The sequence below is a fragment of the Mesocricetus auratus genome, unplaced genomic scaffold (assembly GCF_017639785.1).
Source record: "Mesocricetus auratus isolate SY011 unplaced genomic scaffold, BCM_Maur_2.0 Super-Scaffold_100015, whole genome shotgun sequence".
Classification (NCBI taxonomy): Eukaryota; Metazoa; Chordata; class Mammalia; order Rodentia; family Cricetidae; genus Mesocricetus; species Mesocricetus auratus.
In genome coordinates, this window is record NW_024429198.1 from 53,700,410 (window position 1) to 53,986,704 (window position 286,295).

General features: G+C 46.4%; 6 protein-coding genes, 2 long non-coding RNA genes and 1 other non-coding gene across 24 annotated transcripts; 3 read left to right on the forward strand and 6 right to left on the reverse strand.

The window, feature by feature from the left end:
• The first annotated feature begins 4,250 nt into the window (after positions 1–4,250).
• Positions 4,251–143,546, forward strand: Mapre2 (microtubule associated protein RP/EB family member 2). Of its 3 annotated transcripts, none has more exons than XM_040757938.1 (8): positions 4,251–4,336; positions 25,303–25,364; positions 84,854–84,981; positions 105,306–105,451; positions 108,781–108,994; positions 127,283–127,422; positions 133,085–133,243; positions 140,545–143,546. In XM_040757938.1, the coding sequence occupies exons 3-8, from the start codon at positions 84,861–84,863 to the stop codon at positions 140,617–140,619; spliced, it is 855 nt and encodes a 284-aa protein (XP_040613872.1). In that variant the 5' UTR covers positions 4,251–4,336; positions 25,303–25,364; positions 84,854–84,860; the 3' UTR covers positions 140,620–143,546. The 3 variants fall into 3 exon arrangements, with proteins under 3 accessions (XP_040613872.1, XP_040613871.1, XP_005065392.1); XM_040757937.1 differs by lacking the exon at positions 4,251–4,336 and adding an exon at positions 5,677–5,762; XM_005065335.4 differs by lacking the exons at positions 4,251–4,336; positions 25,303–25,364 and adding an exon at positions 55,538–55,777.
• LOC106022354 lies at positions 136,461–165,117 on the reverse strand. 2 transcript variants are annotated; one of them, XR_005881710.1, is made up of 10 exons: positions 164,657–165,117; positions 155,247–155,406; positions 154,098–154,230; positions 151,499–151,785; positions 150,303–150,554; positions 149,459–149,584; positions 148,978–149,203; positions 148,462–148,659; positions 145,792–145,924; positions 136,461–138,839 (listed from the first exon to the last, which is right to left on the reverse strand). It is a non-coding gene; the product is annotated as an uncharacterized LOC106022354 (long non-coding RNA). The 2 variants fall into 2 exon arrangements; XR_005881709.1 differs by having other exon boundaries at positions 148,978–149,207.
• On the reverse strand, positions 160,389–160,494 carry LOC121144428. Its single transcript, XR_005881781.1, has one exon. It is a non-coding gene; the product is annotated as a U6 spliceosomal RNA (small nuclear RNA).
• A 2,608-nt stretch (positions 165,118–167,725) lies between the features above and the next one.
• On the reverse strand, positions 167,726–179,974 carry LOC110343730. 2 transcript variants are annotated; one of them, XR_005881599.1, is made up of 4 exons: positions 179,777–179,974; positions 177,671–177,749; positions 170,179–170,289; positions 167,726–167,994 (listed from the first exon to the last, which is right to left on the reverse strand). It is a non-coding gene; the product is annotated as an uncharacterized LOC110343730 (long non-coding RNA). The 2 variants fall into 2 exon arrangements; XR_002386043.2 differs by lacking the exon at positions 167,726–167,994 and adding an exon at positions 168,020–169,058.
• A 4,518-nt stretch (positions 179,975–184,492) lies between these two features.
• Positions 184,493–195,133, reverse strand: LOC121144367 (translation initiation factor IF-2-like). Its single transcript, XM_040757993.1, has 3 exons — positions 194,627–195,133; positions 194,398–194,519; positions 184,493–184,643 (listed from the first exon to the last, which is right to left on the reverse strand). Exons 1-3 carry the CDS (start codon positions 195,131–195,133, stop codon positions 184,493–184,495), a joined length of 780 nt encoding a protein of 259 aa, XP_040613927.1.
• Positions 194,700–207,400, forward strand: Znf397 (zinc finger protein 397). 5 transcript variants are annotated; one of them, XM_040757943.1, is made up of 6 exons: positions 194,700–194,907; positions 196,219–196,690; positions 197,076–197,247; positions 199,802–200,786; positions 206,888–206,938; positions 207,071–207,400. In XM_040757943.1, exons 2-5 carry the CDS (start codon positions 196,280–196,282, stop codon positions 206,916–206,918), a joined length of 1,599 nt encoding a protein of 532 aa, XP_040613877.1. In that variant the 5' UTR covers positions 194,700–194,907; positions 196,219–196,279; the 3' UTR covers positions 206,919–206,938; positions 207,071–207,400. The 5 variants fall into 5 exon arrangements, with proteins under 5 accessions (XP_040613877.1, XP_040613875.1, XP_040613876.1 ...); XM_040757941.1 differs by having other exon boundaries at positions 206,888–207,400; XM_040757942.1 differs by lacking the exon at positions 206,888–206,938 and having other exon boundaries at positions 206,987–207,400.
• On the reverse strand, positions 203,342–217,884 carry Zscan30 (zinc finger and SCAN domain containing 30). 2 transcript variants are annotated; one of them, XM_013123885.3, is made up of 4 exons: positions 217,793–217,884; positions 212,795–213,264; positions 212,348–212,522; positions 203,342–207,317 (listed from the first exon to the last, which is right to left on the reverse strand). In XM_013123885.3, exons 2-4 carry the CDS (start codon positions 213,197–213,199, stop codon positions 206,191–206,193), a joined length of 1,707 nt encoding a protein of 568 aa, XP_012979339.1. In that variant the 5' UTR covers positions 213,200–213,264; positions 217,793–217,884; the 3' UTR covers positions 203,342–206,190. The 2 variants fall into 2 exon arrangements, with proteins under 2 accessions (XP_012979339.1, XP_040613873.1); XM_040757939.1 differs by lacking the exon at positions 217,793–217,884 and having other exon boundaries at positions 212,348–212,573; positions 212,795–212,890.
• Positions 217,885–220,769: 2,885 nt separating this feature from the next.
• LOC101827009 (zinc finger protein 271) lies at positions 220,770–234,672 on the forward strand. Of its 2 annotated transcripts, XM_013123881.3 has the most exons (3): positions 220,770–220,976; positions 221,219–221,423; positions 230,852–234,672. In XM_013123881.3, exons 2-3 carry the CDS (start codon positions 221,375–221,377, stop codon positions 232,552–232,554), a joined length of 1,752 nt encoding a protein of 583 aa, XP_012979335.1. In that variant the 5' UTR covers positions 220,770–220,976; positions 221,219–221,374; the 3' UTR covers positions 232,555–234,672. The 2 variants fall into 2 exon arrangements, with proteins under 2 accessions (XP_012979335.1, XP_005065390.1); XM_005065333.4 differs by having other exon boundaries at positions 220,770–221,423.
• A 16,796-nt stretch (positions 234,673–251,468) lies between these two features.
• Znf24 (zinc finger protein 24) lies at positions 251,469–261,420 on the reverse strand. Of its 6 annotated transcripts, none has more exons than XM_013123912.3 (4): positions 261,314–261,420; positions 257,914–258,415; positions 256,945–257,089; positions 251,469–254,001 (listed from the first exon to the last, which is right to left on the reverse strand). In XM_013123912.3, the coding sequence occupies exons 2-4, from the start codon at positions 258,331–258,333 to the stop codon at positions 253,463–253,465; spliced, it is 1,104 nt and encodes a 367-aa protein (XP_012979366.1). In that variant the 5' UTR covers positions 258,334–258,415; positions 261,314–261,420; the 3' UTR covers positions 251,469–253,462. The 6 variants fall into 6 exon arrangements, with proteins under 6 accessions (XP_012979366.1, XP_012979377.1, XP_040613878.1 ...); XM_013123923.3 differs by lacking the exon at positions 261,314–261,420 and adding an exon at positions 260,837–260,956; XM_040757944.1 differs by lacking the exon at positions 261,314–261,420 and adding an exon at positions 260,692–260,918.
• Between the last annotated feature and the right edge of the window lie 24,875 nt (positions 261,421–286,295).

The following is a 286,295-nucleotide window of genomic DNA, read 5'->3' on the forward strand; positions in this document are numbered from 1 at the left end:
ACAATCATCTGACGGCACTTTTACTCTCCATCTTAATAAAAACCGTCAAGCCTTGGTGATGAGGACTTTCATCTCTGTCTTATGTGCTATTAGCCATATATTTATAGTTGTCCTCTGCAGCATATCTCCTGAGGTTACAAATAGTATCCAAGGCAATATTATAATTTAGCAAAGACTCGGGGAGTAGGGAATCAATCAGACAGAGATGGAACTGAGCAAAAAATTCACAACGTAATAAACTCTGTGTCTCCCTTAAAGTCCTGTGTGTTGGATATTTGTAGAAATGTAGTAGAAGATGTCGTACTAGGGAATGATCATGCTTTACAAAAGCATTTACTGGGGAATAATTTTATAAAGTGTAGTCACTGACAAATATGTTCAGAGACAACGCAAGTTTGAGATCAAAGCCATGTCTCAGTACTCTGCAGTACATACCATCTTAAATAGGAATTGCATTCTAGATTTTACAGCAGGCATTAGTGTTTATATAAGTAAATATGAAATATGGGAAGATACATGTGGCAGATTTACCTGATATAATCTTAGCCCTTTAGAAGAACCCCAAAGTTTTCTGAAAATCATTTTATTTTTCTCACATTATCAGCAAATGTTCCTCATTTGTGAGCTTCTTTTTCTACTTGAAAAACTATAGTGCAGTGCTCCCATGAACATGACCAGAAAATCCGTGGTCAAAGGCATCTTCAGATGATCACGTGGATGACCTGGGATACTTCTCTCCTAATGACTTCCCCCATTTTTTTTTTGTTTTAAGACTTCAGTCTTTACATACATACATTCATCCAGGTTATTAAAAAAATCACAATTGTCATCAAAATTAGGAAGTTGTCTTGTGTTGTTGTAGTTTTACACATTTAAGGTAGATATGATACCTGGGAAACAACCAAGACACTATATCACAGATGAGTCTAGACCAGTGCCTGGAGTAGACTGACAAGTGTTTTTCTTGCTAATATTATAACAGCACAACATTAATGCACCCCCCAAATGCCAAACAGTACTTCAATCACCAAACTGGTAAATTTTTTTTTTGCTAGCCTCCCACTATAACTCAACGGTTTTCAGTTTAATTTTGTCCCTAACTTCCTCTAACTGGATGCTGTGAGTGATGTTATCCATAGTCACAAACTTTCTACTTTCCCATTCCCTTCAAGGGCATAGTTCCTTAAAGTTTGAACTTAACGTAACTTCCTTTAAGCAATGAAATTGAGAAAAGCGTTGGGTCATTTGTGAGGGCAAGCACTCGGGTTTGGTGTGCAGTCTCTCCTGCTCCCTTTCCTGCTACACTGTGCTCAGGGAGATGCCAAAGGAATGAAGCAGGCCAGAAAGACAATCACCAAGGACAGCTTTCCTGGACCTACCTGTGTATTCACCACGGAGATTTTGGTAGCTTTTTTTACAGCAGCATAGTCTGCCCTATCCTGCAGGACACAGTCCCTCCCTGGTTCTATTCACACGGATCATCCTCTTGGCAACAGCTCAGGGCTTCTCACATGGCTCTTACACCAGCAAGTCTCATTCACATATGAGTTGATGACACTCATCGTTAAAGGCGAGGTCTAGAGTAAAAACCAAGGAACAGCAAGAAGGCCGCTGACAGAAGTCACACTGTGTTCCACACCCTCACGGGACCCCTAGATCACCAGTGGAGGGTTGCCCAGTGCAGGCAGCCAATCTTGATTTAAGACAGAGACGGTGTCAGTTTTATGAGAGGAAGGAGTTTAATTTAGAGCACACCAAAGGCTGCTGGGAAATACAATGGAAATACCTAGTGTGTATTTGTGATCTGTGAATTTGAGTCCAGCCTGGTCTACGTAGTGAGTTCTGGGACAGTTAGGGCTATGCAGAGAGATCCTGTCTCAAAAATACCACCCCACCCCTACCCTCAGCAAACAACACAGTAATATCAGCATAGTTTTAAATCAAAGTTAGAGGCATGGTCTGAGAGGTAGTACAGAAGCAGAGTTCTTGTCTAACACCTAGGAAGCCCCGGGTTGAAGCCTTAGGACCACCCCCAAAGCTTATTTTACAGTCACAGAATAACAGAACTTAAAGACTTGCATGTTAAAGCCACCACTATCCTCCACCACACACACACACACACACACACACACACACACACACCTTGGGGTTTTTTTCCCCCCTGAGACAGGATTTCTCTGTGTATTCCTGGCTGTCCTGGAACTCACTCTGTAGACAGAAATTTGGGAAGAAGTTAAGGATGTAGGCGTGGATTCAGACGTAATCTCCACACACTTGAAAACTGAACTAAAACATGAATTTGTGAGACAAACTGTAGAGAGGGAAGAATTAATCTTAGAGACCTATATTTGGGGCACAGAGGGGAGGACAAGCAAGGAATGGGGAGCATGGCATTCCCATTTATCCTGACAGCTAAGAATATCAGAGCTTCATTAATAAAGCCATTTACACTTAGATGTCAAGGCTTGTAATGAGGAGGGGAAAATGTACAGCTCCTTAACAACCCATTTACTTGCTCCGATATTAAAATAGATTACCCATCCAACAGGCAGCGGGGCATTATCTGTAATAAAAAGCAAAATGATTTTTAATTCGTGTCCGAGAACTAATTCATCACGATGTAAAGGAGAAAACGAACTTTTTGAACAAGTATGACTTGCTCTACGCTGTGGCCAATCTTCACTCATAACACAAACGTCTGCACATCTGGTGGACTGTGGGAATCGCCATTGTTCGTGTGATGACTACCTGCATCCTACACCGTTTACACCAGACTCCCTTGGCAACCATGCCAAGCTGCACATCTGCTTTGACTACCCCAACAGTTAGGAAACCCACACTTCCTAAACGCTGCTGTGCCAATACTATACGGGTCCTCGTTTGTTCTCTCTGGATCTACAATTCTACAATGAGCCGAGTGGTGGTTATTATCATCAAGTTGATGGGATCTAGAGTCACCTACGGGACAAATCTTTTAGCAGGTTTGTGAGGCTGGATTAACCCGGGTAGGAAGACCCACCCTGAACGTGGGTAGCCCCATCCCCTAGCTGTGGTTTCAGAATGAATTAAAAGTAAGCAGGGCAGTATTCCTTGCTCTCCCGTCCTCACCAGTCAGCGGCCTCACACGCCCGCAGCCATCCCTTCCCTGCTGGGATGGGAAATAGACCCCCTCCTCCCTCGAGTTATATTTGCTGGCCTTTTTCTCATAGCAACATGGAGAATAAAAAATGCCAGCCCCATCTTACAGCCTGAGACTCGGGCACCCAAAAGGCAACAAGGGTTCGCCAGTGTCAAAGAGTGTGCTCCGAGCCTTGACCTTAAAGTGTGATCCTCAAACTGACATCACTCAGGAGTTCACTAGACTCACGGAATCTCAGCTCAAGGCTGGATCACTCACATCCGAACTGGTTCTAACAAGGTCCCCAGCAGATCCTTCTCCATGAGAAACTGGGTGCTGCTAAGTCAACCCCTACAAGGGTTCCATTTAATGAACACTGGGGGAGATGAATTCTTCCCCTTAGCAGGGAAGGAAGGGGGGGGGGGTCAGGATGAGGCTGACCCTGCTCTCTGGGGACTAAAGGAAGGAGTCCCACAACAATTTGTTTCCGATTCAGACACTGGAGAGTAATGGGAATAGCAGGGGTCGGGACTACTTCCAAGAGCAGCAGCTGCTGTTCCAGATGGACAAGTGCCCACACCAATCATCTTCCAGAGTGAGCTTTCCCAGTCCGGAACCTATTTTCCAGCTTGAGCCCGAACATCAACAGAATCGAAGGGTAGCTCTTGAACCTCAATGCAGAGCAGTCACTAAATCATTAATCGCGCCATCCGGCTAAGTGGTGCTTCTTTTAATTAATATTCATGAAAAAACTAGTTTGCCCCTCATTATCCAGCAGGCCCTAGGAGTGAGTGCAAATAGTTTAGGGGTGCCGGGCAGACCCCAGGTGCAGGTGCTTCCTTCAGGGTGGGACATCGCCCTTGGATCCTTTCCGCTAGCTTCGCCCCCCTGCTCCCGGCTGCAGCCATCGCCTCTCTCCGTTTCTCCCCCAGCCCCCCCACTTTTCCCTCCGTCTCCAGTTCAGTGGATCTGACCCAGAGTTCCTCAGCGAATCACCTCGAGCCTGCGGGTCCCCTCCACAGCAGGGGTCTCCACCCGCACCCTGCACGGGGAGAAGAGGCGGCGCCCCGGGGGGGGGGGCTCTCCCAAGTGGACTCTGACGGTGGCAGACGGCGAGTCACGTGAGCCTGTGGAGGCGGAGCGTGGCGGGCTGAGGGGGTGGAGAAAACAAAGCCCCCAGCTGTCAACGGAGGAAGGAGGCGGACGACGCAGGAGCAGGTGAGTCAAGTACATTCAAAAGCCCGGGCGCACCCCAACACCCTTTGCCCTGGGTCGGTCCCTCCCAGGCAGGCGTTGGCCGCGCCTCCCCCACCCCCGCCCGGGTCTGCTGTCTGCAGATCGCGGAGCCCGCGGAGCCCGGGGTCTCCGAGCCCATCAAGAAGTTACCCAGCGAGGGGTGCGCACGCAGTGGCGTTCTTACGGGTCGCCCCTCTCTTGGGGGCTGGGGGGCTAGAGCGGTTTACCCCGAGAAGAGGAAGGGAGTCAGAGCTGCCACGCTGGCAGACACAAAGTGAAGAGTGAAGGCTGGGGCCACTTAGGAGAGGGGGGCTTGTAGGTGCGCGCCCTCGGAGCTCGACCCCTCCTGCTGGAGGGCTGGGAGGCAGGGGCTGAGAGCCCCCGGAGCTCCTAGAAGCTGCGCACTTTGGGGCAGACCAGTAAGTGTGAGGCGCGCGCCCACAGTCTGGAGCGTATCCCGGATCCCCAAGCTCTGCTGCCGTCCCTGGTGCGTCCTGTCCGGGGACACGGGTCTCACGGCTGGGACCGATCACTGCTAGATCTCGGACTCCAAGAGCCGGTGTGTGGCCAGGAAAATGGGTTGCTAGTCTGCGCCAGAGAGGTTCGGCAGGGCAGGGAGCTCCCGCAGAGAGAGAGGGCTACACGGAGACCACCACTCTGGTTTGGAGGGGCATTATTCAGTCCACCTTCCAAGTGCTGCGCCGAAGCCAAAAGTGATGCCACAAAGACCCAGAAAGCGGAGTGGGTTCAGAAAGACCCTCCTCTCTGAACCTGAGCCTTAGGCAACGAGGACTTCCAACCAGACAGAGCAAGAGGGTCTGGTCACCCTTTGAATCACTTTGCCAAGCCAGTGTCAAAGGCGGAGCTGCGGCCTCGGAGGACTGGAGCTGCGGCCATTGGGCCTTTGTCTTAACCTCCAGTCCCCTTCTAGTCCTCGTTGGGCCAGTGGCGCGCTGAGTAATTAATATTCCTACCATTTATTGTCCCTTCACCTCAGCACCAGACGACCCTGCTGTCCCTCCTTCCACCCCCTACCCGCAGCGGGAATATTCTACTTCCTCATGCCCAGTCCTTTCCTGGAAAAGAAAAATAAAGTGATCCCGACCCACTAGGCAATAAGACGACTGCCAAAAGCACTACAGAGGGGTCAATGCAAAAATCAAGGGTTAAGCAAATGCCTACACCTGCGCGTGCCTGCGCGCAGGGAGTGAAGGAGACGCAAGAACTTTCCTGATTAGCATAAGTATCTGCCCCGCGGCCGCGGTGCACGGCGGAGGCACTGCCCTGGCTTAGGTACAAGAGAAGTCCAGTCTTGAGTGAGGTCTCAGCGGGACCGGCTTCTAATCTGAGAGGACCGCGGGGGCGCCACTTGGTGGAACAGGACGCTAGGATGAAACAGATCAGAAAGGTAAGGCAGAGTGGTGGCGGTGGCGGTGGCAGGGAAGTGCTCGCCCAGGCAGCATCCCTCTCGGTAACACCTCGTTTTGCTGTCACTTTTGTTTACCAAGCTAACACATCAGTTGGGAAAGTGTCGTGTGCCGCTGATCTCTGAAACAGGGTAGGTTTTAGGGTAAGCTTCCTTTGAGTCCAAACTTGGCTTAGTCATGGAATCACCTGTGGAGATCTGGGGATTTCTGGTAATTACATCCTATCCTAAACCGTTTAAGTCAGATTGTTAGTGGGGAGCAGCGAGCACTCAGCATTATTGGTATTGAACAAAACTCCCAGGTGATTCCACTGCATAGCAGGTCGAGAACCACTTTGGTAACACAACATGGTTGTGTCACAAGATGCCACTTCAACCGCTTGAGTGGGTGAGAGGACATTGAAACTGGGGTGCCAGTGACTCATATGGCAGGGCAGGTTGGAGACCTGGCAGGTTGTGACATCTCCCAACAACAGTATCTCCCCCTTCCCTGTCTGGGATCTGCTTATTGCTGGATATTTGAAAATTCGCTGTTCATGCCTAGTGTGTGCACTGTTGTTAGAGGAGACAGAGAGAAATTGTCATTCTGGCCATGATGCAGGTGGAGCAGGGAAACCCAGCAAAAATAAACTTTGAGCAGTCGGGTGAGTCAGCAGGCGGCACTCCAATGCCCGCCCTGTGAATAGGAAGTAATTATGGCTTCTCGTTATTGGCACACACACACACACACACGCGCGCGCGCGCACACACACACACCACACACACACACCACACACACACACACACACACACACCACTCCTTTGAAAGCACATCTTAATATCTGATCAGGATGTTTGCCTGCCAGAGCCTCTCTCTCTCCCTCTTCTGTTCTCCATTCTACCTGCTTTGAATAACACTAGCTGCTGTCTGCAGGGAAACCGGGGCCAACTAGACAGCCAGTCCTTTTCTTTGTGAATGGCATATCTCAAAGGGATCCTGGGAAAGTGTGAAGCAGTTTGGGTTATCTCAGTTATGAGAATTAGTGAGGAGGAGTACCGGGCGGTTGTGGTGCAGGCCTTTAATCCCCAAACTCTGTGAGTTTGAGGCCAGCCAGGTCTATACAGAGGAAACCCTGTCTCAAAAAACAAACAATAGAGAGAGAGAGGAGAAAGTTGCAGTATGTACATTTTTAATTTTTTTCTTAAAAAGCCACACACTATTTGATGAATTGAGGGCTGAATTCAAGGAGCTGTTTAAAAAGGAATAGCTGTACCTGACATTTCATATGAAATTCTGTTCTCTATTAATCAAACCTTTGACTGCATGTGTGTGTGTGTGTGTGTGTGTGTACATACATGCATGTGTGTACTGCTTTTGAGCACCTGTGCTCACTGAGGATTGAACCTAGAGTCTCTAGGCAAGTGTTCCTCTGCCAGGCTGCATGCATCCCAAGCTCATAGGTGTTTAACTTAAAGAGATCAGACTCAGAAAGTCAAAACAGACAAGTCCACGTTTTCCTCTCACACACAAACGCTAGGCTTTAATTTTTATATGCATTTACATCTGGGGGTCGTGAAACTAGGCCGTGGGAGAGAAAGGGAGTATCTTAAGAGGGGAAGGGAAAGTGTGAAGGGATGCATGGGGCAGGAAGACAAGAGGGCTTTCTGGGGGTGTAGAGGGCACCACCGGAGGGCAGAAGGGGGGTGGGATAGGAGGACCAAAAAAATATATAGTCTTGTGAAAATGCCGTCCTGAAACCCACTGTTTTTACACTAACTTTAATAAAATCTATGTGCTATTTTTTTAAAAGATGGCAAAAAAATAATCATAAGGCAGGCTCACATCTGTAATCCCAGCACTCCAGAGGCTGAGACAGGAGGATTGCCATGGAGTTTGGGACAAGCCTAGTCTTTAGAGTCAGGGCCTGCCTGTAAATAAATTAAGAACTTGTACCCAAAGGACAACTCTCAGATGTTTTATTAAGATATACTTATTTCCCCTCTCTTTCGCTGCTGCTACTTTCATTTCCTTACTGTCCTCAGGCCCCTTATGTCACTGTCACTCGCTATGCCATTGGCCAAATGCTCTCTTTGCCCATTCCCAGTCTCTTCCAGGGGACCAGCATTGCCTGGCACGTGGCAGGCACTGGGTACTGTCAGACAGTGCACTTCTCTTGAACCCGCGTTACAGTACCTGTGTACACGCTGCTTGGGTTGTGTTTTCCCTTGCAGACCTTTATGATGCAGACCCTATGGTGCAGTCACTGGGCTCTTTGTCTTAGAAATGCTGCTCACTTGTTCTCAAGACTATCAGAAGGTGAGAGGTCACTGGGAAACAACGCCTCCTAAGTACATTCAGCTTCATAGTTCCCAGGATATATAATGCAAATATATAGGAGTCAACATTCTCCTGTAGCTCCGAAATGCTGTAAAATGATGGCTAATGTGTCCTGTACACTTCTTTAACAATGCGCTTTAACATAACTAATAATCGTTATAACATTGGTATCACACACATTTCACAGAATCGTTTCACAGAAGTTCACCCTCATAGCAAAAAAAAAGCATGCCCAACTGTCAGTGCCCTAAGGAATTCATTAATCAAGGAGTCAGTTCAGAATTGGTTAATAGTTAACCTGCTTGTATTCTCCTCTGCCTACTGATCTTCTTAAAATAGAGCATGAATGTAACTTAGTTGTAAAACACTGCAAATTCAAGGATCTGGGTTCATATCGAGTATATACACACAAGAACAAGTGTATCTCTATATATTTAAAAGTAGGGATTTCGTGGGCCGGGCGGTGGTGGCACACGCCTTTAATCCCAGCACTCGGGAGGCAGAGGCAGGTGGATCTCTGTGAGTTTGAGGCCGGGCTGGACCGACAGCCTCCAAAACAATACAGAGAAACCCTGTCTCGTAAAAACCCAAAAAAAAAGTAGGGGTTTCGTTTTATCGTATTGCCCCAAGTAAATAAAGGCTTATAGGGTTTTTCCAAAGGCTGATATGATGTGAATAGACCCATTCTTACTTTCTGAAATTTGGACCATCTTTTGGGGAGCTGTAAGACATTGCAGGGCTGCAATGCTTAGGGATCTATGCAGAAGATGGGGTGGAAAGACCGTAAGAGCCAGAGGTGCTGGATGCTAAAGGAAACCGCATTTTCCAGACACAACGGGGCAGACACACACATGAACTCAGAGGCTGACAGCACACACAAGACCTGAACGAGCTGAAGCTGACAAAATCCCAGCACAGAGTCCAAGCCCGAGCAAAAAGGCTATTTGCAAATGATAGCTTCGGGGTGAGGAATAAATCAGTGTTCTCCAAGTGACACTGGTTATATCACCCATATTCCAGGGAAGTCTTCTTGCTCAGGAGTAGTTGGCCAACACAAAAGGGGTATTGTGCTTTTAGTCTTTTCTCCTTTGCTAGTTTTTCTCTTTTGGGTTGTTTGTTTGTTTGTTTTAGACAAGGTTTCTCTGTGTTGTCCTGGGACTCACTCTCTAGATCAGGCTGGTCTCAAATTCGTAGAGATCCACCTTTGTCTGGCCCCTGAGTGCTAGGATTAAAGGCTTCTACTACCATCACCCTCCTGGTTTTTGTATGTTGTTTGTTTTGTTTTATCTTGTTTTGTTTTAAAAGAGAGAGATAGCAAGAAGTTGGATGGGTAAGGAATAGGGGACTCTAGGAAGAGATGGGAATGAATGATAAAAATATACTGTGTGAAATCCTCAAAGCATAAATTCACTTTTCTAAAAAGAAAAAAAATCACATAGTTACTGCTGGACAACTCTATGCCCTGGCCTAGAGACTGAAGTGAACTTAAATTCACATAATTCAGGGATCCACAGACTATGGCCCACCAACTGTTTTTATAAGATTAGTCTTTATAGCTTCTCATAGTTGAAAGGCATCTAAAGAAAAGTATTTAGAAACCTTTGAAAATACAGTAAAACTCAAAATTTGGGGTCCAAAATCAAGTTTCGTTGGACTGTCTCATACCTGTTTGTTACACGTTCCTAGGGACTTTTACACAGCCCTGCCACAGTGGGAGGATTGTATGAAGGCTGTGTCCTCCATAAAGCCTAGAACATTTGCTGAATGCTAATGGAAAAACATTCTCAGACGGACAACCAGTTTACTCCAATCTAAATGAGCACTTGTCCGCTTAAATCATTGCGGTTTAGTTTTTTCCTTCTGATCAAACAAAACCCACTAAACCTAGGTCAGATAATCACTAAAGATAGAAGAAGATAGTTTGTTTTTATGTTTTCTTGTGTGTATATTTACTTTGTAAGAATGACACATTCCTGAACAGTGTAGACTCTATTAGTACAGTTAGCCACAGAAGTTCTAGCCCTAAATAAGCCCTAAGATAAAATATCAACCTGCCATTGTTTCTAGAGTTCTAGAAAAATATAAAAACATGTCCCCTAGTGATCTCATACTTTAGCCCTTTAGTGCTGGGGCTACCCTTTCTCACTGTGTAGTCCTGGCCAACCTAGAACTTTCTCTACAGACAAAGCTACCTGCAAATTTGCAGCAAGCTTCTGGTCTCTGCCTCCCAGTGTTGAGATTCTAGGCATGCACCATACCTTGTCTTCTGTGCCATACGTGTACTTATTGTTTCAGCATGTTAAAGGCATGGTTTTGAGGTTTATTCAGCCATGAACAATTTTCATCATTGCTTTATACACTTAATGTGTCCGGAAGCCTGGGGAAACAATACTACTTCTCTAAAATCAACAATAAACATAGAAAACAGTATCTATGTAATGTTCCTAACTCTGCTGAGACTGACAATACGTTACATCCCGCCAGGTACAATTGCTTTAGACTTTTCAAATTCTAAACTAGGTAAGATAATGATCCAGGAATTCATATGAGTCCCTCTAATAGGGCTGGACCAATTACTGTTGATTAGGCTTCTAGAAGGCATATTCAAAAGAGTAACTGCATTGATAGGAACTTGTCTCGGTATCTTACTGTGCTTCCTGACATAAGACTTCCTTCGGTTAGGAGGCTTCCTCCTTTGGATGACTTGTCACAGCCACAGATGAAGAATTTGCAAATGAGTTTCACTTCAAATAGAGCCACCATATGGATGGCTGGAGTCCTCTTCACTCCCTCCAGATCTGTCCACCTGCAACTTAGGAAACAGAGTCCCTTTCTTCGCTAAATTCAACCAAGTGTTATTGTGAAGTTTGGGGTAACTGACATGAACCAAGTCTGAGTCTGAAAACAAAACTCAGAGCCATAAATTCATTTACCCCATCTAGGATGACTGGCAGCAGCTGTGCAGGTCACTGGCTTCAGAACAGCCTCCCCACTGACCCTCCTACAGCAACTGAGAGCCTCCTTTCAGTAAGAGCCCCAGGGATCCATTAGAGATGCCAGCTTTGTGGGACTGGGCTCTGAGAAGCTCTTCCCAGCCCCCTAACCTTTGCCTCCCACACTGATCCAGACCTGCCCATCCCAGCAGTGAGAGCCTGTTTGGGAACACCTTCCATGGCTGCTTTGGAGGTTGTGATAGCAGCCTCTACTGCACCACCACTCTGGCAATCCGCGGGGGTTGGCAGGCAACAGTTTGAAGTCTAAGAGGTAGAAGAACAATATAATATCAAGGCCTGTTGAATCACAGTACTTCCGAGGAATCAGACTTCAGGCTGATGTGACTGTTATCAGCTGACAGATTAGGGTGGGTGCTAGGGGACAGATGTCCACATAAAGATGGTAAAGAACATTTTCTAGACTCTAGCATCTAGAGGCTGGAAAAGGTACATAGCTAATAACTGAGAGGTACAAGATTCTTCTTGAATCATAATGTACATCTTTCCCCCTATTTAAAAACCCTACACACCCAGGTGGTGGTGGCACACGCCTTTAATCCCAGCACTCGGGAGGCAGAGGCAGGCAGATCTCTGAGTTCAAGACCAGTCTGGTCTACAAGAGCTAGTTCCAGGACAGCCTCCAAAGCCACAGAGAAACCATGTCTCGAAACCACCCCCCCCAAAAAAACTACACATAAACCAGGTAGTGGTGGTCCACATCTTTAATCCCAGCACTCAGGAGGCAGAGGCAAGTGGTTCTCTGAGTTCAAGGCCAGCCTGGTCTAAAACAGCAGGTCCCAGGACAGCCAGGGATACACAGAGAAACGCTGTCTTGAAAACGCACAAACACAGAAATCTACACATTTCATATCTTTAAAATCTCAGGCTGTGACTTTCTCCCCATATTCTGCCTCTTTTTTTTTTTTTTTTACGAGACAGGGTTTCTCTGTGTTGTTTTAGAGGCTATCAGTCCAGCCCAGCCTCGAACTCACAGAGATCCGCCTGACTCTGCCTCCCGAGTGCTGGGATTAAAGGCGTGCGCCACCACCGCCCGGCCATATTCTGCCTCTTACCTGTGACAAAAGCCATTCATCCCTGTATTCAAAGAGCCTATCCCTGGGGGTTCCTCTCCTTCATCCTAAACTGTCAAAAGTACTTTTACACGATGCTTCTAAATAAACATTAGACATTCTAACCAGCGGGGCTGGAGAAATGGCCCAGCAGTTGAGAGCACTTGCTGCTCTTACCGAGAACCCATGATTGATTTCCAGGCTCACAACCACCTGTGACTCCAGCTCCAGTAGATCCAACGCTTTATTCTGGCCTCTGCAGACACTTATACGCATGTGGTACATAAACTCACACAGGCACCCATGCACACTTGCATAAAGTTTATAAAAACACTAAGCAACATAAGATCACTACATAACTTGGATTTTCGATATAGAATGAGCATTCTGTGGACTCTGGATAAACAATTGGAAAGAACCAGGGGGAACCAGCCCTTAGCCCCGTTTTGAATAGTGAAGGGCCAGTTAGGGCTTTGGAATCAAGTTGTGGCCCAAACAAGAACCGTCTGTTGGATAGAGCTATTGTCCATCTTATTTGAAAGGAACCGGGGCCTCCTGGTACTACTTAGCAACTTTACTCACAATCAACTGCACTGTAATCATATTCGAGGACCTGTGGCCATTTTTTTTCTTCTCAGAGTCTATGTGTGTCTGTGTCTATCACCATGGACATCAGCTGTTCCCCACTTGTACATCTGAGTTGGGCTTCACCACCTTCAGGAGAGAGTGCATTAGGTTGTCTTTGTGTCCCCAGCTTTGTCTTCTCCGTGTGTGTGGTGACACTCTTCAGGGTAATTGGCTCAGGCCTAGGACCTTGGGTGGAGTTGGGAAGAGTCATCTTGACACCTTTCGAGGATGCCACATTGGGCAATCAGAGGCAGGTGAGCCAGCAGCTTGGGTAGAACAATGGTTGTGTTCTCTGCCCAGAAATGTCAAGCTGAGCTCACCTGAGTCATATTTTCCCGTGGGGTTAAGCGCCCATCCCAAGGGAAAGTAATTCTTAACTGACCACTTTGTGGGGGGACTGGTGTTATTTTGGAGTTTGCTGTTGGAATCTGAAAGCTTTGTGGGTGTTTCTAATATATATATATATATATATATATACGTGTATATATATATATATATATATTAGCGTTGGGTTTTGTCTCTAAGCTGTTATTACCTTGATAGTAATCTTCCTGCCTTTACTTGAGAAACTTTGTACCTTTATTTCTCTAAAAATTATGTTTGTTGATCATAACTAGAGGCATTAGAGAGTTTTTAAAAATTAAAGCAGCAAATACTGAAGACAAGGAAAATTAGAGAAATGATTACCAAAGGAGCAAAAGGAACATCTACTAAAATGTCCTAAAGGTAGCATGTATCAGGATCAAAAAATGATCACTCCTAACTTGCCCTCTTCACTCAAAACTTAACTCTAAACAAGACCTGGGTTAAAAACTTAAGTTCTGGCTTTCTTAGTCAGTGTATGGCAGTTTGTGTGTATGGTCGGGAGAGCTGGTCCTTTTTCTCCTGTGCACAAAGTGCAGCTCCAGACAGCTTAGTGCAGCTTTGTGGGCTCCGATCTCATCAGGAAATGGGAGCATCAAGCCTTTGCCTGGCCTCTGTTCACAAAACATATCTGTGCTCTACAGGGTGGTTAGTAATTCATTTTTATGATAAAATATAATGATAATGTCTTCTTTCCTTTGAAGAATCCATAATTTATTTTCTAAGCATAGGAAAACATGTAGCGTTAATAGTCTGCTGGTGCATTGAATTATCTAGTCATATTGGAATAGGTAGCAGTAGCAGTAAATTCAACTATCCAATAATGTAATGTATATAGGCTGCCGTGCCAGCTCCTCAAAACCCTAAAGTAGTGTGATTTCTGGCAGAACATACACACAGATATTAAAATCATCCACTCATAGCCAGATGTAGAAGCACAGACCTGTAACCCCTGCTATTTGGGAGGGTGAAGGAATATTGTGGGTTTCAAGCCAGTCTGGGCTATATAATACATTCCAGACCAGCATGATTTACACAGTGGATTCTGTCTTTAAAAAAAAAAGTCAACAATAAAACAAAAATATCTTCTTAAAAACCTCCTAGCTCATCACACATTCCTGCCCATGCACTGCTTTCCCATGAATGGTTACCATTGGGTCCTCCTTCATCAGTCAACTGTTGTCTTGCTGAAGATGAGGGAAGATAGGGAAAATCAGAACTAGTGAGCGGGTCTAGCACTATGCTGAGTTCTCTTCATCCCTCAAGATACAGAGAAGTTGTATCTCATGGTCCCCTGTTACTTCTCAGTCCCCAGACCCTGACCTGTCACTTGCCTAAGGAGCCTAAGGAGCCAGAGCATGCAAGGACAAGAAGAAAGTTTAAACAGGTGTAAACCAACCTTGAAGAAGCATTTCCTTAGCCTAACAAAAAGAAAGTTTCCCCATTAGCTGGCATTGAGTTGCCCTGGGTGTATGGAAGTCCCACATCAGTCATTGTGACTAGCGGGATAAATGATTCTCTTCTGTGGTCCAGAGACCTGAAGTTAATGTCTGTGGAGCTCAGCAGGGGACATACGCCAAGCCATCCTTCCCCTCCCAGAGCCATAGAGTCGCTGCCCTCTGATGACCGCCCAGGACATGTTTCTGCTTCTGCTGGGCACAATCAGAGCTGGTTGTGTTGCACCTGTCTTGGATGACAGCATAACCAGTGTTCAACAGGGGATCTCAGGGTCAGTGCACAACTCTCTGAATCATTCTCTGCCTTGCTTTGTTCAAGCTAAGTAGACTGGAAGTGTTGGAGAGCTGAGGACAATTTAGGAGATCATCCCGTGTCCTCCTTCCTTCTATAGAAAACAGCCGCCACTTAGAAGTCACCATACTTTTCCATTTTTAGCTCATATCTTGCTTTTGTGGGCATTTGGTAAACCATCTTAGGTACTCCCTAGCTCCCATGCACCTTGAGAAGAGCCAGTAAGGGTCCTTCCTGCTCCAGGGATTTAATAGGGTCCCTTCTGTCAAACTATGTCTTAAGATCTCTTAAGACAAGATATTTGGGGATCAGAAATAGAGCTCAGGTCCCTTAGCATGCAGAAAATTCTGGGTTCAATGCCCCCTAAAGGAAACAGTTTTAGAGGGATTCTCTTGATTTACTCTAATTACTGGGATTTCCTAGAGTTGATTCTATTTATTACTTCTTACTCTGTAACACTCTTATCCAGTACTCAGAGAGAGAGAGAGACAGAGAGAGAGAGAGAGAGGGCACAGGTATTTAGGTGCATTTATAATGTGAGTTTATATGGAAGCCAGAAGACAACCTCAGCTGGCCTTCCTCTGGAGACACCCACCATGTTTATTGTTATTGATTTGGGGCTTGTTTGTTTGTTTGTCTGTCTGTTTGAAACAAGGTCTCTCTTGGTGGCCTAGAGGCTGGCCAGCAGCAAGCCTCGGGGACATGGCTGTCTCTATTCAGCATTGGGATTGACAGCGTGCCGCAGCTTTTTGTGGGGGTCCTGCAGATGGACCTCAGGTCTTTGAGTTTGTGTAGCAAGTACTGTACCAACTGGGTTACCACCCCAGCATGTCAATTGTTTAATAGTGGTCACAGAGTTGTCTTTGCCACTTCTGTAGCCATTATGGTTGCCAAGGAATTTTTATATACAGCAGCGCAATGATTCTTTATGTAGACATACTTTACAGAAAACTATAAACACAAGAGCCTGGAGTTTAAATGGCATGCCCAAAGTCACATAATTGGGGAATCTTTAGTTCAGTTCCAGTGTTTCTGCCAGACAGGTTTACAAATCTCAAGGTGTTTCCTCGGAAGCTCTGTTAACCCATGAAGACACTGAACTACAGCAGTGGCCCAATCTCCAAAGACCTCATTTTTTCTCTCGGGAAGATGCTTAACTTTGTAAAGCTAGAGAGAGGAGTACAGTGTGAGGTCGCATTCCACCATAGACAGGGGCCCCTTGACACTCTGGAATTCATAGACACTTCCCATTTGAAATTCCCAGGGCATCAAGAGGGGCATGATCGGCTGTTCAGGAAAGCCGCTGCAAGCACAGCCATCTCAGAGGCATTTGGAATCGCAGGCTCTGGGGAAGAGTGAGGGCACAGTGTATCACCTCAGCGTAGCTCTGGATAACCTTGGCACAGCTGGTTTGGAAACAGCGTGAAGGTTCTAAGGTTTTAGTTCATTGTTTGCTTCTGACAGATCAGCAAGTCACCTAGCCATGCTCCCTCCCATCTCTCAAACACACTGGATATCTGTGTGGTGGTTTGGAGACGCCATTGTCCACGTAAATAAAAACAAAAGAATGACTCAGCTTCAAGTGCTTGCCTCATAAGCGTTAGGACCAGAGTTTGGATCCTCTGCACCCTCATAAAAAACAAAAATACAAACAAATAAACAACAAAAAAAACAGGGCCAGGTGGTGGTGGTGGTGGTGGCGGCGGTGCACGCCTTTAATCCCAGCGCTCAGGAGGCAGAAGCAGGTAGATCTCTGTGAGTTTGAGGCCTGCCTGGTCTATAGAGGGAGTTCCAGGACAGCCAGAGCTACACAGTAAAACCTTGTCTCAAAAACCAGACAAGCAAAAACAAAAAGCCTAGCACTGGGAAGCCAGGGATGGGGGTAGGGTGCTTTTTGACTAGCCAGGGTAGGTAAATGAGCTCAGTAATAAACCTTGTCTTAAGAATAAATCAATAAAGTGAAACACTGAAGACGACACCCATGTCAGCCTCTGGCCTCCAGGAAAAGTTGTTTCATTGCAGGTACTCATATGAGATCCAGAGCTGTCTATTCTGGTCAGTGGAGGGGAAATCCTAAAAGTATATTATAATCAATCTTGGTGTGTTTGCAGAGTAATTGAGTAACTGAGTCCATATCACTTGAGACAGAAGAGGGGTTCCCCGAGGATCTGAGACGCTGAACAGATCCATGATCCTGAAGGATTACAGGTGTGAAAGGAAAGTGACCAGAAAGTAGATGATGCCCCAAGGATGGGCTTCCATCTTTTTTATTTTATTTTATTGTTCATTGCAAGGTCTCAGCTGTGAATGAATGCATTTGAATCAGGATCAGCTGAGTGAATGGGCCATCTGGCTGAGTGGGTTAGGTTGCCATAGTAGCAGGGTTTGGAAAGAGTCTTGGGGAAGGTCATATGCCTTGCAGTTCAAGGGGGGATCCTCAGACCAGCAGCATCAGAGTCACCTGGAAGCATTTAGAAGTGGGGAGGGAATACTAGCCTCCCACGCCTACCCATTCCTACCGAGTCACAATCTGCGTCTTTTCAGAAATATGTCCTTCAGCAAGATTGCCAAGTGAATCATAAAGCCTGAAAAACCCTGCCTTAGCCGAGACTGAAAGGCAAGGTGCTCACTTTCAGAGTGAAAAGCACAAATGGCTCACTCTCTGCACACAGGTCCAGACAATAGCAGTGATAAATCGCTCCCTGTGGTGTGTCGTACTCCTGTCCTTAGCAGTGTATTCATGGCCCTGGAGTACGACAACGGATTTATGTCTTTGTCACCTAAATAGTCCTTAAGTCTGCGGACACTGTGTGGCTCTCCTTCGTCTAGCACGGTGCCTGGTGTGTGACAGGTGGGCATAGCAGCAGCAAAACCTCCATTGGTCCAGGCTGACAAACGTGGGCTTGGGTCCCGGCCCTGCCACAGCCTCAGTTCATGCATCCAAAAGACATAGGGAAGCAAACCCCTCCCAGGCTTTGGAGTTTGGAAAAGAGAGCAGCTCAGTGCACACTAGCTGTCTGTAAGCGGTGTTGGTTCATATGTGCTCAGTGACTGCTGAACAAATATTCTTGTTTTTTAGAAAAGGGAACCTCGTATAAAAACCCTACGGCTGAGAAGTTTGTCTTGTTACTGCTATCGTATGTAAGCCTGAGTTTTAAATTATGACCTACAGAGGAAACATAAGAAAAGGAAAAGCCAAGCAGGGTCAGAATGAATCTGCAGGAAACTCTGTGGTTAGGGATCTGAAAGCCAGCATTTGCCCAGTTGCATCCGTGGCAGCTGCTACCACTCTGGGCCGCCTTGATTTCTCCACCCGAAGAGTAAAAGCCACCAAATAGTCTTTATTTCATACAGTTCTGATGGAAGCACCCCGCAGATCACAGTGTAGGAAGTCACACCTTATTCATACTTATAAACCCTCCCTACTTCTTAGCACAGTGCTCGGAAGAGACGGCCACAATGCAGGGGTGTCCTGTGGGGTGTGAACATGTGCTCTCTGTGGGGATAAAAACTTCACCCCTAACAGACAAACTCGTGTCCCTTAGCGTAAAGTCCTGGGAGTGTGGAGGAAATGGCTAGAGTGTACGTGTCTGAAAGAGAGAAAACGATGGGGAAATGTAAGGGGACACTGAGGCAGAAGCGTGTATCTGTGAGTCAGAGCCCAGGCGTGCTCCCACAGGAACACCATAAAGGAGAGAAAAACCCTGACCAGAAAGTGGCTGGTGGCAGGGAGGCAGGGGGTGGGGGCCTCCACTGGAAGGGGGAGATGAGTTATGCATTGGGAACTCATTGCTTTATATGGAAAAGCTTGCAAATTTTGGAAGTAGCCAGATGTGGTAGTACTTGCCAGTAATCCCAGCATTCGGGAGACAGAGGCAGGAGGATCACAAGCTTGGTGGCAACCTGACAGTCTGCTGACTTCCAGGGTGACAAAAGAAAAAAAAACTGTGGGGCTAGGGTGGTGGCTCAGGGGTTACTCGCTGTCCTTGCAGAGGACCCGTGTTCAGTTCCTGGCACCCACAGGGTGGTTCACAACACCCCTAATTCCAGATGATCCAATGCTTGCCTCTAACCTCGGCAGGCACAGACGTGCACGTGACATGTATATATATACACACTCAGACAAAGCACTCATACACATAAAAATATGGAAGAAACATTGTAAAAAAAGAAAACAGCAAGAGATATAGTGGAAGGAAGTTCCTTAAAAGCTTCAAGGAGGCTGGTAAGATGTTCAGTCACTGAAGTGCTGCTAGGCAAACATGAGGGCTTGAGTTCAATCTACACTAGAAATCCACCAAGAATGGTAGTGTTCAGGCTTTTATTTTTCCTTTGGTTGCTGTGTGGAGCCCTGGCTGTCCTGGAGCTTGCTCTGTAGACCAGGCTGGCCTCAAACTCCTACCTCTGCCTTCCAAGTGCTGGGATTAAAGGTGTGTACCACCATCATTCAGGCTTTTAATCCCAGTATTGGGAAGCAGAGTCAGGAGAATTTCTGGGGCTCATTGGTAGGCTGACAGCCTACTCAGGGGAATCCAGGCTAAATATTGACTGACAATATTTCAAGTTGACATTTCTAGGTTCCACATACATATGAACACACACACAAATATTTTCACACAGGACACTTTGATTGGACTTCCTTTAAACCCCTTCTCCCTCAGGTGTGACTAGAGCTTCATTCTGGCATATCCTAGACTATTTCCTAGTCAGATGGTGTTCAGAGTGCACCTTCCACTCAAGGAACTGCATTACTGATGTAACTCACCAACATTTGGGAGTAGGTTCCTCTACAAGGAAAGCCCACGGCAGAGGTACCAAGAATAGTCCTGGGCTCTTCACGTAGGCTTAAATAGGAAACCTGTGTCCAGAGACTATGCCAACATTTCCACAGTTCATTTCATTTACTGACGCATTTCACACAGTTTGTTGAAAATAGTGAGAAGGAAAAAAACGAGAGATTTAAAAGATGTTCCCAAAGCGCAATTCAAAAGGTGAAGCTCGTCCGTGTTTTAAGGGAGACCTTGGCAGCAGCCCTCAACACCGACATCCTGACAACTGTCACCCCGATGTAGCCCATGGAGTGGTACCCTTGTAACACCTTTAATATGCTGGCTCCTCTGTGTGCCAGGAGAATAGCAGACTACAAAGATAGGGCACATGGAAAACATGCCTTCAGTTCCCATCACATCCCAAACACTGTATTCTAAGCTCTGGCATCAAACATGAAACGGAAGCTCTCGGGGAGGCTTTCCATGCCGGCATCAATCACACACAGAACAAAGGCCTATTCTATACCTACTATGTTTCCAATGACAGATGATTAAAATAGTCAAAGGCTTGGTTTCAACGGTGCAATTATAGAAAGCATTCTGCAGGGTTGCAGTCACGCAGCATGTCTTTTTTTTTTTTTTTTTTTTTTTTTTTTTTGGTTTTTCGACACAGGGTTTCTCTGTGGCTTTGGAGGCTGTCCTGGAACTAGCTCTTATAGACCAGGCTGGTCTCGAACTCACAAAGTTCCGCCTGTCTCTGCCTCCTGAGTGCTGGGATTAAAGGCGTGCGCCACCACCGCCCAGCCACGCAGCATGTCTTAGAGATGCAGCTTGCCTTGTCTTTTTTACAGAAGTCTGCTTTTCACAGCATCACTCCTTCAAAAGGGTTCTGAAATAGAAAGGGCAATCTTGAAAATTATTTTTGTCCTGGTTCACATGGGAAGCAACAGATGGATCAGTGAGGACTCTGAGAAGACTACAGTTACGCTGTGCTTGGAGGAAAAGACAGCAAATTTATAGCGGTCATTTGGGATTGTCCTCAGTGTGTGGAAACCAAATCATGTAGCCCTGAGAAGTTAATACCACCATTACCACCCTCGGTATATACAGCCCAAATCCCTTTATCATAGAGCAATTTTTTAAAGTCCTTAAATACATAGCATGGATCATTTGGTAATTTGTCTTTCTTAAGGAGAATGAGTCATACCAGACTGAATATCCAAGATCCCGTGGAACCTGACCTCCATTGCCAGCACAAACCCTCCCCCACTGGTTTTTGGTTTCTCTGGGGCATGCTGAGCCCTGTGATTCCCGGCAGTGAGCCCCTGGCGGGCCTAGGCTGCCCCTGGAGAGGCCACAATCCCAGCCCATGACCACTAATCGATGTGGTGCTGGCTGGAAGCTAGTATCAAGAAAGATCAGTCTGGGATTAATAGCATGTGCCTTTCTGCTTGTGTTTATAGGATGCGCTGTTCCTAGAAAGCTGTGGACCTCCCGCAGGGGAGTATACGCTCTACAGCTGGGGCCATCCGGTATCACAGAGTGCAGTAGTAGGGAGCTTGGAATTCAGGATGCAACTCATTCTGAAGACCTGGGACCGCCAAGTCAAACTCTGAGCGGAAACCTAGACTCAGGCCCAGCCCTGTCACTTTCTTGAAAAAACCTGGGGAGGCGGGATGCCAAGATGGGAGTGATTTGACCTGGAAGCTACATTGCCCAGCCACAAAGTGATGAAAGAGTAATAAATTACCCAATGGCTTGCGTGATTGGAAATACTTTTCCATCCATGTTTCTGTCTTGATATAGCTCTTATGTTCCTGAGGTTTTATGGCCAGGCATAAAGACAGCAGTCACTTGGGCTCAGGGGAGGGAGAAATCTCCCTAAGTAAAACACGTACGTATTCTGCCGGCATACCTTGGGTGTTAGATGTTAGAATTCTGAGTTTGTTGAAAGAAGGAGGGTTAGAAACCTCTAGAGGGTATTCTTCCGTGAAAGGAGAAAATGTGCTTTGTTCAAGTCTGTCACAATACGTAGCCTAACAAATGTGCTTGGGTTTCTTTGTTTTGTTTTGTTTTTGTTTTTCAATTAAAAAACAAGAGCCCTAGAGAGTGGAACTGGCTAATCCCTGCTGGTTTCTGAAGACTTGCCGGGTGCACAGTATGACGGAAGACCGGAAGTCTGGGTGATAGGATAAAATGAGAGTTGTGTTGTAGTCCGGTTTAGAAATAGACCGCCTGCCTCATCCACAAAATGCCACAAAGAATAAAGTTCTATTCCTGTGCAGCTGGATGTGGGACTCAGAGGACTTGAACGTGTCTGCTTAGTGTGAACTTGAGAAAATGTAGACCCGCTGAAATGCAGGGAGTACCACACTGGGGTTTAGAGCTCAGAAAATGTAGACCCACTGAAATGCAGGGAGTACCACACTGGGGTTTAGAGCTCACGGTTCAGCTTTCCGTGACAAACCGGACAGGTGCGAAGCTGGAGAGGGGACTCAGGTTAAGAGCCCTGGTTGCTCTTGCAGAGGACCTGAGCCCGGTTCCCGGTACCCTCATAACGGCCCACTGCTCTCCATAACTCCAGTTCTAGGAAATCTAACACCTTTTTCTGACCTTCCTGGGGTCCAGATACTCATGTGCTGCACAGACACACACACAGGCAAGACACTCACATGAAATAAAATAAAAATTTGGGCATGTAAATATTAGAGGAAAGTGGGATTGTACCAGAGAAAACTTGAAATTATTCCACCAGGGAAATGCGTGGAAGGGTCATCCAGTTGCCCTTATCAAAGATGGTCCTTTCTTTTCATGTGGCATTTCCCAAACGTCATGCAAACAATCCAGTTTGACCCCTTGCCCTCACGTCGGATCCTTGCTGGCTTTCATTTCAGCTAGCCTGTTATTCCCATACTTCCCACTTAGTCCTCAGCCCCCTGCTGCCCGGGGGCCCGGTCGTTTCTTGTGCTTCCTTTGCTCTCTGTCCTCTGTCAGTTAAGCATTTGTCCTTAGTTTTTGCCCATTTCCAATGGTTTCTCTCTGGCTGTTGAGTTTTGATGCCCCAGATGTTATTTCTTCCTCAGATATAGACAAATGTCTCTCTTAGTTCATAATTTGCATTTATATCTACTTCACATGGGCAAAGGTTTTTATTCTTATTAAAAACCAATTTATCCATTTTCTTTTAACACGCTGTAATTTCGATGTCAAGACTAAGAACCTTGGCTAGGCCCTGGAGCCCAAAGCTTTCCTCGTTCTTCACTTATATTTTTTCCAGCTGTTTCTAAGATGTATCAAAGGACTGCCTTTTTAAAAAAAGATGTATTTGTATTGTATGTGTGTTTTGCCTGCTTGTATGTATGTGCCCTGTGGCTGCAGAGACCACAAGAGGGCACTGGATCATAACTCCTAGAGTTCCGGTCAGTTGGAAACGTCCTTGTGAGTGCTTGGAACTGAATGTGCGTCCTCTGCAAAAGCAGCCGGTGCTCTTTGCTGTGGAGTCCTTTCTCCAGCCCCAAAGGACTGGAGAGAGCAGACGGTGAGGTCTGTGAAGGTACAATCCCCGGCCAGCTCCATAGCTGACTGCTCACCCCATTACTCTGAGCCTCCGTTTTGTTTATAATAAGATGGTTTTACCTAATAAAATTAAAGTAGATAAAAATCTGTGTACTGTCCAGTACATACTGGGCTCCGTAGATGATCTCACTATCCTCCAAGCGGATCTGTCACAGCGGCTGAGTAATTAGCAACTGGCTGTTTTGAATAAACAGAGAAAGGTCACTTGTGTATAGATGAGACAGAATCTTCTAAGGGATAATTGTCTGGTTTGTAGATACACTTGTGCTCCTGTCTCCGAGCTTGGTAGCCAGCCTCTTGTTTGGTAACTTAGCTACTGGGGACTAGTTAAATAAAGAAGACGAATGAAAATTTTATTCTGATACAGTTAAGATTTCTAAAAAATTGGAAGTCTTTAGAATGGGAAGCAATATTGATGAGAGGTGGGTTTTTAATTTGAATTTCAGTTTATTAAACTAGTGCTAAATTAGAGAAGCATAATGAAATGCCCCCACAGAAGTAAATTCTGTTATAAAACAAATAATGACATTCATTTTACCTGTTCGATATAAAATATACATATGTATATATATGTATATATATATATGTATATATATATATATATATATATAGTACCTGAATTCGGTTCTTGAATTATATATAGTTTACCTGAATTCAGTTCTTGAAATCATTAATGTGAAACCCTCTGAATTTTAAATAAGCCAGAAAACTTTCATCTGAACTTTGAACACCATAGGTGAATTTCTCTTAACTGAAATGCTTGGCACCAGATGTGAAACTTCAACTGTTTTGATATGTTTGAATGTTTACATATACATAATGTTGTCTTATGGATGGGACCCAAGTCTACCTCAAAATTCATTGTGCTTCATATAACCTTGGGCTTGTATGCCCCAAGGTTATTTTATACAATATTTTAAATGGCTGCCCACATGAAACCATTCTGGAGTGGCAGCCTCCACTGTGGCCTCACCTTGCCATTCAAGAGTGTTCAGATTTTGGAGACCCCTCGGCTGGCGGGTGTGCCCGTGGGTGACGTCAATAATCCAGCTGTCACTGGGCTTTTGTTCACTCAGCATTTACCATTTTATTCTTTTCTTTTTCACTACCCTTACATAAAAACTGTACTATTTCCCCCATTACCCCCTTTAAAATCTGCAGTAGCACCTCAAGAGACTTGCCCCCGGATGAAGCTCATTTGTGTTAGACTTCCTGCAGATGTGTTACTTTTTCGTGTGGTTGGTTCTAGATAAGGACCAAAAACAGAGTGTGTGCCTTTAATCCCAGCACTCTGGTAGCAGAGGCAGACGGTTCTCTGTAAGTGTGAGGTCGGCCTGGTCTACAGAGCGAGTTCCAGGACAGTCAGGGCTACACAGAGAAACCCTGTCTCGGGGGAGAAAAGGAGAAAAGTAAAAAAAAGGACCAAAAGCATGTCTGAGTTGGTTACAGACAGAAAACACAGCAGATGAATGTTCAGGGAGAGAATCCAGGCAGGAGGTGGGAGGGGTCATCTCTCCCTTGTTGCAGGGGATGATGGCAAAGACAGGTAAACTATGCACACATGCAAGGCAGGTCACTTTTAGCAGTATCTGGTGGGACCACCAGCAGTCTCCCCAATAGCCCTGTGGTGGGCCTCAAAGCCAGGACCTACCACATCTTGGGGACTCCAGAATTGGGTCTGTCACTTATCAATTGTATGGTTTAGCCAGATAGTATTTTGGAGGAAATAATGAAAGCAAATAAATTTCTGTTTGTTGTATATATCTTTTCAAATCTGCCTTGGCATTGTTTATAATGCTTATGTTGTCCAAATTAGCCAGAAATGGTTTTAGCTAAGCCTATAGTGATACTAGATTTAAAAAAAAAAAAACTATAAATTAGCCCAAGTTTGAGCAAGTCCGAACTCTAACTGATGTTGACACATGACACCCCAGAAAAAGTCCCTGCTTCAAGTTTTCAAAGCAAAATCAGTTGATTCTAAACATTGGAGAGATGTTTTCTCTGTAAATTCTTTTTTCATGATACTACTTTATCTCTTTTTTTTTCCCCCTCTTCCAGGGTCCCGTTTCCCAGAAGAGCAGTTCATTTCAACAGCCAGGGAGAGCGCCTGGATGTTCAAAGTAAGGCTTCGAGATGATCTCTATTGTAGATGGCGTGTTTGTGAATTAAACTGAAGTGAGTGGTACTACTGCCCGAGTGATCAACTGGTTTTGAAAATTCCACTGCATGGTTAAAGACAGTGTTTGAATAAACGTACTCCACAAAGGTGTTACTCTTCAAATGACAGTCTCCTTCCCAAGTGTACTAAGAGCTAGCGACGGCTAACAGAAAGTCCTCTGAAGCATGGTCAAGACAATTAAAGTTTAATTTGGGAGACCTCACTAGTGGCCATTGGAAGGAAACACATACGGTCAAAATAATCCTGTGACATTTCTAGTTATTTTTAATAGAGGAAAGTGATAGGTGTGTGTGTGTGTGTGTGTGTGTGTGTGTGTGTGTGTGTGTTTTGATGTATTGCCTGGATGTATGTCTGCATGAGACTGTCAGGTACCCTGGAACTGGAGTTGCAGACAATAGTCTTGGGCTGCCATGTGGTTGCTGAGATTGAACCCAGATCCTCTGGAAGAGCATCCAGTGCTCATAACCACTGAGCCACCTCCCCAACCCCCTCCGGTTATTTCTAAATACATGTAGTTGTATTTGTTATTGTTTTAAGACTATAAGGTGACCCTCTGTGAGAGGGAGGGCGGCGTGAAGACAGGAGGCAGAGATGGGAAGAGGGAAGGAAGGAGAGGAAGAGGAAGAAAGGAAAAGGGAGGGGGAGGAGAGGGCCCGGAGAGGATCGTGGGATAAATGCACATGACAAAACCCCAGAGACCCCTTTTTGTTTTCAGTGTCTGGTTTGTTTGAGGCAGGGTCATTCTGATCTTCAGCTGTTTCCCACTGGTCCCTACACCTCTGCCTGACAGTTCCTTCGAAGTTCATCTCCAGGGGCTCCCTAGAACAAAGGAACAATTAACCAAAAAATCCACCAGATGGCAATATTTGGAAAGCCATTCAGGGAGATTTCAAAGCTATGTGCTGTAATTGTTCACTTGGAGACTGGTCTCAGGAAGCATCAGGCTCTGCCTAGGTTTCTTCAAAAATGTTTTCTTTTCCTCCATAATATATATTTTAAAAATGCGTAGAAATGTAGAAGGATGTGCGTGTGGTTGTATGTGTTGCTTTAACTTCTGGAATGCTAAAATTAGGAACTTCATCTTCAAATAGTTCTCTAGAAGGTACTGGTATGTGTTACAGGCTCTAGTCTGTGAATTACTCTCCAACAGGCACTGGTGCATTTTCAAATCTGTGGGATGCGTTTGCTTGCATCCCCTCTGTGAGAAATACTATAGGGGTGATGGACATGGTTAAGAGGTTCATTTAAGAAAAGAAACCCAAAGCCTCCCCTCCCCCAGGTTACTTATTAGGAAATCCCCTTGCTATTACAGCAGAAGTGTGTGCGTGTATAGAATTGCCATTTGTGTTGGTTTGGGATGGTTAAGGGTCATCACAGGGGATGAGCAAGCCTTTTCCTTTCACCCCAGTCTAGTAATAAGAAAAATCTCGTCATGGAAACTGTAGTGTCACCCAACTTCGTCTTATCTTTATGGCTAAAAGAATTCCACTGTGCATAAAAACCACACCTTGGCTATCAGTCTCTCTGTTAGTAAACAGCTGGTTTGGTTCCATGGCTTAGCTGCTGTGGATACTGCACCCCACACTCTTGAATCCTTCGGGCAATGCCCAGCAGTAAGAACAGCTCCGTCAAAGGGCAGATCTAAGTTTTGAGAAGCATCCCTCTGGCTTCTACAGTAGCTGCACTAGTTTACAACCCAACCAGCACTGCACTAAGGGTTCACTACTGTCTACCTCACACCAGCATTATCTGTTATCCGTGCTATTAGTGACCGTTCTGACGGGGCTGAGATGGACTCTGGATGTCCTTTGCATTTCTCTGATGGCTAGTAAGCTGAAGATGTTTTTCACATTTATTGGCTATTTGTATTTTATCTTTTAGCAACTGTCTGCTTATTTTGTTAGTTCATTGTTGGTCGTGATATTTGCTTTCCTGTCCTTTAGGTTTTTGGTTCTTCGTGTGTTCTAACAGCTGATGGGCTGGGAAGATGGCTCGGTGGGCCAAGTGCTTGCTCACACTATGAGTACCAGGGTTCAGATCTCCAGTATCCACATAGAAAAGCTGCCATGATGGTAGACAGCTGTCATCCTGGGGCTAGTCGACAGAGACAGGAGCATGCCAGGGTTCAATGGCAACCAGCCTAGGCAATCAGTGAGGAGCTCAGGTCATTGACAGACTGTCTCAAAAATTAGGTGGAGAGGAATAGAGGAAGATCCTTGATGTTGACCTGTGACCTCAGTCTCATACAGGCACATGTATTAACATATACACACATAAATACACACACACACACACACACACACACACACACACACACACACGAAAATGAAAAGTCTGTATAGCTGGTGAAGATTTTCTCCTACTCTGTAAACTGTCTACACTCCATTAAGGGTATTTCTGTGGCGAAGAAGCTTTCTAATTTCAAAACATCCCATTTGTCCGTTTTCAATCTTGTTTCCTGAGCAACCATAATCCCTATCAGAAAGTCCTTGACTACATCTTAAGCTCCTTAGTTGAGTGTTGTCTGTCAGCCTGATCTATTTCCGGAAGGACAGAATTCTAGCATTGGGATTCCCAAGTCTCTGACCATTTCTGCAATTTTGAATCTAGTTTACCACAGTTTTACCATAAGGAATAGTTTTCAAACATACACAGTGGGAGGTTATTATTTTCAAATTTTTAAAATGTGAAATCAAAAAGGCAATTTTATCAGGAAGAGTAAATAATGTATTAGTAATGCTATTTTGACATATTTAAAACTTATGAGTAAGCAGTGTCTTTATTGCACATTTATCATACACATAATATGAATGACATATTATGAAGTTTCAATCATTAGCAAAAACAAGGGCTTCTGTCTTTGGGGGTGGGGGTTCAAGATAGGGTTTCCTTGTGGCTTTGGAGGCTGTCCTGGAACTCACTCTGTAGACCAGGCTGGTCTCGAACTCACAGAGATCCACCTGCCTCTGCCTCCCGAGTGCTGGGATTAAAGGCATGCGCCACCATTGCCCGTCTAGGGCTTTTGTCTTAGGGTTTGACTTTACAAGAGCTAAAAAATACACATAAATGACTATAATAAAATGTGGAAAGTAAGACTCACCATAGAAGAAACCCAGTCTAAGTATTATGGATGTTTGAGGGGAGCATGAGGGTGAAATGAACTGAACCATGAAAATTAGTTAGTTTTGGATACACAGAGTGATGATGCTTGTTCCCATTCCTTCCGTAAACCTCTACTGATGCCAGCTGTTTTCCAGGTTCTAAGGGAACAGCTGGGGATTGAAGGTAAACAACGGAGCTTCAGCCCATGCTATTTAGTGGGGCAGAGAGTCTTAACAAACAAAGCCCTGGGACTGGGGTGATAGCTCAGTTGGTAAAATACTTGCCTTGCAGGCAGGAGGGCATGAGCTTGATCCCCAGCACCCACATTAAAAGGTGGGCACAGAAGTGCACTCTTGAAATCACTGCTAGAGAGGTGAAGGCAGATGGATCCTTAGGGCTTTCTTGCCAGTCAACCCACCCCCTGGTGAGTTGCTTCAGCTCAGTGAGACGCCTTATTTCCAAGCAGAGTAAAACGGTGGACAACATCCAAGGCTGTCCTCTAGCCTAAACACACACACACACACACACACACACACACACACACACACAGAGAGAGAGAGAGAGAGAGAGAGAGAGAGAGAGAGAGAGAGAGAGAGCCTATAAGCATATGAAGCAGGCTAGTTTCTATTGTACAAGGTGGGTGGGATTGGGTAAGGGAGAGCTCTTTAGAAGAAGGATGTTCCAAGACTCTTCTGGAGTCCGCTGACATGGTGAGGTCCATTCTAAGTGCACAGGTAAACACAGAGTCAGCAATACGTATGATCACGGCCATCATCAACTGATAACTGCCTAAGAATTGCAGTGCTTCTTCTGTTTTGTGTTTTATACAGCAGAAGAAAAAAATCTCAGTGGCAATCCAACTTGCTCATTTTTGAGACCAGCATTCTTGGCTGAGGAGAGCTGAGAGACTTGCATAGCATCTGAGAACCGGCACCTGCTGATTTGTACCATTAGTTAATACTAACTATAAGGAGAATAAGCCTATGGAACCAATACATGCTTCACCCATTTTATACAATAGCAAAGTATCTTATTGAATTTTTTGTTTTTGTTTGAAAGTTTTTTGTTTATTTTTTTATGTTTGTTTTGGTTTTTCAGGACAGGGTTTCTTCTGTGTAGCCCTGGCTGTCCTGGAACTATCTCTGTAGACCAGGCTAGCCTCAAACTCAGAGACATCTATCTGCCTCTGCCTCTTTAGTGCTGGGAATAAAGTCATGTGTCACCACCACCCTGCTTTTATTTAAACGTTTGAAGAGTAATAAGCAGATGAGTTTTGGGAAACAAGGGAAAGTTGGGACACATTCTTACATTTGCTACTTAAGCCTAGGCCTGTGGAAAATAGTTTCCCTTAACCAAGCCCCACACTCTCTGCCTTCAACACAGAGGCAACACCATGACCTTGTTGACAGGATAGCTAGAAGTAACTCTTGTCCTGCATGTGTTCTGAATGCCCTGAAATATTTTCTCTCCTGGTCCCTCTACATCTACCACATCCTCAGAGGGTCCCTTTTGTTGGATCGTGAGTTTGCCTTTCGAGTCTCACAGGAAATAAATGGTGGGCTGAGAGGACAGGCATAGAACTCTCTGGAACTCAGAGTGGAGCTTTATGTTCTTGTTTATGGGTTGGTTAATATTGCTTAAGTCGCGGAAAGTTTCTGTCCACAATTCCTTGCTCTCCTTTTCTTCAGTAGTTTAGATTGCGTGTTTTGTGAGCCCTTTGGCAGGACTGAAGACTTCATTCACCCTCTCTATGGTTTACTTTGAAATGATTTGTCCAATAACTTTGGAAGGATGGATGACTAAATAAAAACAATGTGGTTAAATGGTGACAATTTCTTGATCCAGCTGGCGAGTATGAATATACTTTGTATTCTTGTGTAGTGTCCCCTTTATGTCAAGATATTTAAAATCTTCCAGACCAATCTTTGAAGAAATATATATTAAGTGTTAGTAGTTGTTTTACTATTATTCAGTCACTGTGCAGGGACTGAAGGGTCTCAGACCTCATGGAGCCTTGGAGGAGATGATTATGAAACATGTGGTCCCGTCAACAGCTGCTGAGTGTGACAGTTCAAGTGTAGAGCAATATGGGTAACCCTGACAGAGGCAACTAAGCCCCAGCCTGTATGGGAAGGTCAGACAAGGCTTCCAAACTCAGTGACATACAACCTCAATCCAAAAAGAAAAGAGGGGTATCCAGGTGCGGGGAGGGCATTTGGAGAAAGGGAACATGGATGGATAAAGCAGCAGCTTCAGAGGGTCTGGGAAGAAAATAATAGAATCATGAAGCATGGCTATGGTGGGAAGAAGTGACTAGGGACAGAGCTGAGAAGACAGCAGGGACAGAAAGTTAAGAAGCCCGATTTCTATCTCAGAGCTGGCCCTCTGGCAGCTGTTGTAGCAAACTGGATCATGGAGCAACACAAGAATAGACCCGGAAATCCAGGTGAAAGTTAATGAGCCTCTGGCTATGGTGCCTGCCTGGGGCAAAGGAAATGGGTGTGAAATAGGATTATGCAAGGAAGAAGTCAAGGATTCATTTGCATGGTCAACAGATGAATATTCTTTCATTTAGAAAGGATTTGCATTTACATAGTTTAGTGGTGTCGGCCATGCCATGGCACCCACATGGAAATCAGAGTGTAAGTATTATATCTCTTCTACCACCTGGGTTCCAAGGATCAATCAAACTCAGAGCATGTCTTGGTTGCAAGTGTGTTTACCTGCTGAGTTATCTCACTGGCCCAGCAAGGGAAAAAGTTCAGATAGTGCCTGGTCACCATGATTGGACAATGTGAGTGTATTTAACATTATGAAACTGCTTATATAATACATGGTTAACAGGGCAAACATTTATGATATAATATGTATGTAAAATTGTATGCACACATATAATTTTAGAGAAAGACAGACTAAGACAAGAAGAAAGACTGATTGGTGAAGATTAGCTGAAAAAAAAAAAAAAACAGAGAAAGACCAGAGGCAAATTTGGATCGTGAAAGCCAAGGAGAAATGACTTTGCAATAATGAGCAAATGGTGGGTGAGGCCACAAGGTGCTCCCAGGCTAAGTAAGATGACGCTCAAAGTGCTTGTGGGTTTAGCAACGGGGAGATTTTAAGTGCGATTTCAGTCCCATGATCAGAGTGAAGCCCAGATGCAAGAAGGTGAGGAGGGGGTAAGAAAGCAAAATGCAGAGGGCACCGCATTTGAAGGATTATGCAAAAGAAGGGGCGGAGAGCTCGTGAGAGCCAGAGGGCGTGATGGCACCAAGGAAAGTGTCCTCCAGACACAACAGGACTGATGCACGTATGAACCCACAAGCTGACCACAGGACCTGAGCAAGCTCAAGCCACATGGGCCTCCAGCACTGAGACAGAGAAGTAGGCACAGGCTCCCACCCCTAACCAGGAAGCTGTCTCCAATGGAGGTCCACTTGCAAAGGAAAAACAAATAGTTTCTCCAATCGAATCTCACTGAGTGATCAACCACACTTAAGGGTAGGCAATATGCCCAGCAGTGGATGACCAATGCAAAATGAACTCAATGACATTTGTGTAGACTATCTGTTGCATATTTCTTTGTTTGGGCATATGTTGTCTTACTGGCCTTTTGCCTGTATATCATAGTTTCAGATCTTGTGTTTTTATGGGGTACGTATGGGTTTCTTGAGTTGTTTTTTTTTTTTCTTTCTTTTTAAATCCTGGCTTGTTTGGTTTTTGTTTGCCTATTTGCTTTCTGAAGAGAGGAAGGGGGAGAGAGAGAGAGAGAGAGAGAGAGAGAGAGAGAGAGAGAGAGAGAGAGAGAGAGAGAGAGAGAGGTTCTCAACCTTCTTCCTGCTGCAACCCTTTAATACAGTTCCTCATGTTGTGCTGACCCCCAACCATAAAATCATTTTTGTTGCTACTTCATAACTGTAATTTTGCTACTGTTATGAATCGTAACAAAAATATTTGTGTTTTCCAATGGTCTTAGGAAACCCCCAGGGTCATTCAACCCCCAGGCTGAGAACCTCTGAGGGTAGGTAAAGATTGTAAATCAGTCTTTCTTATTGGGACTGTCAACTCCCAAACAATGACATGGAGACTTATTATCACTTATGGAAGCTTGGTCTTAGCTTGGAATTGTCCTCCACCAGCTCTTATAACTTAAATTAACCCATTTATATTAATCTACATTTTGCCATGTGGACTATCACTTATCCTTCATAATGTATGTCTGACTTCTTCAGTGTCTTTATGGCATATCCCACATACCTAGATTCATCCCGAGTTCCTCTGTCTCCCCGGAAGTCCCTCCTCTTCTCTCCTGCCTAGATATTGGTCATTCAGTTTTTTATTAAACCAATCAGGTGTATTAGGCAGGCAAGGTAAAACAGCAACACATCTCACAATGTAAGATGCCTCTTACGATATCTGGTTATAAAGACGAGGAAGGTGAGGGCCTCTTAGAGAGGAGCCCGTTTAAGGTGGAAGACATTTGGGCCAGTCAAGCGCAACGGAAAGTCAGCAGAAGTGCTTAAAAAGTTACAGGCCAGGTCTCCAGGAGTGGGGGGTAATGAATGAGGGAATAATGAATGAGGGGGTCATGAATGAGAGCACGTGTGGCGCTGCTTCAAAGACCCAGAAACCGTGAGATGGCTGCCCTTCCGACGTTACAGTTGTTCACTGGGGCGGCTGGAAACTTCCGGCTTGTCTAACGCCTTGAGTAACTTCTGTGAAGTCTGAGGAAGTCCACATGCTGAGGAGGAGAGGAGAGTGCATATGGGGAGAAGGAAGGGCAATTCAAACGCACTGAAATGTCTGCTTGGTGAGCCGCAGGACACTGTCTAGAGATACGGCGCACCACCGAGGCACTAGTGTGGGAGCTGTTCTTCTGAACGGGTGCTGCCCCAGCCAGGCTCAACAGCCCCATGAGATAAGCGCACCTAGCAGATGCAAACTTTATAAATTAAATGCCCTTCTTGAAGCGATGTGGATTCTGATCATACGTGTAGTTTAAAGCAGCCTCATACTTTATTGTTTAATATTTAAAGCTTTGTAAGCTCAAACTGTTTATAGAGTTGCTAATTATTTGGACTATATTGAGATTAATAATGGGAATTGGAACCAATTTACCTGGTCCTGTGTTGACTACAGAGGTTGTTGAAAAATACCCTCACATGTCTTTGAAGCCAGGCATGCTAATGGGTGTTTGTAACCCCAGCCCTCAAAGCCAAGGCAAGAAGATTAGGGCTTGAAGCCAGCCTTAGCTACATAGGACCCCATCTCATCATATCCAAGGGCTGGGGCTTGAGAAGTGGCTCAGAGTTTAAGAGCACTTGATGCTCTGGCCAAGGACCCAAGTTTGATCCCCAGAACCCACATGCAGTAGTTCACAACTGCCTGTAATTCCAGCTCAGGGCATTCGATGGCCTTTACTGCCTCTCTCAGGTCTCCACACACACATGCAATGTGCATACACAGTGACACACAAAAACAAGGGCTGGCGATGTAGCTCAGCAGTAGAGTACTCCCCCAGAGTGAACAAGGCCCCGAGTTTAGCTCTTAGCACTGCAAAACAAAACAGCAACAGATTCTTTTTCCTTTCTTTCTTTCTTTTTTTCTTTTTCTTTTTGGTTTTGTTGTTGTTCTTCTTCTTCTTCTTCTTCTTGTTCTTTTTGTTTGTTTGTTTGTTTGTTTGTTTGTCCTGGAACCCTCTTTATGTAGACAGGCTGGTCTCAAATTCACAGAGATCTGCCTGCCTCTACTTGTTGAGTGTTGGGATTAAAGGCATAAGACATCACTGCCCAGCTTGCAACACATTTCTTAGTAGTTTCCTAGGTGGTTTAGTGCTATGCCTTCCATTCACAAGTCTGTTTGTGCTGCAAACACAAAGATTTACAGCCCCAAAGGTATGTTGCACATAGAATAAACGTGTCAGCAGCTCAGCAAACTGCCAGTGTCACATGTGCCTCTGTAGACTTCCTTTTGCAGACAGAACCAGGGTCCAGGTAAGCAGCAGTCTAAAATCATATCCATTGGTGTCTCACGTCTAGGTTGTCCTCCCAAGTGAGCTGCAGTAGCAGAAAGAGCGCCACTGATTCTCACCAGCTGGGGCCTGGGTGGCTACGTCTGTCTCCTTTTATCTGGCCTCACTTTCTGATTTGACTGTCCTGGTTTGAGAGTTGCTAAAACCAAACGAAGCAAGGAACAAACATGAAAACACTAACTGGATGACATTTGTTTTCCCTGCTGATACCCCTAGAAATTCAAAGTAGGGCAGCTAGGCTGGCCTGCCATGGTAGTGAATGTCTAAGTCTGTGTTATGTCATTTGATAGCCACTAGCCATGCGTGGCCACTGAGGATGCCAAATGCAACTGTGAAATCCAGGAACCGCATTTTAGGCTTTATTCTATGATGATTAATTCAGTGTGATCCACATGTGACCAGTGGCTCCCATTTTAGACACAAGCTATAGAAGTGTGTGTGTGTGTGTGTGTGTGTGTGTGTGTGTGTGTGTGTGTGTGTGTGTGTGGAAAGAGAGAGAGAAAGAGAGAGAAAGAGAGAGAATGTGTGTGTAAAAGAATGTATGGGTGCCGGGCGTTGGTGGCGCACGCCTTTAATCCCAGCACTCGGGAGGCAGAGGCAGGCGGATCTCTGTGAGTTCGAGGCCAGCCTGGTCTACAAAGTGAGTTCCAGGACAGCCTCCAAAGCTACAGAGAAACCCTGTCTCGAAAAACCAAAAAAAAAAAAAAAAAAATGTATGGGTAAGAGAAAGACAATGTGTGTGTGTGAGAGAGAGAGAGAGAGAGAGAGAGAGAGAGAGAGAGAGAGAGAGAGAGAGAGAGAGAGAGAGAGAGAGAAAGAGAGAGAGAGAGAGATTTCTCCTTGTTTTTGAGATACTATCTCAGCCTGTCTGAATAGGCTAAGCTGGCTGGTCAGTGCCCAGGGATCCGCCTGTCTCCAAGAACTGAAATCCTAAGCGTACACTACCACACTAGATTTACAGAAGTTCTTGCAATCCAACACAGGTCCTTGCACATGTGTACTAAGAAACTTGCTGACCAAGCTCCCTCCCCAGCCACAGAAACAAGCTTAAATAGAGCTGGAATTTTAAATGTGGATATTGAGTAGTGACACCCCAGGCCGATGGCCACACAAGTCTGGCCTGGTCCTGTCATCAGTAAAGAGAGTAGTAACAAAGGAATTCCCTCAGTCTAGAAGTGTGTGTCAGGGCGAGAGACAGGAGCCGCAGCGGGCTCTTTCCTTTCTGCCTGAAGGCCAGAGCAAAGTGTGGGAGAGCAGATTTTAGTTGGTGCCTACTGTGTACTAGAGAAGAAATTTTAGTTGGTGCCTACTGTGTACTAGAGAAGAAATTTTAGTTGGTGCCTACTGTGTACTAGCATTGGTCAGCAGCTGGACATGTGCTGCCCCATTGTCTCATTAACCCTATGTATCTTATGGAAAATCTTCAATGCCTTTTAACTATGCAGATAGGGTTTCGAATGGGTGAGTGACTTTGCCATTCAAGACTGGTCATTTAAATGGTTAAGTCCTATTCAGAACCAAGATTAGAACCCAAGCAGAGACAAACCCACACCTCGTTATCTCCAACAGGAACAGGCAGGCAGTGTCCTCAGGTAGATAGAGGCAGGACCTCTAGTCTGGGACTAGAGTAGAGAAAATGCGGTGCGGGTAATCTTACTGTCCTCTAATCCTCTCCCTCCATCTCCTGTCTGTCTCCTCTGCTCCCTCCTCTCTACACTTCAGTCGTCCTATGTCAGCTCTTCTGTCAGCTGCAATAGAAGATGCACAATTGATTACTAAGACTACTCAAGAAATTAAGTCACATTGCATCACCTTAGTTTATATCTAGGTGCTTACATGTGCTTACATATTACAATAAATATATAGTATCATCTGTAACCATTTAATTAAGTGTCACAAAAAATTCTACTGGCTCCTGCATGCCTTCTCAGTGCCTCTTACATATAGGATTTTTCCCCTTCTGCTTTAATAGCGTTTTTTCACATTTTTCACTGGTAAAAATAATATAAAAGGGTTAGAGAGATGGCTCAGTGGTTAAAAGCCCTGGCTGCTTTTCCAAAGGACTCAGGCTCAGTTCCCAACACCCACGTGACAGCTCGGAACTGTCTGTAATTCCAGTTCCAGGGGATCTGACACCCTCACCCAGAAATACATGCAAACAGAACACCAGTGTACATGAAATAAACAAACCATTAGAAACTAGTAATGTATAAAGGGAGGGCTGAAGAGATGGCTCAGAGGCCGAAAGCTGGGCTCTGCTCCCAGCACCCGCATGGCAGCTTATACCTGCCTGCAACTCCAGTCCCAGAGGCTCTGACACCCTCTTCTTGCTTCCAGGGACACTAGGCATAACTGTGATGCATAACCACATATACAAGGAAAACACTGACTCATGCATGATGGCAGCAATAGTTTTGTATTTTTTTTAAAGAACACATCCATCATTTTAGAATTGATCATTTGTCATTCTTTTGTCAAAATAGCCGTGAGCGGCTACTCAGCTAGCACGACCTCCTATGCCTGCTGCACATCGCTTCTCTACAGCCCTCTGTCCTGCATCTCTAGAGCCCTCATCCCTGCGTCTGCCCGCACCTGCTGCTCTACGGCCTCCAAGTCTTTCATGCGTCCCTTTTCACTGCATCCCTCACTCACATTCCATTCGGCCGCTGTCGGGCCTTGTGCGCACTCAAGCACGTCGCTTCTGTTTCCTGTTGTGCCACGAGTGATTTTTGTGTGCTGCGGTTTTAGTGTCTGAGACACAGTTCACAGCGTCACAAACCATCATTGCCCAGCCTAGCACTGTTTGCCGTATGGAGTCCATTTCAAAGTTAACGTCTATGTATTACAAACATAGGTTGTAGCTAGGGACGTAATACCCCCAAGTAGGTTCAGACCGGTTCATGCCCACATCCCCTGTAAATTCAGTTTTTATTATACTGTGTCCTTCCTGATTCAATATGATCTCTGATTTAAAAAAAAAAAAAAAAACAACAACTCTTTCCAAGCCTTATTTTTACTTTGCAAATATAATATTCTCCATAGCAATAAATGAGGCATCCTAATTACTCTGCAGGCACTGGGCACTTGGTATGTGCTCCCTGAATTATGCAGTGTCTGTCTGGGCTCAGCATCAGGTTGCCTGCTGCTCGTCCTGTAGCTGGCACAGGCTGTCAGCATCCCTAACCTCAGATATCACTCAGCTTCAAGTGAGCACACCCACACGTTGGTCAGCGTCCTGACGTTAGCTGTGGCTCGGTGTTAAGATGGTGCTTCACATCACAGACCACCAGGTTAAGAGCCAGCTGCCCTAGAGGGGACTTCAACAGTAAAGGTTAAAAGGATCCTATGAGTGCCTCCCGGAAAGACTTGAGCCTAGGTTGTCAGGACTTCCTATCTGCCAACTGGATTCTAAACCCCTACTTGGAGTGCTGACTTATTGTTCTGTTATGACTCTGATTGTGCTTGCTGGCACTGCTCTCATGGAATTCTCATGTCTTTGTTGTTAGTTTTGCTCCTGGAGAGTGATGTCTCAGGCCCATGTTGCATCCATTACGTTGGGTTATAAACTAGACTGGGCTGTTAACATCCTTTTCCACACTTGGTCTTAGAAAAAGGCTTCCCTTGGTTTCCATAAACTACAAACTGAGTGTTTACAACACTGTGTAATGATATTACTTCCATCAAGGAGCCACAGACATTACTAATGGTGTCTTGAAAAGAACCTATCCAATCACTTTGGGTTCCTGCTTAGGGCAACATGGTTCCCACATTATAAAATAGAACTTGCTAGATTTAGTGACAGTGATTTATTTAAAAGAATGACCTCACAAGTTGATATTTTCATTATGTATAAGATATGAAAAGTTAAAGCATTTTTAAAAATTTTAAACCAATTTAAGAGAATTTACTTTGGATTACACTGTCATAAAGGGAAAGAATAGAGTTGCGGTCAGGGTAACTGGCCTTGCTAGCACGAAGAATGGCATCATTTGCCTCACTGATGTTTCACCGTGCTTTTAACTGCTAGGGAGCTGGGGCTATTCTATTATGGTCTTTGAGAATAGAATTGGAGCCCTGGCTGCCTTTGTAAAGTAGCAGGTAATGAGGAGAAATAGTCTAGGCATAAGTCATCCAAAGGAGTTGGGAAAGTCTGGAACGCAGGATTGAAAGAGGAGGAGACGCTAGGGTGAGGTCTAATTGTGTAGAGGCCCAAACACCAGACTGTTTTAAAGTCTGTATTTTAGGGCATGGGGAAAATATCAAACAAAATGCAAGAACCCTATTGTGGAAGTTGGAATGTAATTGGCTCCCACAATATCATAGGGAGTGACACTGTTTGGAGGTGTGGCGTTGTTGGAGTGGGTATAGCTTGTTGGAGGAAGTGTGTCACTTTGGGAATGGGCTTTAAGGTTTGCTATCCTCAGGACACTGCCCAGTGTCTCAGTTGACTTCCTGTTGCCTGCAAGATGCAGGACTCTCAGCTACGTCTCCAGCACCACATCTGCCTCATAATGCATGCTCCCCACCATGCTGATGATGAACTGAACCTCTGAAAGTAAGTGAGCCCCCTCAATTAAATGTTTTCTTTATAAGTGTTGCCATAGCCATGGTATCTCTTCACAGCAACAGAAACCCTAACTCAGACACCTAGTCCAAACCGGCTTCAACCTAGCCAGGTGTGGTGACTCAGGATACAGCAATAGGCCCAGCCCTTTGATTCTGAAACTGGCTTGATCTACAGCAAGATCCTGTCTCAGGCCAAAGTAAAGACAAAACCGCAGAAGTTCCATTTAAATATGGTTTTACTTCCTTCTATAGCTCTCTTATTGGGTTTGATTCTGTCATACTACCATGCACATGTGTGAAAATGCCACGCTGAACCACATTAGTAGTTATAGCTAGTACATGATAATAAAATTAAGGCACTTACTGAGAAAACAATCCAGGTATCATGGTGTACACCACTTACAAGGACGCAGATACAAGGATTGTGAGTTCAAGACCACCTACATAGCAAAATCCTGTCTCAAAAAAGCATCAACAAGGAAACAGGAGCAAATCCAGCAGTTTTGGAAACATGAATGGGAACCAGAAGACAAAGTTCTAGAAGATAGGAAGGCTGTTGGGTTATATGTATAGGCAAATGAAAAGAGCAGAGGCCTGGGGAGAAGCCTCAAGGATTAAGAACACTTGGCTACTCTGGCAGAGGGCTGGAATTCAGTTCTTACAACCCACATCTGGAATTCAGTTCCTACAGCCCATATCAGGTCGCTGACAACTGCCTATAATTTCGGTTCCGTGAAATCTGATGCCCTCTCTAACCTTCATGGGTGCTGCACTCACATAGTGCACATACAATAAAGCAGACACACAATTTACAACAAATACAGTGAGCACCTGCACATGCACCCACGCACGCACGCACGCACGCACACATGCACAATAAAAATACAAAAGACAGACAGTGATTTTGTTAGGCAATACTTGTTACAGGATATGTCTTACTTGGTACAATTAATCATCTTGTTACTATGCCTTTCTTGTTAATTGCTACAAATAAGTCTTGCTTGTGTTACATATCATGCTGCTACATGTCATGCTATTCACATCATACCAAAGATCCACTGTAGGCCATAGGAAAGATTATGTTAAATAATCTACTCTTGTTTTGGAGACAGAGTCTCATTACGTAGCCCAGGCTGGCCTTGAATTCACATCTCCACTGCCTCACTCTTTGGAAAGCCAGGGTTACAGCAGAGTACTTCCGGGCCCAGATAAAGTGTCACGTTTGATCAAAAATCTTCAAAATAACAAAGTTCCGGTGCTTCAGGCTGGTGGTGGCAGTGTCTAGCACTCAGTCACATAGCTCTCATTGATTTGACTTGTGATTTGGGACGGTAGCCCGGCTCCCTGCAACCCTGGCTGGCAGGGAACTCAATGGCACCGCCCTCTTCCCCGGCTTCCCTGAGACTGCGGAGGTGTGCCTCCACCCTCGGCTGGGACTGCTTCCTGGGCCTGCTTCATTGATAGGTCCTTTTTTTCCCCCGTGCTGTAAATGACCATGGGATAAAAGCAAAGGATGGAAACAAATGGTTCCTTTGCTTGTAGAAGGAAAGCGGTCAGCCTTAGGGGACACTAGGAGATTGCTTTTGTATCTTTTTAGACGCGCTCAGCTTCTCACCTTGGTATTGTTAGCAAAGCTGTGTTTCGTCTCTTAACTGGAATGTGTCCTTTGCAGAGTATTTGCACAGGGCATGACATAAGCTCGGGGCCGCAGCTGTTTCATAACCGCTGTGAAGTCAGTTGGCTGCCCTCCACAGCACCATGTCCAAACGGCAGGCACGGTTTTCAAGTGATGTGTGTGGGAGGGGTCTGCTTTGCTGCGGCCTGCTTAGCCAGAGTGGAGCGAGAGCTTTGCCTGTGGAATGTGAGACTGCTCGATTCTGCTGGTTCTGTCCAAAGCCATCAGCCGAAGAAATTGGTTGTTTGGTTTGGTTTGGTCGGGTTTGACTTGTCATGTAGCCTGAGCGTTGACTCTCAGCGGAACTTTAAGTGGTCTGGCCATCAGCAGGAAATAGCAATGTTTTGAGTCCTTATTTCTCCCAGCCAATAGTTCCCCATGGATTTTAAAGCTGTTTTAGACTGCTAAAAGCATGGTAAGCTGGCCTTTAATGATGCAATTTGGTTACAGAGTAGTTGTAAAGGTGAGGCTGCCATGGCGACTGGTCCAGGCTCTCTCTTCCTCTCTCAGGAGGAAAAGCCGCTGTACAGTCAGCAGTGTACATCATTGCTTTGTTTTGTGTTTTGAGACAGGATTTCTCTGTGGAACAGCGCTGGCTGTCCTGGAACTTGCTCTGTAGATCAGACTGGCCTCCAACTCACATCCGCCTGTCTCTGCCTCTGCCTCTGCCTTAATGACATGTGCCACCATAAGCAGACATTATTGTAATTCATTCGACTAATTTGATATCTTCTCCCTTGCTTTTTTTAATATTTTATTTATTTATTATATATACAATCTTCTGCCTGCATGCCAGCAGAGGACACCAGATCTCATTCAAGGTGGTTGTGAGCCACCATGTGGTTGCTGGGAATTGAACTCAGGACCTCTAGAAGAGCAGTCAGTGCTCTTAACAGCTGAGCCTTCTCTCCAGCCCCTTCTCCCTTGCTTCTTCTTTTTTCGAGACAGGGTTTCTCTGTATTGTTTTGGAGGCTGTCCTGGAACTCACTCCATAGACCAGACTGACCTCGAACTCACAGAGATCCACCTGCCTCTGCCTCCCGAGTGCTGGGATTAAAGGCGTGCGCCACCAACGCCCGGCTCTCCCTTGCTTCTTAATGAGGCAACTAAAGTTCTTTCCTGTGGGAACACCAGACCTTGAGCAGAGACCCACTTCCCCATGGCCTGGGAGTAGGCAGCTGTAAGACAATGTTTACTAAAAACATGTTTACTAAAAACAATACAATGCCCAGGGCAATAAGTTCCTGAAAAGGGCTTGCCCCCAGGAACCGCCCTGTCCTCGACCTTTTCCAAAGACTAACCGCACCTTCAGACCCACCCACATCCACCTCTGGTGTCAGGGTATATAATAACCAGCCAGAGTAGGAATAAAAGAGAGCCTTCTTGAGGAGCCTTCGGATCTATGTGTTGTCAATCCCCGACATCCTCCGCACGTTCTCGGACACAGGCTGCGCAGCAGGCGTGGCAATTGGTGTTCCCACACTTTCCAAATGATACTCGGCAGACAAGGCCCCATAGAGAAATAAAGAACAATTTCTACCTAAACACTCATGAAAGATTCAAATAGAGGAGGCTTTGCCAGTGCTGATACCCAGAAATACAGGGTCACCAAATGTAATGTCACTCTTACCCTACGTGGCGGGACGGGTAGGTTGCTTAGGGCCAAAAGCACTAAGGCAAGACTCGGAAAGTGTATCTTGAAGTGACGGGAGGTCGACAACTGAAGATTTCTTAAACAGGAGGGAAGGGACGTAGAGGTGTAGTTTCATCATGAAGAAAGGAAGAAACGCCCCAGAAGGACTCACTAGCTGCCGGAGGAGGGGATGCGGGGTAGCCTCTGAGAAAGTGATGCCCGAGGTCAGATGCAGGCAGAGCTACAGTGATCAAATCAGAGAGACTGGGGTGGAGGCAGGGGCATGGGGGATGGCAGGGGGGATGGAGAGGAGGCCCGAAGGACCAAAACTGTGCACTGATTATGGGTCCAGCTCCGAAGGTCTGGAAATGGCCAAGGAGAGAAGCAGCCTTGTTAAGTGCTGTGTTTCCGGGCTAGCTCTTGCTTTTCCTCTGCCTTAGGAAGCAGGAGGCAGTGGTTGGGAATGAAGATGCTGTAGCATGAGCCCATGCTTTTTACATGGTGCCTCTGGAAAGCCACATGGAGCCTTGATTTCCCCCCTTGCTGCTGTGCCGGCAGGGTCCTCCTTTGGGTAATGCGTACAACCCCGAGAGGCCTGTTTCTGCTGACTTGTCTGTCCCTGCCACCGGAGTATTTGGCAGTACTGCAGAAACCTTGGTGTTGCCCTCAGCACTTCACCTAAACCTGGGCCCTCTTGGACCCATGCTGAGGTGACTCAGCAACCTCCCGGGGCTTTGGCATTCAGATGTAAGCAGAAAAGTCTCTCTCTAATCTGAGATTCCAAAGCTGTGAGGTGTGGCTGGAGAGGAGGAGAGACAACTCAGGGTTCTTCCTGGGTGACAGACAGGCTCAGCAGTCTCCAGCCAGCCACAGGGTCCTGTGGCTCATGCTGGGAACTTTCAGATCTAAGTATCTCAGTGATTTCAAGCCTTGGAAACTTGCAAGTTAGACTGTTGAGGCCAACAAGGTTTTCTTCCGAGGGCTATTCTGTCTGGTTTGAGCTTATACATCAGACTCAGAACTCAGTCCTCCAGTGCTGATTTCTTTTCTTCTTTCATTGTATTTCTGCTCTAACAGGCTATGCCGCAGACATAGGAAGTGTCAGGGTGTATGCGGTACAGCAGAATGCTCTTCCCAAAGATGGCCACGGGGGTCTCCTTCAACCCCTGCGTTTCCTACCGTGTGAGGATGCCTTGCTCCTGCTGAGGGTATCCGGCACCTTCCTCTTAGATCCAAGTGGACCTTACTGGCTGCCTGGATCAGCTATTGTGGAAACGGTGCACTGTGATATCTGGAATGTTCCTCTGCCTGTTCTTCATCACTTGGACCTCAGCTGCAGTGCTGTGAGGGAGTCCAGGCATTGTGGAGGGGCCTTGCCTACGTGTTCTAGTCATAGCTGCAGCTAAATGCCTAGCAGAAAGACATCACTCACTCGTCACAAGACTGAGGAAACCTTAGCTGACTTCAGAAGTCAGCTATCCTCTGACTACAGCTCTGTGAGGAACCATGACTACCTCTCAGAAGCCCAGTCAGCATCAAGGTTTAGGGCAACAACAAAATGCTGGTTCTCTCTTAATCCAGAAGATGTGTGGCTGATCAGTTAGTCATACTGCAGTCGGGAACCAACGGGGCAGTGCATCATAAGAGAGAACACCTCAAAACTTGCTAACTTGAAATAGCTGCTTTGTTTTTCTCGTGGATCTTAAATCAGGGAGTAAGGAAGGTCGCAGCTAGGCAGGTGTCTCTGACCCACGTGTCCCTATAGGTTAGCCTTGGTGACAGGCTCTTCCTCAGTCACCTCTCTGGATGTCTGGTACTCTGTGCCGTCTCTTCCCCTTCTCCCCTCCGTTTCTTCATGTAACCTCATCTTCAGGGGCTTTGCACATAGCACGGTGGTCCCCGGCGAATCTGGCTGCTTGTGGAGCAAGTGACTGATAAAACACTGATCAAAAGCTGCCAACGGGTCTTGGTCTAAGCCACCTATGGGCTGGAATTGTATCTACAAAGCTCTATTGATCAGAACCGTGCAAGGTCCCTCCAGATTCAAGAAGATGGCAAATAAACCAAATCTCTTAAGGGGTTGAATGGCAAAATAATAATAATAATAATTATTATTGTCACAGAGGACAAAGTAGAACTTAAGCTTACATGTCAATATGTTGCCCCATTAGAAATCTTATTAAGCTAAGAGAAGTTAAATAGTTTGGCCAGGGTTCTGTAACTTACAAGAACCAGCATGCTAGATTCAAATGCAAATCTGGACTCCAACCATGAATTTTCTCTACTTTGCTATTGTTTCTATCAGAAATATGAGAGATATATCATTTACACTGTTTCCTTAATTCTACAGTGCTCTCCTTAATAAGAAATAACACACACACACACACACACTGCAACTCTGTACATCTTGGGCCATAGGTCTGTCACTGAACCAGCCCTCAATAGCCAAGTTCTGCTAAACCACCAGATGTTGTGGAATATTACTTTAACTAGGCAAAGACTCGTTACATTTGTTCATGCTGCATTTGTTTAATGATGTAATGATGTGTTGCTTTGCCTGCCTAAGGCACTTGATTGATCTACTAAAAAGCTGAACCGCCAATAGCTAGGCAGTAGAGGGATAGGCGGGGCTAGTGGGCAGAGAGACTAGCAGGAGGGGGAATCTAGGCTTGGAAGAGAGTGAGAGAGAGAAAAGAAGGGGAGGGGAAGGGAGAGGAGGAGAGGAGAGGAGAGGAGAGGAGAGGAGGAGGGAGAAAGAAAGGGAGACACCTGGGCCTGCCAGCCAGGCAGCCGCCAGCCAGACACAGAAGTAACAGGAAAGAAAGATATACAGAAAGAAAGGTAAAAAGCCCTGAGGTAAAATGTACATGAAAAGAAACAAGTTTAAAAACCAGTCGGAAACAAGTTTAAACTAAGGCCAAGCATTCAGATCTAATGATGAGTCTCCATGTCATGATTTGGGGACTGGCAGCTCGAACAGAAAGCCTGCTACGTGCAGATTTGACGAACTATTGATCCCACAGAAGGGCAGAACGGCAGTATCTGGTGCCCGTGTCTCTGCACACAGGCACATCTATCCTTGGTGATGATTCTGAGATGTTCTTGAACGCTGATGGGAGGACTCAGAACAGGTTACAATAAGACCTGGAGGGCACTGACAAGATGTCTGAGTAACAGTTAATCCCAAGAACTGATCCTGGATCTGTTGGCTAACTGATGAGTCATTGTGTCTCCCTATAAGTGGTTAAGACTGAGTAAGACTGAGATTCGGGGTTGGCGAGATGGCTCGGTGTTTAAGAGCCCTGGCTGCTCGTGCAAAAAGAGTTCTGTTCCCAGCACCCACACGTTAGCTCACAACCGTCTGTAAACTCCTGTTCCAGGGACCTGGCATCCTCCTTGATCTCAGGCAGATGATACACAGACACAACATAGAGACCAAACACTTGTGTACACAGAATAAACAATTCTTTTCTAGTTAAAGGACTGAGACACCTTCAGATTGCTGGGTCTGATTCCTTTAGATGGAAACTACACGGAAGCTTCCTGAAGGTGGCACACTGTTTTCGTGTGCTGCCCTCTGTGGGTAGACCCTCCCTGCACCCATGCTTACAGTTCATGATCATGTTCTGTAGCTGCTGAGTCAATACAGACGAGAAACACGAAGACCCTGAGTACTCTAGGATCTAATTAATGCCATTTCAATTGAAACAAGCCATGAACACTAATTAAAGCATTTCTGGTAGAAATTTAGTCTTACTTCATAATTTCCAGTGGCAATCCTTTTTTTTTTCCATAATGAAGTAAGCTGCTTTAATTTTCTTTTTTACAGATTTTATTTGGATGAGGTCAGGAGTTGGGGGATTCCTCTCCCATTACTTGTCCTTCCAGCTGCTGGCTTCTTGTTCCCTTGACACACGCTGTAGGGGAGAAATCCCAGCCAGCATCACTGCTCTGCTGTGGTGCCCAGCAGGCTTGACACAGGAGCCCCAGGCTCATGGCGCTCTTCTCCCCTAGCATCTCTGGTCTCAAGCCGTGGGCCCTGAGTCACTCTCAAAGTCTGGAGACTGGTACCTGGCAGGGCAGCTGTTTCCCGACTTCTCCTGGCTTTGTGATTGTATTAAGGAGTCTCTTTGCTGGGTTTCATCTTTGCAGTATCAGATTGAGCGAATGAAGCTCAATAGGTTGGCTGACATTTGAGAGCCCCTGAGGAAATCGTCTCCTGAAAGCCTTGGAATCTTCTGGAAGGTTATTGATTTGTTAGTGGCACTTAGAACCTCTTCATCTCTCTTCCTATTGGAGTGAGCCCTCCTACCACTGCTAAGATGTCCTACCCAGCCACTTCATGAAGATAATGTTCTGATTGGGCCATGGGAATAAGGCAAGAGGATGAAATAAAGGAATTTCATAAATCCAGACACATGCACATTTTAGTGAAGGCATTCAAATAGCCATGTCTAGAGCTGGGTGGGTGAATTACAACATCTCGGCATAGTAAAAATGAAAACAGATTTTAGCTTTGAATATAAATGCCAAAAAGTGCCTGTGCTCTCCTCTTCTTCCAGAAGGCATCCAAGAAATGGACACTGTTAGTTGAGGCTTACACAGAAATAAAATCCTTAATCACAATAAATCAGGGTAGAAGATTCTGTCTCTCTCTCTCTCAATCATAGATACAGGTTACCGAAAATCCTAGTATTTCCTCCCCCACATACACTAGCTCTTTCTCTCTCAGCCATAACTTATTTCTGTCCTCATTTCTTCCAATCCCTCATTCCTACGAACCCTGGCCTCCTGCTTAGCCTCTGACATCAGGTCTCTGTCTCTACCTCTCAGCCTGGGCCTCACTTGACATTCCCTGTTCCAACATTCCTTTGACACAGAACTCTCTCCTCCTACCTCCTGCAGTCTCTCCCTCCTCCCCTTCACTGACCTGGATCCCCCATTCCTCTTCTCAGGTGAGCTGAGCAAGCCAGAGACCACTGTTTGACATACGACAGGCGCGCTCATGCCCAGCTCTGCCGCATCCTGACAAATGGGACTTACAACAGCCCCTTCCTCTGGCATTTCTTTGAGGATGAAAATACTGGCACCTTGTAAAGCATGACAACTGGCCCTTAAAGAGCACTGAAATTTTAGGTGCCGTTCTTACTGTAACCAGGGGGCATTCCACGTGTGTGCCCACACTGCTAACACTACTACATGTGAATGGTGCCCACACCGCTAACACTAACACTACTACATGTGAATATCTCTGACGCTGACTTTAGGAGAAAGACTTCTACGGTGAGTTTTCAAAGCCCTGAGGATGGATTCAGACCTCTGGGATCTTTGTGTCCTCATTTCCTCATTTCCAACAGTTGTCTCCCTGCTGTCCACAACAACACACACACACACACACACACACACACACACACACACACACACACGCACGCACGCACGCACGGGCACACTCCCTCTGCTGCAGACACACCTGAGTCTCCTTTTGCTCCTTATGTCACTCTCCCTGCTCAGGGCCTTTGCTCTGGCTGTGCTCTCCACCCATCTCCCTCACTCCTAAGTCCCAGGATAAATACCATCACTGCAGCAATGCCCGCACTGGCCAGCCCATTGAAAACTATACCATCCTTTTTCTGTACCCCTTCTCTCAGATACATTTTTCCTGTAGCATTTACCACCATCTGACACACTGTTTATTATCTCTATTTACCTCACATTCTTATATATAGGTGTAGGTTCGTAAGGGCAAGGGATTTTGTCTGTATATTTGTTTCTCCAATGCCTAAGTTAGCCTTGCACACAGTGAGTGCTCAGTAAATACTCACTAAAGAAAGGTTATACCCTGAGACAAACACTGCCATCACCATGGGCCTTCCTTGGTTTTTGCAAACACAGGGCTGCTTAGTTCTCAGGATTCATATGATAATAAATTTTTCACTATGTTTATTACTCTGTATTTCTCTGGAAAATGTGTTTAACACTCTGAGATTTAACCAGATGCTGTAGTTCAAAAACACATTTTATTTAATGGACTGGAACCTGACATTGCAGATTTGATTGAATGACTGCAAAAATCGTAATGTTCTACAAGTGTTTTAAAATTGTATCCATGTCATGTTCTGTAAGTTAGTCCAAGAAAACCATACCTAAGCTTTTAAAACATTAAGAAAAAGTAAATTAGATAAGGCTCAACACAGAACTCTTACACATATGATGGAATAATCTATATTTTAATATCATGCAAATCTTTCTGTTTTGCTGGCAAATTGGAAGGAGACCTACAAACCCCTGCCTTCTATATAAATCAGCCAAGCTATCAGCTTGCTCATAAACTACATGCAGACACAAGTGATCACAAAAGTCAGTACTAGAGCCTGGAGAGATTATCCTGCAGTTAAGAGTGCTTGCTGCCCTTCCCGAGGACACGAGTTTGCTCTGAGAAAGAGGTCAGTAATTTGTTTAGGTCTTTTAAAAGAGCCAGTACTCCAGCACTTGTGAGGCAGAGGCAAGCAGATCTCTGTGAGTTCAAGGCCAGCCTAATCTACATAGCTATTTAGTGAGAATCTGTCTCAAAACAAAAGAAAATGCCAGTTCTGGAGGAACAAACTCATGTAAGTTGGTGCTGGAGTTCTTTCTAAATGTGAGAGAGAACACTTATCAACTTTTTTTTTTTTTTTTTTTTTTTTTTTGGTTTTACGAGACAGGGTTTCTCTGTATTGTTTCGGAGGCTGTCGGTCCAGCCCGGCCTCGAACTCACAGAGATCCGCCTGCCTCTGCCTCCCGAGTGCTGGGAACACTTATCAACTTTGATTAAATAAATTGTTTTATCTAAAGTCAGAGGCCATGCATGTATCACAAAATTCTTATCAGGCCCAGAGGAAGCACTAATCAAATCCAAATTCACTTCTATATCACTGATGTGATTTTAGGGACAGGGCCGCTAGCCAGCAGACCATACAGTTACTCACTGATATAATGTGGGGTGTGTAGCATATTTTAAAACATTGGAAAACATAACCTCCCATTTCCCATTTGAGAATATAATGGAGCACATGCATGTGGGAAATGACCCTAGGGTAGCAGAGGTGACTGCCAAGTATTTGGAGGTGATAATATGCCAAGAAGTCCCCCTCAGATGTGGTGCCACAGCTGTCAATGCCTTTGGCGGTGATGGAAGTCAACATCATAAACACAGAAAGCCCAGAAAACTCGATGATGAGAAGGTGCTTCCGGGATGGAATCAGGTTCATATCCGGTCCTTGTTCATCCATCGGATTATGTTATATTTTGGAATTTTTTGTTGTAATTGCTCAAACCTAGGGCAATGCAGAGAGAGGGCAAAAGACGAGAGAGAGAACAGTTTCTGCCAACATACAGTTTTTGGTGTTCATGTCCTAAGAGAACTCCTACTTTGGTGTCCTATCCAGTCATCTTTGGGTGGGTCCAGTTGTTGAAACCTGAGGATCACACACACACACACACACACACACACACACACACACACACACACACACACACAATTGTTATCCTGCTTCTGACTCCCTAGCCCCTGGGTCTGCCTGAGAAACCCTGCTTGCTGAACACAGACTTTGAATACCTCAATTTTTATTTGTTGCTTTTGCTTTTTTGCGTGTGGACACTGACTCCATTAGAGTTTGGGAGGAGTATCAGTCCAGCTCTATGTGGCATATAAGGCATACTCATTAATTGCTACATTATTCCCCTCCAAGATTGCTGGGAACATTTTAAGGCAAGAGCTTACCAAGCCCCTCTAGCTACTTAGTCTAGGTACATAATCTGTTTTCCTTTCTTTTAGTATCTTGGTTTCATCAGAAAACTCATGTTTTCAGCAAGAATTGCAGCTTCTCCTCCTTCTTGAAAGATGCCTTTCTTTTCTTTAGCAACTATTGATGGTTCTGGTGTGGAATTCTACCCTTTAAAAACATCTTGAGAACAATTACGGAATGGAGTAAATACTTCTCTTCCGGTTCTTATCTGATGCAAACTTACTGTGACACTTGGCCCTAGAGACCTCTCCCTCCCTGTGAAGTCTACAAGGCACTTTCCTAGGATGTGCAGCCCTAGGCAAACTCCTTCCTTTTGCACCCGCCTGTTTTTATCACTCACTTTTAAAGAATTCCAAAGAGTCTTATCTTGCTGTGAGAGTGACTGCAGCTTCTGCAATCACCTTGGAGACAATTATCCAAAAATTAGTGTGTCCACATCAAACACAGCTGATGAGACCAAGACCCACACACATTCAACAAATATGGAAGGACTAACACACAGACTGACTGCTAATAGCATGTCCTGTAGGGGTTTCCAAAAGAACAATTTAATCTGCATTCCTAAGCTTGCTAAATGATATTATTATCTACTTGGTCACCAAGCCATAAGCTTGGGACCTATCTGAGATGTTTCCGCTTCCCTCACTACCTCCTACCCTCAACTCCCTCCCATCACCTGGCCCATTTCCAGTTATCTACCAAGTCCTAGCATTTAGATTCTTTGAATTTGCAAATGTGTGCTTGCTTCTATAGTCCTTTGATCTGTTGGTTTAAATCTTCATTGTTTTGGTTTTGTCTGCTTTAGGTTTGGGGACTGCTTTCAGTCTTCAATATAGCATCATACCGCTGTCATCACCACAGGCTGATATGCACATCTCCTCATTAGTTGCCCTTTCTGTACTTCCTGCTTGCAGATCAGCCCAGACTGAAGCCAAGCTCTTCAGCATGGCCATACAACCCTTTCCTGTTGGCCTCTGCCTCTCTGCACTCCACCTTCTCTCCACACAGAGCAGTCTGCAGTGTCCTGCCGGGAACACACCCCTTCCTGCCTCTGCCAAAGCCTTTCCACCCCATCCTCCCTCCCCACTCCGTCCCCTCTCTAATGACAACACTGCCTCCAGGATAAGCATCTCAGCTGATGGGCAAGAAACTGATATCCAGTCACTAACAAATTATTCCTCCCCTAAAACATCCATCAAACAAATGAACGATTACGTTCATTTAGTGCCTACCCCTGCCAGGCTCTGCCGGAGGAGCACAGTAACCCAGGCAGTGGAGGGACCTTCCCTAAGGGAAGTGTTGCTTGGTAAGTGATCAAAACAGGTTACTGCCTGGCGGTGGTGGCGCACGCCTTTAACCCCAGCGCTATGGAGGCAGAGGCAGGCAGATCTCTGTGAGTTTGAGGCCAGCCCGGTCTAAAGAGTGTGTTCCAGGACAGACTCCAAATCTACACAGAGAAACCCTGTCTTGAAAAACAAAACAAAAACCAAAACAAACAAAAAATGCAAAGAACAAAAAGACAAGTTACTATCATCGCTCATGGTATCATGGTAGACAGATGCCCAGAGGACTCAGACCCCTCCTTCCCAGTCCCACTGTGAATTCGGTGCTGATTTTAGAGTCCTTGTACTGTAACTGTGTTGTACCTGCTCATCACCCTCAGCCCTGGAAGTGTCTGGAGGTCAGAGCCTGAGTTTTTTACCTGTCTCAACGTCAGGCGCTTTCTGTGTGTTATGCAATTTAACCCCACAGCAACACTGTGAAACCAGTATAATTGCAGCCGCTTTATAGATCGGGGAGCAAGATCTTAAAGATATGAAACAAGTTGCCAAAATTACATACCACTGAGTGGTCAAACCAAGCCCAGCCCCCACGGCTGCCTGAGTCCAGAGCCCCAACTTTAATACACCACTTGGTGAAAGGAGTGTAATCCCCATGGGCACTTAGAACCACACAATTTTAGGTAGCTCTCTGGGTATAAAAAAAATGTAATTGCAGTCAGGTATACACGGACACTTTGTTCCTTCCTTTCATCTGTATGACTTCCCTTAGCCTGCTGGGAACTAGGGAACCAGAAAGTTTTAAGCTCACCACCATATTACAGCATCTTCCAGTTTAGGTGCCTTTGAGCTTCATGTCGTGGATAGAATTTCTAAGAGCCTCTACCCTTTGCTGCTGTCCGAGGACTGGATGGATGTGGAGAAAGCCAGAAGGGGGGTGGGGTGGGGCTCCTGGACACATGCGGTCCTGCCGAGGCATCCTAGTCCGGCGCCATCCACGGGCGTTCTGTTGGTGTTCTGTGCTGAACTCTTGGGCAGCACCTACAGACCTGGCTCTGACAATGTGTCTCCTTTCTCACAGCTGTCTGTCTCTCTGGTTTGAGTTCCTGTGAACTGTTACTGTCCCTCTGCATCTGTGGTGATAAGGTGATAACACCCTTGCCATCACCACTACCATAATCTCAGTTCCCTGAGGCGTCAACCGCTCCTCAGCCTCCTGCTTGTTTTCTCCTCAGCTTCCCTTCTCCTCAAGTAACTGATCACACTGCGTGGTGGTGGAGCTGTGACGGGTCAGGCCTTGTTAGGAAAGGGGTCCTCGAGGTCATGGGGCTACAGCTTGTTAAAGAAAGTTCTTCACTCTGGTGCGGGGCTGCACCTTGCCAAGCAAGGAGACCTTCACCCGGTAGGCTGCACCTCCCTTGGGAATGGCAAGAGTTAGTGAGACGTTCTTGCAAGGATAGCCATTTCCTAGATTTTTCAACGTGAAATGAGACAAAAGGCTGTCTCTTCTAGGAGAGAGCCTGGGATACCTCCTGTTGCCTTGTGTTTTGTTTGTTTGTTTTAACTTCACTCCTACATTCCGCTGGGCCTGGAAAACATGGGCTCCTGGGCCTCTTTCCACCTTTTCTGCTTTTCCAATATTGTATCATCCTCTCCCCAAAGTGGAATTCGCCTTCCTCTTTCCCCCAGGGCTACACTGGAGAATAGCTGCCAGGTAACCTGATTTATGCGAGAGGAATGAATCGGCATCTGTTTAATGTTTCCAAATTATTACCTCTGTTGCCCCTGCATCCTAGAGGGTAATGGCCTCTCTCAGGGGCTCTCTGGGTCCCGAGCAGGGCTCAGAGCGGTCATACAGGAAGATTTACAGGCGCTTGAGAGTCCCTCTCCTGCTTGACTCACTGTTCCTCCCTTTTCAGCCTACCAACTAAATTGTTGGCCTTTGTCCCCTCCTCCTTGAGCAACTGGACAAGGGTGGGTGGGTAGGAGTGTTTACTCTGCAAACTGTTGCTAGAAAGGAATTTAAAGTCGTCAACCGTACCTTCAAATTTCGACCAAATTAATCCTCACCATAGTACCAATGATGTCTAACACATTAAAATATGAGATCATGCCAAAGTGAGCTCCATGAAAGACACCCTCCCATTCCTCCCTCTTATCCCCCCCCTGCCCGTTAAGAGAGGGCATAGTATTTGATTTGCGGACAATAACTTTACAGTTGGGACTGACTACAGGAAAGGGAGAGCTTCTGTGAAGGGAAGAGAGACGTTAACAAGTGGATCAAGTAACAGAAACAGTAAGAGGAAGTGTGAATCGAGTTGTCTTATAACGGTCACAGACCCAGGTCCCTTTAGCTAGTTACTAGAAGTGAATGAAACCTCTTGTACTTAAACATCTCTTGGTGTTCCCTAGTAAGTACTGTGTCGGAATTGGATCCTGTCTGTATGAGAAAAATAACTATCATTCGGTGGATTCAGATGAAGGGACCGGTTTTGGTCCTGTGGAACTAACTGAATAAGCAGAAAAATAAAATTATTAAAATAACTGGCCAAAAGTAGAATATAAAATAGAAAGGAAATGGGGAGGGGCTTGCTTGAGATTATCATTACCATCTGTGCTGTGGAACATTTGATTCCAATCCCAGAAGCTTGACACAGAAATAACTTATAACTGGGGACACATGCTGTTGAATTTTCAGGAATGACAGAATTTTTGTTATTAATATCTGTATCACAAAATGGGGAAGATGATAGGCCATGTAGCTGTAACTGAGAACTTTGTCTTTTATCCTCATTCATGTGGTGCCTTTTACACCCCCAAATTTTCTTCTTCTTCCAGAGACCTTCTAATGGGTAGAGAATCCAGACCCTCTTCTCGCTGGAAGAGACAACACGGGTCCCATGTGGGGCTGTTATGGCATTCTTAGACTTTGCGTGGTACTTGCAATTCTGTACCAAGCCATCTTTTCATAGTATTTTGGTAATGTACCTGAAACACTCACTTCTTATGTAGGTTTGTAAAATCACAGATCACTAGTGGGTAGTCACACTGGTAAAGATGTGCCATTTGCAAGCCCGGCTTCACGGCTTCCAGTGTGATGTTTTTCTAGCTTACTCATTTTTAAACTGGAGATAATGGCTCCTGATTTACAGGCAAATTATTTGCAAACAACCTTTGCACTGCTGAAGCAGCCTGAGCGTTGAGCTTCTAAACGTTAAATGAGGTGGCCACTTGTTTAATCCACACATTAGTAAAAGAATCAGTGATATGAATCAGAGGGCAGGGTAAGGAATTAGAACACAGCTGAGCATTGTGGTATATATAACCCTAAAACTTGGGAATTTGAACAAGGTGATCATAAGTTCAAGACCAGCCTCGACCTAACACAGGAGCCTGCTTTTATAAACAAACAAAAAAAAGGCTTCTCTAATGGTGATACTGTAAACTGGTGGTTACATAAATAATTTTTCTAAAAATCCCTCTTGGGGAATTGTTTTGCACGGTCATTTAATTTGCAACGGTCGTCCTCACCGTATGGTCTAAGAAAATGTAGCTTCCTCACGGGTTTTATTTTTCTGCTTCTTTTAAGCACGGGGAGGCTGCTTTGGGAGAATAGGGGACGTGGGGAAAGCTTAACCCTTTCAGTCCCGCACCTTTTCTAGAAGCTAGCCTCCAGGTCTTTGTGGGTTTGTCCTGCAACCTGACCACGTTTCCTGTCCTGGGCCTTGGAGCCTCCCCAGGCCTGGGCATGAATCCTTTTGTGTGCACAGCTGCAAGGGCAGCTTGGTCCGAGAGGAAGCTCCTAGAGGAAGAGCCTGTTCTCGGTCGGGCTCGGGGCGGGTCCATGCCAGATGCTGGCCAGCCCCTGGCTCTGCAGCCTGCAGCCCGGGGCGCTCACGCTGCGCCGCTCAGCGTGAACCTAGGCAAGACGACAAGTTAGCGGGTTGCTATGGCGACAGTGGGCACGTGACCAGCCAGCCGCTGCCGCTGCTGCAGGCGCCCTGACGTGGGAGGGCGTGGCCTTTGAGGGCGTGGCTTTGGGAAGGCGGGACCGGGCTCGGGAACAGAGGCAGAGCGCGGCTGCAGAGTGAGCAGCGAGCAGCGGGGAGACACAGCCCTCCGCCCCAGCCAGCCTCCGCGTGTGTTCCCTCTGTCGGGAGAGCGCCAATGCCCGGGCCGACCCAAACCTTGTCCCCAAATGGCGAGAACAACAACGACATCATCCAGGATAACGGGACCATCATTCCTTTCCGGAAGCACACAGTGCGCGGGGAGCGGTCCTACAGGTACTGGCGCGGGTGGCTGCAGACGGTCCGACCCGTTACGTAACGCGGAGGCCAGGATTTGCTTGGTTACAGGGTCCTGTGTCGGTGGGGTGAGCATAGAGGCTTCCGCGGGTGAATAGATTTGTTGCCTGCAAGAGGTTTCTCTCCATCTCTTCCCTGCGTGCCATCTTTCCGCATCCCCGAAGGGACATGAGCCCTGCACTTCCTCTCCTCCTTCCCTTTCAGCATTTAAAGGAACCATTAGGTGGCGGGCACTAAAGGAGCAAACAAACGGGAGAATGGCAAGAAAGGGAGGATGGTGAGGAGCGCGCTTGCGCTTAACCTGGAGAGCATGCAGGAAAAGATGGAATCCTCTAGATGAAGCTGCAGTGTGTGATGCTAAACCGCCAGATTGATGGAGCTTTGTAAGAATTCTGCACGCTGATTGGTGCAAGGATTGACAGCAGAGGTCACAGTGTCAGACATTCACCAAAATCTCTCCATGAAAGCCTAGGCTCATTAGAAAGAGGCTAGACTGTTTCAGACCTAGGGGTTAAAAACAAAAAACAAAAACCAACAACAACAACAACAAAAAAACCCACCAAAACCCGGCGCCGCTAAGCGTTTTCTGAAGAGTTTTATGACCTCTGCATGGGTGGAGGAGCCCTTCTTCTTATTTATAATAGAAAGGTTATTCCTTGTATTTTGCCGAGGTCTAGTTTGAGGATGGGAATGCTATTGGTCATTGTATTGTGAGCCTTTTGATTAATGGGTTGCCTGTGTTGTTGGCATCATTTTTGCATTAACATATCTGGCAATATGGTCTCATAGATAAGCTCATTAAAATTGTTTGCATTGTTTGATAAGGATAACAGTGTGATGCAGAATGTAGCTTGGATCTTAGGCAGCTCATGGCCAGACTTACAGGGAGATGGGTAGCTTAGGCTGAATTTCCTCCGAAGTCCTTTTGTACTGAGGTGGTTATTTTTAAACATAACCTTCATAGCCACCAACGATGCTTTTGCTTTAAAGTAGAGCACGCATACCTGTAACAGGCACCCTCCCAGACACTGAGCAACAGGAAATAACTCTTTTTTGAAATAAGCTGTCCTCTGAATCTCAAATGGTATTGTGGGTAGAATATTCTGTATTCAGATTCTATGTGCACAGGGTAGACTCCAAAGCACCCCACTTCCTTCCTTTCTGAGCCGAGACACCATTTGTTGACTCAAAAGCAAGGGAACTTGAAAGCAACCCTTTGCCCTGCTACATCTCTGGCAGTTACATAAATACTTGAAGTTAATTTTGGTCGTACCCATGAGGTCACCAAGTCTTGCTTCTTATGGTTCCAATGAATAGAATTGGCACAGCATCCTTATGGATTTCAAGCGATTATGACTCTCCTAATGCAAGCCACAGTTGATTCACCAACTCCTCTGACACTTGCCTTTTGGAGATCTGCTGTTTGAAAGTCCATCTCTTTTTCAGCTTTCTCCTCTAGGTGAGGCTAAAATGAGAATTTAAAAATGAACAAAATCAAGTCGCTTTGAAAGCTCGCTGATTTGAACTGTTCTTGTAGGCAGTAAATTTGAAGCCCTGATTTCCTAAGTGATTTAATCCCTGCTATGTCAATAGCTGCTGCTCCTAGGATGGAGTACACATTTTACCACGTGGGCCAGAGGAAGTTGCCTGGTTGGGTTTTATTACTCATGTGAACCAACTCAAAGTGGTAATGAAAAACCGTTTGACAGAAAGGTCAAATGGGCCCCTTTTGTGCATGGGGAAGTACTGCTTTAAAATGAAATTGTATTTATGTTTTTCACTCAAGTTTTCCTTCTAGTTATTAAATGATTTCTGCTTTGCTTTTTTTGATGTCTTCTGGTGGAGCCTTAAATGATATGAAATTAAAAAAAAAAGAAAAACCTGAATTTGGGTAGAGATTTGACTAAACAAGTGACTTTACTGGAAGTATCATTGTGTTTGCATTTTATAGAATAGGATTGCCGGGTGCTGTAGCGAGAGAGGCCATTGGTTCAGTGAAGAAAGCTGCCTTCATGGTTCCATTTATGCTGTCTGGTGTGTAAGACACACTTGAAAACAGACAGACTGGATGGTCCCCTTGGTCAGCTTTCTTTCAAAGTGATTGAGCAATACAGTATAACTACTGCATATTTTTTTTTTTTTTTTGGAGAGAGCTAAGAGACGGGAAGAAATGTGACACATTTTTTCTGTCCAGGAAGCATTCCATCCTTATTTTTGGCATCCTAAGACTGGAATAATGTAGCCATCTGATTTCTGAGGAAACTTGGAAAGCAATTTGAAAGCCACAATAGAGATTTAACCAGGTGGAAGTTTGACCTTGGCTGTAGGCTAGAGGTAGCTTTCAACTGTGAGATATGCCTTGAAGTTTTCTGTGCAGTCCCTGGGGGAGCTGGAAGGTGCTAAGGGCCTCAGCAACACCAGAAACGGTTCTGTTCCTGACTGTTTCACTGATTCCTAGGTAGACTCCAACAGCCTTTATCTCAGGCTCTATTTCCCAACAGTGCTTCTTACAGTGAAGAATATATAGTTCTAGTCTTTTTGTCTTTTCATTTTATGTCTATTTTGCCTGCATATCTCTCTGTGTACCTATAGTATCCTCCAAGGGTAGATGAAGGTGTCATATTCCTTGGAAATGGTGTTATAAACAGTTATGAGCTGCCATGTAGGTTTGGGGAAATGAACCCAGGTCCTCTGTGAGAGCAGCCAGCACTCTTCTGAGCTATCTCCTTAGTCCTTGTAATTCTACTCTTAAGAAGATATGGGGTTAACACCTAAGGCACTGGGTTCCATCCCCAGCAGAAACATACATGCAGGCACGCAGGCATGTGAACAGGAAGAATGCTTTGTAACCTAGGAGGGACACTTTCAGGAGCTAAGACTGGAGTATTCCTTACCTTGCTGGCATTGCAGGCAAGAGAAGGCAGGTATAAGAAAGGACCACTAATGTGCAAGCTGTCACTCTGTTTCCTTTTAGTTAAAGCTAGTATTTATTTAGGGTGGGTAGGGTGCACATGCCACAGGCGGAACTTGCTTGGATGTGTTCTCTCCTTCCACCATGTGGCTTCTGGGAATCAAACCCAGGTCACTGGGCTTGGAGGCTAGCACCTTCTCCTGCTGAGCCATTCCCTGGGCTGTTCACACTAAAATTGAGATGCGGTCCTGGCCTAGACATCCTAAGCCAGACATCAGTGCATATTAACACGGCCCACTTTTACAGCAGGGTTCACTTTTACTGAAGTCAAATGGGTAACAAATCATTATCGAAAGCCCCGTGCACTTTAATTAGAACAGCAAGCTTCTCTTAAAACAAAAAATCACCTCTGTGTTGGAAATTGCACTTGAAGCAATCAAGTATCAAAATGGCCCAGGGAAAGCGCTTGCACACGTTTCCACACCCATTGTGAGAGAGAGAGAGAGAGAGAGAGAGAGAGAGAGAGAGAGAGAGAGAGAGAGAGAGAGAGAGAGAGAGAGCCTCAGCCCTGCTTCCCCACTGCAGTTAGGAATCCATATATTTTAAGAGCTGCTTAAAAAATAAATGTGGTGAGGGCCATCTGAGGTGACACTCTTTAATTCAAAGAGCGAATGAGTCGTGGCCTGGACCTCCCTGGAGAGGCTACTCCCTACAGCTCTGTTCTGCGCAGATGCCGGTCGGAAATGAGATTTATTAACTGGCCTTCTGCCCATCGCATCTTTGTTTGCATGTTCTGGGCTCTGAGAATGAGCATGCAGAGAGGACTTTCTCAGAATGGGTATTCCAGAACACAGCCAGGAGCTCGTGTGTCTGAATATTTTAAGAAAAAATTACTTGGCCCCAGGAAATGAACTGTAAAGAAAAGGAAAGTAATAAGCCCCAAATACTCTCCTAGAGCATCCAGCTTTTGCTGGTTTTGTTTGTTTTCTTTTTAGGTGAACTGTTGGTTAGGAGCATAGAAAAATATCCTGTGTGTAGATCTAGAAAATACAGGATTGTTAAGTGTGTTGCAATCAGTAGAAGCTATTACCAGAGTGTGGATTGCGGATGATACCTCCCTAGAACAGCAGTTACACACTCCGAAGGTCTAGCCTTGCCCGTCTCCGTTATCTGTCGATTAATGTCAAAGGAGAGTTTTGCGAATACAGGTTTTGTCTTTAGTATTTGACTTAGGGCCAATAAAACCCAGGAGGTTATGCTGTGCTAGGTACTCAACTTTGAGGCTTCTTTTGGGGGCCTTCCTCAGAGCCTCTATGAAAGGAATGTGGATGCTTGTGACTTCAGGGAGAGGTCAGCCCGCTCTGTGGTGTCCATTTGTGGTACAGGATGGAAGCAGTGTGAGCCCACCCTCTAGATTCAGGTTCACTTTCCGGATGCAGCATCTGCTGTTCTTAGGGACCATGTGTAGTGAAACGAATAATCTCTCAGATTCAAGGAGAGGCAACTGCTGGGAGGGATATAAATATCCCATTTGGATGGGGAAAATCCATAAATATTTGATTGTCTTCTCTGGCCAGCGTTTGTGCTAGATGCCTCTTTAAGATCTGGAGTGCTAACAAAGTCAAGATTAGGAACAGCATATCCTGTAACAGATTTTCATTGCTGTCAATATCTTGCCTAGTCGGCCAGTAGTCATGGTTTGTTTCCTGAGCCTATAGTCACTCAAAGTAAGAAAAGATAGTCTCAATTTAGCATGAGAAAACTCAAGACTCATAATCAGCAGAGATTGGGACAATGGAGATGGCCATTTCCTGGCTCAGGGCATCTCTCCTGGTGGAGGAGCAATGGACACAGCTTACTTTATAAAGGGACAGGCACTGGGGTCACCTTCCTAGCTAGCAGTCTGATTCAGAGGCCTTGTCCTGTCTCCATCCTCAAAAGCTCAGAGCAGAGTACCTGGCCCATCAGTGTGTGAGGGATGCAGTAGAATGGGTGTGGCCCAGGAAGGTACCGAAAATAACCCCGGAGACATCATCTTGACGGAGGTTCCACAGTGACCTGAAAGTTTACCATGACTCATCCGATCATGTATTAAGTCCTGTTGATCTCACTTCCAGGGACAGATAGATTTGCAACCCTTTTATTTTTGAAGAGCAACATCTTCCGTGATGGATTATGTTAGAATACTTTCAAAAATTAGATGTGGTAGCACATGCATGTAATCCCAGCACTGGAACCAGGGGGATCGGGAGCTAAAGGCCGGCCTACTCTCTGTGAGCCATAGAAAAAGAAGACTGTGTTTTCAGACTCTCTTAGCTGTGTGATTATGTAATACTGATTCTGACCTGGCTATATTATGTTCAGATAGCATCATATTCACTGTTCAGATCCCTGTCTCACACAACATTTCAGGCATATCCCACTGTTGCACTCTGAGCTACTTCCCAGCTCATCTTAAAAGTCTGGCTGTTTATCTTAGTGTCTTTGGCCCTTGGTATTTATTACTATGTTGAGAGAATTCTTCCCAAGTGGAAACTCCCAATTCATACATACAATGAGTAAATAAATGTTATGCAACTTTTGCTTAATGAATCAAAATTTTTGTTAATTGCATCTCCAAAGATTGGATTCTTTATTTTAATGAAAGCAATCAGTAAAGTAAGGCTGAGCAGACTAATTTCTTAATAAACTAGCAAAAAGATACAGTATTTGTTTTCCATATCAAATCTCTGCATATTAATTGGGATTTTACTCACTTGAACCAGGACAGATGTCCTTAAATAGTCTCTCCTTCCTTCTGAAGGAGGAGGGGTTGGTGGCAGCTTTTAGTGGTAGTGTCTGTCTCTCAGTGCTTTGCTAGTTAAGAAAATAGGGTTCAAATTCGATCTTCGTGGTGTGTCTGAATCTAGCTTGGTTCCACCAGGTCAAATGACTACGCCACAAAAATCTGACTTGGGTCACGACTTTGGAATAGAAAAGGATACAAGCAAGGGATTTAAGGAGGAAGATAATTTGTATGCGTGTGTGCACACGCATATGGACACGGAGCTGCACATATGTGCACATACACATTGGCAAAAGTCTGCATTTTCAGTACCAACACTATTGTTTCTTAGTCATTTTGGCATCTATAACATTCTGTGGGCTAGAACTTGTGGGAATAAATCTAAATTGTGCACAGGTGGCTTGTGTGGAAGTGTTCCCTATAATCTTGGCAGTAAGGATGTTGAGAAAGGCCAGCCTGGGCAACATAGCAAGAATTTAACTTTAAACAAAAGATTATGCACAGAATTGACCTTGAGGATTGCAGGTGATGCTTCCTGTTACGTGAGCCCAGGTGACAGTGCCTCTCACGAGAGGCGCCTTGAAAGGCTCTAACACCTCTTATTTTGCTTTGCTTGACTTTAAAGACGTTAATTTAGTGCCAGCCTGCACTAAATTTGTCAGACATGGCAGAGGCGTTGACATCTCTGGAAGACTGTCGTATGTCCACTGTTCACTCTGAATATGAACAGTGGTGCCTGTTACTTATGACCCCGCCATGATGACTACAAAGTTTTCACTTGGTGCCACACATCACAATAAAATGGCACTGCTGACGTGGGCTCCTCCACCGCTGTGTTCCTTGTCACTCTCGTCTCGTCATGCTAGAGACATGTTTTCAGCCCGGGAATAGTGAAATATTTTAAGTTGCCATCATCAAGTTTTACACGGTTGCCATTATGTTAATATTTAAACCCCAAATTTTCCCTTAGCAAACAAACTTCCTTGTGTTGCCAATCTGCTCATGGGGCCCTTAGAATTCAAGGACAAATAGTGCCAGCACCTCACTAGGACAGAGGCCTAGGCAGCAGCAAGGGGAGAGTCCTGGTGGAGTGACCCAAGTGGAGAGATCCCCACGGGGCCCGAGAGGACCTCTGTGCCTCTTTTATTCGGGGTGTGGCTGGCATTGGCTCACTAGATTCAACCAGACCTGGCCAGCAAGCCCCAGGGGTCTTCCTGTCTCCATGAGTCCTCAGCACTGAAAGTGTAGGCACACATGGCCACACCCTACTTTTGTGGGTGCTGGGGATCAAATTCGGAATTTCATGCTTATGTGACAATCACTTTACCTACTGAGCTGTCTTTTTGAAGCAGACTCTTATGTAGCCCAGGTTGGCCTGAAATTCACTACGTATCCAAGGCTGGTCTTGCATTCCTTGTCCTGTTTCCTCAGTACTTGTTTATTTGTTTGTTTGGTTTGATTTGGGTTTTTTGAGACAGGGTTTCTCTGTGAAGCCTTGGCTGTCCTAGAACTCTCTATGTAGACCAGGCTGGCCTCGAACCCAGAGATCTCCCTACCTCTGCCTCCCAAAGGCATGCACCATCACTGCGCAGCTAAAATTTTATTTGTAATTGTGTGTTCTGTGTGTGTGTGTGTGTGCATGCACACTTGTGGAAGGCAGAGGACAATTTTACACAGTCTATTCTCAAGACTTCCACTTTTACACAGATTCCAGGGATTGAACTTAGATTGCCAGGTTTGCACAGCAAGTGCTTCCCCAACTGGGCCACCGCAGCAGCTGTGTAAGACTGCTCTTCCATTAGAGCACCCCGAGTCACAGAGGAACAGCACTCAGGAGGCCACCCATCATCCTCACTTCATCCTCACTTTGTTTGGCTCTCTCTGGGTCTGGTGGCGTCCAGCCTGCTTAGTATGCTCAGTGAATCTTAGCCTAACTGCACAGTAATCCTCGGTGAGGATCCTCTCTGCAGATTCGTTTTCTTCCTGTTTATTGAGCACCTGCTGTTTGTCAGACGCTGTGAGGGGTTCTAACATTGTACAGAGACAAGGAACTGCCGCTTTTCAGTCACTCTGACCACCATCTTCTGACCTCTGACCTAGACACACACACACACACACACACACACACACACACACACACACACACACACACAGAGACTGAGAATATCAGTATCTGCCCTTAAAGTAACCCCTACATCCCGTGATGCTGGCCAGGCAGCCAGCCATCCACACTGAGCACGCCTTCCTGCACAGGCAGCCTCCTCACCCAGCAGGCTGGATGAAGTCTGAGAGCACCCGAGGGACACTGCCAGTTAAGAAACAAAGGGCAGTTTTGCATGCAATAACTTCACTGTCTGTAGCCTTGAAATAAGCAGACCTTGGGGCGTGTAGCAAGAAGGACTCTGCTAGAAAAGGAGGAAGCAGAAGCAGGGGTCCCAGGAGGGCGGGGTTCTCGGCGGCGTGCCTATGTGCGTGCGTGCGTGCGTGTGTGTGTGTGTGTGTGTGTGTGTGTGTGTGCGCGCGCGCGCACGTGTGTGTGTGTGTGCACACGCGCGCGCAGAGAAGGATGAGCGTTTCCGGGGTGACTGTGTCAGGCTTCCCCCGCCTCTGTCTGTCTTCCTTTCACTTTGGGCAGGGTACCTCTGCTCCTCCAGCAAGTCTACAGCAGCAAATGATGAGTGAACCTAGGCTGGCTGTGGCCCCAGGCAGTGGGGACCACGTGGGCCTCCTCCAGATCCCTTACTGGGGCCTGGAACTCAAGGTAAATCTGCAAGTCCTTGGGGGATTGATTCCCTCTCCCTGGGATTTCCCAAAGCCACACGGCATTGTCACAGCAATGACTTCAAGCTGTCCCCACGAGCAGCACCACCTGCTTCTACTTCCTCAGTTCCTATGAATTTTCTGTCCAGCTCTGGCACCTCCTCCTGACACATATTTGGGGTCCTCTGGGATGTTCCAAGTGCCCAGCCAGAGAGCTACATGGACTGCCGTGGGCAAAGCTGGCCTCTGGGACACGACGCATTCTCTGCCCCAGCCTCACCCCAAACTTTTTGACAGGGCAGATTCTTTCTGCCCCTTGATTGAACATCATTTTCCTACTGTCTTTGGAGAGACAGCAGCACCAACCCCACAGGGTTGCTATGTGGACTCGGTGATCCTGGAGTACCAAGGACACATACTGTTGCCTGGGGCAAAGTCAGTCTGGTACAGGATGCTAGCGCCTAGCTCGTGCCTGTGACTTTTTCCTTGCCTTTATCATCTGTGATCTTCGTGTATCCTGAATACCTGGTACAGTACATGACTCATAGCAGATGTTCTTTAAGAACCCCTCCATCGACTGGAGAAACAGTAAGCTGAATCTGTTTGGAGTGTACAGTTCAGTGGATTTGGGTGGGGTCGGCCCCGAATACTTCCATCACTGACCCCAAATTTCTCGCGCCCTCTACAGCACACATTTCCTGTACCCACAGCCCCAGGAACCACCGAGTCACTTTCTGTCCCAACAATTGGTATGAAATGGCATCAGATGGCTGTTTTGACTCAACGTCATGAGTTTGAGATCAGTCCATATTGGCCGTTTGTCCACAATGGCGCAGTTCTCTACCTTACTCTTTACCGCTGAGTAGTATTCCATCATATGGCATACCATATTTTGTTTACCCACTCACCAGTTGCTAAGCATTAGCATTTTCAGTCTGGGGTGGTTAGATAGAGCATCTGTGAATATTCATGTGCAAATCTTGATGGGGACATGTTAGCATTTCTCTGGGGTAAATGCCTAGGAGTGAAATGGTTGTGTTTGACTGTGTGTGTGTGTGTGTGTGTGTGTGTGTGTGTGTGTGTGTGTGTATGTGAGAGAGAGCAGGGGGCGGGTGAAGGAGAGGGAGTGTGTGTTCCTGGGGTACTTTCCAAACCTTGTTTTCTAAGACAGAGTCACTATCCTGAAATTCACCCAGTAGGCTGCTCTGGCTGACCAGTAGGCTGCTCTGGCTGACCAGTGAGCCCCAGGGATCCACCTGTCTCCACTTTTCGATGCCACACCACCATGCCTGACCCTCCATGTGGGTGTTGTGAACACTGGTGCTCATTCTTGTACAGCAAGCTGTCTTTACCAACTGAGCCCCCCCAGCCTCCAGTGTTTAACTTGGGAGAACCTGAAAGAGTCCCTCGGAGTGGCTGTACCATCCCCTGCTCTCATTAGAGTCCTTGCAAATGTGTACTGTCGCTCTCAGATTTTGGACATCCTTTATGGGCATACAGCAGTGTCGTCTTAATATTGCAAATTGCAGTTGAGAATCTTTCCATGTGCATATTGACTGAATACATTCTTCAATGACATGTCCAACTCTTTAACCCTTTATTAAAAATTATTACTACAAGAGAGATCGAATCAAGGTTGCCAGGTTTGCACAGCAAGTGCTTCCCCAACTGGGCCATCACACCAGCTGTGTAAGCACTGTTCTTATGTTAGAGCACCCTGAGTCACAGAGGAGCAGCTCTCAGGAGGCAGAGGCAGTTGGGTCTCTGAGTTCAAGGCCAGCCTGGTCTACAAAGAGAGTTCCAAGACAGCCAAGGCTACACAGAGAAACCCTGTCTTGAAAATAAAACAAAATAAAAAAGTATATTTTCCAGTTCTCAAAATCTTTTCCTGGAGAACAGTGGACACCCCCTCATTTAAACTTCGGTGGCAGACACCCCCCCCTTTTCTCCGGTTCCATTCTCTCTAATCTGACAGGGATTGCTGTTTTGCAGTGCTCAGGTTTGAGCCGTTTCCAGGCACATTTACAGTGTTCTAGAAACATAGCCCCTCCGTATACTGCTGCCCTTCCCTTCCTACCCTCCCCCTCCCCAGTAGAGTCTTCCTTTACCCCAGACGGTTTGACTTTTATTTTCATGTCATCTGCACTCGGGATTTTTGTCTAAGACTGATTTAATTCACCTAATATGAATATCTGTAGTTACATCCATTTTCTTGCAAACAATGTAACTTCATTCTTCTTTATGGCTGGAGATGATTCCATTGTGCGTATAGACCTTTTCTGTACCCGCTCTTTTGCTGCCTAGGTTGGGTCCATCATTTAGCCACTGTGAATCGTGCCGCTGACTCACTGATGTGTGCAGCTGTCTCTGCGATGTTGCTGCCTTAGAGTCTTTAGGGTAAATACTCAGGCTCGGTATTTTTAGTTTTTGAGACAAGAGCTCAGTAAGTTGCCAGGGCTGGCCTTGAACTTGGGACTCTCCCGCATCAGGCTCTTGAGAAGTTCAAACTATAGGCCTATGCTATGAGGTCTGGCTTGATCCACAGCTTTGCTGTTGCCTGTTTGGCTTTCCGCTTAGCTCTAAGCCCCTGGGGAAATCTTCTTTAGTTGACCCTGGAGACAAAGCAGAGAGGAGCTGGAGGTGCTGCCTTGAGAGGGCGAGCATGCCTCCCCCTAGGATCTATCTGCTCACACCCAGTTCCCATACCCACATCTGTCCCCAAGTCCAAAGCTACTGTACTACCGAAGTTCACCATGACTCCACAGATTAAGTCAACTTTGTGATTGTAGCTTATTAGTCATTTTTCATTTTGCTTCCAAACCCTTAAGGCTAATTTTCAGCAGTCTTCCTTGAGGACAGCAGTCTCACTCCCCAGCGTGCAGAAGGTCTTTCTCTTTGTTCTAGTTTGGGCTGAGCTGGCCACAGCCACTGAACAGTGAGTGCAGAGTTGAGCCCTCTGTTTGCTTTAATTGGGGCTATTCTATGAGAGGAAGCTGCGTGCTATCAGACAGGACATCCTGTGATCCCCTGGTTTACTATGGTGCGGAGAGGCTTTTATTGAAATACTAGGATGGCCTCCGGCTTCCTTCCTTTCTGTTAAGTAGCCTGGTGTGATGATTTCTCTTTCACTTTGAGTCTCCAACAAACAGCACACTCCCAGAAACTCACCGCCAGACTTGCAGATGATAGAAAACACTATGTACCATTTCTGTTGCCTTGAAATGATTAACAACATGGGAAACGAACGGAGAAGTTCTTTAGATATGTTGATGTGCAGTTCCAGAATCGAGTCTATTGACTACATAGTGTAGGTCTGTATACCTACACACTTGAGTACAATATAAACGCGACCCATGAAGATCCAAAACGCATTCACGAGGGGCAGCAGGGACGGGCTGGGTGTCACGTGTCTTCTCGGGCTCTGACGGCTTCCACAACAGGCTGCTCTAGGCTGGGTGCTTTAATCTTTATTTTCTCCCACTGGTAGGTAGAGCACACCCCCTCCTGAGGCTCCAGGTTTGTCTTTCCTGTCCCTTCCCATTCTGGTGGCCCCATGTGTTCTGTGGTGAATAGTTTCCAGTCTCAGTCTCTGCCTCTAGTCATCCAGACTCCCTCCTCATCTGTGTCTTTTTCTTGGCCTCTTCGTAAAAGTGCCAGTCAGTAGGCCCACCCTAACCCAGTATCTTCATCTTAACTGGCTCATCGGTAGAGATCCTGCTTGCAAATAAGGTCACGCTTTGAGGGTCCGGGTACATGGGAGATTAGAAGAAGGGACATTCTTTAACTCTGGTGAGCAGAAGACTACATGTATGCACTGATTAGTTATGTGTAGAAGACTAATATGTATGCATTGATTAAGTAGTTATGTATAGAGGATTCTATGTATGCATTGATTATATGTGTGAACCCTTTTTAAAGTGTTGTATATGTGAAAATGGATACATATGTTCTACTATACATACAAAAATTGTTTTTTGTTATTTGAGACAAGGTCTCCTGTTGCCCAGGGTCACTGTGAGCTGACAGTGTGGTGGAGATGGCCTTGAACTCCTGACTCTGCCTCCCAAGTACTAGGATTACAGGCTCGCATCACCCTGCCTAGCTGCTGAAGGGAAACTTAGACAGATAAACTTAGACTGAGTGAGAAAACAATGGCTCTTGTTTTCATATTAGAAATTAAACTTTCAGCCTTGTATGTGGTAGGTGCCAAACTAATCCCAAGCCAGAATAATAGACACATAAAACTTTTAAATCTTACCTTTCCTGTATTTTCTGCTTTTTCTACAGTGCAATAATATACAAGATTTTTAACACTAAAGTCTTTTTTAAAAGCATTTTGACTTTTAAAAAGTCATTTTCCTTGCTTTATTTAATGACTATTTGAACCTATTTAATAACTTAATCTTCTTAGTGAACATGTGTACACATAAATACACGAATAAATATATTGATGTTTTAATGAATTGGGTACTTTTTATACTTAATATTATATTAACTGTAACAGTAGCTAAGGCTGAAATGATGTAAAATCATATAGTCATTGAGACCTTGCAGCAACCTCTGTGACGTCAGGTCTTTGGCTCAAATTTGGAAGTCAAAATAGCTATGTTTATTAGTTAATGGTTGAATTCAAAGCTAATTTCAAAAACATGTTTTAAGATTTATAAGCCAAATGAATCCTGGGAATCTAGAAATTAGCCATGGGAACAGTATGTGAATGCCTCCAGACTGATGTGTTTCATCAGTTCATGTTGGCTCCAAAGCTGAGCAACAGTTAGCACGTGTAGCCTCGCTCTAGACCTGAGGTCGTCCTCACTGCTGTCTTTAGACAGGCCAGCCAGTAGTTAGTCAGCTGTTAGTCTGTCTTCAAGGATCCTAGGTCTTGGCTGTAGAGATGGTGTAGTGGGTAAGAGCACTTGTATAAGGCCCCATGTCAGAAGCCCCTGGCCCCTGTGAAGACGCCGGGCGTGGCTCTGCATGTAAGACCCTCTGAAGTTCAGTAGAGACCATGAATCATCCACATTAAACTACGCCTCTGTTAGATTTTGTTTTTGTTACTGTTGTTCAAGCCACTCTGCTTCTGCTCTTGCCCAAGCCAAGGGTCTTACCATGTGTCTGTTGTTTGTGTATTGGACCCAGTCTGAACGTGCCTCGCTCCTACCCACCCAAGTGCTCGGTTTCAGCTCCCCCTTTAAAAATGTTAGTGCTAGTACACCCTTTCGGGGAATTCTGGGAATGTTGTAATTCTGACCTGTAACTAAAACAAGAGAGGCGAGCAAAGAAATACTGCAAGGTGTGTGTGTGTGTGTGTGTGTGTGTGTGTTACTTGTGCAAGAGCGTGTAAAGTTTGGCCTATAACAAGTCTGAAGAGAGGAGAGCAAAGAAATATGTCAATCTCTCCCTCTCTTCCTTCCACCCTCTCCCCGCCTCTGGTGTGGATGAATTGGTGTTCATAGATAATTCTGGTATAGAAAGAGTATTAGTCTCTTCGTTCTAGTAATGGTAAATGCATTCGTCTTAAAAGAAACAACTTTTCTGAAATACGGAACGGTATTTGATGTCCTAAAGAAGAATACTAAGAAGCTGGGCTGAGATGTAGCCCAGTAGAAGAGCCCTTGTCTGGCATGGTCAAGGCCTTTGGTTCGATTCCCAGAACTGCAGAAGGAACAGGAAAATACTCTGTTGGTTTCTCTTTGTTGTCAACTTAGCTAGAGTTAGAATTACCAAGGAGCCACACCTCTGGGTAAGTCAGTGGGGTGCTTCCAGAGCAGTTTATCTGAAGAGGGAAGACCTACCCACCCTGACTATGGACGGATCCATCCCCAGGGGCTGGAGTCGCAGACTGAATGCAAAGGCAGCAGGGAGGCTGCAGCTGAGCACCAGCATGCCTGCTTGTCTGCTTCTTGACCGCTGTGTCTTCACAGCTAGCCTCTGTGTTTGGGGAAGGAGGCTGTGGTGAGCGGGCCGGGCACTGGCACCCCTGGCGTGGGTGCTCACCCGCACAGCTGCAGCAGTTTACTGAGATCACTTCCGTTAGCTCATCCACCCCACTGACTACAGTGTCCGTTTGTCGGCATGTTCGGGAGAGAGCTCTTGGTTCATGTATGTAATGGAGACTGTGGTCTCTGGGGTTGTGGAGTGGGTTTGATAGAGATGACCATGCAAGGGTGTTCAGCCTGCTGCCTGCTGGGGACATGCACCTCAGGACAGCTAGAATGTAGCCTAGTGAAAAACTGCAACCCTACTTAAAACATTATGGGATTTTCTTTTGGTGGGGGTGTGTAACTCAATTGCACAGTTGTCGATCCTAAACTTCGTACATGACAGGGTGACTCGGGGAAGCCCAGGGGATGCGCTCTCACTCCAGGGTGGAGTTAAGAAGTTAATAGCATTCTGTTCCCGGGTTTGAGGTTTTCCCTTTTGATTCAGCCTACTTTGGGAACGATTAAGACAGGATGGACCCAGGAAGGACTCGGGGATGAGAGTCTGTTACTCAATTTGGACTTAAATTTGCCAGAATTTCTTTAAATGTTAGCCTGCACTTTACCATCTCATTAATAGTCTCAGTTTCATTGGTACTTCATTTTCATTTCCATTTCAAAATGTTCTCATGTGTTTAAAAGTCATTTTACCACAGTGAGAGTGAAGCCATTTGGATAGGCACCAGTCTTTGGGCTGAGATACCAAAGCTAGAATTCTTTTTAAAGGATATGCTATTGTAAACACATACCGATTTTAAGTATTTTATTCACTTTGAAAAAAAATTATAAGCAGTAATGTCCATTTTTACTAATCTACCACAAAGAGTAAATTGAGAGCCTTGGCTCCAGAAAGACTAGAAATGTAAAATGTGGCAGTTCCTAAAATACTAGCGTGGCTTATGTGTCCCAGCTGCCAGGTGCTCTCGCCAGAGAGCGCTCCCAGCAATAAACTGAGGAGATCTCACCCACGGCTCTGCTGCTCAGGCCTTTCATGGAAACATATGTTCAAAAATCACTGGGGTTTTAGTCCAGAATGAGAAACTTTTAGTGCCTGCCTGGGCTACAGAAGGAGTTCAGGGCTGTCCTGAGGAATGTCGCCGAGCTCCAAACCCAACATAAAAGTAGAAGGCTAGGGACACAGCTCAGTGGCGTAGAACCCTTGCCTGACATAGTCCAGGCCCTGGCTCTGATCCCCTGGGCAAGTGGAAGATTTGATAGTTACACTGCAGCTTCTCTACAGGCCAGACTGTCTCCCCTCACTCTCCTGGACTCTAAGGTGGGGAGGGGCGGGGCGCTGGCTTGTATTGAGAGCGGCCGTCACCTGCCCCCCCCCCCCCCCACATCCCAGCTCTGGTAGTCAGGAGGGCAAAAATCCGTGTTGATGATTTACTCTTACAGCAGACGTGGGTGATTCGTTGCTAAGTACTGTTGTATAGTATCTCATGCAGTTCCGCAGGCTTCTACGTGGAATAAAAGGAAGTCTCTTGTGGAGGCAGGAGGGTGGCAAGGTTAGCCAGCCAGTTGGTGGCGGCTCTGGGTCTTGGAGCTGGTGCCTTTGGCTCCTAGGCCAGAGCCCTTCTGGGTGTGCAGATCAGCTAGTGAACATTTCATAGCTGGCATGAAGAATGCACTTTACCCACATTTTTATTTTCTATTCTTTTTTTCCGAAAGACCAAATCCTGTAGTCCACTCAACCCTAATTGGTTCCCTGCAAGCTGCCTCATGACACGGGTATGTCAGAGCAGCTGCCCGGCATGGAATGATTTCGAGCATCCTGTGGCTTTCCCTTCCCCACGAGGCTCTCTCAGACACTCACTCATTCAGTATGGACTTAAAGTTTTGTGCGCACCCTGGAGATACGGCAGTACTTAAGACATACTGCGAAGTTCCTGCCATCATAGAGCTTGTATGCAGAGGCAGGAGGTGGTGAGAAGGCAGTAGACACGCGAGCTAATCACAGATTGGGTAATGTCCAAGAACAGGACAGGGCGGCGGGCGGCAGGGGAACTGGAGAGGCCGCTTCAGCGGGTGGGCCACGAGGAAGAGTTGGCGCTGAACCTGGAGCCGAAGCGTGCGGGGCAGGTGACGGTGCCAGGCTCTGGAAAGAGCTTCCCTGCTTTTGCCCAAGCCTGTGCCCCAGTCGTCCCTTAAGGAGCAGCTGGGGGCTGCCGTCCATCCTCCGCTTGTTTCTCATTAGGAGGAGGGTTAGGGAAGACGGGCGCAGGAGGAGCTGCAGCACCTGAGCCCCGCTGGCTCGCCCTTCCCTCCTCCGCTTTACTGAACGTCCGGGCGTGGCTACCCAGTGGTACCCAGTGTGCCCGTGTATCCTGAAAGGTTAACCAGGGGCCATGCTGGGCGGGGGCAGCTTGGGCCCTGACTTAAAATTACTTGGGATCCTGGGAGAGAGCAGAGGTCAGAGCCCCGGGGAACAAGGCCAAGCCGAGCTGGGAAAGTAAACAGAAGGCTTATGGAGGAGGAGAAGTGCATGTAGGGGGAGCCAAGAGGGGTAGGCGGGGCTGCTGGGCAAAAGTTGGTGCCCTGAGGAGACCAGCCAAGTCCTGTGGCATGGGAACAAGCCCTGGGTTATTGGAATTATTTTCGGAACATGGACAAAGCCACCCGCTGCTTGGAGCAGATGGATATTTAGGCAAATGTAATCTGACCATATGAAGGGACATGTGTCCGTTGCGTGTGCATGAATGTGTGCGCAGTGTATGCGTGTGAGCTAAGGAGCTACTTTCTCACGATGTGCAGTCTGCCTCCATTCATATCCCTGGACCAAAAGCGTTTTTAGAATTCTAAAATGTTCTTATTTCTTGGATAAGAGTCAAGTTTCTGATTCATTCCAGGGTCGTAGGTATCAGCTTAATTCAAGAGTTTAAAATCCAAACAAGAAAAATGTCTTACCAGTGTGTGGCATCCGAAGGTTTCATTCTTCTTGGTCAGTGACCAGACAGGGGACATGTACAGGTGACACCCAATAAAGCTTCAGATAGCAGCAAGCTCCTAACGGTAGAGAGTGTGCGTATTCAAGGCAAGTTAGGGGCCACATTTTCCCACAGTTGCGGAAATCTATGCATTTTAGTCACACTCTGTCTTAAAGGGGGCGGGGCTGGAGAGATGTCTCAGTGGGTAAAAGTGCTTGCTACACAAGCACAAAGACCTAAGTTCAAATCCCAAGCACCTATGTAAAAGCCAGACTTTGTAGGGGATGGAGTCAGGGCTTGCTGACTGCCAGCTGACCCATGTCCAATAAGAGACCTGTGTCAAGGGAATAACGTGTAGAGCAGGGTGCCTGATGTCCTCTGGCTTTCATGTGCTTGTGGGTACATACACATGTTCATACAGTGTACACACACACACACACACACACACACACACACACACGGTCATACAGTGTATACACACACATGTTCATACAGTGTATACACACACACACACACACACACACGGTCATACAGTGTATACACACACACACATGTTCATACAGTGTATACACACACACACACACAGAATAAGAAGTTAAAAGTAATGACTAATTATTAAAGGGGCAGACACCCTTAAGTTATCTTTCCATCCGCTCTCTCCAGGGAGTGACACCTATTAGCAGGAGTTGCAAGTTACGATGGCCAAGCTGAACAGAACTTTGTGCTCACTGAAACTCAGTTTCCTCCCAACGTTTGTCCTCAGTGCTCCTTCATGCGGAAGTCGTCTCACTGACTTTCTTGCTAGTTTTGAACCACGGTTGCCTGGTTTGAGAGGGGAATGCTGTGTTCCAGCGTCTGTGGTCTAGAACTGTGCGTCGTGCCTGACACTTCATCCTTGTGTGGACTCAGCCCTGGGCTCAGACCTCTGCCACCTCGGAGGCCTCCCCTTCTTCCTGAGGAGGCTGACTCACCTCATCTATTCCATCCCATCACAGGACCACAAAACCCAGGAAAATACATGAATCTGCCTAAAGCTGTGCAATTGCTACGTGGAGACGTGTCTTTAATTTCCTCCCTCATCATCCATCAGAAGGCACGCAGAAACGTTAACACACCATCTTCAATGAAACTTCCCAGTTTTTAGAACCCTCTTGGGAATGACTATGTCTTGTCAAGGGTTTTTTTTTTAATGACCACCCTCTGAGCACCCCCCCGTTAGTCCTGATCTCTGCCTTGGACAAATCCTTCTTCCCTTGGCGTGTAGGTCATGAATGAAGAGAAAGTAATGAATAAATGAATGAATGAATGAATGAATGAATGATGAATGGGGCATGGTCTAGAGATATTCATTCCTTGGTGAAGTGCCTCAGTCCTGCCTCTCACGGCTGCTCATTTGGGGAATGCATGATCCACAGATGAAAAGCAGGGAATTTCTGGTTCAAGGCGCACGTATTGCTCCCTATGGAAACTCCAGTTCGTCATGAGGGATGTGGAGGGGGTTGTTTTGGGGGGCTGGACCTGTGTGCGCTGTCACAGGACTTCCCACCACCTTCAGATAACAGACCATAGGGTGGAGTCATCTTTGGGAGCAGGGCGGGGTTTCTTCCCTTGCCTCATTCTCGGTTTTTCTTCTTGCTATTGTTTTTGAGACAGGCCTTACTGTGTAGCCCTGGTTGATGCTATGTAGACCAGGCTTCCCTAGAACTCAGTAGATCCACTACCTCTGCTTCCAAGTGCTGAGCACAATGGCATGTACCACCACACCCAGGTGACTAAGTATCTTCATCTGTGGGCACAGGTGTACATTTTCTTCCATTTAAAATATGTGTGTGTAGCGTTATTCTAGAAACCATAACTGGTAAGCATTGAGTCATTACTGTACCGTCAACTTGATAAATCTCTTTTAAATGTATTTATGGGTGCCAAAAGTGTTCGTAAAAGAGCTACTTTTATCAGAATAATCCTAAAAAGATCTTTCTGAAGAAAGAGTTCTGTTGCAAATTTGAAACACAGCCCCTCCTCCTCACCTCTTCTGTGGAGTGCTCTAGCTTTGGCAGTCCTAAAAGCGATAGCCAAAGAGTAGCCTATGATGTGGGATCTGACAGTGTTACCGACTGTGAGTCCAGTGGCTGAGAGAGAAAAGGTATGCTTAGGGACCATAGGTGCTTCTCTCCCCGTCATGTATGGGACTCTTCAAATGGGCTCTACTGCCTGGTCTCCCTAATTAGCTTTCAGTGAAGCGCTGCCATTTTTAAGCTGTAGTGAGTTATCCTGGTTACACACCTTTGTAAGACCCTTGCAAATCGTTCAATACATAAACTCAAATATATATGTTGCTCACATGAAGGAAAAATAGCATTCCCTTATATGTCTTTCCCAATCTGTTCTTTGTTTCATTTATGTAAAATGGAGAGAAATGCAGTTTTTCTTAGACTCTTGGTGGCAGGTTACGTCTCCTGGTGATGAGAGAGAAAACTGCTGAAAATGGAGATTGTTTCAGGAGAAGAAAAGCAGTCACAGGTACAGACACTGTCAGCACACGATATGGGAATGAAATACAATGGCGTGGCTGGCTAAAATTTCTGAACATTTTTATGGCAGACACAGAGATTCCAATTGAGTGTAGATCCCTTAAGGAAATGACCTGAGAAGGTAACTGAAGCCCTTGGTGCCTTTAAAAAGGATTTGTTTGTCTCTGAGTGTTTGTATGTGCCTGTGTGAGTTTATGTGCACCATGTGCATGCAGGTGCCTTTGGAATCCAGAAGAGCATCAGATCCCTGGAACTGGAGTTAGAGGGGGTTGTGAATCCGCTACAATAGTGGTCAGCACTCTTAACCAATGAACCATCTTTCCAACCCCCATAATGACTTTTAAAGATTTATCTTTAACATGGACTTGGGGCGAATGTAAGCCAAACAGGGCCTCCTCACAGAGCGGCAGATCAGAGTCCATTGCATACCGAGGGCTCTTCTTCTGCAGATGACCTTGTCTAAATGTGGGAAGACTGTGAACCCAGACATTAGTTGTTAAAAGAGAATCAAAGTAGATGCCACGTGCCTCCGGCCTCATATTAATTTCTTAAATCATTCTTATGTGGACAACCCCAAAGCAAGACCAGAGAGCTAGGATCCTGGAACACCTGATCTATCATGAAGCCCGCTTTGTGGGAGCTGTGAAACAATGGGGCGTCCCTACAAGGTTGACTGAAGTGTGAAGGAGAAAATGGGGCAGTGTGACTGCTGTAGTCCATGTGGTGGGCGTAAATGGAGGTTTCTCTCTCACCTGCCAATTCCCGAATAAACGCTCAGAGGCTTAATATGAATTATAATTGTTTGACCAATGGCTCAGGCATATTACTGACTTGCTCTCGCAATTAAGTTAATTCATTTTTACTAATCTGTGCATCACCAGGTGGCCCTGGCTTAGCAATGATGTTTGGGCATCTTACTCCTTCTACAGACACATGGCATCTCCCTGACTCTGCCTTCTTTCTCTCCAGATCTCTGTTTGAATTTCCCAACGAGCTATATTCTACTCTGCCACAGGCCAAAACAGCTGTATTCATCAACCGATAAAAGCAACACAGATTCACAGCATTCAGAAGGACATCCCCATCAGATGGGGTAGGGTAGGGCAGAGAGACAGAATGAAAGACCTAAGAAACCATTTCAGTTAGCACACAATGCTGACACGGATCTTTATATATTTGTCTAATTTTAAAGAATGCCCCGAAATAATTCATGAACCTTGCAAAATTGATTCGTGGACAAAGCTACATATGATTTTGTAATTGGGTTTGGGGGTCCATGACTAGTAAAATGGTAGAATTCATATTTTGATTTTTTTCCACGTTTGGGACTCGCCAAGTCTTATTCAAGCTAGTTTGTCTCATCGACTCACAGAAAATTCCATTTGTTTTAGTAGGCAGAAGTGCAGTGGCTAATTTTACATGGTTCGATAACTGCTGCAAAGCATAAGCTTGCTGTGCCTCCCAACCCAGCCCCACCAGCAGATGTCAAACGCAGGGGAAGCTAAGTGGATTGGGCCTCGGGCCGGGACCGTCCTTTCTCTGAAGCCCCTGTTCATAGAGAGGCCAGAATTGACACTCTGCTTTCTGGGAATAGGAAGTGATTCCTGGTTTTTTTTTTTTTTGTCGGTTTTTCTTTCCTGTTTTTAAAGGAGGAAATTCTCATCTTCCTAGAAGAACATTCATAAAGGCAACATACAAATCCCTGGTTAGTAGCCGAGGGATCTCCCTGTCCCTACCTTCTTGGGGCTGCTGGGATTAGAAGGTGTGCCACCACAGTACCTGGTTTTTTATGTGGGTTTTGGGATCTAATTCAGGACCTCATGTTTGCACAGCAAGCACTGTAGTAACCAAGCCATCTCCCCGGGCTTCCTTATCTGCTTTCTATACTATTGAGTTTAACCAGGTCTGAAGTCACAGTGTGGGCACAGTGCTTTGGCCCTTTGTTTGTAAGGTTGGCAAAGAGAGCTAATTCTGTCCCAGGGGCCACTTGTTAGGTTGTCTGATAATGGACTGACATTCCCATCTAAAAGACCCATGAAGATCCATACCCAAGCACCCACCCTGTGGTGCCATTGGTTCTTTGCTCTGTGGAATTCAGTAAGACCTTGCTTCTCATAGTTTCACTTTTATCTTGATAACAATCTAAGCAATTAGTTTAAAAGTGGCATCTTGGGCCTGCAGAGATGGCTGGGCACTTAAGAGCATCTGTAGCTACTGCAGTTCAGGTTTGGTTCTCAGTATCCACAAGTTACCTTACATCGTTCCCAACTCCAGTTCCAGGGGCTCCAGTGTTCTCTCCCAAACCTGTGAGGGTATCGAGCATGCACCTGGTTCACATACATCCCTGCAGGCACGCGCGCGCACGCACACACACACACACACACACACACACACACACACACACACACACACACGCATTTTGAATTCTTACTATGTCTGACTTTGTTGGAATGTTCACATGTCTCATAAAGCCAGGCACACTGGGCCGAAATTTGTGTCTCCTGGTGATCTGGTCCAGTGACACTTCAGGTGGCATGTAGCATTCTCATTTGTGAGGGAGGACGAATCCTGCCCTGCTTTCCTCCCAGGAGCAGCACGGAACAGCTTCATCTCTAAGATGATGTCAAACCACACAACATTCCTGCTGGGCAGGGACAAGTGCTTTCACCTTTAAATTGTCATGTAGGTTAAGAAGCAAGAAATTATAACGAAACCTTAGAATTTCAGAATGTATCTGCGCAGAGTATAGATTGTTTCATTCTTATCTGAGGCTAGCGTTTGGAAAAGTCTGAGAATTTTTTTTTATTTAGTCACCCAGATAGTTTCAGATTGAATATATTAAAATTGTGTCTGTAGAAAAAGGTGGGACCAGGGAGAGAAAAGATGACATCAGCATGGGAGTAGACTCACACACGCTCAGGAGATACACACGGACACGAAATGAGAGGCACGCACACACGTCACACGTGTGGGGAAGGGCACAGACACTGTGACTCGCTCAAGTCCACAAGGGCACGTCCCCCTTGGCAGAGGGCATGCCAAGCCAAGGCTGTCAGGCCTAAAATCAGGAAGCTGGCGCCTATGACTGGGCAGCTATCAAAAGGCACCACAAAGCCAAGTGAACATAGAGGTGTCTTGTTGCAAGAGAGACTCAGAGAGCCCATGTCACCCTCGTCAGAGTGCCTGCATCAAGAAGAGGAAGGGCAGGGGACATTAGCAAGGATTAGGAAGCAGTGTTCGCTAGTGGTCGGAGTGCAAACTAGTGTGAGCATGGAGATTAGTGTGGAGGCTTCTCAAAGAATTAAAATCGAAAAGGACTCTGCATCCTACCACAGAGACACATGTTCATCCATTTTTACTGCTGCTCTACTCATAGAAGCAAGATAATGGAACCAACCTAGATGTCCTTCATCCTATGACGGGATAGCGAAAATGTGATATAATACACACATACACACACACACACACACACACACACACGCACACATGCTCACGCGCGCGCACACACTCACATGCACGCACACACGAGGGAAATGGATACATCTGGAATACATTCTGTTAAGAAGGTTGGAACAGACTAGCACAGACAAATGCTCTCCCTTATACCCTACTTTTCAGTGTTTGTATGCACATGCATATATGAGGGTGTGAGCGTAGGCCATGAAACCAGACAGAGGACCACCAGGAGGGCCAACAGAAGTTCTGAAGAAAGCAACCGAACACGTGACATGAAAATAGAAAGGAGGCCACCGTGTGAAAGGGCGCAGGGAGGGAGGGAGGGAGTTGGGGAGAAGAGGTGGTCGGAGAAGCAACAAAAACAAATTTGCTTGAAAATGCTATAGTGAAAACTAATACTTTATATGGTAGTTAAAAAATAGTGTCTTTCTGAAGTTTGGAAGAACATAGATTATAAGAATGTCCCAGTCAGCATAGATAATGCATAGACACCTATATTGATCCCATTGCTGTTAATTCAAATATCTGTTGACATGTATTAAGTGTGTCAGCCATGTTTTCTTTCAGTAAATGCTAGAGCGCCCCTCCCTTTCGCTGGGTTATCCTTCCCCTTTCTCTTGTCCCTTACCTGGGTTTTCCATGAGGGCCTACCACTGCAGCGTTTCCAGACGTGCTGATGGGAAGTGCTTCATGGCTGGGCTACAGCAGCCCACCCTGTTGCTCTCACATATATATTTTTAAATCTCAGCTACCCATTGTGTTTGGTATTCTTCACTCTGTGTAACTACAAACAATTTTTACTCAGTGGGATAGGCTTGTCAAACACAGATCTGTTTGTTCCTTTCCCTGTGTTGTGTTTTTTTGTTTTTGTTTTTATTTATTTTTTTGTTTTGTTTTTTTTACGAGACAGGGTTTCTCTGTTTTGGAGGCTGTCTGTCCAGCCTGGCCTCGAACTCACAGAGATCCGCCTGCGTCTGCCTCCCGAGTGCTGGGATTAAAGGCGTGCGCCACCACCACCTGGCCCTGCGTTGTGTTTTTAAGTCACTTTTCATCTCCCTTGGGTTGGATGCCACCTAGTTCTGAGCCTTGACACCACCTTGCCTCTGTCCATTGCTCGGAAATGTGAAGGCTTTTTATTACCACGTGAAAAAAATCATTAGGAAACTATATCGACTGCCAAAAGTTATGTCAGTATATAAAAATCACATCAAACAGTCCAAAATACTTTAAATTTTGAATTATTTATCCTTACTAAAGTTTTATATAATTTATTAAAGGTGGTGAAAAGTGCTTGCATTATAAAAGTAAATGCTTTCAAGTGGTCATTATAGAAAATAAAGCTATTGACTGAAAACCAAAAGAACTTTTAATAGAAGTGTAGAAAAGTCATATTCACAGTCACATTATCTGGATTCAATGCTGCCAGATTGTTCTCAGTCTTCAGGGAGAGGGAATCTAAAAGATTCGTGGATGCTGTTTTCATGTCTATAGACTCCATTTAATACCTTGAAGCAGGAAGCAGGTTGGCATCATTTAATGAAAGTAAACGATTCCAAGCACAATTGCTTAATAAACATATACAACATTTGTATAGAGCCTCTATGTAAACTTTAAATGTTAGTGTTTTATCTAGTCATGTTTAAAACATTTACTGTCAGTTATAGAAAGGGGCCAGGGGCCCTGGGAGAAAGGACTCGTTTTAGGTCAGAGGTGGCAAAGTTACCAGGTCAGCCTGGAAATTTTTGTCACAACAGAAAATAAGGAAGGACTTTATCAAAAGAACTGAAAAGCCAGCCCAAATAAGCACAGGCACTTGCATACTTGTCTTTTTTGTTTTGTTTTGTTTTTTGTTTTTTGTTTTTTGTTTTTTTGGTTTTTACGAGACAGGGTTTCTCTGTATTGTTTCAGAGGCTATCGGTCCAGCCCAGCCTCGAACTCACAGAGATCCGCCTGCCTCTGCTTCCCGAGTGCTGGGATTAAAGGCGTGCGCCACCACCGCCCAGCGCATACTTGTCTTTTATAAGTCAAGTTATAAGCTGCAATGGACTAAAGCATATCAAGTTTGCTAAAACTCTGTGACTTCATGGCTATACTTCCTAAATAAAAATAAAAATCATGTTGGCCAGAGAATATTCAGGACACCCAATTACAGAGTACAGAAGCAATCAGGACGTGCTCCGTATTGTGTCCATGATCTAACCTCAGGCTCTCTCTTTGTGGGGTCATTGCACGTGATAAGTTAAGAATGACCATCAGACAATAACTTAGGAGTCACTAATGAACTATTGGGTCTAGGCAACTATCGCAATGTCAACAGCATGACAGAAGGAGTCAGACAGTCTCTGATTTCTAGGGAAATTTCAGGCACTACAGGATGGAATCTTTCACCTGACTCCCCAGATTAGGGCCTGAACCAGACACAGCCTGTAGATCAAATCATACAAAGGGTACAGGAAAGCCAAGACCAGAGCAGCATCAAACCACACCATTGTGATGGAGTGGACACATCCAGATTTGGAAATTCTTCCAAAGAGCATATTTCTTTTGATAACAATTACAAGTCTACATGAAAGACTAGGAATGAAGTGAAGACAAACCTGCAGTTAATGGGGAAGGAATAAGCCCACAAGGAAGTACAGTGTCTACTAAGACAAAATGACCAGCCATCAAAACACTTCCATATTAAAAACAATGGCCATTTCAGTGTGTAATACTGCTGCATTTGTTACTTAGTGTTTTTGTTGTCTCTAGCTTTCCAAAAACACACTGAAATATCTTTAACTGACATGACTCAATGCTTGGCATTTCCTGAAAAATAATATGGTCTGTGGAGTCAGAAATGGGATGGGCCAAGGGCAGTTGATGGGACTATATATAAAGCAAACTTGGTGGAGAATTGACTGTCACTGAATCCAGGATGTAGACTGTCTTAGTTGGGTTTCCGTTGCTGTGAAGAGACCCGATGATTACGGTAAATCTTATAAGGCAAACATTTAACTGGGGCTGGCTTTCAGTTTCAGAGGCTTAGTCCATTGTCATCATGGCAGGACCACGGTGGTTGTGAGCAGGGTGGGCGCAGATGACCGTGGTGCTGGAAAACTCTACATCTTGATCCAAAGGCAGCAGGAAGTGCACTTTCTCATGGGTGTGGCTTGGGCATATACCAGGCCTCAGAGTCCGCCTCCGCAGTGACCCACTTTCCCCAACCAGGTCTCACGTCCTCCAGCAAGGCCACGCTTCCCATTAGAGCCACGCCCTTTGGGGTCATTTTCTTTCAAACCACCACATAGACACAGCTGGTTTGCTATTCTGCTTTATTTCTTTTTTGCGTGTATTTGATTGTTGCTGGAATAAAATTTCGTATGTGCCTATCGTGTATGCACTGCAAAGTTAGAATTGCAAAGTTTTTACCTGTGTTTAAAGGTTACAAAGAGTCCTTTACTAGCACACAGCTGATAGAAGGGGCAGCCCCTGAGACACTGGCACCTTGAGTTCTTGTGGTGACAGTTCTGAGATAATGTGCAAAACCACGAGGTTGCCGGCTGGAGGGTACCCAGTGGTCAGGGGCACTGACTGCTCTTGCATGGGACCCAGTTTGATTCCCAGCACCCACACTGAGCCACTCACAACTACCTGTAACTCCTGCTCCGGGGGATCCAGCAGCCTTTTCTGCCCTCAGTGAACACTACACTTACGTGTGTGCATGTGTGTAAACACACAACATACACACAGTAAAAAATAAAATAAATCCTTTTTTGTTGTTGTTTTTTTTTTTTTTCAAGACAAAGTTTCTCTGTGTAGTCTTTGATGTCCTTGAACTCACTCTGTGGACCAGGCTGGCCTTGAACTCACAGAGACCCACCTGCCTCTGCGTCCCGAGTGCTGGGATTAAAGGCACATGCCACCCCCACCCTCCTACCTGCAGAATAAATCTTTTTGAAAACGAAACAAGATTGCAGTGGTGCTACACAGTGTTGTAACCCTGATAACTTAAGGTCCCACATAGACCCAAGGCCAAAAGTTAAGACGCTAAATTCTGCTATAAATTAAGAGTCTCAGAGCCTGAAGAACATTAGTCTAGATGGGAGAAATGTGAAATGGTACCACAGGAAAAATCACATGAAATGTGGTCCAGATACTTTTCCAAGGAACTGAGGGGGAAAGGCTGCAAATGGGTTTGGCCCGCTGCTCCCTCTAGAGCATGGCTGTTGAAACTTCCCACTCCAAACCCCTTTTCACCTAAGGAATTTTTACCTAAGCTCAGCTAGGTAGGAAGTAAAATGGGTACAGGAATCAGACATTTATGACAGTAAGTCATAAAGAACTTTAAGACAGTCCTTTGGTGTGAGTGTGATTTTACCACGAAGCTGGGCACAATGACTCACACCTCTGATGTTAGCAATGGCAAGCAGAGGCTGCAGTTCACTGAAGGCTCAAGGCCAGCCTGCTCTACATAGGAAGTTCCAGGCCAGCCAGAGACAGCTAGTGAGATCCTGTCTCAAAAAAGAAAGGAAAAAAAAAAAGATGAAAGCAAATTTGCATACTAGAGATGAATGTGTTTGTTGGTCTTAGCACAGTACGATCCAGAAATGCATTGTTTTGATCCTCACGAGCAGGAGACTACTAAAAGCCTTGCTTTCTATAATTAAGCCGGCATGTTTCTGTAAGAGTAGAAAGTTTTGTATGTATATTAAAAATAACTGCACTTAGCAAAACACAAAATCCAAGCCAGGGGATTTTAGGCACTGCTCGTTGCCATTTCAAGGTGTGATGGCATGCAGTGGGACATACATGTGGGGCATGTGCATACATGTGTTCAGAGTGAAGGCTGCAGTGACGGCTACTTATACAGCATGGTCAAGCGCTGCCAGGAGCGCTGTGGATCCAGGACACACTGATGGTGAACTAACTGTCGGCTGCTGCACACACACTGCAGACCTGTTTCTATTACACATCTGATGGTGAACTAACTGTCGGCTGCTGCACACACACTGCAGACCTGTTTCTATTGCACGCTCACTGAAGACCTGTTTCTATTGCACCTCTAATGGTGAACTAATTGTCGGCTTCTGCACACGCACTGCAGACCTGTTTCTATTGCATGCACACTGCAGACCTGTTCTATTGCACATCTGATGGTGAACTAATTGTCGGCTGCTGCACACGCACTGCAGACCTGTTCTATTGCACACGCACTGCAGACCTGTTTCTATTGCACGCACACTGCGGACCTGTTTCTATTACACATCTGATGGTGAACTAATTGTTGGCTGCTGCACACACTGCAGACCTGTTTCTATTGCACGCGCACTGCAGACCTGTTTCTATTGCACACACACTGCAGACCTGTTTCTATTGCACGCGCACTGCAGACCTGTTCTATTGCACATCTGATGGTGAACTAATTGCTGGCTGCTGTACGCTCACTGCAGACCTGTTTCTATTGTTACACATCTGATGGTGAACTAATTGTTGGCTGCTGCATATTCAGAAACCGTTTACGGTTGGCCAGATTTCTCACCACTGCCCATGGCACTGTACCTCCTGTGTGGGGTCAGGACCACATGAAGGAACTTTGTGGCAAGGCTCCGCCACTCATGCCCTCCTTGATTACCTGTCTTTTCTTTCTAAGGTAATTTTTTTCTTGTGAGTAAATAAACTTACTTTGTCTTATAAATAAAGTTATTCGTTTGTTTTATCCTAGTTGGGGAATGGCGGTCAATGTGTATTCTACCTCGATAACCCAGGAGACTATGAGCAGGCATGACATCATTGCATGGGTTAATGACATCGTGTCTCTAAACTACACAAAAGTGGAACAGCTCTGTTCAGGTAAGAGATTGTCTTTTTAGTATTTACCCGATGTGTTTATTGGCAATTGAATGTGATTTTTATAAACCACACATGACATATTTGGGGTAAGACAAAAACATATGTATGTGTGTGTTTGTGTGTATGTATGTATGTATGTATGTATGGCTACACAATCAAAAGGGGAAACTTGGCTGTAACTGAAAAACCTATGGGGGTGTGTTTGGGAACATCTAAGAGCACACAGCCATCCAGATGGGCGTGTGAGCGGCTTCTGGCAGGCTGTCGGCCACACCTCTCTGTAAAGCTGGCTCCTAGCCTCCGTTCCTTCATCCTGTTGTCACCGTGACTGTAGAGCTTGGCAAGGTGGTGCAGTGCCAGGATCCTAGCTACTCAGGAGGCTGAAACGGGGCATCACAGCTACAAGGCCAGCCTGGGCCACAGGACCAGTCCAAGGCCAGCCTGAGTAACCTGGTGGGACCTTGTTCCCAAATAAAAAGCAGCTGGGGCTAGAGCGTAGAGTACTTGTCTATAGGAACAACCAACCAACCAGACAACAGCAAAGCCAATCGCGGATCTTCAGGGCTTCCCATCGCCGTTCTCGGCTCCCTTGCTCCTCTCTCCCGGAGCCTCGTGGCACAAACACTCTGGGTCTCTACAGCTGTCTTCCCTTTGGCACCCTGCAGTTTTCCTCCTCTTTGTGTATGCAGTAACACCCTGTTCACCGTTCAACCCGCCTCACCTACCGTCAGCCCTGGGAAGACTTCCCAGGCTTGTAGTTTCCCCCAAGCCCCGCCCCCCATCCGGCATAACACCTGCCATGCTGTGTATAACATCGACTCCCAATCCTAGGATGCACCACGGTTCTAAAGAACAGGTGTGTAGTTTACTGTTTGTCTAATGCCCAACGCTCCACTGTCGTTCTATGGGAATGCATATTGGGTTAAACCTGTTTGAAAAAAAGATGCAATTTCAAAAATAAAGTCTGAGTATGTTAAAGTAATCTACCTTTAGCTGTGTAAATTGAAATGAAGTATTCTCCTTTGCAAAGTAAATGTTTTCTTGTAAACTAATAGACAAACATGTCTTTTCTGCTCGTGGCCCCAAGGTGAACATGGTGCATGGTGTTAGGGAATACAGCATTACCAAAATGTGTTTGTGCGAAGGCATTTAAATGTGGAGGAATTCTGAGTATTAACCCACTCGTTGGTATCGGACTGTGAACTCTCTTTCCAGCGAGTTGTATGCAAACTGATTTCATGCAGTACGGCCAGAATTTGCCAAGTCCCCAGTAATAAAGTTTCCTTTCTGCTTTGAGACACATTTCTGACTGGAAAGCAAGTGTTAGTCCCTGCTGTGGAGAGACAGGCACTGGTCTTTCTTCAGCTCGCAATGCTTGTGAGAAGCCTCACATCACTAACGGGGAAGTGTGGGCCTCCCAAACCTGGCTGGCACCAGTTCCGTCCTAGCTTAGTTTTGTCTTCAGCAATGGCATTTGGCAGGAAGAAGTGTCTCTCTGTGTATTTGTTTATGAATTCATTGCTCTATTCTCGTGCTAGAAGACTTTGAAGGCAGGTAGGACGGTGCCTCCCAGACAAGAACAAATCCAAATACTGATGACCTAAGTGATTTGCCCTTATCATGCTTAGGAATGCTCAGATTTGTGAAGTATAACGTAGTGGCATCCTGCAAGATTATGCTACAGCATAATGTATCTTGGGGATTTGTTTTGGTTCCCTGTAGCCCATTGTGTGCTGTTTGATTTTAGCAATGTGCTTTGGGAAGACACTGGAAGATCACATGCACATGTTTCTGCAGACTGTACTTTCCTGACACCACACCCCACCCGCGTGAAGGCAGTTCCCCTTCGCCTTTCTCCCCTATGACGTCACTCTCTTTATTTCCAGCTAACAGATCTCCCTCAAAGCCAATGGTAAAACAAACATCACCGAGAATGTATGGAATTCTAACTGCAGAAGTTCATTGAGATGTATAGACTTTGGGACTGATTAGTGTCTGTGTGTGTGTGTGTGTGTGTGTGTGTGTGTGTGTAATTAATGTGGAAGCTCTTCACAATAAAGTTTTTTGAGAATATAAGGCAAGTTAGAAAAAATAAACATTAGCTTTTTTTTTAGTTGGCAAAAGGCTGAAATACAACTGTGGTGCTGTATTTGCTTCTGAATTTTCTGCCTTAATGTAACATCTCTTTCTTCCCCACAAACATGTTTAAATGTTCTTTAAAGTAAGAGTAGTGGTCATAGCCCTGTGGTAGAGCACTTGTCTCATGTGTACAAGGCTCTGGGTTCAATTTCCAGCACCACAATAAGTAAATAAATAAGTAAATCACATGGAAATACTTTGTAATACATTTCAAAATAATGAAAATTGTTTGCTCTTATTTCTTATTATTTTATGCCTAAGATGTAACTTTATGACCACTTTCTTCGAACATTAAATCTGGGTCACAGATCTGTATATTTGGATTGCATTTATTTCTTGCAAAAAGCAATCTGTTTCCAGGAGGGCAGAAGGCTGTTCCATTTTGTACTGCTGGCCGTCTAAATCTGCTTAGAAATCTAGTCATGTTGATTTCCCTTTGTGGAATGGGAGGTTGGACCACAAGCTCCTTCTCACTGGTCCAGCTCAGAAACTTTCATTTGCTTTGTAGAATGTACAGGGCCTTCAAGGGGGCGTGGTCAGGGGACGATAGCCTGTTTTTGTTTGAGTTCTAGTTCAAACCTGTCTAGTAGATGTTTTCCAAGGTGCTGAAGAGGGGGAGAGGTCAGTGTGGTGCATCAAGTTCCTAAAGCAGCTCCCTCAACCTGAGGTGCTTTATTCGAGGTGACGGAAAAGAAGTGGACCGTGTGCAAAGGAGGCAGGGAAAGGAATGGGAAGTTTCACAGGGGCGAAGGATTGCCTCTCTTCCTCACCCTTGACCCCGCCTATGCCTCCTTTGAAAGTTCACAAGCACGCAGGCACGCACACATGCACGCACTCACGCAGGCAGGCAGGCAGGCAGGCAGGCAGGCACCACCACCACCTCCGTGGCTGTGCCTGGATCTTCTCTCCTAGGCTGGGCGCGACTGCAGAGCCCCCTTTCCCAGCTTTTCCAAAGTCTGCATCTTCCCTACCTCCTTCCCACCTCCTCACAGGACAGCAAGCACGGACAGACACCCCAGCAGGCGGAGTGCAGGCATTCCGCACTGCCGGGGACCACTGCCAGTATCAGCCCCGTACTGGCTCCTGAGCATCTGAGTATTTAAGTAAAAGGTCATTTGGATGAAAGCATTTTTGCAAATTTTGAACATTTTTCTTGACTGACTTTTTTTTTAAGGTAGAAAAATGATCAGGGCTTTTGATTCGGATTCAGTATGTGTTTCTCCAGATTGATTTGAGCTTTGCAGTGTGGCACTGGGCTTCTCGCAGGTGTGGCCATCAGGCATTCGTGGAGCGTGGAGGATGAGGCCTCTGGGCTGCACCCTGATGGTAATTATTCCTGTGCAAGGTAGCAAGTTCTTTGTGACCATTTTTGGCTACAGATCTGTGCTCGTTAAATAGGTTGGTTCCAGCCTAGCGCTGTGTCCCCTGTGCCTTCTCTCTTGTGTCAGCAGAGACAACGAGTTAGTGATGAAATCAGCTCAGAGACTAAATTTAGTAGGGCTGATCTTACCGACTCTCTTACTGAAACCAAGTAAGGATCTTCCGGCCGAGTCTGCAGGCCCAGCAGTTGGTTGGCTTTATAACATCAGAGGCTTACTGTTTTCCCTAAGAAAGCAAGCTGGTTCAGGATGGAACTGTGGTTAGGTCATTGTGTGCTAAGGGAATATTATCTGTGCTTAGAGGCATCGTGTAGAGATGTTGTCTAGGCTAGGTATTTTTTTCTCCCTAATTTTATTTGACCAGCTAATTTCAGAATCCATTTACTTGGTTTCAAGCATACCAAATAATTGGAGAAGAGAGGGGTGGCAAGTGAAACGGGTCGTGTCTAGGTGTGGTCCAGCCAGAGGGTAACACATTCAAGTCTCCACTGATTCACTGGCTAAGTATAGCTTTTTTTCTTTTGTAGAGAATGTAGAATATATAGAACGTAAGAGGGGTTTTCCTCCCTTACAATTTTGCATGTTTCTATTCTCTTGATACAGCGTTATTGAAGATAAACATAAATTGGTGGGATTGGAGGGTGCGTGTTTGGTTTGGTTTGGGGTTTTACCCTGGGATTTTTGTGAGTGTGCTTGCCTGCCTTTGTAAGGCCAAATACCAGTGCAGGACGGAGTATACATTCACCTTGACTTACCAAACGGCTACTGGGGATTTCTGATTTGTTTCCCACGTTCACACGTTTGATCCTGGGATCAGTCGCCACTCCTTCACCTTATCCGGCAAACACGTTTTGAGCCCTGAGATAAATAGAGCAAGGTCCTTGTCCTTGAAGGCTTCAGAAGGGCTCTGCACAGCTGACTCCTGCCCTACAGAAGATGAGACCGCTGTGGAGCGTGCGGCTGGAGGGAGATGGAAATGGGCGGAGGAGAATGTTAAGGAAAGGGAGGCGAGGACAAAGAGAGTCAGCCAAAAAGACGTCCACTCTCTTTGGGTGTGGCAGGCCAGTGTGGGAGCCCAGGTGGGGTGCTGGGTTTCTTTAGTGGGCAGCTTCCCTGCATAGGGTAGCCTGTGCCTCTGCCTTCGGGGGTGCACATCATCATGCCCAGTCCCTGGGTTCATAAAACACAGGAGTGTGTGAGCACAGGTGTGAACACAGGTTGTTCATGTGTGAGATACCTCAGGGAGCCACAGAATACACATGGAAGTTCCAGAAAACTGGGCAGGTGTCAAACGATTGTTAGCTTTGACATCTATGCCTGTATCTCATTTTCAGCCTCTGCTAGAGTCCCTTCGGCGTGTTGATCAATACCATAATAAAGACAATTTCAAAACCAACAGCTAGGTGAAAATAGATGGCCTACAATGTTTTATTGAAAGCTCTCTCTCTCTCTCTCTCTCTCTCTCTCTCTCTCTCTCTCTCTCTCTCTCTCTCTCTGTGAGTGTGTGTGTGTTATGCATATATTTATAATGTGAAAAGTCAAAGGACATACATTCACGTTGAACTTAATAACATCACGTAGCTAAATGGAATAAAGCAAAAATGATGACATATTATTAGAAACCTAAGCTAATACATTGTGACTTTTTAATAAGATCACAAAAATAACTTGAGGAATGTATACAAAGCAATGTCCTTAGCTGTACCCTGTATTTTATCTCAGTATTTTCCTGTTACCTGGGGAAATTGCTCCCTGAAGTCAATGTATAACGTGCATAATTTGGGTGGAATGTCTTGCAGATTCACAACTGTCCTGTATCCAGACTGGGCTCCACTTGTTCCTAAGCCACTAGCTGTGAGTGTGCTTCGATAAAAGGGGCGTGCTCATCAAAAGAACAGTGTGAGCTCTGGAGCTACCTGGATCCCTGGCATAAACACCCTTGACTTTTAGGCCTGGGGTTGTGATTTCAGGGTCCAGGCAGCTTCTTAAAGGGGCGTGGGAAGCCTTGGTGGAGCCAAGTATCTGCAGGTTTTAAGACTTGCTGAGTCTATTAACCATAACCGTACTCACTTTTCTGTTTTGTAACACGCTTACTTTTACTTGTTTTGAGACTCCCTCCCTCTTTAGCTTGGGCTGCCCTCAGACTTTTAGTCCTCCGCCATCTTCCAAGTGTGTCTCTGTCCCTGGTGGTCTAGTGGTTGGGATTTAGTGATCTCCCAAATGCTTGGATTACAGTCCTATACCACCACCCATGTCCCAAAATACTATTTTTTTTCTTGTTTTGTTTTGTCTTTTGGTTTGGGTTTTGGCTTTTGTCTGTTTGGGTTTTATTGTTGTTGCTGTTCTTGTGTTGTGTTGTTGAGAACTTTTAATCCTCCCACCTCTCCACACTTGGCTTACAATACTTACCTCTGAAGCACATGAGGACATTGCCTGTTCTGAAATCATTCACCAGGGTCTATAAAAACTAATGTGCTTGCAAGAAAAAAAGTATGTTCCAACATACTGAAAGTTACCTTGGATTGTTTTTTCCTCAAGACGTCAGTTATGTGGCGTGATGGATATGTTCCTTGTGAAACATTATTTTGAATTCGTGTTTCCATTTTTTCTTTTCCTTGTCTCCTCTCAGTTTATAACCTCTGGAGACTTACAGGAAGAATGCAGACTTGGAGAGAGAGACAGCTCTTTTTATGAGACCGTTTACTGTACCATAAGCACCTGTGTGTTTTCTGAGGAAAACCCTGAGGACTGGAGATGCTCCCCAGCAGATGAACCAGAGTGCCTTAGGAACGTGTGCACGCCTGATCTGCGCATGCCAGGGGCCACAAGTCTCATTCTGTCACTTCCTGTTCCGTGTCTGAACTAGTCCAGCCCAAGCCCATTCATTTTTGGAGCTCTGCCTGTTTTAACCAGGTTGAAGCACAGGCTTTCATACATTAGGACATGTGACATATCCTGCAGCTCTTGTCTCTTTCTCTTTACCACTCAGTGTTTGTAGAGGAGCTATTTCCTTCCATTCCCGTGGCCACCCTGTAAGGACCAAGAGTAAGAGGATTTTGCTCCTGTTTTATATACGAGGGTAAGAGCACAAAGGAACCAGGTCTCACTGTTTACTTACAGGCTGTACGTATAGCCCCTGCATGCATGCGTACACACACACACACACACACACGCACGCACGCACGCACACACACACACACACGCATGCACACGTACACGTGCCCACCTGAGGATGTTCCGAGTCCCTGCACATCTCCCCAGGAGCATAGGGAAGGACAAAGAAGCCCCGTCCTCTCTCTCTGTCCTAATTGAAGAAATAATAATTATCCTAGTACCCAGACTGTGTGTCCCAGTGTTGCCACCCTCATAATCAAGAGCTGGCAAAAAAGGGAATTAACAATAATAGCGATAAAGAAAGGAAAGACCTTTTTGCCTAAAGAGTGGACCATTTGCAGGAAATCAGACACCTGTCCTGGCCCCATGGTTCCTCCTTGCCACAACTCTCCTTCCCTCTGCTGCCCTTACCTCTTCCCCGGGTAAGAATGACAGATGTTTCCTGCCCCTGCAGACACCTGGTAGTCTCTCAGGACAATTCTAGTCCAGGGGAAGAGCAACCAGAACAACGCCCCCTCAGAGATCTGGTCATGATCTGTCCTTTCCTCACCTCTGCCTCACGTGAGTCAGTCCTTAACCATCTGCATACCCACGTATGCACATGCGTGTATACACTGCATTTACACGAGGCATTTGTGCACACAGGCACACACATGCACACATGCACATACGTATTATACACTGCATTCACGCACATATGCAGATACATGCACACACACATGCACATACGTATTATACACTGCATTCACGCACATATGCAGATACATGCACACACACACATGCACATACGTATTATACACTGCATTCACGCACATATGCAGATACATGCACACACAAACACACATACACACATACCAAAGGACTTACTCACTGGTGCATACCTGTCTCCTGGTGTTTGATCCAGTCCAGAACACCCGTGTTGAAAGGCCACTCTGAGACTCCCTCAACAACCTGTGGCCCCTTCTTGAACATGAAAAGTTGGTGTCTTCTTAGTTGTGTATAAAAGAACTTGTTGGTTCAGTGTTTTAAGAGAATTACCCTCTTACCATCCAATTTTGCCATTTCATTTACAAGTGTTTGCAAGCTCCACCAAGGCTGTAGGGTCTAAGCCATTTATTTCCATGTAGGGACTGCAGAGATGCCAGCCATTGCTAGCACAGCAGAGCAGTGAATCAGACATTATTCCCAGTTGTGTTAGTCACCTCCCATCACTGTAACAGAATACGTGAAAATGATCAGCTTATTTTTAAGAAGGATTATTCTAGATCACAGTTTTGGTGATGCCAGCATGTGATTGGTTGGCTCATTTCTGTGGGCCTGTGGGGAGGAAATGGAAAAGTAAAGCAAAACAGAGGAAAAGGCAAGGCCCAAGTTACCATATCCCAGCAGAGGTGTGTCCCTGGTGACCCAAGCACCGCCCACAAGGACACATTTCCCAAGGTTCTGCCACCTTCCCAAAGCACCACCATGGAAACTGGGCCTTTAACATGTGTGTCATTCAGGGACAGTCACGATCCAAAGGATAGCATCAGTGTTAGACTGTTCACGTGTCCTGCAGGCACGAAAACTAGGTAGCCTGCACACCAATCTGTCATGGGCACTTGGCCAGTGCAGTGGAAGTCCTACACTGAGGACAGAAAAAGCTTCCTAGAAAGGTGACGTTGGACTCATCTTTGAAGAATGAGAAGCATCTGCGTCTAAGTGTTAAAAAGGGACATTTTAGGATAAAAAAAAAAGTTTGAGGTAGGAAGCGAGTGTGGTTAACTAAGTGATCTCTGTGAAGTGTGTTAAGACTTGAGGCAGCGTGCACAGTAGTGCTTCAGGAAGCAAGCAGTGGGTATTCAAGGAAAAGAAAGATTTATCTTCACCTTGTTTGGGTCCTTGGCCAAGTGGCCGTGCAGATTTGGTGACTGGCCGGTAGACATCACAAAGTGGAGTTGGAATTCTTCCGTTCCGTTGAGGCTGCTAACATGGGTAGGACTCAAGCTGAGAAGAGCAAGGGTTCCATTTCTGGTGCTACACTCTTACTTATCCACGGAGTCGCGGGGTTCACGTCTCCTACACTCTTACTTATCCACAGAGTCGCGGGGTTCACGTCTCCTACACTCTTACTTATCCACGGAGTCGCGGGGTTCACGTCTCCTACACTCTTACTTATCCACGGAGTCGCGGGGTTCACGTCTCCTACACTCTTACTTATCCACGGAGTCGCGGGGTTCACGTCTCCTACACTCTTACTTATCCACGGAGTCGCGGGGTTCACGTCTCCTACACTTTTACTTATCCACGGAGTCGCGGGGTTCACGTCTCCTACACTCTTACTTATCCACGGAGTCGCGGGGTTCACGTCTCCTACACTCTTACTTATCCACGGAGTCGCGGGGTTCACGTCTCCTACACTCTTACTTATCCACGGAGTCGCGGGGTTCACGTCTCCTACACTCTTACTTATCCACGGAGTCGCGGGGTTCACGTCTCCTACACTCTTACTTATCCACGGAGTCGCGGGGTTCACGTCTCCTACACTCTTACTTATCCACGGAGTCGCGGGGTTCACGTCTCCTACACTCTTACTTATCCACAGAGTCGCGGGGTTCACGTCTCCTACACTCTTACTTATCCACAGAGTCGCGGGGTTCACGTCTCCTACACTCCTACTTATCCACGGAGTCGCGGGGTTCACGTCTCCTACACTCTTATCCACGGAGTCGCGGGGTTCACGTCTCCTACACTCTTACTTATCCACGGAGTCGCGGGGTTCACGTCTCCAGGGGTTGACTGAGTACTTGCAGTGCGGCCAGCATCTGAGGACCCAGCAAAACCAACACACATCATACCCAGCGACAGGCCTGTTGCTTCCCTTGTCACACAGAGCTCTCGGGTCCTAGACATCAACTCATCCACAGACAGAGCAAACAGAGAGCAGCAAGGCCCTGGCCAGCACTAGTGCCGAGAGCAAGGCCGTGGCCATGAGTGGCTTCTTACTGTCCAGCAGTCCCCAGCACTGGTGAGCAGGGAGGCCTAGGGACATCTGAAGTGCTCGTCTGCTGCCAGTTTCTGCACATTGTAGTGATCAGTGACAGCAGTAGGTTCCGTGTCCTATGTAATGATCAATGGCAGCAGTAGGTTCTGTCCGTGCCCTATGTAATGATCAATGGGTTCCGTGCCCTACCACCCACCAGAATAATGCATCTCCTCCATCCGTTGTCTCTGAATCGTATTTTTAATTTACAGTCTTCCAGGTGTGACATATGGAAAAGAAGTGAGATGTCAGAAATCACAGCTACCTGTTTGGGCCTTTTAGAATGGCATACCGGGAACAAAATAATTGAATTGCTTAAAACAACCATTGCCCTTCAGGGTAGAGTTTCTTTCCACCCTGAAACTGTTACGTAATTGTGACAGACAGTGTGTGGCCTCTCTCTGTCGCCTCCTTTCTAGGGGTGTGGCTCTTCCTTGGGTTTTAACCCACGTAAGTTTTTATGGCCGCGTGCTGAGACCATGAGAGGCATATAGATAGATATGACATTAGCCTCAGCATCATTTCCGGAAGTTTTTCTTGAGTCACTGTTGGGGAGGTGGCCTCTGCTTCTGTCCATTCTAGATGACATTTTATGGCAATTCATCAAAGAACTTTAGAAAAATATATGATCCAAGTTTTAGAGAAAGTACATATGTCAGCTTTAAACGTGTTAGAACCCACCATTACAAAGAAAGAAGTAATTCCCTGCCTCTTCCCAACCCCACCCCCTCGCAAACGCTTCTGTCAGTTTCTGCTTTGGTCAGCTGACTAAATCCCTAAAGCAAATCCTGTGCAGTCTTCACATTAACTTGAGTTCTTTCTAATACTGGGATTGTGCTTAGATAACAGAGTGTCCTGGGACGAACCTGGGAAATGTCAATAAATGTGTCCATTATACAACAGTGCTCTGTTACATAGCACAGTGTGCAACGGCTTCACATTAACTTGAGTTCTTTCTAAACCTGGGAAATGTCAATAAATGTGTCCATTATACAACAGTGCTCTGTTACATAGCACAGTGTGCAACGGCTGCTTTGTGGGAGCTGCTCCCGACTTCTCTGTGGCTGCTGGTGACCTTCCATGCCAAGCTCGGTCTGCTGAACGATCTCCAGCCTTCAGGCCCCCTCTTGGGGTGCTGTGGGGGAAGGTGCACCCTTCCACAGAAAGTGGCTGCTAAGGCTCCCTGTGACCGCTGGTGAGCTTGACTGACAGGAAGGGCCAGAGTGAGGAGCCCTGACCTGAGAGCAAAGGGCGAAAGTGTTTCCACCTGAAGAGGGATGACAAGGCAGCTAGTCCAGGGGACAGGAACCCTCTTCACCGCAAAACTGTGCTCTGTGGACGTGAACTATAGTCCTTCCATCTTGCTAGTGCTCAGATCCTCTCCGTGGAGAACCACACCTGACTTCACGCTGCCCCTGGAATGATGCTTGCAGCTTCAGGAGAAATTCTCTGAGAAATTAGGGTTCTTACCCTCAATTTAATGTGCTCCAAAAAATTACATATAGTCTGAAAATCAGAGCTCTAGAACAGCATCCTTTACCCAGAAGTCAGTGTTGGTTCCCTGCAGCCTTCCTCATTAGCACACGCTGACACTCTTGGCGGCATTGAAAGCCTGCTGCTTACCTGCCTGTAACTGACACTTGTCCATACGCACGCTTAGTGTCTCTTAGCTTCACTCAAGTGTCCTTTGAGGGCTCCCACATGCTGCCTTCCTTCCTGCTTCCTCACCACCATCAGCAGAGCCCCGTGAGGACTGAAAGCCATGCTAAGAGTTTCACTTGACCTCATCAGGGGGCTGATGGCTGACTTCTCCTTACTTCTTCCCAGACTCCCTTAGTATGTCTGTGGCACTGCATTTATTTTACACCTGGAGTGGCTTTGTGTTTCTGCTGCTTTTTCTGTTGTGTTTCTGTTTTTATGAGTTGTATTATGCTCTAATGCAGTATTTTCCTGGTCTTTCAAAACTCAGTTACTGGGCCCTTTAAATGAGGTCATTTTCCTTAGGAAGAATGTTTTAGGGGACTCACTATGTGACTCTGGCTGTCCTGGAACTCATTGTGTAGATCAGGCTGGCCCTGAACTCACAGAGACCCGCCTGCCTCTGCCTGTGCTGGGATTAAAGACATGAGCCACAACCGCCCAGCAGCTTACTAGTTTCTCATTCACCGTTAAGCAAAGGGACATCTCCATGTGCCACCTATAGAGATAGGCATCTGTTTAGAGGTGACCCGTCACCACAAATGTTAGATGTAGACACTCAGATCTTTTTGGATTCTTGCCTCTAAGTCAGGCTGTATCTTCATTTCAGTCTGTCTTACAGTCTAAAAACAAGTAAACAAGCAAAAATAGGCAAATAGACAAACAGAACCTTGTCTGGGAAAGTATAGAAGCAGTACGGGAAACACGTGTGTGAAACCCATCCTGCTGCGTGTGGGAATGCAATCCCCCAGTGTCATAGCCTTCTAGAACCTTCTTTCTTCATGACCCGAATGAGAAAACTGAATCTCTTCCCAATGGGTTTGGCATATACCTCACTAACTTGCTTTTTTATTTGTGGTAAAGACTTGAGTCCCCCTCCCCCCTCTCTCTAGAATGCTGGGTTCTAACTTTAGCTCTGGTCTCAGACTCAGACCTCTGCTTCTGCTTTCAGTATGAGCTCCTCGGAAGCCAGTGACATTTTGTACGGGGCCCCACCCCCACCCCCTTTTCTGGACTCCGCTATGGAAGTCAAGTGTCACTGCATGAGGCAGGACGTGTGTAGTAAAATTTGACGAGCATGTTGACTGAACGGAAATCACATGTTGGGAACGGCGTGAAACTAAGTGCCTAGGACTGACTCAATCCTTAGCAGGTAAAAATTCTTCAGCTGCCCTGTCCTTGTCCCTTCAACTGTCAGAATCTTTTCCTGTGTCGTTAGACAGGCTTGAAGCTCTGCGTTTTTCCCTAAAGCATTAATACACAAGTGTAAACACAGGAGTTGCGGGGTGGTATGGTAGTTGGATAAGCCACTTCAAGTAGACAAGTAACACTAGGGCTAGGATTAAGGTGTCTGGCATGAATGAATGCTCTAGCTTTCAGTGCACAGTTTTAATGGTGAGTTTCTGTGAAAGTTGTTTTGCCGAGTAACGCTTAAACAATAGCCCTTGTCCACACTCTAAGTCTGCAGCTGCTGTATGCTCTAGGTGTTTCTCTGTAGTTTACCTTTTAATAAACACATTTATCCTACATCTCAGACAAGGACTGTTTGGGGTTTGATTTCTACTACCCTGAAATTTCCACCTGGAAGATGGAGGATGTGTTCTGTCTTCTGTAACACAGGCAGCACTTTAATCTACTCAGAACTCTCACTGGCTGTCACATGTCATCAGATTCTCCCTAGCCGGGCTAGCTGTTAGGGGTATTCTGGAAGCCTTGTTGTATTGGGGAGGTATGGGCGGGCACGTATGTATATATGTGTTTGTGTGGAATTCCTGAGTATGTGCCTGTGCAGGTCAGAGGTCAGCATTGAATGGCTTCCTCTATTTGTTCCTAACCCTGTTTTTGTTTTTGTTTTTGTTTTTGTTTTTGTTTTTTTGAGGCTGCGTCTCTTATTGAACCTGGAACTCACTGATTGATTGGCTAGGCTGGGTAGCCAGTGAGTTCCATTCCCTTTCCTTTTTGACATAGGGCCTCTCACTGGGACTGAAACTCAGCAGTTCAGCTAGGCTGGCTGGCCAGTGAGACAGGGGATCCGCCTGTCACTGCCCCCACCCCCCAGCACTGGGATTGCAATCTCTGCCACAGTACCCTGGTTTTTACATGGGTCCCAGGGGTCAAACTCTGGGCCTTGTCTCCCCAGCCTCGCCACTGAGCTCTGCAAACCCTGGGTTTGTGGAGATGGAGGGGTTTCTGCTGGCCTGCTGGAAATAGAAGCCTGTTTCTGGAAGTGTCACTTTCCTCTCCATTGAGCCCCGATTTCCCACAGGGACACTTCCTCTGGTAGGAGGTTTGGTCTTTGACGGCAGATGCAGTCCTGCATGAGCATCACTTACACAAAGAGATAGCAGGCCTCTGCGGCTACAGTATACAAGCGAACAGTCTCAGGATCCCCGTGCTTTGCAAGGAAAGTTATTTTAATTGCAGACGCGTGCATTGCACGCACAAGGGCCTCTATGACGTAAACTACAGCAAATGATGGGGAGGCCAGAAGCAAGAGCGTTGGCCAGTGTCTGGGCCATGTGAAGGGGAAATGTCACTGTCTTCTAATTAGCAGAAACTTGAAGTCGGCTTTAAAAGAGAAGTTGGTGACAGCCTGAGAATTAGGTAGTCATCTAATTTTAGAGCCGCACACTTGACCCGACCCTGGCATTTGGCAGATAAGAACATTGTTGGCTCAGAAGTGACATGTCCCAACCTATTCAAGACGGGGAAGGCTTCGGGGCCAAGGGCCAGCACACCCCTTCTCCTCCTCCCCCGCCTTCATCCTCGGGGACGGAAACTTAAGAAAACGTGGCGTTGTTTTAACAATCCCTGTACCTGTTCTGATTCCTATAATGTAAGATGTGATCACGTTAGTATGTCCGTTTAGTAAAGGCTGTGACTTTTTCCCCTTATCAGTAGTAAGGTGAATGGAAAGTGTAGCTTAATCCCTCAGTGACTAGGCACCACTGTCTAACAGTTCCCTGCCCTGTGGGAAAGTAAGGTGGGCAGTTTGGGTAGCTGCTTCTGGCAGAGCCCCGTGTGGCTTGATGGCATCTCTACAGATCATGTTGCGTTTCGGGAAATATGCTGTGAGGTTGATTTTTCAGCAGTAGAGGGGAGGGGAAGAGGAGAAGAGATAAGAGAACAATAGGAATGTATAGAGATGCATTGTTTATTTTATCATGTATACACACTCTATGTACTTATGCTTATGAGTCTGTAGCAGTGAAGTAAACTTACAATATGTCCAGTCTAATTCTCTGCTTTAGTTTACTTTCTTTGGCTGTGATGAAAAACCATGCTCCAAAGCAACTTACAGGAAAGAGTTTATTTGGCCTACCCTTCCATGTCCCAGTCCCCAGTCCGTCATTGAGTTCAGAAGCCGGAAGAGGAACTCAGGCAGGAACCCAGAGACAGGGATGGAAGAAGAGACCGTGGAGGAATGCTGCTTACTGGCTTGCTTCCTACGGCTTGGTCACTTTGCTTTCTTAGACACACCTCAGGACCACTGGCAAGAGCAGTACCACCCAAAGTGGTCCGGGCCATTTCATACCAGTCATCAACTGAGAAAATGCCCCCCAGCCTTGTCTACAGCAATCTTACGTGGGCATTTTCTCAGTCAAGGGTCCCCTTCTCAGATGATCCCATCTTGTGTCAAGTGGACACAAAACTGACCAGCACAGATAGTGTACCTGGTGTCCCAACACCAGCTTGAGACTCTGCTGGATGGTGTGGCATGCCCAGTAATCGCAGCACGTGGCGGCTGAGACAGGAGGATCGGTATCCATGCCAGCTTGGCTTATGTGGTAAGACCTCGTCTTAAAGAAAAGGAGTCCATGTCCTTTTGTAATTCCTCCAAGCATCTTAATTTAGAAAAAGTTCCAAATACTCTGAACCTTTGAGTTTTCATTTGAAAGTGATATTTCTAAACACCCACCCCCCCACACAGACAGAGAGAGAGAGAGAGAGAGACAGACAGACAGACAGACAGACAGACAGACAGACAGACAGAAAAAAACAGACAAAACTTAGAACAATGGCAAAAAAAAAATCCTAGTTCAGGTCAGAGTTTAAATTTCTCTCTGTTGTTGGTTGGCTGATAATGCCCTGAGCTTGTCCCCAAGTTGATAAAATGGTGTAATCACAAAAACATGTAAGGTTCTGTGAGATGATGAAAATCCATGTGCAATCACTAACAGATTCTATATAAATATGGTATTGTATCTTATATTTCTGGAATAATACGTTCCATAGCTTCATTGTTTAAATGCTATTTTCTCCTGTTTGAAAATTTTCATCTAAAAATGCCCATTTGTTCTGTCACTTGTTCTGCTCTTGAAGTCCAGGATCTGGTGACCAAGAGGTTGTCACGTGTCTTGTCATCTCATAGATGACCACAGTTGAACAGCCAATCATCAATTCCCAGATCTTGTGCCTATAACTGTTGCTTTTGAATTCCTGTTCCCAAACCATGTCATATTTGATAGGAACAGCTGAGACCATTCTGAAAGCTTCAACTTTGGGTGTAGCCTAGCATTATGGGAAAAGCAAGGTAGTTTCCTTTATTTCTAGTGATTTCCAGACTCTTGGCTTTCCTAACTCCAGGAGCATGGGTTTTGAGGGAGAAACCTCACAGTCAGTCTCTCTGTGGATGTAGCACCCTCCCATTTGATAGCTTTGATCTTATGTTTACGTTTTCTGAAGGCTTGGTGTCTTCCAGAGAACATACATGGCAAGGGAGAGGGGTTGTTACAGGAGTCAGTCAGTGAGAAGGTAAGCGGAGGTGTGACCCAGAGCACAAGGTTCCCATCAAATGACCTTTTGGGTTATGCCATGATAAAGTGCCTGTCTCTGAGATGCTCTTGATGGCCTCAGCTGACTTCAAGATATCCTTTCGTGATGCATGATTGACATGCCCCTTCAAAGATGCAGGGAACCGAGACCTGAAAGTGACCAAGTGTACACACCCAGCTGTGACATCAACATGAATTCTGCACTGCCCCCCAGGTCGGTTCGGGATTTCCTCCAACTGACATGTGTCAAGACACAGAAACGTCCATGTAGGACGTCCTTGCTGAACGAGCTCAGGTGACATGCTCCTTCTATATCAGCTCCCACGGAGCCGCTACCCTTCTGCCCCAATGCCCGTATGGCTCTGAAATACACAGGAAGGCGTGAAAAGCTCGCACGGCACAGGCACTACATTACCGTTAGGATTCCAACCAAACCATTGATTTTTAGCCTCGGGCTCTAGCTTTTCACTTATCTTTCCAGTATAAGGAACCGTGGTAAGAAGGTGGTACACAACACCATAGGCAGCTCACTGGTAAATATGCATATCTAATCCTGAGTGTTTGTGACTATGAGCCAGACTGCAGGGAAGGCTCGGCAAGTGGGAATTATTCCAGAATGCAAAGAATTCTGAACTAGAAAAATCAATGGATATAATGGGTCATAGCAAATTAAACGGAAAGATTTTTGTCTCTGTGAAAAGAATAGTTGATAAAACTCAGTGGAACTTAATTACTAGTAAAATTTAAGAATATGTCCTTAGTATGAAACGATTGTGGCCAGTAACAGGCTTGGGGGTTAGACAGTATGGGTGTGGCTCTCCACCACCTGGGGTTAGGCATGTAGTGTAGATCCTTGACACCTTTCTTAACCATTACAACAAAAGCACAGGCAGTTTAAGGTTAAATTTGATTAGTTCAAAATGTAAAGCATGTACGTCTTGTGGTACTGACAGAGAGAATCCACAGAACAAGGGGAGTAGGGAGTTTGCACATCAAGTGTCCACCAAGGGAACTGTGTCGAGAACATAGAATTCCTACAAGTCAATTCAAGTGTAGCTCGGTTTAAAAACAGGCAAAGGATTTGCAAAGATTCCTCCAAAGACAGTATACAATTGGCCCAAGAGCACTTTAGGAAGATATTCAGTGTCATTAGTGATTAGTAAAGTCCACCTAAGCCCACTATGAGGCACCAACTGCACCCACTAGGACAGCTAGGATCAAAATAACAGACAATAGCAAGTGTGGCGTTGAAGTCGGTTGCTGGTAGTGGGAAAATAAGATGGTGTGTCTGCTTTGGAAAACAGATGGGCAGCTCTTCAAGATGTTTATCAGGGAGACACCACATGACTCAGCAGAGACTCCACCTTACAGCCAATGAAAACATATGTCACTTGAGAACTTACAAGTGTTCTTAGCAGCTTTGCTCAAGAGTCCCCAAATGGCCCAGATGCCCACTGACTGATGGATGGATTGATAAAATACGGTGATTTGTATAATGAAATATTATCTTTGTAAAGGAGTAGGGCTCCAATGGACCTTGAAAGGTAGGTTTGTCTCTGTGAAATCTGGGGAAATGCAGATGGACAGGAAGTTAGAAGAGTAACAGTTGCCTGTGTGGAGGGGACAGAGAGCAGAGAATGACCGTGAAGTCTGTGTGTGGTGATAAAAAATCTTCTGGAATCGGATAACTGCTGTTGGATTTACAGTCCTGTGAATATACCTAAACCCACTGACTGAATCACATACTTTAAAAGACTACATATATTTGAATGTTTTAAAAAGGCTGTTTCTCTATGCCTTTTAAATTCACAACTACACCAGAAAGGTAAATGAATGATATATATGTACATACATATTTTTTTAATTTTTGAGAGAAAGGAAGTTGGTTGGTTGGTTGGTTGGTTGGTTGGTTGGTTGGTTGGTTGGTTGGATGGATGGATGGTTGGATGGATGGTTGGATGGTTGGTTGGTTGGTTGGTTGGTTGGTTGGATGGATGGATGGTTGGCTGGTTTGGTTTTTGAAAGGCAGGGTTTCTCTGTGTAGACCAGGCCATCCTGGAACTTGCTCTGTAGACCAGACTGACCTCAAACTCAGAGCTCCACCTGCCTCTGCCTCAGGGATTAAGGGTGTATGCCACCACTATGGCTTCTCCCCTAGGTAAGAAGGTGCCCAAATGAGAGAAGTAAAAAATGACAGATTTCCACTAACATTTGGGATGACTAAAATTAGAACCATACTTTCTATCACAAACCAAAATAAATCCCACATGGACCCAGAATTTGTAAAACTGGAGATCATAAAAGTACTTACAGAAACTACGCATGAATATTTATGGGATCTTGGGTGAGGGAAGTTGCTAAGCATGATGTAAATACCAGAATGCCATTAAAACATCGAGAGAGAATATTAAATGGTGTGATAGATTGCTTGCATAGCCTGTAAAGGCCCCGAGGTTGATTCCCAGCACCACAGAAACAAGTGTACATAAGAATAGAAATAATCGCATTTTAAAAGTACTGTTGCATTTTAGTAAAAATCAGCAGAGGTTCGCTACCACTTGGGTGATAGACATTAGAGATATTTTTTCTAACTATCCTCACTGTAATGACCCCTCCCCCCAGTGTTATTTATTTTTAAATTTGAAAGCAGATTATTTGGATGGGTAGTTCATGAGAATATGCAACATCTGGGTCTTCAGAGGCAAATTTAATACTAAACTCCAGAAAAAATGAGGCTAGCTTTGCAGAGCAGGTCAGGGGCAACACTTCACAAGCCCACCTGTGTGATTATGTTGTAGGGGTTGGATGGAGTCTGCTCCATCTGGTGAAACTTTTAAAAGGACTGAATAATTGAGTGCCCTCCCCCCCCCCCACACACAATCCTGATGTTTTCTCTTACCGCCCAGTGTTTTGGGTTTGGGTTTGCCCTGCCTTGTCTTGTTTTTAAGAGAAGCCATATGCTTAGGAAGACACTCTGAATTCACAGTGTTGGCATCTAAGGCAATTCCAGATGCCTCTGTTTCGTCTCTCTTTGCCTTACCTACGAAGAGTGAGTTAGCACAGCCATTTCCGGTTTCACCACCTTTAGGTTCCCAGCGTTTTTTCTCCTCTTCTCAGTAGAGGATTTGGCATAAGACGCAGGAGTGTCCTAGCCAAAAGGGGAGTCTCCCACTTGGAAGACAAGGCCTCCCAGAAGCCTCGATGATAAATGAGGGCGGCCCTTCATGGTTCAGAAAGACTGTCAATACACATGCTGTGGAAATAGAGCGAGCTGTCTGCAGACGGCGAACAAATAAAGGTTAAGTGTCACACCCCTTACCCGGCTCTTGGCACCTGGTTGCTCCTCTTCTGAGACAGGATTCGACTGTGACAGTTTCTCATGTTAAATGCCATTGAGATAGGAGTCAAATGAACGCTGTCTTACTGGGGTTTTTCTAGCTGAGATTAGCATGTTTCAATAGTTCTTCCCTCTGTTTAAAAGTAAAAACACTTTTGCTAAGACCAGCTCTCCTGTTCACGGTGGGGGTGGGGTGGGAGGGTCCTAGTGGACATTTCTTGTGAACAGCATGACTCCGAGCACCAAGGTTTTCAGGTGGTCCCTGGCTCCCGCCTCTGTGGTAATGAGGGGAGCATGCTGCTCTTGGGCTGGACCGAGATTGGCAGGCAGCTGCTCCTGGTGTTAGCCGGCTCGGTGATAACAGTTTCCATCCAGCACAGTCGCTTCACAAGATGGCTGTAAAACAGCACGAGCGTATGTCTCTGGGACCCACATCCCATGAGAACCTGTGTGCCTCTCTCGTGGTTCCATGTCCTGGGCTTTTTTCTGTGTAAGCTGACTTTGATGACAGGGAGTAGGACACCAGCTAGACAGAAGGGCAAGGGTGTGCCCTTTCCTCTGAGAGAAGCAGCAAGACTCTCACCATGGCTTCCTTGGCACCAGGGGAGGATTCCACAGATTGGTCCTGAGAACTGAGGAGGATTCCACAGGTTGGTCCTGAGAACTGAGGAGGATTCCACAGGTTGGTCCTGAGAACTGAACGCACAGTGGCCGGCCCTGGCTGGTGCTGTCCTGCTGGAGTGTGCCCTGCTGTGGAGGAGGTGTAAGCGCCGTGGTAAAGGGACATGTGTCCTGCGGTCGTGACCCCCATCCCATCTGGGAGCAGCGAGCCTCATGCCTGCTATCATTCTCCTTTCCAGGAGCAGCCTACTGCCAGTTCATGGACATGCTCTTTCCTGGCTGCATCAGTCTGAAGAAGGTGAAATTCCAGGCAAAGTTGGAGCATGAGTACATTCACAACTTTAAACTTCTGCAAGCATCCTTTAAGCGGATGAATGTCGATAAGGTAAGAAGCTTGTTAATATCCCTGTCGAATGCACTCCTTTCTTCAGAACTGCTTTTAGTATTTTACCATTTTTTTAAACCATATGTATGTGGGTTTGTACATGTAAGTGCAGTGCCTGCAAAGAATGTAAGATGGTGTAGGGCTACCCAGGAGTCAGAGTTACAGGTGACTGAGAGCCACCCAATGTGGGCACTGGACTTGACCTCCGGTCCTCTGGAAGAGCACTGTGCATATGGTACCCAACTATCCAGCACCCTTATAGTTGTAATCAAAAGCGAAACAGTCTGAGCACATATCCATGAAGATATTGCACGATGTGGGGGGCCTATCCGTACATAAACAACAGCTCTGGTGTGTCCCCCCCCCCAAAGCCTGTGAGGTTTTAGTTTTATGAAATCCTTAACCCCATAGCCATCAGACAGAAGCCTCTTAGCCGGAGTCCTGAATGTTACAGCCTTATCTCTTTAGCTTCTCCATGTTGCAAATGAGAAGCTTTAGTGTTTACCAGAGGCCTCCGGGGTTCTTTGGGTATTTCGTCCCTTTGGAAAAACAACTTGTTAAGGGGAACCACCCTGGGTTTGACTGACAGTTCCACGACTGACACAAGTAATGTGTGTTTTCTAGGTGTCTACACTGGCCCCTCTGTGAAGGAGGACTAGAGTCCTCCTTCCTTGTGGTTCTAACAGGGTCATGTGGAAATGCCTATAAAAGAGTCCAGCATCCCTCAGATTCCAACATCCACGAATGTTGCTTGTCTCCTTTGAAGCATAGTTTTTCCCTAGGGTGACAGAAACGGAAGTCTTGGTCCTCGTATCTTTTTCCTCCCAATAAGGGACTCAGGGACTAAGACCCGCTAGTCTCTCTCAGTGTGTGCTGACTGCTATCCAAATGTTCGCTTACTAATATGTGTTCGTTACTTAGGGTGTTTCTCTTAGAATAAGTATGACTGGCCATGTGTCTTAGAATGAATAAGCATGGCAAGGCATGAATTTCAAACAAAGGGGAAAGAGATAAACCAGCAGAAGAGAAACAACTCTTAAAAAAGACAGTATTAATAAAAAGAATAAATGGGCTGCAGGATAAAAACAGAGAGACTAGGCTATAAGAGATAAAGGTTAAGGAAAAGTGTAGTACTTAGGCACAGACCATGGCTTCCCTAGATCAGAAGCAAAGAAATTCTGGCTTCCTCTCTTCTGGGAATGCTGATTTTAAATTGTACGGTCTCAACCAGGCATGTCGGTGCTAGTCCCAGCTACTCCTAAGGCTAAGGCAGGAGGATTGCTCAATCCTGGGAGTTTGAGAACATCCTGGACAACACATGCGATACCCCCCTCTCAAGTAAAAAAGAAACAGATAATAGTTTCTCTGTAAAAATCTTTACTTTTATTCCTTTTGCTGTGGCTAATCTCCAGGCCGCTCTTCCCCCGTACAGCAGATATGCAGGCTCTCCTTACTTTTCAGAGCTGGGGTCTTTCCTCTTTCACTTTTAAGTCCATGCTTGGGCATTAGAAGGAAGAAACACCCTCCCCTAGGTTTCACTTGCTGTGTATCAAATCAGAGAGCTCTGTGCATCTTTCTGTAAGTGAATACGCAGAAAATGGCAGAGCTAAGAATGTTGAAAAACAAGTTTGCAATGGCAGGAGACCGGCCTTGGCCTCACCAGCCTGTCAGCCAAGGGTCCCCAGGGTGCTATGATTGCCCAGATACTTAGACAGTGTCGTGTACCTGTTGCGTCTGCCACGCCCAGTGTGTTAGAGGGCGCACTTGAAGCTTATGTCCCCGTAACCGGGAATGCAAAATTAAGTCAACAGAAGTAAGAGCTGCCTCGTAGCTGTCGGGTACCGCCACCACGTGAAATTCTCACACACAGGCAGCGGACAGATTGCTTCGGTTGTTCATGAAGGGCCTTGTGCTCCAAGTCGCTTATCAGCTGTCTGTCAGTCTCTCGGAAAGTGGGCGGTAGAACTCAGAAGACATCAGCTGTAATAAAACAGGGCAGGGATTCAGCGAGAGTTCAGAGGAGGTGAGAAGGGGGACAGGGCGGCGCCCGGCGCCCAGAAGCAGAAGCAGCTTCATGAGAAATGCCCCTTCCAGAAGCTTCTCTTTGTTCTGCACCTACACCGGTTTCTATTGCAGCTGCACTTAAATGTTATTGGAAACTATATCACTGATGACTTAGCTGAACATGTAGCCTAAGGTGCTCCTCCCATCTCTGTCTTCCATGTTATGATGATACTTAAGGGCTTTCTAGTATACTTATATCACTTCCCCCTTCCCTTTCTCCCCGCCATTATCTCCTGTACTCGCCCCTCTTTCAAATTCATGGCTTCTTTTTTCATTAATCGTTGTCCGTTGTACCAGAAAGTCCCATGCGTGCTCCAGAGGAGGGAGGCAGCCAACACCACAATGGCACAATAAGCCTGGTGGCACCAGTACTTGTCGCTCGGCATTTTAATGAGCTCTGATCCTGGTAGCCCGTGGACTCCGTGTCCGTTTTCACTGCCCCTGGCTCGTGTACTCTGTCTGCTGGCTATAATCTTATAAGAGTTTATCTCGCTTCAGCTGGGCCAAGGGTTCTTAGAGAAACAGGAAAGCGTTTTGCCTTTGAAATCAGCACAACATCCGAGGCTCTATATTTTTGTGGGGAGACCGTTAAACTATAAATATCCTGTGCACGAGAGAAGTCCCCTATTTTTTTTTCTGGTTTTGTATGTTGGCTTTTCTGAAATGAGGCCTCACAGTTTGTTCTCAAACCCATAATCCTGCCTTGGTCCCTCAAGGGCTGGGATTACAGGCACACGCTACCACCAGACTGGGTAGACGCCCCGTCTTGACAGCTAAGGCAGGATATTCCTTTTTTAGTTATTCAGGAAGTACTACATTTTCCACGACAATCCACTCTGTTGTTTTCCCCCATCTGTTCTTTAAATAGTTAAAATTGTGTTAATTCTGGAATTCTGCTGAGAAAATAGGTAGGAAACAGTCGGTGGTTAAGAACTGTAGGCAGTGGGGCCCAAAAGACAGCCCAGTGGTTAAAAGCACCTCCTGCTGCTCCCACAGAGGACTCCAGTTCAGTTTTCATCCCCAACACCTGGTGGCTCACAGCCATCTGTAACTTCAGTTACAGGAGATCCAGCGCCCTCTTCTGGCCTCAGCAGGCACTGCACACACGTGGTGCACATACAGACAAGCAGGAAACACATATACACATAAAAATATTTTAATTTTGTTCATAAAAGAACTGCAGGTGAGCAATTCTTAGGTTGTATTTGCATAACACTCTAAAGAAACCTGAGATCTGTGACTGATGTAGTGACCTGATGTTGCAGGTAATTCCAGTGGAGAAGCTGGTGAAAGGGCGTTTCCAAGACAACCTGGATTTTATTCAGTGGTTTAAGAAATTCTACGATGCTAACTATGATGGGAAGGAGTATGATCCCGTCGAGGCACGACAAGGACAAGATGCAATTCCTCCCCCTGACCCTGGTGAACAGATCTTCAACCTGCCCAAGAAGTCTCACCATGCAAACTCCCCCACAGCAGGTATGGCTCCCACTCTCCTGTGCCTGTAACGGACAGTAGTTTCATGCCTTTGAGTGGTTCTCAGTATTGTCTGTTTTCACACTGATTTTTCTGTGACCCATTTGTCGTGAATCTAATGACTTTGATTTCAGATATTAAAAAGGCAGAACCACACATGCTGTGTCCCGGCTGTTAAGATAATAACAGATAGGTTTCTTTTTCTCTCTAATTTTTTCTAAAAAAAAAAATTAGTCTACTTAGATTTTGATTAAAATATTTTTACTGCAAGACAGACCATAACACAAGCTGACTTGTGCTATTAAGTGTGGACCATTTTCTGTAGGCACTCAAAGGAAATTAGTCATTTTTGTATGTTAATATGGACCCTTCATTTATTATACGTCCTTGTTCTAAAAGGGGAAACCATTGAGGATACATACCTAGAAGAGTCAACCTGACCAGATAAGGTATGCTCTGGTGAAATGGGGACATTATTATAAATGCCACTTGTGTGCTAGGCCACTAACAGTGAAACTCTCAAACTTTTTTCCATCCCAAATGTGGAGCCCATTGTTCAGACCTATTGCAATAAGGATTTTTTTTATTTCTGTCCATTCTACTATAGTCAGTATGAATTAGACATGATTAATACTAAATACTGGCAGTTTTATAATCATACTTTTCCTCGCTACTTAGAAATCTTTTCTGTCTTTTCTATCTGAATTCTTAGCTATGTCCCAGGCAATCTGTATCCCTTGGAAATCTGACATCTTCAAAAGATTTTTGAAATAATTTATTTAAAAAACAATTGGCTGAGCTGTGGTGGCTCACACCTTTAATCCCAGCACTCGGGAGGCAGAAGCAGGTGGATCTCTGTGAGTTTGAGGCCAGCCTGGTCTGTAGAGTGAGTTCCAGGACAGGCTCCAAAGCTACACAGAGAAACCCTATCTCAAAAAACCAAATAGAGATAATAAGATCAGCTTGTATACTTACCGGTCTGGTACATGAGGTCTTCTTCATGTGGAATAGCATAGTAGAATAAAAGAATACGTACCTCTAGGACATATTTAGGGAATAACGGGACTGAGCTTTGGTAGCGGGTAGATCCTGCAGTGAGCAATTGGGCAGCCAAGTGTGACTTCCTGCTGTGTCTCCCACACTTGGAAGGATGAGGCTATCATTCTGGAAGCGCTGAGAGAGCTGGATTTGAGGAGAAACTGTATTTATCTTAATACACTGAGTTTCAGGTTTCTTTGCAACATCCAAAAGACTATCCAAATAGTATATGTGTGTGCACGTGTTCATGTGTGTGTGTGTGTGTGTGTGTGTGTGTGTGTGTAGTTCAAAAGAGTGGGCAGGACATAAACAAACATCTGTGAGTATTCCATATCTTGAAGCTGGAAGTCAATACAGAATGATAAGGAGGGGCTGCCTTCAGGAATTCCTAACAATTATGGGTGAGCAGAGAAGAAACTTCCCTGGAATGCAGAGAAGATGCCAAAAGATTGGAAGAAACTAAGGCGTGGCCTTCAGGGAAGCAGAGGAAGGAGCTGGGATGGCGGACAGTTTCTGACCCTGCAAGGAGTCAACTCGAGGGAAGCCTACAAGGGTTTCTTGGATTGCTCAACTTGAAAATCATCCATGAAATGACGAGACAAGGACTGCATTTAGGCACGAGTTGGATGAAAGACACCGAGTGACTGACTGAGTCCAGTGAGGAATGAATGAGCGCGTAGATGAAGAGCACTGAGCACCAAGTTAGACACACAAAGGGAAGAAGCCTTTTAAAGGGATGAGCGCAGACAAGAAAGTCAAGAGAACTTGAATCGTGAGTGGTGTGTGAAATCACAGACCTAGAATATTTTTCTTCCTTCCACAGCCGTACTGTGACCTTAATTTTTTTGGCCTGCGCTCTTAACACTTCTCCTCCAAACAGAGCCGCAGTATGTTGCCTTGTCCTCATTATCTACAAATTCCCTCATCTGTGCCGCACAGAAGAAACAGTAGGAAGTTTCTAGAAAGAGGGTCATGAATATTAATTGTGGAATTATGATGTACAATGAAACTTGAAAATAGTATGTAGAAAGCTGACTCCCAGTGCGTGATTAATAATCCTTTGGAGAACTGGTCCCCTGAGACGCTAGACACTGGAGTCCGGGTTGCCGCAACTGAGCAAGGCCAGGCGGGGTGTGGAAGTGAGGAGCTTTGTCAAGGATACAGAGGAGCAGCTGGCTATTGTCAGGGAGAAGGAAGCTTGAGGAAGGATAAGAATGGTGCTCTAATTATGTGCTTTAGGGTCGACACAAAAATATCAGGTTTGTAAGGTCAGGGGAGACTCTCTGAGGAGCCAGAGAGATTGGAGGACCATGGCCCCGAACCTGGAGAAGAAGATGAGGTCAAGGGCTCAGGGGCTTAATGGGAAAGGGAAGATGTATTGTTCTGGAGCAGAAGTGAAGGGAGAGAGGTTGGATGAAAATCAATCCACAAGAAGATTGGGAGGCGAAATTTGATGCAGTTCAGAATGGTCACCTGCTTTTGTCAGCAGCCTCCATCAGTCTAAGAGTTGGAGTAGAGCCGATACTGACGGCGTGTCCCCGTGACTGGGATTTGGGAAGCCCGTGAAGTGACAGGACTCAGTGAACCCACAGCGCGTTATTTCCCTTCTGACGTCCTTTATGTAGCTGTTACTGGTAGACAGATTGGCTTTGAAACTCAGCTGCATTTTTTGAAATTCAAATAGTTAAGCCTCAGGATACTTTCCTCCCACAGTCATAATGCACTTTTATCTTATTTTTTAACCCTTTAACACTTGTTAACACTTCTACTCCCCCACCGAGAACTAGGCTATGCTGGCTAGCCCTCTCACAAAAGCCACAGAGGAACTCGAGCTGTTTCATGGAACACCATGAGCCTGACAGAGAAATCTGTGTTTTCCAGAGCTTAACCTCTCAGGTGACAAAGCTAGGGAAATATATGAAAGCCAACAGTTAATAAATTTGATTGTTTTGGTATTCCAGAAGGCAGAGATTTCTGATATTGCTCCTGTGCCTTGATGGTGTTTATTTTGTTGGTCTTATTTAGGGAGGAATGGTATTTTTCAGGAGGCAAATTAATCACACTCCCCCCTTTAATCAAATGTGTCCTGAATATTAGACAATGCTAGGCAATAAAATTTTACTAGAGAAAAATTATCGCAAGACGTGCATCACATGTGGGATATAGTTTTTAAAGACCACAATGAGAGGAAGGCCCCTAGAAATGCAGAAGGCTCTGACTTTCTTGAAGTCCTGCATCCAGATATTGGGAACGTGGCCAAGAAAATAAGTCAAACGTTTCTGGAAAAAAGTCAAACGTTTTTTGAAAGTCAGGGGAGGTGCTAGAAAGGCTGTGTATAGGAGTCATGCACTTTAGTCCAGGTTTCTAGGACTTTTCCAGAGTCTGTGCCTTTTCATCATGATGGTCATATAGTGGAACATGAGGACCTCAGTTCCCGGCACACGACCTGTTAGGACAGGATGCGCAGCACAGACAGCAGTGAGAGTTCCAAGTCTTCCGCTGGGAAGTTTACCAGAGTTGGGTCGCCTGGACATGTGCTTCAAATGCAGCTGTTGCATGAGTCCCACATGTGTGGGTAAGTGTGATGCAGTAGGTGTCAGGGCTCACTTAGAACTCTCTCCTCAGAACCCTGACCCATAACCCCCATAATGTGATCTCAGTGCGTGTGGTGTGAGCTGTCCTTCGCCCAAGACCACAAGTCTGACTTTTTTGCTCAAGACTGGGGATGAATCGAAGTGCTTGATGAAGTGGGCGGTGACCTGCCTGGAGCTAGATCGGTAACATACAGCCACTATTCTGTTTTCATATTGAACCCTTGATCTCTTCTTAATTATCTGTATCCTTGGAAACAAGTAATGGCTTGTACAGTTGAAGACGGGATGGGGGTTGGCACTTTGGAATACTTGGCTAATTTTGCAGTAGATGGATCTCTCCTCACAGATATGCCTCAGGCTGGTTTAACTTGCGTGCCTGGCAGTTTCAAAGCATCTTGTATGACAGAGGTTACAGTGGGGGGAAGTGACATGGAATGAATGCCATGTAATGGTGAATGAGGGTCCACTGTCTGTGCTAGCAAGAAAAGAAAACCCTGCCTTTACAGCGTCCTGCTGTGTGTAGCTGTGCACCAGAGATGGTTTCCTTTGTAAAGATAGATGCTCGCCACACATTTGGTGTATTCCTTCTGAAAGCATGCTAGATTTCTCTGCCATTCCAATGTAGATAAGAAACCTTTCTCCTAAGGAACTCGAAGCGTAAAGTCGGTATGTATCTGTATAAGTGGACAGCAAACCTCTACTATAATCAACGCTCATGTAAACAGGTTACACGTAGTGTGAGGAGCTGCCAGGTAATGTCAATTCTGACTACATTTTGAGTAGCTGTGTCTTCAGTTGATTTTTGGCCAACCTCCCACAGCCATGTGTTTAAATGCACATGTCACGGTGACAGCTGTCGGTTAAGTGCATACATCATGGTGAAACACGATGTTCCTAAGTGTAATTGTCCTGATCCTACCTGCAGTTCCATAGCTGTCTGGGGAGGTAGGCTTTATGTGTGAAGACTTAAAAAACTTAAAAGGGAATTCAACATTATGGTTTCCATAGCGACTCAGACACATTGCAGATTCACATACGCTAATGTATTTAAATCAGACTCTCAAATATAAATATAGTACGGTAGACTTAGAGTTGCTATGGGAATTGAGCTTTCTCTCTTCCTTAGAGATGAGTGTTTCAGTCTTAAAATCGGGTTAGAAGAAATGCTAGAAAAGTGGTTCCAAAACAGAAGGAACCTAGGCAGTGACAACAAGGTGTCCGAGTAATCTTCACTAAAGCCATAGGTATAGATTTCAGTAAATCCTAATAGTATTTTTTAATCTGTATTGAACATTGAATACACCTGTCCAGTTACTCCAGGCTGTTGGTGCAATCTTAAAATGTGATTGTGTTTCTCCATTTATTTGCTGAGCAATATACAAGCATTGGTTAAACATCTAAAATCTAGATAGACACCACTTATCACCTTTGGGGGAAAGAAAAGTTGCTTTTACTTCATTGTGTTTTATGTTAGTTTTGCTTCTTAAGAAAGGTAGAGGGCGGGCAGTGGTGGCACACACCTTTAATCCCAGCACTTGGGAGGCAGAGGCGGGCCAGCCTGGTCTAGAGAGCACTTGGGAGGCAGAGGCGGGCCAGCCTGGTCTAGAGAGCTAGTTCCAGGACAACCAGGACAGTTACACAGAGAAACCCTGTCTTGAAAAACCAAAAGAAAAAAAAAAAGGTAGTGAACTACAACAGTTATAGTGTCCCTTTTAGTTAACAGATGACAACATGCCTTTAAGAAGAGTGTTTACTCTGTGTACGTTCTTCATTTGAACAGTGCTTTTGCAAACATGTAAAGACAAGGTGTTTGACGGTGTGCTTTAAGAGGTAATTTAAGAGGAGGGGCTTGTCTATCTCAAATACTTTCTGAAAAGTGATTTGTAGTCTTTCTACATTGATTGTGAAATTGTCTGTTCCTCCCTTTAATTGTTTCTGGCTTTGATTTCTGTTTTTGAAGGCTCTTTTACTAGTGTATATGTGTTTATGATTAAGTCATCCTATTGACTGAACTTATTTTTTGAAACTATTCTTGTCTTAAAGATGATAATGATAAGATAGTCATACTACTTTCTTATGGTTTGGATGCTGTGTCTTTCTTTTAAATAAGGTACATACCCACCTATCTGTGTCTTTATGCGTAAAGACTGTATGATTGGGACCTGCCTTTTGACTCATTTTGGGAATCTCTGCCTTTTGGAGTGACAAGTCCATTTATATTTAGTGTAACTAGTGGCTTTTCTTGATTTAGATCTACCAAATTATTATTAGTTTCCTGGTTTTCCTCTGTTACTGAAAAGTTTAGTGTTTATATTTTACCATATTAAATTTCTTCATTTCTGAACACTTGAGTTTGACACATAGTCTTTAAACTGAGGAACATTTAGCATTTCTTATAGTGGCGGGCTGTGTGGTAACAATGCTGTTTAGTCCTCTTTCTTCTGTAAAGGTCTTTACTGTGTATCTGTTCCTAGTACTTTCACTAGACACAGCACGGCTTCCAGTTCTTTAAAGATGCTGTGGCCTCTAAACATGAGTGCGTGACGTAGACATCCTGCTCCCCAGCTTTTCTCCTAGACCTCCTGCTCCCCAGCTTTTCTCCCTACCTTTGGTTTTGTTTTAATTGTGATGCCTGACTGTAGTTCTACAGGGATTTGTGTCAGTTAGTCACCTGACTCTCTAAGTCAGGAAAGTGCCATAGACATGTTGTCACATAGCCGTTACCAGTCCTTGTTACGTACAGAACAATGTTTTTGTTTTCCTCAACTCCCGCTCCTCACCACCATTCTATTCCGTTGGTCTTCTCACATTAAGACACCGCTACATCGCTATGCTGCACTGTAAATGCTGGAGAAAGTGGACAGAAACACTCCAATGGCTCGGCTAATTAAATTCCTAGAGGGAACCCCTACTCTCTATTGAAAAGGGGGGCCAGCAGCGTGCTGTGCATCATACATATGTCACATCGGAGGTGAACAACATATACCACCAGGCATCAGGATTCTTTCTTCTAAAAACTAACAAGGGCTGCATTTCTCTACTCTCTGTTCGCTTCTAGAGTTAAGTAACAGAAACTCGGCTTACAAACAACGGAAATGTGGTCCTTGCAAACAGGAGGGCTGGAAAGTCCAAAGGGCTAGGAAGGCTGGCGTCTGCTAGGACTTGCTTCCCACTGTGTCCTGGGATGAAGCGGTAGCTCTCAAGGCGAACCACCCGAGCCTTTTTTCTGAGAATACTGCTTCCGTTCCTTTGGTCTCCACCCTTGTGACTTCAACCCTGGAAGGCCTGAGCGCTTAGGACTGTCTGTCATAGTGAGGGTGCGTTTAAACACACGGGGGGGGGGGGGGGGGGACATGGTTTTACAGCATGGCACCTTCCTGTAGCGTGAAACCCTGCCAGACCCCACTTCCAGGACCTCTGTGAGTTTAGACTGTCAGACATAAGGAGCATGAAGAGCGTGGGAGTGTCAAACAGGAGGCTCTAGCAGTGGGTCTCCTATGCCACTTGGTTCCCTTGCTAGGATGCCATTTTTGATACATGATATGAATTCATTCAATTTGTGTTTCTTAGTTAAATGGCTTTCTTGAACCAAGATCATATACATAGTTCACTTTAAAACTAGACTTCTGGAAACCCTGGGGACCAGAAGTTGTTGTCCTGTAACTCTTCACATCTCGGCTTACCACTAATCGAGCTTTTCACTGAGCTTTCGGGAAGTATTTAAAACACAGGAGGAGCATGCCTACCCATGGGTATTGCGCAGTGCACAGGAGCACCCCCTAGTCCAAGCATTCCATTGAGTCCAGCGTCTGTCCTAACAGCCAGGTGTTAACATCAGCCTCGTCGTAGCATCCAGGAGACTGGGACCAGAGCTGCAGTAACTTGCCATCGCCACTTAGGCAAAGTGTGGGACATGAGGTCTGACCCTGACTCCAGAACCCTTGCTCTTCACTGGACCTCCTCTCTTGGGTTCACAGACACAGCCATGGGCTTTATATTTCTCCCCTGGGATCTACTCTGTTGCCGTGGCGCTCACATTTCTTAAGTCTAAAGCATCCCCATTCCCTGCAGTCGTTCTGAGTGAGAAAGAGGCTCCATATTTTACCATACTAATAAATGCAGGAAATGTTACGTCACTTGCTTTTGTCTCTGGTTTCCAAATTTTCCCATTCAAATACATCTCTGAACAAACCGTGTGAGGGGTATTGAAGTAAGGAATAAGCCCCATAAACAAAATTGGTATACAGTTCTGCCCAGGAGGGTGGGTGTGGTCCCTGCCGCAGCCATCTCGGCTGTTTCCAAAACATCAGGTCCTCTTCTAACCGGTGTGGGTGGCTCTCACGCTGTATTTGTTAAAATATGTGTTCCTCTTCATGGACTATCCCTTGTATCGATAAGTGTGCTACAAGGTGAAATTTTGTTTGTCAACTTGACAGTAAAAGAAAATGATGCCACAGTCACTCTTGGAGTTACTCTTGTAATTCTATAAGCAGGATACCACAGCGCGCACACCTGTTGAGCCTGTTTTTATTCTAAGTGTCTTTTTTGGTCATTAGGTATGTTGGGCAAAATAAAAAGCAGGGTGTGTGTATGTGTGTGCACGCGTGCATGTGTGCCACAGCATTGCAGAGAGGTGAGAGAGCAGCTTTGGGGGGCTCTGACTTCCGGCCCTCTATGTCTTACTGTGTCTGTCTCTCTGTTCCAGGCTAGCTGTCCCGTGAGCTTCCGCAGGTCTCTTGTTGTCAATCCTACTGCAGGATGCTGGGATCACAGATGCACACGCTGTGCCTGGCTCCTTGCACGGCTGACTAGGGTCACCAGGCTCCCGCTTTTCCCCACTGAGCCGGCCTCCTCTCCCTAACAGCAGTTTGTAGCACTTTGTATGGTCTCTTTTGAAGGAATACTCTGAACTACAAGCCAGCTCTGCCTTTCAGTCCGTGTTTGTTTCCCCGCTGTCTGACACAGAGATGCTATCTGTCCATTGAACTTGAGTCACCGCAGTATTCGTTTAGCTGAGGGAAGATGAGGCACGTTTCACCGTCTGTCCAGCTGTTTCCATCACCTGCACTGTACCTCACCGTAACAAGGAAAACAACACAGTGTCTGTACTAGGATAATGAACAGTTCCTATTGCTTTGGGCCCTTGCGTTGTGTGTGTGTGTGTGTGTGTGTGTGTGTGTGTGTGTGTGTGTGTGTGTGACAGACTTGTTGAATCGTATTCACTCACGTGGTCTTGAGGTATTACTGAGGTTTTGTAAGGCATTCTGAGGGCACACAGTGATCCAAACAAGACCCATGTTTGGGGGGCGTTGTTGTCTTGTGAGGAAATCCGCCACTGGGAGTGTGAGGAAAGTGTGCACAGGGAATGTTCTGAGAAAGTCCATCCGAACTGGCCTTGCAGCCTCTACAAAGGTTTCCTGGGAAAAGAAACCCTCAGCTGAGACTTGAGGATGAGGGGAGGTTAGCCAGATGAGACAGAATAGGATGCTGAGGTCCCAAGAAAATGTGTTCAGTTCAACGAAGTGCAGTTTGTTTTGTTTAGATGTTTTGAGCCATGAGGCTGCAGAGGTAAACAGGTCCCTTGTTACTGCTTTCAAACAGTGGGGACGGGTGGTGACAGAGTTGGCAACTTGGAACAGCATTTGTGTTGTCTTACAGAGCAGCACAGCTCAGCAGGGTTCTCTGATGTGGAGCCTGCAGACAGCAACCCAGTATCCAGGGAGCAGCATCTCATCAGAGGCTCCCTGGGGAACAAGCCTCTTGTAATCGTTTCTTGCATCTATAGGGCTACGTCTCCCTGGCTCCCTTCCGCAGGCCACTCTGGTTGGGAGTCACTTGCATCACTCCATGTAGGCCTTCCCTTACTCTGCAGGGGCCACTTCTTCACGAGCAGGAGGGAAGTCTGCCTAGGGTGTCTGCTGGCAAGACACCTAAATGTAGTGACATCATGGCGGGAGCCCCTCCCATCACCTCTGCCACGATCGCCACCCCAGCATGTTCTAGGATGAATGTTACGCAGATGTGTCAGCACCCAGCAGACAGGGATCGTGGCAATGGGTGTCATGTCCAAGACCGTTTGTTACACAGGTTTGAAGAGCTCCTCATTAATAATGTGGCCCGTTGGAAGCCATTGGAAGGCTGACGCAGCATTTGCTCTGCCTTGTGAGAGCATACATAGGAGGGCATGCAAGCTTACATGCAGCTTACAGCCTCAACGCTAGCTAACCGTGGGGAAGAGAAAGCAGCATCCGAGAAGGTGGTTGCTCTGTGTGCTGTCAACGCATCGGGGAGGTAGAGTCAGCGCGGTGCCGTGGTTAGCGGGCTACGGGAAGGAAGTGTGGGCAGGCGTTAATGCCAGTGTGTGGTTGGCTTGGAAGGGGGTGGGTGGAAGCAGCGAGCCCCGGTACAGAAACCAGACGCGATGAGTAAGGAGACCGGGTAGCTGGAGTGTGCTCTGCCCATCCTCTGGCTTCCTGAGTCCCGACTCTTTTCTGGGAAGTCCCGATAAGATTGTGTTATTGGGACACAACAGGCTCGCCGCCGTCGGAAAAGGGGCGGCGCGTGCCACTGGGGACTCGGACTGAAGCTACAGGGTAGCACATCTAAAGTAACTAACTACGGAGGGGGGTACCCCAGAAACGGCCATCTTACTTTACAAGCTCCCTTCTGAAATGAGTACTGCATGACAGAAGTACAGTGGCGCCCACGATGGTGTTGTCATGGCAACGCCTGTGTGTCTTTATTCTCTGTGGGCTGGCTCAGTCTGCTGGCTGCGTCGGCCACTCCCTTCCCCAGCGCTGCAGAAAGCAGGCAAGGGGGTGCTGTCCGTTAGTGCTGGGTTGGGTGTGGGGACCGTTTATTGGAGCAAAAGGATCCCCACTGTTTCTATTTCTCTGGGGGCAATAGAAAAATACAGATTTAAACTAAGATGCTGATTGGGTTTGGCATGTAATATGTTTGAAAGCTGGGTTCGCAATCTTCTACCAAGGTGTGAGACGCATGGAAAGTCAGCAGTTTTTTGCAAAATAGGCATTCCACGTTGAAACGGCTGTCGAAAGGTTACGATTTTTTAAAAACCTGAGCCACTTCAAGACATGAAACACTTCTTTCCTCTTATGAGAAATTCTCCGAAACCAGAGTGACTCAGGCAGAGCCTGGAAAATACTGGAGAATCACATGATGCCTAAAAATAAAGCACAGCGTCTCCAGTAGGGACAGTGAGCAGGGCAGCGGTGACAGCATGTAAATGCTCCCACTGGGCATGCTCCAGGAGCCCAGCCCTCTATCCATCCCAGGGGCTGCCCTTGTGCAGGCCAGCCAGAGGGGGAGGGGGTCCTCAGCCAGTGCCTCCTCTTCGTGGCAGCCACGCCCTCAGCAGTGAGGATGCCTGCTGCCTCACTCTGAGGTGGGCTCTCCCAGGGCGGAGCCTGTTTGTCGTGTTGTGAAAGACCCCTGGCCTCCCTTCAGCTCTCCCCTTGGAGTCGGTACATGCTATCCCTGTAAGAACGGTGCCTTTCTCTTTTTTCCTTTTGATTTTTCTCCTCTTCACATCAACACTACACAAAATATAGATTGTATTAAAATGGGCGTCTGGTGGTTGTGGTAAATGGTGTAGAACAAGGTTTTTAAACTACAGCATCTCAAACACTGCCCCAAACAAAATCCGTGGCGCGTGATCCCAGAGAAATGACTGCAGTGGCCTCCTCATGGCCCTCTGTGGATCTGCCTCATAGCCTGTTCTGAGAGCAGGAAGGTGGCCTTTGAAAGCCAGCATTAGCACATGCCCTCTGCCCAGGGCTGGATCCTGCCGGAAGCCTGGAAGGAGCTGGGCCCCTGCCCTTCCAGAGTCTCTGTATCTCTCTCCACCCAGCACATTCTTCACCACAGCGACCCCATCTGGCCGCTGAGCTGGAGAGGCAGAGCCCACGCGTAGCCTCCACACGGCCTGGCCTCTCCCTGCCTGGTCAGATGGCCACAACCCTTGTTTCCGTCACGTCTTGGTTTAAATCGTACCCCCTTGTTGGTCTTGAGGATCACAGGGTGACTCCTGCCTCTTCTGTGCCCTCTGCAGGGATCCTGGATGCTGGAAATGGAACGTTCTAAGGCCATTAGCCTCTGTGATGAGTGAAACTATTTTTAAAAAATTCTTCTTCTCTCATAAATTACATCCCAAAGGCAGTTTTCCTCCCCCCCCCATCTCCTCTAGCCCAGATCCACTCCTCTGTTCTCTTCTGTAAAGACCTCCCATGGTGCCACCTGAGCATGATATAACAATGAAGCAATAAGACTAAGCACACACCCTCATAGGAGTGAAACTCTGAATACAAGGTGACTGCTGCCCCCTCCCAACACACGCCCACACACACACCCATACATGCACCACACACACACACACACGTGCACACATGGGTATGCACACATGCATGCACACACACCTGATGATGGCTTCCGATGCCCTGCTGGTGCACAGAGTCCCTTTCCATCAGTGTCCTGAGCAGGCTCTGCTCCCGTGGCCTGTGGAAATCCTGCAGGTCTAAGAGAAGAGTTGAAACTGGAGAAGACCAAGGGCCTACGTAAAATCACTTGGCCACGCAGTTCAGCCCCCTCACACATGCAACAGGGCCCCCTTATCCATCCGGCTCTACTTTCTCCCAGAGCACGATGTCGTCTCTGTTACTTACCAGCTTATTGGGTTACTCTTCAGTGCTGTGCTCCAGGATGGAGCATAAACATCACACAGACAGGCATCTTTTGTGTTCCGTTCACTGTTTGATACCAGTACTTATTTAGGTGGCCAGCTACATGGTAGGAGTTCAATAAATATTTGTTGCATGGATGAATGGATGGATGGATGGATGGATGGATGGGTGGGTGGGTGGGTGGGTGGGTGGGTGGGTGGGTGGGTGGGTGGATGGAGGTAGTTTAAGAACAGGCTTGTACCGTAGCACCCCGATTAGGGGGGCATCCTAGGCCTTGATTTCACGGGTGAGTTATGGAGGTTTAGGTAGGAATAAGCCTCCTTTCTCCATACTGCTGCCGTGGTTTGCTCGTGTCTGGAATAGGAATCCAGTACGTTAGTTAGAATGCTCTGTCGAGTCAGACCTCATTTGCTGAGAAATGGCAGTAATAACAGAGTGGGCGCCGTGGACCATCCTTTGAGGTTAGAGTTTCCCATGTTTTAAGCCAGGTGGCGTGGCACACACCTTTAATCCCAGCACCTGAGAGACAGAGATGAGTGACTCTGATTTCTAGACCAGCCTGGTCTACAGAGTGAGTTCCAGGACAGCCAGGGCTACACAGAGAAGCCCTGTCTTGAAATAAATAAAAAAAAAAAGTTTCCCTGGGAGCCTGATCCTCTGCAGGAGCAGCGAGCACTCCCATCCTAACCACCGAGCCCGCTCTCTCTCTCCATCGCCAAGTGTTCTGGGTTCTTCTCGGGTCCTCCTCCCAACTCTGGGAAGTACACCCTCCTTCCTGTCTAAGGTGACAGTCAGTCACCCCACTTAGCGAGCAGCAGCAGGTGCATGGTTCTTAGGACCCGTGGGGCCACAAGACTGCTAGTGAGTGCCATCTCCCACTGTCACCCCAAGATGAGCCGAGGGCTGCCCAGTGCCATGCCAGGTCTTCATTCCCTCAGGCTCTGTGAGCTGCTCCACGAGGAACTGCCCCATTATAGACTGAGCTGTAAGGAGCAGCAGCAGCCAGGCTTTACCACAAGGCGTTGGAGAGGACAGAGCCAGGATGGCTCTAAGTTGCTGCTTGCAAAATAAAGAGCCAGCCTGACAATGGGCTTGTGAGCCAGGGTCCCTGTAACCCTGTTAAAGTCCCCTTGAGACTGAACCCTGGTCACCACTGAAATGGTGCTTCCCCCCTTCTCGGAGTAAAATTAATGGCCGCCTACAGAGTGAAGGGATGGAGCCACTTTTGAAGGAAGACAGTCCTTAGTGCTTGGATTTGTACAGACCAGCATGGCACAGCAGCACCCTGTCTCCTTGCAGCTGGTGGCTCTGGTGTCAGTCACAGAGGAAGCTCCTGCGCCCATCAGTCCAACCCAGCCGCTTTCCGCCAGCCGTGGCCTTTCCTTTGGTTTTAAACCAAGTTCATTGTCTCCATTAGAAGACACGTTGTGTTTGCCTAAGTGGAGAGATGAGAAGTGATGTCAGCGTCATCCAGGGATGACTAATCAACGCATTCGTGGTGTGTTGTCTGCCGGCTGTGCTCAGTTGTCCTGCGGGGGTTTTAATGAATGCAGGTTGTGGGGATGGGGCAGGAGAGGAGAGTCTCTCAAAGCGAGGAAGCTTTGTGTGTGTGTGGGGGAGAGGGTTATCAGACGCTTGTGTTAACACACACGTGGTCCTTGTCAAGAGTACTGATGTTGCGTAGTTAGCTGCCCTGTGTTTGTGATTTGGGCGAAAGGAGTTCAGTAAATTATGAGAAGTTTCTGGAGTCTACTAGAGTCCTGACTGGGATGGGCAGAGACCCTGCTTTCCTTTGCTTCTCCCTTCTGAATCTGTTCAGCCTCCACTCTCCAAAATGCCGCGTTTTCCATACATGTCGAACAAGCCTGCTAATTACAGGCATTAGACACGGTGATGCCCTGACTTCAGCAAGTCACTGATTGAGATCACTCACTCCTTTTTTACAACCACAGTTAAAATATCTTAGAGCCATAGTTATGTCCCAGACCCTAAAAGCATTAATTAAGACGGGACTGCTCAAAGACGACCATTGTGAATCATGTCCATCTCCAGTGGGGACATTTCTGAGAATTACAGGGACTTAGGCAGAGTTTACGTCCATTTTCCTCTTCTTCTGAAACCCCTTTTTTATTTTGAAAGGGAAAATTAAGGGGGAGGAGAAAAGCTTAAGGGCAGAACAATTGTGTAGAAAACAGGGCTACCGCTAATTACGGTCTCAGGACATCATCAAATGCAGCTTGAAAGGAACTGAAGTGTTTGATAGCTGTAGGAAAAAGACTCTGTGTCTGAATTGTAGCCAGAGTGCCTGCATTGCCTTTAAAAGCCATGATGTTTTCCGTGTTCATCCTTGAAGCAGAGACCTGGGAAGACAGAACAGAGTCACTGGTGGAGTTGAGCGTTGGGGCTGCTAAGAAGGCGAGCACTGAGGACTGTTGTCTCTCAAGCCAGGACTGGACACAGGACATGCCCTGGGCCACAATTATAGTATTATACCAACACTAACTTCAGATATTGATAACTGTGTTTTCTTGATAACGTCTTTAAGATGGTTGGTCCCAGTAAATGAGAAAAAAAATATCTGATGCCAGAAGCTAGATACACTTTAGAGTAGAGTTGTTTCGAGAAAGAATAAAAGAAGAAAGAAAAAAAGACTTGTCTAGTGAAGAAACAGAAACGGTTCTGAGCTGACAAGGGATGTGTGAGGCTTGCAGAGACACTGTGTGTACTCTGAAAAGAAAGAATGGCAGCCAGCGAGTGTGACAGCCAGAGGCTGCAGCTGCACATAATGCGCTGTCTCCACACCCCCCTGAGGAGGGGCTTTCAGTGTGGTGTCTGACCTGTGAGAAGGTGCTAAGAGGTCCTCTTCCTTTACTTTTGGTGACCTACTAGGAAGAGCTGCCTGGCGGAGGGAGTATATATGCGATCTCTAGGAAGGCGTGCCTGTGGTCCTCTTTCTGCACGAAGAGGCCAGTGGCAGAAATGTGCCCAGCCCAGCACCACCCACCTGGGTCTTAGTGCATTCAGACATGAGCTGACTGTACTCTCTTCATCAATGCATTGGCCAGATTCCCACATCATAACTTACAAAGGGGACCCGGAAAGGGAACACAGGAGGCTGGGAGGCTGACACCCAACATGAAGGTGGCTTTGACATTGGCATCAGTGCCTCAAACCTCCCTGGGTGTCGTCGCCGACTTCCCGCCCCTGCTGGCTGCTCAGCGACGTCTGACAGTGCACAGAATTCGTCCAGGTCAGGTGCTGCACTCGCTCTGCGTGCTGCCCTGGCTGCACTCATCAGTGACAGACGAGATAGATGCAGCCCCAGCACGCCGCAGTTACGTCCAGGGCAAGAAGAGGCACCGGGCGTTACCACGCCAGTGTGGCTGCCACAGCCTCCGAGGAGATGCTCCGGCCACTGTGGCCTCCAGGGGATGTGACGGCACAAGCCCAGACCTGAAGGATGCAAGTCCTGGTCACTGAAGGAGCAGGGATGGCCGGAGGGAGGGAGAACGCTGCGTACGGTGGAAACACTCCTGCCTGGCATGGCGTCCCAGAGCTCTGGCCCAAGAAGACCAAGAGGGCACCGTGTCTGGGCAGCCTTAGGTAACTGTCAGTCGGGGAGAGACACTTAATGTGGGTTTCTAGATAGGAAGCTCTGCTCCTCGCACTCTTCCCGTTAGACTTCCTGTCTATTAAAATGTCAGCCTTATTTAAAACAAAACAAACAAAAAAGCTGGAAGGGCGTGATAGTTGCAAAAGTGGTCTTCCCTGCTCCTAGGCTGGTTTCTGTCTGAAGAAAGTCACTGTGCTCCCTGCCTGGTCCCTCATAGTCTGCTTACAGCCAAAGGAGCTGTGCATTAGGACTGAGAAGTCAGGTTCCAGAAGAAAGCAGTGCGGGCGTCAACAGAGAGGAATGCTCTTACAGCAGTTTGCCGGTCCCAAGCAAACCACGGCTCCCTAGCACCCCTGGCTCCCATAGGCGGGGTTTCTGCACCCCACCGATTGACCTATCCACACGGACTAAGTCATCCGCAGTCTAACCGTTTCAAGTCTCTCTGCCCTTTCCCTGGGCCCTTAAAGAAGATTCTTTCCCCCCTGCTGTAACAAAGGGGCATTTTAAAGGCCAGCACACTGTCAAGACTTCTCAGAGGTGTGTAAGACTCCCATCTGTTACCAATGTCTCCAGGCACCTGAAGACACACCATATAAATTTTACAACCTTCCTGTTGGCTACACTGTAATTAGGGTATTGGTTGAGACCTGCAGCTGCTGTTACATGTCTATCTTTATAATCCCTTGCCTCTGTCAGACAAACTGGAAACTGAAGTTGGAAACCACATAACCCAGCTTTAATTGCCTGTTTATCTGTTTATCTAAAGTTGTTCCTTTACCAGACATGTTTAGCCTAACATTTTACAAGGCACTGGGGTTGCTGACATGAATAAGACTGTTCCCTGCCCTCTAAGAACCTTCTAGAAGGGGGGAGGGTGAAAGATTGCAGTGGAAATTTTAATTGGGCGGAGGAAACACACGGGAGACACGTGCAGACAGGAAACCAGAGCTGTTGCCTGTCTGACTCTGTGTCCTAAACAAAAGCAAGGGGTGGGTCCCAGGAGTGGCTCGGTTCTGGCTCAGAACCACTGAGCCTCTCTGTAGACCTTGTTCTCCTGCTTTGGCTCCAGGAGCCATTGCCGTGCCTGTGCTGTGTCCTAGACTGTAAGTCCACTGTGGGTTGAGTGCCAAGTGGACTCAGCTGAAATACCAGTGTGCTGTGATTAGAAACTCTGTAATCCCGTGGCTGCTACGCTGACCCCAGAACTCCCCACCACGAAGGCTTCACGTGTCAAATCTCCCATCTAATGCCTCCGCACCCATTAAGGAGCAGTTTGCGGGTTGCCTCCTCATCAGGGGCACTACAGATCCGTGTTTCTTCGAGCATTTTCCTCGGCGTCCCCCGATGCTCAGTTTATATACCCTTTACACCCCTCTCCTCCCTCCCCTCGTCATGGACTGATAGACTTTGTCCCCCCAGGCATCTCCTAAGCTACAGCCATTGCTCCTAGTGCTAGGCAGACCGCCCCCTCCAAGCCAGTCCGTGTGCCCTTGCCTTGAGTGTGTCTTTGCTTCTCGCCCCAAACTGTCCTGAGCTTACCCGTTCCGGTTCTGCACCACCCCTGTCACCAGCAGCTTCTCGAGAAGCGCTTTTGTTGAACAGTGACATTTAGAAACCAAGATGGGACATCAGGGTGCTCGCTGCTCCTGTTCTTCTACGGAGTGTACTAAAAAAAGAAGGCACGTACCTTGTCCCAGTGTTTCTTCTCAAGTCTGAACCTGTCCTGGGGTCCTTGCTCTGAGAGGCACATGTACAGTAATAACGTGTGATGACCGGAGAACGTTTCCTACCATTCATTTTTAGTCATTTACGTGATGTGTGCACGCATGTTCATGTGTGTGGATACCCATGCAAGCATGTGACGGAGGACAGAGTACAACTTGTTTGGGGCCTCACGTTCACTCTCGTCTAAGAGAGTGCCCTCGATGCTTGCCACTGAGTGAGCCTCCAGAAACCCTCCTGTCTCCGCCTCCCATCTCGCTGTGGGATCCCTGGGCTGGTGTATCTGGCTTCACAGGGCTTCTAAGGATCTGGACTCCTCGGGCGTGTGCAGTAAGCACTGACTCACTGAGCCTTCTCCCAGCTCCCAAAGTCTTCCCTCTTACTCAGGTTCCGGGTAGCTGTGATTTTAGGCGTGGCGTGGGGGGAGGGGTTGGCCTCCTCTTTAGGGGTTCAGTGCAGGACGGGGGCTCGGTGGTGTGCCTCAGGCTTGTTCTGACTGTACCGAGGAGGGGTTGGCACATTGCTTGCAGCTTTTAGGAGCTCATTTTACGTCACGCGTCTGCCGCACACCTGAAAACCTTTGTCAATGTGTGCTGCACTCACAGAGCGCTCTGCTTGCTTCTAGGTGCGGCCAAATCAAGCCCAGCAGCGAAACCGGGGTCCACACCCTCTCGTCCCTCGTCTGCCAAGAGGGCTTCGTCCAGTGGCTCCGCGTCCAGATCCGACAAAGATCTGGAAACGCAGGTCATTCAGCTCAACGAGCAGGTAGCACACTGTCCCCACCCCTGTCCCTTGGCTCTGGGAACGGCAACTCGAGTGAGGGGTGAGGAGGTCACACCCGCAGGCCTGGGGCAAGGGAGAGGAGGCAAGACAGAGCCAGTGAGAAACTAGGAGGGCCCTGCCCAATAAGGGATACTCAGCGGCTGATGACGAGCACTGTTAGTCACAGAGCTTGACGCCAAGCACGAGATGTGTCAGTCAGATGGTACAGGGTGCAGGCCACCCTCCCTGCTCCCTGGTTCCCGGTGCCCGTCCTGGACCCCAGGCCTTGTCTGCCCACTCCTGGCTGGTCTGAAAAGTGTTACAGCTGAATCACAGCTCAGCTCGCTCCCTGCCGTCCCTTCCTTTTTTTTTCAGCAGCTGGTGGCTGAGCCTGCCTTATGTGACAGACGCTGTGCTTAGTTCTGGGGGTGTAGTGGTAACAAGATGGATGACATTGTCCCCTCCCTCAAAGCCTACTGACATCAGAAATTAGTACTGAAATTAGACAGACAGACAGACAGACCAAACAACAAAACAAGACAAGAAACCAGCCCTCCCTACAGTGGCAGGAGCAGAGTACCTGGGAGCCCTGAGAGACCACCAGTGTGTTTTAAGTGGGAATGCTTTCCTGTCTTAACAGCCCTCTCTCAGCTATGGTAAGCCTAGCTGCATCAACTAACATTCTGACGTGAAGCCTTAAGTATTGGGCGTGGGGTGCTACTCTGGGGAGAACTCCAGTCTAGCATTCAGGAGACCCTGGAAAAATGATTTCTAACACGTTAATACCTAATTTTGCCTACAGTAATGCAGCTTAAGATTAGTAAGACGCTGGAGAGTGTGGTGCTCACTGCAGAAGCTACCTGCTTCCCGCACCAGGGCCCCGCCATCGTGAAGGAGTCTAGGACGGGAGATCCTTAGACAGCCAGCCACTGGCTGAGCCTGTCCTAGTCCTTATTCTGCTTCTTGATAAGGCAAGAGTCTGAAAGCAGCGGTTTGGGTTGTTTTTTTTTTTTCCCCCACTCAGGAATCCAGTACAGAGTCAGTCAGGCTTAACGAGGGGCTTTGAGTTGGCCACACTAGCAGGTAAACTCTTAAGCCCTCTCAGGACTCTAATTGTGTTACCATGGAATGTTCTAGTTACCTGCTGATCTTCCACTGGAAGCCAGAAGGTTTTCAGTAATGACTTCTGCGCAGATTTAAAAAAAAAAAAAAGCAGTAATGAGCCTAAGCCACAAGCTTACGGTGTCACACAAGCCTGCGTGGGTCTGGTGGCAATCGGACCTGGGCTCATCATACTCTGGATTTATGCCCCTCCCCCAAAGCAGCTCACAATTTTTCTTTATCATTGCCAATGCCCCCAACATACCCCGCCACCCCAACATAGTTTCCAAATTCTGACCACATGGAAAACTCCAGTTCCTGAGTTGTTCCCAGTCCTTTCTGGCCTCCTGTCCTTGCTGCTGGCTCTAGGTTTCCGTTGTCTCTCAAAATGCTTAGATGATCCCTAATGCCACTCAAGACAGGACAGAAGGGGCAGGATAGGGAATAGTCTACGTCAGAGGGAGGCCTCGCTTGGGAGGAGCAAACCTCTTACACTCTGTCCTTCAGAGGACAGGGGAGACACAACCTGAGCTGGACAGATGTTTTCCAAGCTCTCACTCAGGTTCGTTTCCCTGGCAACCTGAGTTCAAGTACCTGCCCTTGAAGCCTTCAGGAGCAAGACCCAAGGCTAAGGGGTGACCATGCAGGTGTCCCAGTGTTGGAATTAAGAGCACAGGGACAAGAAGAAGCCAAGGGGAAATGCAGAGGCCGGAGCCTGAGCTGTGGCTGTCATAGAGAAGATGACAGCTGCCATAAACGTAAAAACTGTTCATTTTCTTGGCCCTGTTCTTTATTCAGGCAGTCTCCGGTGATAAACCACAGAAGTACACCGCGCTGCACAATCCCAGCGGTAGCAATGAGTCAGAAGCAAAGGGAGGAAGAGGTGTAAATGAAATGGTTAGAGACTCTTTCCGGACAGTGGGTTAGCCAGCAGGAAATGGAGGCTCTGCTGTCACAGACCCTCTGGGAGGACCCACAGGCTGTGGACACTGCTGGGAAGTTATGACAACAAACTTCCCCCTGGGGCCTTTGGACTTGACTTTCTCAGCCTTGGTCACTCAGGCGTCCGCTGTGATCTGTGAGGAATGAGGCTGGAGCTGGCCGTCTGTCTCAATCACTCAGGCGTCCGCTGTGATCTGTGAGGACTGAGCTGGAGCTGGCCGTCTGTCTCAGGGGCAGCATTCAATGGAATTGCGTTTGCCAGCTGATCTCTGATCATTTAAAGTGGCCACTGCCAGGATTTTCTTTCTCCCTTTCTCTTTTTTTGCAGTGTCTTTTTTGTTAAGATTTATTTATTTATTACATATACAGTGTCCTGCCTACATGCCAGAAGAGGGCACCAGATTGAATTCTAGATGGTTGTGAGCCACCATGTGGGTGCTGGGAATTGAACTCAGGACCTCAGGAAGAGCAGTCAGTGCTCTTAACCTCTGAGCCCTCTCTCCAGCCACTTTTTTTTCTTCTTTCTTTCTTTCTTTCTTTCTTTCTTTCTTTCTTTCTTTCTTTTTTTCTTTCTTTCTTTCTTCCTTCTTTCCTTCCTTCCTTCCTTCCTTCCTTCCTTCCTTCCTTCCTTCCTTCCTTCCTTCCTTCCTTTCTTTCTTTCTTTCTTCCTTTCTAGTCCAAACTGGTTTTGAGCTCACAGTGACTCTCCTGCCTCGGTCTCTTGAGTGTCACCACCATGCCCAGCTCCTGTCAGCTTTTCGGGGGAGGCAGGTGTTGACAGGTCCATTCCCCTTCACTAACGTGTCAGGAATGCCAGACTGGCCCAGATCATTCTGAGTATTTCCACAAAAGGCTCATCCCGGATTCTGTATGTTAACTGTGTCTGCTGTGATTTGGATGTGAGCGCCATCCCAACCCCCCAGTCCTGTGCTATAACACTTGGTTCCCAGCAGCAGTGCTGTTAGGAGAGGTTGTGGAAACTAGAAGTCTCAGCCCAGTGGGAAAAATTGGGGTGCCGAATGTGGCGGGCCTTAAAGGGTGAGCGTAATCCCGCTTCTCACCTGGATCAATGCTTCCTGACCAGCACCATGTAACAAGCAGCTGCCACTGTCTCCTGGTGCCACAAACCATGCCCTCTGCTGTACCATCCATGCCATGGTGCCCTCTGACCCCCCAAGCTGTGGGTCACAAGAGACCCACCCTCAAGTTGCGTCTGTGGGAAGGAGCTAAAGTAACGCCCCCGCTTGGTTTGGGGGAGCCGCGGGTTGTAATCCTCCTGCCTGCGGCAGGGTTGGGAGGGGAGTCCATGGCTGAGTTCAGAGATGGGATCTAGAGTCGGGAAGTTTCCCTCCCTCTGAAGTGCAAGCTGGTCACCTTGTGTTTTTGCAGATGTGTTGTCTTAACAGGAATGAAAGTTCAGGGTTACCTAACTGAACCCACACGCATTTGCCAGCGCTTCCATGAGAACATCTGTGAGATGGACACCAAAGGCTCCGCCCCAGCATAGATCTGATTGTCAGATGTGGGGTAAAGGAAGAGCTGGTGGACCAGTGTGCGTTTGAATGTCAGTAATCCCAGGAGTCATGTACCAAAGGCCCAACTTATTTTTAAAAAAGAGGAGTTTTTGCACTTCAAAAGCAATACTAAAATAATGGACTGTTTTGTTTCGTTTAACATACCTAAAAGTAAACCTCGCCTAAAGAAACCAAGACTTCGTTCATTCCCCAATGTTTGCTGGGCCAGGGTTTCTTCAGCCTTCTGCACCTACACCCCCTTCTCACTCCAGAAGTTTGCTGTGCTACCAGGTTTGTAGGACTATAAAAGGGAAAACAAAACACATGAACTGGCTATAAGTCATAAGGAAATTTTATTTAAAAATAGTTGTTTTTTTTTTTTTGAGCCAGCATGGTGGCGCACACCTTTAATCTCAGGGCTCACCAGAAGGCAGAGGCAGGCAGGTGGGTCTCGGTGAAAGAGAGGACAAATGTGCCCACTAATGAAGTGGCATTTCTTTGTCTAGCAGCACCATACAAGCAAACGAATTTGCTGCTTGTTTGCTAAGGAGTGCTAGTGGAAAGTGTTGCTGTTTGTTTTCTGTAATTAGACCATCCTGTGTCTTTAAGAACAATGTGTGCAGTGAAAGCACTGCAGTTCAGGACTCAAAACGCTCTGGGTTGAGACGCCTCAGGCGGCGTACTGGAGGTGTGTGTTGTGACAGCCTGCACGGTGCAGAGTGTCGGGTGTCCCTAACCAAAGCTGCAGTGAAGTCCCGCCATGACCGGGGAGCTGTGCCAAGAGCGCCTCGAGTCCATTGAGCATTTGATTTCTAACTAATCTCTAATTGTCGAACACCACCAGCTTCTCCTGTCCCCCTTACATTCAGTTGCACAACCCAGTGCAGGGCCATGCTCCACCGGCCAGGACCTTTGCTCTACATAAATGTAAATAAATAAAGTATTGCAAAAGAGGAGGCTCTCCGGGACCAGGAACAGGGAATAGTTTGGACCTGTGTGCGCCTGTTATACATGTCAGAGAGTTGCATCCTAAGAACTAAAAGTCCACAGACCTCCTTTTCAGAACTGACAACACCCAGAATGTCAGAGTTATGATGGGCCTGTCTTGGTTGTTAGCTCTAGCCCATGACTTGCAGTGACCTAGAAGTTAGAAACTTCACAATTCTAGAAGGTTCCTAAACCCACCTGGGGGAGGGGGGAAGATGGCGAACCATGTTTGTCTGCAGCTCGTCTGCCACCCTGCCCTTCCAGCGACACCCACAAGCCAGAACTGGACAAACGGAGCCAGATGGCCGCAGCCCGCCTCCCACCGCTGCCACAGGTTCTGTGTGCACCGAGGTCTGCCTCTCAAAGGACAGCGTGTGTCTGCTCTGACCTGACGTCTGAGGAGTGGCTTTCCATACCAGTGATCTGAAGACGGGGTCATAAACACACGCGCACGCATGCACACGCGCACGCGCGCACACACACACACACACACACACCCCAACACACACCTCTTACCTCCCTTCCCAGTAGACTGTGAGCAAGTACTTTAGTCTGTTTGGGATGTTGTAACAAAAGCTGGGTGGCTTGTGAACAACAGAATTTTATTTGTTACCGTTCTGGAGCCTGTGAGGTCTGATATCAAGACATCAGCAGATCAGTTGTCTGGCCAGGACTCATTCCTGGTAGTCTTGTGGCGGTGAGCAGGTAGAAGGATCCCTTAGGCCCCTTTCACACTCAAGTCTCGTCCCCTCTGAAAGGCCCTGCTTCCTGGCACCGTCACAGTGTAGGATTCCAGCATAAGAATTGGGGGGAGACACAGACATCCCGGATCATAGCAACAAGGTGTGGTTGGGCCCACGTTCCCGAGAAAAGAAAGGCTGTGTAAGCTCAGGTGCGGCTGTGCTGGTGACCGGGACACCCTGACCGGCTGATAAATAGTGTCGAGAAGCGGCCAGCATGGCCCTGGGGTCTGACTCCAGGCCGTTTCCTCCCCCTTACACGTGCGTTTCCGTTCGTTTCTGGGTCTCACTGCGTGTGTCCCCCATGGTTGTGCACAGACATAGGAGGTCACGCTTCTTACTCCATCTTGGGGTTTTCTCCCCCACCCCACTCTTCCGCAGGTACATTCGTTGAAGCTTGCCCTGGAAGGTGTGGAGAAGGAGAGGGATTTCTACTTCGGGAAGTTGAGAGAGATCGAACTGCTGTGCCAAGAGCATGGGCAGGAAAGTGATGACCTCGTGCAGCGACTAATGGAAGTGCTCTATGCCTCAGACGAGCAGGTGGGTGAGCCAGGCCGCCAGCCCCGAGAGTAAAACAAGGCCCGCTCAAAGGGCAGCACACCCATGCATCTCACACGCTTTCCCGGGGCCTAAAAGAGGATACAGCCCAGCTGGGTGGCCTTGATGGTCCAAGAGAAATAAGTATGCTTGCCACCAAGATCTCTGTTCCCCCATGCCTGTGAGACGTGCACCCATAAGTTAACGTGGGAGGAGCCGGGGCAGAGGTGGGGCCCTGAAACTCGCAGCCAGACCCCAGGAGGTTCTCAGCTCTGAGCAAATGGGTGGGAGAGGGTTGTGTGAAGGTCTGCTTTCTGGAAACTGTTAAGTGAGAAAACATCTTTCCCCATCCCGTTGAGCCCCGCCGCTGTCCATTTGGATTACGTCGCTGGCTTTCTTTGTTACCCATTGCCGGGACAGACCTTGTTGAAAATACTTCCTTGGTAGGGAGGACCTGCCACTGAGCACGCGTGCCAGGGAAAGACCAGGGATGTGACTTTGTGACGGCCATGAAAAGATGTGCTGGGCGCGTGGAGCACACTTGTCATCCTAGTGTCTGAAAGTGAATCCGGGGCTATCCTGGGCTACATGAGACCCTGGTTTTTTTTGGGTTTTGGTTTGTTTTTTAAAGTGGAAGCCAGTCATTGTGGTGCTCACCTTTAATCCCAGCACTCAGGAGGCTGAGGCCAGTGGATCTCTTCGAGTTTGACACCAACCTTGTCAATATAACAAGTTCCAGGCCAGCCAGGGTTACACAGTGAGACCCTATCTCAAAAAAATAAAATAAAATAAAAGAGAAGGGAAAGGAAGAGGGAAAGGGGGGAAGGAGAAAGGAATTGAGGAGAGGGGAGTAGATGCTGGGCTTAGGGAAGGACATTCCGGACCAGGAGGGATAAACAACAGAAACCTTGGTGAGTCAGCACAGCCTGCGTCTGCCAAGAGAGCAAAGCCCGGCCCCGAGGAGAAGTCAGGCCGATTGGAGCGGCCCCTGCTGTGGGAGGAAGAGGCCAGGGCACGGCTTCGAGCATCTCCTTACCCTAGGCCAAAGCTGCTGGAGTGTTTGACTGTCTGACCTGGAGGCCTGTGGGTACTCTGAGGGAACTGGGGTGGGGGTGCCGTCACATGTTAGCCACCAGAAAGCTCGTGTTGTCTTGTTCCAGCCAAAAGCAGATGTTTCCTCCACATATGGCGTAAAATCCTAGCACTGGGACTTCCACCGGCTACAGGGAACTGTGCCAGGTCTGGGAACTCCCCAGCATGGCTTTCATTTCTCTCAATTTTTTTTATTTTGTAACTCTTTTCTCGGTGACCAATAGCTGAAAGTGTGGATTCTTGAAGCCTTGGGACTCCACCTAGTTAAGTCACCAAGGCCATGATGATGTCACAGAATGTGGCTCTCAGCATGGAGGCTGGTTTGAAGGGTACCTGTGACCATTGAGGATGTAGGTCATGCAGTCTGGCGGGCACACGTCAGTTACAGGGGCAGCCTCTGAAGCTTGCAGGAGATGACTTCAGATGAGCGCTGCGAATCCTGGGAGGCTGGGGAGTGCATGGGGCTGCCGTCTGTGGCTGTGGGTACTAGCGGGAGCAAGGCCAGCATGCAGGCTTGGATCTTGTGCCCTGGATTCAAAGCCAGAACTGGTCCCAGGAGGGAGACCCGGCCCTGGAATGTGGCCTGGTGAATTGAATCCTACCACTGAGTTCCTGGCTGAGGACAGGCAGGCGAGCCTGAGGCCAGAGCTCCAGGCGTGATCTGAGGAGGTCCTGCCTGGATGTCCACACTCAGTTCCATCCCGCCACTCCAGTCCCCCGACACGCTGGTGTACCTTGCCACCTAGGAACCACAGAACAGTTCTCGTACTGTGGCTGTGGTTACAGAGCACTCGTGCCCAAAGCTCCTTCACCGGGTCAGGGTGAACGGGCGCATTAGGCCCTTCTGCAGACACCTGGGGCGGGGGTCTCTGCACTTGAGGGCAGTACTCAGGGTCTTAGTTCTCTCGAGTCTTACCGAGTCCATGTTGTCCTGTTTTACAGACGAAGGCAGCAAACAGCTTCAATACTTTGTAAGCAACTAGAATCCAAATCCTGAGCCCATGCTCTCCCATCCCTGTCTGAGTGGTTGAGGGTTTGCTTTTCTCGCAGGGTGTCTGGTACTGGGTATTAAACTCAGTCTTGTGTGTGCCAGGCACATGCTCTACCACTGAGTAGCGCCTTAGCCCCGGATTGTCATCACGTGGAGAGAAATGCGCTAAGGAAGAGAGGCCAGGACATGAGCATACCCACTGAACTACCGCACAGCCAGGAAGACTGTTAGAGGAGGCAGACATCACCCAGAAGGGAAGCGGGCTTCATCCCTGTGTGTGGCGGCACCGTCCTTGCGTGCAGTCCCTGGCTTAGTGTTTCCAGTTCAGGGTACATCGCATTGCAACTCTGTCTGGAGAATTCCCAAGAGGCATCAGGCTACAGTGAGATTCCCACAGGGAATAAGGCATTTGGTCCACAGTATGCCAGGGTTCCTTGCTTAGAGTGTGACCAGACCAGAAACCAAGTAAGAAAAGGAAAGATTATGTACAAACACCATGCCGGGTGGGTATATACCATGCTATGCACAAGTATACAGAGGGAGAGAGAGAGAGCACTCTGCAGAGGCTGTGTTCTGCTTCCTTGTTTTGGAGGCTCAAGGAGCCATCCCTCAGAGACTTGAAGCATCCGCCCTCCTCTCTGAGGAGCACGGGTCTCCTCAGGCTTCTGTGGCAGCCTCCTGAAGCACAGGCAGCACTAGAGGCTCTAAGAAAGTGGCCGCCTACCCTTGAGGAGCCTCACTTTGGAAATGCATGCCTAGTGGCCCCCGTGTCTTCGTACAGTACCACCCACAACCCCCAGATCTTCCTTTTGTCCCACGATGCTTGCCCTGATGCTGTGTCCTGTCTCCAGGCCATTCCCACACCCAGGATCCTGTGTGGGTCCAATGCGCAGGGAATCCAGGAAGAAACGCTTGTTACTTTGGTTGAGTCTCTCAGCATGAGTATATAACCACCCGAGGTAGCAGAGGTGTCTGGCTTTCCTGGAGGTAGATGGAAGTGGACTGAAGAATCAGGCTGCATTGTTGGGAGTGCTCTTGACTAAACAGTGTGAGCATAGCTTGACTTCCCAGAGTGAGGATTTGCTGGGTGCCTTAGGGTTTTTAATTGTTGTGAAGAGACACCATGACCATGGCAGCTCCTATAAAGAAGACATTTAATTTTGTTTGGCTCACTTACAGAGGTTCAGTCCATTACGATCATGAAGGGGACTGTGGTGGGGTCCAGGCAGGCATGGTACTGGAGCTGAGAGTTCTATGTCTTGCAGGCAACAGGAAGTTGACTGCCTGTCACACTGAGGGAAGCTTGAGCAAAAGAGACCTCAGAGTCCACCCCACAGGGACACACTTCCTCCAACAAGGCCACACCTCCTAACCCTGCCTCCCTTTGCAGGCCATGTTCTCTCAAGTCACCTCACTGGTGATCTCTTCCTATGAGTGATCTCAAGTCTTATTTTTTGCCAGTGACTGGTCTCTGACTCTGAAAAATCAAGCAGTCCCAGAACATGATGCTTAGGAAATGTAAAACTAGCATAGAGTCAGGAGGTTATTCCATTTTGCAGTGTGGCAGCCTGGCAGAAGGTTCCAGAACAGATTGCCAGCCAGGTATACAGTGCCTCTTTATGATTGTCATTACCGTGTAACTATTTCCTTTCCTATGTAACTCGGGCCACAGGTGTCTTAGCTTAATCACTGGCTGCCTGCTGCCTATAGATCTGGTATACCAGCGGATAAAGCCGTTGCTCATTTCCTGAGGCACTGACTGTCATGGAAGCCACTGTTTAAATGAACTAAAGACCTTCTTTCTCCTCAGCACTGTTTAGAAACAGTCTGTGTTTCTGTCCCTGGGGAACTTGTGCCCCCCACTGGACCTGAAGTGCTATCCACAGATATGCACAGCCACTGCCTCAGAACTCCCAGACCTCAGGAGGGCGGCAGCCAGGGACAAGGCCGGCTGGAAAGTGTGGCAGGTTGTGACAAATGTGATAGCAGAGACATAAATAGCTCGCGTGGAGCACACACAGCCTAGAGAACCCAGAAGACGTCACTACGAAGATGGTATTTGTGTTGGAGGTTGACCTGTGACTAGGAACATCAGCAGTTGCAGAGCCAAGAGGGGAGAGGGACAAGCAGCCAGCACACAGTGGGGGGAAGGCTAAGTGCCTCCCATTTAGGGAGCAGGAGCTTCAGCTTCTGGTGACCTTTGACCTCATTTTCCATCGACCAAACTGCCTCCCTACCTGCCTCTCTCTCTGATAGTTCTAGTAAAAGTAGACAGTAGTAACATCACTCACAGCTAAGCATGTGGAGAAGTGCAATGGGTTGCCATGGAAATGCTGGTACCCATCTAGAGAATCACCAGGGTATCAGTCCCGTGTTCAGCATAGGCTTTGCCTCCTATAGGGAGCCCGTGGCAGCACTGTGAGGGTCCTGAGCTTGTGCCCAGGCATTGCTAAATGGACACGTTGGCTGTTGACGCCCGCATTGCCCAGTCAGCGTGTCCTGGAGATGGGCAGTCCCCGTGGATGTGCGGCACCACCAGCAGTTTCCCGTGGCGGGCACTTCTGCCTGGTGCGTGTGGAGAGCTGCCTTCTCCAGCTGCAGGCCGCAGAGCCGCCTTCTTGCTTGGCCCGGATCCGAGGAGAGGGGCCTAGACTCGTGGCCAGGAACCGGGACCTGCAGCTTGTCCCCGGCTCTGTGCGAACGGGAGCCCAGGCCTGCTGCTTTCAGTCCTGTTACCCCACAGTTAACCCCCAATGCCGACAAGATTGTGTATAAGATGCAAAGCACACCTCACGTCTGAGACCGCACACAGAAACAACCTTGTCAGAAAAGTGTGCTGCTGAGGGCTAGTGTTAACTACAGCACAGCAGACTGGGTACTTACGATGATGAGTCAGCCAACGTCCCCAGTGTGGCAGGGGCCAATGTCCCCAGTGTGGTAGGGGCTAGAGCCTGGCGGCAGAGGGAGCTGGGCAGTTTCCCAGTAGGATACACAGAGAAGAGAGAATGAGAAATGGAAGCTTAACCAGAAGAGCCATTATGATGGGAGTAAGAGTAGGGAGAGAAGCTTCTAGAAGTATGTCTTCATGTGGGGAACGGACCCTGTACCCTCCCACGCGTCCCCCCAGAGCAGAGAGCCTGCTCTGACCAAGACCAGCACCTGCTGCCTGACCCATGTCTGTTAACATGGCCAGTTGGTCCTGACAGTGCCACTGTCAGCCGAAGCCCTGATTCCTTCAGCGGAGAGGGCAACCACCACACATGTCAAGCAGTGGACAGAGTGGCCGGCACAGGGCCTGGAGTATGAGTGAGAGTCAGCAAAGGAGAAGAGAGAGCAGCGTAGTCTTCGCCTTCTGAAGATGGAACGGTCCTAGGAGGCGACAGCAGTGTGGTCACGGGCACAGTCAGAGCTGACGTTTACCAAACTGTGTGGCCATATTGACCCAGAGACAATGAAGGACAAGTGCTGGAGTCAGTCTCGGGTCTTCAATTTGGTGTCACTTTGCGCTTTTGGCTTCTGTAAAAAAAAAAAAAAAGGTAACTTTCTATTGTGTGCACTTCTGAAGAATATTCCAAAGTGTCCTCCCACTAAGAAATTATAGTCACAGCTGACCCTTAGATATTGACTATGGAAAACATCCAGCTGTGCATGTTACCAGTTTTAACACCCTGGCTTCTCTGTGGATGCAGCGAGGGCGTTGCTGAATTGGTCAGTGAAACGCAGTATAAACTCTACTACGAGAGTATTTGCACTGCCCCATTTCCTAAAGTCACTGAGTTCAGCAGTGGCACTGTGAGAGCCCAGAGCCGTCACAGGTCGCAGCGCTGGGCAGAGAGCTCCGCAGTCGGTGCACGTAACTAACATTATATGGTCTCTGAGAAAACACCGTACAGCCTTGGCTGGTCATCTGCCTTGGTCATCCATTCTGGAATCCGATTTCTTCCTCGTGACGCGGCATGTGTTGAATGCTGTAGCAAATGAGGTGTGATTCAGTTGAGCAAGGCTACCCATCCCCAGGACCTCGGGCTCCAACAGAAAAGACTCCGGATGAGCAAGATTCCAAGTGGGTTTCTTTTGGGGGAGTTGAGGCAGACGGCTGATTTTTGTTGTTGTGCAATCCTGGGAGTCAAAGCTTGTGAATGCCATGCATGTACAATGCCCCCGCAGCCCCCCCATCCCCAGTGAGGTTTACAGAGGGAAGGTGCAGGTATGACTCGGGGAGGTGGTGAAGCCGTCTGAATTGGATCTTGACAGGTGTGCCCCGGGCCCTAGGAGATAGGGCCAGGCAGGAAGACGGTGAGCTTGGCAGGCCAGGAGTCAGTGTGTGGTGTGTGAGTGTGCCCGCAACCTGCCCACACTGCACCTGAAGTCCTGTGCCATTCCTAAGGGGCAGCTGGCTGCTACCAGTTTGCCTCACTCTTTCCGCCTGGGTGACAAAGAACTGATTATTCTCTGTGACATCAAAAAGAGAAAGGAAGGAAGGATTTGCGGCTGAGGCTGAGCTGGTGCCTGTGGCTGCTTCACTGAGGAAATAGGATGCGTGGAGACGAGGAAAAGCTGGCCCTATCCGACCCCCAGTCAGTGAGCGGAAGGTAAGCAGATAGGGCCTCACACACCCCAAAGACATGTGACAGGATCCTGGAGCCAAGGTCCCTGAGCAAAGAGCTGAGATGAGCTGTCACCCTTCTCCTTCCCCTCTGGGACTATCAGGTAGCTTCTCTGGTGTCTAAAGTCCACCTCATATTGGCATTAGATGACAGGAAGGATCTGCTCCAGGCATGAAGAATGGCGGCATCAGAGGGAACAGGAAGTAGGTCAGGAGTAGTGCATCATGGGCCCTGCAGAGGCCTGGGGTCTTGTTTTAGGCTTCTTTGCAGTTCTGAGGCCATTGAGTCACTGTGTCTGACATATCAATTCTTGCTGAGGGTAGGAAAGTGCACATCTGTGAGGATCTCCTACTAAGCGGGTAAGAGAAGATGGGTCCCTAACACCCGACAGTTGTGCTTTCCAGAATGGCTTTCCTTGGGTGGCACGGGGACGCGAAGGTGGCCCTGTATCTAGCGTTGACACCTGGAAGTTAGGAACATTTGTGTGTTGAGCTGTGCCTGAGCCTGGTGCGCTCCAGAGCCTGATGATGCGGTGACTCACGGTGACCAGGCCTGACACCTCACAGGACCCGAAAGTCAACCAGTTTGGCTGAAACTTCTCCCCTCCCCCACAGGAGGGCCAGACAGAAGAGCCAGAAGCAGAAGAGCAGGCCCACGACCAACAGCCCCAGCAGCAAGAAGAGTACTGAAGCGCCTCAGCAGCTCTCGACGCTGCCATCGTGTGTGGGGACTTTTCTTCTGGAGAATTGGAACGTGTGTGGCCCGGAGCGCGGTAGAAACCAGCTGTTCCCAACCTGCCGTTACCATCCACAGCGAAATCGCATCCGCCAGCCATTGAGCTCGGTTCCCGTTTCCTTTGCCAAGATGCATTAGCAGATGGCCACTCTGGGCGCCTGCCTGCGAGGCCATAGGGTCACACACCTTCAACTTCACCACTTGGCTGCTTGAAATCGGTTCTACTCTTCCTCGTTTCTTTCCAGAACAACTCCTCCCCACCCCACCACCACCACCATCACCACCACCGCCGCCACCGCCACCACCAACCCCCTTTATCCTGGTGTGAAACAATGGTCATTTGGTATATGGTATTTATATTGGCATCTCTCAACCCGGTGTCACTAGATGTCACACACATTTGTGGTGCTTTGATGTTTGCCGAGTCTAATAACCTCCTGTCATAAATTTGGTCAGAAAAGTAATTGGAACAAAGGGAAACAGATACTTGATATGAAAGCCATACGACAGTAGCTTGTGTCATGGGGAAAATGCAGTTTCTCCCTCTACTCACAACACTAAAGGGGAAAAAAAATGGATTCAAAACTAGGACTTCAGGGCCCAGCAGTGTTGACAGAGCAGCATAGCAGACAGCCGCAGTTGTTAGTTTCAGACATTCTCTCACGGACAACACCATCTCGGCTTCCCCTCAGCTCCGTGTGCCCCGCCCTCCCCCCACTTCCCAGGCTCTCGTGTTATTTTCTTTTCTCAGGGTCCTCTTTGGTGGGGGTCCATTCCCCACAGGATGTTGTCATTGGCAATCTGCAGCTGCAGAGGCTGGGAGGGTCTCAGAAGGCACGGGGCTTCCCGCCTCAGCCCTCTCCCTCCTCATAAGGGCTTCCGCCCAAGCCCTGCAATCCACACTAGGGGATCTACGTTAAAGGGTAACTTGAAGGTGCACCCCACATGCAGCCTGCTGCATCAGGCCGGCCAGGCTGCAAGGTTGGAAGCGGAGGCTTGATTGGCAGCATGACTTCAAGGGAGAAGTGTAGCTCTACACAGAAACACCAGTGACTCCCATGACCCCCTGGAGTAAGGACTCTCTCCACCTCTGCAACACAGGGGCCCTCCTTGTCACTGACATTTGCTAAACCATGGCAATTCATACTTAGCAAACATTAATGAATTGAAAGCATTCCTTGTTTTTAACTAATATTTGCACATTTTCCTAGTGTCTTTCCTGGCCGTTTCCTGTCTTCCCCCTTTGACAGATGGTGCCCCTCCTAGCTCCCTTCTTTCATTTGGTTTTCCTAACTTTAGGTTTACTGTCACCGGCCGTTTGGCCAGCAAGTGCAGAAAAACAAATGTGCCCCCCCACCCCCGTCCTTTCACTTAAAAAAAATCTCAAAATAAATTTCTGAATTATGTATCATAAAGCTTTGACATTTCTTTATTGATTGATGAGATCCTAACTTTAAATTCTAGCACTGAAGCCTTGCACCAAGAGAAGGCTTTCCGAAATAACCCTTTACAGCAGCTGTATGCACGGAGGTCTTTATGGGAAGACGGCTTGCTTTCTTGAGATGATCCCATCACGCTGTGCATAAGTGGACAGATGTCCCGTGGTGTTTGACCCCCCTTTCCTCTCTCTCCTGCTCACGCAGCCCTGCAGCAGTAGCTCACTCTCCGAGGCTGGAAAGCCTTGCTCCTTGCAGTGACATCCTCCCTCGCCTGCCTGTGGAAGTGGCTGTGCTATACACAGCATCAGGCTCGCTGGTCTGTTGCTCTGCTCAGCCTGTTTCATTCACTCACTCTGTTTTTGTTTGTTTGTCTTTTATATAGCCATTATAAGGAGGTACAATAAACAGCTTCTCATGGATACCTGACAGTTGCTTTACCTGCCCAGGAGATATCAGTAATACCTAGGGCTGGGTGATTCACGGCCACACTTCTGTGCATGGGTACCAGGGAGTCAGGATCTTGTCTTCTCCCGGGCCTCCTGAGGCTGTTAAACTTGTATAAAGCTCCCCCAAGGCCTCTCGCTAGAAGCACTCTGTTGCTCTCCACCTCCCTGGACAGCTTAGCCTGAAAAGTGTTCCCCAGCTGGTACTCGTCACTGGTCCATTTAGAGAAAAGCTGTACCTCCTCTTCCTGTGCCCATCTTAAGTATCTTCTGAAGTGTCGTGTCCCAGATGATCCTTCTCAGCTGTTTCCAAGTTGCTCCTAGGCTGGAACCCCGCCTCTGGGCACCCACCGCTGATGGATGGTGGGACACATTTGTCCTCTTGGCATCTAGGGCACACATTCTTCTAAGCCCCACCCCAGTCACATGACATCATACTGAGTTCAGAAGTATCCCAGCATGGTGCCCTGCTCCTCCCTCTCAGGAAGTTGATTTTTCTTTTTTTCATTTTTTGATCCCACACACACTGATGTCTGCTTATAGCACTCCCATCGCCACTGTTAGATTGGAAGTGATCGAAGCAGGGGACAAAGAGAGAGAGCTCGTGTTCATTCTAAGTAGGAAAGCAGGACTGTCGAACTGAGAGAAGGAAACTCCAGAAGGGAACCACGATTCCCTCCCTGCCCTGGTGAGTGTCTCCATTATTCCGTTAAGGTTTAATATGCATTCAGATTACTTTTACTAAATAGTACACCATAAAGCTTTTGTTATATATTAATGTAAACTGAAAGGAATGTAAACATATGTATTGTTAATTATAAATATCGATAAGTAATGACATAATAGATGAAGAGGTCTTATTCAAATGCATCACATTCATTTTACATTACCCACCTATTGTCGCATGGTAGGATAGCTTTTTGTCTCTGAATATGTGAATAACTTGACTTGCATTGATCTTTTTACATATTTAATAAAAAAAATATATGTTAAAACCTGCCTGGACTTACAGATCCTTACACTCTCAGCCTAACAGTTGTCTTTTCCGGTGAGCATGTGTAGCAGGGTGTCTGTGGATTCACAGATCACTCCACACCGTTAGTGACTTACACTGGGAAGATGTCTTTGTATTTGTTGAGGGATAAATGTTTTAGCTGGAAGTACAGATTCTTATTTGAAATCAAATGTAGCAAGTGTAATATCTTAGGAAACAATTCTACCAAGTGTCATAGTTAAGGTTAGTATTGCTGGGATGAAACACTATAACCAAAAGCAACTTGTAAAGAGTTTCTTTGACTTACAAATCTCAAGTCATAGTCCATTAAGGGGATGGAAGGCAGGAACTCAACACAGGGCAGGAACCTGGAGGCAGGAGCTGATGCAGAGGCCATGGAGGGGTGCTGCTCCCTGGCTTGCTCAGCCTGCTGCTCACTGGCTTGCTCAGCCTGCTTCCTTACAGAACTCAGGACCACCAGCCCAAGGTAGTACCACCCACAATGGACTGGGCCCTCCCACATCAACCACTAAATAAGAAAATGCCCTCCAGCCTTGCCTACAGGAGGGAGCTTTCTCAATTGACATTCCCTCTTCTAGCATGAGTGATTGTGTCAACTTGACATAAGATTACCAAATACACCAAATACATATGTATATATGTGTGCTAAAATACTCCCTTAAGAAGCTTTGCTGGGGGGGCGGGGCTGGAGAGGTAGCTCAGGGGTTGATAGCACTGGCTGCTCTTCCAGAGGATCCAGGGTCAAATCCCAGAACCCACAGTTCCAACGAACCTGGCATCCTCACACAGACATACTACATACAGGCATAACACCGATGCACATAAAAATAAATAAATCTTTTCTAAAGAAAGAAAACAGAAGCTTTGCTCTTTCGAGTAATAGCTTCTCTGACATGTGCAGCTCCAGCCAGCCCCGCCTGGACAAGACAATGCTGGGAAAAGAGCTACAGGGAGAAGCCAACTCTAGTGGCAATTCTTGGTTGTCAACTTCCATACGTCTGGGATTAACTAAAACCTAGATGGCTGGACACACCTGTGAGGGATTCATTCTTAATGAAATCATTTGAAGTGGGAAGACCCACCTTATCTGGATCTTTGGGGTGGAAAGATCACCTTTAATCTGGGCCACACCTGCAGGCAGCCTACATAAAGGACAGGAAGAAGAAAGCGCTCTGTCTTTGCCTGCCTGCTCTCACTCTGACAGCAAGCCCATTTCTTCGCTGGCATTAGAGCCCACTTCTGCAGAATGCCAGCCATACTGAAGACCAGCTGAGACATCCAGCCTCGTGGACCGAACAATTACTGGATGCTTGGATCTCCCATTCACAGGCAGTCATTGTTAGATTAGCTGGAATTAGATTTACAACCTGTAAATCATTGTAATAAATCCTCTTTGTAAATATAGAAAGGTAAGTTGTGTTCCTCTAGAGAACTTCGACTAATCTACTGACCTTCAGGGGAAGGTTTTCCAGCAGAAGGGCCTAACTGGAATAAGCTCTTTGTATAATGTGTCTCTGTCACTCGCATTGATTGCTGACTCTCAACGGTGATTTGCCACAAGGTGTAAGAGAAAATACAGAGCTTAAAGGTATCGGAGTAGATGAAAAAGAAATGCACTAAAATTGGCCCAGCAGAGAGGGGAGTTCCTGAGGTATCAGAGTCAGAATAGGTAAGAAACCAATGACAGAGGAAGACTCAGCCACAAAACAGAGCTGTTTCTCAGAAGGCCCTGACTAAAACAGTTCTCTAAAATTAAATAGGCAGCTTCCTTGCCCTGAGCATGAAGGCTGCCACTAGTAAGCATTGCTAGTGCTGTTTCCGGTGCTGAGGCTGAACCAGAGGGCACAGGGGTTAGATCTCAGGCTCTCCTAACCTCTGGTTCCTGTTTTGCTGAACTCATTGAAGAGCTCTGCAGCGTGTGCCTGAAGGGAAGCTGAACTGGAAGAGAAAACTACTAATGCCCCAAGGACCTCTGTGATGCCCCAAGGACCTCTGACATCCAGCACTTGGACTCAGAGCACAGGCCCAGGCTCTGACACATCCTTCTAGGCAGCATGGTGGGCCCAGTTAAAGTTAATAGACTGCTTTTTATTTCCTCTAAATGTGTGAAGCCTGTTCAGCTTGCCAAATTTTAATCTCTCAACCATGTGTTTTATTATAGTTTGGATTTCTTTATCAAGACTGGGTGTAAATTCTGTGTTTCTGAAAAGTAATGGCACATTAACATACCTTTGAATGTATGAAGTATCAGTAGGAACCAACCCCATAGCCCAGTGTGTTCTTCCAGAGAATTAAAAGCTGAGTGTGCACTTCCTCTTGAGCAGTAAGCAAACTCGCACCATACTCAAGTCTTAAAGGTCACCTGTACAAAAAAAAGGGGGGGGGGGGGGTTAAAGGTAGGTTTCCAAGGCTGAGTGTATAGTTCAACTCTAGAATACTTAGTTTGAGGACCTAGGTTCAATCCCCAGGAGCAGATTTCTCTTGGTAAAAGGTTGTTGAGTGAGCCTTTAGGAATTGGAAAGTACTGGAAAATCCACACTTACATGTGCAGAATTTCACTCTGACCAAAATCATAGCTCTCTTCCAGTATGATATAGTTATTAAGTGATGGACTATGACCTTCCACTAGTGGAAAACTCCCCCCCACCTCCCAGACAGGGTTTGTCTGGGTAGCCTTGACTGTCCTGGAACTCACTTTGTAGACCATGCCGGCCTTGAACTCACAGAGATCTGCCTGCCCTGCCTCGTGGGTGCTGGGATTAAAGGTGTTCGCCACTCCCTAACCCACCACACTGCCAGCTCAAATCCAGGCTGTCAGGCTTGCACAGCAAGCACCTTTATCTCCTGAACCCTCTCACCAGCCCTCTAGTTAGCTTCTTATGGGTTAGATTATGTGAAGATACATTCATGGATACCACAGGCTGGCCTTAGGAAAGAGTGGAAAACGGACGGTAATATGATTCTCGCTGAGAACATTTTTCAGTTTTCTTGAGGAAGCAGCTCTGAAATGAGACAGGATGCTTCCCAGCCACACCTGAGATGCCTCGGCATTCTCAGCGTGGCTGAGCTTTGCTTCGAGGACATGCTAAGTGGCTATGCACTTCCAGCCCATGGGGATCTACAGGGCTCTGTCTCATTTGACCAAACCATGATGGAAATCAAGCAGTGTGGTCTAGCAACATAATTTTCACTAAGTGAAGACTCCTCGTCAGGACACGTGATTTTTGTTACTTTCCAGCCAGCTTACATTTGCCTTCATTATTTTACCTCCAACTGCGAGCTATACATTACACTTATCAGTATTCTGAAGTGCCGTCATTGGCAGCTAAAAAGCTAGCGGGTGTGGCAATCTTCCATCCCCATTGTCTTAGGGTTTTTATTGCTGCGAAGCGATAACATGACCATGGCAACTCTTACAAGAAAAAACATTTAATTAGGGGGCTCACTTGCAGTGTCAGAGGTTCAGTCCATTGTCATCGTGGTGGGGGACGTGGCGGCGGGCGGGCAGACCAGCTGCAGGAGTAGCTGACCGCCCTGTAGCAGGCTTTCTCTTTGGGCCGCCACCCAGCTCCCGAATAAAGATACAGAGACTTCTTCCTACTTATGAATGCTCAGTCCCAGCTTAGCCCTGTTTCTAGCCAGCTTTTCTAACTTAAACTAACCTGTTTCTCTTCATCTATGTTTTACCTCAGGACTTTTTAACCTTTCTTTCCTTTCGTATGCATCTTTATTTCATTTCTTAATCGGGCTGTCTCCTTGAACACAGGATCTAGTTCCATTCCACTTCCTGGTATTCTTTTTTTCTCCTCAAAATTTACATTTTGTAATTTACCCTGCTCAGCTTGCTCCTTTTCACTCTAAATCTTTATAAGCATGAACACCAGGAACCACAGGACAGAGTCTATACTAGGCTCTTTTGAGATTTCCTCTGCCAACGAATTAATCCAAAACTTCACTTCAGCCTCAGGCAGACTTCTTCTTCACCAAAACATCACAAGAGCTGTCTCTAGGCCACACGCTGTCTCCTCTGAAACCGTTTGACCCCTACAGTTTGTCAGCACCAATGACTTCCATGCTCCTACCACTATGGCCCACTAAGCAGGGCTTAAAGCATTCAGCTGCCTTCCTAACCCGAACTCCCAAAGTCCATATTATTCCAAACAAAACATGGTGAGGCCTATCACAGCAACACCCTAGTCCCTGGTGCCAACTTCTGTCTGAGTTAGGGTTTCTGTTGCTGTGAAGAGACACCGTGACCATGGCAACTCTACATTAACAGTTTAGAGACTCCGTCCGTTATCATGACAGAGAGCGTGGTACTACGCAGGCAGATGTGGGGCTGGAGCTGAGATGCAGGCAACAGGAAGTCAACTAAGACACTGGGCAGTGTCCTGAGCATAGCAAACCTCAAAGCCTGTCCCCGCGGTGACACACCAGCCCAACAAAGCCAAACCTCCTAATAGTGCCCCTCCCTATGAGATTTGGGAAGCCTGTTACAATGAAACTACCACACCTACTCTCCACCTGTCTTAGAGGATGCTATGAGAACCTCCCCTGTCATATGCTTGTGTGACTGTCCTCTGTGTCACAATCCACAAAGCAGAAAGAAACCTGGGAGGTAAATGAATGCATAGGAACAGCTCCAAGTCTAACCAGGGTATCTGGTGGCATGGAGCTGTCTGCAGGCTTTGGGAACACTATACTGGGGCTCAAAGCTGTGTCTTTGAGATCTGGTACCTCCCCTTACTAGGAGCTCCACCACACCACCTTCTGAAACAACAAGGAGTGGAGAAGGTGACAGCAGTATGAGAGAGATAGCCCCTCCTCTGAAATACTTTCAGAGTCGACTCCTCCTAAGGCTTTCAGTCAGTTGCACCTGGTTTTACTATCAGCCCATACCTGGCCCAACAAGAACAGCCCTCATAAAATGAGCTTAGTCAGAGGCTGGGCTTTCCGCCTTCCCATGGCAGTCGAGGTGGGAGAGAGGCCACCTTCATAGGGCAGGCGAGGTGAGCAGCCAGGTCCTACATGGGAGCTACAGGTCCACGGAGCCAGGATGAGAGAGAAGGCCTTGGAAGCATTACACAAAAACTACACCTGCAAAAGAGGCAAATGCATCAAGTTCCGTCCCCATCAGGCGACAGTCATTGGTCATGTGACTACTCTGGAGAACCTATGTCCTACAGACCAAAGGAGAGGTACTGTTAGCTGCTACACAGATACGGTGTTCATTTGTGGGCACAATTCTTGGAGGGAAAGGACATATTTTAAGTGTTGACTAAGCTCTCCTGGGAGACAGCTTAGGAGTCTCCCCAAGAAAACATAGGTAGTGAAAAATCACCATGTCCAACCTTCAGTTCTGTTGATTTGGTTCTACTTCATTGAGACTGTAGCCCTCGATGCCCTGACACTTACCTACTGTGTAGACCAGGCTGGTCATGAATTCACGACAATCCTCCTGCCTCCGACTCCCATGGGCTGAGATCACAGCATAAATAACCATGCCTAGATTTCCAATTTGTTCTTTAAAACTGAGTGCTAACTGTAAAGGAAGTCCAGTAGGAAGAAGCATGTTGCTGGTTTCTGTGTCCTGGGGGTATCTTCAGGAAGAGGAGTTCTGGACCTATTGGGTTCAGGTTACCTGCCTCAGGTAGGAAAGAAACAAGGCGTTGCTTTTTAAAGCAGCGTGTTAAACACAAATAAAGCCGAGAGAAGAGAGGGGAAGGAAGGAGGAAAGAGATGGATCTACAAGGGAGGCTTGTACTTCTCTACGCTCCCTAGCGTCTAGACTTTCCTAGGACTCGAGGGTCCAAGGAGCCAACACAGGCAAGGATGAAACCACCACTTAAAGTGGCCATCAGGGGTGGGGAGACAGCACCGCTGGTAAGACACTCACCTTGCAAGTTGGGCAGAGCAGCATGAGCTTGTAATCTCAAGGAGGTGGCGACAAGCATACCCTTGGAGCTCACCAGGTAGCCATTCTAGCTTGTTTGATAAGTCCCAGGCCAGTGGGAAACCATGTCTCAAAAGAAGAAGAAGAAGAAGAGGAGGAGGAGGAGGAGGAAGAGGAAGAGGAAGTGGTTGGCTCCTGAGGAAAACTACCCAAGGCTGGCGTCCTCTGGCCTCTACAGGAACGTTCACATATCCATGCCCCCACACACACACACACACACACACACACACACACACACACACACACACACACACACTATCCGCCAGATGAAAATGTATCAGTAAGGCCACCGATGCTTAGGCCTGAGGAATTCCCGCAAAGCTCCTGCTAGGTGCCAGCCTAAGATGACTTAGGGACCCTGACTTTAGCAATTCTCTCAGCACATTCATTCAGTGACTGTCCCAGGTAACCCTGATCACACACTGACAAGATGCAGTTCAGCAGGATGCAGACCATTAGGGACCAAACTTGGGCATGTACAGCTCCTGGGAACTGGCTTGCATCCCAGGACAAAGGCGAAGTGTTCAGGGTGGGTGGGGGAGAGGACCAGCCCTGCTGCTCACAGCATCAATTCAGCTAAGCACGGAAGGGCAGGGTGTGGCTCAGATGGCCCAATTAGTACTACAGGGCAGACGCTGAAGGATGCTGATTAAGGGACCTGTCTTTCTCAGAAGTCAACAAATTAGGGCGGAGCGGCTCCTGGGATGATGCCGAGGGTCTCGGCCAGGCAGGCTGCCTCACCCTCCCGGGGATGAAGGAGGGACAGTCTCACGGGGACACAGCTTACCAGAAGCATGGCAAAGGTGAGACTTCTGGGAGTCTGATTCCGCTTGTTTGGTTTTTCAGTGTAAAACGATTGACTTTTACTCCTTGGAATCTTAAAATTACGCTGGGGAAGCGCGGGATGTATCTCAGTGGTAGAACGTTTGCCTGGCGTGTGCAAAGCCCCCAGATTGCCATCCTCCACAGCAAAGAGTTAAATTAAATCCAAAAGCCTATCCTGGAGAAAATCCTCTGACAGCTGGTGTGTTTCCCACATCTAAATATGAAAGGAGACAAGGAGACAGCAAATCATGCTGTATCTGTAAAAAGCACTCCACCGTGCAAAATGGCTTCACACATGGTAATCATGGATGCAAAAATGTCTGACCTGGACACTCCTCCCAGCTGTACCACTGCTAGCTGTATCTCTCTCTCTCTCTCTCTCTCTCTCTCTCTCTCTCTCTCTCTCTCTCTCTCTCTCTCTCTCTTTCTCTCCTCCCTCTCTCTCTCTGTCTCTCTTTCTCTCCTCCCTCTCTCCTCTCTCTCTCCCTCCCTCTCTCTCCTCTCTCTCTCCCCCTTTCTCTCTGTCTCTCTCCCTCTCTCTCTCTCTCTCCTCTCTCTCTCCTCTCTCTCCCCTCTCTCTCCTCTCTCTCTCTGTCTCTCTCTCCTCTCTCTCTCCTCTCTCTCTCTCCTCTCTCTCCTCTCTCTCTCCTCTCTCTCTCTCCCTCTCTCTCTCGTCATTTTAAATTTTTAGTACGTTTACTTATTCATTTATTTGGGAGGAGCACAGAGGACAGCTTTCCACAGAGTCTGCTGTCTCTCTCCACCATACGAGTCCTACGGATCAAATGCAGGTCCTTGTGCCTGGTGGCAAGCACCTTCACCCACTGAACCATCTTGTAGACCCTCTTCATTTGAACACGTACATTCTACCTATCTTACACAGTTGTTTTGGAAAAGTAACTAAAATGGTGGATATGGAATGCTTTGCATGGAGTAGATAATAAATGGCAGCTCTCTTCAGTACTCTTGACTTCAGCAGCTGTCCTGTGAGGGATATAATATATAACACTGATGCTAATGTAGTACGCATATTAGTAGACACAATATTACCCTTGTTCCATGCATTTCCGCACTTCTCACCTAAGAGTACTATTAGGAATCCAGCAACCACATGGTTTGACCCTCTGAGCTAAAGTAATTAGATGCTGTCCCTCTCACCTCTCTCGGTACTGAGCCTGGGGGACCTTCAAGGTGGTAGCTTGATCCTAAAGGCTGGAAGATCAGGGAGCCACAGGGAAGACTGATGAGTGGGAGCTAAACCGTTGTTCTGAAATGAAAGATGAAACTGGACAACACGGGAGAGCAGGCCCTTGGGAACCCAGGAGCGTTTAGTTGAAAAGACTTTCTGAACCGTGCCGGGTCTGTTTCCTAGAGCTGTGTGTGTGTGAGTCGGAGGCCGGGATGGCTTGACAGTAGTTCTCTTAGGACCTTGCGGTGACGCAGACCTGGAGAGACAGTAGCTGTCTGAGTTTCTAGGTCAGGGGGACCCTGCAGAAAGACCACTGCCAAGGTCACCAGAGCTGCTAGCTAGCAGCCAGCTCCCCTGCCAGCTCCATGCCAAGCCTCTGCCGGCCCGCCATGGAGTCTAAACATGCCGCCATGTGACAACAGCCTCAGCAGGGACTCTGAGTGGGCACTGCCACGGGGCCATGAGAAACTGTAATGGCGAGGGTGGCTCGTTAGGCAACCACAGGTAATTGTGGATGCGTGATGATTATGAAGGGCAGATTCTATTCTGACACGTGTACAGGCATCGCACAAAAGGAATGTGGTTGCTGTAGCAGATATCAAATGACAAACGACTCAAGCATATCACATTAATAAGCTTCACAAACTATAAATGTGAAACGAGAGAATTAGACCACCTGATCTGTGAGTTACCTTTGAGGACTAAGGAATTCTCATTCCAAAGAAGCGATACATTAAAAGAATGGCCTTGGGATATGTATTCTTTCCCTAGAATTGTGTGTGTGTGTGTGTGTGTGTGTGTGTGTGTGTGTGTGTAAAACTTTTTTAGGCTCCCGAAATGTAATAGATTCAAAAACAATTGTTTGAATTGAAAGCTCACTTTCTTGGATACTGTAATTCGTTTTCCTCACTCAGTGATTTCGTCTAGGCCACTCCCTATGCAAATGAGTAAAGCGATAGAAATCACAGACAAATGTGCAAAGTGAATTTTCAGTGTGAAGCTGTTTAGTTTTGTTTTCATTTCTAAAGCTCCATGTGATTCCTTCACGCTTCTCAATACACATTTTCCAGAATCCCCAAGGTTTTCCACACAAGGTCACACTGAACAGGCTTGCCGCCTCCTGTCTTTCCTCCCAGGGCTGCCACACAGGTAGAAGCCACAGGTAACTGTTTCACGTCACAGCTGTCTTTCACGTGCCCTCCTCCACAAAAAGACACAGCCTTACTTCCAGCGAGTTCATGCCCCTTCTCCGCCACTCCCAAAATACAATAAAAGACCACGTGTTTGCCATGTAGACTCTGTCGTAGCTGTGACACCCTTTCTGGAGCAGTGATGCCCAGGGTTGATTTTCTCCACCCTTTCCAGTGGCTTCATGATGGTGAATAGGACCAAGGGCCAGGAAAAAACCGGACCAGAGCTGGAACCCTGATGTCAAACTCGTCTGGCTAACACCCCTCTGCACAGATGATTAAACTAACTCGTGTCAAGATGGGAGGGAGACCACATAGGCTAAAGAAAGCTCATTAAAAGTCTTCTTTATCTATAAACACTTCCTCTTCCTCCCCTGCTGTCTCCCCCAAACTTCCTCCAGGAAACACCTTCCTAGTATTGAGGGCAGGAAAACCTGGGCTGTGTCTAATGAAGAGGTTATAGGAAATGTGTCCTCTGAAATAAACTTCTTTCATTTGTTGTAACTTTAAAAACAGCTTTGGGGAAGTTTACAGAACATATTTCACCAGACACACACCATTCACTTTTAACACAGTGTGGTTTACACTCCCTACCTTCCTCTGTACTCCCAACTTCTGAATATTGGAAAGTGAAGCTGACCACTGACCCATTCATCAGGGTAATGGCTCTCAGTAGCCTGGTGATGACACACAGAGATTATTTTGGGTTCAGTGTGTTCCCCAAAAGTGAGTGTTGAAACTCAATCCCCAAAACAAAAGGGATGGCAGGTGGGGAGGTGATGAGATCCTAAGCACCCATCCTCATGAATGATCTAACACCCATCGAGAAGACTTTGAAGATACGCATGTATGAGATGACGCAGTCCCTCCTGTCATAGCCTCCAGAACCGTAAGAAATAAATTCCAGGACCACCTGAAGGTAAAGGTGCTTATGGCTAAACCTGACAACCTGAGCTAAACCCTGGGACCCACAAGGTAGAAATAGAGAACCAACTCCTGCAAGCTGACCTCTGACCTCCACGTGTACATTCAGTAATTACATGTAATTTTAAAAAGAAAGGAAGTATCTGTTCTTTGTAACAAGCCCCATCTCAGTCACTTCTCAGCTTTTCAGCTGAGGCCAAGTGTAGTGAGCTGTCCAGTCCTGTGTTCTAGGAAGGCAGAAGACAGGCTCAGTGAGGGGTGGCCTCTCTCAGACACTCCCCACGTGGTCTCAGTGACCCTCGACAAGGCCCTGTCTCCACAGTCTGGTTACTTAACACGTTATCCACTGACACGTGTGCACGCACCTCATATGAAACACGGGCCTTGAGCACACAAGAAGGAGACTGTTATAATCCCCGTGTTTCATTATAAGTGCTCCATAAAAGTTACATACGTGAGCAGGGTGTGGAAGCACGCATCTTTAATCCCAGCATCTGAGAGGCAGAAGTAGGCGGGTCTCTGTAAGCTCCAGGCCAGTCTGGTCTACCGCATGAGTTCCAGACAAGTCAGGGCTGCACAAAGAGACCCTGTCTCAAAACCAAAAAAGCAAAAACAAAAGTTATATACACAAACACTCAGCACAGTGTGGTGATAAATTGCTTATGATTTATTAAAGCCACTGCAGATCAAAATAGCAAAGCAGCCATACTAGTTAGCTCTAGAAGCTAGGCAGCGGTGCTACCCTCCTTTAATCCCAGGACTCAGGATTAAGAGGTAGATGGATCTGTTAGTTCAAGGCCACACTGACTGCACAAAATTGATTCGGTCTTAAAAGCAACAGCTCACACAAAGGCGATCTCAGCACTTAGGATCACACACCTTTAATCCCAGGGCTCCTGAGAGGTATTTAAGACAGAAACAGGGCATTCATTCTCCAGCTACATGGAGAAGAGGCAGCAGTCTGAGGCTTAGTGAGAGCTCATGGAGACAGGATCAGCCCTTCAGCCTGAGGTAGAGGTGAGAGCAGGTAACTTGGCTGCTTTGCTTTTCTGATCTTCAGCTTGAAGCTTGAACCCCAATATCTGTCTGGGTCTTTTATTTTTTGTGTTACAGCACAGTGTACAGTTGTGTGCATTTTTAGAGAGGTTATTCCTCTAATTATTATACTAAACTTGTCACTTCCCAATTCCAGACCTATTTAGACTGCCTCTGTCTGGCTTAGCATCTCAGCCCTGTCACCTAGAACACGGTTAACTGACACAGTTAAGGAGTATGAGCCCTAGGGGATGAAAAGAGCCCACGTGGATACTGTCATGAGGGTTTAGTAAAACAATGACTGCCGAGTTAGCAATAGGCTTACAGTGTTGGTAGCACTTGCTACATCCATCACTGCCAGCAGGGACTGACTGGTGGTGGCAGCAGGGACCTGGTATTGCTGTCTCCACCCATAACTACATGGTGTGACAAGGAGTGCCATTCGGACCAGTCCCTATACCACTGCTCCCTTTCAGATCCCTCCTGCCACCATTTTCAACTCTAGCCGCCTCCCCTCCTGACAGTTGACCCACCACACCTGTCACACACTCCAACTCTTCTGGCTTACCTTTAACTCCCAGAAGAACAAAGACTCCGCTGGTTCGCTGAAGAGTGTTGAGCTTTGGTCTCCTTGTTGAGCAAAGGGAGTCTCGGGAATCTGCACATCCTACCTAAGTGGTTTCCGTTGACACTGCTGGGACTGGAGATCTCTGGCCACCTTCGACTGTCTGAGAAGAGAGGGGAGAAGCTGGTGAGATGGGTTGTTAGACAAAAGCGCTTGCCGCACAAGCCTGGTGGTTTCAGTTTAATCCCTGCCCATCGGGAAAGAACAAAGCTGTCCTCTGATCCACAGGTCCGGCACCACAGCAAATCCACACCTGCGCTCACACATATCATACATATCACACGACAGAAGTAAAATATCATAAGAAAGTACTAAAAACAGAAGGGAGCAGCACCCCACCATGTCACTCAGGCTTCACGCAAGGCAACTAGGCCACAAGCACATTACGTGTGCCTACGGCTGTTGAAGCTGTTCCTACTTGGACACTGTTTTCAGGTGACACCACGTGGTCTATAAATTTATGTCCCTAGCCTCTGGCAATATAGAGCACTTACCAAAACTCAGTTTACTAAATAAAAATGAAAGCAAGGGAAGGGATCACAGCGGAATTTCACTTCAGTGTTATTTGCTCCAAATCCATTTTGCCCTCCATTAACACTGAGAACAAAATGTGATTTACATTAGAGAAAAAAAAACAGTCCAAGAGGTCTGAGTGAGAAAGACAAAATCACGTATGGGAAGAAGAAATGAAATGTGGCTGACTCTGAGCATGGAAAGTCAGCATCACAATTGTTAAAAGCTACCACTTTATCGCAAGCTTAGAGCCTGACTCAATCCTATCAACAAATATTACTCAGTGTGTTTAATTTAGACTTTCCTTACATAAAACCACATGGCTACAACCAAAAGGTCATGACCAAGAAAAATAAAATACCAAGTTGGAAAAACATAGCAGTCTTCTACACCAGTGATCCTTGAAATGCAACCCCTAAGCCTTTGGGGTCTTAAGCACCCTCCACTGCGTCCTCGGCACTAAAGAGTAAAATCATCTTCATAATGATGCCAAGATATTGTTTGTCCTTTTCACTTACTCTTTTGCAGGTATACAATAGATCTTTCCTACATCTACCTGTGGTATCAGGGTACCTGACAAAAATGTCCCACTCAGATGTCCTTTTGATGCTGAAGTTGAAATACACCTCTCTTGTGTCAGGCAAACTAAACCCTGCCAACCAAACTGGGACAACCTAATTGATGGCATCCTACGCAGAATTAGCTTTTCTAGGTCCTCCAAACATACATGAATTTGCAAGACAATATAATTATTAGCAGGTTTGAAAGTCGAAACACCTGACTTAACTTTGAGTTCTATAGATCCAAAGTCTTCAGTAATGAGTTGTGTTTAGTCATTTTTTTCTCATCACGTGACAAAGTACTTCACAGAAGCCATCTCAGAAAGGAAGGGTTTGACTTGGCTCACAGTTTCACGGGATGTTAGTCCATCATGGCAGAAAGAACATACTGGAAGGAGCAGCTATGCCTGGCCACAATATGGCGGCCACAGGAAGAAGAAAATGGGGCCAGAAACAGGGCTGGCTAAAAGCGTCAAAGGTCTCCCTTAGGACCTCCGTCATAAACAGTCCCCAACTCCCAAGACAGCACCACCAGCTGGGGACCAGATGCTCAAGCACGTGATCCTGTGGGGGTGATTAGGAGAGTGGTTCACAATGAAACCATAAGAACCTTCTGAATGCATACAACTTTGAGTTTAAATAAGATCCAGAAAGCACAACACATCCTGCCACAACTTTCACTACCTGTGAGGCATGACCTGCTGTTGCCAAAAAACAGAAATGAGATATGGAGTATCGAAGATGGCCAAACTGGTCAAAGCAAGCCTGGTTCAAAGACTCACACCACCACTTTGGACGAGCATTTGTCAGAAGAATGACCTCCTGAAGCCTTGTGGTCTTTATTCACACATGGGATAAAGCCACTGAGAGAGGAAGGGAAGAAAACAGGAAGGTGTGAGACAGTGAAGAGAACAAAACTTCATACAAGCTCTTCAGGGCTCTCTTTAGATCAGCCTTACACACACACACACACACACACACACACACACACACACACACACGGTAGATTTCCTGCTAATTCTCAGAAGTCTGATACACTTTCGTCATTGCCACACAAAAGTCTCTGAGCTCAATCCTACTTACAAACCCATCACGGTCCTCCCTGTGAGCACACCCTGGCCTCCCTGCCCTGCTGCTCTTCATCTCCCACCTTGGAAACCCCCCCCCAGCCACTGGACAAGGGCGGAAGTCACGGTACATGTGAGAAAAGAGGTAGGCAGAGGACTATGACAAACAGAACTTCAGAGATCCAAAGTGTTTGTCATTGATGCCCTATCTAGGGTGAGTGAACATTTGTTTGTGCTCAGAAAAAGTTCACACAACTCATGAGGCTACCTGGACACATTCCAGTCACCTAGCTGATTTGACCAATAGCTACTACATCCTAGGAGAAGCCACAATTCCATCTCTGGACAGCTCTGACTATGACATGATTAGTCATAACTGCCAGAACAAAAAAAGTCTGTGGTGCCTGAGGACATATGTAAATGTTTATTTCCTCAGTAACATAAATAAACAAAAATGTCTATGATCACATAAATCTAAAGGGAACATACTTTGTGACTCATTTTTTAGATTATTGGAAGATCAGGTCATTAGACCAATAAAGAAACAATACATACACCACATAACTAAGGCTCACAGTATGTGTCCACATTATACAGTGGGTTTTGTTTTCCTCCCAAATAAACTTGACACCAAGGGGAAATAAGAACTCAGATAGTTGATTAAGCAATGACAGGTGAATATGACTGGGTTTACTATATCACAAAGTCACCAGTCACATGCTGTTCTCCTCTGGCAAGCTGACGGGAGGGCCATACGCTGGGACAGTCACTGAGATGTTCAGGTGATTTTTCGGGAACTTGTGCAATGGTGTGTTGTAAGGGAGAAAGTATGCGCACAGAATGTGCTGGGAAGTGATATCCCAGCCACGCTACAGACCATCCAGGCAATGAACAGACACGACTCAAAGCAAGAGCACTTGGGAGGGGCGCTTTTCCAATGAACACTTCTTTTTACTGTTTGTTTTTCTGTCTTCCCCACCCAGAGGAGATGTTTTTCCCTCAAACACTGCAACAGTTTAAGGGCTTGTCGTCTATGTAAATAGCCTAAATATATCTCCCCTCTCCATGTACATACTCTGAGTTTAATGAATACTGGAGTTAGACTGTTTCCCATTACACAGCGATGAGGAATAGAGCAGAGTCAATGACTGTTCAAATCAAATAAAGCATCCTAACATCTGCATTACATTAAAAGAGACACCAGACAAAACACTGACTCTTGAGATTAAATCTAAATTTCCTGCTGGAGCCCTGGAAGAGCCTGAGAATCTAGATCCAAAAAGCGACAGAGAAAAGAGATCCCAAAACGCCCTTAACCCAAGATTCAAAAGCTACTTAGCTGTTTTTCCAAAGCACTCAGTCAGCAATTACCCAATAGCCACACAAACAAAACTCTGTGAGAACTGTGCTTTGTGGTCAAGTCTCTGTCCAGGTCATCACAGGACTCACAGCTGTAAGAACTGTGCTTCCTGGTCAAGCCTTTCCGCACGTCATCACAGGATGCACACCTGAAATCCGTGTGTCACAGGAGAAACCGAAGCTCCCCTCCAGTTCTCCTTCTCCAGAATGTTCCTGAATCCCTCCATCTTCCTCCCCAGAAAATACTCTCGTGACACAATCAAATCTCTAGAGGTATTATCTTAGTCTCCTTTGGGGGTCAGTTGGTCTCTACTTTCATAACATACACTTCTAGAAAAAAAGCCCAAGCCTCCCATATACCAAAGCAGCAGACAGAACAGCTTGTCACAGCAAAGACTAAAAAGCACATGGCCAGACTGGCCTCAAGAAGTCGTTCTTAAGTCTACAGCTGCAAGCCTACAACCTCCTCCTTGCTGAGACTCTAAGGAAGTAAATGCTCATCTCTTGTGTGTGATTGGTGATATAGATGCTTCTGTAAAATGCTGCTGTTGCAGGCACACTCTTATGCATGAGCCCGCTCGTACACACACACACACACACACACACACACACACACACACACACACACACACACGAATGTAAGCTTTCCAAGGGCAGTAATTTCATTGTGGTTGTGTTTACTGGTGGGATGGTTGTTTTAGACACTTTTCTATTGCTGTGCAGAGACTCCATGACCAAAGTAATTTATAGAAGAAAGTATTTCATTTGAGCCCACTCCAGAGAGTCCTGGAGTCCATAGCATCAAGGTGGAGCATGGCAGCAGGCAGGCAGGCATGGTGCTGGGCAACAGCTGAGAGCTTGCATCTGATCCACAAAGAATGAGGCAGACAAAGGGGGAGAGGGAGAGAGGGAGGCGAGAGACTGGGAATGGTCTCTTCAGTCTGAAGATCAGATATGCAAAGCAGCCAGCCACTAGAGAGTTCTCACCTCTACCAATGACCAGAACAAAGAAGTGAAACCCCCAAACCTCAGACTGCTCCTGACTGCCCTACTCCTCAGACTCCCTGAGAATGCAATGCGTTCCTGTCTCCTCCTGCCTAGTGCTGGGATTAAAGGTGTGATTCACTCCCACATAGGGCGACCTTGAACTCACAGAGATCCATGTGCCTCTGTTTCCTAAGTGCTGGGATTAAAGGCGTGTGCCACCACTGCCTGGCCTCTATGGTTGTGGCTGGCTTTGCACTCTGATCTTCAGGCAAGCCTTATTAGATCATAAACAAAATATCACCACAGAACGGTGTGGGCTTTGAAACCTCAAACCCCATCCCCAGTCACATACTTCCTCCAACAAGGCCACACCTCCTAATCCTTCCCAAAGAGTTCCACTGACCGGGGAGCAAGCATTCAAACATACGACTCTGTGGGTATCATTCTCATTCAAAATACCACAATGCTTAACCTTCATTTTCAGATGAACTGCATTTAGCATCATCATGGACGCACACATCTGGGTGTGTCTATAAGGCTGTTTCCAGAAGAATTTAACTGAGTGACCTGGATCAACTGTCTATAGTCCCTTACTTCTTTCTATTTTAGTGTGTGTGTGTGTGTGTGTGTGTGATCCTCGTGCAGGGGCCATGCTACTCTTCTGTGTCATTCCAATTTTAGTATGTGTGCTGCCGAAACAAACACCCTCACTTTTTGAGTTAATAAGCTATTGAGTTTTTGGCTTCAACTGCATCATTCAAATCATATTACAGAGAGGAGAATGAAAGGAAGTCAAACAGAAATCATAAGTAAGTAAATGATAATGGTAAACTAGGAGTTCCTTGAGAGGAGTGAGTGTCCAATACCACATAGCAATGAGTCTCAGTGAATAGTGAACCAAGGCTGGGGCCTGGAAAGTAAGAGAAAAGAGACATTTTAGGATAAATATGCCCAGCAATTCGCATGCTATGATCAAAACAAGCCCACAAATGAGAATATTTGCTTTAAAATGCATGTGAACTTTTGTTCCCAAGTATGGTATATTAATAAGAACCATACTTGGGAACTACCCAACTACCCTAAAGGACTAGGGGTGGGGGAGACTACATATATGACAGTGGCTCTCAAAACACTGGCTATCAGGTGATAAACAATCATTTCTGATAAGTGAGGGACAAATGAGGTGAGCCTCACGACCTTCCCAACACACTGGCTTGAAAGAATTTTCAGGCCGTGGTACAGAGAAGAGGAATTGAAGTACATTCCAACTATGAATGACCACTAAAGGAGTATTTAAAATGAAATTTTTGGTTTCAACAACCTACAAAAGAAATGTCTCAGACACTTCAGCTCCTACCTTAAATTAGAGGGGGGAAAAAAGGCATCATGTGTAAACCCGAATGAAGAAACCAGACAGCAGGCTACTACACAGGGAAGGAGGTGGTGGGGAAGGAGGAGCCTCTCACTGCACAGGGCTTCTCTGCGTGGCTTGGGCTTCCTCCCGACATGGTGACTCGTCTGTCTCAAGGGAGAACCAGCCAAGAATCCTGTCACACCTTCTAAGTTGGCCTTTTAAGTCACACCAGTTACTGAAATCAAGGACCACCCTTAACAAGACGAATATGAAAGGATTACCAACATGGAAGTCTTGTAGTAGGTTATCACAGGAGGCGGTAAGGCCTGGGCTGGGTTGTGGTATGATGTTCCTAGGTGTGGTGGTTTGAACGAAAACGGCCCCATAGACTCACGGGGAGTGGCATTATTGGAGGCGTGGCCTTGCTGGAGGAAGTGTGTCACAGGGGGTGGTGGGCTCTGAGGTGTCAAAAGGTCAAGCCAGGCCCAGTGTCTCTTTCTTCCAGCTGCTGATCCAAATGCAGAGCTCTCAGCTACTTCTCCAACACTGTCTGCCGGCATGCTGCCATTATTCCCACCTTGATGATAATGGACTAAACCTCGGGATCTGTAAGCCAGCCCCAATTAAATGTTTTCCTAAGAGTTGACATAGTCATGGCATCTATTCACAGCGACAGAGACCCTAGCTAAGACACCAGGCAAGCTAGACCCAAGGGTTATACCTTGTTGAATCAGCTCAGCACAGCCACAACACGTCTGCATAAACTAGCACTCTGCAGCGTGGGGAACAGGCTTCACTTTATTTTATTTTCTGTACCTGACAAGGTGCCTCTAGTGCCTGGAACTTAGTAACTGAGCATGAATGAATGACCTCAACTATCAAAAAGAGAGCCAAGAGCTAGTCTCAAAAAAAATTTAAAAAAAAAGTTCAGAACAAGGGAGCAAGACAGGATTTAGACATTGGAAAACAAAGGTCTAGTTATTGAACCATGTGGTGGTCTGTGGCCTACAACCAAGGAATATCAATTTATGTTATGCTTATGTTAGTGTGTGTGTGTGTGTGTGTGTGTGTGTGTGTGTGTCCACATGAATAATGGCACACGTTTGGAGGTCAGAAGACAGCTTTTGGAATTCAGTTCTCTCTTTCAGTTGTATGCTCCAGAGATCAAACTCAAGCAGTCAGGCTTAGACGATGAATGCTTCCATCCACTGAGCGGTCAGTCTCGCTGTCCACAGCTCCGTTCTGAGGTACGGGCAGCAGGCCTGGCATACCTAAGCTGGACTTTCCCCCAAAGACTCAAGGGCCGGGGATTCCCACAGGAAGGGAACAGTAGCAAGAGTAAGGAGAGCTGCTGGCTGGAGTCAAATGCTCCGGACATCTGAGCACCGGTTCTCTGGTGCTGAAGTGTCCCCCCACCCTCCAGCCCCCCTCCATCCCCCACACTCTTTTGTCGCCTGGACAGTTTATTAGGGCAGCTGCTACAATAGTTACCAGGAGCAGCCCTTCCCTTCTCAGCATCTGGAAATCTCACTTAGAAAGCACTTCAGGGTTTATGTGCCAGGAAGGAAAAAAAACAACTTTTAAATTTAGTGACTAGAAGATGTTATTTTTAAAACACATCCAGAGAAAACCCACTCAGGACTTGAAGTTTCTAACATTTGTCAAAATGTGAGACCTAGAAAATTTACTTTTGAGAACTGTTAAATTTGGGGTTATATTACTAAGCAGTAGTTGTGAAATCATATTTATTACCTATATCAACAGCATCTTTTAATCATCAACATTATGTTCCGTTAGGTTTTATATTTCATCAAGAATCTAAAAGTCCACTGAAATGATGCGTTCATGATGTCACGCTTAAAAAGGGGAGCGGGACCAGGGAAATAGCTCCACATGTAATGTGTTTACCTCTTAAGTGTGAGAGCCTGTGCTGGGATCCCCAGAAACAGGCAGGTGCGGCAGCCTGTCTTGTCCTTCCAGCCTCAGAAAGCAGAGGCAGGAGATGCCCAGAATGAGCTACCTAGAAAGACTAGCCGCATCGGTGAGCTCTGGGTTGGACTGAGAGACCCTGACTCAGTGACCAAGGAGGAAGGTGAGAGCGATGGTGAATGATTCATGAAATCGACCACAAGTCACCATGTCTCTCTCTCTCTCTCTCTCTCTCTCTCTCTCTCTCTCTCTCTCTCTCTCTCTCTCTACACACACACACACACACACACACACACACACACACACACACACACACGAAAATGGTAAGGAAGGCCTTTATAAGGACTACTCATATGGCAGACAATTAATTTAGATGTGTTTCAATCCTGAGATGCAGGTGTAATCACACCCATTTCAGAGCCAAAGGAATTCCTAACCAGAGTGATTATGTCTAAAACATTTTAACTCATACAACAATAGCAACAATAAAACCTCTGAGGGTCACGTGGAAGAATGGCAAGCCTGACGATGAGAAACAGCGGGTAAGCAGATGTCCCAGGGTAGTTCTCTGTAAGCCTGCAATACTGAATAATAAAAACAAACCAATAACTGATGGTAGGAGTCTCCCCATGACACTGTGCTGAGCCCATATTCCCATCTGTCTGACTTAAAAGCTCATGTTTTTCCCACAGTGTTGTGTTGCCTTCCTTGAAGGAAGTGTTGGGGAATGCTTTATGAGCCCATAATCTAGTAAGAAGGTCCAATGAGGCGTGGCTCGTCACCGAGTGGACTGGTGTCAGTGAGATGTACCTCGTCACCGGGTGGACTAGTGTCAGCAATGCCAGTCACACGAATGTGACAAATGCTTTGGACTTATCTGCTACCTTCTCCCCCAGCTTTTTCCAATTAAAATATAACTACATCATCTCCCCCTTCTCCTCACTCCCAGCAAACCCTGCCATTCCCCTCCTTACTCCTTTTCAAATCCGTGGCCTCATTTAAAATTGTTATTGTTAAATGCCCATGTATACATGTATGCATAAATATGTAAATACAGCCTGCTCGGTCCAGTTTGGTGTTACTTGTTTGCACGTGATTTGAGGGCTGACCACTTGGATAAGCAATCCGGGAGCTCATCCCTGGGGAAGACTGTTTCTCCTGTTCTCAGCATTCCTTGGTTGCCTGTACTTACTGGGAAAGATACCCCTGCTTCCTGAGAAACATTTAGGGCGTAGTGTATACGCTTAGAAGTGCCTCTCTTATTTTCAGAATCCAAGGAGGAATTTATGGATTTCTTTTTATGTTTTCCGTTTTGAGATAGTTATCCATATACATCCATCCTGCCAAGGAGGAATTCAAATTAAATAGTATCCAAGAGCTGGGGAGGTGGCTCAGTAAGCTTCCTGCTGGGAGAGCATAAAGATGACTTTAGACCCCAGCACCCATGTAAAAAGTTAGGCATAGTGGCCCATGTCTGTAACCCCAGGGTCAGGTGTCCTAGTTAGGGTTTCTATTGCTATGAAGAGACACCATGACCACAGAAACTCTCGTAAAGAAAACATTTAATTGGGGTGGCTTGCTTACACTTTCAGAGGTTCAATTCCATCATCATCATGAAGGGGAGCATGGCAGCGTGCAGGCTGATGTGGAGCTGGAGAAGCAGCTGAGAGATCTGCATCTTGCAGGCAACAGGAAGTCCAATGTGACACTGATGGGAGCTTAAACAAAAGAGAGACCAAAGCCCGCCCCCACAGTGACACGCTTCCTTCAGCAAGACCACACCCACTCCAACAAGCCACATTCCCTATGAGATTATGGGGCCCGGTTACATTCCAGCTACCACACCAGGGAAGCAGAGACATGAGGAGCCTTGGGGCTCATTGGCCGGCCAGTCTAACCAAACCAATGAACTCCAGCTTCAGTGAGAGACCTTGTCCCAAAATATAAGGTAGGGAAAGACATCTAGTACTGACCTCTGAGCTACACTTGCACACACATGCGTGTGCACCCACACCCATTCACGTGAGTACATACATAACCCACACACACAAGGGGAGAGAGAGACCGAGACAGAACACACACAGAGACAGAGAGACAGAACATACACATACACAATAAGAGACAATACAGACACAGAAAGAGAAAGAGAGAACACACACTGAGAGAGAGAGAACACACACACACACACACACACACACACACACACACACACGCACCGACAGACAGACAGACAGACCAAATGCAGCAACTTCTGTGTGGACAAAGGGGAAAACGAAGATGATGTGCACAGGGAGGAGACAGCTAAGCAAGCTTGGAAGAGGAATGTAAGAGAATGCTAACCCTGCCGGGCTAAGGGAAGAAGACGGGACAGGAGCGCTTATATGAAGACAAGCATAAAAAATAAGCAAGATAGGGTCAATTCTGGAAATAGAGAAAAATTTAAAAATCACCAAAAAGAGAGGGACAAAGAAACTGTGGAGGTGAGCTGAATGACAGAGAAGGAGGTGGGCGTGACTCCCGGTCCCTTCACAAAGCAGCTCTGTCCTGGCCTGTGGGGTTCCCTCCCTTTCCTGACAGCAACAGGGTCAGCAACTTTGAGTGACACATTTTGCAATAGCATGGCAGTAAATTGAAAGCCTCAGAGAGCAAACAGACCCTCACAATGAAAAGTAAGCTCCGAGGAATGCAGATTAAACTCACACTGACATGATGCTTCAAATGGGGACACATGGCGCTGAAACCGGGCCACATTCTGAAATCATTTTCATTCCACAGTGAGCTTCCACACCACAGGCTCTGCTGCGGGTTGTATTTCCACCACCGTTCGTTCACCAAGCTGTACATTGGAATCTACTCCATCTTTACTGCTGAGTCAGTGGGGGGGGGCAGCGTATGTAAGCATCCCTGAGCTCAGACTTACTCCTGCTAGTATGCTTAACCACAGGACGCCTGGGTCATTGCATCCACACACTGTTCTGAGAGGCTTTCCTTGCTGATTCAAGGACTTTGTAGATCACACTCACAGTGGGCAGGCCCTTCTATGCATGCAGTTGAAATAGGCTTCTTCTATACCTACTAGTCTCCTTTAAAGAGAAAAAAAAGATGTATTTATCGTGTATACAGTATTCTGCCTGTATGCCTGCACACCAGAAGAGGGCACCAGATCTCATCACAGACAGTTGCTAGCCACTATGTGGCTGCTGGGAATTTTAACCTCTGAGCCGTCTCTCCAACACCACTAGTCTCCTGTTTGGAGATAAACATTTCTTTCTTCAAAGGTTAGAAGTTGAGATCCATAAAGCCATGGCTGGAGGGTCAGCTCAGAAAAACACTTACCCAGGGTGTCTAAAGCCCAGGCCCAACGACCAGCACTACAAAAACAAACAAAACTTGTGTGTGTGTGTGTGTGTGTGAAATTCAGTAAATATATTGATTATTCAAATGAGGATAAATTTAAAAACAAAAAGAAAACATAAAAGTCAGCCTGGGGATAAAGCTTAGGGGTAGAGCGTCTGTCTAGTTTGCTTGGACTCTTTGGGCTGAATTCCCAACATAGGGGGCAAAAGGGGTGGAGACTGGGGTGTGGAAAAGAAGGGAGAGGGAGGGAGGGAGGCAATCATGAAAGGTATCCTACAGCTCTTGTTTTTAAGAGGAGTGTTTTATTAAACCCAGAAGTATTTTATTAAAAGATTCAGGCTACATATTTAACAAGTGGGAGGTTCTAACAAGGCCCTGGAACCTGAACTACATAAGATTCTAATAAAAACATCAACTATGTGCTAGATAATCTTCTGAAGTAAAAATCAACTCTACGGACAGGCAGTGCCATGAGCAAAAGCAGGGAGCACAACTCGCCCATCCCTGAGAACTGCAGCCACCCCCACATCACTGGCTGTCTAAGCGACCATCCACAGAGCCCATGGTCCTCATCCCCAGCCCCGCTCCTCCTCGGCTGCCAATCAACGCTGCAACAGTCTCCACAGTGGACCCAGCCTTTCTCCTACCTGCACAGCTGTGTGCTGCCTGCGCCGACACCCTGATGCAGAGATTACAGACCACATTCCTACCCAATGTCCAGGGAGGAACAGCCAGGGGCCTCCGACCAAGACGGGCTCAGCTTTGACCCTAAGTCCTGCACTCACTCACTGGGCAGCACGGGGCAGTTTACTGAACCGCCCAGAGCTTTGCTGTCTTCGTGGGATTCCTATGGAGATTATTATGAGCTTGACACATGGGAAGGCGTTTCCCAAAGCCTAAAGTGATATTTACTTATTCAGAAGTAATCGTTTCGTTATGCCGTGGAAAGATGTGATCTGATTTTATAAATTAAGCTATACTGGAAACGTGACTGGCCTTAATAAGTCAAGAATTGTAGACCCAACCCTGGTTCTGCTGAACGACACTAACCAAGTCACTTACCCTCCGTGATCTGCTGCACAACCTAGTGGTTTAACTAAGTTGAAGGTCCCTGAAGAGCCTTCAAGTTCTAGTAAACTTGGTTTATTGTAATGTTTAGTCTTCCTGCCTGCCACCTGGTTCCTGTTGCTGCTTTCAGCCCCTAAATAACACACAAGACACTGTATTAATCATGAAGCTGTTGGCCGTTTGCTTGGTTTCTTATCGGCTAGCTCTGACTTGATTATTAGCCCATAATTACTAATATATATTTTATAAGAACTTATCTTTTTGAGGATGCACTCCTGAGCATCCCGTAGGCTGGAGTCCCAGAGTGGATGAAAAAGAGACACGAGATGTATACCAGCATCCGTCTCTCTCTGCTTCCGGACATGAATGGACCGCGACCAGCTGCCTCAGGTTCTTGTCACCACGCCTTCCCTCCCATGAGCGACTGTACCCTTAATCTGTGAGCCAAAAGAAGCTCCTCTCCCCTTAAGGTGTTCTCATCTGGCATTCTGATGTGGCTATGAGAAAAATAACCCAAACAGCATCTTTATTGGCATTTACAAGCAGTACCGACCAGTAAGCAGAAGAGTCTCACATGTTCTGCAAAAAGGCTGTTCTAAGTTCTTGCTGAGTGAAACTGGTCAGCGGACAGTCCCAACAGTCTGCAGCACCAGCTCTACAAACCCCAACTATCCGTGCCTTGCTGAATGGTTGTGCTCATGTCTTTAGTAACTTTAAATTGAGACTTTTTCTTTTACTAATTTTCCTCCAGTTCATATATTCACTATGATTTTACCTGATGTTTTCAAACTACATTGAGAGAAACAGTTGTTTTTCATTTTAAGCTTCTGTGGAAAAGCTTGGCAAATAGGCCAAATTTAATTTTTGGCTTCTGATTAGGACTGACCTCACTGTTTTTGCACACAACCACACCTCTAGAAGCTGTAAAATGTGGCCCCACAAGCAGGATGCTATCAGACACAATTAATGGACAAAGAAAGGTTCGAGTAAATAGACAAGATGCTGGAGGGAGATGACTATGTTCTCTATAAAACATACATTTTCAGAAAGAAAAGTGGCCTGCAGGGCTTTTATGAGTGTCCTTGTTAGGGATGTGGAGTCCGCAATGGGAAGAGGGTCCTTCTGTCTCTCACAGAACTGTCTGTGTTTCCCAAGTGCCTCCTAATAGCAGCAGCAATATTTATGAACTCATACACTAGCGGATTCTGCTGGCCATGTGTAAATCTGAAGTGCACACAAGGCTTCGGTGCCTCGGGATTTCATCATGCTTTTGGCAAGGGTCTGCACACATGAGGAGACCTTTTGTCAAACCACATAACTCTGACTTGTTTATGAGCTCTAAAATTAAATTATCTTGCGTAAATGCTCAGAAGGTAATCTTCATATTACTCTCAATGGTCCACAGTGCCACCACAAAAGATGCAGTCACAATTCATTCTGTGACACTGGGCAGCCCTTCGGCTTCCTTGGTGGTACAATGCACTGCTTCATGGGAGTTTTGTGACCTGCAGACTCTCACGAGTTGGGGGAGGGAGCATAGCTGGAAGCACTTCTGCCAGATCTGTAATGAAAGCATTCACGACTGAACAAAGAAAATACATGAATGTAAAAGAACAGGAACACTACTTCAGAGCCTGCAAACCTTTTCTATGTAGGACCAGACAGCAAACATTTTACATTTCCTAAGCCATATAGTCTAGGTGTATGAGCAACTACTAAATTTTTCTGTTGTGTCATAAAAATCGCCATAGATAATACATAAGTGAACAGGGCCACACACTCTATATAAACATGCAAATTGCTCTGGGTTGTGTTGATTTCCCTTTCTCTATGTTCTGCTTTGTAGACATGGGTGGTTAATATTAATACAGACCAGACCCTTCTAGGCTTAAAAAATATTTAATACCTGATATAGTGTCACAAGATTGCAATCCTGATACTCAGGGGGTAAAGGCAGGAACCAGGAACATCAGGGATTCAAGACAGCCTTGTCACACAGCAGGCTACATGAGACTATGTGAAAATAATAATTGCCATTGGGGCTAGGGTAATGGCTCCATGGAGACAGTTCTTACTGTGCAAGTGCTGGAAACAGAGTTAAGATCCCCAGCATCTGTGGAAAAGCCAGACCTAAGTGTGCACACCCGTGACCCCAGTGCTGGTGGCATGGCGACAAGCAGATCCTGGCTCTCTATGACCACAAAACTTACCAATATCTTTTCTGAGAAGTATGTTGGATCATATACTATGATACCAAAATGTGCCGTTTTAAAAAAACAAGCGTACAGTAGAAAATTCTATATGTTGGGTGACATTGGTGACTACAGGGATAAAAACATAGAACCTTCCATTGTGTGAGGACATGGCTAACAAGTACCGTGGATAAACCAAACAGTGGCCTCCATCAGACACCAAATCTGCTGCCACCTTGACCCTGAACTTTCAGATTGCTGAATATAATTTCTATTGTTTGCGAACTAAAAAAAGAAACACAAATGACCCCTAAAGTTCTATAACACAAAATTATGGGTCATGGGGATTAGAAGATATGATCTCTTCACAGTAAGTGGTGGGCATTCTGAGCTGTGGAATTTGTCCAAGACTGTGTGACGGGAACCATTCTGACCACAGATGCTCTGGTGGCACTAGGGACAGGAGTTGAATTGTAAGTTGTCACTTACCTAACATTCTGCAGGGTTTCAACTTCTATCACGATGCATACCACCAAACCATCAGGAGTTTTCTTTTGATCGGAGCTGCCTCCTCTGATGGAACCAAAGTAACCAGCATCCCTTTTAATTAAAGGAGAAACCAAGCTGATCATTCACCCTGGAAACACAAGGCATTTTCTACGGTTGCCAAAAAAGCATTTGAAATGCTTGAATATTGAGATGATACATTCAGTCAATAATAATTACAAATTACCAGTTTTGTGCAAAGACAAAACAAAGGAAAAACAACGAAAGAAGTTGTAAAATTCCAGCACTTACTTACCAAACCAGGGTCTCCTGATATGGTCAGTGGGAACAAAAGTCAGGCCCAGGGTGGAAAAGTCTCACTCAGCAAGACTGAAGCTGAGACAAGTTTATTGCAAGCAATCAGACTTCTTATACCCTTATCAGAAATAGAATATACTGGTGGCTGCCAGGAAGAATACGATTGTAGTTGCCAGGACACAATGTGTAAAACCCATACAGGGTACACAAGGTTAATGTCTAAGACTGATTGTCCAGTCAAGCTTCTGTATGCTTCGCTGACTTCTAGGGAATGCAGAGATACACAGGAACCCTGAACACTTCACTGCCTGAGGGAGTGCCTCGGTGTCTCGGAAACTGAAGGCACACAGGGAGCGCCCCAGGAGCCACAGACTCTAACCTGAAAAACCTACAATACATGCCTCTCAGGGGACGACACCGGGCCAACTCCATGATTCCCTTACAAGAGATTATTGTCTGAAAAAAATCACAGTACAGCCCACAGACCAGAGAAACTAGATGAAGAGGGGTAGTCTATGGTGGCGCACGATACCCCAGGGAAGGAGAAACAGATTTATGGGTGGGCTGGGGGCAGTGGGGATGGGAGCATGAGGAATGAGGCTGGCGAGGGAGGGACGGAGGGATAGGGTATTGGGAGAGAAGACTGGAATAGGTGGGCATTTGGGGAGCAATGTGGAAACCTAGTGCAGGAGAAACTTCTTGGAACCTATAAGGGTGACCCTAGCAAGTACTCCTGGTAACGGAGGGTGTGGAGCCTGAACCAGCCATCTTCTGTCACCAGACTAGGCTCCCAGGGGTGGGACTGGGACACCAACCCAGTCACAAAAGCAATGACCCACAAGGTATCCTGCCTGCAAGACTGAGCGGTGAAATGGTGGCTCAGAGCTCGTGGGAGTGGCCAACCAATTTGAGGCCCAAGCCACGAGAGGGAGCCCATGCCCAACATTGCCTGGATGGCCAAGATCTGAAAGCTGGATGACTCAGAGACCTAGGGTAAACCCAAACATGACTGACAAAAAAAAAAGTTATTGAAATGATTCCTAATGATATTCTGCTATACTCATAAATCAGTACTTAGCCCAATCGTCACTAGAGGCTTCTTACAGCAGCTGATGGGAGCAGATACAGAGACCCTCAGCCAAACATTATGCAGAACTTGGGGAACCTCTAAGAAGGGGAGGAAGGATTGTAGGAGTCAGAAGGGTAGAGGACACCAGGAAAACAAGGCCCTGGGTGTCAACTAAGCATGACTCATGTAGAGGTCTCAGAAGCTAAAGAAGCAACCACGGAGCCTTGATGGGGCTTCCCTGGGTCCTCTGCGTACATTCTGTGGTTGTTTAGCTTGGAGTTTGTGTGGGACTCCTAACAATGGAGTGGGGGGTCTCTGACTCTTTTGCTGCTCTTGGGGCTCTTTTCCTCTTACTGGGTTTCCTCCTCCAGCCTTGGTAGGAAGGTTTATGCTTAGGGTCATTGCATCTTGTTATGCCGTGTTTGGTTGATGTCACTGGGAGGGCCTGGCTTTTTCCCAAGGGAAATGGAGCAGCAGTGGATCTTGAGGAGAGAAGGGGGAGGAGTGGAGGGAGGGGAGGCTGTGGTCAGGATGTATTGTATGAGAGAAAAAAGAAAGGGAGAAAAAAGAGCCTCTGGGATAGGAAAATACATGTTTTCACAACCCATTCATAAAATTGAAGTGCAAATCCACAAGCTGTTCTTGGCCTTTACTGCACAACAAAACACTGTTTCTATTTGATAGAAGGCTTTAGCTTTCATGTCCTGTGAGAACAGAGAATACTTGGCCCTATAAGATTCCACAAGCCTTCTACAGGTCGTTTTGTAAGGTTAAAAGCAAAGACGGCTCATCAGTTAAGAGCACTCGCTGCCCTCACAAAGGACCCACATTAGGTTCTCAACACCCACATGGTATCTCAAAGACATCCATAACTCCAGGTGCAGGAATCCAGCACCCTCTTCTCCACGAGCATCAAGCACTCATGCAGTGTACACACATGCAGGCAAAACACACGCAAAATGAAAATAAATAATTCTAAAAATACAATGCATTATGTAAATATGTAGCGTCATCACTAGAAAACAAAACACTACTGTGGTATTGTCACCTCAGTTCCCAAGAAGCTCTGAAGACTTGGGGGTTTGTTTGTTTGCTTAAGTATAATACTTTTGTTAATCCTTTGAGAATTTTATATGGTCACACAGTGTACGTTGATCATTATTTAGTACCCACTCCTTCCCCATTGTCCCCAGATCCACCCTACCGACTTGGTGAACTCTTTTCTTGTTGTAACCCACCCAATCCGGTTTGTGCTGGCCATATACTCACGGGTGGGGGGGGTCCAACACTGGATCATTGTCAACCTACCAAGGGGCCCACCCTTAACGAGGACTTACTCTCCTACCCCCTGAAGCCATCAGCTACCAGGAGCTCCTCAGTTGGGAGTGGAGGCTCATGAGTTTTCTCGCATTCCACGCCGGGATGTTGACTGGCTTGTCTGTGTGTAAGCCTCATGCAGACGATCCCAGCTGATGTTAGTCCATGCTACAGCAACCCTGACATGTCCAGAAAACAGCCTCATTCTAGTCCTCCCTGGCTTCTGGCACTTACAGTTTTTCTGCCCCCTCTCCTGCAGTGGTCACCGAGCCTTCTCGGGTAGAGGGTATGAGGTAGATTTGCAGCTGAACATTCCAATGATGGTTATTCTCTGGACTTTTATTGGTTGTGAGTTTCTGCACAAATCGCCATCTACTGCACCAAACAAACAACCAACAAACACTCCTCTGATGAGGTCTGGGAGCTGCACCAATTTATCAGTGCAGAGATACAAATTTAGGAAACAGTTTGCTACTGTGCCCTTTCAGCAAGTTAGCGGCAGGAGGTCCACACTGGGGGCCGATGAGCTCTCCATGGGTCTATGGCCAGATTTACAGTAATATTTACTCCAGTGGAAAGGATGGTAAATCAAATATGTAAGAGTAGTTTGTTACCCCCATAACATTCAGGCCACTAATACACTCACACTACATATCTTAACATATCAGTCACTATTGTAGTTCATGGGGTTCATTGATAACACTATGAATAATAACACACACACACGAGAGAGAGAGACAGAGACACAGAGAGAGAGAGACAGAGAGACAGAGAGAGACAGAGAGAGAGCGAGAGACAGACAGAGACAGAGACAGAGACAGACAGAGACAGAGACACAGAGAGACAGAGACACAGAGATAGAGACAGACAGACAGACAGACAGAGACTACACAGCATAGCAAAGAGGAAATTTCCTGATTAGCACCAACTGGATTTCTCGGTGTCTTATGACCATAGCGTGTGGTGTCTTCAACAACACGCTCTGACGTGTTTGTTGAGTGAGAAAAACATGAAAAGATAGAAAAGGAGGCACGGAAGCCCTATTATGCGCTTGGCTCTGTGCCAGGAAGTATAACCGTTTCATAAGAAAATAGCTAACTTATTAAGATTGATTTCTGTGTTCAAGTTTTGGAGACTGTTGATTTATGTTTGAAATTCTTCCTCATTTTAGTCTTTGTTTGGAAAACTGACTGGGGCAGCACTTCTTTCTTTTGACTAGCAGCTTTTTTTTGAAGGAGGCCAAGAACTCTGTCATCTGTTTGAGACCAGGCATTGTGTCTGCTATCTGAAACTGCCACATGGGCAATGGGTCCTCTACAGCATTTTCAGTCCCCTCATTCCCACCTGCTACTCTCCATCAGAGGTTAGCACACCTTCAGTGCAAGGACCATCGTCGCCTTTGCCAGCAGCAGGGAACGCCCCTGAAGACGTCATTTATGGAGGTAAGCATTGGAGCGCCTGACTCCTTTTTCTGAAGAACTGGGGTGGAGTTGGAGACGTCTTGTACCAGACTGATGGCCCACTGCACCTCAGCCCTGGAGTCTCTGTGCCTCGGTGGACCTAGACTTCCGGCAGCTGATTTCCACCCCCACCTCCCCGCTGCACCTGGAGTCTCTGTGCCTCCGTGGACCCAGAGATTTGCTTTCGGGCCCACTTCTCCATCAAGCCTCCATGGGCCTGGAGAGCTGTTTCGGATACCCAGGGCAGCCCTCTCCTCACATTTCCCCCTCCTGCTTTGGTGTAAATCCACTTGAAACTAACTTAACCTTTTTTGTTGCTTTCTCTGTAACTTTGCCTTGCTTTTGTCAACATTAGCTTAGCTAACACTGACTAAAGTTTTAAGGTACGTGAAGCCTGCGTTAGTTACCTTTCCCATCTCTGTGACCAGTTAATGGGAGGAGTAGCTATTCGTGTTTGAGAGGGTTCAGTCTATCCTGGGAGGGCAGAAGGTGGGGGGACAAAAGCTACAACAGAGGCCGTTCCATGGCCGTGGAGCCAAGGCCAGCTATGACCCCCCTGGCCCCACCTCTGCGGCACTACGTCTGCCAGTCAGGCCTCATTTCCAGAAGGTTCTGCAACCTCCAAAAACAGCACCACGAGCTATGGACCAAGGGTTCAAACATATGAGTGTGGGGAGGCATTTCATATCCAAATCGGAACTGGGATCTATCACCACTTTCGTAAGTTTATACCCCATGAATCAAGTGTAATACTCTTAGCTCTGTTTAGATAATCTACGCCGTACACCAATAATCCCATCTTCTGGTGCTACCCACCCTGTGAGCCACGCGTTGCTATTCCCACTGCACAAAAGCGGAACTGGAACCTTAGACATCAAGTTACCAGTGGATAGGGTGGTGATAATGAATCAATTCTTCACCATGAGGCTGAAGCAGCCGAGCATAAAATGGCGAATGTATACTCATAACTTATATCTGTCTCTATAAACTTTATCTTGGTTTTGAAAATCACTTTTTTATAACATAAAATTTAGATATACTGGTTCTTTACATTGTTTTGGTTTCAGATGCCACTAGGAATTAAATGCTGTGGGCCCTCCACCAAGAAATAAATGACTTCTCTTTCTCCCTCCCTCCCTCATTCCCTCCCTCCCTCCCTCCCTCCCCCTCCTTCCCTCAATCCATCCCTCCCTCCCTCCCTGTCTCCCTGCCTCCCTCCCTCCCCACCTCTTCTGAGTTTCATAATCTACAAAATGGAGATAATATTATACATTTTGCCTGATATGTGTTAATGTTAAATGAGATCAGATGAAAAATCCACAGTACTTGGCACTGGATAATGCATGATACCTTTTTATGATTTACAATGTTCTGGCTATCTAGAATACAAAAAAAAAAACTAGTATTCATGTCAATAGTCAATAGTTGGTAGGTAGGTCGATTTGCCATTGGTAACAGCAGTATGCAGGGGCTGGGGAGACAACTCAGCAGTTAAGCCCTTCTTATTGCAGAGGACCTGATCAGTTCTCACCACCCACATCAGGCAGCTCACAGCGGCCTGTCACTCTAGCTCCGGGAATCTGGAGCCTTCTTCTTGCCTCCAAGGGCACCCACATGCATATTCATGTACACAGGGGCATACACACACACACACACACACACACACACACACACACACACACACAGCGAGACTAAACTATGAAACCTTTGCCTGTTCCCAAGAGGAAGCCCAATCGACTGGATTTCAGATTTCTATTGTGACTTTGGGTTTCTGATTTTTAAGCAGTTCTAAAAAATACTGGGCCAGATAGCTCAACTTGGCATGTAAGAGCCACAACCTGAGCTCCATTCCTGAAACGCAAGTAAGGGTGGAAGGGGAGGACCAGCTACACAAAGTCACCCTCTGACCTCCATACCCATGCCTTGGCATGTGCACATCTTCACACACGTCAGACACATCACCATCATACGGAAGACCTTTGATAATAATAATGCCTACAGGTGACAACGCATGGCTAACACTTAATCATGTGTGAGTATCCGTGTGCTTAGGAGATACTAGTAAATATCCATCATTATTACCTTACAGTAGACATGCGGATTGTGGCGTTTTGAAAGAAATTGGCCCCCAAAGGTAGTGGCACTATTGGGAGGTGTGGCTTTGGGGTGTGACTTTGTTGGAGGAAGTGCGTCACTGTGGAGGTGCGCTTTGAAGTCTCACGTATACTCAAGATACCACCCAGTGTCTCAGACTGCTTCCTGTTGCCTGCAAGATGTAGAACTCTCAGCCCACTCTCCAGCATCAGGTCTGCCTGCATGCTGCCGTGTCCCGCCATGACGATAATGGACTGAACCTCTGAAACTGTAAGCCAGCCACCACAATTGAATGTTGTCCTTTATAAGAGTTTGCATGCCATGGTGTCTCTTCACAGCAAGAAAAATTGCCAAACCATATAATATCATTTGTTACTATGGTCAACTATTTTGTGACCTGTGCTTTTATTTTTATAGCGCATTTATTTATTCTTCCAAAGTTTCATACATGCTGCCTTAGTCAGGGTTTCTATTGCTGTGATGAAACTCCATGACCAAAAGCAAGCTGGGAAGGGAAGGGTGTATCTGGCTGACACCTTCACATTGTAGTCCACCTTTGAAGGAAGTCAGGACAGGAACCCAACCAGGGCGGGATCCTAGAGGAAGGAGCAGAGTAGAAGCCATGGAGGGGAGCTGCTTGCTGGTTTGCTCTTCGTGGTTTGTCCAGCCTGCTTCCTTATAGAACCCAGGACCCCCAGCCCAGGAGTGACCCCACAGAAAATGTCCTACAGCTGGCTCTACGGAGGCGTTTCCTCAACTCCTTTCAGACCCTAGCTTCTGTCAAATTGGCATAAAACTAGCCAGGACACAGGGATACAATGCATATTGATCTTAACTGCCACAACTTCCCCCAGGACACCAAACACATTATTAAGAAGCCATCTGGAGCCAGGTATGGTGGCTCATGCGTGTAATCCCAGCATGAGGATATGAAGCATAAAGTCATCCTCTGTCGTGCCCGCCTTGACCAGCAAGGAAGGCGCAACACTCGGACTCTTCTTTAAGCAGTTTATTCAGGAACCTTGAACAATCTTAATCAAGTGTACTTTAGCAGTTGTTCCTTCCTGAGCAATCAAAAAAATTGAAAAACACAATAGTGTACAGCATCCAAATTTTCTGTGTATTTTTCATCTTTATGTGGCTTATTTATTTATCTATCATTATTACATCGTGGTCCCTTTTTTATCCTGCTCTTGTCATGGTCCCTTTTTTACCCCACCTTACCTTGGGAACTTACCAGCGCACTGCCCTGACTGCAGAAAGTTCTGAGTCGACTGGAAAGGGTCCCTGTATGGGCCACCACTTGTCGAGACTACCTAGACCAGCAAGGAAGACGCAACGCTCAGACTCTTCTTTAAGCAGTTTATTCAGGAACCTTGAACAATCTTCTGACCAATCTTCTGACCCCGAGGAGGGCCAACCCACACCTTAAAAGCCCTTGGGTGGCCAACCCCAGTATGCCCCGTGGAACATGCAGATAGGTCCACGTGCGCGAAAGCAAGCCTGATATCCAGCCTTAACCAAATACAGGTGGGGCTCTTAAGGAGTTGTTTATCACAGGAGTTGTTTATCACAGAGAGCACTTGCTGTCGGGCTAGCAGAAGGCAGAAGCCAGCGCCATCTTAAGGGTGCGGCACTTCGCAGCTCTCTACAATCCTCGGCTAATGAAGGATGTAACTCTGGGATCAAATCAGGGTTATTACCAGGTCTTATCAATAAAGTGCACTCAAAATACACGAGGCTGCAGCGCTGCCACTCCTCATGTTCCCAGTGGTGATCTGGAAGGTCCAGGGAAGGTCACCAAGCCATGGCTTCAGTGAGCCCTTCACAGTACAAGCCAGCGAGTGACACCCCATCCCTGCCACCACCCGGGTTTTAATCAGGTCAGTATCTCCAGAGAAAACCACACCCATTGGGCCAAGTTGCCCCATACGATTGGCTATCGGGCCAAATTCCCACAACACCCAGTTACATAGCAAGTTCAAGACCAGCCCTGACTGCATGAGAGATAGTGTATCAAACAACAATAAGAACAAAAGGAAGTTATCTGAAAATGTGGTTTTGAATGATACAGAGACAGTGTTGGGTACTCAATGTGAAGTCCCACATTAAATTAAAGGCTAAACTGGAAAACAGCAATGCCAGATGGCGCCCAAATCCTTTCGGTATTTTCTCTTGTCTCCCCCACTCCTCAGGTGAACCAACTGCACGTTAGAAATTTTAATTTCCAATAGACACACCTAGTAAGTCATATAAAGTAACTGCTAATTAGTGAATCAAGATTCTAACCCCAGCCTAGCTTCAAAACTTCATACCCTGCTCTGCAGTTTGCCAAACTTTACAGAGAAAGATAAACACTTTTCAAACCAATCAAGAGCTCTGCCCACAAAATATCTACCTCCCAACTCCCACCACAAAATATCTACACCCAACTCCCACCACCTTCAATCAGATAATTCCTGGTGGGGATAGCAAAGTCCAAGGAACAGATAACAGATACACAGAATCTGGTCCTAGAGTAAACAGGAACATTTCAAATTTAAAAAAAAAAACAACAGAAGGTAAAGAAATTCAGTAGCTCTCTGATCTGAGACAACCATTTAATTAAAAATTGCAATACTCCTTTTGGCTTGTAACGCAGCATCACATAAATGAGCTACATCCTTAACTAATTAGAACTCCGAGTTATATAAACATAACTTGGCAACTTGCTTACTAGTTTGAATAAGGCATTGAAAAGGGCACATGAAAACTCTATGCATAAATCAAGGGAATTTCTCCAATTTCAATGAATCGGATTTTCAGGAGTGAAGCTGCCGTTAAAAGTGAGTTTAGATGCCAATTAAGGAAGCTATAATATAAACAACTTCCCTGTGCTTGGAGTGAAATGTAATCAATCTAGGATTATTTCCTTTTCATCTGTGGTAGTAACTTATCTATGTGATTATAAGAAAGACCCTGAAGAAATAAAGTATTGGAATCCAAGTGCATAAATCAACAAGCACACTGATGTGAGCGTCACCATGAGAAACGGATACCAGTCATCCAGCCATTTGCAATCTTCTTGGAGAATCTTAGTTTTTCATGTGTACAAAGTTCTTATCTTTTTTAACCCAGTAGGCATGCACTGTAGACAAATTTCTCCTTTTCCCTAAAGTACTTCTCAAGGAGGATCCAGCACCGGTATCATCCAGCCTTCCATTCTTTCTGTCCTGCACATGCTGTCTCAACACACGAACGTGCCATAACTTATTACTCAGTCCCTACAAAATAACTTGTACTCTTGTAAACAATGCTGCAGCAGCATTCTAGAAGCTACATTTTAGTGAAGATATACCAGTACCTTAGCAGACGAAGTCCTTGGCACACATCCTAAGTTTCTACTCAGTTTAGCAGCCTGATTATTTCATGGCAGATACTGCTCACATTTCCATATTGATCCAGAGCAGTGGTTCTCAAGCTGGGGTTGAACAGCCCTTCAGGTGTTGCCTAAGACCGTCAGAAAACAGATATTTACATTTTGATTCATAACAGTGGCAAAATTACAGTTATAAAGTAGCAGTGAAAAGAATTTTATGGTCGTGGTCACCACAACATGAGGAACTGTATTAAAGGGTCTCAGTATTAGGAAGGTTGAGAACCACTGCTTCATAGCCCCCCCCCCAAGGTGGAAGCGTTAACTTTATTATGACTTACCCAAGGCGCATGCTCAGTCTCTCATCTGTTGGGTTAAGTCTTTCCAACGACCTGTTTCTATACGTAACGCAGAGACCTTCCTAGGGGCCTGTTGTGTCCCGCCTGTCACTCCTCTACACAGCGAGAGGCACCTCCATCCCAGACCGCGCTCCAGTCCCATGGCCTTAGAATCCACCATGTGGTCCCAAGCCCAGTTTCTAAACGCATACGGTCATTTTTCCCTGGGTGTCAAGGTAAGCGAGGCAGCGTGGAGGGGCTGCAGGCTTGGTCCCCGCAGGACACACCTGTGGCCCTTGCCTGGCAGGGCTAACCCGTGGAGCACACCTTGGCCCTCCGTTTATACTGCCCCACTCCAGGCTCCCCAAGTGTTGAAATCGTTGCCATGATACCCGGTACCCTATTCTCAGGCTCCATAGAGCTCCGTATGGGGAACACTAGCCTAAAACTAGAAGAAACAAATAGAAAAAAAATACCTCTTCCAAATTATATGTAACCTTACTTCTGCACCTCAGCTGCCAAAAGAAAAAAAAAATGATTTGCCAAAGCTTAAGCCTTGAGGAACAAACTGAAGTTGCAAAGGGGTGGGGCGGGAGCAGGCTGGCTTCGCTTCTGACTGTCCTACGCAGACACAGGGAAGCAGAGGGTGATGGCCTCCTGCTTGTGTCATCCTGAGAGGGGCCTCCCTGTGCCATGACACACTCCACCACATCTTCCCATAGCTGTATTTGTTCCCTTTCTGTCTAGAATCCTCGCCACACTCACTCATGCACAGCAATGTCAACATTGCTATCTGAACTTCACCTGTCCTCCAGCTGGATCCATTACAACACACACACACACATATATATATATATGACTGCTTACCGGGCTCTAAAATTAAGCAGTGAGTTGTAAACACACCCACCCCCTCTGCCAAGCTAACACAAGAAAGAACATAAAGCAATTCATTTGGGAATGCCCAAAGGTTTTCAGCAAAGTCAAATGTCAATCCAGACTCTAAATAGCCTGTAAACTTTAAAAGAATTCCACATTTGGCTTATTTCCTCCCAGACGGTTTAACTAAACCATACTTGGTTCCACATAAAATTAGCCTTTACTTAACCAACCTTTATTTATTCAAGCTTATTCTAATTAGTAAAGAGGTGTCTAGACAGTGATAACCAGCCGACAGGGAAGAGACACGAGATTAAGCAAGCAGATGGCCCCTTGCTGTTTAATGAACAGACAGTGTTTTATTTAGATTGATGACCCAAGTAGAGAAGGTATTTAGTTTAAGCCATTCCCTTGAGAACTCTAGATGGCTGGACTCCAGTGATTAGTTCAGACTCAAGTCTTCCTCCTACCAGAAGTGGTTTCCATAATTCATAAGGCCTCGTGTTTACACCAAGCAAGCACAGAGCAGATACCCACACTCCTTCAGATGGCATGCTAACTTAACCTGTTTTCAGTTTTAAGAAGCAGAGTAAGAGAGGAAAAGCCCTTTCCACCTTCCAAAGGTCACATCAAAAATAAGAAAGAAAAAAGGATCAGACACAACTGTTCCTCATTTAATCATTCTCAATGAGTCACTTAACTTGGTTCATAAAACACATAAAAATGTGTCGAAGTTAAATGACCACAGAAGTGAGACTCCAGGCAGGGTCCAGAGGAGGACACGGGCGCTGATGGAAGGCTCCTATCCCAGAGGACACGGGCGCTGATGGAAGGCTCCTATCCCAGAGGACACGGGCGCGGATGGAAGGCTCCTATCCTATCCCAGAGGACACGGGCGCTGATGGAAGGCTCCTATCCTATCCCAGAGGACACGGGCGCTGATGGAAGGCTCCTATCCTATCCCAGAGGACACGGGCGCTGATGGAAGGCTCCTATCCTATCCCAGAGGTCACGGGCGCTGATGGAAGGCTCCTATCCTATCCCAGAGGACACGGGCGCGGATGGAAGGCTCCTATCCCAGAGGACACGGGCGCGGATGGAAGGCTCCTATCCTATCCCAGAGGACACGGGCGCTGATGGAAGGCTCCTATCCCAGAGGACACGGGCGCTGATGGAAGGCTCCTATCCCAGAGGACACGGGCGCGGATGGAAGGCTCCTATCCCAGAGGACACGGGCGCTGATGGAAGGCTCCTATCCCAGAGGACACGGGCGCTGATGGAAGGTTCCTATCAGGTACCTCTCAGTTTACACCTTTGCTGTCATCTGCTTTAAGAGCTTCCCTAGAAAATGTCACAAATCAAAAAGTGCTGCCAAGCCCAACGACTATATGGTGACTCATACAAGTTGTTCTCTGACACTCACAAGCACACTAAGGCACGTGCGCGTGCGTGCATGTGAGAGTGTGCGCACACACACACACACGAGCACGCACAGGTACACACACACACACACATGCACACAGGTACACATACAAAATAAGCCCTCAGGCACATACTAAACGTGAGTGTTGTAAAAAGTGTTGCTAAGTTGTAAGACAGCAGCATGTAAAACAGGAAAAGATCTGAAAGAAGCATGTTTCTAAGGTAGACTAGATAGGACAAATACATCTTCAAATATTGTCTCTTTCCCCTAACAGCTATGAAAGCTGGGTGGAGAAACACATGGAAAGGGAGGGTGTTGCTCAGTCTCTGTGCTTTTCATCAAGTTACAACCCGAGAGCTGTTTAAATAAATAAAGCATTGTCCAGAGCCGCTGTTTGGTTTAGGGCTGGGGTCTTGTTTGTTTGAGAGAGACAGTCTCGCTATATAACCCAAACTGGCCTGGACCTCAAACTCACAATCCTGCCTCAATTTGCTGCTCACTGGAGGAGAAAATGGTGGTTTTTAAAGTCAGTCTAAAGTTACTATATAATCTGTTGGGTTTGTTTTTGTTTTATGCTTTCTTTGTCTGACTTAAAAAATTATATATAGTTCCCCATGGTAAAGCTTCTAAAATCCGGACTTTTCTCGGACTCGTCATCTTTAATGGAAAATAATTCTAAATTGGAGATTTAGAAATTAAAACTGAAGTCTTCTTCTTCCAAATGACTTTGCAAATCCTTCAACAGGGAGTGAGAGTTAGGAAGCAGGAGGCCACAAGAAGCTTTGGTTTTGGGAGGACTTGGTGTTAGTACCAACGGTCCCAAAGAAGGACACAATCTTTTTGTCTGGCCTGGATTAAACTGAAGCTTAAACCTGACCGAGAGCAACGTGGGCCTCGATGCCTTGTCTTCCCTCTTTTAGGACATCAAGCTGTGTTTGGTCTCCCTGCCACTTTGCCAGATTCAGGACAGCTGGAGGCTGACACTTGATTAGTGACTGACAGGGCAGCTGTGACGTCGGCTGTCACGTGGGCTGTAATGCCCGCACTAATACGCATGATGGATCTCGAGTAGAACTGTCTCTGAGTGTGTGTCTCCTTGAAACTCTGCACGTGTAAATTTGGGAACATCTCCGATCCAATGGGCTGTGAGGTCTGTTCCTTTCACAAAGGCTGATTCATTACTAAGTTCCCAGAAATGACGGGAGCAAACAGCGGCTACGGTGGGGTGGTCTCTCTGTGGAGTCCAGGATGCCCCTGAACTCCTCATCTTCCTGCTTCAGTTTCCCCAGTGCTGCGGTTATAGGTGCGAACCATCCTGATCGGCCTTAGCTGGTGTCACTCACAGGCTTATTGTTAAGCAATACAGAACAGATTGGATAGTCATTGGGTGACGGGGGAGGAAATTTTAGACTCAGCGGGTAACTTAGCTATCCACCACGTGACAAAATACCCGAGGACGAGGAGAGATTGACTGAGTCCATGGTCCACAGTCACTTCTTCATACTGCCCTAGGCACACAGAGAGGGAGCGCAAACGCAGCAGCTCTGCGTGCTGAGAAAGGGCGCTCAGTCCATGGAAGCCAAGAAAGGAAAGCCAGCTCAGTCTTACCTATGACAAAGATCCCCTGATCCACCAACGCCGCTAGGCTGCGAGTCCCTAACTGGATGGATCTGGTCACGACGATGCGGTGTGAGGGGTCATGAGGGATGAGAAGCGATGTCAGAGTTAAAGCGGTGAGGGTGAGAAGCCAGGGCTTTCTCCTCGTCCAGGACGACCAAGTAGACTCGGTGACAGGGCAGGAGGGCAGACTGACCGGCTCCCTGGAGCCGCCCCGCCTGGAGGACCCGGACTCAGGCGCTGTGGCCCTTCCCTTTATCCTTGCTTCTGATGCAGCTCACTGCAGAGATGGCTTTGTCAAGAAAGGAGCCGGCTCTGCCACACCAAAGACAAAGCCCTAGATGAGATAACCAACAAAGATGGCCAGAGTCGTGCCGGTAGCTGCGACAGACTCAGAGGTGAGAGTTGGTCACGCAGCGGCGAAAACAAAGATTGTGGTGTGATAAGAAGCTAGCAGAGCCCGCCGGGGCCTAGGAGCAGCATCAGCTGTGCGGGCGGTGTGACTGGTAACGCCGGCAGCAGCTCATGACCACGGCCAATGCCTACGGCTAGCAGGGTGAGCCGGGGGTGCACATAGGGTACTTCAGTCACCTCTGAGTGGCTGCGAACCGCCCAACAGCGGGACTCTGAGGCCTACCAATGCCGCGTGATAGGACAGGGACACAAAATCCAAGACAAAGAATGCAGAGGGCCTGCGCCTGGCAGGGGAGAGCAAGTAGCTTCTACAGGAGACAGACGCCCACCAAAGCGGGTCGAGGATCTGCTGGCTGGTGCAGAGGTGCAAACACCCCGACAGCTTGTGCATACACGGACTGTGTGAGAGCTGCCCATTGGTTCATCCTTTTATTCATTTAGTCTTCACAGCCTGGACACTTGGGCTCTCGTCTTTAAATATTTAAGGGCAGAAGGGAATTATAGTCTCAAAACTTGATAACCCTACAGAGATAGAAATCAATTTAAGGGAGCAATTATTTTTACAGAACATTAACCTAAATTATAAGGTTAGGGACGGGGTGATTATAGCGAGCAGTTAGGAAAGTCAAAAGTGACCATGGTTAAGGCACAGAATGTTGATTTCAGAGAGATTTTGAGAATATGAAGTTTCGGGGCCACTCCTGACTTCCTGGCTTCTCTGGAAACTTCCATGGGAAACTTACATCGAAACACTGGAAATGTGGGAAGAGACCACACACAGCTTTAAACCTTTAAGATTTTTTTCCTCAAAAGATGAAGGGAGGGGTAATTGATAGCGAATATGCAGAATATGTAAATTTTAGTCTCTGCTAGAGGCCAGTCTGTTTCATTCTCCATAACCCCACCTCAGGTTGAGTCTCCCATCCATACCCGCAATGCTCTCTCTATACGGCACCTTCTCCTGTGCTAGACTGTGTTGCGCCTCCGCCTCGCCTGCTAATGGGTTTCAGGACAGGGCTCCGTGTTTTTTTATTTATTTTGATGTCACAGAACTGAGTAGTACATCTGGCTCATTGGTGCTTAGTAAATTTTTTAACTTAATAAAGCACCAAAATTTTAAAAGTTACAGCACATATTTTGTTACCAGTGACTCTTTAAATATCCAACCGCTTCATTTAGTCTGGATTTATTTTGTTTTCATATATTCTGTGAATTAAAATGTCAGTTTACAAGCTGGGCATAGTGGCACACGCCATTAATTGCAACACTGGGGAGGCATGGGTGGATGGATCTCTGTGAATTTGAGGCCAGCCTGGTCTATATACTGAGTTCCGGGACAGCCAGGGCTATATCGAGAGAACCTGCCTCAGAGAAAGGAAAAGCAGCCAGTTTATGAAGCTAATAAGAAAAACCGAATGGTTAAGGGCATGTGTCACTGTGCTCCTTAGCATATACACTCTGGCTTCTAGTTTTGGGTTTTTAACGGGGTTCCTGTGGGCGGGAACCTGTGTCTGCCTCTATGTGTTTTCATGCTTTCCTTTGCCCCCTGTCCTTCTGTTTGTCTGTTTTGTACGATTCCGTGTTCTATTTTGTTTTATCTTATTGTATTTTATCATTTTCCCTTGGGTAGCTGTTTGTTTTTTATCTATGTATTTGTATGTGCGTTAGTGTTGCCTGCATGTATATGTGTGTGAGGTGTTAGAACAGGCGTGAGCTGCCATGTGGATGCTGGGTCTCTGGAAGAATAGCCAATGCTCTTAACCACTGAGCCCCTCTCCAGCCCCCGGCCTCTGGAAGAATAGCCAATGCTCCTAACCACTGAGCCCCTCTCCAGGCCCCTGGTTGTTTGTTTTCTAACAAGAGACAGAAATGGGCATGGGGAGAGAAAACCACAGTTGGAATATATTATGGGGGGAATCTATTTCCAATAAGATCTTTAAATAGTTTCACTGTAGCATCACAGTGGAGTTCTCTAGCTTTGTTTTTGTGACTCAAGTAGCTGTTTAAGAGCTGTTTAACTTTCTCCAGATGAGCAGTGGTGGCACAGGCCTTTAATCCCAGCACTCAGGAGGCAGAGGCAGGCCATGACTGTTACAAAGAGTAGACCCTGGCTCAAAAACCAAACAAAACAGTTAACTTTTTCCATCATCTCTGTGTTCACGATATAGAAATTATTGCAGATGATTTGGTTCCCTCAAATGCTATGTGCTTTTCTCCTTTTGGTTTGAATAGCGTGTGACACATGACACGCACACATAAGAAATCTAAATTTCTGTGTCCAAAGGTGTTACCTGTTAGTGGCAATGAGACACTGCATACTGTAGGCTCTACCTGAATCTTCTGAACGGCTGTGCCTTGTGAAGCCAGGAGGTGGCAGCATGCTCCAGCGAAATGTCACCAGATTGCCGTGGGCCGCCTTTTTCGGTTTTCAGAACCGCCCCTTAACTCCCGCCACTGAAAAGGACGTTAAACAAAGAGCTTCCGGCTGCAGTGGGGATCGTGGAGTGGGCTACAGCTCTTAATTATTGCTTGTTTCTACGAGAGGAGAGAAGGGACCTCGAGGAGGGAGGGAGGGAGGGAGGGAGGGAGGGAGGGAGGGAGGGAGGGAGGGAGGGAGGGAGGGAGGGGAGGGGAGGGGAGGGGGAGGAGAGGAAAAAGGAAGGGGAGAAATTTCCAGTTACCTGGAACCTCATTATCTGCATATTTAATGACCTTTCAAGCTAATACACATGATTAACATTTGGTATAGCTGGACCATTTTCAAGGCTAACCCTTTACCTAATAACATAGATAACTACTGATTGTAATGAAATCAAAGTTACAAAAACTAGTGGGGATTTTAAGCTTACTGATTCTGTGGATATGTAAATCCTCCAGTTTTGCCAAAGAATTTAGCCCCGGAGTGGGCCCTGTTTGGACCTACAGCCTATCCTCACACTATGTATCAAACCTATGTTACTGGTATTCAGTCTTTTTGCAGAATAATGACACTGTCATTTTAGGCTAATAGATTTTAAAACAGACATACAATTAGTTGTCTGGTTGGATTTCATTCTGTCAATAGCAAAATGTATTAATATGAATACTTCCCTAATTTGTTTTATTCTATCAGGCTGACAAGCTTACCTACAAACCATTAGTTAGCAACATCCTTGAATTAAACCTTCAAGGCTTCCTGGCATGCTTTTAAAACCATTTTTGAGTGTTTACTTGTACAGTTTCCTAGGAAACAGAAAAAGCAGGTACCATTGAAAACACAAAAATAAACTGAAGACTTGTAGGCTAAATTGTCTTCAGTAACAAAGAGCAAAAAAGGTTATTAAAGACAGTCTTGGGCTGGAGAGATGGCTCAGAGCTGAAGAGCGTGTGCTGCTCTGGGTGCCTCTGGCTACAGAACCAGGAAGAGAAGAGCAAGGACTGTAAGCAGACTCACACAGCCTGGGGGGAGGGGGTATTCTTTCCTCCCCCCCCCCAGGCAGGGTTTCTCTGTATGGTTTTGGAGGCTGTCCTGGAACTCGCTCCATAGACCAGGCTGGCTTCCAACTCACAGAGATCTACCTGCCTCTACCTCTTGAGTGCTGGGATTAAAGGCGTGCACCACCAATGCCCGGCTGAGGGTGTTCTTTTATGCAGAAAAGAAACCAACTTGGTTTTACGGTTTGGTGTATCTAAAGGGCAGAGCGAGGTTCCTGGGAGTGTCAGCTGCAGAGGCCACAAGAGCTCAGAGCGACCACATGAATGTACTTTCCCCAAAAGCGCACCTACTGGGCGGGCTGTTTCCATCAGTCTGTCCTGCAATGAAAGCCTTTTAAAAATAATAGTTTCTAATACTTCCTTCTAAGTGGGTTAGAGGGCCCTGAGGAAACCAATGTAAGTCGCATGTTGGCAGAGGGGTGGGGAAGGCAGCACGTGTGATCTCAACAGTTCACACCTACTATGAAAATGTCACAATGAATCCCATTGTTACATATAATTAATACATGCTAATGAAACATATTTTGTAAAAACTGAAGACTGGAGAGAAAGGCCAGCAGTTAAGAGTACTTGCTATTCTGTCATAAAGACCCAAGTTTGAGTCCCTGCACCTATCTTGCTCACAAACACCTATAACTCCAGCTCCAAGGGATCCAGCACCTTCTCCTGGCTTTCTTGCACACACACACACACACACACACACACACACACACAGTATTTAATGGATCAAAATATTTGTAGTGTGGTAGGCAGGTCAGAGATAAATATGAATTAGAGATTTATTTTTCAGTAAAAGAGCAAAGTTATTCCTTCAGAGAAGGAATGGAGAGAGATAAGAATTCTGAATCCATGCTTGACAGAAGCCTAGATAAAATGTCATACAAATGAGCTAGCTGGAGGCAAAGGAGTAGTGGACACAGTAGAGAAAAATAGTGCCTTGGAACATCAACTGGCTGTCACCAATGGAAAATGCCAGTGTTTGGGAAGGTAGCTACTAAAATCTCATTATGCTCAAGAGTTTAGCTCAGGGATGAAGAAGCAGAATTGCATCATTTCAACAGCAAAATAAGTAGGTATTTTGATTCCCATGCTTCCATCATTTTCAAAAATCATACCTTAAAGTCATAGCCTTAAAGGAATCCAGTACACCAATACACTCATATAGCCTTAAAGGAATCCAACACACCAATGCACTATTTTTCAAAAGACTTTAAATGTGCAGCATATTTAAAATGAGCAAAGATGTGGTCATTTTGGCTTTTGAAGAGGTAATAAGCACCAGCTGTATACAATGTCACTTGGTTGACAGAGCACAAAGGCCTGTGTTCAGCCGCCAGCACCACACAGACAACATGGCATGGTGAAGTACACTTGTAACACCAGTGTTCAGAAGTGGAGGGGAGATGGTCAGAATTTCCAGGTCTTCCTCAAAGCCAACCTGCGCACTGAATCAAAGATAGTGAGAAGATGCCAAGAAAACTGTGTTTCCAGCTAAGGCCCAAAGAACACTGAACATGGTCACCTTTCCTTGGCCAATGGGCTCAATTTTCCATGAGAAAGTTTAAGGCCAGCCTGAACTATGTAGTGAGTGAAAAGCCATCCAGAGATACACAGCAGGACCCTGATTCAAAACAAACAAACAAACAAGCAAAATAAACACAGTATTTTAATACCTCTTTAAAAGTACCAGCTTAAACTGTATTGTTATATCAACCTTAAAAACGTGTGTTCTTTAATTCTTACTAAAAATCAAACAAAACAAATGAGCTACAGTTCCTGCTTTGAATAATGACACCTATTATTTCCCACTTAGTTCAACAACAGTCAAATCCTACTGGTATCCAGTGACATCAGAGAAACAAATTATTATCCAGGGACACATTTGCCATTTATAAAAATCCATGAGAAAGTTGAAAATATCCCTGTGTTCAGTCATGGGGTGGAGAACAGAAAAATAAATCCAATGTGATGCTACTGTCATCATCCCTTTCCAAAGGGATTTGGACAGCATTTGTCAAATCAACCTATGAAACCTGACAACAGTCCATGACACAATAAACACAGAAGCTCTAAACTTAAGGAAACAAAATCTGGTTGGTTTTGAGTGATCAAGGGGTTCAATTTCTCACTGAAATGTAAAACCATGTAAACAACTTCCCTACCACCATGAAGCCACCAAACACCAAGCCACCAAACAAACTCAGCTGCCATTTTTTTCAATGCTGAATTCTTTACTCAGTGGAAATAACAGGTTCTTCCTGGCTGGGAATCAGTCTCTGTCTCTGTCTCTGTTTCTGTCTCTGTCTCTCTCTGTCTCTCTCTCTCTTTCTCTCTCTCTCCTGCACAAAGCACTGCTTAGAAACTGAACTGAGAGTGGAAATTACAACAGATGATAAGGTCTATAAGGACAAAGGAGAAAGATTTTTTGTCAGTTTTAGTTTTTGCCATTGTGTCTGACACTTAAACAATCTAGACATCCTGTTTAGTGAACAGATAAAACTTCTGAGTAAAAACATGAGGCCCCGAGGTCTAGACTCTGGGTATCACATCACAGTTCCCAAACTAAGTGACTAAGAGTCACCTTGTGCGCTGGTGTGATGGCTCAATGGTGAAGGCCACTGAAGTTACTAACCCAGACCCCAGTGCCAGCCATCCTCTGCTTCCTGATCCACAGTGACATCAGCAGCGCCGCTTTGCTCTCACCACTGACACAGACCAAGCCTTCCGCCATGCGGTCCCCGTGACAACACTGAAAGTCAGCCTTCACAGCTATGGGTCAAAAGAAATCCTCCCTCCTTTAAGTTGTCTCCGAGTGTATTTTTGATCACAATGACACGAGTAACTGGTACCAGAAACCAAAATAATTATATTTTATGCCCCATCCTGTATTCAATAATTTCTGAGATAAAGATTTCACACTGAAGCAGTTCCTGTGTCTGTAGGATGAGAGGAAGGAACTTTGAAGGCACTAGCATACTTGAAAACAGCAAGTGAGGTTCATATAAAGGGGAATTTTTGGAAAGCACTTCAGGTGTTAATTTAGCTGATATCCCAAATCCGGTTGTTGGTTTTGAATAACTAGTCTATGTCTTTTGCAACTAAGTAATTGATGTGTATTCTTAAAATGTGACCGGATGTCTTTTTTTCTCTTATTCTATTTGTCCATCCCAGTTGAATATAATCAATCCCTCACAAACAATGCTTGTGACTTACACAAGGAGAAAGAAGTAGAGAAGAGAAAGCTGAAGCTTTTCTTTTGAAGGGGTGTTGAATGGTCAAAAAAATCAAGGAAATCGTTTCCACGTGAAAGAGTCAGAATGTGGTCTGTCTGCTCTTCTCCAGATGTCTCCTTGTGTCCTGGGCCTACAGCGTCACCGTTTAGTGGGGGAGGAGTCACCCGCTTGCTCCACTAAACCCCAGCAGGAAGTGCCAATGGTTCAGTAGATTTCCAACCTGAACACCACCTCCATTTCAGTGGTGACTTTCACCATTGCTCTCTTCTGTGTTTCCAGCGCATTCTATAATTCGAGTCAGGAATCTCCTCAGAAATACAGCAGGTTTCAGAGAGTTCAGCCCACCAAGGTGGGGCAGGCATGGCAGGACAGCCTACAATACGCAAGGCAAGAGACAGATGGACTGATGTAAACCTGACATGTGTCCTAGAGTTTCATCTCATCACTCAGGAATCCCACGAAGTGGATGCTGCTGTCACACACACACAGCATCTATGTATGTATCCGCTCCTCTACTCTTTACACAGAGTCCATGCACCCTAGCAGAAGATCTGTGTCATTCAAGAGGCTGGCTCCCTCCTCAGTGCTGAAGTATAAATCTTAATTGGCACGGACCTATCACAGAGGCCTTCCCTACACCCACTGCCTCAGCGTAAGCAGTGACAGCAATTTTAGCTAAGAGACACAAGGAGAAAATCTGCCTGACAAGCAATTTCCTTAGCCTTGAAACAGAGAAGAAAGCAGCATGCCCTTTTCCTGCTTCAGACACCATCTGTCACCTGCACCTGAGAGCACCACCTGGGGGGGAAGGGGGACAGAAAAGGAAACCAGACCAGAGAACAACCTAAAACAAAGATGGCAGACCTCAAGCAGGCAGACATGAGACTAACCAACATTGTCAGGAGCTGACCTGCCATAAAGCAAGGCCTGGCAATCTCTGCTAAATACTACTTGAATTCCTTGCTGTGGAATTGTGAGCAACAAAACATTTGCTGTAATATCTATGCCATTGGAGTGGTATGTTATCCAACAATACACAAAATCCAAATAGCATTATTTTCACACACACACACACACACACACACACACACACACACACACACACGAAGGGGATAAGAGTTTATTTGGGAACCAAATATGAGTGGTCATGGCTAGGGAACACAGATTTAGGCCACCCCAAGTTAAATGTTCCATCGTGGAAGCAGTTTCATGGCGTTTGTATAGTAACAAAAACAAAGTCATGAACATCAAGACACGTTTTAAATACTGGCAGATATCACTTAGCTAAGTTAATACATTTCAATGGAAAACTAGTGTTCTGTACAGTCCAAATGATTTATCTACTGGTCACAAAGCTATTGAGTCAGATACACAGGAGAATAATAAGTGGCTATTGGAGGGCGCTAAAGATGGCCCAAGAGAATTTGGATGGGGACCTGCAACATCCCAAACTCTCCAAATCGCTTAAGTTCCAATCAGTTAATCAGCCTTGCCAACGTTAATTTACGATAGCTTTTTTTCTGGGAAGTTTTGCTCAAACCTACCGACTGCTATTTTTAAATTAATATTATCTCAAAATGCCCAAGGTTATTGAGTTAATAGTATTCTAGAATCTAATGGATACTGTTTCCAAATATCTGATTTACATGTTAGCTCACAAAAGAGAACTTATTTGCTTCTGTTATTGTAGGGAAAAGGGACCAGTCAAAGAAACACACCCTGAGCAGAGCCAAAGAAACACACTTTGGCCCTGCAACCAGAACCAAAGAAATGTACCCTGACCCTAAAACCAGTGCCAAAGGAACACAGTTTGTCCCTGGAATCAGAGTCAGTGAAAGAAATGTACCCTGGCCCTAAAATTGGAGCCAAAAGGCTAAAAAGGACCACAGAAAGAAACACACTTTGGCCCTGAAACCAGAGCCAAATCTGACCCTAATCCTGTGTAAAAAAGTAACCAATCCCGGAGCAGAGCTCTAGCCAATCTGAGCTCAGCACTGAAATCGGACCAATCCCTACCCTGGAAAAACTTCCCCAACCCCAGGAACCCCTATATAAACCCTGTGTATGTTCAGCTTGGCTGGTCCAGCTGTCTTCCAATAAACCCCTTTGGATGAGCTTCGGGTGAAGATCTTCTTTTGCGGTGGCGACAGAGCAGAGGTGACCCCGGGCAGAGCAGAGCAGAGCAAGCAGAGGCGACCCTGGGCAGAGCAGAGCAGAGCAGAGCGAGCAGCGCTGTAACACTTGCCCGGGAAACCTTCCTTGGCAGAGCGGAGTTGTTACACTCTGCTCCCGCCCGGCTCCCTCCTCTCTGCTCTCGGCTCTCCAGGAGCAGAGCTGAACTGTAGCAACTTCGCCCGAGAAACCTCCTGCGGAGCAAAACTGCTACACTAGGCGAACATCCCCAGCTGGAAGACCCTGTCCTGCTGGAGCGGAGCTGATACACCGGAGAAGCCTTTCTCTGAGGCAAGGCTGTAAGCTGCCAAGCTTACTGCAACCTGTGGTGGTCCTTGGCTCCCGAGCTCCAGGATACCTTTCTACCTGAGCTGTGTAACACTCAGTATCCTTGGCTCCCGAGCTCCAGGATACCTTTCCACCTGAGCTGTGTAACACTGGGTATTCTGTGACTCCCGAGTGCCAGAATACCTGACCCACTCCTGTTCCATCCTGTCCTGACCCATCCCGACAAAACGCTTACAGTTATCACCTTGTTACCATTTCTATTAACATCTTTAAAAATAATTACAAAGAAATGAAAAACTACTTGTGAAAAATAACTGATATCCTTAACAAATACAAGATGTTTCACAAAGTGAAGTACCTTAGCTTTCAAAAAGAGACAAGCTGGGGCTGGAGAAATGGCTCACCAGTTAAGAACATTTGCTGTTCTTCTGGAGAACCATCATCTATTCCCAGCACCCACAAGGGTGCCCACACTACCTGTTAACTCCAGTTCCACAGGACCCAACGCCCGCATGCACATGATATGATACATATTATTTTAAAATGAGGACAGGGGGCCTGGAAAGACGGCTCAGAGGTGAAGAGCACTTGCTGCTCTCGCGGGGGACCACGGTTGCGTTCCCAGTAGCTCCGTGCACAAACACTGTCACTGCAGTCCCAGGGGACTCAACGCCCTCCCCTGGCCTCTGCCGGCCATGCCTGGTATAAACACACACGCGGGGGGGAACACTTATACACATAAACGACATGTTCTTATAGCAAGAACACCCCGGCCTCGACGGCGCGCCTGGAGCCCGAGTCCGGGCAGCCAGCTGGGTGCGATGGGGCGCACAGGGGTCGGGGCGGCCGCGGGGCCGCTGCACAGGTTCGCTCCCGTCGGAGATGGCGAGCAGCAGCTGCAATGACAGCAAACTCTGAATAGGGAACTGGAAAACCGGGAGAGCGGGGAGGGACCGACACGACGACGGAGCGAGCCACCGGGGCCAGATGTTTGTGTGCTCGCGTGCGAGCGGAAGGGGCGGGGCCGACGGGGGGGGTCAGACGCGCGCGAGCGAGCGGAAGGGGCGGGCCCGCGCTGGGCTCTTTGTGGCCGCTGTGCGCCGTCGGGGCTGCTCCGGCGCCGGGGCGCTGTCGGAGGGCAGGCGGGCGGGGGACGCGTCCTGGTCTGTGGCCGCCGCTTCCCGGGGGACAGCCCCGGGGATGTCCCCTGAGGCACGCGCCTACGCTGTGCTGTCACCCGGAAGCGAGAAGCGCACGAGAGCGGCGGGCTGCTGAGTTGGACAGGTTTGCGGCGGGTGCTTCGTGAGCCTGGACGGGGCCGGGGTGTCGTGGGCGAGGGGCGGCCCGGGCTCCGTGATCGCAGGGCCGGGGGCAGCGGTGATTTGGCGGGGTCGGGCCGTGGGGCTCGGTGAGGTGTGAGCTGGGAGACACCCGGCCGGGCGTGGGCGCTGCCTTCTCGTTCTGCGCCCGGCCTGTGGGCGTGGGGCCGGGCGTGACAGTCGAAGGGCATGCGGGTCTCTGCTGGTGTCCCCTCCGAACTAAAGGTCGGGTTTGCTCTACACCCCCGAATCCAGTACATGACTACTACCAGATTTCGACTGAACTTAAGATTACTGCAGCTTTCGAGAACTTGAGTTGACTTTTTGCGTCCATGATGATAATTTTCTTTTTAACCTAAGCTAAGTATTTTACAGTTACTGAGTTCCTCACTAAATTCATTCATAAGCCAGACCTTCCGTTAATGCTGGCTCAAAACAAAGCCCGTACCCACTAAGTGCCTCCATGTTCATGAAATATCCAGTATACTAATGGGGCCAAAATGGCAAATGTACAGCGATATTTTATTTAAACAAATTGATGTTTAGTGCGAATTTCAAAGTGTTACTGCCCTAAATGTAGACCAGCACTACCTGCTATAATAAACAATAAGAAATTAGGCTAGCATCAGATTATGCCAAAAACTGGGCATGGTGTTGCATGCCTTTAATCGTAGCACGGCAGAGGCAGGAGGATCTCTGTTAGTTCAAGGCCACCGTAGCCTACAAAGCAGGCTCCGTGACTGAATAGAGCCTGTATCCAAAGAACAGGAAGAAAAAAACTCTGCCAAAGATTGTTATTATGACCCTTGGATTTCTGAATGTGCAGCCTGTATTTTACTAAAATGTTGTGTGGCTGGGGTTGTGGTAGAATGTGTGTCTGGCATGGTGAAGAGCCTGAGTTCAAGTCCCAGCACTGTCAGAACGAGCAAGGATGCAGCTTGGTAGGAAAGTATTTGTCTGCCAGTCATAAGGCCCTGAGTTCTTTCCCAGCCCTGAAAAAAGTTCTGGTTTACATATGGGGTAAAGAATGGAATCAGGACTGAAGCATAATTGAAAAGGAAATAATCCCACTATTTAATTCATGTTAATATTTCATTCTTATACTTCTAAAAAATTTTCTGTAATTAGTGGTAGGAATTTTACACAGTAGTAGGTATGATCTTAATACTCTGTTGACTGATTTATAGTCTTAAGCCTGTTTCCTTTCAAAATGTTACAAGTTTTTAGAGATTTCTCTTCCTATGCTGTAAGTTAATAGTGCTTTCATATCTTGTAGGATCCTCCCCAAGCACAAAACCCAGTTGTACTAAGGTTTTTGTGAACGATTTCAGCCCAGAATGGCTATGGAATCCAGAGCAGTTTCAACTCTAAAACCTCAGGATCAAGAAGATGAATTGATACTAGTCAAAATAGAAGATAGCTTTTCTTGGAGTCAGAAATGTAAACAAAATGGGAGTACCCAGTCTTGCCAAGAGCTGTTTCGTCAGCAGTTCAGGAAGTTTTGCTACCATGAAACCCCTGGGCCCCGAGAGGCTCTGGGCCGACTCCAGGAACTGTGCTATCAGTGGCTGATGCCAGAGTTGCACACAAAGGAGCAGATCCTCGAATTGCTAGTGCTGGAGCAGTTTCTGAGCATCCTGCCTGAGGAGCTGAAGATGTGGGTTCAGCAGCACGGCCCGAGAAGCGGGGAGGAAGCTGTGACCCTGCTGGAGGATTTGGAGAAAGAGTTTGATGACCAAGGGCAGCAGGTGGGGACAGAGATATGATGTGTGGTTGGGAAAACAAATTGCAGCCTATGGTGTATAGTATCTTAGCTGGTTAAAATGTCTCTGAGGGGGCTGGAGAGATGGCTCAGAGGTTAAGAACATTGGCTGCTCTTCCAGAGGACCTGAGTTCAATTGCCAGCTACCATATGGTGGCTCACAGACATCTGTAAAAAGATCTTGTGCCCTCTTCTGGCATGCAGGGATACATTGCTGTATATATAATAAATAAATCTAAAAAAATTAGAACCACAACCTTGATAGAACAATAGCACATACCTATCTCTACCCCTGCCCCCCATCCTTCATCTGGCAGTGGCCTTATTAATCCAGTTGACATTTTTTACTAATCATATTTTACTGGTTTCAGGTCCCAGATAGTCCACAAGGACCATCAGTATCATGGAAAGACTTGACATATCTCAGAGCATCCCAAGATTCAACAAGCATCCAAGTTCGGCCTTTGAAGACCCAGCTGAAATCCTGGAAACCTTGCCTTTCCTCTAACAGTGGTAGGAATAGAAACTTACCTTCAAGTTTATGTAAGTTAGGCCTCTGGTTTTGAAGATACAGACTTGCATTTATAAACGTGTTGCATGCAAGCATCACTTGTATTAATCAAAACCAGAGGTGCTCACTTCAGCTTTGTATTCAGTGATGTCATGAATTGCAGTCATCCTTCCTTATATGAGTTTCCCCGTCACTGAATCACTTAGTCATTCCATAACTTTGTAGAGGGCTAAAAATGGCTAATACTGCGGTAGCTACGTTTCCCTTTCCAAGGAACTTTCAGGCCCTCATGAGCGGTTCACAGGGAGGAAAGCAAGTGCATGCAGTAAATTATGGCAGACAGGTCGGTGCTGTGTCGGTGCTGTGGCAGCAACAAAATGACACCAAACCTGATAAGAGACTCAAGGAGGGTTGGAGAGTTTCCCCAAGGGTTAAGGAGTATGTGTTGCTGGGTTCAGTTCCTAACACCCACATGGCAACTTGAAACTGTCTGTAATTCCAAATCCAACACCCTTAATGACCTCTGGCACCATGTATGTACCTGGTGCATAACATGTGTGCCACCAAAACACCCATACACGTGAAATAATAAAATCTAAAAAAAAAAAAGAAAGAAAGAAATATTCAAGGAATGACTACTTCCTGGAGGAATAAACACCTAAGCTGTAATTTGAACTACGAGTAGGAGAAAGCCAGGAAATAGGTAGTGAAAGCCATTAAGGTGAGAGAATACAAAGCATTATGGGAGTTAGAAGACTTCAGTTTGACTGGAGAATTGATAAGGGAAGACATAATGAAAGAGAACCGAAAGGAGAAAATGAGGCCAAGTTGTTAAAGCCTTTATGTCACACTAATGCATATCCTGTGTGTAAAGGGGTACAGTTGAAAGGTAGTGGATCAGGAAGTGGCCTTCTTGGATTTGTGCTTTAGAACTCAGAGTATAGAAATGATTTGAGAAAGGCAAGATTATGGAAGCTTATTAGAAACTTGGAATCCAAGAGGCCACAGTGAATGAGGAAACCTGTGTTATTCAGGGCCATAGAGAAGATTAAAGCTGAACCCTATTCCTCAGCATTAAAAGTACATGACAGTAGGTGTCCATCATTAAAAGCAGATTGTGAAAGAGAATAATCTAAATGTTAAATGTGATCAAGTTTCAGTCCTGAACAACTTTGCCAATAATGGTTCTGTTCATGTAAAAGAAAAAAAAATCTCACGTATTTGATATGGTGCATTTGGTACAAATACAAGGAAAAATACAATATGACAGTCTTAGAGCTCAGTGTAGAATTGAAGGTCTGAGAAGACATAAACTTAAATATAAGTAGTAATTAGAATCTAGGGTAGAGAGTTTCAACAGTGAAGACACATGAAAACCCAGTATAGACTCTGAAGGAACGTAGTTTTAAGTTATTAGCCCTAAAATCTAAAAGGAAAAGCTAAAACAAAGGGAGAGAAGGAGGGTCACCTGTAATGTCTCGCATTTTCAATTCCAGCCTTTGGGTGACTGTAGGATTGCCCTAAGTTTGAGTCCAGCCTAGTCTGCAGAGTGAAAGCCTGTCTCAAGAAGAAAAGTAGAACAGTGGAAGGTATGGGTCTCAGTGTCATGCTACAAAAAGTACCCATTCGATTATATACAGTTACAAAATTGGTCACCTTGGCAAGAGTTCCATCAGTAGAAGTAGCAGAGTTCAAGAGGAGGTAAACAAGAAACCAGACTGTAGACTGGGAATGACTCCAGACAAACCCTTTCGAGAAATTTTACTGTGAGTATGATGTTGCTCAACAGATACATAGGCAAGGAGCTGGGTTTGTAAGGAGGGAGGGAGTGACTTGGGCTTAAGAAGGTAAGTTTGTTTTGGGTTTCTATGATAAAATACCCTGGCAAAAGCAACCTCGTGATTCCAGATTACATTTCATGATGGAAGGACAGTCAAGACCGCAAGAACTGGAAGCAGCTAGTCACGCCCACAGTAAAGAGCCGAGAAAGGATGCAAACATACATGCCTTCTACCACACTCAGATTCTCCACTCTTACACAGCTCAGGACCCATACACAGCAGTGATACAGTCTACGGTGGGCTTGGCCTTATCACGTCAGTGAACATTATCAAGATGGCTTCCCCCCACAGACATGCCCACAAGTCAATCTAGACAGCTCACTGACATTCTTCCCAGGTGATCCTAGATTGTCGGGTTGATAATTAAAAACCATTTCAGAAAGTCAGTTTAGAAAGAGATTGAAAATAGTAGAAGAATAGTGAGCAGTTGATTAGTTGAAGTCTTAAAAGGAAGAAAAGATGAAAGTTAAAAGGAAGATGTAGGCTTTAGCATTGGGAAAGAGAAAAGATCCCAGGGGACAGTGACATCTTTTTAGTAAACCCTTCTATTTTCTTTCACGTAAAAAGTTAGCCATGGTGGAGATGACATCTAATCCCAACTACTTGGAAAGGTGGATAGAAGAATCCCTTGAGACCAGAAGTACCAGGCTAACCCATGGAACATTACAAGACGTAAGAATAACTGAAAAAGTGTAAATTCTGAAGTTTTACTAATTTGTCTTTTGTTTTGCTTTTACCATTTCAGATTCTCAGAATAGTGAAACAAGAGCAAAAGAAGACATTTTAGAAGAAAAATCACCAGAACTCTCTTGGGATCCTTCATTTAGAGGTGTTAGTGAGCACAAAAGCAATCTAGAGTGGCAGCAAAGAAGTTCCCCTCTCCACAGGGGTAGTTTTAGTCAAGTGATCTTCACACACAAATCCTTAGCAAAGAGAGACCATCATGATGAATCTCAAAGATGCTTAATTCTAAGTACAAACTCTGTAACATGTCAGAACGTTTCTCCAGAAGAGAGACCTTACAGATGTGATGTGTGTGGGCATAGCTTTAAACAGCATTTTTCTCTAACACAACATCAGAGAATCCATACTGGAGAAAAGCCCTATAAATGTAATCAGTGTGGGAAGGCCTTTAGCTTGAGGTCATATCTCATTATTCATCAGAAAATCCATAGTGGTGAAAAAGCTTATGAATGTAATGAGTGTGGGAAAGCCTTCAACCAGAGTTCAGCTCTCACGAGACATCGGAAAATTCATACAGGTGAGAAAGCTTGTAAGTGTAATGAGTGTGGCAAAGCATTCAGCCAAAGCTCTTACCTAATCATCCATCAGAGGATCCACACCGGGGAGAAACCCTATGAGTGTAACGAGTGTGGGAAGACCTTCAGCCAGAGCTCAAAGCTTATTAGACACCAGCGAATCCATACAGGAGAGAGACCCTATGAATGCAACGAATGTGGGAAAGCCTTCAAGCAGAGCTCGGAGCTGATTACCCATCAGAGGATACACAGTGGGGAGAAACCCTATGAGTGCAGTGAGTGTGGGAAGGCCTTCAGTCTGAATTCAAACCTCGTAAGACACCAGAGAATCCACAGTGGAGAGGAGCCTTACCAGTGTGATGACTGTGGGAAAACCTTCAAAAGGAGCTCGGCCCTTGTTCAGCACCGGAGGATCCACTCTGGGGATGAAGCTTACATATGTAACGAATGTGGGAAGGCTTTTAGGCACAGGTCAGTGTTGATGCGCCATCAGAGAGTCCACGCTGTTAAGTAACAATTCTAGTAAATAAATCGATCTATTTTTCGCTATATTAGACAAAAGGTTGACTTGGCTTTGGAGGAAGATTCCGTAAAGGCAGTTTTAAAAAATAAATTGTCTTCAGTCAGTCTAACTTTCTTTGTGCAGCACTTCCCAATGCTAGTGCAAACTTTTTTTGAAACCTGCTGTGATTTTCCAGAACAAGATATAAGACCATTACTTTGGGCTTTGCTTTTAGGAATACTCGGGGAAAGAAAAAAACAGTAATGTATTAATGAGATCTCATTTTCTATGAGAATGTCATGGGAAAAGCTTCATTCTGTCTCACTACATGTGATTGTAGCAGGTTTGTTAGATAATGTGGATGGCATGAAAGACGGCTTAAGCTCAAAAATTTTTACTAAGCAGTAGCCAGTCAACAAGAAAAGTGAGGAAACAGTTTGATGGTTTGTTCATCCCAAAACAGGCCCAAAATGAAATGAGCCTGAGAAGAAAAAGATGCAAATTAGTTTTTGCAAGCTGAGGGCCCTGTCTGGTTTCCACCCCTGTGCTGGGTATAACCCAGGGCCTCACATGCTAGGTAAGTCCTAAGTTATTTTTTAATACCTGCTTTATACCAGGGTCTAGAAATATAGTAATAAAAGGTAACTTCTACAGCTTAATAGCCATTGCCAGTCAGGTAATGACACTAGTCTATTACAGTTGGGGACGGGGGCGTAGTTTGGGTGTGAGACAAGGTTTCTCTGTGTAGCCTTGGCTGTCCTGGAACTCCTTCTCTAGACCAGGCTGGCCTCTGCTTCCCAAGTGCTGGAATTAAAGGTGTGTGCCACCACTGCCCAGCACTCTCCTTTTCCCTCTTGCCCAAGAACTTTGAATAAAGGAAACTGAAATGATAGGAAAAATGAGGAGTTAACCAGGAAGGAAGGCCAGATTGCACCAGATTAACACCAGGAACAAAACATGGAACATTGCCTGTTGAGTTCTGAATTGCATCACATCTGTGAGAAGTATGGCTACAACTAGACTCTAAAGCACTGCACATGAGCCTATGAAGAAGTTTCTATTAATAAATAAAAACCTAAGAGTCCTTGCTCATGGCATCATGAAAAAGTTTGTCTTGGTCAATGTGGCCTACTGGAAGACTGGTGGGTGTTTTCCTGGCACAGCCTGACACAACGTTTAAACTTCTACAGAGAGTGCTACCAGTGCGATATGTGAGAGAACAGCCTAGATACCGCCCTGTTCTGTAGACAGTATTGGAGTTGCTGTGTCAGAGGATGCCATAGCAACTGTTTCCAAGGCTGCTTCTCTACCCTTTCTCCACCAGAGCACAACTGCCTTGCTCAAGTGCTCAAAAATTGCCAGTTTCTGGGTCTTTGGCTTTTTCTTCAAATACCTTTCGAATATCTTGTCTTATGTCAGCAATATTTAGCAGTATCTTGAAAGTTTTGAGGACAGTGCTAGAGAAGTGATAACCAAAAGAGGTAATTGTTGGCTTTGCCTTTTCTAAGGCAACCCATCAGGAAGAGTATCCTAAGACTGGCGCACAGTGCAAGGCGGGAAGCTGATGGGTTCAAGAGCCTGTCATCCCTGCACTCTAGACAGACAAAGGATGAGGCTCTCCTGGTCAGTTGGAGCTACAAGATAATTGGGGGAAAACACTGGATTCAAAGACCTAAGAGTCTGGAGGAGTGACACCTTACCCAAATCAAACCTATGTGGAAACACAGAAGAGTAATTTTATGAGGATATAAAAGTTAATTCTGTCTTACACATTTGTGAGTATATACTAACGAATAAAAATAATGAACTAAATGCCTATTGTGGGTGCTAAGTAGGATAATGTTACAAAAGGGAAATACTCTAGAGCTCATATAATGGGTATTTGCCAAGGGCTTTGTATATGTGTTAGTCATTAGTAAAAATCGCATTTTGCACATAGGAAATGGAGGCTATCATACCTAAAGGTCAGAATTTCAACTCAACTATTCTGGAAGCACTTTATACTATCCATGGAAAAGTCCCATTAACATTTAAACAAATTGGCCAGGCGTTGGTGACACGTGCCTTTAATCCCATCACTCAAGAGGCAGAGGCAGGTGGGTCTCTGTGAGTTCAAGGACAGCCTGGTCTACAGAGCAAGTGCCAGGATAGGCTCCAAAGCTACACAGAGAAACCCTGCCTCAAAAAACCATTTAAACAAATCACAGATACACCAGTGAGCAATCCATATATGCCCAGTCTTACAAGTTAAAGATATACTGGAATAGAAGTGAAAGTGCTGCTAATGGGCTATGAATACATATCTCTGACAGTCAGTACCAGAAGCCTTAAGCACTGCCTTGGACTTTGAAACCCTACCCAGAAATATATTTAAGAAACCATGAATATGCAGCCTAGCAAGCTGTTAAAACAAGTTAAACATTCACGATACATTAAATATATAACATGATCCCATGTAAAACATACATTAAAAATAATGGAAATCTACAATGTCAAGATGTTATACTGGTTCTGAGTGGTGAAGTTACAGTTAGTGTGGTTTTCTTTATTTCAAGTTTGACTGCAAAATCTAATACTGTTTATAGAGGAAGGCAGGAGAATAGTTCAATTGTGAAGCATAAGTTTACCATGTTTAAGGTTGCCGGCTTAATCCCTAGATCCCCAGCCCTAGGCAGAGCAGCTAGTGAACAAAAGTCCAAAATAAGCACTTGCCCTCTGACATCCCTGTCTCAAGTCTTAACTTTGACCTTTCATGGCTGATGAAATCAATGCAAACATATCTACTTCATAATATTAAACGGCTACCCTCAAATTACACATTCTTGTGCAAGTTAACATAAGTGCTTGAAGATTTATGGCTGGAAAAGGCTAGTCTTAAGTTTAACAACTTCATCATTGGTGCTTTTCCATGAATTCAGAAGGCATGAACACGTTATCTCACGTCTATATCCTCATGTTAAAGGAACAGAAGATGATCTGGTCAAAGTTTCAATCTTTATGCAGTGGAGTGGACACCAACAACAGCTGAAAGGAAGTTGTCTTTTTCTGGAAGAAAACAACGAATGCCCTTGCCTCTGCCCTGCTCTCCTCCCTCGTGCTCCAGTGGCAGTTACAAAGCAGTGTGTGCCTCACAGGGACCTTAAGTCAGCCTCACCTGTCTCCCTCATTTCACAGCTGCATTAGAATGGGAGGACTGAGGCGTTCAGTCATTTCAGTGACCTAAAACCTACTCCTGTTTGCGAACTGCTGAAGAAAGTCACATCTCTCCAGCCAGCCTAGGCTTCATGTGAGGCCCTGTCTCAAAATTACTCAAAACATGGGCCTACAGAGATGGCTCAGAGCGGTACTGCTCTTGTAGGAGACCAGAGGTCCCCATCCCAGCACCCACATTGGGCGGTTTACCCTCTGTAACTCCAGGGGATCCAGTGCCCTCTTCTGGCCTCTGTAGGCACTTGCATTCACAAGCACATAATTTCAAGTCATTCCAAAGATCTTTCTAACTTAGTATTGAAGATGTCTGGGTGTGTTTAGTTATGTGCATGAATTTTAAAGGCATTTGCTTTCATTCCAGTGCTCCAGCAACTCAACCTTAAACGTCTAGCTGTCACAGCTTCCTGATGCTGTTTATGTAACCTAGAAACTAAGTGTGCTACTTTTCCCCACACTCCTACCCACCCTCCAGCCTAACTCCCCCATGGTGTATATTCCTTTACATGAATGATTTAAAAACGAAATTTTAAAATTTCAGTTTTATAACAATACATTCCATTACATGCTCATACTAAGCAACTGGAGTGCATACTGAACATATAAATATTAAAATTAGCAAAAAAATTATACTAAAGATTTTTGCCAAAAATATTAGGATTTCAGAAAAACACTAATAGGAAGTGGTTCAAAAGTTAATTTTGCTATGAGTAACAGGATTATGGATTATTTATACTTCTCAACACTCAAAATTAGCGAAAGGGTTACATGATATTTAGAACATTGAGTCATTCATTTGTTATCTATATGAAAAGGCAATTCACTGTCCGTTTGAATTATCCCTTTAAGTTAGATCGTAAATAACAGTTGTGCAACCTTTGGAAGCGAGAACCACATCCAATTTTACCCCCCCCCCCCCATTCACAATAGCTATCATTACCAAGTCTTCAAAAATGGTGCATTTCCCTAAGTAGAAATTACCCTCAGCAATTGTAGGCTAATTAAAATTGCCAAATTAAAATCAAGAGTTTTGTAGAATCTGAGAGATTGGCTTAGTATGTACTTCCCTCAAGTGGCTAACCATTCTGCAAACCTAATGCTGAGGGAGACTCCTGACTCCAGTCCCTCAGCTTCCAACGCGTGCTGTTTCCTTGGTGTGCATGTATGACTTTACATTAGAAACACCAGGGATTTCTTTTTTCCCACACTAATTGTAAATACTTTTAGATCATAGAGGTCTTGTGAGCTGAAATAGGTTATCCAACTCAGGCTATTACAAACAGGAAAAGAAACCAACCTGGCTTCTGAACTGGGGTCAAAGAAAGCTCTATCAGGAATTGAAGTCAAGATACAGGAATGTCTCCAGATCCTCTCTTCTCATTATCCCATGTATGTAGTATAAACTCTGCCTCTGTTCTGCCATTTGTCAGGCCAACTTCTGTATGTTAGGTTACAAATGAGATAACACACCCAAGAAATCTTTAGTTAACTTGTAGATCAGGTAAAGCATCTCTGAAATGTCTTCCAACAGAACCCTGAATTTATCTGGCTAAGTTACTGCCACCCTCCTACCATAATAACTTGTTTAACAAATGGGTATATTCCATTGCCCCTTAATTTTGAGAGGGCAATGACCAAGTCTGTTCTCCCAATGGTTATCCCAGGAAGTACCGAATAAGGGAATAAACTGTAACAGGAAGCTTGGTTGAAAGAACTGGTAAGGGGGCAGAATGAGCTTCCATTCCTCGGATACTAAACTGATCTAGGGCATGACATTTCATAGCGCAATTCAACATTCCAGAGTTCAGTAGCTTAAAACATGCTGCTCTAATCAGACACACACTTTGGCTGGGCAGTGATCTTTTCCATTTTAGAAAGAGACCTTGTAGGATCTGTGCCTCAGTCATGGACTTAAATGGAGGTACTCAATGACAGTTCTATCGGTAGCAGGGGATGGGATGAAGAAAATATTGGTGAGAATCCTCATTCAGAAATGGGTCAGTCTTTTTTAGAAGATACCAGTCTTTGTAGACAAGATCTAGATATAATTCTTTCAATGTGTAAGCATTTTTGTGTGGATTTCTTTTTTACTGAACTGAGCTGAAAAGACAAAAGTCCTACTGTCAGAAAACATTTTTTGTGGAGTCTCACCTTTAAAGTGAATTCCTAGCATTTCACAATTACACAACTTTTACCCACTCTGGTGTGTGTTCTCTGATGCTGCATAAGACCTGATCTATGCCTAAATATTTTCCTACATTCATAACATTTATAAGGCTTTTCCCCAGAGTGGGTTCTCTGGTGCTGGGTGAGTGCTGAGCTTTGGTTAAAGGATTTTTCACATTCATTACATTCATAAGGTTTCTCACCAGTGTGGATTCTTTGATGTTCCAGAAGAACAGAGCTTCTCCTAAAAGCCTTACCACATTCAGTACATTCATAGCTTTTGTCTCCACTGTGAATCTTCTTATGCTGAATAAGAGTAGAACTCTGGCTGAAGGCTTTCCCACATTCATCACAACCATAAGGTTTCTCTCCAGTATGAATTCGCCTATGCCTAATGAGCCCTGAGCTGCCTCTGAAAGCTTTTCCACAGTCACAACATTTGTAAGGCTTTTCACCACTGTGAATTCTCTGATGCCTAACAAGATCTGTTCTGAAACCAAAGGCTTTTCCACACTCTTTACATGCATAAGGTCTCTCTCCAGTGTGACTTCTTTGATGTCTAATCAGCTTTGACCTATGGCAAAATGCTTTTCCACAATCCACGCACTCATAGAGCAGTTTCCCTGTGTGAGCTCTGGGCCGTGTGGTGTCATCTAAGTTTAGACTGAGACCTCTTTCACCTTCGTTACACCCAAAGGTGTTCCGTTCTGAAGAGGTGTTCTCGTTAAAGGTGTTCCGCTCTGAAGAGGTGTTCTCGTTAAAGGTGTTCCGTTCTGAAGAGGTGTTCTCGTTAAAGGTGTTCCGTTCTGAAGAGGAGTTCTCGTTAAAGGTGTTCCGTTCTGAAGAGGTGTTCTCGTTAAAGGTGTTCCGCTCTGAAGAGGTGTTCTCATTAAAGGTTGCCAGACTGAAGCAGCTTTCCTGGGAAGAAGTTGGACTCATTTTGTTGCTTGTGTCATCACTTCCTCTTTGCTTCTCACTATTGTTCAAACATCCCATAGTTTCTTCAACTCTCTGTACTGGAGAAGGTTCCCCAGGAAGTCTTCCTTGAGATGCCATGGCCACTGATGTAACACATCCAATAATTTCTTTCTTTGCTGTCAATCCTTTGTCAGTCATCATCTTGCTGTCTACAAATGTGAATAGGGTGTATCATTTTCATGTTTAGAAAGTTATAGGAGGAACAACAAATAAACCAAAGGAAATGGGTTAAGTGCTTGGTCTCGAGATGGCTTGGTCATTTAAGGGTACATACTCTTCTTGCAGAGGGCCCTGAATCAGTTCCCAGCACCCACCTGGTCTCAACCACCTCTAGCTCCAGTTCTAGAAGATCCCAACACCCTCTTCAGGCCTCCGTGGGGACCAGGCATGCAGGTAGTGCAAATGCATACACACAGGCAAACACTCATACATTTAAAAAAATGGGCTGGGCATACAGCCCAGTGACAGTGCTTGCAAACACAGGCCCTAGATTTAATCTCCAGGATTGGGGAAGGGATGAGGTTGGGGAAATGACAGTTAGCTTCCCAATATAGAAGAACTCAAGAGAGTAAAGTGGGCAAAGAGCATTAAGTATTGGAGATGCTGAGTTGTACACAAGAAAGCATACTTAGAGGTGACAAACAGTAATATTCTAGATTAGATAATATGAGAAAGGAGACAGAGAATCAGGAATAAGAGTCTTAAGCATTGCAGATCATTGGCACATCTAACAAAGTAGAGCACATGATACTATAGAACGTTTGGGGTGTAAGTATTGGACATAGGGAGATGGGCAGGAAAAAGAAAGCAAGATAGCATTTGCAAATTCTAGCAGGTTCCAAATAGGGCAAATATAAGCAGTAGAGAAAGGCAAAGCATATAGAAAGAAGTAGTCTGGACTCCTTACTCATTCTGGGTCAGTAGTAGTAATAACTCACTGCACAAGTGTAAGTGGTCAAATAAAATGGATGAAAACAACTGCCTAAAGGCAGATCCAGCTATCATATAGCATGCCCTTTGATTTCTAAATTCCTAACATCTCAAAGCAGTAGCTACTACAGATGATTAATGTAAATTGAATTACTTTAAGGGAAAAATCTGAACTGTTAATTTTTATTCCTTCAAAAATCCTCTAAAATATGCATTTTACCACTCAGGAAACGAAAGTTTTCAAGGGCTATGTTTTATTAGGATTACTACTTGGCAGTCAAGATTAAAGATGGCTGACTTCGAATTTTAAGGTCTTTCCCCAAGTTACCTGCCTATCTTTTTGGAAGCATAGCTGTAGTTGCACTGAGACAAAAAATAATTTGAAACTCACTTTAATTCATCTTTGGAAGTGATGCTTTCACATGAAAATAAGTATTTCTGATATTCAAGTTTCACAACCCCTTGAAAACAATACAGCATTACAGTGAGTGCCTAGCAAAAGCTGAGTGCCAGCTGGGAAATTAGAGACAGCAAAGGTAAGACTTGCACAACGCAATTTGTACTGTTCTTGGATTCCAGAAAGTTAAATCATTAGTTATAGTGACAACTTATTCAAGGTTGTGCTTATCTCCAAAGTTATGGGGAAAGGCTAGTTAGTGGCACACACCTTAAATTCCAGCATCCTGAAGACTCAGGTTGAGGCCAGCCTCGTCTACTTACTGAGTTCCAGGCCAGCAAGGGTTGCATACTGAGACTCTGTCTCAATTAAAAAGTACCCAACAAGTGCCTGTGTTGGTGGTGCACGCCTTTAATCCCAGCACTTGGGAGGCAGAGGCAGGTGGATCTCTTTGAGTTCGAGACCAGCCTGGTCTACCAAGCGAGTTCCAGGACAGGCTCCAAAACAATACAGAGAAACCCTGTCTCAAAAAACCAAAAAAAAAAAAAAAAAACAGACAAAGCACTAGTATATAATAAAGGCATAAAAATATTGCACCTGTTAAGCATAGTAGTGCACACCTTTAATCCCAGTATTTAGGAATCAGAGACAGGTGGATTTTTGTGAGTTCCATGGTCAGAGCTACATAATGAGAACCTGTCTTAAAAACAAAGCAATAAGTACTCCATGAAGTGAAATGATGTGACCAGAGAAAGTTTTTGACCACAGATGCATAAATCAGAGAAACAGGATTTTTTTTCCTGTTCCGAAAAATACAGCAGGCATAATGGATAAGGAACGCAGTAACTTCATCTCCAAAAAGTAGTTACATCCTAAGGTACCAAGAACTAGAATTTTCTACCTATGATGCAACATCCAAAGGAAATTAGAGTGGAATATGTTAAGACCTTAGTAAAACTAGAGCTCCAACACTGAGAAGGGACAGTGAAAGCTATGTAGAAACTGTCTCAAAAAGACCAGGACAGAGATAGAAAGGGATAGGGGCGTGTGGATATATCTGTCCTAAAAGATTTAGACATAATATGGTTTGGATGCTGCTGTTCTCTACGGCTTATCTGTTAGGAGCTTGGTCCCCGGTGTGGTGATGTAGCAGCTGATGGCGCCTTTAAGAGGCCAGGCCTATTAGTTGATGCTAATCAACTGCAACACCATCAAAACGATAAAATGTTTCTCATGAAGCTCTGGTTAGTTCTCGCAAGGACTGTTATGAAAGTCTAAGCATGACTTTGATTTGCTTCTCTGTTTCCTGCTTTTATGTGATCACATGTTTGTGTTTGTCTGTACTCTCATAAACAACATCAAATGTTACAGAAAGGGCCCTAACCAGAAATGAGTCAAAGGTAACACAACTTTAAACTTCTAAATGCACAAGCTAATAAACCACTTTTTTCCTTCTAATGTTAGTTGCTTCAGGTATCCCATAATACTGTTTAAAAACTAATACAGATGCCAGGTTGCAGTGGTACGTGCCTTTAATCCGAACAGTTGGGAAGCAGAGGCAGATGAATCTGAGTTCAAGGCCAACCTGGTCTACAGAGTGAGTTATAGGACAGCCAAGGCTACACAGAAATCCCATCTCAGGAAAAAAAAAAAAAACAAATGGAAAATCCTTAGCAAAACAAAAACAAAAAAACTAATATATTTAGCTATTATCTATCAGTAGATCCTATAAGGCAAGGATATGTTAAGAACATTTTTAATGCATTTTATGTGCCTACTGCTTAATACACAGGGTACGTAAGAGGGATGAATCAGAGAAGGTAATTAGAACAAGGGTGAGTGGGTGTTCTAAAGAAACCTCAGCAGTTCACTGCTGTGATTCCTTTGGTGATCTGCCAAGGTCTAAGGTCAGGCCTTCAGACTTAAACCTAATTCTATCAACATAAAATTATCTCTTACGGTGGACTCATACTAGCCAAGCTCCTGTAACTATGCAGTATAACTGTAATAATAATGTAGGGGTCGGGGTTTAACTCAGTGGTAGAGCACTTGCCTCGCAAGCGCAAGGCCCTGGGTTCCATCCTCAACTCCAGGGAGGGTGGAGAGGATAATGTAAATTGTACAGGCATTCTGTTAATATAGTTAAACTTCATGGGACTGTAACAAGATTGCTTGGAGAAAATGAAGTCAGAATCAGTTAGATATAATAACAAGCTACTAAACCAGATGTGGCTGCCCTCCGTACAGATGTTGTCAATAATTTAAAGGCCTTTGGCACCTATGATACTTTCAATTCATTGCCTCCTTATTTCAAATTCATCACTGTCCTATCTGTAATACTGGCTGCTAGCATGTGCATTTTTATCAGCTGAGGGAGCTGGAAGGACATTGGAGAAGATGGCCTTTCTGCTTACTGCTGCATGAAAGACACCCAACAACACAACCCCAGTAAATCTCCCAGCAAATTTTTTGCTAAGTCAAATTTTCTGGCAGGCTATTAGTACCCTACAGTTGGCTCCTACTGAGTCTAGGCTGCTGTGCACTCAGAGAATAACTCTACCTCAGTCTGTGACTGTATCCTCCCTAACAAGATCAGGGTCTCAGGCCTAGCAGGAGCAGATGAAGCATGGCACCTCTTGCATATGTGTCCTTTGAGGACTTTCTACCTTACCCTGTTCATTCTAGAGTTTGGTTCTTAGTGATACTACATAGTGGTCAATAGCTTGCTGCTTTTCTTCCTGAGACCATCTCGTTATGTCGTCCAGACTGGCTGGAATACACAGCCTTCCTAACTCTCAGCCTTTCAAATCAGTACTGGTATTATGGGTGTATGCCACAACATCTGGCTTGCAGATGACAATTTTTATTATTTATATTTAATATATTTAGTAATATTTTCCAAGTTATTATGAGACTTTAGCTGATAGCACAGTATTCTTGTCCCTCATAGAAACTGCCTTGTTAATGTGACAAAAAAAATTTTTTAAAAGAGTATTAGTAGCCAGTAGTGGTGGCACACACCTTTAGTTCCAGCATTCAGGAGGCAGAGGCAGGTGGATCTCTTTGAGTTCGAAGCCAGCCCAGTTCTACATAGCTAGTTCCAGGACAGCCAGAGCTGTTACACAGAGAAACCGTGTCTTGGAAAAAAAAAAACCAACAAAAAATCTTAAGTCATTTTCCAAGACTAGTACTTTTTTGTTGTTTTTTGTCTTGTTTTGTTTTGTTTTTCAAGACAGGGTTTCTCTGTGTAACTTTGGAGTCTGTCTTAAAAAACAAAAACAAAACAACAAAAAAGCATTAGTTGGGGCTGGAGAGACGGCTCAGAGGTTAAGAGCACTAAGTGCTCTTCCAGAGGGTCCTGAGTTCAATTCCCAGCAACCACATGGCTCACAACCATCTATAATGAGATCTGGTACCCTCTTCTAGCCTGCAAGCATACATGCAGACAGAACACTGTATACATAATAAATAAATCTTTTTTTAAAAAAGTGTTAGTCTTGGAAAATGACTTGAGATTTTTTGTTGTTTTATTTTGTCTTGTTTTGTTTTTCAAGACAGGGTTTCTCTGTGTAACAGCTCTGGATGTCCTAGAACTCGCTCTGTAGACTGGGCTGGCCTCAAACTCACTGAGATCCACCTGCCTCTGCCTCCTGAGTACTGGGATTAAAAGCATGCACCACCACCACCCAGCAAGACTTTTTTCTTAATCAAAGTTTAAAAATTATATTGAAATTTCAAATCCTAGGCTGAGCCAATTGAAGACTATTTCAAAGTCAGCAGGATTTTCCACAATACTTAGTGGCAGTACAAGTGACAGTCATTAAGACAGCCTTGGCACATTGATGGTCTCACCTCCATCCTCAACCCGAAATGGAAGGGCTGCCTCATCTCTCTCCTGAAAAACCTGGGGCTCCTGGGGTTCACTCCTGCAATGGTTCTTCAAGGACTGCAGAGGGCTACTCAGAGACTTCCGTGTTCCCGTGAGTGTCATTTCTTTACAGATCGTTTCTTGGCCATGAGCTGTGTCCTAGAGTAACAAGTACCAGCACCGTGACTGGGGAGATACAGGAGAAACACCCTACAGCAAAGGACAAAAGAACCAAAGGCTCTTCAGATGACCAGAGAAGAAAAGAACAGCACTACAGACCCCGTGACTTGAACTAATGAACTAATGGGTAAATAATTAATTTACCAAGAGACAGCAACTAGTTAAGTTCCCTGATCGCTGAGCCAGTGCTGCTCATAGTGCTACTCTGTAACCACAACGGATCAAAGCCAGCAGAAGCCCTTGCCTCTTACCTGTTGTTTTGGTTCGTCGAATTCCCTCTCCAGCTCCTCCAGCAGAGTAACAGCCTCCTCTCCGTTCCCAGGTCTGTGCTCTTGCACCCAGGCCTGCAGCTCCGTAGGCAAGATGGCCACAAACTGCTCCAGCACCAGCAGCTCCAGGATCTGCTCCTTGGAGCGCTCCTCCGGCCTCAGCCACTGCTCACAAAGCTTCTGCAATTGGTTCAGAGCCTCCCGGGGCCCAGTGAAGTCAGAGTAGCCAAACTGTCTAAACTGCTGGCGGAAAACCTCCTGGCTCTGGAGGTTTCCCTCCAGGCTGAAGTCCTGCCTCCAAACATTTTCTTCTTCAACTTTGACAAAGCTGAGTCCATTTTGTCCTTTTGGAGCATGACAGGCCAAGGCTGTGGCCTCTCTGAACATCCTGGGCAAGACAATCTGAAAAGACTACCTTGCTGAGGCAGAGAGGAGGGAGATCCAAAGAGCCCCTACGATGGACAGTGCTCATGTTACACAGGGAAAGCATGTGCTCAGAGTGTAAACACATGTCTATGAAGGGCAGCCACTTGGGTGGATGGATATATATATTTATATAAATATATCACTTGTGGGGGGAAGACTGGCCTGCATCATTAAGGAATGCAGCTCACTGCATTTCTACACAGCAGTGCCTGTGTAGAAACAGACTAGAAGGGTGTTTCCATACAAATAATAATGTATAGATTATTCAAGACGGTTTTCAGGATGTGAGACAAAATTTTAGTGTAGCTAAAATCAATAACATTAGAGGTAGCATCAGGGATAATAAAATAGTACTCCATAAGGACAATCATGCTTTGTCCCATTCTCCAAATGTGGCTTCTGACATCACAAGATGACCAAAGGCACACAGCTAACAAACAGCAGAGCTGGACTTTGTGAGAAAAGCATTTAGCTCTGTTATGCCATGGAGTCCCCCAAAAGACAGGAACTCAAAATGAAGCACTTGCTTTGACCCAGGCAGCTTACAAGAGCTATTTTATTGGATCTCAGCAATACCATTGTGCAGTAAATACCATGCCCGTCTTTTACAGATGAAGTCAAGCATCTTGAATTTGCCTGAGTCCCCAACTGGTCAGGATGTGAACCTAGGAGTGCCTGATACTAAATCACTAGCTGTTTTTATTCCAGACTGCATTGCCCAGACCAGTCTTGGTTGTTCTTGCAAATTAGCAATTATGGCAAAAATGTTAGGATTGGGGTCAGGGGAGATGTTCATGAATGAATGTACAAAAAAAGAAAAGATTTTCCTGACTCTAAGTCACAGCATAAAAGAGTCATGGGTTCCCTTCATTCATTATTTCACAAATACTTTTTACTGTGTGCTATACAGATAGCTAAATGGAACTCTCATATTAAAAGTTCTCTTCCAAGGGTCACTTCGTTCAATGTGGGAAACAACCGGTAAACAGCATGGTAAATCAAAGGTTAGCACATGGAAAAGACCGATGACTAAGACCAGAAGAGGGGCCAGCAGAGGCAGGGAGAGCTGCCTGCGAGACGAATCTCAGAAAAATCTGATCTCAGGGGCACAAATGGGTATGAGAGGACATGGCCCGCTGAAGAAGCTGGTAGTGATTTAGGAATAGCAGACTCATGGTTGTCACCTCCAGTAATCGCTCAATTAGCCATGGGAGATGGACCCTATGACAGATTCAGTCAGATTTAGTAAATGCCCCAGGTACTTCTATATACCCATGTCTAAAAGTCTATGCCAGGCCCTGGAATACTAATGGATACTAAGAGAAAATACACCTATAGCAGAATAGCCAAGCCATCCATGGTCTGAGTGGTTGAATCCCAAAGCCACAGCATGACTGGAAGGTCTGTCTCCCACGCAGAGCAGTATGCAGAAGACATGGTTCTACAACCATTCAGACAAGAGACCATAATGGCTTGAGGAATAGGAGCCAAGGATACAGAAACTGAACAGGACTTGGAGACCTACTTGGTAAAGTGATGGGGGAAATCCTTCTGTGTATATGTTTGTCTGATTGGTTCATAAATAAAGCACTGTTGGCCAATAGGGAAGCAAGATAGGTGGGAGTAGGAGTGGAGGAGGATTCTGGGAAATGTAGTCAAGAGTAGAGAGTCGCCATGTGATCCCAGGAGGAGAGAACACGTCAGGATGTTGTCCTCAGAAAGATAAGACCTTATAAAAATATATATTAGTAATTATGGGTTAATAATTAAGTCAGAGCTAGCCATTAAGAAACCATAGCAAATGGTCAACAGCATCATAATACAGTATCCTGTGTGTTCATTTGGGACTGATGCGGCTCTGGGACCAGGCTGAAGGGAAGAATGCACATTACAATAAAGGTTTGGAAGACAGAGGAGTCAAGGTCAGGTATCATCAACATTTACTAGGCTGAGGCAAGAAGACTATAATTCCTGTTAGCTCAGGCTCTACATAGTGAGTTCTAACCTACTGTGACCCTGTTTCTAAAGAAAGAGAGAATGACAAATTCAGGTTTCTGGACACCTCTAGTGACCGGAAGATGATTGTGCCATAGACTGAACTATTCAGTAAGAAAGTTAGGTCTAGCCAGGCCGTGGTGGCACATGGCTTTAATCCCAGAGCTCGGGAGGCAGAGACAGGCAATCTCTGTGAGTTCAAGGCCAGATAGGTTCCAAAGCTACAGAGAAATCCTATCTAGAAAAACAAACAAATAAATAAAAAGTTAGGTCTGAGATACCTTCAAAGTAGCATTTCCTCTTTGCTGTGACAGATATTAACAGATGCTACTTCAGAAGTAGCCAACATTCGAACACACACACACACACACACACACACACACAAATCCAGGGATAAACATGTAATATATATAGTTGAGATAGGGTCTTGATATACAGCTAGGGCTAGTCTCAAAACTTATAATCCTCGTTACCTCTGCCTCTTAAATACCCCCAAACTTTCTTAAATTTTAGTGCCAGAGAAATAATAAAATTACTCTTGTTCTTACTAAGTCAGGATTTAAGAAATTTCAGTGCTACACAGTGATACCTTGTCTCAAAAGGGGAGTGGAGGAAGGACAAAAAACAGTAGACACTTGTCACCAAGGCTGATAACCCAAGTTTCATACCTGGAGCACAATAAGAGGAGAATCCCTGAACGTTTTCCTGCAATCTACACACACACACACACACACACACACACACACACACACACACACAGACGGAAATGTAAGCTGGGTGGTGGTGGTGCATGCCTTTAATCCCAGTACTTCAGAGGCAGGAGGATCTCAGTGAATTCGAGGCCAGCCAAGTTCTAGGACACCCCAGGACTGTTACACAGAGAAACCCTGTCTCGACAAACCAAAACAAATAAAATGTAAGCAAAGAGGGAAACAAAATGATGTGTGCTATGCTGTCAGATCTGCTTATGGTGTGTCACAGCTTTTGCCAGGGCTGCACACTGATGTGTCTTCTTCACGTAGTGATCGTGACTCTGATATATGTCTAACCTTTTAATTCCAGTGTCTATGATAGTACTCAGTTTTCAAATTTTCTTTTTTATGATCTATTTAAATATACATATATTTAGATACATACATACATACATACATACATACATACATACATACATACGGGTGTCTACTGTGCTAACGAGAGCTGTGTCCACAGAGACTACCAAAGGATATTTGATTCCCTGGAGCTGGAGTTACAGTTGTGAGCTCTGCAAACAGTGCACAGAACATGTACACGAATGAGAAATAAATGAATCTTTCCACACTGCATCACTGACTAGCTAGTAATCGAGTCTGGCCGTCAGCTGGGTATACTGTTAGTACGAATGCCACACACGTTCCCTCCATGTACTCTGGCTAGTTTATTTAAAACCAAAACCTCTTGGGATGCAGCGCTCTTTCAATGCTCTCATCGTGACTTCCAGCTCAGTCAGATGCTCCTAAACCAGATCCCAGTAACTACATCTGTGACACAGTCTACAAAGGACCCCGAGGTAAGTCAGTGTTGAGATCTCTGACTCAGTCAAGGAGTCTTGAGAAGGTTAAAGGGAACTGCATTTCCCTCAAACCACTTCACCTTTTGTCAAAAACCTGAGGAGAAACAACATATGCAAGTCCCCACCTTCTGTGGCTTGGGAGGTAACCTGGACGGCTGTTTTGTTGTTGATTTTGGTTTGGGTGGGGTTTTTTGGGGGGGGATGGCAGGGGCTCATACTTTGAGCTGGCTTTTAACAATCTGATCCTCCTGCATCGGCCACCTGAGTGCTGGGATTATAGATCTGACTTCTCTGCTGAAATGCTACTCATATCTCAGTTACAAAGTCCAAGGAAGCGTTCGTCAGAAGAGGGCCTGTTTTTTCACAAATTTGTTAATATTTATTGTCTGCAGACATCATATTAGGGGCTACAGAATTATCAAGACCTTGCCCCCGCCATTATAGAACTTAAAAGCAGGGAGGGGCACCTATTAAACAGAAGCACACATACGTATCTTATACTGAATACAAATCACAGAGCCAGACCCGGAGGCACAGGGCTGCGAGCTCAGCTACTTGCAAGGATGAGGTGGGAATTCGCTAAATTCATGGTCAGCCTGGGCAACTAGTGAGATCCCGTCTCCGATTTTCAAATAATAACCTACAGAGAGGTTGGTGCTCTCAGGGTGTTTAATAAAGGACAGACAAGACCATGACTGAGACCTGGCCTTGGAACGAGCTTTGTTCACAGCTAAGAGGCACCAACACAGGAGGCGCGGTACGTGCAAGGGCAATCGATGCAAAAACAACAACAAAAAAGCAAAAACAAACAAAAAAACAAACCGCAGGTAAATGCGGGCGGCATGTTGACAGAAAAGCGCCCCGCTGACTATGAAGTGGCCCCGCACAGTAGCAGGCTCTCCCCGAGACGCGGGGCGAGGGGTGCAGGGGAGGGTGAACTGGGATGATCGCGGCCCGACCAGAGGGATCCGGAAGGCACTGAAGCCTTGGGGCAGCACGCTAGCACTCACCTCGCTCCGCAGGTTGCCTGAACCTCCCCTGGAAGCGGGAAAGCCACGAGACTCTGCACGCCCCCCGGAAGTGGGGGGTGAGCGTGCCCCTCTAGGAACCCCGGAAGACTACTATTCTGTGGCCGTCAAGCTCTTTGGGGAGTCGGCTAGGGAGGGGTGTGCTGGGAAAGTGTGACTGGATACATGATAAAATCAGAGGTTACAGTGAAGTGGATCTTGAGAGTTGAATCAAGTCAGTCAATGTGTGGAAGTGACTGTTAGGTTTTCAAAGTGTGTTCTGTATCCGTGCTATCCAATGTGGGCACCACTGGACACATGAAGCTACTGATGATTAAAATAATGAGTACTTTTCCCTCAAATTGATCTGGCTGCAAAGGACCCCATGTTGATGATGACTCTTTCCCAACTTTATTAAGATCATTGTTTTGAGGCATACAGCTTTCCTGGCTGCAGAAAAAGGATTAAATCAAAATACGGGTGTTGAGCCTGATACAATACCTAACTAAATTAAGAGGTTCTGAAATATCCTTCAGAAACAACAGTGCTCTTTCAGGACTCTGATGGTGAACTACATATAGGCCTTCCAACAAAGCTAGTCATTTATATGTATCGCCTATTTTTTTCTTAAAAACAAGATCACTGCTTTAATCCCAGCACCCAGGAGGCAGAAGCAGGTGGATCTTGGTGAGTTCAAGACCAACCAGGTCTGCAAAGTGAGTTCCAGGACAGCCAGGACTGTTACAAAGAAACCCTGTCTCAAAAAAAAACTTCAACAAACAAAAACTATTACAAACTTTTTACCGTTTTCTCTGACCCCAGTTCTGTTATTCACTGAGCTTTGTACAGTGTGTAATTTTGTAGTCGTGACACATTCTGAATGCATCTCCTCCATGAACCTCCAAGCTGAGAGGGTTCAGGTTTTTGAAGACCATTCTAAATGCTGGGTGTATGTTGTAGCGCAGTGTCTAATATAGAAATACTTATCAAATAAGTAAATTCATGTAGTCCTAAAAAAATTCAATGTAGGAAGGCATGGTGGCACACACCTTTAATTTCAGCAATTAGAGGTAAAGGCAGGCAGATATCTCTGAGTTCTGGTCTATATGATGAGTTCCAGAACAGTCAGAGCTACAAAATAGAGACCCTGTCTCAAAAAATAAAACTCAGTAATAATAATGTTAACCCAAGGTTTCATTTCATGATTGTGAATTTCAACTGACACCTGTGGCTCCTAGCTTGACTATATTTTCTTCCACTTAGCTTCTCCTATGTTTCTTTCTGCTTTGTCAGTATCAGATTCCAGCACTGAGCTCATAGGCACATGAGCGCTACAAGACTATCTGACCAGTTCCTACATTTGTATAAGCCAATTTTCCTTAAGTGTATACATACAACACACACGTGCTGTTACTACGGTGCTGCTCTGGCTGAACACTGATGATGTATCAATAAAGAAAGTCATTTCCTTTCTAACGGGAGGGGGCGTAGTAGCATATACCTAAAATCTCATCACTCAGGAACCTCAGGCAGGAAGACAGCCAGGAGTTCAAGGCCATCCTGGGTTGCATAGTGGGTTCCAGGTCAGCCAGAGCTATACAGCTAGACCCTATCTCACAAAACGAAACAGAAGTCACCACCACACAAGAGGACTGAAAGAAGGCTCAGTGGAAAGAGGCACTTGTTGCCACAGCCAATGGCCTGAATTTGGTTTCTGAGGCTCAACAAAATGGAAGGAGACAGCCAGCGAATGCAATTTTCCCCCTGACCTCCATGCTATGTTATGGCATGCGCAAAGACACATACACACTAAATAAATAATGTAATTTTCAAGAGGGAGAGAGGGGGGAAGAAAATAAGAAATGAGCTACATCTGTAATCCCAGCAACACAGTCACCTTTCTGCCTGAAAATCCAAGGCCTGGGCGTTGGCTTAGTAAGGGGTGTGTGTGGTGGCTGGGCTTGTGTCAACTTGACACACAAACCTGAGTTATCTGAAACGAGGCAAACTGACCTGAGAAAATGCCTCCATAAGATTTGGCTGCAGGGGATTTTCTCAATTAGTGATTGATGGGAGAGTGCCCAGCCCATTGTGGGTGGGGCCTCCCTGGGCTGGTGTCCTGTGTTCCGTAAGAAAGCTGACTGAGCAAGCCAGGAGAAGCTAGCTAGAAAGTTGCACCCTCAAAAAAAAAAAAAATCTGTTGCCGGGCTTGGTGGCGCCCGCCTTTAATCCCAGCACTGGGAGGCAGAGGCAGGCGGATCTCTGTGAGTTCGAGGCCAGCCTGGTCTACAGCGCGAGTTCCAGGACAGCCTCCAAAGCCACAGAGAAACCCTGCCTTGAAAAAACCAAAAAAACAAACAAACAGAAAAGCTGCACCCTCTATGCCCTCTGCATCAGCTCCTCCTCTAGGGTCCTGCCCTGCTTGAGTTCCTGTCCTGACTTCCTTTGATGATGAAAAGCGATATGGGAGAGCAAACCAAATACACCCTTTCCTCCTCAACTTGCTTTTAGGTCAGCGTGTCTCATCGCAGCAACAGAAACCCTAACTGAAACAGATGGGTGGGGCGGGATATAACTCAGTGGTAGAATGTGTAACTAGCATGTTCAGTCCGCTGGATGGATGGATGGCGGGGGAGGGAGGATAAAAGAGGAACAAATTTAGCAAGCTCACTTAGGAAAGTGATTAAGAGCTGGGATTGGGAAAAGGCAGGTGCAGGACAGAAACGGGTCACGAGAGTTAAATATCCGGTCAGAAAAATATCCGGCTGTAGAGAGTTTTTCCGAAAGATGACGGATTCTGACATTCACCTGAAGAGCCCGTAAATCGCAGCAAAGGACGAGCTTTGAGCCAAGCAGCGAGCGCCTTTGGCTAACCCTGGGAGCCGCTTTAGGACTCTGCCCAGGCTCCTGATTCACGCTGCGCATGCGTGAGGATGTATCATAGAGCTATGATCCTCCCAGATTCCTAGAGCGGCCGAGAGAGCACCTGAAGGCGGCGGGTTCGTGGGTAGCGTTTGACAGGCGGTTGAGCTTGCGGGCTCATGGCCGCGTGTTCCGTGGACAGCTGGTCTGTGCTCACTGGGCCTTCGATTCAGCTGCATGGACGTCCGAAACGTTGCGGTGCTAGCGGCATCACGGGGTGGAGGGACCCACGGGAATGAGTCTGCGGAGCTGGGGAGGATGCCTTGTGAGTGTCAGAAGGAAGGAAAGGCGGAGCGCAGCATCGTCTTGATTTCCAGGGCAAATGCTAAGCCCTGGCGTAGCATTGTTCATTTCCAGTCTCGTCTGAACATCCCTCATCTTGCAAGGGGAATTGTGCTGGAAGGGTTAATTCCCACTTCCTAGACGATCTGAAAGGAAGCGTTCACCGACAGAAAAAGCACATGGGAGCTAAGTAAGATTTTTCCCCTTAACTTTTTCCCTATCTAGAAGTCCTCGTCTCAGAAGTGACGTCCGCCCTCTGCGCAATGGTTGCCGTCTGAACGCAGGGCTACCTGCGGGGCTCAGACCGTTGTGTGGACAAGGGGATCTTACAGAAGAAATGCTAATTCTCCAGCCGTTTCCTGAGGCGTCCGGTTGTGCCCCATGGAGATCCAATTCGGATGTGACTCTCAAGAGCGTCACCTTCTGTCAGGTGAGGAGCAGAGGTCTCCTTTGCTTACACCTCTCTGGTGAGCAACACCGTGTCTTTAGTGCTCCAAACAAAGCCACACGGCCTTGTTTTGAATTCTAGCCATCCAGTTTTTATTCAATTGCTTCTTCTAAAAAACAGATTATCGTTTATGTTCACATGTACAATTTCATACATGTAAACAATGCTTTTTGATGACACTCACGTCCAGCTCCCCTTACCATTTACCCAGACACCTTCCCCACTTCCTGCGGCTCCTCCCTTCTTTGTAAACTGCTATAGGAATTTTGACATGTCTTACTGGCTTGATCTTGTGCAGATAATCATAGCTGCAATGTTCAATGCCGTGTCTAAAAGATATCATCAGTTCACGGACCCTCCCCCCCCATCTTCCAGTTCGTTCAGCCTCTCCGCCCTCTTCTAGGGTGTTCCCAGAGCCAGAGTAGGCAGGGTACAGTAGAGGTCCCATTTAGGACTTAGCACTCACTTGTCACTGATTCTCAGTACTTTGACCAGCTGCTAGGCTCTGCAGAGAGAAGCGTCTCTGGCCAAAGTTGAGGGCAGAGCTAACTAACCTAGGTGTGTAAACATCAATATTTAGAAGGCAGTTTGACAGCACGTCCATTTAGCAAGACACCACTAGGGCCTATGGCTTCTAACAGTTTTACACTGCTGGGCATGAATTGCCTCCCGTCCAATCAAAAAACAGTTACTATTCCCTGTGGTGGTTTGAGTAAGAATGACCTTGATAGGCTCATATATTTGAGTACTTAGTCATCAGGAAGTGGCATTACTTGGGAAGGATCAGGAGGTGTGGTCTGGTTGGAGGAAGTGTGTCACTGGGCTGGGCTTTGAGGTTTCAAGAACCGCAAGCAGGCTGCTGCCTGAGAGTCTGAATGTGGAACTCTCCGCTCCTTCTCCAGCACCGTGTCTGCCTGCACGCTGCCATGCTCCCCGCCTTGATGATAATGGACCGACACTCTGAAATTGTGAGGAAGCCCCAGTTAAACGCTTTCTTTTATAAGAGTTGCCATGGTCATGGTCTTCTCTCTCTCTCTCTCTCTCTCTCTCTCTCTCTCTCTCTCTTTTAATCAGTTAATTTTTTTAATTCATTTATTTTTTTATTTTATGTGCATTGGTGTTTTGTCTTTATGTATGTCTGTGTCGGATCCTGAAGTTACAGACAGTTGTGAGCTGCCATGTGGAAGCTGGGAATTGAACCCAGGTCCTCTGGAAGGGCAGCCAGTGCTCTTAACTGCTGAGCCATCTCTCCAGCCCCTCTCTCTCTCTCTCTTTAGGTTTGTTATATATACAGTGTTCTGTCTGCATTTATCCTTGTAGGCCAGAAGAGGGCACCAAATCTCATTACGGATGGTTGTGAGCCACCATGTGGTTGCTGGGAATTGAACTCAAGACCTCTGGAAGAGCAGCCAGTGCTCTTAGCCTCTGAGCCATCTCTGCAGACCCCATGGTGTCTCTTTACAGCAACAGAACAGTAACACCACCGTAACCTGTATGCCATTGTTGTACATGTAGGCACCTGTTGCCTTGCAGACCAAGGTCTTCATTTCCTGTTGATGTTCTAAGATACCATGAACAAGGGGATACAGAGAAGAGCTTGTTGGAGGCTTCCTTACAGTTTCAGAAAGGTAATGCCCATGACCACCATGTCAGAGTGTGGCAACCGGCAGGGCGGTAGGACGCCCAGGCAGTATCACAGAACTCACATCCTGCTCAGGGCATACAGCAGCTACTTATCCCCCGGAACTGGAACTAGTCACCCTGACCCCAATTTCTATAGTACGAAGAGCCTGACCTACCCAAGAGGCACCGTCGCTAGCAAACATGGCCTTGTTCCAGAGCAGAAGCATTTCTCCGTTGAGAGCTACAACTTCAGACTTACTAGGCCCAGAGTTGGGGTTAGGAAGCGAAAGTAACCCGAGTGGCTTGTTGAGTATATGATGGGGCACAGTGAGATGTCTCAGCAGGCTAAGGTATTTACTGCCAAGCCTAGTGACCTGAGTTCAGTCTCCAGGACCTCAAGTGTGGGAGAAGAGAACTGATCCCACAGGTTGTTCTCCAGCCTCCACAAGCACAAAGTACACCATGGCACACACACACACACACACACACTCACATATAGGAGGAAGCATTCCCATAGCTCCTGTGCTGGCTAGTTTTATATCAACTTGACACAAGCTAAAGTCATCTGAGGGAACCTCAGTTGAGAAAATGTGTCTGGAAGACTGGGCTGTAGGCAACCCTGTAGGGCATTTTCTTGATTGGTGACTAATGGGGGAGGGCGCAGCTCATCGTGGGTGGTAGTGTGTGTGCGCCACTCCTGGGCTGGCAGTCCTGGCAGCTACACGAAAGGTTGAGCGAGCCATGACGAGTAAGTCAGTTAGCTGCATCCTCCATGGCCTCTGCGTCAGCTCTTCCTCCAGGTTCCTGCCCTGGGTGAGTTCCTGCATTAGCTTTCCTTAATGAACTGTGTCTCTGGATCCATAAAGCAAATACACTTTCCCCCTGACTTGCTTTTGGTCGTGGTGTTCCTTCGCAGCAATGGTAACCCTAACTAAACGGCTCCTCCACTCTTGGTTCCTATAACTGCTTATGTACTCTGGCCATTAAAAAACTAATGAGCTTTTTTTGTCCTCTGGCTAAGGGCGCATAGTGTGTCCTCTGTGACAACTCCCCATCCTCACCTTTACATCATTTCATCATCCTCCCAAGGCTGCATTCTTCTGGTGGATGGAACATATGTAGACCCATGAGCTACAAGTATGTGAGCTCACCACTCACTTCCTTTTCTGTAAGATTACTTTTTTGAAGGTAGTATTATATAGGCTAGCAAGGTAACAATTTCCATAAATAAGTAGAGATTTGTATGTACACTATGAACTTAATCCTTTGAAAACAAATTTCATGACAGACCTGGCCTCGTGCAGTGAATCTGTCTTCTGTACACACTGACTGATCACTCTCTAGAGTGTTCCTTAGTTGGTGAGTACTATTGGCTCTGGTTGTTGACTGGCATATAGAATTGATACTAGGCATGCCCTCCTCGGAGAAAGGTGGTCCGTGTGTTTGAAGCTACGTATCGCCTTCACCCTTGCTGCCGTGAGCACTCCATACATGATCAGCCATGCCAGCAGGATTTTTTCTTTTCACTTGGAATACTGTTACCAGCAGAAGCATATATGGCACTGCTTCACTGTAGTTCTCTTACAAATCTCCCATGTAGCATTTCTGACCATCACCTCTAATGCCATAGTTGTCCTTGGAATAATTAATGGTCAACTTAGAAATAAATATTTTTCTACTTTTTGCCTGTAAATGAGTCAGCAGTAGGGAGGTGATGTCAGGCCAAATCAAGAATCTTATTTGTGATGGTTAGCTTTTTTTTTCTTTTTTGCTCGAGACAGGGTTTCTCTGTATTGTTTTGGAGCCTGTCCTGGAACTCACTCGGTAGACCAGGCTTGGTCTCGAACTCATAGAGATCCACCTGCCTCTGCCTTGCAAGTGCTGGGATTAAAGGCGTGCACCACCACCACTGCCAGGTGTAAAGGGAAGCTTTTTCCTTGAGAGAAGCCTTCCCGCCAGCCTGGTTCTAGAGCCACATCAGTCCCAAATAAACACACAGGAGGCTATATTAATTATGAAGCTGTAGGCCTTGCTTGTTTCTTACTGGCTAGCTCTGATTTAAGTAATTACCCCATAATTGTTAATCTAAGTATTTCTCTTACCGGAGAATAGTTCCAGGCTTCCTACCCCATGGCGTTACATCTTGACTCTCTGTGTTTCTCCTACCCAGAGTTCTCCTGGACTCCTAGTCCCACCTATCTAGATTCCTATTGGCCAGCAGTGCTTTACTGACACAGGACTTCCCCAACAGCCCGGCGTGATGGTTAGCTTTAAGTGTCAACTTGATACAACCTACAGTAACAGAGAAGAGAATCTCAATTACAGTTGTGGGATTGTGTATATTGGGCTGGCCTGTAGGGTGACTGTTGGGATTGTCTTCATTAAGTTAGTAGATACGGGAAGATCCACCCCACAGTGGGCAGCAGCATTCCCTAGGCAAAGGAATTATATGGAAGTGGAAAGCTCAAGCTGAGCACAAGCAAGCAGGCTGGCATGCACGACTCACATCTCTGCTCTGAACTGTAAATGTGATGAGCTTAAGCTCCTGCCACCGTAACGTCCCCACAATGATGAGCTGTAATCTGGAATTTTGAAATAAACTAAACGCTTTCTTTCCTAAGTAGCTTATTAGCAAAATATTTTAGCAACAGAAATTGAACTAGAGCAATAGTCAAAGAAAGCTGTTCAAATTACCAGCAGTTGGCTGGAGGTCCTTTGGCACACCCAGAAAACCCCACAGGTAGGTAAGGAAAACCCTGGCAGCTGTTGTCCCCTCAGAGTATGGCGACAGTGTGCAGCAGCAGTAGGCAGGTGGAATGGGCAGCCAATGACACCTGCTTCCCTGACAGTCTTGGTGCAGGCCTTGGGTATGGAGACCTTTAACCCTTAACACCTTGCGGTCTCACACCTCTTAAACTTTAGCGACAGAGACCTGATAGTGACCTGGACCAGGGTTCTTCCTGAGTTCACACTGGGCCTCCAAAGGGGGAGACCAGGGATGAGGAAAGAGAGTTAAAACTGGGGTCCGGAGTGCTACAATGATCACCCAGACGGCACATTTATCAGTGTCACGGCTCCTCATATGGTCCTCCAGTGGGAGGCAAACAGTAGTCGGGAAAGCATCAGACAGCAGAGTTACTGGGAGCCTCTGCTTCCTCCATGCTGACAACCGCGAGCAAAGCATGTCACATGTCAGGGTCTAGAGCATTTGACCACAGCTGTAGGTGTCAAGCCCCAGGTCCAGGCCTCGGACTCTCTCTCTCTCTCTCTCTCTCTCTCTCTCTCTCTCTCTCTCTCTCTCTCTCTCTCTCTCTCTCTCTCTCTCTCTCTCTCTCTCTCACACACACACACACACACACACACACACACACACTCCCCTGCCAGAGCTGCCCTGGCCAGCAGGGCACAACAAAAGTCCAGCCCACAGGAACCTGGAATGAAAGGGACAAGAGATACAAAGAACAGACAGCAAGACAGGCTCTCTGACCAAGCTGCACTTTTCTATTTTCTCGCAAGGATTCTTATAGTGGTTGAAGCAGGAAGCTTGGCAGAGCGGGGGTTTAGGTGCTGGAGACCATTGCTTTGAAGCAGGGAGCTTGATCTTGGCAGGGTCTGTTCCAAGGACACAAGTCTGTGGCTGGGGGAGTCTGGACTGCAGGCCAGGTGGCAGAAGGGTGGGAGAGCCTGGACCGCAGGCCTTGAAAGTATGCTGTCCAGGAAGATAAGCAGACACAGAGACACAGAAGCTTACTGTGTTAGTCTCTAAGAATATAGTAGGAATATTAAGATGGCTTTTATTATGCTCTCCTTATTTAGGACCTTCCCCAGCTGGCAGTATTTACAAGAGGTCCTATATTCCAATGATCGCTCCTGGCACAGAGCCCTGTCTCTGCTCTCTGTCTCCGCTCTCCATCCTCCCGTCTCGTCTCCGTACTCTGTCCTCTCCATCTCTGCTCTCTGTCCTCTCTTGCCCTCTGCTCCATCGCCCTGCTTCCTGCCCTGGCCACATTTGTTTACTGGCTGCTTCAGAACGCTGGCTCCCTGCTCTTGAGCAACTTGTCCTGCCACCAGCAGCCAAGACCACTGCCCGTCTCCATGTTTGAATGTCTCTATCACTGCGTTCATTGTGTGAATGTCTCTATCACTGTGTTCATTGTGTGAATGTCTCTATCACTGCGTTCATTGTGTGAATGTCTCTATCACTGCATTTATTGTGTGAATGTCTCTATCACTGTGTTTATTGTGTGAATGTCTCTATCACTGTTCATTGTGTGACTGTCTCTATCACTGCATTTATTGTGTGAATGTCTCTATCACTGCGTTCATTGTGTGAATGTCTCTATCACTGCGTTCATTGTGTGAATGTCTCTATCACTGTTCATTGTGTGACTGTCTCTATCACTGCATTTATTGTGTGAATGTCTCTATCACTGCGTTCATTGTGTGAATGTCTCTATCACTGCATTCATTGTGTGAATGTCTCTATCACTGTGTTCATTGTGTGAATGTCTCTATCACTGCGTTCATTGTGTGAATGTCTCTATCACTGCGTTCATTGTGTGAATGTCTCTATCACTGTTCATTGTGTGACTGTCTCTATCACTGCATTTATTGTGTGAATGTCTCTATCACTGTGTTTATTGTGTGAATGTCTCTATCACTGTTCATTGTGTGACTGTCTCTATCACTGCATTTATTGTGTAAATGTCTCTATCACTGCGTTCATTGTGTGAATGTCTCTATGACAGCGTTTTGCCATGTCTGCTCATCCCACACTACTGTAAGTAGGCAGGAATGATACCTGAGCAAAGCCTATTGTTACATCACCAGGACAGCAGAAAAAAAATGTCTCTGGCGGCTTGCTTATTTAGTCTAAGAAGTGTTTAAGCCAATCACACTTTTTTAGTTGTACCAATTGTAGCTACTTGTTTGGACCAGTCATAGCCTTTTCTCTGAGCAGCAAACACACTTACTGGTTCAGCCGTGCTTTTAGCCCTAGTCATGACAGTCTCTCTCTCGAGACCACCAGGGAAGGCACACCCTCCTGGCCTAGATGATAGAGCTTGCAGAGTCATATAGAAAACTTTGAGGCATCGGCATGGTGCTCTTGCACAGGGAGACACACACACAGAGAGAGAGAGAGAGAGAGAGAGAGAGAGAGAGAGAGAGAGAGAGAGAGAGAGAGTGAGAGAGAACTGCATCAGATAGCCCTGGCAGAGGCTGTGGGAACAGCTATGATCTTCCTGTTGTTTTCAAGGTGTCTGTGGAGTGTTCTAGATGGCTAATTATGACATACGGGTAATCCAGCTGACTGTTTGTCTGTAGTCTTTTTTTCTCAAGTTAGCTAGGGCAGCAAGGGGAATGGGTGTCAGCATGTTGTCTTGTTCATAGGAAAATAAGTTTAAAGAACTTGCCACTGGCCAGGTGGTGGTGGCGCACGCCTTTAATCCCAGCACTCGGGAGGCAGAGGCAGGTAGATCTCGTGAGTTCGAGGTCGGGCTCGACCAATAGCCTCGAAAACAATACAGAGAAACCCTGTCTCGTAAAAACAAAAAAAAAAAAACTTGCCACTGACACAAATAGAGAATTTTAGCACATTTTAATGGTGCTTTGCACTTTCCAGTTGCCTGGAGATAGCTGGATGAAAGGTCCGCACTGAGCAGAAGGCGCTGACCTCTCAAATTGTGTTGCGTTGCAGCGCCATCAAGTGTTCTGTAGGGGAACTTCTGACAGTTGAGCGGTTCGCCCCAGACTCATCCTCTTGTAACAACCCGGAAATGCAATACATCCTGAGGGCATGAAAGTTCCACCTGCCTAGGCATATACCTGTACTACATTAAATGGGGAAGTTTCTGATCGTGAGGGGCAGAAATGAGGTGCATTCCTAGCGCTTTGGTGGCTTTGCTTGGATGGCGGTTAATTAGCCTGGTATCTATAAAGACAGAGCCTGGTGGTATGCATGTAGAATAGTACCGAACTGAAGGTCACTACCAGACTGTTCATGCTGAAGAGCTGGATGCTGAAGAATTCTGTACTAAGAGCCAGGCCCAGAAAATTCCCAAAGAGGAGACCTGCGCTACAGGGTCCTGCTGGGGTCACACTGAGGAGTCCTCCTGGAGTCACACTGCAGAGTCCTGGGGTCACACTGCAGAGTCCTGCTGGGGTCGCACTGCACAGTCCTGCTGGGGTCACACTGCAGAGTCCTGGGGTCACACTGCACAGTCCTGCTGGGGTCACACTGCACAGTCCTGCTGGGCTCACACTGCACAGTCCTGCTGGGGTCACACTGCAGAGCCCTGCTGGGGTCACACTGCAGAGTCCTGAGGTCACACTGCAGAGTCCTGCTGGGGTCACACTGTACAGTCCTGAGGTCACACTGCAGAGTCCTGCTGGGGTCACACTGAGGAGTCCTGGGGTCACACTGAGGAGTCCTGGGGTCACACTGCAGAGCCCTGCTGGGGTCACACTGCAGAGCCCTGCTGGGGTCACACTGCACAGTCCTGCTGGGGTCACACTGCACAGTCCTGCTGGGGTCACACTGCACAGTCCTGCTGGGGTCACACTGCACAGTCCTGAGGTCACACTGCAGAGTCCTGAGGTCACACTGCAGAGTCCTGCTGGGGTCACACTTCAGAGTCCTGGGGTCACACTGCACAGTCCTGCTGGGGTCACACTGCACAGTCCTTCTGGGGTCACACTGCAGAGTCCTGGGGTCACACTGCAGAGTCCTGCTGGGGTCACACTGCAGAGTCCTGGGGTCATACTGCACAGTCCTGCTGGGGTCACACTGAGGAGTCCTGCTGGGGTCACTGAGGTTTTGGCCTTTTGAGTTGTGCACGTCCTTAGTGCTGACGCAGCAGTGCTGTGGAGGTCAGCGCTGAAGTGACCCTGAAGGGTCAGGTGGTGTAGAGCAGGTTCTGGAGATCACTGCAGAGTTCGGCACTGAGGGGCGGGCTCTTCAGATTCTGCACTGAAGGGAAGGTTCTTTAGAGTCTGTTGCTGAGGGGATTGGATCCTGATAAGCTGTAAGGAATTGGGAGAATTCCTGCTAGAGGCTCCCTAGGAGTTACTTCTGAAGAGTTTTTCTCTGACAAGTGGGGTCATAGTTCATACCAAGGACTGGCAGCTAAAGAGAGAAGAGATAGTTAGGCAGTTGCGCTTGCATTATTGTTCTCTGGCACCTTTTAGCCTAAATACCTGAGCATTGCTAGATAAAGCGCAACCACCTTCCCTTTCCTACACTTATTATACTGCTTGCTTTAAGTATATTAATAAGTTAATTGCTCTAATCTAATCACACTTTTTAAAAATTTATTTGTTTTTGTTTCATATGCATTAGTGTCTTGCCGTGGGTGTTGGGTCCCCTGAAACTGGAATTACAGACAGTTGTGAGCTGCTGTGTGGGTGCTGAGAATTGAACCCTGGTCCTCTGGAAGAGCAGTCAGTGCTCCTAACCACTGAGCCATCTCTCCAGCCCCCACAGTTTTATTATCATAGTGAATCCATTTCAGTTTTCCCAGTCGTCTGTGAAAATCATATCTCTATATCTCATAAATGCCTTCTACAAAGTGTGATCGTTGCTTGTTGATTCTCCCATTGTCCTCAGCGTTCTCCAGTGGGATGCCTCCTCTCTCATTTGCAGGCCATCGCCTTAGCCATGGTGGCCACCTTGTACCATATCTTCCCCTCCTGTTGTAATATCTATAGGTACATACTAATTTGCTTCATCTGGAACTTTCTTACAACATGGAGCACATTTTCCATGTGGATTGTGTTTACTCTTCCAGATGGTGAGACAAAGATCAAGATTGGAGAGCCAGCTTCTGAGGAGGAAATGACAGGAAGCTTTGAAACGTTGACTCAGGAATGTTGCAGCCTCACAGAGGATGTTCTCGAGAATTCCAAAGGCAAAGAATTCCATGAACTGGGGGATGGATTGAACGACCAGAACCTCACAGAGAGAACACAGTATGCCTGCGATGAATGTGACCAAAGCTCTGCTTGGAATACAGGTCTCATTGGGCACCAAAGAACTCATTGGGAGAAACCTTATGAATGTGATGAATGTGGAAAGGCCTTTCGTATGAGCTCAGCCCTGGTTCTGCATCAGAGAATCCATACTGGAGAGAAACCCTATCCTTGTAATTGGTGTATTAAAAGCTTCAGTCGGAGCTCAGACCTTATTAAACATCAAAGAGTCCACACAGGTGAAAAACCTTACAAATGTAATGAATGTGGGAAAGCCTTCAGCCAGAGCTCAGATCTTATTATACACCAGAGAATGCACACAGGAGAGAAACCCTACCAATGTAGTCACTGTAGGAAAAGTTTCAGTCAGCGCTCAGACATGGTTAAACATCAGAGAATCCACACTGGAGAGAAGCCTTACATGTGTAACCAGTGCAACAAACATTTCAGTCAGAGCTCTGATCTTATAAAACATCAAAGAATCCACACTGGGGAGAAACCGTATAAGTGTGATGTGTGTGGGAAAGCCTGTGGTCAGAGCTCCGATCTTATTCTGCACCAGAGAATCCACACCGGGGAGAAGCCATACCCGTGTGCTCAGTGTAGCAAAAGTTTCAGTCAGAATTCAGACCTTATTAAACACAGGAGGATTCACACTGGAGAGAAGCCGTATACGTGTAGCGAATGTGGGAAGGCTTTTAACCAGAGCTCAGTCCTTATTCTGCACCAGCGGAGTCACACTGGAGAGAAGCCCTACCCATGCGGTCAGTGCATCAAAACCTTCAGTAGGCTTTCGGATCTTATTAACCATCAGCGGAGTCACACCGGAGAGAAGCCTTTCCCATGCAGTCAGTGCAGTAGAACGTTTAGCAGAAGGTCAGACCTTGTGAAACATTATAGAATCCACACTGGTGAGAAGCCCTATGAGTGTGATGAGTGTGGGAAAAGTTTTAGCCAGAGTTCCAACCTTATTCTCCACCAGAGAATCCACACTGGAGAAAAACCGTACCCTTGCAGCGGGTGTTCTAAAAGTTTCAGTCGCCGTTCGGACCTCATAAAGCATCAGAGAATACATACTGGAGAGAAACCATACATATGCAATCTGTGCAATAAAAGTTTTAGTCAAAGTTCGGACCTCACCAAACATCAGAGAATACATTCCGGTGAAAAGCCCTACCACTGTAATAGATGTGGCAAAGCCTTTAGTCAGAGTTCCGACCTTATCCTTCACCATAGAGTCCACACGGGAGAAAAACCATATGCATGCCCTCAGTGCACCAGAAGTTTCAGTCAGAATTCAGACCTTACTAAACACCAGAGAATCCACACCGGAGAGAAACCATACAAGTGTGATGTGTGTGGGAAGGCTTTCAGTCAGTGCTCAGCTCTTACCCTTCATCAGAGAGTCCACACTGGAGAGAAACCATACCCATGTGCTCAGTGTGGGAAAAGCTTTAGTAGGCGCTCTGATCTCACTAACCATCGGAGAATGCACATTGGTCAAAAACTACAAATAGGATAGCTGTGAGAAATCCTTCAGCACTGGCCAATCTTACTGAACCTCAGGGGATGCACGCAGAAGAGACGCTCTACCCTCATGTTCAGGGTTAGCAGACATTTTAACAAACCTGATCTTGGTAACTTTAAGAAACCCATTCTAGCCAGGTGGTGAGAGTGCATGCCTTTAATCTCCGCACTCGAGAGGTAAAGGCAGGTAGATCTCTGACCTTGAGGCTAGCCAGATCTACAGAGTGAACTCCAGGACAGCAAGGCCTACATAGAGAAAGCCTGCCTCAGGGAAGAAAAAAAGAAGGAAGGAAGGAATCACAAGGAGAGAGAGAAAGAAAAGATCCCTTATGAGGAGAAGACTGCATAAATGTGATAAATGGGGAAACCCTGTAGTGCTCAAATTTGATACCACACTAGAACAGAAGTCTACCAATGATATAGTGGCCGTGACAAAGGCTTTAATCAGTGTCCAACACACACTCCACTTAAAAGGACAGGAAATGAATTTTATAACATTTAGCTTGAGCTCAGAATTACTAGTATTAAGGGAATTCTAAGGAGCTCCGGAGTTGTGTGAAAACCTTCATTGTTCACAATTTAAAAAGAATGACTCGATAGGAAGAAAATAGAAATCCTTACCTTTTCTATAATCTAAAAATTCTCTTTTATTGAGACAAGTCACAGAGATAGCATTATAAAGATGTAAGGCATCAGTGCACAACTTACCATATTTTAAAAATCAATGCGGGCCGGGTGGTGGTGGCACACGCCTTTAATCCCAGCACTCGGGAGGCAGAGGCAGGCGGATCTCTGTGAGTTCGAGGCCAGCAGGCTGGACTGACAGCCTCTAAAACAATACAGAGAAACCCTGTCTCGTAAAACAAAAAACAAACAAACAAAAAATCAATGTGGAAAGTCTCAACCCTGTGGGAAATATATTCATCTCAGAAGCAGAAACCTTTACTAAGTCTAAATTTCCAGCTGCGTATCAGAAGTTGTCTGAGAGGATGTAGGGATGCCTTAAATCCTGTAATTAAAATGGCATTACTACTGACGTCACACATATCCTCTGGAAGGTGGAGAGTTGTGTCCTATGCTCAAATTGAGTGTCTCTAAATTCCCTGTGTAGCCCATGGCACTTTGTCTCACTAGTTTGGTGGTGGTGGCCTAGTTTTGGTTTTCCTAGGGTGCATGAGTTCCCATGGTGTACACAGCAATACTAGTTGAACTTTCAGTAAAGCAGACCAAAATTTTATTGGTCTGAAATCATTTCACAGCCTCTGAACACATGAAAAAAATGAAAGCATAATGTGAATATTTTTCCACCTATTGAGCAAAAATGGTATTTACGGTACTGGTCTGTAAATGTAGTAGTTCCACAGTATCCATGGGAGATATGTCCCAAGGCACAGGACTTCATGAATCAGCTGATAATGTTGCTGACTTCAGACAGACTCTGAAGAGGCCACGTGCATCATCTTGGTGTTCGCGGTAGGGGGGTCCCAGTTCCCAATTAACAGCTCCAAACTTTGAGTGCAGTGACTTACATCCTAGTGTTGGTTTCTTCACGGCTCTTCTCACAGCCAGAACCATTGGTTAGCACAAGTTCTTGCAATTTTCCCAACAGACGCTGGCTACCAGCCATTCTCAGTGCTAACAGTTCTGAGTAAACCAGCCAGCCTGCTCTACCCAGAACTCATAAATATGCAAAAGCAACCGGAAGAGACGCCGTTGGTACTCATGCTGCAGTAATGCATGGGCTGCTGAGAGGAGGAGAGTGCAGATTATATAGACAAAAGGAACAGATGCCCGTACATCCATGGTATCCTGTTGACAACTGCAGATCTCATGCAGTTGTGGGCTGTGAGAGGGGGGGAGGGCCCTTTGTGGCTATGGAGGCATCGAATGCAACGAAAGAACGGACGGCAGCATCAGCTGGCACACATGCTGTGTAGCCAGAGCAAAGGTCTCTCGGGTGGTCGTGCATTTCGGGAGATTGGGGCTCTCTTTATCACTCTGTCAATACTGCGCTCCTAACACCATCCCTTACCTAAGCACTTACCGCGCACTTTGTCCATAACTTGTGTTTTGAGATGTCAGAGTAATAATAAATTTCCCCTTCACAGTTTCACAGAAGAGTCATTCTTACTGTAGACCGTATCATACTGATTTTTCTCCCCATAACTGAAGACCTGCCACTGTTTCACTCACAGGTGGTAGAACTGTCTTCTCTTCAGCCTGTCGTGATTGCCAGCCCCACTGCTCTTCGTCTTGGGGCCTTGTTCAGTAGAGTAAGGATTATTTGAACGTGAGCACTCAGAGTATGGAGGCTGACTCCAGTGGCCCAGACAGCTACCAGGTGACCAGTGGGGACGATCATACATGAACGTGGACACCCTAGGCACAGCAACGGTGCACACCTCAGAGACTGTGCAGAGGGCTCCATGGCTTCACCACACTGCTCATAAATTGGTTTATTTCTAGAATTTCCCAGTTATATTTTAAGAGGCCTCCTCACTGACACCACATTCAGGGGGTCTGGATCAGTCCCATGCTGGCCCCTCAGCCATCAGTTTGGGGTCCAAGATCTCCTCCTTGCTCAGGTCAGCTGTCTCTCTGGGTTTCACCAGCCCAGTCTTGACCCCTTTGCTCACCACTCCTCTCTCTCTGTCATTGGGTTCCAGGAGTTCAGTTCAGTGTTTAGCTGTGGGTGTCTGCCTCTGCTTCCGTCTGTCACTGGATGGAGGTTCTCGGATGGTATGTAATGCAGGGTCCTCCCTGCAGGTAGAGGGGGGGAAGGGAGGGTCCAGACGGTCTCTTCCAGGGGGCTGAGCGGGATGGTGAGTGTCCACAACTCAGACCCTCCCCCCATTACTTACCGGGGAAGAAAAACCATACTGAGTCAGGAGTCTGTAGAAACAGGATCTCGATTTATTACAACAGGCAGGAACTTCTATAGGGCTGAGGTAGGGATGGGAATCTTAGCGTAGGGTAAGGTGACCTGAGGAGTAAGAGCCAATAGTATTCCACCAAGCAGGCAGGAAGTTAGGCAGGGGGCAATCTTACATCAGGTGTGGCTGAGTCACTCCCAGGTGGAGGTTACAGATCGCCAAACTCTAGCCAGGTTCCTAAGGTTACACTGGGCCTCTCATCGGATCCCTAAACTCAAGTCAGGCTCAGGAGCTTACACTGGGCCTTGCATCTGAGCCTTTTTTAGGCCCAATATCTCCCCCTCTTGTTTTTGTAACAACGATGGAAATCATGGCCTCTGTCTTTGGTGGTCCCCTATTGGGAACTTTATCCATCCCTGAGTACCATGTATCCAGCTCGTTGAAAGACCACTCCAAGACCTGTCTTAGGACATCTCAGCCTGTCTGAGAAGTTGCCTGTTGCTGGTCGGGTGGAGGGCGGGGGAGGGATGCTCCTATGAGGACTGCCAGTCACAAGGAGCCTGGCTCCTGAGTAGCGAGCCTATGATAATGAACTTCGGCCTGATGAAGTTTTACTGCCTCTACCTGTTGGTGAATAATTTGCATGACCTTATTAATCATGCAGGGCCTGATAGTGAGGATAAGGAGCAGGAGGAGAGGCCCAAGCAGGGGGAGGAGATAGGGTAAGAAGGCATTGAAGCCAGTCCACAGCGGGTTGCCCTGGAGGTCATGCCGTCTCCTCTCCAAGTCCTCCTGAAGCCTTTTGATCTTGTCCTGAACGATTCCTGATCTATTGGGATAAAAACAGCACTTTTCCTATAAAAATAAGCATATGCCTCCCTTTTCGGCTGTTAATAAGTTTAATCCCCTTCGGTTCAGTAAGACTACATTAGCCAGGGGATCAAGCTGCTTTTGGAGATCAATGATAGTACTAGACACGGCCTTTATGTCACTAACCAATTGGGCAGAGAGCCGTCTTTGGAGCTCAAATGCCGTGCCTAGCCCTGCAGCCCCCGTGGCCATACCTGCAGATATTCCCAAGCCAGCAAGTAAAGGAATCATCTGTATGGCCCTCTTGGGTCTCCCGCCAATGTAATCAAAAGAGGGCACAGGAAGAGCCTCATCCCCGGGAATAATATCCACATCAGGATCAAGGTGGCTGGGGCACAAAGGCCTGTTCACTTGGCGGGCAGGAAGTCATATGCCATCCCACCTCTGCAGACAAAGACCATTCCAGAAGGTGGGCAGCTTTGAGCATTAGATTTGGTTGTATTTGAATTACAGAAAGACAGATCAATGTAGCCCACATCTATACTGGATTTATCAGTAGTAGGTGGGGTCCAAATGCAGGCCCCAGAAAGTGACATGGAAGGAGCTAGACACGGATGGGAAATGTGGCCGAGCAATCTTTTATAGTAGCAGGGGCATCTGTAATTGTATCATAGAGACCACTGCAAGCGGCCGAGGAGGTCCAGATTGACGGCAAAGCCAGCAATCCTCCGCAAGGGAGGGAGTCGTTTGATTTAGTAAGACAAAGACCATTTGTAGAAGGGACTCAGTATGGGGGTCGAGCGCTAGCTCACCCTGATTTTCAGGGAGAGCAACAGGGTGATAGTTGAGCTCTAGGTACTGGGCCAAAACAAGTTGTTCTATCTTTTGATGAACTTCTTCTTCCCTAACCTGTCTTGAATTCCCCCACCATCTAAATAACAGATGGGGGGAGCAAGTTCCCAGCAAACAGTTTCACCTGGTGCTCCAAAGCAAGGGGCAGAGGCTCGCCCTCCATCTCTTACAATCCAACCACTCTCACCTCCAGAGAGCACTCTATTTCGTCAATATCATTATCAGGGAGGGGCATTTAAGGTAGTCTCTCCACTATTACTTAGTTTGCCAGCTGGTGTCATCCTTGTCGATATCTGGAAATCTCACTAGTGCCAGATCTCCTCTCAAACCTAGAATGACTCCTCTTTTATGGTGTCTCTCATCCTGCTCTCCTCTATTCTTCCCCCAAATCAACCTTCCTGCTACCTCACGTCCTCCTCTTCCCTCCTCTTCTCCCCCTCTCTTTTTTCCTGGCTCCCTCTCTCCTCCCCACCATGCTCCCAATCTGTTCAGGAGATCTTGCCTCTTTCCACCTTCTCTGAGGTACCATGTATATCTCTCTTTGGGTCCTTTCTGTTTCCCAGACTCTCTGTCAGTGGGATTGTAGGCTGACACAACCCTGATTCGTGTCTAAAATCCATATATGAGTGAGTACAAACCATGTTCGTCTTTTTGTGACTGGGTTACTGACAATATTTTGGGCTCACCCTTACAGGTTACCTCACTCAGGATGGTTTCTATTATACCATCCATTTGCCTGCCAATTTCAAGATCCCATTGTTTTTTCCGCTGAGTAGTACTCCATTGTGTAAATGTAACACATTTTCTCTATCCACTCTTCAGTTGAGGGGCATCTAGGTTGCTTCCAGGTTCTGGATATTACAAATAGTGCTGCTATGAACATAATGTAACAGACATCCTTACTGTATGAATGTACATCTTTTGGGTATATGCCTAAGAGTGGAATTGCTGGATCTTGTGGTAGACTGATTCCCATTTTCCTGAGGAATCTCCATACTGATTTCCAAAGTGGCTGAACCAGTTGGCACTCCCACCAGCAATGGAGGAGTGTTCCCCTTCTCCACATCCTCTCCAGCATACACTGTCATTAGTGTTTTTGATTTTAGCCATTCTGACAGGAGTGAGATGGTATCTCAGAGTTGTTTTGATTTGCATTTCCCTGATTGCTAGGGATGTTGAGCACTTTCTCAAGTGTCTCTCAGCCATTTTAGACTCCTCTATTGAGAATTCTCTATTTAGTTCTGAAGACCACTTTTTAATCGGATCCTTTGGTGCTTTGGAGACTTGCTTCTTGAGTTCTTTGTAGATTATGGAGATCAGCCCTCTGTCAGATGTGGGGTTAGTGATTATCTTTTCCCATTCTGTGGACTGCCTTTTTGTCTTGTTGACTGTGTCCTTTGCCTTGCAGAAGCTTCTCAGTTTCAGAAGGTCCCATTATTAATTGTTGATCTCAGTGTCTGTGCTTTGTGGTGTTAAGCTCAGGAAATGGTCTCCTGTACCAATTTGTTCAAGGGTACCCCCCACTTTCTCTTCTAAGAGGCTCAGTGTGGCTGGATTTATGTTGAGGTCTTTAATCCATTTGGACTTATGTTTTGTTCATGGAGATAGACATGGATCTATCTGTAGTCTTCTGCATGCCAGCATCCAGTTATGCCAGCACCATTTGTTGAAGATGCCTTCTATTTTCCACTGTATAATTTTAGCTTCTTTGTAAAAAACCAAATGTTCATACATGTGTGAGTTAATATCAGGGTTTTTTATTTGATTTCTTGGTCTACCTGTCTGTTTTTGTGTCAATACCAAGCTGTTTTCAGGACTATAGCTCTATAATAGAGCTTAAAGTCAGGGATGATGATGCCTCCAGACATTGCCTTGTTGAACAGGGTCGTTTTGGCTATCCTGGGTCTTTTGTTTTTCCATATAAAGCTGAGAATTGTTCTTTCAAGTTCTGTGAAGAATTGTGCTGGAATTTTAATGGGGATTGCATTGAATCTGTAGATTGCTTTTGGCAAGATTGCCATTTTTACAGTGTTTATCCTACGTATCCAAGAGCATAGGAGATCCTTTCATTTTCTTGTGTCTTCTTTAATAACTCAAAGTTCTTGTGATACAGGTCTTTCACTGGTTTGGTTATGATTACCCCAAGGTATTTTATTTTGCTTGTGTCAATTATAAAGGGTGATGTTTCTCTTATTTCTTTCTCAACCCTTTTATAGTCTGCATATAGTAGTGCTACTGATTTTCTTGAGTTGATCTTGTATCCTGCCACTTTGCTAAAGGTATTTATCAGCTCTAGGAGTTCCCTGGTAGAGTTTCTCCGGCCACTTATGTAAACTATCATATCATCTGAAAATAGTGAAAGTTTGACCTCTTCCTTTCCAATTTGTATCCCCTTGATCTCCTTTTGTTGTCTTATTTCTCTGGCTAGAAATTCAAGTATAATATTGAAGAGGTTTGGAGAGAATGGGCAGCCTTTTCTTGTTCCTGATTTTAGAAGAATTGCTTTGAGTTTATCTCCATTTAGTTTGATGTTGGCTGTTGGTTTGCTGTATATAGCTTTTATTATGTTTAGGTATGTTCCTGTTTTCCCAGATTCAGCATCTAGTGAGATGATCATGTGATTCTTGTTTCTCAACTTGTTTATATGGTGGATTACACTGATTGATTTTCGTATGTTGAGCCATCCCTGCATCCCTGGGATGAAGCTTACTGGATCATGGTGGATGATTTTTCTGATGTGTTCCTGGATTCCATTAGCCAGTATTTTATTGAGTATTTTTGCATCAATGTTAATAAGGCATATTGGTCTGTAATTCTCTTTCAATTGTGTCTTTGTGTGGCTTGGGTACCAAGGTAATTGTAATCTCATAAAAAGAGTTTGGCAGCGTACCTTCTGCTTCTATTGTGTGGAACACTTTGAGGAGTGTTGGAATTAGCTCTTCTTTGAATTTCTGGTAGAATTCAAGCCTAAGCCATCTGGGCCTGGGCTTTTATTGGTTAGGAGACTTTTGATGACTCCTTCTATTTCATTGGGGTTATAGGTCTGTTTAGATTGTTTATCTGTTCTTGATTTAGTTTTGGCAAGTGATATCTATCCAGAAAATTGTCCATTTCTTTTAAATTTTCAATTTTTGTGGAGTACAGGTTTTCAAAGTATGCCCCGATGATTCTCTGGATTTCCTCAGTGTCTGTTGTTATGTCCCCCTTTTCATTTCTGATTTTGTTAAATAGCATGCTCTCTCTCTGCTTTTTGGTTAGTTTGGATAAATGTTTGTCTGTGTTGTTGATATTCTCAAAGAACCAACTCTTAGTTTCATTGATTCTTTGTAGTGTTTTCCTGGTTTCTATTTTATTAATTTCAGCCCTCAATTTGATTATTTCCTGGCATCTACTTCTCCTGGGTGAGTTTGCTTTTTTTTGTTCTAGTGCTTTCAGTTGTGCTATTAATTCTCTAGTATGACAGTTCTCCAGTTTCTTCATGTGGGCACTTAGTGCTATGAACTTTCCTCTCAGCACTGCTTTCAAAGTGTCCCATAAATTTGGGTATGTTGTATCTTCATTCTCATTGAACTCCAGGAAGTCTTTAATTTCTTTTTTTTTATTTCTTTCTTGGCCCAGGGATGGTACAGTTGTGAATTGTTCAATTTCCATGAGTTTGTAGGGTTTCTGCATTTTGTGTTGAATTCTAATTTTAATGCATGATGGTCTGATAAGATACAGGGGGGTTATTCCAATTTTTTTGTATCTGTGGAGGTTTGCTATGTTTCCAATTATGTGGTCGATTTTAGAGAAAGTTCCATGTGGTGCTGAGAAGAAGATATATCCCTTTGTGTTTGGATAGAGTGTTCTATAGATGTCTGTTAAACCCAGTTGGGTCATAACTTCTGTTAGTTCTTTTTCTTTTTTTTTCTTTTTTTCTTTTTGGTTTTTTGAGACAGGGTTTCTCTGTAGCTTTGGAGGCTGTCCTGGAACTCACTTTGTAGACCAGGCTGGCCTCGAACTCACAGAGATCTGCCTGCCTCTGCCTCCTGAGTGCTGGGATTAAAGGCTTGCGCCACCAACGCCCGGCACTTCTGTTAGTTCTTTTGTTTCTTTGTTAAGTTTCTGTCTGGAGGTCCTGTCTAGCAGTGAGAGCGGAGTAGTGAAGTCTCCTACTACTAGTGTGTGAGATTTTATGTGCGATTTGAGCTTTAGTAATGTATCTTTCACGAATGTGGGTGCCTTTGTATTTGGGGCATAGATGTTCAGAATTGAGACTTCATCTTGATGAACTTTTCCTGTGATGAATATGAAATGTCCTTCTTCATCTCTTTCAATTGATTTTAATTTGAAGTCTAATTTGTTAGATACTAGGATTCCTGCATCAGCTTGTTTCTTGGGTCCATTTAATTGGAAAATCTTTTCCCAACCCTTTACTCTGAGGTAACTTCTGTCTTTGACAGTGAGATGTGTTTCTCGCATGCAGCAGAAGGATGGGCTCTGTCTTTGTATCCATTCTGTTAGTCTGTGTCTTTTTATAGGCAAGTTGAGACAGTTGACATTGAGGTTATTAATGACCACTGACTGTTGATTCTTGTTTGTTTTTTATTTATTGGTGGTGGTGTTATTGTGTGTAGGTTTTCCTTCCTTTTTCTTTTGGTGTTTGGTAAAGTGGGATTATCTATTGCCTATGTCTTTGTGAGTGTAGTTATCTTTGTCGGGTTGAAGTTTTACTTTTAGTAATTTCTGTAGGGCTGGATTCATGGATATGCATTGTTTAAGTCTGGCTTTGTCATGGAATATTTTGTTTTCTCCATCTATGGTAATTGAAAGCTTTGCTGGATACAGTAGTCTGGGCTGGCATCCTTGTTCCCTTAGCGTTTGTAGGACATCTGTCCAGGACCTTCTGGCTTTCATAGTTTCCATTGAGAATTCAGGTGTAATTCAGATAGGTCTACCTTTATATGTTGCTTGGCCTTTTTCTTTAGCTGCTCTTAATATGTTCTCTTTATTCTGTAGATTTGATGTTTTGGTTATTATGTGGTGAGGGAACTTCTTTTTCTGGTCTAGCCTATTTGGTGTTCTGTAAGATTCTTGTATTTTCCTTCTTTAGGTTAGGGAAGTTTTCTTCTATGATCTTGTTGAATATGTTTTCTGTACCTTTGAGCTATATTTCTTCACCTTCTTCTATACCTAGTATTCTCAGGTTTGGCTTCTTCACGGTGTCCCATATTTCCTGGATATTTTATGTTAGGGATTTGTTGGACTTGAGATTTTCTTTGGTTGATGACTGTATATCCTCTAATGAGTCTTCAACACCTGAGACTCTCTCTTCCATCTCTTGTATTCTATTGGTTATACTTACATCTGTAGTTCTTGATCATTTACCCAGCTTTTCTATTTCCAGCATCCCCGCATTCTGTGTTTTCATTATTGTTTCTATTTCAGCTTTCAAGTCTTCAACTGTTTGAGTTGTTTCCTTCATTTGTTTGGTTGTTTTTTTTTCTTGGCTCTCTTTAGATTCTTTAAGAGATTTGTTTATTTCTTGAATTGTTTGGTTAGTCTTTTCCTCCATTTCATGTATTTTTTGTTTGTTTTTTCTTTTATTTCTTTAAGGGATTTCCTTGTTTCCTCTTTGAGGGTCTCTATCATCTTCATAAAATAATTTTTAAGGTCTGTCTCTTCTGCTTCATCTATGTCGTGCTTTCCAGGTCTTGCTGGTGTGGGGTCTCTAGATTCTGGTGGAGTCATATTGGTCTTTCTATTGCTGAGTGTGTTCTTATACTGTCGTCTTCCCATCCCTTCTTCCAGTGGGTGCAGATGGGGTCTCTCTGTCTCCACTGGTTTCCTTCTTTCCTGCAGCCCGGAGTGCAAGTGTCTGGACAGCTGGGGGTGGGGTCTGGGAGGGCTCACATCTTTCCTGTGTGGGCGGATCCCCTCGATGCCGGAAGTGGGACCCCGGAAAACTGAGGGAGCAAGTGATGGACAGGGAAGGGGTCCCCAGGAGGACCCAAGCTCACCTGAAGCTGGGTGCACCAGGGGGTTGGGGTCTGGAAGGCTTTATCTATATTACATCCTAGCGAAGCCTTCCTCATCCTCCCCTCAGTGCCTCCCCTACTCACCCTCCCCTACCCTCCAATGCCCTCCTCTTTCATCTCCACCCAGGAAAGGGCATGTCTCCCATGCCTATCAATAAAGCATGGTGTATGAAATTGCAGCAAGACTAAGTACCTCCCCTTGTATTAAGGCTGGGCAAGGTAACCCAATACAAGGAGTAGGGTCCCAAAAGCCTGCTGTCACAAAAGGACCAAGCTACACAACTGTCATATATGCAGAGGGCCTAGGTCATTCTCATGCAGGCTCCTTGGCTGTCTGTACCATCTCTGCAGCCCCTATAAGCCCAGCTTAGTTGATTATGTGAGCCTTCCCGTGGTGTCCTTGACCTCTCTGGTTCCAACATCCCTGTCCCCTCCTTCTCTGCAGAATTCCTGAACTCCACCTAATGTTTGGCTGTGCGGGTCTCTGTATCTGTCTCCATCAGTAGCTAGATGGCACCTGTCTGATGACAATTGGGCCAGACATGTTTTCAGCTCTTAACATGTTCCTTTCTTTTCTTTCCTTTTCTTTTTACACCTTGAGTATGTCAGGGACATACTTGATTCTGCTTGACTCCTTTGGAATTTTAAACTCACTGCATTTGGATGTTTGTTTCTCTAGAAAATCTATGATTCATTGGATGGATGCTCTATTTGTTCTTATCTTTATTTACTATTCTATCCTGTGTCTTCTTAAGTTTGCTTTCATGATCCTATCCTAGAATCTTGGAAGTTGTGGTCATGCCGTCACGTCTTTTGATTTGGTTAGCTGGTTTGGTTCGGGTTTCCTTATAGATGTTTGAATGTAGCATTTCCTTGACCCTGTCCTACATCTCTAACATTCTGTCTTCAGTGTGATCAAATATTTTCATTTTTCTATTATATTTTTAATTTAGCTCATTTAATTTTTTATTCCAATTTTTCTGTTTTTCCAAATTTCAGTGTCCATGCTTTTCCTTCCACCTGCTCCCTTTCCATCCCCAGGACTGAGAGCACCCATGTTGCTGACTTCCCCTCGGGCCTGGATGAGTCCATCTCCTTCTTGTCCTTTTTGAGGCCACTGATCAGTTTTGCTAATGCATTAGATGCCTTTTCCATTGCTGTGACAGAGTGCCTGAACAAAAGCAACCGGGGGGGAGGAGATTTGTGTTGGCTCAGTTTGGGGGTGCACTCCATCATGGCAGGGAATTACAGCACCAGGAGTGTAAGGAATACACACACACATACACACATACACACACACACAGTGGCCATCTGGAGCTTACCAATTGGTTAGAAAGTCTGGCCAGTGGTTAAAGACATATGCCCTCATATCCAACCTTGATGTTAGCTCTGGGGATGTGAACTCAGGTCCTCATGCTTACACAACAAACACTTGTCCCATTGAGCCTCACTTTCTCCTTCTTATTCAGTTTGGAACCACAGCTTACATGATGGTGCCACTCCAAGTCTTGGAGCCTCTTCCCTCCTGAGTTAAAACTCAGTCATGTCCAGACAAACCTAAAATTGTGTCACCTATGTGGTTCCCAGTCAGAACCGTCATGAGTCCTCTGACGGTCAAATTGACATCCATGCACATCATTTTAAAATAATTCATTCCACCCTTGAACGTCAAAGGCTCATATCCATTTCATAGTGCAAAATGTACTCAGTCCGACTTCAAAGGCCCCCATAGCCTTTAACCTACCCAACACTCTTTAAAAGTGTGTCCTATCCTGAGACTCAAGATGGTGATTCCCCTGTAAAATCAAAACGTGAGTTACTTCTAAAATACACTGGCACAAAGTAGACATTCCCACTCAAACTACTTTTTGTTGTTGTTTGCTTTGTTTTTTGTTTTTGTTTTTGTTTTGTTTTTTTAAGACAGAGTTTCTCTGTGTAGCCCTGGCCATCCAGGAACTCGCTCGGTAGACCAGGCTGGCCTTGAACTCACAGAGATCCACCTGCTTCTGCCTCCCAAGTGCTGGGATTAAAGGTGTGCACCACCAATCCCACCACCACCACCACTTGGCAAAGAACTAAGAACTGTTTTGCAAATGTCCTTCTAATTTCTCAGTTTGATTTTGCAATGCTGTGAATCTAACCCAGGATGATTTTTAACATACTTTTTGATTCTTTGGGAATTTCATGTCTTGCACCTCAAATCCTGCTCACCTCCCAGTCCTTCCACACCCTCCCCTCACCCCTGCAGCATCCCCCCTCAAAAATCAATGAAAAACAAAACAAACAAATTCACCTCGCTCCTCCATCTTTCTAACACCTCTTCATTCGTCCTAGTGGCATTGGGTTCTACGGTGTGTCACTCAGCACACCCTTTTGTCTAGTCAACCCCTCCCACGAAACGTTCATTGCAATGAGTCATTGGTCTGGTTCAAGGCCTCCGGCACTCCATCATCAGTGGACCCTCACCCAAACTCCTCTCGGCGTCATGGAGATCCTGCAGCTATGGTTCCACAGGGCCAGTTCCTGCACAAACCCCAGCAGGCCACAGGTGGAGTAGATGTTAGAGTGGGTCTGGGTGGTAGCTGAGCGGTCAGTCAGTGCAGGCCACTGGGACTGCCCCCCTCAGGCAAGGGACACAGCCGGCTCTCCTAGATCCATGCCATTGTAACCCAGGACTTTTACATGCTAGGTTAGCACCTTGCCATTAAGCTGTACTCTTTCTGAGATATTTTTAGCCTGGCATTTCACTTACTCATTGATATGTTTCTGTCGCTGTGATGAAGCTTAATTAAAAGCAACTTGAGGAGAAGGGGTTTATTTCAGCTCACAACTCTCAGGGTCACACTCCATTGAGGGAAGTCAGGGTAGAAACTGAAGCAAAAGCCACTGAGGAACACTAATTACTGGCTTGCTGAGTCTGCTTCTGATAGCACCCAGGACCACCTGTCCAGGGTGGCACTGCCCACCCACAGTTATAAATCAAAACTATGCCCTACAGACTTGCCGACAGGCAAACCAGATGGAGGAATCTTCTCACTGAGGTTCTACTTTCCAAGATAATTCTAGCAAGTTGGCAAAAGCATATGCTATAGCAGATAGTATATGGTAAAATTCTAAGTGTTGTTTCATGTATGCCATGTGTTATGTGTATGTTTTGTTACATGGTCTTACCACATAGCCTAGGTTAGCCTTCAACTTCTGATCCTCTTGATTCTGCTTCCCAAGTGGTGGATGTGCTTCCACGCCGAGCTTCTTCGCATCTGGTGGGCTGCTGAATATCTCAATTATTGTTTATTTTTATCCAGGTCTTAGCTTTTAAGTTTTGTTCAAGTCACATTTAATTTAGGGTTCTTTCCTGGACTTAAGACTTCCTGGCACTCTAACTCTAACCTTCTCAACCTCACTACAAGCCATTTGTGCTAACATAATTATGCATTGTCCAGTTTAGCTACCACTCTGGCCTTTACCTATTAGATGCTAGTAGTGGCCACATTCCCTGGTGCGACAAAGCTGCGATCATTCATAGCTCTCTCTCCCTCCAGGCAAAATCTTAAAAACCACCAGAGAACACCCTGGGGATGATGAGGTCTGTTTGGCCTTGTGAGCTCTAATGGTCCTCTGCCTCGAGTTTTTGGATTGTTTCACATGTGCTCATAACTATTCAAATGCCCGGGCACAATCTTCTGAAGAGCTCATGTCCTCTCTCTGAGCCGGTCCATTTCTCCACTACTAAACTTTGCCCTCCCTCCCCACGTGGTGGTCTAGGAACTCCAGTGACGACAAGCCCCTGAAGTCTACCTAATCTGTCCCATCTCACAGCCTTTGCTTGCCATATGCCTTCTCCACAGTTCAGACACGTTAGACCAGATCCCCTAACTCCACTTTGACCCAAGCATATTTGTGTACTAATAAATATCAAGAAGAATATTTGGTATTCTGAGAGTGAGCAGGTAGGAGAAAACCTAGGTCCAGTGGTAAAGTTAACTAGACAGAGCAGTCAGCTGATCTGAAGTGAGGGGAAAAATAACAAACCAACACATGGATGCTTAGGGATGAGAACAGCCCCTATAAAGAACTCCTGAAAGCAGTGCTTTATTTAACTACGAAATGGCAAGAGGGCCATGGGGCTGAAGCAGAATGGACACAGGGAGTCCTGTGTGAGGGCAGAGATAAGTAGAAGAGTGACAGGAAGCTCAGTTAGCCGTGGCTGAGTTAGTCTTTTCTTCAGAACGTACTGAGACTATGAGAGGTTCTAGACAGACGAGCAACAAGATAGCTGGTGTGGGACCAAAGAGCACCCAGTTTAAGTCTTAAATGCTTCTTCATGGCTGGGGCTTTTGTTGAGACAGGGTCTCACTATGTAGACCAAGCTGGCTTGAAACTCGAGAGACCTGCTGGGATTAAAGGCTGTATTTCCTTAGGATTCCTATTGCTGCTTAGACACCAAGTGGGGTAGCTTACAGTTTCAGAGGTTTAGAGCATTATCATGGCAAGGCACAGCAGCGTGCAGACAGACATGGTGCTGGAGAAGGAGCCGAGAGTTCTGGAGCTTGATCCACAGGAAGTGACTGTTGCACTGGGCATAGCTTGAGCATGGGCCTCAGAACCACCCCACAGTGGCACACTCCCTCCAACAAGGCCACACCCAATCCAACGAGGCCACACATAGCAGCTTGGAGTAAACAGTCTCTTCTGCTTCAGCTTCCAAGTCACAGTTTATCAAGGATGAAACACAAACCAGGCAGGAACCTGGAGGCAGGAACTGCGGCAGAGACCATGGAGCAGTGCGGCTTACTGGCTTGCTAACTGCCTGCTCAGCCCCCATCCATAGATCATCCGGGACCACCTGACCAGGGATGACACTACCCACAATTAGCTGGGCCCTTCCACATCAATCAAGAAAATGCCCCAGAGAGTTGCGTAAGATTCTTTCCCCAAAATTAGGTATTAGGTTTGTACAGCTTCAAGACCATGGACCTAGAATAAAACACCCCCCCCCAAACTCATGTGGAGTAAAGGTAATTGGGGAGGGCTCCAAGGACGTTTGAAGGCAGTGCCCTAAGAGCAATGTGAGCTAGGTACAGCGGTGTGCTGTCACCGTGACACAAGCTGGAGTCGCTTTGGAAGAGGGAATGTCAACTGAAAAAGTACCTCACCATACTGGCCTGTGGGCAAGCGCGTGCTGCATTTTCTGGATTCATGACTGATGGGGAAGGGCCCAGTTTACTCTGGGTGTGCCATCCCTGGCTGCTGGTCCCAGGCGCTGGAAGGAACAGGTTAAAGAAGCTGCAAGGTACAAGCCAAAATGCAACATTGCTGCATGGCCTTCAAGTTTCTGTCCAGACTGTCTGCTCTGACTTAACTCAGAGACAGAAGTCAGGGCAGGAACATAAGTAACCTAAGTGTTGTAAGAAATAAACCCTTTCCCCTCCAAGCTGCTTTTGGTCATGGTGTCTTACCACAGCTATGGGAGCAGTATAACACACCTGGACCCAAATGAATCTGGAGAGAGAGGGAAGAGAACTGTTGCAGGCCATGTATGACAAGTTGTTCAGACATGAAAGCCGGCATTAAGTAACTGTTAGAATGTCAAGTACAGGAACGATGTGTAAGGTAACACATAGCAGAGGTTGACACAGCCCAAATCATAAAAGGCCACTGCTAATTTTATTAACTTACATGATGCATGAATCTACAAATCAGTAAGAAAATACAAATATCCTGTATTAATCAGGACAGAAGCCAAATACAATTATCTAAACAAGGAAGGGACTTTATTGGCTCACAAAACTTTAAGTCAAGAGGTAGGGCAGGCTTTAGGCACAACTGGATCTAGGGCCTCCAGAAAAATGACATCAGAACTTAGTTTCTCACCGCCTCTGCTAGGCTCTCAAGTTTCTCCTCAGATACTCTCTCCAACAGTAAGAATTCGGTTCCCATCGCCCTTGGGTCCCCGGTGTCTCCAAAGCCTCCTTTGCAGTGGTTGCAGTTCTGTGGAGCACTCTCCTTAGCCCGCTTCAATCACACGCCCACTCTCTACTTACTCTGACTAGTGTGGCTCAGGAGGCAAGGCCTGGTCATGTGCTCACCAAAGCCATATGGAATGGGTTAACCACAATAAATAAGGATACTGTTACCATAAATGAGGGAGGAGATGCTGAACAGATACCCACACATAACCCAACATAAAGGCAACAGGAGCTATGAACGAACAATCCTCAGGCAATTATAAATGACCAATAAACACGAAAAGAACATGTGCACTCTTCATGGGGCAATGCAAATAAGGCAGCTTTCTTTCTGCTCTCCGTTTCCCAAACAGATAGGGACTATGCAGTGTAGGTCAGGCTCTGCAGGGGTGAAGGTGGGAGACAGGAGTGTCAGACAGCAAATGCTCTACAGCCAACCATTGCACCACAGGATCTTAAAGACCAGAATACATAAGACAAAATGTCTTAAAGTGCATACGGAATCCTGTTTATTTTAAAGGTGTCCACATTCCTGTATATTCATGTGGAAATGTGTGCCAACTGCACTAGGATGTACAGTAAATTGGAAACTGACCTGGGGAAAATGGTCTTTCTTACATTTATATCTTAATTTTATATGATGTTAACTGTAGTCATTTATACTTTTATAATTAAAACAAAGAAAGAAATGAAATAAATAAGACCAGAACAGGACATAAGAACAGCCAACAAACAAAAAAACGTGCCTTCATACTAATAAAGGAATTAAAAAAAAAAAAGGAAAAAAAGAACTGGCCTATAAGACCAGCAAAGCATTTCCAGAATGCAGTACTGACAGGAGTACAAACAGGCATTCTTACTCTTAAATGAATTTATAAGTTAGTCTAGCTTTTTAAATTGTTATTTCCTCAAAAATGTCAGTTATCTTCTGACCCAATAAATCCATTTCTAGTTACTTGTATTACAGGGACAACTACATAGGTAGTAAAATGGGTGCTTATGGATGTCAATCATATCTATTATGCACAGAGAGCCTACACACTGCTCAGTGGGCTGGGGAGATGGACTGTGTCACGATGCAGTGGACACTGTGTAACTAGGGGGATGTGACATCGGTGCAGGAGGGAAAGCACGTCTCCTACGGCGTCTCCTATGGCGCCTCTCCTACAGCGTCTCACTACAGCGCGTCTCCTACGGTGCGTGCACAATGAGATATGGCGCGCCTCAGGTTTGCTGACGAGTGAAGCACTTTAGTAGCTGCCTGTACTCAACCCAGGACTCACTATTATTTTAAAAGATGTTTGCTTAAACGTGTGTAAGAGGACAATAAACCAGGTAACCACCATTTCTGATTAAATCTGATACATTTTTTATCTTGTTTCTTCATTGTGAAAATTTTAAATGGGTATATATAACTTCCAAGTTTGTTAAACAAAAGATGTACTGCTACTAAACACGATTTGAACACCCATCACTTTTTTTGTTTTGTTTTGTTTTGAGACGGGGTTTCTCTGTGGCTTTGGAGGCTGTCCTGGAACTCACAGAGTTCCACCTGCCTCTGCCTCCCGAGTGCTGGGATTAAAGGTGTGTGCCACCACCACAAACAAAAAAGCCTGGCCTTGGGAATCCATAGAACTAGGTTTGTGTTTTAGCTCTAGCTGTCCATTTCCAAGTGCCACGATCATTGGCCTTGTCTAGTAGACAAATCCAGATGAGATTAAGTATTCCAATCCAATGCTTAGCTTGCACTTTTTTCAGTATAAGTAACCGCCCCTAAGCTCACACAGCTGTAAGACAGGCTGCTAATGGTCAAACATCTGTAATACATGAAAACCACTAAACAGCCTGTTGGGCCAGTTAGTGTGCGTGCCTTCACGTAACTGCTCATTTGCTAACCAGAAAGGTACTGGCTGGTCCACTGATTGGCACTGCTACATGTCTACTTCTTTACACTGGGTACCCCAAATTCTGATGTGTGGAGGAGATAGGTCTGAAGTCAGCAGTCACTGTTCCTGTAAATTGTCTAGTGGGGACTTACATCTAGCCAGAGTCAATTAAGTACACATCCCATTGCTTCCTTTTCTGGTTGGTATACCATGAGGGGTTTCAGACCAGTCCCTTGTCTGAGCGTCCCTCCCAACACACATAAGGTGTAGGAGCCAGCAAGACAACACCTATTTGCCAACTCTAACACCACCTCTTCCAAGCTTTCACACTGCGAAACAGTTTGGGCCTTTATGGCGAGTCTACCCCTAAGGTTGTTAAGTCTGGCATTCCACCCTGAGAGGTCACACCCCATTGCCTACTCTGTCATCCCAGCAGTCATTCAAATGTGCCGCCTCAAAAACCTACTGGGGAAGCGCCAGTCACAAATAAACACGGAAAGCATTCCAGGTGACTCTGTCTCGGAGCAGAGGAGCTTAGAGCTTTATTGAACATTACCTTGTTTCCAGGTGACTCTGTCTCGGAGCAGAGGAGTTTAGAGCTTTATTGGACATTACCTTGTTTCCTCTCACCACAGAGAAAAGACCCAAACAAAGTCCCTACATCTTCTTGTATAACTTAAAAATACATTATAGCGTTACTACATATTTATACTTCAATAAATCTTAATTGATAAAGCACATTTCTTGTAATTGTCATCAGAACTCTATGACCAAGCTTCATTCGGTCTCACTTCACCAGCTGGCATTGCATTTATTACTGGTTTTCAATAGGCTCACACAAAAATCTCACTTTTCATTTTAAAATTTGACCAAGCACCAGATAGAACCCAACTCGATAGAAATGTTTGAACTCCCATGGATCATTTTCCATGTAACGATGCCTGTCATACATAAAAAACAAAATAAAACAAAAAACCAACCCCCCAAACCTCTTCTACTCAATGCTTTAACTTCCAGAGTTTGCAATTCAACATCAGAACCACAGTACTTGGATTCTTAGCCAAGGCATACAGAATCCTACTACCAAGATATATCACTTTTACTGTTTTTTTTTAAAGAAAATTTGTTAAGACTGTAAATTAAAAAAATTCAGTCAATTCTGACAGTTAATAAACTAGTTATTAATAGCCTAGTTTATTTTTAAAGTAGAACAGTCCATTCAACAAGTTATAACTGCTAGGTTACTAGAAATTACATTTGGATTTTTAAGATTCAAAAATTCTCAAACTAAAAGAGTGTATCTTAAACTCGCCTCGGAAAAGTGCTAAGAGCTAACTAGCTAGCTTTCTGAGCTGACACCTCTCCCTGCAAACACAACACACTGGTAAGAGAACTACAACTCTGGGAATATCAGGTGACCTGGGAATGCTGACGGGGACACCCTTATGACTTACAGTGGAACAAACACCCGCCTACTTACCGTAGGGTTACAGTACCTTGCACAGTGCATTGTCGGTAGAAATGTTTAATAATAAATGCATGGATGTTTTAGCCTGATGTTCAACCCTTTTGTGCCAAAGGGATAAAAAAATAGCAAACCTGATATCGCTGCCCTCCCATCAAGGAATTTTCTATCCTTAACTAGGATGAGGGCAAAGCAGTTAGATTTGGAGTTTTTTCTACAAGCCGCATCATATAATTGCCTTAATTTTACATTTGCCTTTCAACACCAGCATTCACCACAAATCCTTCCATAGTGACATATTTACCTTTACTTTCACAATGTCTGTTTTTAGAGGAGAACTGCCTTCATTGGTAGGATACCCACAAGTTAGACAGAATCAGGTTTGTTTGTTTCTTGTTAAGTGTTCCTGTAGAAAGAAGACTACTTAACCGACACACTTCAATGTGGAACTTCTCCAATTCCCCCTCACTACTTCAAGTTTTGCCACCATCACTCATCTGAGATCCTAAGGCTCACTTAACATCGAGGCCTTGGCTGGACTTTACTTTCTATTTTTCCTAAGTATACTCAAACTGAACAAAGGAAACTAAATTTTCAAAGGTGTCTTTAGATGCTTGACGATGGGCTTTTAGATTTTACAATTCCTATGCTGCCTTTTAAAACAGAAAGGTATGTATCTTTACAAAACATTCCAATGACCAACACAGAAATAAAGTATTTGTCTGAAAAAGGAAAGAAACTGTTAAGAGAGGGACAAAGAATCAAGTAGCTCATTACTTGGAAAAAAAAGAGACTATAAACATCACATGGAAAATTTAGGTATTAACACCTGAATTATTTAAAATTTCTGTTTCTAGGCATAACACCATTTCTTTCAAGATAAAATGGTGAATAAAGATTTCTTTTTTTGTATTTCCCAGTGGATTTTCTCAGTCAACAGGGAAAAAAAATCTTTTCTGTATTACTTCATGTTAATTTTGTCTTCAGTTCTGAAGAAAAAGACCTGAGTGCTTACTGTTTCGCCCCAATTTTTAAACTTTCACAACATTCAGAAGTTTCTCTGCATTGTGTCTTCGCTGGTGTCTGAAAAGATTTGAGCTTTGACTGTAGGATTTTCCACACTGGACACATTCATATGGTTTCTCCCCGGTGTGGATTCGCTGGTGGTTAATGAGCCCAGAATTCTGGCTGAAGGCTTTCCCGCACTCGAGACACTTGTAGGGTTTCTCCCCGGTGTGCACTCGCTGGTGCTGCACAAGGATGGAGCTCCTGCTGAAGGCTTTGCCACACTCCACACAGCCGTAAGGCTTCTCCCCGCTGTGGATCCTCTGGTGAAGGATGAGCGCCGAGCCCTGGCTGAAGTGCTTCCCGCACTCGTCACATATGTGCTGTTTCTTTCGAGAAGGGTTTCTCTTTCTTTCAAATCTGCCCTTGGGTAAACACGTTTCTCCATATTTAAAAATCTGAGGAACACCTACATTCAGAGTGCCAGGAACTTCATGAGATTCTACAGCTGAAGCAAGCTCCTGCTTGGGGGCCAGAGCGCCATTCTCTGTCCTGGCGCCATCGTCTGAAATAGAGAGAGAATGTAAATACCACCCGGTTCCTATCTGAAGAGACAAGACTTGAAGGGAAAAAAATGGTTTTGTTGTTGTAGAGACAAGGTCTCACTACGTAGCCATGGCCAGTCTGAAACTTGCTATGTGGATCAGGTTGGCCTTGAACTCACAGAGATCTGCCTACCTCTGCCTCCCAAATGTTGGGATTACAGTGTGCACCACCATGCTTAGCAAAAAAGTTTCTCATGAACTAAAAACAAAACAAACAAAAACAAAAGTGTATACATCTATGAATATAGAAAGATGACAATTCTCAGAAGAAAAAGAGCAGGTGGATTATGAGACCAATGAGCTAATGGCATGACAGCATAACACAGAGGGTTTTACCTAATTTGTTGTTGTTGTTTTTTTTTTTTTTGGTTTTTCAAGACGGGGTCTCTGTGTATCCCTGGCTGTCCTGAAACTCCTTCTATAGATCAAGATGTCCTCAAACTCAGAGATCCATCCACCTGCCTCTGTCTCCCAAGTGCTGGGATTAAAGGTGTGCGCCACCGGCCAGCATGAAGAGCACAGACCCTTTAGAGAACCCAAGCTCAGCTCCCAGCACCCATACTGGGAGGCTCACAACATCACAATTCCAGGTGGTGGTGGGAGGAGGCAATTGAACAAGTAGTATACATATACACACAAATACATACACACAATACAAAAAATAAAAATAGGATTAAAGGCGTGTGCTACCACCACCTGGCAAAATTGACTATTTCTTAAAACAGTCAAAAAGTGACAAATAGATTATAAAAAAAAGGGGAAAAAAACAAACTGATACAGGCTGAAAGAACCTTTGGGAAGAAAAATAATGGCCACCAGGAAATGGTTTTTAAGAAATATCAAAATGAAGGGACAACAACAAATCTGTCTAACAGTAGCCACTGCTGAAGTAAAAGTCAGCGTGTCAGTCAGTCCTGGAGTCCAAGCAGAAAGCATGAGTCCTGATTAAGAGACCAGCACGAAGTGGGTGTGGTGGCACACTCCTTAACTCCAGCACTTACAGGAGGCAAAGGGAGGCAGAGGTCTGGGACCTCAAGGCCAGTTCCAGACCAGTCAGACCCACAGAATGAGAGCAAGTCTCAACATAACAGAACAAACCAAACAAAACAGCTATGTTATCTTAAGTCATGACACTTAAAACTTCAATACACAATAAATGAAAAGATCTGTGCTAAAGAAACTTGCCCCAATTTGGTATCTGTCACGGCAGCTAGAAAAATTGTTCCTTTTAAATCTTAGTGAGATGTGTCTAGGGAAAAAGCCTCAACCGAGTAAGTGGCGGTGCTCCCCACCCATGGGCAGAGGCAAGACCACCACTCACCGACAATTTCTTGAAACTTAAGCCACAGAGGGGACAGATAACGCATGGTCAGCAGCAGCACTTAAAAGTGGCCAATGGGTGTCACCAAGAGTAAGTCAGGTGAGAAAGCAGGAGAGGGAGACCCAAGGGCCTACGGGGCTAATGAGGCTTAGCTACTTCAAATGCCATTCTAAAGGGCAGTGGGGACACAGGGCATGAAATAAACGCAACTTTCTGAATGGGAAAGTGGTCACACTGCTAAAATGAGGCCAGCAGTGGAAAATCATTCCAAAATTTAGGAAGGGGACAAATTTCCTCCCCATGAAAGTGCACCTCCAAAGAGCAAATACAGTTCTCACACTGTCACACTAAAATGTCCCACAAGCCGAGAAAAACCAGTGTTGAGCAGACTGCACCTGGTCTCAGTTCTGCTCTACAGCACACTCCCCATACAGAAGGAAACCCTTCATATCCGACTGTGCGGCCTATAAGCTTTTCTCCACCTTCCTGAAACAAATCTCCATACAAACAAAATGCAACACAGCAATTCTGGTATACCAGGTCATACAGACAAGTACACAGCATTAAGTACCAGAAGATCAGAAACACCAAGTCTGAATTGTTGTAATTATATTTAAACCATAGTATAGCCTGGCAGCCTGGTTTGGATACATACTTAGGAAGACTTTAGCCTCCTCCTATCATTTCTGGGTTTTGTTTGTTAAGCTCTAGGGGATGTAGAGATGGCCCAGTGAAGAAGAGCACATGCTGCAGTCACTGGCAGGGCAGCAGGCACCTGTAACGTCAGGGAGCCGTGCTCAGCCCTTGACCTCTGAGAGCACCTGCACTCACATGCACACCTCATACAGAAGGACACATACTTTTAAAAAGAAAATCTTCTTTTAAAGTTTCTTAAGGAGTCTGGAGAGACAGCTCAGTGGTTGAGCACTACTGCCCTTCCAGAGGACCCAGGTTCAATTCCCGGCACCCACACGGCAACTAACAACCATCTGTAACTTCAGCTCCAGGGGATTTGACATCCTCTCCTGACGCCCAAGGAACCCAGCACGCACATGCTATACAACACAAATGAAAACTAAATACCCATACACATAAACTAAATTAAAAGGTGGGGGGGAAGTTTCTTAATTAAAAATAAGTCTGAAAAAATAAGTCTGGGTAGAAAGCAAAAAAACTGACTGAAGCAAAAAACAGAAGTAGCTGAAATTTTAGGAAGACTTTAGTAACAAAATAAATAAAAAGGTTGGAGAGTTTAAATAAATTTACCATATTAATACAGTTAGGCAGGGAACTAAAATCAAAAGCAGTGTAAAACAGACAACAGATAAACAGTGCCATGTACAAAACACACATGGTCTACAGGCACCGGCTCAGAATGAGGCGAATGTAAGCCTCAATATGGGCAGTCTTCATGAAGAAGGCTGGGAGAACAGCTACAGATGTTAACATCTAGGAGTAAAACACCCGAGGCCAGTGAGTCTATCATCAGAAACGCCAAGCTCTTCACAGGACAGCTACTTCTAAACAACAGCCTCCAAGTGTTCTGCACTCTGAACAGAAGCCACAGGATGTTCGTCCTCACCACAGTGCCTCAGAGAGTGGAGCTCCCAGGATGCCCACTTGAGCTGATTCTCTACAGCGTCAAGCTCAGAACTTGGTAATCCCTGAGCGTCTTCTTGAGATATCTCCTCTACAAGCACTTCCCGTTTTCGCCGACGGAGAGAAACCTGAAAACAAGATTTTAGTTTGGTTGAGAAGGAATTTTGATACTAAGCACACATAAAGAGAAGCCACAAAAAATGCACTACAAAGTCCTAGACAGCAAAGCAGTGTTGTGGAATATTTGTTTAACTATGTAAAGATGCGTTCCTTGCATTTGTTTAATTATGTAAAGTTGTGCTGCAGTTTTACCTTGCCTGTGTATGGCACCTGATTAGTCTAATAAAAAGCTAAATGCCCAATATCTGGGCAGCGGGAGTAGGAGGAGGGATTTAGGTTCACAGAAGAAAGAAGACAACAGGGAAACACCAGAGGCCAGCCAGCCATGGAGGAAGCAGGCAAGTAAGGACATACAGAATGAAAGAAGGGTAAAAGGCTCCGAGGTGCTGGGTGGTGGCACACACCTTTAATACCAGCACTCGGGAGGTAGAGGCAGGTGGATCTCAGTGAGTTCGAGACCAGCGTGGTCTACAGAGTGAGTTCCAGGACAGCCTCCAAAGATACACAGAGAAGCCCTGCATTGAAAAACAAAAACAAACAAACAAACAAAAGCTCCAAGGCAAAATGAAGATGAATAGAAACAATCGAAACAGGTAAAGTGAAAAGAGCTAGTGGACAAGCCTAAGCTAAGGCCAAGCATTCATAATAAGTCTCTGTCTCCATCTGGGAGCTGGCTGGCGGCCCAAAGGCAGTTCCGACTGCAGAGCAGACAGAGTGGCAGTGACGGGAGGAGGCACAAATGTTACTCTAACTTAGTCAAGTGAAGCTAGCCCAGCAGCTTGCCTCCGCTAATAGCGCTTCTGACTTGGGCATGTGAGGCGCGCATGCTCACCGGCTGTCCAGGGTCGTCCAGTTCACTCTCCAAGTCCTCCAGCGCCGTCACCGCCTCCTCTCCATTCTCCGGGTGATGCTCTCGAACCCAAGTCTGTAGCTCCTTGGGTAAGATGGCCACAAACTGCTCCAGCACCACCAGCTCCAGGATCTGCTCCTTTGTGTGTGTCTCTGGTTGGAGCCACAGGCGGCAAAGCTCACGGAGCCGGCTCACAGCCTCGCGGGGACCTGGTGAATCCTGGTAGCCAAACTGCCGGAACCGCTGTCTGAAAACTTCCGGGTCAGGGAGATGATTCCAGGAAATGCTTGACCCCTCCTCACCATCAGGATCCTCTTCTAGTTTCACTCGCAGAATTTTTTCTTCTTCATCTGGATTTGGGATGATGAGTATTGAGTCTTCTTCCACAGACTGTGCAGACATCCTGTTACAATGCTTCAAGAAAGGCAGTTGGGGCAGGATAGACCTCACTCAGAGAAATACTATGTTTTCCTCAAAGGTACTCCTAAGGCATAAGAAATAAAAGACGCATAAATTACCAAATACCCCAGGGTATGTGAAAGCAACAGAAAGAAAAGAACTTTTCTAACTGGATTAGAAACCCAATCAATCGTCTACTCTGAGGGAAATGCTACCATAGTTGGTAGACTCCAGCCACTCCAGCCTGCTGCCTACCACACTACCCACAGTAGTGTAGTGTAACATTTAAATGGCTAACAAGCATAGAAACACTTCATGATGGGAAATGTCACGTGTCTGTCTAGGGTCATCAGTCATTCAGTTGGCAAAGGTACCTGCCGTCAAGCCCAATGACTTGAGTGTGACAACCAGCATGTACATAGAAGAGAACATTATTTCTGCTAGGTGTTCTCTGGTCTCCACAAGTGTGGCCTTACATGTGCATGCCTACACACATACACAAAATATAAAAATATTTTTAAAAAATTTAATGGTTTAGCCAGGCATTGGTGGTGCACACATTTAATCCCAGCACTCAGGAGGCAGAGGCAGGCGGATCTCTGAGTTCGAGACCAGCCTGGTCTACACAAGAGCTAGTTCCAGGACAGCCTCCAAAGCAACGAGAAACCCTGTCTCAAAAATCAAAACAAACAAATCTTAATGGTTATATGTATTTTATGTGCATTGTTTTTTGCCTATGTGTCTGTGTGAGGGTGCTGGACCCTGAAACAGAAGTTACAGACACTGGGAGTGGCCACGTGGGTGCTGAGACCTGAACCGGGTCCTCTGGAAGAGCCCAGTGCTCTTACTGCTGAGCCATCTCTCCAGCCTCATAATATTTGTTAAATTTGTTGTCTATCATTAACTTTAATCATGGTTCAGGCTATAATGGTATCATTGATAAGGTTCAGCAATTTCTGCTAAGATCTAAAACAACTTAGTATTTACTACCTGGCCCTTTCCAGAGAGTCAGTCTGTGACATGGAGTCAACAATAGGCAATTAAATAGCCTAAGGAACCCATGTAAGAACCTATCCATAAGAATCAGCCTACCCAGTGTTCTCCAAATGTTCTCAACCCTTGGGGCTCAAGAACTGGCTCTGCAAGTAAGGATGCTTGTCCTTGCAGAAGGCCCAGGTTTGATTCCCAGCACAAAACTCTCCTGACCTCCCTAGGCACCAGGCAGACACATGGCAGGCACACACACACACACACACACACACACACACACACACACACACACACACACTAAAAACTAAAGATTCAGAACTGTAGGACACTTAAAAACACTTTGACATTTATTTTGTGCTTGTACATCTCAGCACAGGTGTGAAAGTCAGGACAAGATGCAGAAACTAGTTCCTCCTTCTGCTATGTGGGATCTGGGATCCAACACAGGCTGTCAGGCTTGGAGCATGAACCTACCTGATGAGCTACCTAGCCCACCTAACTTTTCTTTTTGTTTTTGCAAATCTGGAGTAGGAAACAGGTCAACTACCTCCTCCCTGGAGTTAGAGACTGTATAAGGCTCTTGCACATATGCTACACACACACAAATGCTTTTTAAAAAAAGTTGAAAAACAAAAAAAAAGTTTAGGAACTCCCTAAACAAAATATATGTGACTAATGTAGCCGGGTATGGTGTCCTAAACCTGTAATTCCAGTACCTCGGTAGACTCAAGACAGTCCTCATCTACACTGCAAATTCAACTGGGCTATTAGATCTTGTCACGGATTCACTTTTGCACAGTTCACATAACTGGAGAAGAAACGACTGCACAGATGTTATTTAGGCATCCACCCTGCCATACATGCATTGAAACTTACTGCGACAGTTCATCAACCGCAGCACATTCTATTAGGAAAAAGCACTCACAACTTCTCACGGTGGCCAAGAGTTTTTTTCGTTAAGTAGCTTCCCCTGGCTTTTCCTTTGGGGGAGTCTGTGAGCTACTTTCCGATCCTTTTAGTATTTGCAAAATCACGCCGGTGCCACGGTTCACAGCGCATTAAGAATGGTAAGCTTGGCCAGGCGGGGATGGTGCACGCCTTTCATCCCAGCACTCGGGAGGCAGGGGGCAAGCGGATCTCTGAGCTCGAAGCCAGCCTGGTCTGCAGAGACAGTACCAGGACAGTCAGGAGCTCACAGAGAAACCCCGTCTGGAAAAACAAAACAAACGGGAAAAGAACAATACGCTTTACAGCTACTGTTTATTTATCAGAGTCAAGAATACTAAAAACTAAAGAAAGCCTTACTGAAACCTGTCGAGAGGAAGACGAAGAATCAGAAACTACTGTATCACACAGACAGACCACACAGACCCGTTAACTACTCTTGAGCGGGACGATGGCCCGAGAGCAAAATTCAACTCTTATTTGTTCCTATTCCCGGACCCGACCCTATCTCTCAACGGCGCAAGCATTTCTACGGAACGGAAACTGCTTGTTCTTCTGTTCTGTACTGCACCCGGCTCGTGGGACGAGGAGGGACGCCGTCAAGCACTTAGCGGGATCCCAGCGCCGAGCCCGGCCAGCCCCAGTCATTCCGGCCGGCCGGTGTCCTCTTCCCAGCATCCACCGCGGAGGGCCGCAGAGGCCCCGGAACACCCCGCCGCCACACGGGACGGGCACTTCCGCCCTGGGCCGGCGGGACTACAAATCCCAGAAGGCCGTGCGCGAGACCCGCGGATTTCCCACCCCGGTGTGAGCGGCTCCCAGAACGCTCCGCGAGCCGGCAGAGCCTCGAAACAGAACAAAACCGGCCGGTGGGGGAGGGGAGGGCGTGACGGCGGGGACGCGGGCGCGGGAGGCTGTGCGGGCTCCCGAGGTGCGGCAGGGCCGCCGCCGTCCTTCCGCCGCGGCCTTCTCCGCGCACGCCCGCCGCCCGGCCGCCGCGCCCCGACCCGCGCCCCCTCCTCGAACCCTGCCCCCGCACGCCGCTGACCTCCGGCTCGGGACCCGCCGCCGCTTCGCCGTCCGGGGCAGACGCTGCGCCGCTGCTTACAGCCTCTTCCCACAAGCCCCCGGCGCGCGCGGCTTCCGGTCCGCAGGACGGGGGGCGGGGTGGGGGGGCCGGCGAAGCCCCGAGTTGCCATGGGGACGCGCGGCGAGCGGGGGAGGTGCGGCTGGATGACAATGGCCGCATTGAGGCCGAGCTTGGCCCTGTGCCCCGGCCAGAGCGGGCGCCGCTCTCCGTTCCGCCTCGCAAAAGGGAAAGGGGAGCTCGAGGAAGGTAGGCGGCCGCCTCACGAGCGCCCGTGCTCTCCGTGGGAACCCTCTGGACTAACTCGTGAGAGTGAACGCCTCGGAAAGCACAGTCTCTGTGCCCTGCAAATAAATAATCTCTTTTACCCCCGCGTCCCCTGGTGCGGGGACTTGTACTAGTCCCGCTCCAGGGCCGACGGCTCATTATAAGTAGGAAGTCAGGCTTGCACTTAACCTGCTGTCTCCCACTAGCTGTGTTGCAAAGGTAGTAAGTTATCAAACAAGATGAGGCTAGTTGAGAACTTTAGCTAGTCGACACAGAGAATTTGCAGAATCTGCATACTGGTTATTTATGCCGAAAAGCGGGCATAATCAATCAGACCGCCTCATTCCCCTATTTAAAGTCCTCCGGTGCATCTTAACTGTCACAACTGTGACACTAAGCATTTGTTACACTGCCCTGCAGGTCCGTCTGTGGTCTGTCGCCTGCTTTTCCCCTCTGGCTATGTCTTGTGGAGCCTCAGCCTCACTGACCAAAGTTCTCTCCTCCAGGAGGTTCCCATATGCTTAGGGGCACTCTTAGAAGTGATCTCATTACTTAGTTGTGCTTTGGAAGTCCAGTAAAGGTTGAGTCGTCTCTGTCCTGCTTTCCACAGTACCCCCATCTAGTTTCAGGATGCTGGCTGGCATCTGGAAAACTCAGTAAGTACGTTTGCTCTGAATAAATGAATGGACTGTGGTCTGGTGACATGGCAGCCTTTGCTAGGTCACATGTCAAGGCTCAGAAATGGCACCCAAGAGCCCTGTTTTGGAAAGTCTTGTTGAAGCTAGGTCAGGCCTTGCAAAACATGGAAAAGGCCCTCAGGCTTTGCCTTATTGTCTCCTTCAGGAAAGGCCTCTTGCAAGTGTCCCATGCCTCTGTTGGGTCAGGGAATGACCAGTGAACAATGGCTGACCAAACAGCAAGCCAGAGCTCACCTTCCCATAACCCCTGCTAACTCCTTCCAGCCAGAGCTCACCTTCCCATAACCCCTGCTAACCCCTTCCTTCACTGGGAGGCTGTATCCCACATCTCACTCTCCCGTTTGGCTTTAGCCAGGATCCAGCTTGGCTGCCCTCTACAGCCTTTCCCTCTCGAGACTCCTAAGAGCTCACCCCTCTTCCGTCTTTCCTGTGAGAAGTGCATCAGACTCTTCCAGGCTTTGTCGAAGGCTGTCGATGACTTTTAACTTTGCAGACATTTTGCTTGGCAGTCCCCCAGGGCTGTAGGGCTTAATCCCGAGGGTGTGGGAATCTCCTTACAGATGCTCTGAAAATACACTAAAGATAGAAATGGAAACAAGACAACAAAATTCCCTCTTCCAACCAGACAACTAAGATCAGAGACGACTACCAAAGTACGGCCGTTGTCCTTAACATCAACCACTTTCAAAGGTGCCCTTCTTAAGACAGCCAAGGAGCTAAGACTCATTACCTCATGTAATGTGAGTGATTTCCAGCTCCTGAAAAAGCCCTGCCCAAGGGGTGGTGGCATGTTAATAGGAGATCAGCCAGGGCTACAAAGAACCTGCCAGAAAACAGGACAAGAGAAGACTAAGAAAAGCACTCTCCCTGGAGCAGCTTCAAAGAGACCAAAGAAATGGCCTCATGGGAAAAAGACTATTGGGTGGATTTTTCAACTTCTGGTAACTAGTTGGGGCATACAATCCAGGGCCTTGTACATGGAAGCTGTCCCCAGCCCCAACAATATTATTTTGATGTTAGATGAGCCATTTTTAAAAACAACCACATACTCATCTTAATGTATGCTAATTTTTATAGTCTTTTTCATTTACCATTTTGACCATTAGTATGTTTATTTAACTATTACTTTACTGTTGAATACTCACCTTCTATCTGATTTTCTCAATTGCAAATAGTGCCTGTGAGAACATCTTCATGAACACACAATTTTCCTCCTTTCAGATTATTGGCTTTAAGTATATCATCCCAAGGTGGCTGCATATTGCAACCAGAAGAGAGTGGCAAATCGCACCTTGTATATTATCAAATAAGTTATAAAACAGAATGTCAATCATAGTGTTACCAGCAACACAGTAATTTTCCAGGGCAACGATGTCTGAATGCATTCTTTTGCTGATAAAAAAGGAAGTTCATTTTAGTTTATGATTCATTAGTAGTCAAATTTTTTTAACTGGACAGTGTATGTGACAGTGTAAGTTCAGCCACAAGTGATACACAAATCTTAGCGGTGTCTTTATGTAGCCTGCGGTTTTAGCCCTCACTCCAAGTGTTGTACAAGGCGGTGACAATAGAGATGTGACCTGAGTAAGGCCTGAGGTTTTATAAAGTTTGTTACCAGATGGATCCTTTACACAGCAACGTGGTGGCCTGCAGACTTAAGAGAATGCAGCTTTTCCCTTGCTTTATTCTGTTCTATAACACTTAGTAAAACTTGCTTAAGTCCTCATAAAGCCTTAGGGGGTTGTTTTATCACCATGTTGTAAAGGAGGAATCTATCACAGCAAGATGAGGTTCCCAGGGACTAAGAGGCAGGGTGGGGTCCTGATATCACCCTCACTTAGAGACTTAACACAGAGCCGGAGGCCCGAGGCCCACAACAGCACACCTTGATGATCCAAGGTCAGAACAATGACCTAGGGGACTGACATCTCTGGTTGGATCACAGAGGCGAAGGCAGGCTTCTGGAAGTCTCAGGAGGGAAGTCTCCAAAACACACTGCCACTTCCATTCAACATTTTGGAAGGAATCGTTCTGCATTTGCTCCCAGCTCTCCACCTGAGATGATGGAACAGATGCCCAACACACACAGTGGCCTGGAGGAGCGGGGTTCCAGCAGCTGGGGCTACCCCGCCCCTAGACAGGACCTGGGGGTCCCAGGGTGCCTCCTGGGCCAGGTACCATCTCAGCGGGCCACGGGCTCAGTGTGGGCTCCGGGAACACAGATGGCCAAGTGCAGGATGGGTGTGCAGGGAAAACAGGAGGGGTGATGCCCGTGCCTTGGAGCAGGTTTCATGGAGAATCCCAGAGAAGCCGGTTCCATGCTGCTTAGAGTCTTGGGGGTCCCCCGGATGGACCCAGGCTCCAGATGTGAGAGCAGTTGCCATGGAGACCAGGTTCTCCTGGCTTGGGCTTGGTGCAGCCAGAGGGTAGGCAGGGTGGACTTGACCTCTCATGAGTTCAGGATCCCGTGCCCCTCACTCAAAACCATCATCATCCCTCAGAGTTCTGTCAGCAACTAGGTAAAGTTACAGAAAGCAAACCTGAAGTCCTGGAGTCGCGTACAATCCCAGGAACCAGGAGGCTGCTGGAGTTTTGTAACAGTTTGCTGGTCCCATCTGTACACTAAATGTAGCTATGCCCCAAATGTCGATGCTTTAATGAAAAGGTCTGACATACCCAATACCCACCCCTTTTTGCTCTCAGAACATAATGGCCTCATAAAAAGATGAGAACCGGCCCGTGCCATGTGTTTATTTCTGTATCCTCAGGTATCCTTAAGTGCAGCGGGAAATTAAGTTGCGGCACAGACTTTGGCCTCCCCTCCACCATCTGCTCCTGGGGTGGAGACACACCCACAATCACTATAAGCTCACAACTGAGTTGGGGGATGAATTCCTGAACATCATGACGATGCCCCAGGAGTTGGAGCTAAGACTATAGACTTGTGGGAAATGCACATGTAGAAAGAAGGAAATAAGGAGTTGGACGAGAGGTCAGATGCTTGCAAATCATTAGTTAATCTGTAAGCAGGAGCAAGACAGACTCATTTGGCGTGAGGTCAGAGGCTGTGTGGTCCCACACTGGCTGTGAGCATACTGGAAAGGAGGAGAACCTGGCATCCTGTCAGCCTAAACTAGCCCCAGAGCGACGGGGATCCACGGTGCAGCCTCAGAGCGACGGGGATCCACGATGCAGCCCAGAGCAACGGGGATCCACGATGCAGCCTCAGAGCGACGGGGATCCACGGTGCAGCCCCAGCGTGGGACTGACGATGTGGAAGCTCCTAGTTGTCACTGGCCGAGCCTGTGCTGAAGCGCCCGATGAGCTGGGCCTGGTGGCTGTCAGTAACAGCAGCAGCAACAGACACACGTGCTCAGGAAGAACGGAACTCGTGCGTGCTTGCAGCCTCCTGTTTTCCACTCTCAGTCCACCGGGTCCCAGCCTGCGGTGGAGCCGCACACATTCAGGCAGGTGGTTCCCACACAGTTGCCTCCCATCCGTCAGTTTTCTCCTGAAATGCCCTCGGAGACGCACTGGACAGTGTGCTGTTACTTCCTGGATGACGGGCTGCTCTGCCGCCTGAGACGCAGCCCGGGCCCTAGAGCCTTCTCTATTTCTCCACTCTCGGCTGGCTGGCCACTCCCACACAGCTGATCCTCCTCTTCTACATCCCTCGGGTACCAATGTGTCCACCGTACCTTCATACTGTGGGGTCCTGTGAGCTACATCACCATTCCCCGCACAACGCCAACTACTACTGAGGTCCAATGGGAATCCGGAGTCTGACTTCTCCTTGATTCTCTGAGGAGCTGACTGACACCAAATGCCTTTACTTATTTTACAGGCACCTTTCACGGATTGTAAATTATGCCTCACCTCTGATTACCCTGCTCTCTATTTCTGGACTAACCAACATCACAGTCCGTTCATTCTCTCCAGAAGAGATGTGGCCTCACTTAAGATGGCTTTCATATATGTGTGTGTCAGGCTGAGCCTATGTGGTGTTCACCGTTGTGCTATACGGTTTGCTCCCTGTGTGGTCCACGTGGGTGTGGATAAAAACCGGAGGGATAGATGGTAACAAGAGTCAGTGTCCCGTTAGTCATGGCATCATGATTGTGAACTGGACACCAGTGAGTGAGAATTTTATTTTATTCGTAATGGGAACCCAAGGTAACATCGAAAGAAGGTAAGGAATGAAGCCAAAGTGTCAAATCTGAGACTGAACAGAGATTGGTAGGTATTTCATAGTTGTCAGTGAGGGGGGAGCCTCGTGACTCCGGGATGGCTGGGGTTAGACACGTTATAATAAGAGCGGAATGGCTTCGTGACTCTGAAAGTGAAGAGATGAAGAATATACATGTTATTCAATACTAAAAATACACGTCTAAAACATGTGCAGTGAGCTGGAGACGAGTGTTAGCATTCCAGGGTCTTCCAGTACCTCGGGTTTTCAGCACAGTTCCGCATAGAGTCTTTCTTCTTGCCTGTCATGGGTTTGATGATGGTCCACAGACTGCAGCTAGACATTTTTGTGAGGTGGTGGTGATGGTGGTGGTGGTGGTGGTGGTGGTGTGTGTGTGTGTGTACGCACACGCGTGTGTTATCTCCTTCAATTCCTGGGTCTCTCACTGAACCAGGACCTCACCATTTCCGCTAGATCGGCTGCCTGTGGAGCCCCTGGCACCTGACTGCGGCCACCCTCCAGACCTGGGGTTGTGTGGGTGGTAGCTCAGAACGCAGGTCCTAGTGCCCGTGCAAGCGTTTTGCACACTGACTTACCCCCATCCCCTACAACTAAGTATTTAATGCCATACTTGGGAAATATTACCACAAGTTACCGCAGAGTATAGGTTTAAACGCTGCAAGGATGTTACCCCAGGATTCGGAGAATCGCCAGGAGTCTACAGTCAAGGTTTTAAAGGCCACACTGGGCTGAAAACTGAAGGAGCTCACTTCCGGTACCCTTTGCTCGTTGCTGGTGATTGTCAGCAGTCCTCTCTGTCCCTTGGCTTGCAGCGGCGCTGTCCCGGTCTCTGCCTCCGTTCTCACATGGGCTGCTTTCCTTGTTGGCCATGAATGAATTTCTCATCTCTTAAAGGGCACCGTGCAGTCGGACTTCACTTTAACTCATTCCACAAGCAAAAGAAGTACATTTTCAAATAAAAACACTATGACGTCCCATATAGGCCAGAACCTGGGGGCGGGAACTAGCCGTTTACTAAAATTTGTATTTATTTGGCTCCTTTCCAAGTGAAACGCCCCCCCCCAACTCTCTTCTGTGGCAAAAGACGTAAAGTTGTAATATGCCACTAGAGGGCGCAGGAGAGCCATCCGCTGAGTGGCCGCATGGGCCGCTGGATAAAGTAACTGCAGCCAGGTCCTTCAGGACTAGCATCCGCTTTCCCTGGCAGCTGATGCCCAGGCGATGGTCTAGGCAGTTTGGCTGCACGGTGCCTCCCTGAGCTACCTGGCAGTACTCTTGCATCTTAGAGGCTTCCGGAAGTCCCAGCCACTTTCATGGCAGAACCCTGGCTTTCTGCTGTCAGTGAACCAAGACTGTGTGCCGAGGTGCAGATACCTGGTCTGTAAGAGTAACCAGGACTGCAGGTGCGTGCTACGACACCGACTGTAGAGCTGATGGATAGGTACCTGCAGGAATATTTTGAGATTAAGATGAAGGCATATGCCAGGGAGGATTTTCATGTGCCACTAACCAGACACCAGGGAGTACCTCCAGTCCAAGGCCTCTAAACCGCACGCGAGCCTTGAAAGTTACTCAACCAAGTAGGTTGTTCAACACTGGCCTGTGATGTTGTACAAAGACTGTGTGTGTCTCGTTCCTACCCAAGGGAGGGTTTCCACTGACTCCTAATATTTCAGGTATCTGTTTTTCTGGTCCTACTGGGCTTCTATAAAGGGAAATTTAAAATGTTCCCTAGTGGGCAATCTTCTAGAACTGAATCGACCTACCCACCTTCCTACTTTCCTTTTCTCCTCTTCTTCCTCCTCTTCCTCCTCCACTTCCTTCTCCTTCTCCCTCTCCTCCTCCCTCCCCTTCAAAAATCTAATATCAAAGCTATATCCTAGCTCAGAAACTGAATCTTTTTGTTTGTTTTGTTTTTCCAGACAGGGTTTCTCTGTAGCTTTGGAGGCTGCCCTGGAACTTGTTCTATAGACCAGGCTGACCTCTAACTCACATAGATCCCCTGCCTCTGCCTCCCAAGTGCTGGGATTAAAGGTGTGCACCACTAGGTACCAGCGATGAAGAGGAAACCTTGACTAAGAAATGCCTTTGTCGTACTGGCCCATAGGCGAGTCTGTAGGCCATTTTCTTCACCAAGGGCCAATGTAGGAGGGCCCAGCCCACTGTGGGGTGCCATTCCCAGGTTTTGGGTTGTATATTAAACTAAATGACCCATAGGGAACAGGCCAGTAAACAGCATTCCTCCATGGTCTCTGTTTCGGCTCCCATTTCTACATTTCTGCCTTGACTTCCCTTCATGATGGACTTAATATAAATATAAATACTAAAATGAACTAAGCCTTTCCCTCCTTTGGGCTGGTGTTTTATCACAGCAATAGGAAGGAAACTAAGACACCAGGAAACACCTAAAACTAATTTTTTTTTTTAGTTTTGGTTTTTCATTTTTTTGACTTTTTAAGCCAGAGTTTCTCTGTGTAACAGTTCTGCCGGGCCTCGAACTCAGATCTGCTTGCCACTGTCTCTTGAGTGCTGGGATTAAAGGCCTGCACCACCACATCCAGCAAAACAAAACAAAACAAAACAAAACAACCCATTTTATGACCTCAGGTTAGGCAAAGGATTTCCGAGCTAGGGGGCCATGATAAACTATGACAGGATGTGAAGGACACTGTTCTGCTCCTCAAGGGACTTCATTATGGGGCTGGAGAGATACTTTGATGGTAAGAGCACTTGCTGCTGCTCTCCAAGGGGACCAAATTCACTCCCAGCACTGACATCAACCACATCAGGATTCCCAGCTGCCTGTAACCCCAGCTTCAGGGATGCATGCTCTCTCTTGACTTCTGTGGGCATACACATACAAACCAATAACACACATACACAGTTTTAAAAAAAGACCTTAAAATAGTTTTAAAAATAACTCCACTAAGAAGCAAGTGAGGCAGGCATGGTAGTGGACACCTGTGACCCAGCACTCGGGGACACAGTCGTGGAGCTCAGTGAGTCTGCGGCCAGTTTGGTCTTCTGAGTGAGTTTCAGGCCAGCAAGAGTGACATGGTGAGACCCTGTCTTAAAAAACAAAACCAAGCCGGGCATTGGTGGTGCCCGCCTTTAATCCCAGCACTTGGGAGGCAGAGGCAGGCGGATCTCTGTGAGTTCGAGGCCAGCCTGGTCTACAAGAGCTAGTTCCAGGACAGCCTCCAAAGCCACAGAGAAACCCTGTCTCGAAAAACCAAAAAAATAAAAAAAAATAAAAAACAAAACCAAACAAACAGACAAACACAGTAACAACAGGGGGGTGAGGAACAAACGGGAAGAAAAATTTGCAAAATACACCTAGTGACAAATGCCATCAAATCATCAAACTCCATAAAACTCTTACAAGTTACAAATGAGACAAAAGAAACTGAGCTGGGAAGAGCACTTGGTGGATGAATCTCTCTCTCTCTCTTTCTCTCTCTCTCTCTCTCTCTCTCTCTCTCTCTCTCTCACACACACACACACACACGAGCACGCACGTGCACACACACACACACACACACACACGGGGTGGGGGGGCGCTAAACACACAAATAGACAAAACCCCAGTGGCAGTCACTGAGTATCTCCTAGAAGGCAGGTCTTGAGAAGACCTCCAGCCTCTCCGTTTCCGTTCTTGTCCGGCAGCATCAGACGCTGCCTTTCTGCGTGCATTTGGTCCCCGGCCCAGGGACAGGGTTTGGGCAGGAGACGCAGATCTGTGTAAGAGCCAGAGAAAGCTGGATAGCGAATTTTCCTGGACTGTGTTGGAAAGATCTGCGGTCTCTGGCAGCGGCTTTGTTGGAGCAGAGCAGGCGCGTTCCTGCTCAGCTCCTGTCCTCGGCTCCTGTGTTTGTCCCTCTGTGGTTTGGAGCCCAAGGCACCCGTAGGGGAGTAGTTATTCTAAATCCTTCACACATCCCGCCTGCGGAGTGAAAGACAGCAGTGTCTACTGTGAGTTTTCAGTCTTCACAGTCATGCAGAATGGCAAAATGTGAGCCTTCATTGGGACACAGATGTGCCTATGACGGGCAACCTTTGATCCATTTTTGTATGTTGTGTGGCTGGAGGAGCGCACACGTGTGTACATGTGTGCATGGGCATGTGGCGGCCAGGGGCTTCCTCAATCGCTCCCCCACCTTGGTGTTTGGAAGCTGGAACAGGGTCTCTCCCTGAACCTCCAGCTCAGTGGCTGCTCCACAGGCTTAGGGTACCGTTTGTCTCCATCCTCCCAGACTGGAATCACAGAGGCAAAGCGCCCTGTGCGGGGGCTGAACCCAGGTCCTCACACTTACACAGCGAGCACTCAACTGGCGAGCCGGCTTCCGAGACTCCTGACCAAATAAACTTATCAATGGAAGCCCAGCTTAGCATCTCAAATAACTGAGAGTCGGTGCAGTGCTAACTACTGTGCGTATAATCACATTTTCTTTTCTATGGCAAGAACTTGCTGCAGCTTGGGAATAGGACACTAAACACCTCAGGACCTTAAGATGTGGCTCTAATCACAGTACAAGACATTCCCTTGCCAAAATGGGCTGCTTTGTCGTGACGTGGGAGCGCTTGTGACCTGGATAGAGTCCTTTCTCGGAATTTTCATGTCGATGAAGAAAGAGACATCCCTCCTCTGGGAAAACGAAGCCTACTGTGGAGTTACTCTAAATTTTCCGAGCTCTCTTTTCCACAGCAGCTAGCCAAGGAGCACACGTGTTAGATTTCCCTCTCCTATCTGGGAAGTCAATACATGAACGCTAGCCACACAATCCAACACTATGTTGCAAAAGTTAATATCCTGTGACAGCGTCACCCCTCTGAACACCAGAAGGGGTCATGGCCGCGGGACAAGGGCTGACTTCCTTTCCAGAAGCCGGTCCTGTGTGCTTCAGAGCACCCTGCAGGATGAAGGGCTTGGGGGCAAAGGTTGCTCAGGACTGGGGGGGGGTCCCAGGAGCCTGAAAGGGGCTTCACCAGGGCCACTCTGCCTGTAGCCCTGTCTTATTATGTTTTAATAGGACAGTAAACACCTTTATGGCATGAGCAGCGGATGATGGTGGATTTGCCTTCCCAGGCTTTCATCTTCCCCAGCTGGAACTCCAGCTCCTTGTCTCCTGGCACATAGCTCTCTGCTCGGCCACGCTGGCCTGGTTTCTAGGCATGCAGGTGAGATACTCGTCCTGCTGGGGCTGCTCCTCCAGGTGACTGCTGACTTGGCAGTTTTATTTCCTTTCATCTTTGATCATTTGTTGTTGTTGCTGCTGTTGTTTAAAATCTCTCCCTCCTCAGGAGTCAGTTGGTCCCCTTCTTGCAGCCCTGGGGCGGTGCACAGTGGGGCTCTTTCCCGGGACGGTGCACAGTGGGACTCTCTTTCCCGGGGCGGTGCACAGTGGGACTCTTTCCCGGGGCGGTGCACAGTGGGACTCTTTCCTGGGGCGGTGCACAGTGGGACCGGCACCACTGTTGTGCGGTGTGCTACCAACGAGCACAGGGTCTTGGTGCAGACGAGCTCATTACCGGATGCACTGTAGACAACATCGGTGAACCTTGTTTTGTGAGCACAACACTCGGAGTCCCAGGAAGAGTTCCCCACATCCAATCGTAGGGCATGGTACTTCTTATTGCCTCCTCGAACTCGGACTGTGTATGTACGACAGGGGACAGTTCTTAGTGTTGGCAGCAGCCCGTCCCAGCTCATGCTTCACACGCCCACTTCTTGTGATAGGGCGGCTCACGCAGTTCTTACGCCAGCTGTCCCCAGATGGCGATCGCTAGGTACGGCCTGGGAAGAGCTAGAGCCCTGTCTTGGTGTTCCGTGGCTGGGAAGAGACACCATGACCACAGACTCATAAAATAAAACGTTTAATCGAGGCTACTTTCAGAAGTTCAGTCCATTGTCCTCAAAGTGGGGAGCGTGGCAGCGTGCGGGCAGACACGGTGCTGGAGTTGCCGAGAGATCCACATCTGAGTCCACAGGCACCAGGGAGAGAGACACCGGGCCTAGCAAGGGCTTTGACACCTCAACGCCCACCCCAGTGACACACCTCCTCCAACAAGGCCACACCTCCTACTCCTTTCAAATGGTGTCACCCCCTTAGCATTCAAATACATGAATTTGTGGGGGCCGTTCTTATTCAGACCACCACAAACCCTTTACTGAAGACCCTCATTGACTGTGACACACATTCCTGGTCCCTTTTCGCAGAGCTGGTATGTGTGTGTGTGTGTGTGTGTGTGTGTGTGTGTGTGTGGTGTAGACACGTGCACTCGTGTGCATACGAGCGTAGAAGCCAGAGGTTAGGTGCTTAGGTGTTGTCCCTCAGGTACTGCACCTCGCCTGCGTTTTGAGACAGTCCCTCGGGTCTGGAGGCTTCCATGTAAACCAGACCAGCTGGTTAGCAGGCGACAGGAACCTGCCCAGCTCCACATCCCAGCATTGGGATGGCAGCACACACTACCATGTCCGGTTTTGAAAGTGAAGGTCAAACTCAGGGTGCCATGCTTTTGTGGCAAGTAGTTTGCTGACTGAGCTGTCTCCCCAAGCAGAACTAAGTCCTCAGAGTAGAGAATGGATACTGTCCCAGAAAGCTGGGACTGTGAACACTGCTGCCACACCCTTTCTACCGCTAAAGCCAGTGACCTGAGGTACTATTTCAGAAGACAGAAAGATCCAGAATTTCCAAATTATTTTTGAACTCAAGTGAATAAATAATCTTTAAAGCTAAAACTTATTATTACAGAAACCGTTCTCTTTTTCATTAAAATAGAAGGCTTTTTCAGACATTTCTTCATTCTTTTTCTTTTCTTGAGTTATAAAAATGTGTCTTTTCCAGGCAGTGGTGGTGCACACCTTTAATCCCAGCACTCGGGAGGCAGCGGCAGGCGGGTTCGAGGCCAGCCTGGTCCACAGAGTGAGTTCCAGAAAGCCAAGATTGTTACACAGAGAAACCCTGTGCCAGACAGACAGACAGACAGACAGACAGACAGACAATTGACATGAATGTAGAAGCGGGACTATTTAGAGATGAGAGAGACCCAGCCCACTGGGCTTTGAGATCCACCTGCCTCTGCCCCCCAAGTGCTAGGATCGCAGGGGTACACCACCACTCCCTGGATAACATCTGCACATTTAAACCACAATAGCAGCCAGGGCTGGCAAGACTCTTGGTCTTACTAACAAGAACACATTGAATAAAACCCAGAGAGCTTTGTGAGGAAGACTTTTACTTTTAACCAAAGAAAACATTCCACTCCCCCCAACTTGCTGCCCTTTATTCCTTAATGGAAGGCAGTTCCAGGTTGCACCGGTTCTGTGGAGACAAACTGAAAGATGAAATTCAAACTGGCGGAGGTAGAAAATGTGGTGCACAGGGTATCCTCTCTGAGGGCGGCTGTGCACAGGGTATCCTCTCTGAGGGCGGCTGTGCACAGAGTATCCTCTCTGAGGGCGGCTGTGCACAGAGTATCCTCTCTGAGGGCGCTGTGCACAGAGTATCCTCTCTGAGGGCGCTGTGCACAGAGTATCCTCTCTGAGGGCGCTGTGCACAGAGTATCCTCTGTGGAGCGCCGCTGTGCATAAAGTATCCTCTCTGAGGGCGCTGTGCACAGAGTATCCTCTCTGGAGGAGGGGGTTGTGCACAGAGTATCCTCGCTGGAGGGCGGCTGTGCACAGAGTATCCTCTCTGAGGGCGCTGTGCACAGAGTATCCTCGCTGGAGGATGCTGTGCACAGAGTATCCTCTCTGAGGGCGGCTGTGCACAGAGTATCCTCTCTGAGGGCGGCTGTGCACAGAGTATCCTCGCTGGAGGGCGCTGTGCATAAAGTATCCTCTCTGAGGGCGGCTGTGCACAGAGTATCCTCGCTGGAGGGCCGCTCAGCCACAGGCACCAGGGGCGGTGCTTTAAACTCACAGGCAGAATGAAGCTTGCTAGTAAACTGACCCTAAGATAAGGGATACCTGCGATTATCCGGGGGACCCAGTGAAGTCACGGTGGAGGGGGGCGGGTTCCTTAAAGAGGAAATATGACTTGTGAGGAACTGAGAGGCTAAAAGAATGCAGAGATGAAGTTTGTCCTAAAACTGCAGGACAGCGTTGTCACAAATGAAACGGACACGGCTACGTTGTGAAAAATATTTGCAGGGCCACAGTAAATGCTTACCATCCTTGCAAAGGACAGCACGGGAAGAGGGAGGGAAAACCAATCCTTAGCTTCTAAGACAAACAGCGATTTGTCCGTTTGTCCGCTAGAGGGCAGGCACGGAATGAAAGTTCGCAACTGCGTTTTATTCTGCAGTCTACCTCCCGCTTTCATTTTGGTGGACTCAACAAGCTGCTGTTTGGCGTGAATTTGTTTGTTTGTTTGTTTGTTTATTTATTCATTTATTTATTTGTGACGGGGGTCTTACTATGTAGACCTGGCTAGCCCGGTGAGTTCACTGTGTAGACCAGACTGGCCTCGAACTCACGGGGATCCATTTGCCTCTGCCACCGCCCCCCCAAAGTGCTGGGGTTAAAGGCTCCTATCACCACCAGCTGTTCTGAACCTGCTGTCTTGATGTTAAGGCTCAGAAAAATGCTACTCCCTAATATCACATGATCTAGCTACGCCACTTCAAAGTATTTACCCAAGTGAACCAAAGGCGGACTACAGTAGAGACGCCCGCACACCAGTGTGTGTCGGGGCTGTTTTCACTCCCGCCCAGCTGTGACGATGTGCAGGCTGCCACTGTCTGGAGTCAGCTCTGGCTCTGGCTTGTCGAGCTCCAGCTGAAGGAAAGTATGGAGGCCTTTATACCAGGGCTTGGATAAAACCGACTGCCCCCAGGGAGGAAGGGGAGAATCCGAGCAGCCTCTGCTGCAAATAAACCGTGTTGTCGGCAGGAAAATGGATCCATCTAGAGATCATCACGTTAAGCACAATAATCCCGACAGAAAAAGCAAACACCGCGTTTTCTCTCACACGTGGAGTTTCCGGAGCTTTGGGCGGAGTCAGGGAAGGGGCGGGGACAGTAGGACTACAAAGGGGGGGGGGGGCGCATATGACCAAAGAGCATTACATATATATACGTGTATATATATGTATATATATACACGTATATATATATATGCGAGTGAAAACGTTTCTTTTGTGTAACTAATGTGCACTGAAAATAACTGATTTCAATGAAAGAAAAAGACAACACGTACTGGATGTCTGCTAAATATATTTTTTTTAAAGCCTCCCAGCTTTGGAAGCCACCGCTGTGCTGTGTAAGACTAACTTACCTCACTCAAGTGGGGCCACACAGCGTCGGACTTTGTGACTGGGTTGTTTTGCTTCGCGTGCTGACGTAAGGTTCGAGCATGTTATAACACAAGGCAGGCTTTCCATCCGGAGTGCAAATAGACCACACCTCCATTCTCCCCCATCTTCTACCGCACATTTAGACCGCTTTCGAGACCATCTCTGCGGCGGACATATGCTCAGAATCCCGTTTCTGTTTGCTTACTTCTACGCCCAGATGTGGGATCGGGAATCAGTCAATCATTAAGCTCCATGGGCTGTGCCACCACGAGCACTCTTGGTGTATTGGCCTGACTATAAAAACTGATGGTGGCCTCGGGAGATGGCTCGTTTGGCCAAGTGCTCGCCATACAAGCATGAGGAGCTGAATTCTCCCCAACACACGTATGAAAAGCTGTGTAGAGATGCAGGCCCACACAGTGGTGGAGGGATGGAGGCAGAGGGGTCTCTGGGACCTTCCAGCTGAACTCCGGGAGCCTAGCAAAATCACTGAGCTCTAGGTTCAGAGAAGGAGTTCGAGAGACGCCATATTGAAAACCAAGGCGGAGCACTGAGGAAGACAGTTGTCATAGGCATCTGACCTCCACATTTAAGAGAGAGAGAGAGAGAGAGAGAGAGAGAGAGAGAGAGAGAGAGAGAGAGAGAGAGAGAGAGAGTTTGCATATCTAGTTAGTGCCATCTGTATTTAAAGTCTATAGATAATGAACATGTGTATACAGCCCACTGGTGTTTAGTCCCAATAGCCTTTTACTATCTCTGCATCTCTGCATTATAGTAAAGTTTTTATTGTTTGTTCTGTTTTGTGTTTTGTTTTTCAAGGCAGGGTTTCTCTGTGTAACCCTGGTTGTCCTGGAACTCACTATGCAAACCAGGCTGGTGTTGAACTCTGAGATCCACCTGTCTCTGCCTCCTGAGTACTGGAATTAAAGGCAGGTGCCACCACTACCCGGGTGTGGGTTATAGTTTTTTAAAGACATGGCTGCATACATGAACCAGAATTTGTCACATATTTTGAGAGTCTTTATTTGCATTTTGAAACTTGTGACTTTTTTTTTTTTGCTTTTGTGAAAACTGCCGCCCTCCCCCCCCCCAATTGTTATCTCCACTGCAGAGCAAGGCAGCCGAAAAGCTGGCTTCTAAAATGGTTACTTTTTAATTTTCTAAAAAAGAACTTGTTAGGTTTATTCATTTTATTTTATGTGTGTTTTTGCCTACACGTGTATCTGTGTATCGCATGTGTGCTTGGCGCCTGTGGAGGCTGGAAGTCAGAATGGTGGTTTCGAACCGCTGTGTGGGTGCTGGGAATCAAACCCAGGTCCTCTGCAAGACAAACAAGTGCTCTTAACCACTGAGCCATCTCTCCAGCCCCGCCCACCTACCTTTCTATATTATTTCCTAACCTTTATGTCTATATGTCTTTTCCTTCATAGTTTCGTATCCATATGCCTTTTCTCTTATAGTTTCTAGTTTACTTGGGGGTCCCTGAAAATACTTTTCCCACTATGCAAATTAAAATATAATTGAAAAGTATTTCTGCATTTTATAATAGCTAGTAATATCTCTGATGTGAAGAAGAAAAGAGGAATCCATCCTTTTTGCTTGTTTTTCAATTCTGTTTATTTATTTATTTGCTTACTTACCTCTTTATTTATTGTGGTGCTGGAGATTGAACCCAGAGCTTCTTGCATGGTAGGCTAGCTCTCCTCTGCTGACCCAGCCACCGTGGCTGGTTTGAACGCTAGTCTTGACACCAGTGCCGAGCAACCATCTCCCTCCGCCCACAGGCTGGAAACGCCCTCCTCACGCCCTTACAGTGAGTGGTCCTGTCTGTCTGGGCGGCTGCTCCATTGCTTCCTTAGATTTTTAGCACACCCATTCTTCCATCCCTGTGACTTGGTCTGTTTTAAATCCCATCCGGACCACCTTTCCCTGCCGCCACAGACACTTTTCTCGTTGTTAGCAGCATCTTTTCCCCCCAAGTTTAAAATAAATCACTTCACTTTTGTATTAAAAAGGAAGAGAAATAAAGGCCCATTCGAGGCAGGGAACTTTAGCATGGGAGGCAGTTTGAGGTAAAGGGCTTTGGAAGCTCTCGGAAGCATTTTCCCTTCCCTCGGCCCTCCTATTCACCTTGAAACCAGGGTTCCTCTTTCCCAAGGTGAGTGGTAGGAACTGGAAACCCTCCCTGCTTCCCCCTTGGACCATTCCTTGTTCCAGAAGGCCCTGGCTTAAGCCCCAGCAAAAGCAACGCTGCACTGAGAGTCCAGGAAGAGTCACACAGAGGCTTATCTGGAGTTTCTAGACTTTTCCGTGCTCTGTCACATCAGCTCCCTCCAGCCAGGTGTGGCAGTGCTCGTCTAGAACCCACACTTGAAAGGTCAGCCTCAGCTACCTGGCAAGTTTGAGGCCAGCCTGGGCTAAAATGAGACCCACTCTCAACCAAAACCCAGAAACATTGTATCATGCTAATGTAATCACATAACACACACAATTAAAAAAACGCTAATAAAAAACAGTTCTCCTTGTGCTTGGTCTTCACTTCTGAGGGCTTTTGGGTCATATAAAACTTTGATCAAACAAAATGTATCATGCTCGGCTCTTGTTAACTGAGTCTTAGCTGCTTTCTTGTTAGGGTGATAAAATACCCTAACAAAAGAAACTTAAGGGAGAAAGAGTTTATTTTGGTTTACAACTCCAGAGGGTTACAGTCTGTCAAGACAGGGAAGCGGGGACAGCAGGCAGGGAAGGCACGATGGTGGGAGCAGAAGGCTGGCTGACCACGATTCGTCTGCACACAAGAAGAGAGCACGAACAGGAAGTGAAGCCAGGCTATAAAGACTCAATGCCTGCTTCTAGTGACCCACTCTCTCCAGCAAGGAGTTCTACAGGCTGCCTAAACAGCGCCACCAGCTGGGGACCACGGGTTCAAACACTCGAGACTATGAAGAACACTTCATGTGCAGACCACATCCCCTGTCTAACCCATCTCATGGAGGAGCATTGGTTGTCACCCTGAGGATGGATTCTGAAAGGGCTCATCTTTTCCCACCCCTACATAAACCGCTAACACACAAAGGGTACCCAGGTGAGTAAGACAGTTCAAAGCACTGTCTGCAGGGATCAGACAGAAGATGGGTAGGATGGTCTCAGTGGTAGAGTGCTTTCCTAGCGTGACACCAGAATAAAGATATTTAAAGGACGCACTTGGAGGACGTGTCTCAAAGGGTTGAAGGCACTGGGAGGGGACGGGGAGTGAAGGAGAGATGTGCACCCCACAGCAACATCAGCGGCGTGTTTGGATGAGACACTGAAAACTGTTGGGAGTGTTGTGGGAATGCAGGCAATCGCTCACCAGGCTTGTGAGCAGCTGATGAAAGAGGTGGGTTCCTTCGCCAGCACGGCCTCCAACACTGGGCAGACGCCGAGATCTCCTCTCTCCAAGTCCTTCAACACCACCCCCTCCCAGTTCACCCGACACACAACGTCAGCTCTGCTCCCACACACTCTGTGATCTTCACACACCCCTCCTGCCCGTCCTTCTCCACCCTTCTCTCATGGCCTTCTGCAGGCTGCACCCTACTCTGCTCAACACACAGAGACTGTTTTCTGTGTTCAGGAAAATTTCTACTTAGACATGCCTTCCCCTGTGATCCTGTGATCTCAATCAATCAATCTCTGTCTCTGTCTCTGTCTCTCTCTCTCTCTGTGTGTGTGAGGGTGTGTGTGAGTGTGAGTGTGAGTGCGTGAGTGAGTGTGAGTGCGTGAGTGAGTGTGAGTGCGTGAGTGAGTGTGTGAGTGTGGGTGTGTGTGAGTGTGTGTGAGTGTGAGAGTGTGAGAGTGTGTGAGTGTGTGTGAGTGTGTGTGAGTGTGTGTGAGTGTGTCTCAAACATCAAGGCAGGTTTCCTCTAGTTCAGGACCTACAAACTCTCCTAGCAAACGCCTCATCTGGTCTTGCTAATTTCTTCCCTGAAGCCTCTTTAAGCCTCTTTTGATTTTATTTTGATATTTTAAGGCGGGGTCTCACTGTGTAGACCAGGCTGGCCTCAAACTCACAAAATTCCTCCTGCCTCTGCATCCCGAGTTCTGGGATTAAAGGTGTGCGCCACCACTGCTCTGTAGGCCTTTTATCCCCTGCTCCAGGGCTGCCGTCCTTCCTCCTGAGTCCCTTCTCTGTCAGCTGGTCAGAGGACTCCAAAGTGGTCTGGCCCTCGGGACTCAGGAAGCCCTCATGGACACAGTCTTTTTTGCCTCATCATTTCCTCTGTTGCCTGGTCTCCATGCTCCGTTCTCCCATGTCAATGTGATACCATAACAAAGCAATGGAAAGTGTAGCCAGGGAGCCCTACCTTCAGACCCCCAACATGCTTCTAGAAGACAACTCCCATTAAGCTTGTCTGCAGGGCAAAGTCATGGTACAAGGGACCCGGGTCACAGAGGCTGTGGTTTGTCCCTTTCTGGCAAGGCCGCCTGAGACAAGTGAGTCTGTCTCTTTTCCTGTGAAGTGCTGGCGTCAGCTCTGCACACTGTCCTGAGAAACCCGCCCCGCACCATCAAGTCTCACCCTCGCTGAGAACATGTGGCTGTTACTACAAGCATCACTATGTCCTCACTGGTGAGACTCAGATGAGACTTATCGGGGGAAATGACCACCCAGGGCCTCCTTCATGGTCTTTTGTCAAACTTGGTAGTTTATAGACTGCAGTCTGAATAACTTGGAGGAAGAAGAGAAGGGAGGCATCAGAGGAGAAGGGCACACTGTCCTCGGCTCTGTTCCAGTGACTTTGCCGCCTGAGGTTCCCACAGCCCCCCTTCCCTGCGGCCTTCGTACTACCGTACTGCCCATACCGGGCCGGGCCGGGCCGGGCCGGGCTGGGCTCTGCCAGCAGTTTGGCAGATGGCCATGGCCCCTCTTCAGCACGGGTCCCTGACACTCCAGGCAGCACAGGGGCGACCAGGGGACAAGGGCTCCGGTGCCAAGCTGGCTCTTGCTTCCGGTCTCTTGGGAGTCCCTAGCGTGGGTCCTCCTCTGGGGAGCCCCATCACTGTGACATGTTGGCCCTTAATCCCGCTCTGTTGAGAGAGCGAGTGGCTCCTGTTCTCTTCATGGGTTCATGGGAGCCCACCATCTGCGGAGACAGCCATAGCATAGGTGTCTTTGTCACCCGCTCACAGCCTGCTGGGTGCTACAAGCTTCCTGCCCCACACTGATACTCCATTTCTACTCTGTAGCAAAGTCTTGCACAGCCCCAGGATGGGTAAGTTTCTGGGGCCGCTCACTGACGCCAAGTCCTGACCAGTGAGACCCGTTGGCCTTTCTGACAGTGTGTCTCCTGGCCTGTCCAGCCTCCCTGCTGTTAACGAGAGCAGACAGGAAGCAGCAAACCTCACTGGGCACGTACCCAAGCCTGGCCACATCTGCATTAGCAGCAACACTTGGCTCAGTCTGGGCTGATTGACAGCTAGCGCTACGTCCTAAAATAGTACGTCATGGGTTCAAGGCCAGTCTGGGCTCCATGGGGAGACACACGCTTTTTAAAAGAAGGAAAGGAGAAAGGGGAAAGAGTATCTTTTTATTACAGAGGACACTGCCAGCACTGGTTGTTTCGCTGGTGGTAGAGGGCTCGTCTCATATGCACAAGGCCCATGAGGTCCTGGGTTTGGTTCCCAGTACTGCAACAAACAAAAGATGCTTCTAAAAACTGGCTTGTGCCGGGGCTAGCCTACAACCGTTGTTCTAGAAAAGAACTGAGCGTGACTGAGGAAGGATTTTAGGGAAAGTGGCTGGTATATACGGAGGGCAGGTGTGCAACACTGGGGGTGAGCAGACTTACAGGAAGGGGCGTGGCCACAGAAGTTTCCAGAAGCTCCATCAGAAGGAAGGAGAAACAGATCTGAAAGGGATCTGGATGCCTGGAACGATCAGAATGTGAAGCCCGAGACGCCTCCTCCCCACACCGAGTTGGCCTGGGCCTGGGCCAACCTGGCCTTTATACACTGACTACCTCCTCCTCCTCGTCTTCACGTCACGGGTGCCCTCCAGTCTGTTGGTGGAACGCTGTGCAGTTTGGAGCAGCGACAGCTGGACTGTCTCCCCGTGTCCTCTTCTCTTCACTCAGGAAATTGCCTAACTCAGTGGCTGCAAGTTGTCACACCAGTGCTCTCTGGTGGTACTCCGGCTGGCAGGTGTGGGTGAGCTGCCCCAAGTCTTGTCATCCGTCTGCAAGTGTCCCTACCCTCCTCAGGAATCTCCAGCCTTATCTGTCAGATGTACTTGTTTAGTGGTCAGGGTGTTAGTGCTTCTCTGGCTGCTGTGAGGGACCAGACCTGCTTCCATTGTTGGGCCCCAGCCCCATGGGGTCTCTGTGAGTTGCTGGTCAGCCTACAAGGGCAACTTGTTTTCCAGTCCAAGTGCTTTCTGTTTTCTAGTCCTGGCTTATTGTCCTGACCTTGACCCTCTGACATCAACATCCAGCAGGAAAAAAACAACTATCTCTTCTACCTGGGGTTTTTTCCACTGTGTTATAAACTTGTATAAAAAGCTCCTCCCACCTACAAGGGAGAGACCTGTTAGCACTTGCAATGAAGACACACACACACACACACACACACTCTCCTGGCAATAAAGGCTACACATGCATTCTCTTAGTACAAACAAATGGACGTCTGGTCTCTCTTTTCCTGATACCCTGGAGTTGCTTGTGGCCCTGATACCTTGGAGTTGCTTGTGGCGGTGGCGCCGCACTCCATGAAGCCTACGGAGGGACAGGGAAAATGCTTGTCCATGAGTCACCGGGGTCACAGAAGAATGATGGGGAGTCCTCAGAGCTCACGCGTGGGACTGTGGATAAGTTCCTTGGGAAGGTGACTTCAAACTCAGCCGAGAAGCGTGGACTTGGCAGGACAGAGGACTCCCAGGCTGAAGAAGGGCAGCTTATTGCACACATACATGCATGCACGCATGCGCACATGCATCTGAATGGCCTCAGCACTTTGAGACAGGGGGATCTCATTCAGCAACCTGACTTGATGTACTTCTCTGCATTCGCATGAAATGCCAGGCGTATACTACTACTCTTACCATGGGAACCTGCCTTGCGTATTCCAGATACCCAAACCACTCTATCCAAACGTGTCAGCGTTCAGATGCCACACCTAGGAGCAACAGGTGTGTCCTTACGCCATTCTTGTTCAGCCGGCTTGATTCTCTTCTGCGGAAATCCTCTCGCGGTGTACTCCCTTGGCTGCAGAGCTGTCTCGTTCTTTGACACTTACCTTCATCAGGCTGTATCATCCATGCCACCGGACGGCTGTTGTGGGTTCCCCTGCCAGGGATCAGGACAAAGCCCTATGGACTAATACCCGAGCAGGGAGAGGTCAGAGAGTGGAGGAGGCTGGGGGAGAGGAGAGGGTGGTTCTGCATCTACAGCAAGAGGAGACTTGAAGGGTTGGGAGACGCACTGGGAGGCTGGGAGGGGCCTGGCAAAGCCGGGCCAGCATGGGGCCAGGTGTGAGGTCGTGCAGAGAGCAAACTCGGACAGTTCCTGTAAGACGTCCCGCTGAGGGAGGGCAGGAGGAAAAGTAGCAATACCTGCCAGGAGGGCGTGCCCCTGGTGGGTGAGGGTTGAGCAGGACAGGAAGTCTGCTCTCTTTAGCTGCTTCTTAGTTGCAGCGTGTCAAAGCCAATGCGACATCGAGTCGGCCTGTGGTCAGGGACTCACACAAGTGCATGCCTCTAACAATACCATTGACGACGCTGGTCATATGCATACCGTAGTTCTCACAGGGTGGAGTTCGTGCCCAAGAGAGTCTGGGCTGGGCAGCAAGGAAGCTTGTAGAAGCACTATTGAGCAGGGGATGGAAATAGAGAGAGGAGAAAAATGATCAGAAACATCCTAGGGTAAATGGAGACTGCTTTTAGAAATCTACAAACACCCAAATGATAAATGGGCCAGGTTTCAAACCCTATGTCAAAATCTTCCAGAGTCTCAAGGTTTGCATAGATCCGGGGGTTTCTGGTGGCTGTGGATGCACATGGCCGATGTGACCATACTTGCTTCAGGGGAAGCCAACTATGGTCACAGCACATCTGAGGACTAAGGACAGCAGCAGCAGCTGTCACCAGCTTCTGGGAAGGAGGCTCTGAAGTCTGACTGGTCTTGCTGATTGCAGGCAAAGAAAGGGAACTTAGAAGAAATGGGCGTATCTTGTATAATATACTCTGCTAAGGAAACTTCAGGTTCGTTGCTGTTTTAGTTAAAATATACTGAGATGCCCATGTCTCCAGGAAAGCAGAAATAGGCATTTGAGTTAACTAAGATTAGAACAGAATAAATAAAACTCTTTAAGCTAAAACACACAGCGTGTGTGTGTGTGTGTGTGTGTGTGTGTGTGTGTGTGTGTGTGTGTGTGTGTGCCCTCCAGAGAGCGCCTATGGAGTCCAGAAGACATTGGTTATGGTTTCTTAGGCTCAGTTTACCTTGTTGATTCTTTGTCTTTTGGTTTTGTTTTGAGACAGGTCTCTCTGAGTCGTCATGGTTGTCCTGACACTCCCTCTGTAGACCAGGTTGGCCTCAGACTCACAGAGATCTGCCTGCCTCAGCCTTCCTAAGAGCTGGGTTGCTGGTTAAAGGCATGCATCACTAAATCCCATCTGCTTATTTGTTTTGTTTTGGGGATGGGCTCTTTCACCTTTACTGGGTACTCACTGAGTAGGCAGGGCTGGCTGGCTAGTGAGCCCTGGGGGCTGCCTGCCTCTGCTTCTCCACAGGTCCCGGGGATCAAGCTCAGGCCCTCAGGCTTGTGTGACAAACATTTTACTGACTGAGACGTCTTTCCAGCTCACACTGACTTTCGTTTCAAAAGTAGACTTTTGCTCTTGACCAAGGTAGAATAACAGACCGTGTTTACCCTCCCGTAGGAAGCAGCCCCCACACAGGAGGCAGGGAGGTGGAGAAAACAGAAAACAACGGTTCTCAGAGGCCTGAACAGAACAAAGCATTGACCTTGGGATGAGGAAAGCAAATGATTTCCTGCAGCTCGCTCACAGCCCCTAAAGCCCAGCAGGAAGTCCAGAGAATAATTGTGATCTTTGAGAAACGAAAGATGAGATTATTTGAAAAAATCAAAGACAAATTCAATAACCTCGAATATAGAAGAAGGGACATCCAAGGAATGAATGAATGAGTGCCTCTGAGGAAGAAATGAATGAGTGAGTGCATCTGAGGAAGGAATGAATGAGTGAGTGCATCTGAGGAAGGAATGAATGAGTGTCTGATGGCTCAGAAGAGACTCGAGCACAGCAGCAGAAGTAACAACAAAGGATCATGGGAAGGATCTGAGAAAGTGTGAGGCAGAAGCCCCGTTGCAAGGGTTTACAGTTAAGTTAAAGTTAGCAGAAACATTAAAGCTCCATGTGAACGCTGGGAGGGGCGTGGCAGCCCTCCTGTAGTCCCAGCACTTGGAAGGAGGAGGCAGGGGATGCCCTGAACTCGGTATCAGTGAACTCTGGTTGAGAGACTTTGCATCAGTGAATAAGATGGAGAGAGTGACTACCACATGTGCGCGCACACACAATAATAATAATAATAATAATAATAATAATAATAATAATAATAATAATAATAATAATGATAGACAAACAAGCGAAACTTGGAAGATTAAGTCATTAACTCACAGCTGCCTTCCCGGCAGAAACAACAGGATCTGGAAGACAACAGGACGCCTGTAAACATGAAAACGCGCGGTAGCGGACGCCGTGGACGCCATGGACGTGTGCTCATAAAGGACCGGGGTGTCCGAGGACTCGGGAGGTGGCGGGCATTGGGTAGGTGTCTAAGGAGGTTTGGGAGATGCTTCTCAGCAGGGGAGACGAAGCCGGCTCGGCTGAACACTGAATGAGTCAGCAGGGAGGAAGCTGGGTTTCTGGCCCTGGGAGCGGGTAGATGCCGAGCCTGGGTAGGGGCAGTGGGGGCAGGACGGAGGGCGTCTGCGGGCAATGGGGGCATTGAAGAGCTTCGGGCGGCATCTCCATCTCGTTTCCTGATGAGCTTCCCTAGCAGGAGGCAGCCTGACTTTCCTCACACGAAGTATGGCTTGGCCCTGCAAGGTCTTCTTTCCTCACTTGACGGGTCAGCCTAGACTGGACCTTTACTCCCTGGAGAGGAAATGTTACTAAGTTGTCATTTTGAAAGGATCCAGTCACAGGAACCTCGTTTCCACTTTCTCTCTTGCCTCTGGGGCAAGAGCGAGACCTCCCTAGAGAAGAGAAAGCCAGTTAGTTCCCCTCCGAAGTGGCCTCCACGGGCTGACCTTTAAGTCTTTTCTTCCTAAGCATGGGTTTCTGTTATCCAGCCTCCCTCTGCCGTCTCCAGGAGGGCGGATGATCCTCAGGCGTCCACACACCGTCATCTGCAGCCCACATGACCTTAGAGCCGCTTTGTTTTCCTGGCCTCTGAGGGTCCCTTCTGTTTGCTTTG

Bases quoted from the DNA above. Each gene is read 5' to 3' on its own strand.
- Znf24 (XM_013123912.3), bottom strand. From the start codon at position 258,333: ATGTCTGCACAGTCTGTGGAAGAAGACTCAATACTCATCATCCCAAAT. The intron at 257,090-257,913 runs GTGAGCATGCGC...TCTTGTTTTCAG, and splicing joins TGGACGACCCTGGACAGCCG to GTTTCTCTCCGTCGGCGAAA. The intron at 254,002-256,944 runs GTGAGGACGAAC...TCTCTATTTCAG, and splicing joins CCACTCTCTGAGGCACTGTG to ACGATGGCGCCAGGACAGAG.
- Znf397 (XM_040757940.1), top strand. From the start codon at position 196,280: ATGGCTATGGAATCCAGAGCAGTTTCAACTCTAAAACCTCAGGATCAA. The intron at 196,691-197,075 runs GTGGGGACAGAG...TACTGGTTTCAG, and splicing joins TTGATGACCAAGGGCAGCAG to GTCCCAGATAGTCCACAAGG. The intron at 197,248-199,801 runs GTAAGTTAGGCC...TTACCATTTCAG, and splicing joins AAACTTACCTTCAAGTTTAT to ATTCTCAGAATAGTGAAACA.
- LOC101827009 (XM_005065333.4), top strand. From the start codon at position 221,375: ATGGAGATCCAATTCGGATGTGACTCTCAAGAGCGTCACCTTCTGTCA. The intron at 221,424-230,851 runs GTGAGGAGCAGA...TTACTCTTCCAG, and splicing joins AGAGCGTCACCTTCTGTCAG to ATGGTGAGACAAAGATCAAG.
- LOC121144367 (XM_040757993.1), bottom strand. From the start codon at position 195,133: ATGCCCTTCGACTGTCACGCCCGGCCCCACGCCCACAGGCCGGGCGCA. The intron at 194,520-194,626 runs GCGAGCACACAA...CTGTCATTGCAG, and splicing joins CCCGCCCCTTCCGCTCGCAC to CTGCTGCTCGCCATCTCCGA. The intron at 184,644-194,397 runs GCCGGGGTGTTC...GGCGGTTCGCAG, and splicing joins GCTCCAGGCGCGCCGTCGAG to CCACTCAGAGGTGACTGAAG.
- Mapre2 (XM_005065335.4), top strand. From the start codon at position 55,659: ATGCCCGGGCCGACCCAAACCTTGTCCCCAAATGGCGAGAACAACAAC. The intron at 105,452-108,780 runs GTAAGAAGCTTG...CTGATGTTGCAG, and splicing joins AGCGGATGAATGTCGATAAG to GTAATTCCAGTGGAGAAGCT. The intron at 108,995-127,282 runs GTATGGCTCCCA...GCTTGCTTCTAG, and splicing joins TGCAAACTCCCCCACAGCAG to GTGCGGCCAAATCAAGCCCA.
- Zscan30 (XM_013123885.3), bottom strand. From the start codon at position 213,199: ATGTTCAGAGAGGCCACAGCCTTGGCCTGTCATGCTCCAAAAGGACAA. The intron at 212,523-212,794 runs GTAAGAGGCAAG...TTGTTACTCTAG, and splicing joins TCGACGAACCAAAACAACAG to GACACAGCTCATGGCCAAGA. The intron at 207,318-212,347 runs GTGAGACCATCA...TCACATTTGTAG, and splicing joins ATTTCGGGTTGAGGATGGAG to ACAGCAAGATGATGACTGAC.